General features: G+C 38.3%; 1 protein-coding gene and 1 non-coding gene across 2 annotated transcripts; one reads left to right on the top strand and one right to left on the bottom strand.

Moving 5' to 3' along the window:
• Positions 1-51,815: 51,815 nt before the first annotated feature.
• On the bottom strand, positions 51,816-274,617 carry CNTNAP4 (contactin associated protein family member 4). Its single transcript, XM_072967746.1, has 24 exons — positions 274,429-274,617; positions 243,390-243,500; positions 203,954-204,147; positions 153,912-154,059; positions 139,452-139,655; positions 138,713-138,897; positions 137,794-137,937; positions 133,832-134,093; positions 126,437-126,586; positions 122,329-122,500; positions 115,014-115,120; positions 112,061-112,180; positions 102,492-102,689; positions 98,473-98,629; positions 94,111-94,238; positions 82,391-82,561; positions 81,458-81,676; positions 70,437-70,676; positions 68,757-68,981; positions 67,202-67,335; positions 66,264-66,351; positions 56,156-56,374; positions 55,731-55,802; positions 51,816-52,522 (listed from the first exon to the last, which is right to left on the bottom strand). The coding sequence occupies exons 1-24, from the start codon at positions 274,511-274,513 to the stop codon at positions 52,329-52,331; spliced, it is 3,927 nt and encodes a 1,308-aa protein (XP_072823847.1). The 5' UTR covers positions 274,514-274,617; the 3' UTR covers positions 51,816-52,328.
• LOC140698577 (U6 spliceosomal RNA) lies at positions 149,206-149,312 on the top strand. Its single transcript, XR_012076382.1, has one exon. It is a non-coding gene; the product is annotated as a U6 spliceosomal RNA (small nuclear RNA).
• Positions 274,618-288,358: the final 13,741 nt, after the last annotated feature.

The following is a 288,358-nucleotide window of genomic DNA, read 5'->3' as shown; positions in this document are numbered from 1 at the left end:
TCATGAACTATAATTGGTGAAGACAGAGTAAAAGAAATTAGAGGAATCACAACGGAAGAATAAAATGGAGTGAGTCTGAGGGTTCTAGTGACCCTATTTCAACTGATTTGGCCTTACTCTGTCTCTTAGAAAATCTGCGGTAAGTTGTCAGAGACCCATGCTTTCATTATCTGAGCCCTTACATGAGAAAGGAGAGAGCCACGGCCCTCGTCCCAGGCCTGCGATCCTTCCGCGTGGCGGGGCTGCTGGGCCCTCCCTGCGCAACCGCTGGACCAAGAACCACTCTCTCCTCACACCGGGGATCGTCTGTCTTACGTCTGCTGGCAGCTCAGTGGCCAGGAAGCAGCTGCTGTTTGCAGCTCCCTTGTTTTCCCTTAGAAAACGCAAGCCAAGAGAAAAATGTTAAGAAAGCAGAGTATTTATTTTTGGCACTTGTTTATCAATTCTGGGCTTTAATGCCATAAGTTAGAAGAATCTGAACCACAGGACCTACCAGGCACCATGGTGTGGATGTCAAAAATCGAAGCAGGGGAGTGGTCATCTGTTACCTGAAGTGAAAACTAGAACTTCTTTAATTCTAACTGCTTGGTGTGTGTGCGTGTGTGCGTCTTTTATTGGCACACACAATTATTGAGAGAGACAGTCTTCTAATTAGACAGGTTTTGTAATGATATGGTGAAAAATACATAAATGTACAAGACTTCACATATTAAATTACCTATTCAGTTACCTGGGTGATAAAGCTTGGGTAATAGTAAAATTTCTGCCCTCTAACACAAAACCTGGTTTCTGGCGGTACTTCCCATCTCAGTGGACGGCAATGCCATCCTTTCTGTGGCTTTGGTCAAAAACTTGGAATTACTTGGAATTATCCTATAGTTCTCTTTGTTTGTTTGTAACAAGTCACAACTAATACATCAACAGGCCTGCTCGGCTGTGCATCCAAAATATGTTCAGAATCCAGTCACTTTTCAGCACTTCCATGGTTAACTTCTTGGTCCAACACCATCTGTCACAGGATTTTTGCAGGAATCTCCTAACTCATCCCCCTCCTTCCGCTGAGAGAGTTGTTTCAAATTCCTTTGGTCTAGTAGCACCAGCATCCCTACCATGTCTGATTCTGATGTCTGCTTTAGCTCATTGAATTCTTTTTTGCCTTTTGGTATGCCTAGTTTTTTTGTTGTTTGTTTTTTTGTTTTTTGGGGGTTTTTTGGTAGCACGCCATGATGCGCCTGGTAAAAGGAAGTACTGTAAATGACCTTTAGTAACGTGGTGGTGAGGTGTAAAGGGGGAGTATGCTCCACTGTCTCCAACTGGGTCTCAGTCTCTGCTCTGAGACTCTGGGTGTGAACTGCACAAGTGTTCCTCTCTGTCTTTCTCACCCCTTGAGGGGTGACACGAGATGATGGACCGGGCTGGGTTTGGCTACTTCCCTTCTCCCCCTTGGAAGGCTAAAGCCACCTAGAGTCGGCCATTTCTCTCCCAGGTCGGTCAGGCTCTGGGTCCGCCGGGAGTTTTTAACGCTGAGATTTGCCCACGTTGAGTCTCCAGCGATTCCCTGCCAGTTCAGGCTTTCCTGCCCCGGCACTGGTCTCCGCTCCAGGAAGCTCTGCCTCCCTGCACTCGCAGGGTGGTCTCTACAGTCGCGGGGGCAGGTTGCCCAGTGCCCTCCACCCTCTTACGGATCCGTGAAGAGATGTGGATTCGCAGGCTGTTCAGCTTTTCACTGACTGTTAGAATGGAGTGACAATTTCCAAGCTCCTTCCATGCTGAACTGGAAACCAGAAGTCTCCTTGGCCAGAGAAATACATTTAAATTTCATGTAAACTCTTTCCATTGATCTCACATCCTGAAGCCGAAGTGGCGCTTAAAGCCTTAGTGACAGTTCTGGGCCCAGACGCATCACTTGACCATCCAAGAGACTGCTTGCGTATGGATGCTGGGAAAACTTCACCTATTTCTTTATTCACTCAGTCACTTAAAAAAAGATTGTGCTTCTCTTAAAGGCCAAATGCTATTCTACATTCTGCGTGGAAAACATGAATTAAACATGGTTTCTGCTCTCCAACCACACAGGACTGAAGGTAAAGTTCAGGGAAAATGTTTCACAATGTAACCAACACGGCCACCCGCCGGGACCCCTGTCTGAGCTGTACAATGGGGAGGGGTGGTTGTGTGGAATTTTTACGACTTAATGAAAGACAAAAGATGAAAGTGGTGAATATAGTGCCTTCCTATAGATCTGCAGGTGTTGTTTATAAAGTAAGTATAAGACTCCAGACATTTACCTGTGGATTGTTTTTGGTCGTCCAAATTATATCCCAGTGTCAGAAAACAGAAAAATATACTTTCTAGGTGCTTAATTGGCTTATTCTGTGACCATCAGGAATGTTGTCTATACACACAATAGCACGTAAGTTCTTGAGGAATTCTAGTTGGATCTTGGTGTTCGGCCATAAGAGAGCTCCTCCGTCTTTGCTCATATGTGTTGGAAGCCCTCAATGGTCATTGAATTTTTCTTTTTAAATGGATATTACAAAATTGAAAATTTCTTAGAACTATTCTTATATTCTGCTTAGATTGGCATATCATGCAAGATTAGGGAAACTAAGCTTGCTGTATAAAACAGTGCATTTAAATATTTGAGAGATTTCTTAATAAAAAAGATAGTGTTTTAAATATTCACATAATCCTGGGGGTAGGGTATGTCTTACTGGTGGAGTGCCTGCTTAGAATACACGAGGTTCTGGGTTCAATTCCCAGTACCTCCGTTAAAATTTTTTTTAAATAATAAAATAAAATAAATAAAAACATAATCATCTGCCCCCCCCCAAACCTACATTAAATATTCATATAATCCTATTACAGAGGCAACATTTTGTAAAGGGAATAATTTTTTTAAGTAAGTAGATATATGATAAAACATCATTCACAGAACATCAATATCAAAGTTCAAGGTAATAAAGACTGTATTCCAGATCTATAATTACCACCAAACCCAGCTCTGATTTCTCCTTCTACTCACCCTCACTCATTCATTTATTCAACACATTTTTTTTGTAGCACCCTCTGAGAGTCAGCCATTGCAAAGTGTCCCAAGAACTTAAAGACCTGTGTGATGAATCAACATGGGATAAATGGAAAAACAAGACACATGACTTTGTCTCTGAGCTCTTCCAGTCCACAGAAGAAGATCAGGGAAGAACCAGTCTTAGCATATAAGCATGGCGGGTCACAAGATGCTGTGAGGGGCTGGAGGAGGAAGCCAGTGCAGGCAGTTGGCGAAAAGTTGCTAAAATAAATTGTGTCTCATAGAAGATCTGAAGGCTAAGTACTGAAACAGAGTACATTACACGTCTGATGTGCGATGATGCCTGGGACACTCTGGGCACGTCCTCTTCCCTGAGGTAAGGGGAGATGTGAGGCTAGGTGGGGCAGAGGGAGGGGGTCATTAATTACTCTCCTAGGACTGTGACTGCAATTGCTCTGCTTGTGGGTTGACTGGTCTCTGTGCCACCTGCGATCTCAGGTCACAAAAGGGAGTGAAGGCGATTGGCTGGTTACTCTGGGAGACCATAAGCTACACCCGGGGGCAACTCAACCTCACAGCTCCTTGAAGCCACTTGGAATTTGGTTCTGGAGCTCCTTCAGATGATGGGAGCTGAAGAGGGAGTTCTCGTGGGGTTTTGGGTCCCCTGTCTGTCTTTTTGGTATCTTGTATCTCTTTTAACTTAATCATTTCTGTCAGCTTTCTAATGCGCTTGGCCATTTCTAACTGAAAAAGAGATCCTTAACCCCACCCACCCCCATTAATGCTCTGTCTGCTACTTCCCTTCATTCATAATTTCTCAAGAGTTGTCTACACACCGCAGGCCCCATTCCCTCAATGTCCATATCCCACTCCAATCTGGCTGCCACATCCAGACATCCATTTTGCAAGATGCAATGGGAGTTTTTCAGTCCTTATTTTACCAGACATCTCACCAGTCTTGGATTCAGTTACTCCCAACCTCTTCCTTCTACTTTTCTCCTCTCTTGGCTTTTACATCATCACCTTAACCCTTATTTCTGAAACCAAGTCGCCCTAAAACTGAGTCCTTCTGATGAGCTTATGCTTAACCTCCTTACCCAAAACTTCATTCCTTTTATTCTCCTGCATCCTTTCCCCATCTAGACTGATGAGTATCAAAGAAGAGGGGGGACTGAAACTGAGCAGGACCCTGTGGGGCCCCCTGGGTATAAAAGCCTCTGTGTCCCATGTTCTTGTTTGCAAGCCTTCCCTGAGTTCCAAAGGGCAGAGCAAAACAGTCACCAATTAGGAAAGTGAGGGAATGTGGAAACAAAGGAAAAGAAGTCAAGACGCAACAGCGCAGCAATCAAGCAGAATCCTAGCCCCCCTCAAGGGATGCACAGAACAGTCTGATGCAAATCTCTGAGCTCTTCTACGGGAAGTAAGGCCCCCACCCAGGTGGGCGACGGTAACTTCAGGCCGAAGAAAAGCACCAGACCCCAGACTGGTTGGACCCAGAAGGCTGATGATGGAGATTCCTGAAGCACCGCCCAGTTACCTCACCACCACCCAATCAGAAGACAGTCACACGTCCAGAAGCCCTCCCCACAAAACGTGCCTTTAAAATCTCTTCCCTGAAAACCATGGGGAGTTCAGGTCTTTTGAGCATGAGCTGCCCGTTCTCCTTGCTTGGTCCTGCAATAAACCTTTCTCTGCTCCAGACTCCAAAGTTTTCATTTGTGTGGCCTCATTGTGTGTCAGGCACACAAACTTAGGTCTGACAGAATTTCTCAAACTGAAATATTTCTGTTTCAAGTTTCCTTTTTCATGTGATCTTTTAAACAAGAGTTTTCTTTCAGGACTCAGTCTAAGATCTTCTCTTTCACTCTTCATTGCCTTCCTAGATGCTCATGACCATTCCTGTTGTTTTAAACACCACCCGTGTACAAGCAGTTCCCCATTTATATTTCCAGCCCTGAAGAGCTCCACACTCATTTAGCCAAATGCCCACACAACAGTCAGATACAGGCATCTCACAGGTAGCTCAGACTACCAGGACCCACAGCATTAACAAAATTTTCCATTCACCCAGTTGTTCAAATTTTTTTTTAAAAAAAGGTTTGATTTGCACTTTTTTTTTTTTTTGGAGACAATTGTGGTCATGCTTTCATGTTTATATAACTACCTCCAAACTCATCAAGTTGTGTGCATTAAACACGCACAGTGTGTGCTGTATTGATCATACCTCCATAAAGCCCTTTAAAAGCAAAATAAAAAATCATTGTTAGTCTTCAGTTTCCTGCCTCTCAAGCCCTATACCCAGCTAATCCAAAAAGCCCTGCAGTTGACAGCAGAAGTATTTTTTCGTCATCTGATTCACTCCTCCTCAACCCCACATTCTTAATACATGCTGACCCATCTCTTACAACTGCTCCAACCAGTCGTACGACGCCTCAGTCCAGTCCATGCCCCACACATCGCATGGATCCAAGTTGAATGTGAATCGGGTATATCACTCAGCTGCTTAAATCCATTGTAAACATCCTATTCCATCGATGATAGAATGGCTGTTCCTGGCATGTCTATTTGTATGATGCAATGCCAGAGAGCAATGAGAGAAGATCAATTCATCTTATGTGTACTGACATCAAGAGAACACAGAAATATGTTATGTGAGAGAAGCCAAAACCAAAAGAGCCCTGACTTCACGATTTCATTCATATAATGTTCATAAAAGAAGTAAGGCTGATCCGTGGTAGAAGTCAGAACAGAGGTGACACGTGGATGAGGAATCACTGGGAAGAATTCGACTTGCTACTGTTCCTTGGCAGCCACCTGCATGTCTTCACTTGGTGAAAATTCCCTGGACTGTAGAGCTCTAATGTGTGCATTCTTCTTTATGAACATTATGCCTCAGTATAAAGCTTACTTTAAAAAACAAATAAAGAATGTTTGGGTCTTTCATATATATATATATATATATATATTTTAAGTTACTAACCACTCTGGGTATGTTAAAACTAAGAAATAGAAATGGTAGAACTTTCTGCAGGGTAATTATTGTGTATGTAGAAAAATACCCAATTATACACTCAACTGATACACCAGAATGATTTCAGAAAGCCTTGGCTAATATGAAAAATATGTGTTCTGAATAAATAATATCCTGTTCTTAGAGAAGTAAACATCCAGGCCTGTGATTAAATGATGTTCATACAACTCTGGTAAAGAAAGAAATTGAAAAAACATAAACAAAGTCTAGAAATACAACATTGCAAGTGCTATTCTGGGTGTGAGGTTGACAGGAATAGAAACATAATTCTGTTTGCGTGCAGAAAATTAACACTGCAGAGCTCTGAGAATCCATGCTTCATAAATCATATTTAAAATGTGAATGCTCCCTTTGTAATTGTGAGGTTATTCTACAAATACTCTGGGTTGGTATTTTTTTTATCTCAGGTATCAAGAGATGAGAAAGCTAGAACACTGTTTTCAGCTTTAGAATTTTGGAGTTACTTGTACACAGCATTTCTTTCTCACAGATTTTTTTTTTTTTGAGAAATACGATAACATGCATTCATGGGTAGAAACTACCAAGGCCATAATCTGCTTGTAATAACACAGCCATAAATTGATATTACCATTTTGTCTTGTAAATTCAAAGTCAACTTTCAGAGTAAATGCTATCGCTTCAAAGTCCTCAGTCACAAAATGTGAGGTGAAATATAAATCAGAAATACCAACGAGGAAATTACAGCATTCATAATATTCTTTCAAGGTGAGAGTCCTGTTTACCTAGGTAAGAAGACAACACTGAAGACTAATCATTTGAAAATATGACATGAAAATTATTAAAATAAATATTCACTTCCCTTGAGAATTCAGCTTTCCTAAATCATTAAAAGTTCCACATATTAGAGTTATGGGTAATATTACAACTACATATACTACGGATGCTTTCAGCTTGGTCATCTTTTACTGGAATAAAAGATGTGAAATTTCTATATTAATGTGGCTTCCTTCTTATCCCTATTTAATTATTTTTCATTAACTTTTATGATGATTCTAGCAGAAAATCAGAATTTTTACTGCGTCTCTCTCTCTCTCCAGACTCTCTACAAGAATTCAAACATATTCCTAAGATATGTTTATGCACAGTTTTTAATAGGTAAGATTTTGAAATATTTTAATGTTCCAGTGCAGGGGAAAAGTGAAAAATCAAAAGCATAGATACTTTTAAATATGTCTGATCGATCTCCCTGGCAGTTTTGGAAATCTTCAAATTTGGTTTTATTTTTGTTTGATTTCAGTTGTTCCAACAGGTTTCCAGCCTGTTTAAAGACGGGACCATTGGAAGTGATATTAACATGTTGTGGGGAGCCTCATTCTTCTGGAACAAGAACTGCAAGCGGCAACCTTCATTTATTTCTTCATTCTTTGTGCCACTCAGGATACACTTATTCAACCCTTACTATATACCACCCCACGGACTAGCCATCAGAAATTCATTTGAAAGTATCCTGACCCTACCCTCAAGGAAAGTAACGTCTAATAGGGTTGTGTATTTAAAGTAACTAAAATATCACAAAATAATTATTTATATATAAATATATAAAATCTATATGCATAAATATATGATGTAAAATATGCATATGCAATATGAATCCAAAAGTAAAATATAGGTATTACATTATACACATATTATGTAGGGTTCACAAGAAAAGTGCATTTGGTAATAGACTCCCTACAGAAATTTAAACCTATTTCTAAGATACACTTAACACACAGTTTTTAATAGGTAAGATTTTGAAATATTTTAATGCTCTCAGTGCAGGGAGGAAATCTCTAAAACAAACAGGAGTTTCATTACCAGTCTAAAAACAACTTCATTTTTCTATTCTCAAATGATTAACTCCATTTTACAGCATCTGATAAATATCAGCCTGAATGATCTCTTTGGTGCAAGGACGGGGGGCTGGAGAGGGAGTCGGGTAGATGGATGTTGAAGTCAGTCGTGAACGCAGAGCACGACCCCTTCAAATTCCATTTCACGACTCACTTCATGTTCAGAGCTGAATTTGCATGAAAATCAAATTCATAAATTCAGCCACGGCTTCGATCAGGAGTTCTGTGGTTGTTTTTGTTCTTTCTGAATTGTTGTAAAAGTCATGGCAGATGGTAATGGTTCTTGAAATGTCTGTTGACTCTCGTTTCCTTCCCTCTCCCAGCGCAGTACTAGAAAATCTTCAGTCCCTTCCAAGGATCAGCCCATCTAGAACTCGAATGGTCCTAGGATTTAAGCCCCTCGTTTTATACATGATGGAAGTAAAGCTCCAATCTGAAACAGGACTCTGTTGTCTCTCAGCTCAGTGACCTTTCCAACACTCCAGTATGGTTTCCAAGAAGGGGAGCGCCATAGTTGGGGAAACCCTGTGAGTCGTCAAAAACTCTACTATAGAAACAATTAAGGGAAAATAAAGCAATTTACACATGTACACATATGTAACACACATGTGTATGTGCAATTGCTACTATGTCTTTATATGTGACATCTCTCTATATTTATTTCTATATATAAAAGACTTATAAATAGAAATCTATTTACCTACATGTAATTATTTTCCATTTCTTCTGTATATGATATATATTTATCATTGACATGTGTCCCCATAGGTGACACTTATAATGACTACCTAAAAGAACATACTGATTGCTAAGCTCCACCCTCTCAATTTATGAACACTTGAATCCCAGATCTGCCACCTAATAGCTATATGACCTTAGACATGTTGCTTACCATTCTGCAGACTTTAAAATGTATATACATATTTGAGATTGCTCTGGGGACTAGATAAATGTTTATAAATACTTACCATAATGTCTGACTCATACTAGTTAAAATGCTTTTTTCAAGTTTCAAGGACATTTTGTGTGTGTGCAGAGAAGTACAGTATCCCATATCATGTGCCAGGAAACGGGCCAACTGCTTCTCACGCATTATCACGTGCATCAGACTCTCACATTCACCGTGGAAGGCTGGCAGAGCTGACACCTTGGTTACAGGTGAGCGCACAAACCTCGAAGGGGAACAAGGGCCTGATCAACGTCTAAGGATGTTGACAAGTGCAGCTCTTACCTACAATACCATCACACACATGGGAAGGTCATGTCAACATAAGCCACACAAAAAGTTCTAACTCAAGGACAAGTGTGTTTGTTTCAACAGCCCAGTCTCTAAAATCAACCTCATTCTTACAGTGTCCATTTTCTTGAAGCATTAGAGGACATTTCAAATAAGCCATTAAAATTTCTACTCTCATACTTTTTTGCCCAAATCTGTGTAGTATCACCATAGTTATACAAAACTTTTACCTTTCAGTCTGCTTTTTCCTGTTATAACACATAACCTTTAGATAGACTGAAAAACAACAATAACCATCATAAAGTGAAAGCAGGCACCTGTTCTTTGGAACTTTAACCACACATCATGTTGTGATCTCTCATCTCAATAAACATTAATAAATATCTGGGCTAGGACTCAAGATTCTATTTAGCAATATTATTTAAAAAGCATCTCTTTTGCATTCAACATGTAGGCAACACGCCAAGAAAAGAAACAAATTATCCTGACTTGTTTGCCAGCTGGTGCTTTGGACCAAATGGCCAACTACCAAAGAACCACCATTCCTCCGTCACACACGAAAATAAAATGAGTTTCTTGCTAAGCGTACGTACTTCTGACTATTGAAAAATTACTCAGACAAAATATAATCACCACAGTAAAACACAATTTCCTCTCACCCAACATCCATCTGGAACACGAGAGAGACAAATATAAAACTGTTGGCAGTAAGGATTTTGGATTAATATGGTTATTGATAAATGGCTGTTAACTACCTTTTGTTAAAATTCTCAGTAGAGTCAGTATCCCATTCTCAGTGTACATAATTGGTTTTATTTGCTAATACTATTCTTCAAGTGGGGAAATCTTCATATAGTTGTGTTATAAATATGCATCTAACGTAAATACCTATATACATATATATCCTATTCATATACAATGTGCTAAGCATCTAAAATATATGTTGTAAAATATCTTGACAACCCCCAATGAATAGTCTCCCTTGTGCAATCATAACTAATAATTCCTTGTCACTTTTATTATATCATTTATTAGTGTCAAAGATATTGAGAATCACATGAGACTTGTTTTCAAAAATTAGATCTAAGATTGGTCTGAGGCAGGTAAAATACTAAAATTTTAGTCACATTCACATGCAAAAAAATGTCCACTGTTTAGCAATTTTCTGGCTACCTCTAGTCACCCAATTATCATTTCAAGTAATTAGCACAGATTTTCCCCTGGAAGACGTGCCACTTGCAATTTCTTGTCCCATCCTAATCTCCGTGTCATTTAACTTGAAGTTTGGCAAGGAGCACAGAGCTAGTCGGCACCAGCGGATGTTTTAAGATGGGTAAAATCTTGTGAGACAGTGTAATAATTTTCAAATGCACTGGAAGCTACACTAGCATACGGAACAGCAACATCCCTCACATGGAAACATTGTGCCTAATGCCACTGACTTCTTCAGAATGTCCACTTAACTTAAGTCATCACTTGAATTGTAATGAGACCCAGCTCCAAAAATTCGACTGCATGCCAAAGCTGCTGATAAATTCTGCAAAATTACCAAGAAAAAGAAAAACTGGATAAGAAAAAAAAATGATCAGGATTTTGAAATTTCTAATGAAAAGTTGCAAGCACCTGTATGTGTAAGCCTACTTTCATACCTAGACTTCTTTACTGGTTACGACTTAATCTTTATATTGTAGTGACTGGTTAAAATCAGGTATCTGTCAGTTGTTCATTCAACTTCTATTTCATTCATGTAAAACTGCATAGTTTGGGAACACGTACCAGAAGTGGATGTGTTGACACTGATTATAGCTATGTCTGACAAGTTATGCTGACCTGTGGACAAAAATCATGAAATTTCTATTTCATATGAAAGGAACTGAAACACTAATTTGAAGAAGTACCTCGTTTACCTCTGCACGTGGCTTTCTGATTTATGATGGTGAGAGTTTCCATCTGAAATAGGAATTTGACTCTCTAGGAGTTATTATATGGTGGAAATGAAATTCCTAGCCTATTTAGATGAACCAGGTTGCACACTATCTTTCCCACTGATATCTCTCTGTCTTCATTTCAATAACTACTCCTGCTATTCTCTGCTTACTGTGGGGAGAAGATTAAAAAAAATACGTTATTCCATGAAAATGGCAAAATAGCTCGTATTTATCATATGCAGATAAAAATATGCTTAAAGAAGAGTAAGTTAAAAATACATATAATGATTCTATTCCTAAATTATTTTGTATTTTGTGGCAACAGACAGAGGTGGAGATAACCCTTTACTGACTGTGTTCCTTTATATTAGTGATATTTCCCTACACAATCATGGAGGAAAAAGAAAGAGAAAGGATTTTGAAAGTTACGTCGTGGGGGTGAAATGCCATGAAGATTTAGAGTTTCAAAATAGCCACCTCCTGCATTGATGAGATGCTCTGAGTTACTAAGCGGTCTACTAGTACTTATGGGTATTCTCATGACAGCAAACTACTTCATGTACAAATATACCGTAATTTTGTGGATTTCCTTGATGTTTTTCTGCATGGTCATTATAGACAGTTCATTGACCTGTTATATCATGATTACAATTTTGATTAATTTTTTTAAAAATTTTGATTTCCAAGCTCCTGTTGAAACTGGAAAATGAAAAATCACTCACACTGGAAAACTTCCTATCGGAGCTGGAAGTCTCCCAGTCATAAATCATAGGGCTGCATGTAGATGCAAGTGGAGCATTTCCTCAAATTAGGATTTCAGTTCCATTCACATTATAGCACTTGCCTGTGCATAACCTTCAGAGAGAGGGGTTTTTTTTTTTTCCTCAAAAATTTCCAAATGTGACAGGCATTGTAACACCAAGGAGATGCTGTGCGTGTGTCTTTTACAGGAATGTGTCAGTCAGCTGAGTGCATATGATCATCAAGTTTCAAGGTCAGAAGGGAAGGTAAAGCTTACTTAGTTCAACCATATGTTCTGATGCTTGAACATCTCCAGATGGAGGTCGACTCTGGAGTTTGACTGCAAGGGGTTTAATACTAGCTTTTCCCTGTACTAGCTTTTGGCAAGAAACCAGTTACTTAACCTGTTAGGGTCTCATTTTTCTCATGCATAAAATAGGAATGGTAGTAATAGAACCTCTCTATAGCATCAGCGTAAGGATTAGATGAGTTACTGTGTCTGGTACCCACCCACCCCACCTTACTTCCCATAGTGAGTACCTGTTCTTAGCTGGGTAACCTCCGGGGAATTCATTATTTGGGGCCAGCATAGACTGTTGGTCATATCATTCTTATGTCGAGCCCAAATACATCTCCTTGGAATTTCTTTTCATTGTCCTAATCCGTCCCATTGGAATCATGCAGCAAAAGGCTTAATCTCAACTTCTTTTGAATTATCTTCAAATATGTAAATTCAGCATGGGCTCCCAGTTCAAAGAGATTGGGTAGAGACTCAGCAATTTACTGGGGCTCGTAACCTAAATCCTGTAATACCATGCTTTCTTGTGGCTTGAAAAAGGGAGAGAGAGAGAGATTGAGATTGCAGGAGTGTAGGGTCAAATGAATAAAAGTGCTTAGAGTTTAATGGCGATGATATTGATGATAATGATGCAGATAGTGGAACAGATACTGAGTCTCATACTAGGTCAAATGTTAGGCACACTGGACAAACTTTTTGTGTAGAGCCCCTTTGTAAGTCAGTGAATACCATATTATCACACGATTGCAAAGGTACCCTCATGTCTAGAGTCCAAATGATCACCGTCATGGATAAATTCTGTTCTGTAGTTCTGACAATGAAATCATCCTGGTAACATGCTTCACCTATCTCATGGGCTAAAGATGTCCCAGAGCGTTTGCACATCTTATCAAGATCTGCTGTTTTCCCTGCTGCAGAACCACTACAGCCATTATCTAGATACTCTGAGCTAAGACCTTTATTTTCATTACTTGTGATTGCAATTAGCTCTCACACTGTATTCCTCGATTTTACTTCCTTTTCATATTGAAAAAGGGCATTCTTCCAACAGAAATACATTCTCCTCCATTTTAGGCAATTATTGTTTCATGTTACAGTTAACTATTTGCCCCTCAATTGTTTATACAGTGTGTTTTCTGAGCAATAGTAAGGGTGTTGATATAACAAAGCATCACCTTCTGAGACAATGAAGACACACCTGTAACAACATCTGTGCTTCCCCCATTCTTCTCTTACCATCTTAACACAATAGTCGGTCATCTTTCTACACCAGTGTGCCCTTCACTGACTAAAATCTTCTATGGCAAAACGTCACCTACAGAGTGAGATGTCTTTTCAAGGAATCCGAAGTCCTCTATACAGAAACATTTATTTTCTCATCAAATTCATTTTGTTAAACTGCTGGCCTCTTACACCTCCTCTATAGCACTCCTGTAATTTACCCAATTATTTCATGCTGCTTTGCAGCTTCCTCCTAACCCTACCTGGCATTCTGGCTACCTGGAAACGCTACCACCCACACTTCCACTTCCACACACACACACACACACACACACACACACGTTTATCTGAAACTCTTCCTTATTCTTGGATTCCCAGCTCACCCATTTTCTCCTCTTTGAAATATTTCCCGTTTCCCTTCTTAACTGCTCCTGCTCTATGCTTTGTATGGATGACCTTGGATACAGTTATCTGGTTTACCTCCCAATCTCCTCTCTTTGTAAGATATTTAAGTGCAGGACCTATCTTTTGCCCTGTATCTCTGGTCTAACGTAGACCAGAAGTTAGAGTGAATGGATCGTAGCAGTCAAGTATGCGGAATCAGTATCTAAACTGTGTGAATTACAATTCATTTCCCCGACACTGTAACTTGGAACAACTTTCTAAACTCAGGTTATCAATATCTGACTCAAAGAATTATTTTGAGGAATAAATTAAAATGCCTAGAATAGTTTTTGGCATTGAGTAAACAGTCAATTAGTGTCAATTTTTAAGTATTTTTAAATTGGGGAAGGAAGAGAATACAAATTAAAACTAAAAATTAAGCCAGTTAAGTCCTTGGGCATTTAAATTTTTATGTTAAAAAATTTAAAGTAGAGACAGAGTCATTTTATTCCAACCTCATTTCTGTTTTCAGTGAGAAAAGGATAAATGATAGTTCCCTATGTGAACAATATTTAACATTTAGTAAACATTCCATTAGTAATAATTACTAAGTATTTTAAAATAATGGAGTAACCATTTACATACAAAAATGATAGAGAATGTTCCTGATATTCAAAAATGAAAAAGAAAACTCAATTCAATAAATTTCCAGAGAGAGAAAGTAGCAAACATACAAGTTATGACACCTGAATTCTGTGCTTTCTATCTTAACCCCCAGAATTCTTTATATTTGGGTCTTTGTTACAGTGCAGGGTGGGTTTTAAAGGACTAAAATTATATTTTTATTTTTTCTTAAGACAGTTTATTTTTAAAGCAATATTACAGTGTAGGGTGGTTTTTAAAGAATTAAAATTATATTTTTATTTTTTTCTTAAGACAGTTTATATTTAAAGAACATTTCTTATTTAGACATTAGTAAATAATACATTTTCTTCGTTTCTCCTGCTAATTTTTCACTTAAAGTAAAAATAAATGTAAAGCTTTATATTAAACATATCATATGTATAAAAGCATTTAATTTACAAAGTTACTTATCGTAAGTAACATTATTTGCTTTCTTATTCTGGGAGCATGAGAATAAAGTTTTGTGTTGGGAAAAAAACTTGGGTACAGGATGACACACCAATTTATAGACTACATTTTCTATCACTTGCATATATTAGTTTTTAATAAAATAATTTCATTTAAAAAGATAAATTTATAGAAAAAGTAATTAAAATTCTATCATCTTTTTACCCTTCTAAGTGTATATGCGCTTTCAAAAGCAACCAGAATGAGTTTCATGAAATGTAAACGATGATTATTTTTGGATGGTGAAGTTTAGGAAGACGCTTTATTTTTTGCTTGTGTACTTTGTTGCTTGAATTGAATGCATTTATCATTAAAAATAATGGCTGACAAGATTCCTTGAATGGAAAATTTTAATTTTTCTCGTTTTTTTTCACATTTGGGGGAAAGTAGATATCTAAAAACCAACAAAATGGTAGAATCGAATGGATCTGCTAATTACACATCAAATCTTTCTAAAGATCATGAGACTGAACTTAAGTAAGCAATTTTATATAAATTTTAGAATTCCTATATCCATTTGGCATACATTATAGAAACCCAGATGGCATTAAAAGAAAAAGGAATTTTCTGCATTTTTAAATGCCATTATGGTCTCCCTACCATAAAATTGAATCAAGAAATAAAAATATTCATTATGGAGTGAAAGCATTTATGTAATATGTAATTGTGAAGATAGTATGGAAATTGCTGGGTAGTCAAATGTAAAAGGAACTGCTGTGTTTGCATGTCTAAAAAAATAACTGTACCACATAAACTTAGCATTCTTCATACTCTGCCATATGCAAAAACAATTACGGTAATCCTTTTTATAGGTGCTTACAGGAGAAAATACGTTTGGAAGAAGAAAGTAAATTAGCTAAACACTGCAGAGGCAGAGAAGGTTGGGGCGAGGCTGAGTGGCTCTGCTCTGACTGTCATTTTCAAGACAGGGAAGAGATAACATTATTTGAGTTTTTAATAGCTGGTTAACATTTGACTCGTGTGAGTTTGCAGACAAAAAATATCAGCTTCATCTCATCTAACGACATCAGACTTCAGGCAAGGTCAGGGGATCGATCCTCAGGATGGCGGCGGAATGCTAATTTGGCCCCTCGGAACTGGTGAGCCAAGATGTTAAACCGTAAATACTCACTTGCCTCAAGCCCTTTGCGAAAACTTCTCTGCCTTCTCCATCTCTTTCCTGCAGGACTGAGAAGACTTCATAAGCATCTGGTCACCCCTACACCACAGAATACCAAAACTGGGCTTTCCCTTCTCATCCAGTAAATAATCCACCAGACAAAATGACCTAAGCAAAGCTGAAAACAAAGAAAATACAAAAACAAAAAATTTCTTGGCTGGGGGAGGGATAAATTGGGAGTTTGGGATTAGCAGACAGAAACTACTACGTAGAGAATAGATAAACAACAAGGTCCCTACTGTATAGCACAGGGAACTATGTTCGATAGCTTGTAATAACCAATAATGAAAAAGAATATTTATGTATAACTGAATCATGATGCTGTACACCAGAAACTAACACATCATTGTAAAGCTACTATACTTCAATAAAAAAAAGAAAAAAATTGTAATATTCAACTACTTACAGGAAAACTATATCATGGGTCTGACTTATGCAGATAATTCCTTACTTTTACTTTACCATAAATGTGTAAATACTAATCCCGAATTGTCTGAAAACCACAGTTTAGAGATGAAAACAAAAGCAAAATAGAGACATCTAGTAAATTTCCAATGCTCTATGTAATACACTTGGTAATTTCCTTAAATGTCTAACACATACATATGTACTCAGCTCCAGGGAGAGTAAACCCTTAGCCTCTCTAAGTGTCACAAATAATGAGTTCAAGTCACTTCCTAACTATAACTCCTGAGGCACAATACATATTCCCTCTAAAACTGAGTTTTCCCACCTTCAATTTCGACATAATAAATGATGATAACAAATAATAACAGTACCAGTCTCACTGTGACTGTGAGGTACGAATAGGGTGTAATGCATGTGTATTTCTAAACAAAGCACCTGGAAATAAGCATGCGATAGAAGCGATAATTATTCATTCCAAATACGTTACATGTAAGCGTCACTTTTAAAAGGGCTCTTTAATGTCTAAACTTGACCCCTAGAGAAGGCTGAAAGCTGAGTATTTAAGCAGTAATTCCTACAACCCAGGGTCCAAGCCCCTTACTCATCCCTTTGACTGATGGATGGAGTTGAGTGTCTGCAATAAGTTTTTAGGCACCAGGATTCCTAAGTTCAAATAGCTTTTGTCAAAGCTTAAGAAAGAACATGACGACAGAAAAAGCCAGTATTTCTCATATTCCCTTTGGATGTTGAAGATCACATGAAAGAAAGCTGGTGTTACAAGGAGGAGAGTGACACTAAAATTGTCCCTTGAGATGTCGGGGCAGTGTGATCCCTGCCCCACCCCAGTATTGCCTGGGCCACACTGGAGGGAGCCTATGCTTGCTGCCATCCACAGCACCAGTCCCCACAGTTACTTCTAATTGGCCCCTTGCTGGGACAGCTCTCGGTGCTTGTCATGGTGCAAGTCCTCTGGGGGACTCTTGTGTCCCATGTTTACGCAAAAAGTGTCTGGCTTTTAAGAGAAACGATGACTCTCTATTGGCCTGTCAATACCCGCTCCCCAGGGCAAGTTAACTAGTATTTCCATGTGTGAAGGCACACTTCTGTGCTAGATTTTCTTCAAAAAATGCTTCCTGGAGAAGCTGGTTGAGCCTCCTCAGAGCACCTTTAGGAAACCGAGGTGATGCACTGGCGGAGTAACACGCCTGGTTGACTGATCCCTGCTCCTCGTCTTTCTGTGCCTTAGGGAAGATGTAGGCTCACAGATCAAGCTGTGCAGTCCTACCCCTTCACCGTTGCCTCTGGGATGGATGAAAGGGACAATTTTATTTGCCTGATCAGAGCTATGGACGCAGACCGTTCAGTGTCTGCTTGCAGGACCACCTCCTTCTGCTTTGGCTGGCTCGCCCATTCCCGCAGATCCTTACATCCTCCCAAAGACCTGATTAGAACAGGTGCTGGGGAAATCAGCCAAAAAGAGAACCACCCTGAGTGGTTAACTGGGGGAAATACACATACATGTCAAAGCCTTGGTGTTTGGATGTCCAAAGTGCCATCAAAGAAGGAACAGAAATCTCTTTAAAGAGAATAAGGGGGACAAAATATTAGATTTAGGAGAAATAACAGTAGCATAAGGGAGAATCAGATGGATGTTTATTAAGAGCTGAACTAGACCTCTACCCTCGCATTCTTTTACAACTGGCTTAATGTTAATATAAATAATAAGAGTTGATAGTTACATGCTATGTTTGGCTACTTCTAATAAAATTTTTATAATGGAAAAGCCATTATTACCTGCCTAGTATGTTCATCTATTCTCTTGATTTCTCCCTACACAGAAGTAGCCTTTGCCAAATGATTAATAGTTTTTATGGTCATAATTAACTGTTATTGAAGCCATGGAACCGCAGAGAAAATGAGCAATTCCTAAAAGGCAGCCTTAAAGCCCATAAAGAGACAGTAACACAGTACATACTGAGTCCACTTAGCCCCCGAGCGGGCAGAGTCAGGCTCATTTTGTGGTCACCGTTAAAAATACAGTGCTATAGGCATTCGCTTTTAAACCAGGTTTAAAGCAGACGTGTACTGGAGACAGCTTCTACCAGCTCACAAGAAAGCCAAATCTGTGAATTTCTTTTAAACTCTCCATTTGGCAATATCAAGTTGTTAGCTTGAAATTGACCATGGTGGGAGTATTTACACCATGAAATTGGCAAAAGCTATAAATCAAGACTGGATTTTCTGTCCCTCTGTCTGTGTACCCACACACCCCTACTTGTAAGAGTGAATTTTAAATGAACTTAGAGTAGAGTTACTCCCGAAAAGATATTTTGGGATTAAAAAAAATTGACTAAATAAATGCAACAATTACCTGAATAAAACATTACTTCTCATTCCTTAATTTCTTTCTCACTTTGTTATTTTATCACCTGTAATCCATGCTTCCTAAAAATTATATTTTTTCTCAGTCTCACTTCTTAAATTCCCCATTGTCTATGGCATTTTATACATTTATCCTTCTTTTCCAAAATCTTCCACTTACTTTTACTGATATTTAATTCTTGCTTTTATTAACAGCTATCCATCATCAGTACATACATTAGATGTAAGTTTCCCTTAGAAGTTGCAAACTTAAAGAAGCCTAACGTGTGAAAGTTTAGCACACTGTGAATGAGAAAATTAGTAGTTCTGGGAGAAGAGGAAAGAGGCAAGGACTGTGGAATTATTATTGCAACAATGGTAATAATAGGTGCCATATGCTGCATTATCTATCTGATGCCAGATGTCGCTCTTCAAACTTCCCATTTACTTTTTCAATCCTGTTAAAGCACCTGGTATGGTTTTAATTATTCCCCACTTAAACGGGGTTGTAACTTTTGATGACGTCACACAGCAAGCGTATGGCAGAGCAAAGATGTGAACCCAGTTTTTATTTACGCTTCCTCCAGGGTTCATGATCTGTGATTGAGGAGATGTGTTACTGCTCAAACTGAATATGGCTGAAGGGCGTCTCAGCGCACTTTAACATGTGAGAAGAAAGGACCTACCAACCGAGACGGGCTGACAGACTGCTTTCAAGTGAAGGTAAGACAAAACAGAACCTGAAGTAACCAGAGGAGAGGAACAAAATCAAAGAGGTGCAAGAATTTATATAAAAAGATGCATTTCTAATATGAGTCCTGGATGATATTGCAGATTGTTGAGCTTTCCAGCAAAAATGGTTCAAATGCCAGACTGAAAATGGGATTTAGCATTGAACTCAGTGACAGGGAAAAGATGCCTTTGAGAATAGATGGCCAATGGTCTGCTTATTAGAAACCTGAATCCCCAGAAGAAATCATTTATTTGGATTTTTATTTCACGTATCATGTGTCTGGGTTCAGTCACTTTTGGTAACACCCAAGAGAATGATCACCCCGCAGAGCTCTGCTGGAATTATCTGGAATGTGAAAGCTCTAAGCCAAGATCTAGAACCACACTCCCATTCTGTCTCAAATGGGGATCACATCCTCCATGGGGCAACTCCCCAAGTCTGGGTTAAATACTCCAGGGTATTTTTGGACTTCCTGAGTCCTAGTACTTATCATATGATTCCTTGTCTCCCTAAATTGTGAGATCCCTGAAGGCAAGTGATAGTCTGGTAGATTACTGTATCTGGGTACCCAGTACAGTATCTCTATGAACCAATTTTGACTAAATGGATGAATGAATGAATGAGGATCCTGGTGGCCACAACAGTACTGTCTGTCTGTCAGTCTATAGCAAAACCCAGTTTGGTTGGTCCCACCTAAACCTCTTTATACTTCTCATTTCAATACCATCTACCACTAATCACAAAATTTTGTTAGAGGCCAATGTAACAAAAATAAGTTAATTCTATCCTGGCCATTACAGCCATAAAATAGTTGGGGGGAAATAATGGCATTAATTATAGACAGATCTTCAGTACAATTTCAGCCAAATTAAAAACAGATCAAATATTAGAAAAGAATGAGTGGTTTTAGAAAAAGAACTTTGCCTGATTTCATTCTATTCTTTCTGACCTCAGAACTTGACCTTAGCACAGCTGTCTGGCCTCCGGCAAAAGACTTCAGGCAATGTTCTTGGTTCACATAAATGCTAAACATTTACTTCCACGAAAAGGCAGCAAAATTATTACAGTATATAAGTAATCACTGATATTGATTTATTTTGGTTATACATATCAAGGAAAAGAAAGTAATAGTATGTCAAAAATCCCAAGAATTTAATATAAGGTCTCACAGCAAACTTGTACTTGTCTTCAATCAGCAGATTTGAACAATAACAAAAAAAAAACTGGAGGTGCGGATAGTTGACTAGATGGTGCACAGAGGTAAAGAGTATAATGGCCCAAAGTTGGAAATTAGGAAAAATGATACAACAGCAAAATCTGGCTGTTGGTAATGTAAGTTGGATTAGATGGCCACTGTGAAGAAACTTACAAGGCCAGTGATGGTAAATAGTAAAACTGATCTAGATAAAAATTGTCCATTATTAATCAAATGTGTTGTGTAACTACATGGATGAAGACTTGATGAAAATACAGTAAGACATAATTTAAAAGAGAAAAAAATGAAATAATTTCACAACCATCCATGAAATACCAATCAATGAAATAAATTACATTAATGAAAGCTCTAGAAAAATATTTTTCTTGACAATTTCTGTCAACACTGGTATAAATTTAATAACCATGATTGTATTTATAAACATATAAGCAAGACTCAGGAACTAAGTGATCACTTCAACCAGAGATGCATAATAACTGTGTTTCTATTCTTAGGAACACCATGAACTTCATTTTTCACTTTAGCTGATGCCGGCAATATTCTTAACTATTCTGATCTGTAGCTTGTAAGGCAGACAGAAATACTTGGCCAGTATGTGCTGGGCTATCTCAAAGTATTGCAGAGTACTAGTATCCCAGTGTATTATATAACTTATGGGGTAGTTGTTTACATTCAGTGCCAATTAGTTTGTTGAAAGATGATTTAATAACACGTGTGGACTTTTCCTCTTTAGGGGAAGTGGCAGATTTTGATCGCAACTAGCTTTGGGAAAATTACTGGAAAAGTAACAAGTTGTCTTTGAGGAATAACTCAGATTTGTTGATAAAAGCACTCAATGACTCTATCCAAAGGTCTAATATTTCAGAACACATTTTAAAAGTGGAGCTTGTAAATTCACTCAGAGAACCACTTAGCCCTCCTTAGCCCTCCACTTAGTGGTCTTAGCCCTCCTTGGAGAATCTTAGAAGCCATTTGGTTCTGTGACGTGTTCCTTAAAATCTAATTTACTAGCGACTGCCAGTGACATTTTCAACCCACACAAATAACGTCAATGTGAATCATAGTTCATAAAGGCACTGCTAGATAGCATCTATCAAAAAAGTTTTGAAATACTTTAATCTCAATTCATTTCATGAATAAGTTAAGTGAAGCAATTTGCCTCAAATCACTTAAATTTTTAATGACAAAACTAATACTGGAATTCAGGTACAGGGACTCTCGGTCATGAACTCACTTCAAGAAGACGAATTACTTACACATTCTAATTTTATAACTTGATTTGCAATTTTTAATACATTTGCCAATAATTGTTAATTGACCTACAGGTCAGTCTCAATAACCTTTCATAGCTCACCTCCAGGTGATGTCACTGTAAAATTCAGAACCGAGTATCAATCTTGCACACACAAGAATATACTTTAAAGACAAAGATAAATCATTGATAGACTATTTCATGTATCTACTATCCCATTATCATGTGCATTTTGGAAGAAATTGGTCTAGCCTTCTTTGGCGTGTTTCCTTTTTTTTCAAATTAGTCAAAGAAAGAACTTCTCAGAGTGAGGCTGGTCAGCTCCATCAGGTTGTGGAGACTCAAGACCGTGCATCATAAATCAGTTGGACACACCCACCTCCTTGGGTCTTCCAATTTCTCCTGCATGATGTACAGGTATTTTCATTTCATCTATTTGGCAGAGTACCGTTTGATCTACACTCCATGGCACCTTCCAAGAAAACTGCTAGGATCAGTTCCAAGAAATTTACTGAAATGTTAACTCTTCAATTAGGGAGATTTCACGTCGATGGATTCTGTCATGTTCAGTCAGCACACACGCGATCAGTCTAAAACCATGAACAATCCCCTCCATGCAGCCCTGGTTCTGGTTGACATATTAGCAATGTCCTCAGTCCTCTCTGCTGTGCTGGCATCTTTTTCCCCCAGGAGCAGGGCTTGTACTTCGTCATTCAGGACAGGCTGAGAGCGGACCCTGGTTATTGACTTGGAGGCAATGAGGGGCAGAAAAAGTTTTATCCTGCAAGGTACCTACTTCAGTAAGGCCTTTGCTTGGTCTCCAGGCAAAGGGAAGCTGACTTCCTTCGGTGAAGAGGGACTCGGGGAAGAAGACAAGAAAGGTCTTGTATTGGGGGTGGGGAGGCAGCTCAAGTGGAAGAGCGCATGCTTAGCATGCACGAGGTCCTGGGTTCAATCCCCAGTACCTCCAATGTAAAAATATAAATAAAGAAATAAAAATCTATAAAGTATGTAACATAGACATGTATATAAAAATATACATATAAAAATATATTTCTTAAATTTTAAAATATATAAATAAAATAAGAATGCACCTACTCTGCTGGCCTTGTATTTAGGCCCTCATTCCTCCCCAGGCAAGTCTGAGGGACTAAATTTTTCCCCAACCAGTGCCCTGATTTTGCCATAGGAAATCTACAGGGATTATACATTTAATTTTATCAGCAGCTTTGCTATCTTGTAATCAGGGCCTGACTTACAGCACGTTGCTCTTTGAGGCTCCAGGAACGTCCCACTCAAAGCTGCATTTGAGGGCATCTGGCGTTCAGAACGTGTCTTCCATTGGCAGCTGACCGCCCCTAGTTTGTCACATCTTTCTGTGCGTTCTGTCTGAGGCCAGCCATTATCCGGATGAATTGTGAGGATTCCTCAGGCCTCCAGCATGGTACCCTGTGCTAGTACCTCCTTCCCAGCAACCAGCCACTGCGTGCCAGGGCTCACTAGCCCCCTACGTAGCAGCCAGCAACATGGTTACCATTACTTCCATTCCAACTAGCAATCCATAGCCTAAATCCCATCTTGAACCTTTGTATTTTTAAAGTACTTCTAGTACAAGCTGTCCTAGGCTAGGAACTTTAGGAGAAGATAGAGCCTGAAGAATGGATTCAAGGGCTAAAACCTTCTTTGGGTGGAGCGGGCCCAGAGAAGAGGAAGGGAAGGGAAGGAGACGGCGAGCGCGGGAAGCGGCTCTGCCCTGAGACAGCGGCTGCTTCACACGGAGGCACAGGATGACCCGGCAGGACACTGGATTGTTCCTTCAGCACCTGGAAATTCTCCAGGGTTGCAAGGAAGAATCTCATCTTGGGGAAGAGAGGCGAGGAGGAACTTATCTGCTTGGCTCCCTCGTGTTTCCCACTTTTGGGGAACTAGTGCCCCACATGCCCCTCCACAGCCACACAGGAACGCAAGTCTCACACCTTCAAGTGTGAGGATTTACCGGATTTCAAGAGCCTGGCGTAGGTGAGATGACAGCCAAGAAAGAGAAAAAAGAAGACATCTGTGGGAGTCTGAGAAGGTGGATGAAGGTTTGTCCCCAAAGAGTCCACAGTTATGACTCATCCCCCAGTCCTCCCATCATGGACTCTACCCTGCAATGTGGGACCTCCACTTTGTCCACAAGAAAAATAGATGCAGTACAAATTTGTTGTTTATCTATTTTATATAGAGTAGTTAGTATCTGCCAATCTCAAACTCCCAATTTATCCCTCATCATCCCCTTTCCCCACAGTAACCCTAAGTTTGGTTTCTATGTCATGAGTCTATTTGTTTTATAAGTAAGTTCGTTTGTGTCATTTTTTTTGATTCCACATATAAGTGATATCATATAGTATTTTTCTTTCTGGCTTATTTCACTAGGAATGATGATGTGTTGCTGCAAATGGCATTATTTCATTCTTTTTCGTGGCTGAGTAGTATTCCATTATATATATATTCCGTGTGTGTGTCTATATATATATATGCCATATCTCCATCATCCATTTATCTGTTGATGGACATTTTTTAAAATTTAAAAATAAAAGAATTTTAAAAAGAAAAATAGATGCAGAATAGAGACACAATTCATGCCATGGGACTTTAGAGTATGTCTGAAGGGAATAAATGAATTAAGAAGGCCTGCCATTTTAGATAGTACATAAAACAGATACAGATACAGAGGAACGAGGTAGTGAGAAGTGAGTTAGTTTATTAGGGAAAACTTTCCGATAGAAGATTTGATGTGTCTGGTCTACATTTTTTTTTATGCAAAACTTACAAACATGGCTTCTACCTTTCATACGTCCAGGTCTCTTCATCACGCTATGCATATGACCCAGCTCCCTCTTAGACGGTATCGACATGACCAGTCACAGTCCAGCCAGTTAATTCCGCAGAGTCCTGACACCCCAACATGATTACACATCTTCCTGTTACTTGAGGGCTGATATAGCCAGGGAAATCTAATTCATTTTTTGATAATCTAAATAACATAGCTATCATTAAATTTTGTAAGAGTCTTAAGAAGAGTCAAAAGTATCAATGAATGTAGTTGTTTATAAAGAAATTTTTAATAAGAATAAAGACTTGAAGAAGAAGAGATATGTAATGGACAGAAGTGATCATGCCAGAGAGAACAATCTTCACAACTTACATAACTGAAACATTTAATTCCCATGCAAATCACACATTTGATTCACAGCACTCACACTGAACACCATTTGCATCGTTTGTGTTTATATTAAAATCTCATAATGCCATTCATTAATAGACAAATTGCTCCCCAAATGTATTAAGTGCATAAAGACGACCACTTTCCTAAAGCAGACGCATAAGGGACGGAACAAAGAATCTTTATTATGTTGCTTCTTGTAAATTTTCTCAACAAAATGGGCTTTCTGAATGTTTTGAATGTACAATATTTGAAACCTACAACACGTCACACTCAGATGAAGATCACACACTAATGGAAGGTATTTATCAGGAATACAAGTATAACAATTGAAAAATCATTTTGAATAGCAGATAATTCTGTTTCAATTTTATATGGCTACTCCACACACACACACACACACACACACCACCTCTCTATAAATGTGTATGTCATAAATCATGAATCTTGGCTGTGTTTTATAGTGCTAATCTGGTGGTGGGATACATTTTTGGGGTCAGTTAATTGCCTTTCTTTCTTAAAGCCAATTAATATCAACAGAAACAATCACATGTCAACTTAACACCATGTGCATTAAGTAACATGTCCCCAAAGACCGCACGCCAGTTAGGTTAAAGCAGGTGATATACATGGTATCTTGTATTGTTTGAGATTCCACTCTGATAGTTAAGCATTTTTTTTTCCTCTCAACTGATTTTCAAATACTTTTTGGTCTGACTTTGGCCACCCTGTGCAATAAAGATTTAAGGACTCTTTTGGGACAATTTGGTTCATGGAAATACCTAGATCTTCCCTAAGATGGACGCTTTTAAACCTTACTGATAAAGAGTAAATCTTTATTGGCTTACATGGGCAGGATATTTCTATCTCCATCCATTTTCTGTGCTCTGCAGTGAAATTTCTGAGTTTGAGAAGTAACCCTCATTGTTCTCGTAAATTCAACTTCCAAATTCAAATCAAGCTTTTTGTTGTTGAAAATAACTGAATCAACAACGGCTTCCAGCAAATTCATCTGGAGTGTGGGCTCTTGACCACGCTAGGTCAGCAGACCCCTTTGGCAGTCTGGTAAGTTTTGTGGATTCCATTTCAGAATAATATTGATACATAGATATCAAAATATTTTGTAAAAGTGTGTGTTTATTATATTAAATAACAAGCTTTCGTGGTAGGCTAATTACTGTAATTTTCAGATATGAATGTAAACTATACTTTGAAATATCTATTACAGCTACAATGTGACTTGAAGGTAATCTGGTTTCCATTGGTGCTGATCACAGGCACTATTAATACTGCTTTTGTTAGTGGCTGACAATTAGAAGTAAAGGAAAACCTGCATGATTTCGGTTAACTCAGCTATAATACACAGTTTGTCTTCATCAGATCCACTAACATATTGTGAGAATTTAGTAAAATGTCTCCTGAAATTCTGTCTTTCAGTGGAGATTTGATTTCTCATTTTCCACAGGAATTTCTAACAAATAAAAGACATTCAGTTTCATCTATTTTTGTATGCCTGCGCTCTATGGAGGAGTTGTTACCTTTCCAAGACCTCCAATTTTCAAGGCATAAAGTCTTTAGGAAGAATATATGTGATAAAATTACTTCTGCTTTATGCAAATTGTAGTAACACGGTACTTAGAAAACTAGATAGACACCGTTCATGAAACCCTTATGTGAATACAAGGCTTCTATGGCAAGATAAATGTATGCTTCCATATTAACTCAACATAGGTGCAACCACAAAATTATAGGTGTACCTAATATTATCATGGAAAGTTTAATAAATGCAAGTCAAACTGGTAGTGCTACTTGCCTCTTAAAATAAACATTATCTTTACAGTCTCAATCGCCATGTGTTCCTAGTGCTGGCCCCTAAGTACTTATATCATAAAAATAACTTGATTTATATAAAAAAAATTACCATCCATCCAGCTAGTGTATCAGTGTTACTCAGCCTTTGAATCACTGAGACATACTTCATTTGAACATACATCCATCAAATTAGCTCCGTATGTCAACGCAAGGGGCATTAACTTTCACACGGACAGAGGATTCTATAAAACCAGCGCTGACAAGGTAGTTTCACAGCTTCTCTTATTTTTATGTGAAACTGAAACGCTAATTTAAATGCATGCTGGAGAAGCTTTGTTTTATTGAATATGTTCGATATGTAGTAGGTGCCGCTTTAGCTGAACTTCTAAAACTGGTAGAAGCAATGGCTCTAGTGGTCTGATCCACGTTACTCACAATTCCTTTTAATTTAATCAACTATGTAGTTTTGAATTTAGCAAATTTCCCGAAGAAGCATACTAAATCCTAAAGCGCATGTGTATTTGTGCACGAGTACAGACGTGTTTGCACGTGTGCAAACTAGGAGTGTGTCTCATAGTGATGCATGTATGAGAGTGTGTCAGGTGTATGCATCTGGGGGTAAAGGGCGTGCATGGGGAAGACGCCGGGGACACACGAATGGGAGACAGGCATGAGGGAGGGGTATGCACGATGGGGAGCTGCGTGAGGGATGAGTGTGGGGGACTCGGGGATTTATAAGGGGGGATGTGGGGGGCGGATGTGTGTGTGCACGTGGGCATGCGGTGTTTGCGTGGTTGTACACAGAGGGCCTGCCTCAGCCTCAGCAGTGACTACTGATTTCTAGGGGAGAGGAATTCCCAGGATGAAGGCAGAGACTGATAGGGAGAGAGTAGGATGAAGGGTGGGCACCAGAGTTTCAGCAGCTTCAGAACGTCGTCTGCACCTGGTGCCCACCATGCTCCTCACCTGCCATTGACACGCTTTCCTCTAGCACTGGCACTAATCACCTGTCCTCTGTTTAAAACCATGAAATATTCAAGGTTCAAGTGACTGAGGTAACGTACTTCATATCTTCTCTTTGGCAGCGGTGTCGATGAAGTTCAGAGAAGTTTTAGTTTATTACTCAAACTTTCTTTTGGCGGTTCAGACACAGTGGATACTTGGATTCTAACTGTGTGGTCTTGGTCAGGTACCAGTGACCACTGACGACTCTGCATTTGTGGGAATAAAAATAACTGTATCCCAGAGAAAACATCTGGAAGATAACACGCCATAGGAGTCGTCGGAAGAAGAAACAGGAGCTGAATAAACTCCAGCCCTGAGAGGGTCACACCGGACAGAAGATGCAGCCGTGGGCTGCAGATAAATAGGGCCCTGTGGGTTTTCCAAGGTAGAGAATTAAACCAAGCATATCAGCTCTCCTGACTCTAAGCCCTGCTCTTTTCAACCGACTTCCCTACATTTTACTCTCTCAAATCTTTACTTTTCACCCTCAGTTGTCAGTCTGGATAATACTTGGCTTGTAGACTCTGGGTGGTAAACCAAACTTTAATTAATCTCAGTACAACTGCCCTAAATGCAATTTTAGAAATGTCTTATTTTTTTGAGTATTTTGTTTTTAAACATTTTTCTTGATAAGCAACTCATTTTATTAAGCAATTTTGTGGCTTAACAACGTTTGTCCTTAAAAGGAACAAGCGGAAGCACCCCAGACTCAAGCCTCAGACAGCTTTTATTTTTCCTATGACTCCTTCCAAAGTGAGCTTATCTGGGATCATGGCTTCAACCATCATCCCCTGATTCATGACCCCAAATGTTACATCCAGGTCCATGTGTCCCCACTCTGATATCTCCAATGGAATGTCCAACTGGTGTCTCAAACTCAGCTTTATATGTCCAAAAGGAACCAAAGAAACTTGAATACATAATCTGCCTCCCAGCCTTCCACTGTCACTGGAGCAACCACCTTTCAACCTGCTGAAAATACGTGGACACAACAGGATACACACGCGTGCACAAGCGCGCACACACAGTGCGGTAGGCAGCACTACAGTGGTCCCAAATGATCCAGCTTCTGGGACCCAGCGCCTTTAGTAATTCCCACTGCTTGACTGTCTTGCTTCTGACCAGTGGAACACATCAACTTTGAGAACATTCCATTCTGTGATTAGGTAACAAAATATTATAATGTGGGTTTCGCCAGCAGACTCTGGCTAGATCTGACGAAGCCTAAGGAGAGGAAAGCCAGGCGGCAAGTCACTGAGGGCTGCCTGCAGCCAGCAGCCAGGGGACAACTGAGGCCCTCGGCCCAACGAGCCTTGAGGAGATGAATCCTGACCCAAGGTGTGTGATTGAGCTTGGAGGGAGATCCCGCCCCAGGTAAGTGTTCAGTTGAGACCTGGGCCCTGGCTGGCATCTTGGCTGTAGACTTGAGGGACCCTGAAGCACAGAATCTGTATCTGCATGCCTGCTCACTGAAACCACAAGACAGCAGGAAATGTGAAATTTTAGGATGATTCGCTACACAGCAATAGATAACTAAGGACAAAGGTATAGCAGGTAACATAAATTTGAGTGTAATCTATGCATGATACTTCCATTTAAGTACAGTGTTGATTTACTGAGAATTAAGTGATCTAATCAAGAAAAATTACCTGAGTTCAAAACAGGTCCTCAGTACACAGCAGCTGCTGTTTACCATGGGGCAGCCTCAGCTCTGTTACGACCACCGCTGTCCCCACCTCGGCTGCCACAGCAAGGATTCCAGCACTGTCATTGCTGCTACAACAGCTGTGGCTACAACCAGAACTTGCTGAGACACATTCCTGTCTCAGGGCCTTTGCATCTGCTCTTCCGTTGCCTGAAATGATCGAATTATCCCTAGAACTGTCTCCATGGCACGTTGTCTTTTTTTTACTAAGATTTCAGTTCATCTACCACCTTTTCAGGCAAGCCTTCTGTCCACCCTATCTAAAACAGCGCTGTCACTCTAGTATCTAAACCCTGTTTTTTATTTCATGGTTTATATCATCCATGAGTGAGAACATTAAAAGCAGCCCCTGACTTCCAGGAGCTGGTCTGACTTCATTTGGCCTTGACAGTCTCCTGCCCAACGTGAACCACCTCCCAGGACAAACCTCCGACAAGGCCACCTTGTGACCAGAATGAAATCTGACCCCCAAAATACTACTTTATAACTACCCAGGCACAGACAGAAAACACCACAAACCAGAAAAATCCCAGGCTCTCCTCCCTCCCAGCTGAACCGATTGATTCCTGCATCTTTACTGACCCCAGCACTGGCCTCACTGTATCCTTCACTCCTAGATAAGACTCATTAAGATTCACAACCACAGAATTATCTCCATTTCTTGACAGCATCCAAGCCAGAGCAAAGCCCCGTTTTCTCCAAGCCTCCCCCAAATTATCGGACACAGACTCAAATTCTAAAGTCCGCTCTAACACGTTGTTGTTGAGACACTCTGTTTCCTTATAGAGTGTGTGTGGTCCTTTGTCGCAGTGAGTGATAAAACCAGCTTCATTTAACTAATGGTGTGTTGGTGGTGGTCTGCAGTTGGAGGGCACTGACATGACCTAAGACAGGTGCTTACTTATTATTGGTAAATCGAAACATCGGAGAAGGTGGGTATTTTTGCTGTATGTTTTCACTAACAGTATCTCCGCCACCTGTAACAGAGCCGGGTACAGTGATCGATATCTTTTTATTCAATCATTGAAAGTAGTGCTCCTCACCCCTTGAAGGCCTCTCTCTCCTCTCCCCAAAATATGGATTGTGAAATAAGCAATCAGGAACACACAGAGTTTGGAGGACCCCTTATCTCTTTTGCATAAGGTCCCTTCTTCTGTGACTTCATACTGTTAAACTCAGAAATTGAGAATACAGGATGGATTTTCTTCTGAGGCAGAAATCTACTGTAGGGACACAGAAATTTATCTCTTCTTTATCTTAACTTCTCAATAGACAGTAGAAACAAAATATCAATATAAAGCAACATTTTTGGGAAACAAATAATTGGACCTCTGGGCAAAATAGGTACAATTTGCTTTCCAGCTAAAACTGATGTAAAGTTATGGATTCTACCATCGATCATGACCTCCTTTCAAACAGGAACTACAAGATTGTAATTATTCTGGGGCTCCAAGTTTCCAACAGTTTCTACTGACAATATTGGCAACTGTGGTAATAGATGGCTTTGTGACTCTAAAGGGCTTGGAAGCATCAATAGTTCGTTTTCCTTAGTCTACTTTATTTCTGATGAAGCTCATACCTTCCTTCTCAAGATCTCAATTTAGGCATCAACCCTGTCTTCAGAGAGCTTCGTTAGCAGCTTCACTATTACCAGACGTTAATTTACATCCTATCAATGTCTATATAATTCTCGCGGATGCTCCCTTCTTAAGCGTATCTCTCTGCTTTGTTTTCAAGTTGCAAAGACATTCTTTAGGAAGTTGAAGTAAGTGGCTTTTGGTGAATCACAATAATCGCTCCCACATCAAAGACAGATAAGCAAAGGAGAGATTTCATTAAGAGAAATGGCGACTAAAGCTGAGCAGCAGTGCCCTGAGCACGGACCCACTGGAAGTGATGGTGTTCTGTCTTCTGCCACTGTCTACTTCCCCGGGTCACACTGCCGGGACTACACCACGCTGTCCTTCGTCCTTGTACATGGCTCCTTGAGTCTCAGGAAGCAGCGGTACAAATAATTACAGCCATCAAGGACACTTACATGAAGCTTGAATTTTTCTTGGCACTGAAACCCAACCTGCTGACCGGAGACTGAATGAGACCAGAGACCAGAGACCAAGCTACTGAATGAACTTTCTTAGAAGCTCATTTATTTTCCATTTTCTTTGGGGTCACAGGTGTATTACTGGCATTCGATGTGAGGGAAAAACAACCCTAACAACAATGCTTACTTCTGTTTTTGCACTTGAAGTCTGAAAGGCACCCCCATCAGAAACACTCACCTCCTTCGATGTGGATGCAGTTTCTTGGTGGTTATATGCAATTGCATCTCCCCAGTTTCCACCACAGTAACCGCTAGCAATTGAAATCCTCGTTACATGCTGTACGCAGTAACGAGGAGATGCTGGGCTGGAGAGTTTTTAGCACCACCATTGTTGCCGTGGATTCCACCACGAGTGCCAGACCATCTGTCGGGGAAGCGCTGCCAAGAGTGGATATTTATCTAGCTCCTCTGTCAATTTAAGAGGACTTAGCACGTTGACCACCTGCCAGCAGCTACAGAACCAACCTTCAGAGAGATGACTGCTGAGGAAATGACAGGAATTGTATCATTTTCATCTCCCTTTTCATTTATCCAATTTCTCCACATCTGCACAAAATGAAAGGGGAACTGACTCAACACCCCAAGCCCTCCCTCCACCAAGCCAGTCCCCCCCCCCTTTCCTTCCTGATTCTCTCTCTCTTCCTTTCCATCACTTTCTTCCTGTCCAAATCCCACCCCTCCTTCACGGGCTGGCTGAAATGAAAGTCACAGGTGGAATCACACTCTCTCGTCCACCTTCTGTGTTCCTCTTGGCTTTTGGCCTAACACGTCTATTAAGACTCTATCTCGTGTCACGTGGTTACTGCCAGAAGCCTAACAGGTTGTGCACAGCAACAGGTCAGCGACGCCTAAGTCTCTGTAACTCACTCATCTTCTCCCAAGGGTCTGGCCCGTTTTAAAAGAAAATGGAAGACCTGTGACCACAGAGTTGTTTTATGAGTTTAGGAGAACAGCTTTCTGTATGTCCTCAAAGCATAATATTATTTCAGCTGAAAACCTGGAGCGTCTCTCTAGGGCTAGGTTAATGACTGCAATCCGAGGGGAGGGGATCAATCAAAAAGGAGAGGTCACGGGTCATCAGAAATTGTAGTGGCCATTGTGGGGTCCACCTGGCTTGCCAGCTAGGCGCTCAGACAAAGCCAGTGCTGTCAGCCTTGCCTGTGGTCCAAGAGACTTTGCGGAGGACAGTCAACGCAGCCAGTGGAAACAGTGATGTTACATGGGTGCATGCAAGTAAGACTGTCCCTTAGAACACAGGCTGCCATCGTTGGCTGCGAGATGGAATCTCTCAGCAAGTTTAAAAACAAAAGCACCAATGTATAGGTCCCACCCCCACGGAATCGGATTTGATTGGTTTAGCGTGCAGCCTAAGCTTTGAGGTTTTTAAAAGGTCCCCAGAAGTCTGAGAACCACTGCCATCAAGATGAAATGATTCGACAGTGTATGAGGGACACTCAGCCAAAATGACTCTGAAAACAGACAGAGGATACAGCACAGATCAGGAATCCCAGGATGTCAAATTTGTGTAAAAAGCTGAGGTGCAAGAATACACAGTGGGCAAAGGATCTCGAGGGAAGTCGAAAAGGACTTTTAAAGAGGATAAAATACCACACAGAGGGATGATCATGCATGGAGAAGACCCTCCAAGACCCTGCTGCCAGGGGTTAAGGACCAGAGTGAGACTGACCCAGGAATCGTGAAAGATGCAAGTCCCCGGTGAAGGGTCCTAGGAGAACTGCCCCAGACCCTTGCTGGCGGCAACACGGGGTCACTGCTTTATCAGACTTCAGGGGGAGAAACATACCACAGAGATCTCTCAGCAAATATATCCATACATCACCCACCACCGATGTCACTGAGTATTTCTTTGCTAATTACCTGTTAGCTTGAAAAACCCCAAGTTAAACAATTCTTTTAGATATGTTATGCCAAATATCCCTGAATCTTACACATGGCCAATCTTTGGAAGCTCACGGAAGAAAAAAAAAACCCATTCAAGGACGATTACACTGATCATACCCAGATGGGAAATATTACACAAATGGCAGGAAACCCAACCGCAGCTTCAGACTACAAAGGAGAACGGTTGCTTCACGTGAAGACACCGTTTTATCTGTTTCACACTAGAGAAGTTTTTTAAGTCTGCATTTTTACCTATGAATGTTTTCCATTTCACAAGAGAATGAACACCTGTAAAGACGTCCAGGAGTGATGAACATGAACACAGACTACAGCTGAGGGAGGCTGAAGCTCTATAATTGAAATGTGGGCTGAGTTTCGGTAGAAAAAAACAAACATTTTTTTCAAAAACAAGTGTCATAAAATGTCATAGTTTTAAGTTTAAATGTCATAAAATGTCAAGACTTTCACACCTGTTTGAACCAGAACATGCAGTTTGCTGAGGAAACGCCCTGTGTCCTGTCTCCCAAGCGGAGAAAATATACAAATGAGTCAACAAATAAGGCTACAGCAGGAACTTCCCATCTGGCGAAATGATGCACGTCCCTCCCCTAGTCATTCTACCCAGGAATTTCCAAGACCTAAAGATCCCGAGGAGTTTCGGTCCAAATATTTTCATGCACTGAGTTTAAATCTTCTTTCTCCCCCGAATCCACCTGATGGATTCTGCTTCCACACGTCTATTTCTCCACCGAGCAGCATCAGCTGCATTTCAAGACCTGGATGTAGACCCGGACTCAGCCCTCCCTCACGCCAAGCCTCGCAGAGAAGGGGTATGGAGTCTCACGAAGGTTGTACTTCAGCGAAATTCTATATCTGTGGAGTGTGTGGAGTGTTGACAGGATTCTCATGTTTCTCCGTGTTCCTTCCCAACTGGTTGCTCAAAAAACACTCGTGGGCGTGTATTCGCTCAGTTAAAAACAAAAATGTGGTCGGCGGGGCAGCCATGCTGGAGTCTCGGGAAGCTCATTAAGAAGCCCAGACTCTCAGGGCAAACCTCAGACCGTCTGCATCAGAACCGGCCTTAACAGGCTCCCTGGTGATCTGCGCGCGGGTTCAAATGGACTATCACAGCTTTAGATAACTTCCCCTTCAGATTTCTCAGGGCATTTACCATTTGAATTTCATACATTTAAAGTTTGTGTTCGTTTTTTTTTTTTTTCATCTTAACTTCACAAACAGTGATTTTTGGAAGAAAGTCACACTGGGCAAAGCAAACTAATGAATGATCTCCAGCTGTTCTGTTTCTGTTTTATCCGCTGGTTCTCACACAGCTCTCACACTCCCTCCCCAGCAGACCGCAGACTCCCTATAGCTCTGACCATCATTCTCAGGAAAATCATCTGCCTTCTTACATCTCCATTCTCAAGTCTCTTAAGATCCCGTTTTACATTTAAAGCGTGCTGGCTAGATACTTCCACCATGACAGACCTATAGCAATTAAACACCAATGCGCGTAAAACAGAATTATCTTCTGCCTTTAAGATACTTTGGTTTTAGTATTTCAAGTCATAAAAAGAATAATCACAACAAAAGAGATTCCTATGTGATTCTAATGATCAGACCACGTTGATAGATTCTGATTTTATTAAATTTTGCTTCCCCTTTGAAAGACGCATCAAACTTGTTGAAATAAGTTATCATTAGCCTCCATGTGCATTTATGTTACATCTCAACAGATTTCTTTGCAATGCATTTTAAAATTCTAAATTTGGGGGAGGTGTTTTTTATAATTTTTGGTGGTGGTGGGGGGGTCTTTGGCAGCCTAACTAGTACGTAGACTGATCACTGAATTAAAGTCAAAAGCCCTGTAAATTCTAATTTACGTTAACTGAGAATTCCAATTTTTCAAATAACCCTGGAAAACGTAATTGGATATTGGACTTTAACTTCATTTTGTAAATGATTTTTAAAAATCTTACTTATTATGCAAACACACCAGGGTAAATAATTTAACTTTAATTATCACCAGAAAAAAAAAAGATTTTGCTCCCACACCATTTTGAGAGCATGTGCAAATCGCCAGGTGAAAACCTTTGTTTACATTCACATTATCACTACTTGTATTTAACTCCCAGAGACTAGGGAATCTTGATACGTTTCACAGCTCAGAGGACACTGGGCTGGATTGAACATCAGCCCACTCTGCACACCACGCATTCATGCATAAACTTCAAAGAAGTCACATTACACCTGAAATGAAAGCTGACTGCCACATTATCTCTCTTATTCACGTTTGAAAATAAACAGAAACTGGAGACTGAAAATGGCATGGGAAAAAAAAAACATTCACATCGTAGACAAATCATATGTACCCATGGTTGCTGTCCACATCTCAAGCCAAGGAATGAATAAATCCAGTCGCTATACTTAGACAAATTAAGTTGAAAATTTCCATTAACAAAAAGTACTAGATGTTCATTTTTAGCTTTTTCTTAGGTTGCGGGGTGGGTACTTGTTTTATAAATGCACATTTAAAGTTTATTCCTTTTCCTGAACTCAATACTGAAGTGACTTACCTGTCAATAACGGCAACACGAGGTCCAACGCCGAGATGGGGTGGTTTCCAGCTCACTAGGGATGAGAACTTGCAGGCACACCACGCTGCCCCGCAGGGATTCGGCTTCACCACCTCCTGAAGTCGCCGGCTCTCCTGGGTCGGCTTCCTCTCCTACCCTGAGCCAGGCCACCCTCCTGCGCTGCATCCTCGGGGTAACCAGCAAACCCAGGAACTGCTCTCAAACCAACTCTAGCGCAGCCGCAGACCAGCACGGAGATGTTGATTGAAAATGGAAATTCCTGTGGCTCAGCTTAATCAGAATCACGTGACTTGGGGCCCGGGCACACACAGCTGAGATGACTTTAATTTTCACAAAATTTTGAGAACTATACCATCTAATAGAGAATGCAGATGGAAGTCACAGACACCCCTAGTGTCCCTACCCTGTTCTACCAAGTGATTTGGAAACTGCTTTGGAAAAGATTCTTGGAATTTCTGCTTTGATTGTAGTAAAACAATGTTCTCCTACTTACATTAAATACTGCGTGATGAGTCACTACCTATGTGTTACTGATGATCAGTCAATTGTTTGGAGGTGAAATGCATAATAATGGATATTAACGCCTGTACAGCACTAAGTATATGCCAAGCTTACATATCCTGAGTGCGCTGACACAGGTAATATTGAAAGTTCCTTGCCCTGTTAGGTTTTATAAGACATCTTCCGGGAGGTTGTGATGAGAAGGCTCTGGAGTATACTTTGTCAAATAAAATAAAGTTAATTTGGAAGAGGGAGGCACTTTGAGAACTTAGTAGGCCACAGGAGTCTGCAAAGTTTTTACAGTGTATCCTTTAACCATCTCATTTGGAAAATAATCGAACTGCCTTCGTGAGTTGCCAACAAAGCAGATTTTTAAAATGTCTTTTATAATTCAGACAAGTGACTGTAAAAGAAAACATACACGGAGTACATAAAACACACACGCATATAGACACACAAGTACATAAACTACACAGGCATATATATATATATATTCAAATACATAGAGACACAAATACGTACACACATATATACAAATACAGATATACTAACTATAAAATACCAAGTACATGTATTTGGTTTTTTATATAAAGGTGCTTAAAAATATCTAGAGGAGAATTTTTGGTCTCTTAAATCAGGTCCACAAATACACTGTACCCTCTGGAACATCTGAACACGTCAGCTTTGGGAGGCAGGCCCAGAACGCTCTCTGTGGTGGGCACACGCTCACAGGTCGTAACCAGTCAGCGTGAGGATGAGCTGAAAAGCTTCGTGTCAGAAAAAGATGTTCTTCAACACAGATTCAGAAACTTCAGAACTCTATAGTGTCTGCAGTATAAAATCATAATTATACTTCTGTGTCAGAGCAAAACCAATAAAAGGACAAAAAGTCAGAGGATGTAGTGACAAAGGTTCCCTCCCTGGCAGGCTCCTCTGAGCCCTTGTCTAGACTAGGCCTCAACCTTGTGCTGGGAAGACTTGAAAAAACACGAAGTTTCTAATGTCCCTACAATAGCCCTGACCCCTGCCGCCCCTGCCCCACACAACTAAAGTGCCTGCCTGGAAAAATTCAAGGCTGGCAAAATAATTCAGTGCTTGTTCCGGCCCACCCCTGAGGATGGGAGGAGCGCCGCCGCACTCCCCTGACTGTCAGCAAGCAGGCACGGTGGGCCGAGCACGCAGCCACGGACTCCCCCTGGGTCATTTTGTGCTTTCCTGACTCTACTGGGCCCCTACCCACCTCCTTACCACCCCCAGCCTCCCTTTAAAATGCCAGTCACCTCTGTCCAACTCCAAGCTGAGTTCAGCTAATGCTGGGCTCTTTTTCCTACTGCAATATTTATGACTGAAATCTCTCCTTATCATTTTAACGAGTATCTGGCTTTGTTCCTCTCAGATGATAGCAATATGGACTATCTCAAACAGCCAAGTTGAAGGAGAAGCCAGAGGTTTCCTCTTAAATCAAAACAGAGGGGGAGGGCAATCGGACTTAAACTGAGCTGTGCTTAAAACAGAGGCATAAAGAGAATGATGCTTCACGTGGAAAATTATGGTTATTTTTTCTTGCTCCATTAGGTATTCTTCTAGAAATAGACAGCCGTTAAGTATTTGTGATTAGTTAAATATCAAGATCAATACTTTAATTTCTTGAACAAAAACCCAGCTGATGTGACCATGTGATCCTCTGTGACCATCTGTAAGCCTCACCTGGGGGCCATCACCAAGGAGGCCAAATATGCAACAATCTGAGCAACAAAGCAAGCAGTCAGGGGACTGGGTTATGGCCCACTTAATAAAATTAACCTGCCCATGTCCATATTAACATAAGTGAATAATTAAATGAAAACTTAAATGGTGGAGGACAGGTCTTCCTTATAGAAAAATTGAAATTAATAAATGGGGGAGGAAGGAGAGAAATATAAAGCCACAGGAGGCAGACATCACAGTAATTACTGTAGGAGGCGGGATCTGCTAATAGATGCTGCAATCAGTGGGTGAAAGTTTAAGGAGAAACAAGATATCAGCCTCAGCTGAAATTAACTTTACAAGGGAACCCTTCTACATTGTTAGAGGGAATGTAGTTCGATGCAGCCATTATGGAAAACAGTATGGAGATTCCTTAAAAACTAAAAATAGACTTATCCTATGATCCAGCAATCCCACTGGGCATATATCCAGAGGGAACTCTAATTCAAAAAGATACATGCACCCCAATGTTCATAGCAGTATTTACTATAGCCAATACACTGAAGCAACCTAAATGCCCATCAAAAGATGACTGGATAAAAAAGCTGTGGTATATTTATATAGTGGAATATTACTCAGCCATAAAAAGAATAAAATAATGCTATTTGCAGCAACATGGATGGACCAGGACATCGTCATTCTAAATAAGGCAGAAAGAGAAAGAAAAATAACACATGATATCACTTACATGCAGCACCTAAAAAAATGACACAGGGGGAAGGTATAGCTCAGTGGTGGAGTGTGTGCTTAGCATGCACAAGGTCCTGGGTTCAATCCTCAGTACCTCCACTTAGAAATAAAAGAAATTAATTAAAAAGTACATAAGTAAACCTAATTACTCCCCCCCAAGACCCCCCAAACTAAAAAAAATGACACAAATGAGCTTACTTACAAAACAGAAACACACTCACAGGCATAGAAAACAAACTTGTGGTTACCAGGGGGAAGAGGGTATAGGGATAAATTGGGAGTTCGGGATCTGCAGATACTACTATACATAAAATAGATAAACAGCAGGGTCCTACTGTATAGCACAGGGAACTATATTCAATACCTTTGCAATGGCCTATAATGAAAAAGAATATGAATATACATGTATAAATGAATTACTATGCTGTATACCAGAAATTAACACAACATTGTAAATCAACTATACTTCAATAAAAAATAAAGTAGTTTTAAAAAGTAACTTTACAAAGGAGAAACCCACCAGATACCGTATTAACCAAAAATCCTAGGCCTATATTACAAGTAATAAGATCTAGTGATATCCCGAACGCCCCGAGCATGACATAACATCACTTCTGCAGTTTTCTTGCCAAAAAAAAATGCATATGTTCAGTATGATCATAAGAAAACATCGGGCAAAACAAAATTGAGGGATATTCTACAAAATAATCAGTTATTTTTAAAAAGCACAAGCGTCAAGGTGGTGAAAGATAAGGGCAGACTAAGGAGCTGTCCCAGACGGAAGGGCGTTCAAGAGACAGAGCGGCTCCGTGCAGCCGCGGACCCCGGGCTAGAACCCGGAACAAAAGTAGGACTGGGGGGGAAACTGGAGGATGTGTCATAAAATCTGCAGGTTAGTATCCAGTATTAATTCCCTGGTTTTTACAACTGAAGTAAGATTGTGTAAGTTGTTCATATTCGGGAAGCAGAATGAACGGTAAATGCAGACTCTGTCCCAGTTTTACAACTTTCCTGCCTTTCTAAAATTATTTCAAATAAGAAAAGGTTTTAAAAAGACAGAGACATAGTATTTTCATGTGGCCCCATCCTTTCTCACTCTATGTGCAAGTCAAACTTGAAACACTGCTGGGATGTTTAATTTCCTTCCAGGTACATGTTTGAGTTTATTCTTCTGCAAGTTGATACCCAGTGTATGAATGGACATATCCTTTCATGTAAGGTGCCAGGTCTGTTGATGAGTGAAAATTCAGCTTGATTAGTCATAAAACACATTTACTATAAATGTAGTGACACTCTTTAAACATTACAACAAGTAAAAGAAAATTACTGATGAATGTAGCATGCAAAATGAAATGTTAATTGCCCATAAGTGTTATTGTGGGTAAATGGGTATTGAACAAGGGCACCATTTTTAGCACTAATGTATATAATATGACATTAAAAACACATTTCAGTACCTCAAAAATAAAATTAGCAAATTTAGGGCATTGAGTAATTGGCTTTCATTAGGGTTTTCTTAATTGGATACGTTCGAAACAGGTTTATTAGTGATCACAAAATGAATCTATAAAGCAACTTGTAAAAATGTAGAATTTACTATGTAATCGACACTGTATTCATGGTTATTACCATCCAGAGGAGTTGAGCATGTGATAGATAAGCTATATTTTGCTTAATGTTTGCTTTGAGGTATTTTATTGCTCTAAATAGGTAGTAAATGTCCATTTAAAAAGAAAAACAATAGTCAGCAAGCTGCATAAAAAATAACTGGAGGACTGTCTATGTTTCTACCAATTTTAATCAAGTAGTGAAAGCCATCACCCTCCATCATCCCGTGTACCAGAGTCACTGGCAAATGGCGCCCTGCTGCTGTCCAGCCAACGTGCGGAAGCGACTGGAAGCGCCCAGTCCAATTAAAGAGTGCAGCTTGCTCGCTCCCCTCTCTTCCCCTATTCCACTTGGATTTCAAGTGACACAATTTTCAGACCAAGCAGGACTATATTACAAAATACAATACACCCGACAAATTATGGAAGGTCATTGCAATACTGAAAATCCCCATTGCTTTCCAATTCAGACACACTATCTAATCTATGATGCTCCATCTGTGTCCTTTTCTTTTAAATTAATCCAAAAGCTCATAACAGTAAGCATGCATTGGATGACTGTGAGCACATATTATATTTTTCAAAAAATCCATTCGATTTACTGGGGCATCCAGTTCCTATTCACAAAGAAAAAGCTCCAGTCCATCTTGTAATTTTTATTTTGAAAAATTCCTGATGTCAGAGAACTAAACTGATATGTGTTAATATTCTATTCTTACATTTGCATGACAAACAAAAAATTCATAAGCCAAAAAAAATAAACCAGGGAGAAATTTATAAACCAAATATGGATCTCAGTATTAACAGCTGAACAGAGAAAGGAATGAAAACGCTTTAATTAAAAAATCACAAGTCGGTGATAAAGCGTGTAGAAACCGAAAATTTACTATTTAAAACCTGGAATCGCTGACTGTTCAGAAACTACACAGACTGAATCTTACATAAACCCAATAAAAGAAAGTCTATCAGATAGCTGTTGAGAAATTAGCTTTCAATCCTACATAAGGGCATGAATAATGAACAGACAGAAGTAAATGGGGGACTGTGGCAGCACTCTGTTTATAAAATATGGAAAAGTGGGCTGGAGGCTAATGTGTTCCATTAAAAGCAAATAATAGATACAAGGACCAGACAATGTATGAATTGCAACTAGTGGAGGATAAAGTTTTCAGTGCACATATTTGCCTTTTGTTTGCTTATCGGTAAGACAGTAGAAGATTGATTTTTGTAATGTAGTATTAACCAAGACGCTAATTAAAGATGCTTTATTGATAAGTACAGTGGTGTGGGAGATGGGTTAATATGCTTTGCTAAAAATAGAGGTGCATTTAAACATTACTAGTGGTTGTCAGGTTCTGGAGATAAAGATAATTATTTATCTTTGCAGCAGTCTTACTTTCCTATGGGGTAGGTCACTTGAAATTGATCCTTAAATTGTATCAATTATATGTATACAGAAAGCATCCAGTGTTTAGTCATTACTTACTTACTCCATGTTCATTCAGTTAACTCCATTGTGTGCCTGGGAATCAGCCCCCATGTTGGTGGTGGGACTGAATGTGAAACACAGAGAGACACATCTCCGGATCTGGTGGTGCTATGAGTCAAGTGTCTTCAGTAGGGGGATCTGACCTAGCAATGGAGACTGGGGAAGCTTGGCTAAGAATCTGATACTCAAAATGATGAGGGTGAGTTAACCAATTGAATTGAGGAGAAAAGAATTTACTGCAAAGGAACTGCAAACTCCAAATTTGTGCAATGGGGGCAGCAGGTAAAGGGAAAATAAATGGAACTGAAAAGACTCTTAGTGTAGGGTGTCTTTTTCTGATATGGGGCTGGGGCCAAATCATGATTATCTTTAGGTTAACCACTTAATTTGTCATTAAAAATGGAACGTTCTTGATAGTGAAATAGAATACATTTATAATTAAAGCAGGACACTAATGATAACCCATGTAGAATATATGGTCACCATGACCCTCATCTGAAGAGTAAAGAAAGGGATGCTTCTGAAGAATGACAGCGACTGTTTGGTGACATACGGAGAGGTCTGCTGAGTAGGGAATGGCTGGGAGGTTGGGGGTTGTCGGCTTCATATGATAAACTCCTTAGGAGGCCACATCACTGGACTATCCAAGTGACGACAATAGCTTTAGTGGGATTTTTGGAGAATGAGACAAGAGGATAGCTTTATGCTATCATTAAGAGACAGGTGGACACATTTTGACGATGAATCGAACAGGGAGTGTGATGAAAAGGGACTCCTGGTTTGATTTCACCTTCTGGCAGCAAGGGGGATGGTGTTGCTCTTCTCCAAAACAGAAAACAGCGGAAGAGGCCAGCAGCAGAGAGGTGCAGATTGACGCACTGTGGAGATGAAGCTGAGAGCACGAAAGATGAGGCTAATCTTCGTGTTAACCAAGTGGTGAGTCCAGAGAACGGGCCAGAGAGGGTATGTGGAAATCCTCCACCTGGTACTCAGCAAGGATGGATATTCTATAGTCTAGAAAATGCACCGTCAAGCACTTGAATTGTCCTGGCAACGCCTTGGAAGTTAGAGTTTATCCTGTTTCTGAGGTAAAGGTTTTTAAATGTCAATGATGTCAACCCTGGGGCAGAAAGAAATCCAGTGTCGGCCAGGAACTGCGCTTCCCCCTGGGCTATGGCCTTTCCACTGGGGGAGCAGGGAGGCAGCGGTACCGCCCTGGGTGCGAAGACAGCAGGCCGGAGGCTCAGGAGAGGGGCTCACTGAGAGGGCTGAGGGGTGGACTCCAGAGACCGCAACAGTCAGTACCCAACTGAATTCAGTTTGTCTGCTTTGTGATTCTTCTATACTATTTCCAAGATGTCCATAATTTTTAACTCGGGTATTAAAGGAAAGGAAGGATTGTGAACGCTGGATGGTCTACCTTAGTTTCCTTGAGCTGTCTGGGAGCCTAGGGGAGATTCTAAACCTCTCCCCACACCCACTCCTTCGGTGGAAAAGCATTCATAAAATAAAAAAAAAAACTAGTTGTATGTGTGTAACTGATTCTTTTAGCAATTTAGCAGCAGTTTTTTTGTACAATATTATTATTGCCTCAGCAAACATTTCCCTTCAAAATTAAAGATTTCAAGGATAGACTGACTCTTTTATGTTTTATAGCTTAAAGTCTGTAGGTAAGCTTCAATTTCATGACAGAAGCCAATAGTAGAGTAGAAATTGCTCAAAGAAAATTTTAGAGGCATTTGATCACCATATCAATTTCATAGATCATGAAATTTCAAATATGATAATGCCGAAGGGTACTAAATTTTCACTAAGGAAGTCATCAGGAAGGATGAGAGATTTTCCTTCTCTTGTACAAATTATAGGTAGAAAAAGAATGTGTGGACATGAGACACGATTCAGAAACTATCATCAGCATTATCAACACTATGGTTCTTAATAGAAGTCATCTATGTTGAAATTAGTTTGGTCAGTGTTTGTTTTAGTTTCTGATCTCTTTTGGTATGATAAATACGGCGCTTTGTTATATTTGGTTTATTTTCCTTCATATAATTACAATCCTATTCCAGAAGATGTCATTCTACAGTAATTTATTTGGTCTTACAGATTTCTACTAAGAAACCTTTGTCATGTATCTTAAGCAAATGAAAAAATTATTGCCAACAGTCCCTTAATCATCATCGTCATTTGTAACTATCTTTTTTTAATATGTATTTTGGAAGAACAGGTCATTTGACTGCTCAATTAAAAAATTAACTTGTTCCTGTTGATAGGAACACATTCACAGAAACAGAATTTATCAGAAAGTTTCTCACATGAACAGCTTGGAAGCAGATGTGTTAGCTCAATGGGCATAAAGTCATGTCTAGTATCGGCACATAGAACAGGAACATTCTTTTATTATTAACAAACACAAATTAGTCTGACGGGATGCAAGGAATTATGATAAGAACTGGTCTTGCTAGTTTATGGCTTGATAAAATATATGTTAAGAATTTAATGACTTTTCAGAAAATGACGGTTAGCGCTCCTAATTTTCAGAAAGCAAGTCAAGTTACGAGAATTTCCAATTGTTTTTCAGGAGGAAGGAAGAGTTAGCAGAAAGCCAGAGCCAAGGAGGGGCCCAGGGCCCACTCTGGCTGGGTTACTATTTGCATCGCCTTCACAGAAGGAAAGTGAGACACATTTTTATAAAGAAATGGACCAGACATTATATACCTAACTCAGGAAATACAGGGACAGACAGTGACCTCACAAGCATTTTACACATAGAAGCATAGAGAGACACCTGAATACAGGTTTCTTACTAGAAAAGTTCAAGCAAAGAGGATCTAGAGTGAAGGATGCTAGTTAGATGAAAAAAAAATACAGCTAATGGGGGTGTGATAGGCAAAACAGAAACAGATCCACAGATAAAAAATAAACTAGTGGTTACCAGTGGGGGAAGGGCCGGGGGAGGGCCAAGGTAGGGGTCAGGGATTAAGAGGTGCGAACTACTATGTATAAAATAGATAAGCAACGAGGATATATTGGACAGAACAGGGCATTATAGTCATTATCTTGCAGTAACTTAATAGAGTCTAATCTGTAAAAATACTGAATCACTGTGCTGTATATCTGAAACTAACATAGCATTGTAAGTCAACTATACGAAACAACAACAAAAAGAAATTCAGGAACAGTTTGCAGTCGCCTGGGGTGGACAACAGTCTTGCCCCAAGGCCATGTTAATGCTCCCTCTCTGTCATGGTATCATCCAAAGACCCATACCATTTGGACATCCCGCAGAACACCATACTGGTCGTCCACGTGGAAGTCAGCACACTTACTAAGGAGCTCGTGCTTTAGCGCAGAAGCCAGAAAACTATGGCCTGTGGATCAAATCCAGCCTACCTCCCACCTGTTCTGTACATGGTTTCGCTGTAATACAGCTACGCTCATTGTTTTCTTACCTGCTGTCTGTGGACGCTCTCACGTGGCCACGGCAGAGTTCATTGGTTGTGGCAGAGACTGTATGGCCCACAAGACTGAGATATACTCTCTGGCATCTTACAGAGAACGTCTGCTGATCCCTCACCTAGGGCAAGCCGGAACACCTCTCCAAAGTAAACAGCAAAGTATTGGATCTCTCACTTCCCACTATGAAAAAGAAGGCACGGTGCCTGATAGGGTACTTCGGGTTCTGGGGGAAGCCTTTTCCACACTTGAGAAAAGAACTGTGACCACATATTGGGTAACATGCAAGGCTTCTAGTTTTGAATGGGGGCCAGCGCAAGAAAGGGTTCTACAGCGGGTCTAGATAGTAGACATGTTGTCCTGCCTCTCAGACCATATTACCCTGCGGACTGCATGCTCTTAGCAGGATCACTGATGGAAGAAGATGCCTTGCAGACTTCACTGGCAGTCACTGATGGGAACAACAAATTGCAGAAACTCAAGGTTTGGGAGCAATGCTGTGTCTCATCTTCAGCAGAGAAATACACAAGTCTTTAAAAAATTTCTCCCACCATGCTACTGAGGCCTGCTAGAGATGCAGTGCTTCTCACAGGGACATTAAATGTGGGCGAAATTGTCCATAATGAGCTGGGTTCTGTCAGAACCAGCAAGTCACAATGTGAGCTGGGTGGCCGTCAGTAACTGGAAATGGTGCCTCTGGGATTGTGTATTAGCAGGCACAAGCTGTCTGCACAAGTCAGTAGCCCACACCCCCATGTCATCCACTTCTCTCCCCCCCCCACTCCCCCCGCTCACGTTTAGGGCTGCATGAATGACCCTCACTGCCAACCACAGAAGGAGGTAAAAATGAGCTTTGGGCATGGATGGGTTGGTTCAGAACATGGGTGAAGCTGAAATTGAAAGGGGTAGCACCACTCTAGGACCAATTAGGGTAGCACAGAAAGACAGCGGTGAGGAGACAGCCTCTCAGTGAACAGAACTTTTGGATGGTGTCCCTGGTCATTCACTTTGGGTGAAAGAAAAGGCCCAAGGTTGTAACATATACGAACTTACAGGCAGTAATCTGGCCAGTTTGTCAGGACTTAGAAGGAGATCTGGAAGATCAGTGAAAAGGAAGTCTGATGTGGAAGCACATGGATGGACCTACGGGAGTGAAAATGAAACATAAAGATCTTTCCCCACCAGAAATTATACGCTGATGTGGAATAATCACTAAACAACCCAGTAGACAGGATGACCTAGCCAGTCGGTATCACCACTCAATCACTGGCCACTGATGTTCTAGTACAACGGGTGCACAAATGGAGCAGCCAAGGAGGCAGGGATGGAAGCAATGCATCCCAGGTCGATTGGCCCCGACCCATCAGAAGTGATGCCACTGCTACCACTCCTGAATGTCCCAAAGGTCAGCAATAGCGACCATGGTTCATTCCCCAAAATGAGTCCCCACTATAAGGACACCAGTTCTGTGGTAAGCTGACAACATCAAATCTTTTCCACCCTGAAATGGACAGAGACCACTTTTGATTAGCATCGTTCCTTATTTCGGGTATGGGTTGCTTTTACCACCTGCAAGGCATCAGCCAACCTTTTGAGGATCTGCAGAGCTCCTCTGATGCTACGGTATGGAGAGACCAGATAGCCCATGGTGAGTGCACACTCTCACACATGACTTGCTGTAACGTGGACCTTTAGCAGTGACGTGCTACGCATGAGGCTATGTCAGGAGTAATTGTCCTGATCAGCAGTAACAGATGGAGCGGCTGTTACACTGTGGGGATAGGAAGAATACGTTTAGCATGTAGACACCCCTTTGACCAAGTTTAATGGTAAATGCAAAAGTACAGCAGCTCCAGCCTAAGAGGTCGTAGTAGACAAGGGTTCAAACTCTGCAGAGTTGTCAGCTGGGGATACGGGGGTGCTGGTACGGGCTGTAGAGAAGGGAGAGAACGAGTACCAGTTGCAGTCAGGAGGCCACCCTCAGGGGCAGGCTCTGTGCTTTGTTCCATCCTCTTCCCTCGTGTACGTTTCCCCAGGGAAATGAGACCCCCCAGCGTCCTGAATGAGCTGCCCCCAGAACCCATGTGCAGCAGGTGGGTCTGGGCAGCAGAGGTGGACCAGCAGGGATGCTCTTCTGTGCCACCCAGACCCCTGTTTCAGGGCTAAATGATTACCTTCCGCAGATGCCGAGGAGATGTATCCTCCCTCTTCAGGAACTGCCTACGCTGAAGAGAGCCGTTTGTCCAAGTTCACGCCCGTGTCACCAAGCAGGTCAACATCCAACGCCTGGTTGATACAGAAGTGTAAATGCCCCGTCCTCTCACCCCAACTCAGGACCCATCTTTAAAGGGCCATCTCAACAGAGCTGGCTGAGTCTGTGGTGACTGTACCACAGGCCAGCTTCTCCCACTGCCCCATCCTGCGCCCCGCCTCCCCCATAGACGGTGCTCTCCCCAGCACTCCTTCATACATGTCCTTCAGGATCATCTGTCTCAAGAGTTCACTTCCCAGGGAACCCAGCCTGTTACAGCATGTAATTAAGAAACATAGAGATGGCTAAAAAGAAACAGCTAAAGGAATTGAAAGCAATGGGGAGGAGATGTGGCAATGGAGAGCTATTTTTCCTTATAAGATTTCTTGTACTATTTGAATTTTAAAATATGTGCATGCATTTTTAATAAAAATTTGCATATAATGTTATAAATAGGGCAAAGAATAAAAAAATGATTTCACTGGAGAAGCCATTATAATTGTGGGTCAGAAACCACAAAACCAGGCTCCAGGAAAACAACTGATACACCAAAAGTCCAACTCTCTGAGCACATTCTATGCAAATGGTTTCACATTCCCTTGCTCACTTCATACCCTTGTTTGTATGTATGCACGTGCTCACTCACACCCATCCACAACACGCGGACAGGCGGCTTCGGAACTTCTTCCCTGTGAGCACTCTCCATCATCCTAACTTTGGAAAAGAAGAAGACAAGCAGGACATACTGAATATATCTGGTAAGTTCATCATTTAGTTGACACATGGTTTGAAAAGTCAAACAATCACCTGAATGTATTTTAATATGAGATGTATCAACTTCTATCATAAGGAAAATATTTGACGACACAGTCAGACCGAACGCATATTGAGTATTTCATAAAGACTGTATTAAAGTACTTTGGTTAAAATGATCTTTCCTAGATTCCAGGACCATAGCTTAATAAATATTTTTTTAAAGAAAACCAAATCTATCAATGGCAATGGCGTACCATATAAAGGTTTATGTTCATTTTAAAAGGATATGGAAAAGATCTAGAACTATAGGTCATTCTGGACAAAGAGGATACCATGAGCCTTCAAATTTTCTATACCACTGAATAACTATCAACACGCCAGGTCTTGAAAACACTAATGATCAACAAAATGTGGAGTGAAACTGAAATTCTAGTCACAGCTTCGCCACTTACACACTACTGCATGTCCCCTTGGGAACAGAACCTCATAGATCTGCGTCTTGGACACTGCATCTGTAAAACTGAGCTGTGCACTCTAAGCAATTTATCAGTCATTGCACGATGGACTGTGTGGTGAGGTTTTGTTACAGATGAACGGGAACCCCATCTAATGACAGATAATTTGGAACGCTTCCCTTCTCTGGGGTTAGTGGTCTGGTTGCTGCTGCTTCTCGTTGTTTTTAACTTATCCTCTAAACAATTTATTAAATGTGTTTTAAAGAGCAACATTTGGGAAAGGATTTTTAAAAATAGACCTGTTTCCTAGAGTGGACAGGAGTCATTTCAGTAGCATAGTTTCTACAGAAATTAAGGTGTCATATCCCACGCATGACCCCCCCCATTTCACTTGCCACACTAAGTCCACTTTATTTGCATATTGCATATAGGAATTTAGTGAGATTTGGGAAAATCAGTCTTGTCAAAAAGAGAATGTTAACTATACACTGTTTTCATTTGAAATCACCAAATGTTTAAACTTTCTATTACAGCAGAGCGTGCTCTATTCTCCCCTAAAACCCTGTGAATTTATATAGTGCTCCCTGGCCAAGTTCTCTGCCGAAGTAAAAGGACGTCAGCCAATTTAGGCATATAATAACCTTTCAGTAAACAGTCACTAACAAATCTTTGTTCTCCAGCAAAATGTAAAACCTAGTTTAACTTCCTTTACTTGTTATAATCAATAAACATCTTTCTATTTTTTTCTTTCATCTCTGAGTCCACGCAAAAGGAAAAATACATTATACATGCAGCTTTTGTTAACAGTTCAGAATAATCATGGGAGGTATCAAAAGGTTTAAAAAAACACACACACCAGTAAAGAAGGCATACATCGACACATCTTTTTACTGTTTTGAGAAAAAAAGGTCCAGTATAATTCCCTCATTTTAAATTTTTATACAACATTTCAAAATATATTCTGCATTTTACTTCAAAAATGCATTTTATTAAGAAAAGAAGAAGGAACAGATTACAAATCAGGGAGTGAAAGTCCTGGCATACAACGTGCCAGTGCGCTTTGATGGCACTGTGCTGCAGGTCCCAGCAGTGCAGCCCGCAGTGAGACCTACACACCCGTCTGCCTTCAGCTCCCAACCAGGGTAACTCTGCTACTGATGACAAGAACGCCTCTAAAAGATTTGGGGCTGTTACACTGTCTGTATTCAGCTTTTCATCAAATGGAAGCTACTACCATTTCTCTGTACAATCCTCTGAGAGCTATCACAAGCCTTTCAATGAAGAACAAAATGCCATTTATCCACAGAGGTCCTTCATAAACTACTGTTAATTCATATCCTTAAGATTCAGTCAGGCATTTACAGAAACATCAAAATGGAGACAGCGCTTTGGGGAAAGACAGGCAGGTTTTGTAAAGAGAGTTAAGAGGGAAAATAAGGAGAAAGTATGTTTAACGTACATGTTTTCAAGTGGTTCTGGTGTGGACAAACCAAAGAATACGGTTTTCCCTCAGCAGACGCCTGGAAAGCGGGAGTGTTAATGCCGAAGTATGCTTGTTATTGAACTGGCTTGTTTGTGGACTTTAAATATAGCCAAATGCAAGCATCGTGTTTACATGGCCGCAAAGATAACTATCACAACAGGTTCATAAAGTTACTAACTTTATGAATTACCAGTGTTCTCTGATCTTCTGGTATGTATCTACCCCCTAATAAGAATGTACTAGTTAGTTAAGTTATATTGATTTGGGTACTTTTTGAAAAATTTACCCCATCATTGTAAATGAGAAGCAACTAGAATGACAGACTTAGAATAGGACCTATAATATGTCATTACCCCTTAAGATGAGCATTCTTCAATAACTACTGGTTTTGCAAAAAGGGGACATGACTGCAGCTTACATTTCAAAAAGTATGTCCTGGAGGTGAGTGTACAGCAAAATAAACGCCCAAAGAGGGAATGTAGTTTAGAGTGGGGAACAGAACGCCACACTTCAAATTAGTCTTTTTTTTACTCCGTAAGAAGATGCTCCATGGAATATAGTCAAGGGAGATTAAAGGAAAGTTGGTGATAAACTTTAGAAAAACAGAATTACAAACCTGTAAAGAAAGCTGACATAGGTTTGGGGAAAATATTCTCAGAAGTATACTTCATTTGAGATATTACAGTTGTAAATAAAAATAATTCTTTGCAGTGTTCAGAATTGTATTTTTTACACCAACAAGTTCAGATGCAAACATTTCACATTCTTTGGGAAACTGGCATTACCCGGGGTATTAACTGCTGCCAGTACCGAGCCATGATAGCAAACTAAACAGAAAAACATTTCAAAGACAAGACATCATATACTGATGACCAATGCACTTTCTGATGCTGTCACATATGAGTTTTATGGTCATAGCTGGAGTCTGACACTCAAAACCTTATGTTTTCAAAATCATTAAGAAGAGTCAAATAGAAAAAGAGCAATACAAACAAACCAGTGACAACAAAACATCTTTCGAGACTAGTGATAAATTGTATTGAATGCAACACAGAGAAAGGCAAAGGGGGTTGTATACTTTTGGCCACTGAAGATGCAAACACCAGCCAAATGGGATCTTAGAAGCATTTCCAGGTCTGTGAACAACACCAGGGGGACACGAAAGCAAACACAGCGTATGTTCTCAAATAAAGCAAGGTCATTATAGTTCAATTTTGATTTTTACCTCTAACAAAACTTACGTATCACGTGTTTGAGAGACCAGTGCTACAGTTTTCACATTGAAAAGCTGTAGTTACCAAGCGAATTAAATTTCCGTTTTAGATCGTATCAGGACAGTTAGGAATCAGCAGCAATATCTCACTCCTTGGTATACAGAGTGACTGCTAGGGGGAGTATGTCACCGGAGGAGGCTCCCGGGCCACCTAGAGTCTGGACATGGCAATGCGGCAGGGCTGCAACCCGCTGCCCATACATTCAGTGAAGGAACGTCTTTTTGTCTGTTGAGCGCCCTGGCGATTAAATCGGACTGCTGGAATTATAAGGTAAATCATCGCTGCCAATCAGAAGAAGTACTCTTTCTGATTTTCACCGACTGTATTTTGTATCTTAAGCTCACTTTTCAAAACAGCCTCAGCATTGTCCACATTCTCTGACCTTTTTGCCTCATTTCTCTCGTACAACCTTTTCTGCTGGTAAATGCGAACAGCGATGGCAGCGATGCACAGCAAGATAAAGATCACAACAGCGATCAGACCTGGGGAGGGAAGAGAAAGGAAATACAAAATCAGAATTATCCAGATGGAACCTGTGTGGACTTCACTGTGTAACAAGGCATAATGAAACTATTTTCTCCTGAAATCAAGCATCTAGTGTATACAACTAGAAATATCGAAACCTCAGGTATTTCTGGACCAAAACATGGTGCGCTTACTTGAGTTCTTCTATCAATCCTGTGGGTTCACCTTCATTTATTCTGAATGCATATACTGGGTTTATTTAGTGTCTTTACATATACAATATGTTAATAACACAAGCCATTACCTACATGTCTCTAAGACCATCTGGTTACTTCAGATTAATATCTAGACAAATTTTAATTATTTTGAAATTATAGAGCAGTAGTGACATCATAAAATAATTAAATGTTTTTAATGCTTACATCTGCTGACATTTTATTAAGGTTAATTATCAATAATCTGTCACATTGCTAAATAGCAGGCACAGGTTATATGAATGATCTTGACTAATGAAATATGAATACTGATAATACAGATTAGATTAGGTTGACAGGAGGAACACCGATTTTCTGAAACATCTTATTGTAAACAAAAAATTAAAATACCGCAACTCTTAGTGCAAATGCTGATCAACCCTGGCATTATGTTAGTTCAGTCATCTTCAAAGTGTGATCTCGGAATCCCGGGTGGTTCCCTGGACACAGGATCACAACTATGCATGATAATTCCAAGATGCCTTTTTAATTATGTTGACATAGCCACTGAGAGTACAAAACAAGATCAGGCAAAATTCCTGATACCTTCATGAACTGAGGCAAGGCCACCAAACCCGAAAAGTGGTCTTCGAATTCATAAAGTAGAAAGCAGGCATTGCACGGCCAGAGTGTCATTTAAGAAGACTGTCCTTGATGAAGCACTAAAAATTACTCAATCAAATCATGACCTTCCGCCGTAAGTCTTTTGAACATTTAGGGTGATGAAATGGAAGGTATGTATAATGCACTTCGAGTGCATCCCCAAGAGTGACAGCTGTCTCCAGGAAGAACGCTCGTGTGAACGTCTGAGATGAGTTGAGAGCCGAACTAGTTGCTTTTTGCTTTATAGAACACTGTTTTTATTTGAAAGAACGCCTGACAGACAAACTATGGTTGTTTTAACGTGGATATCTGGCAGATATTTTCTCTAAAACGAAGTAAACCTGTCACTTCGAGAAAAACAACTGACGGCGTACGATGCCAATGATAAAAGCCAAGCTTTCAAATGAAAAACAGAATTTGGAAAACTGTTGCCTGTCACCCAGAGTTTGAGAGTTCCCTCACACTTAGACTTCTGGGATGAGATCAGTGGAGGTATTACTGTAGCATTTTCAGACAGAAACAGGAATAATGAAAACAACGTGGATGGAGTCTTATACTGTAAAATGAGGACTTTTCATTCTAGTTTAAATTAGGTGTAAACAACTCTAATGAATCTAGCTAAAGGCAAAACTTCAAAGGTTCTCACCGGTCACAATGGATTCCAGAGTACATGATTTGATGGGCAGATTCGCCCCAGCCAATCACAGTATTGCCAGGGGCTAAGCTGACTTTTGGCTGGGTCAGCCTTCCGAGAGGCAGAGCAATTCCTTTCTGAGAGGTCTAACATAAATCTGGTAACTAAATTCTGTACTGTACTTGAAATCTGAAGAATTTACTAATGGATATGACTTTTTTGTTGTTGGTCATATTAATAAAGAATAATTTAAATCAGAATATCCATTTGTTTTTTATATACTTTGCTTCTCATCTTGGAAAAGTAATCAGCTGAGTTGCTATAAATACTACTCTTGTCTGGTTATAGGCCTCTAATTGAAAGAAAGAGACCCTGGACAACTTCGGTGTGGGAAGCTGATGAAGCAGTTACGGACAGCGAGCAGGCTACTGCTTCCCAGGCAGCACATCCTGACAGTCGGAATCACGGATGGACGCTCAAACTAGTTTGCTCCGTGTATGTGATTCATCTCTTTTAAGCTGGGGAAGGTGTTAGGTCAGGGTTTGTTATGTCCAGGAAAAACCTTGATCTAACCTGTAATATCAAAAAAAAAAAAGAAGAAGAAGAAGAAAGAGGAGGAGGAGGAGGAGGAGGAAGGGGAGGAGGGGGAGGAGGGGAGGGGGAGGAGGAGGGGGAGGGGGAGGAGGAGGAGGAGGAGGAGAAGAAGAAGAAAGGAAAAAAGATCATCTAAATGAAATACAGCCAACTACTACATTCTACGACGTTGCCATCCAAAGACCTGCGTGAATGTGTTTTTACGAGGAAATTATGCAGCCTTCTTTCTATCTAAATCTGACCACCCTGGGGAGTCCCTGAGCAGCAAAACTTCCATTTTGTCTTTCTCTGCTCTGTGCTTCTGAGTCACATGAGAACTTCACAGGTGACCTCTAACTTGCGTCCATTCTAGAATAACACCAAATGACTTACCAACACACCTCTTCCTTACTCTGTACATCTTGCCAAAATCTTTGCCCAAAGAGACAATATTCTAAAGATTAAGTACTTGTTCCACGTTCTTAAGACCATTAATCAGGAAGAAGAAGGTTTATTTAGGGGGCTGATTTTGAATAAATTATGTCTCAGAGAATATGCTGTCACTGCCAGGAAGATATACTTTAAAATTTTTTGTATTAATTTTGCAATTTAAAATAAGTATAAGCTACTTTTAATTCATTAGCCTAGTATATGACAAAAATGCAAGTAACTGAGGGGAGCATCTAAACCATGGAAATATCCACCTTATTAAGTATTAAGACAACATTAACTAGATGCTTCTAATGTTAATCCCAGGTTTTCCTACTTCTTACATGAACCCTTCCAGAAGCAGTGATATGTGCAAGAAGCCAATGAAGATGCTAATTCCTCAGATACAGTCAGAGCACCCTAGGGAATGGGGATGGCCATTGATAGCTGAACGATATTCATTGGTACGCAGTTTAATCACTATTCTTTGAGTGTGATGTTTCATTGAAATTGTCAACTATTTACACTGAAAATCTCCAGGGAAGCTGGGAATTCAGGATGACTATAAGATAATCCAGTACAAATAATAAACCACCTCCACTGACCTCAGTGTCCCCTGCCTAACTCTTCGAATATGTGTAGATTCTTCATAGTTTCTATGATGCTAAATATTCACCATCGTTAGTAACGATACTAAGTACCAAAGAGGAGCTCATCCACGCTTTCTATTACCTCCGATCACCGCAGAGCCACTTCTGATTGTATTAGTGAGGGGTTCTCTGTCATCTCTTGTCCCAGAATGATCTGCAGTTAAAGGCCAAATAAAAGAAAAAGGAAGGGTGGGAGGTGAGAGGTGATATAGGCAAGTAAAAAATAAAAGAAATTATGAAAAATTCATTAACATTTTGAACCAGAACAGAATTATGGAGTTCAGTGCAGAATGTCTATAATCTGAAACTTAAGTCATGGCCCCCATGCAATGGTCCACATGAGTAAAGAACTGAGACTCTAGGAAGAAATCAGAAAGGAAACTGAAAGTTAAACAAAGCCAATTTTAAGAAACCATCTCAAGAACACAGCGTCACAACATCAGAAGATTTTAATATCCAGTGGACAAGCTGTGTTTGAGTCTGGGCAAAGGAAGAGTCAATAGTCACCTGCAAAGGAGTGTGTCCTCTCCCTTGATGTGGCATCAGTGCCAGCCTGGGCCACACAGCTGGACTCCATAACGTGTCCTGAGACGGTGATAGGGGCTGGGCGGCTGGGGTGCAGAGCGGCCTTCAGCGGGGCCACGTGGCTGAGCTGCACCGCAGAGAGACAGCCCAGGAAGCCCTGCGCGCCGGCCAGCGCCGTATCCTGGTCTACATCACTGTGTTCTGTGAAGCCCAAGAAACACCGCAATACTGATGACAGTGAATGTGCAAATGGGCAGTGCCACAAATGGGATATTCCAAGTCTTGATAATGCAACAGCAATACATCATAGCTAAGAAATTCCTTTTTCTTTTGTCTTTATTAAAAGAGCTCCATTAAATCTCTCCACAACTACTGGTGAGACACCCCAGGTTAATGAAGGCAAGTTTTTCAGAATGGCTAATTAAATACATCGAGAGCTCTCTGGACATGATTAAAGCCTCTACAAGAATTGGTCAGATAATGAAATGACCAAGGTTCATGTGGATGTCATCATGTTAGAGGCTATACCTCAAAGTTTTTAGGGATGCTCTCTGATTATTCACATACAGCAGTGAAAACTTTCACACCTCACTGCCTCTTCTCCCTGTTTCACCGTCCACTAGTCACTCAGAAATATGTGTGCCCTCTATGGACAGAGAACCCCTCCCTGTATTTTAATGAGTGTTTAGTTAGCATGGGACTATTGTGGAACAGAGACTGGTTTGAATGTCAAAACATTAATTCATAATTTGACAGTGAAGAATATATTTCATGCTTGGTGAGCATGAAATCTAAACAAGGGGAACTAATTGTAGAGTTTTCAAGTCTAAGTGGTCTCAAACTGAGCTGCACCCATCCGCCCAATAGGATCAGAAAACAGCAAGACTGCGCTCCCCTCCACTGCACACACGTGGACACCAACATTTGTATTCTGTCTCTCTTTCAAAACATAATATAATAGATATGAAGTATTTATTGAATGCTTATTATACGGTAGGCGCTATTCTAAGGGATTTGCACATTTGCGTTTAAACCTGACAGCAGCCACGAGCATCCAATTCCAGTTGCACAGACAGTCCCTTTAGGTCCAGAATTTTAGTGCTTTGCCTGAGGTTACTCAACTCTTGGCATCATGTACTGGACTCCAGGCCTGTCTGACTCCAAATCATAAGCTTCGTTCTGTTTATGAGCCACTTTCTGATTGACACATTCTTTCCTTTACTCTGCTTATATCTTCTGTGGTGCATTTTTTAATTTAAAAAATTTTTTTGGCTTGAGAGCTATTCTTGAAATAACGCTGGGCAACTCAATTCTGGTTGAGACTGTCTTGTTACATCAATATTTTGAAGAACACTTCCTTTTGCTCCATTTTCATTCACATTTTATCCCTTTTAATAAAAACACTGATTAGATGTTCAGCATCATGAATATCACTATGTAAAAAAATCTGGAAATGAGAGAGATTATGTCACTTTCCCTCTGTGCTGTGCGATATGGTATTTAGAGCCAGGTATCTAGCTCTGGAGGCCGTGTTCTTGCCAGCAGGCTGCCCTGCCTCACTGCACAAAGAGCCCTGAGAGGTACCACTCTGCTGCTTCCCTGCAAGACTGTAAACCCCTTGAGTGGACAGGGGACCCTCGACATACAGCATCACGCCGTTACATGTGAGGTACTTCATCAATATGTATAACCCAAAGAACTAACTCAGTCCCCCTACACAGGAGTCGCTCATTTGAATAGGTGTACATTCAAACATACCTATTGTTAGAAAAGACTGCATTCTTGCTTTGGAGCGTTTTGGTTTGCTCCGTTTTTTACTTTAACAAGAAATAAAAAGGAATACACTTACATAGTGACATAATCAGGACAGTGCTTTTCGTATTTCTTCTGCAAGGTTAAAATCTTTAATAAAATTTCTATAGACCTTTAAAAAAAATCTTTCCTTTTGAATGAAGAAAAAATGTAAATAACTAAATTCACTTCTCTGGTAAAGATCTGGTAAGAGGCAATTTTTAAAAACCCTACCCCTCCAAACCGAAAATATTTACCTATTACCAAGTATTGTAGAAAAAAACGTTCAACTGTAAAATTTTAAATGGTCAGTCAATCGATATTTGTTTTAAGAGCTAAATTATACAGGAAACATGTTCCCTGCTGTTCAAGCATCTTACATTCTAATAGGAGAGACAGACAATAAACATGAAATGGGAACGGATGAAAATTCTGAAGAGTGATAATGCTATGAAAAAACAAACCAGAAAATGTGATGGAGTGTATCTGGAACAGAGATTTCTCTTGATGAATTAGGTGATTTTTAGTGTGTCTATTTTCAGGATGACTCTGCAGGGCCCTGTTTGTCTATGGAAATTACTCCAGCATCTTCTGGTCCTACTACGTGTTTCTCAAATTTTGCAGGATTCCCTGTGATTTAGGAATTTTTTTTATCAGATTGTACCTAGGTGTGTGTCTTCTCTCGTCTATTTTGCACAGAACAGGGCGGGTGGGCTCTTTTGATCCGCAGACACCAGGTTTTTCTTTAGCTTAGAAAACTTCAGGTATTGTTGGCGCAACTATTGTTTCACTTTCATCCTCTTTACCCTTGTGGGCTGTGGAGTGTTCATGGGGGTCTCCTCGGCATGTTCCCTAACCGATTTTAATTTCCCTCCTGGCTTCTGTCTTTTAGGACTTGTTTCTGTGGGCGTCAAGAGCTCCATTCACTTGCTCCTCCCAGGGATGATTTCAAGCATCCACAAAGATCATCCTTTTTCAGTCTGGAAAAATCATACTTTCAGTCCTTGAGGTCTTTTTGTTGCTTTGCTAGGATTTCCTTAAGGTGCTTTTACTAAGCTTCATTCAGGATGGGATGGGGTCTGTCTCCTTGCATAGCTTAATTCTGGTTGTTTTGGTTTCTCTCTCATTGGATTGCTGGTGAATCTTCTCAAGGGCAGGGTCGTTTTTCTCACCTGCTAGTGGACTCTCAGGCCCTGCCTTCCTTAGGTGGCTGACGCCTAGAGAAGGCAGACAGCGTAGACATCCCTGTCAGTGAGGCTGCAGGCCACTCACCCTCCCAGCCTCAGGATAGAGTAGGACTTGGCCCAAATTTCAGGATTCAGGAAATCCTCCCATTTCAGGCCATTCTCTCCTTGGCAAGGAGGGAACACAGGAGCATTAAGGTTTTCAATGCTGCTCGTCCTCCCCGGGGCCCAGGGGTCTCTGTGAGCCGAGTGTCTCCCGGGATTCCCACAATCCAGGGTCTCCCCAGAGAGTCTTCCAGGCTGGTCCCCAGACTCTCTTCCAACTAGAAGCAGGGAGTCTCCCAATACTTTCTCACTAGCAGCCTTCAGAACCCCCGCCTGCTGGGCTGGACCATCAACTCCTTGTTTCTGGAGAGTCAACAGGTTGGAATTAGGATCTGGAGAGAAAGGAACTATGCAACTTTGCAGCCGTCTTCCTAGAACTGAGTCCAAACGAAATTAACAGCTATATGAAGTTGCTCAAAAGCAACACGTAGCATCAGGTATCTGCATCGGCAACCACGCTTATAAAGCCAGTGACAAAAACATTTATCTTGGGAGGGTATATACAGCCCAGCGGTAGAGTACGTGCTTAGCATCCATGAGGTCCTGGATTCAGTCCCCAGTATCGCCATTAAAATAAATAAATAAATAAACCTAATTACTTATCCCTCAAAACAAAAAAACAAACAAACAAAAAAACCCCAAAACCCACCACCACCAACAACAAATATTTATCTTTCCTATTATCTAATTGCTGAAATGCCAACAACATGTACAGGTTAGAACAGGGGAGATGGAGGAACTGAAGACAACTGCTTCTTACTTCACTGAAATCCTGATAAGACAATTATGTTTGGGATGTTTCTGGCATAAAAGTCCTTAACGAACTCATGTTTTGAGGGTGTTCTTGCTTATCAATAAACTAGCCTCAACTGTATTTTCCAACCAAGGGAACGACTTCTGCTTTTGTAAAGAAGAACTCTTCTACAAAAAGCTCTAAAAGAAAATAGAGCACTAATGGGTTAAAATTTGGATGAAGTGCCTTTCTGTTACCCAGAGAGAGGACTGTTCTGGACAGGGTATGAAGTAAATGAAGAACAATTAAAATAGGAGATGCTTCATGAAACTCCTTGTGGCTTTCTGAACACCACCACCACAAAACAACTCAAAGCAAGCCGAAGTAGTTTGGCCACACCTATGAAGAAAGGGCCAGCTTACAAAAAAAAAAAAGGATCTCAATATATTTAATCCACAAAGATAAAGAAAGCTTGTGGGAAAACGGTGCTATGAATCAGAGGAGCAAGGCCAAAACCCAACAGGACGTTTTTACCATCATCATACTCAACAAGGATCCCACAACAACCGAAGGCAGTGGAAGTGAGATGGCAAAGCAGACAGCAAGTACTGTGTGGTCAGAGGAGCAGTTTTTTATAAAAGGTACTTATTTGCCAACCAAGCCTACAGCGCTGAGATATGACCTTGAAAACCTGATGAACGTGAATGCTATTTATAGTGAGGCACCTCGGGTCACCCATGCTTCTCGTTCACTTTCAGCATGACCTGTCTCATCTGAAGTGTCACATGGCTGGATGTTTGCAAAATCACAGTGTCCTTAAGTGACCGAATTAAACTTACTTATGTACCCTTTGGCTCTGAAGCAGGTTTTACATAAAATATCTGTGAGACTGAAGACTGTTTCTAAAGCTCCCCTCGGGGGATGCAGTAGACATCCTCCCTGCTCGGACCATGCGCTCTATTTACACGTGGCCCAGATCTCCACTGCAGAAATCTCAGTTACTTCCTGGCTCTGCAGCATCAAAAGAGATAAATGATCCCCATGTGCCACTGCCTTGAAATTATACCAAAGCTACTGCTCAGGATGTGTGAAAACATCTTCAGGCTTTTAGAAAACGCTTCTAACATAAAAAACAATCTATAAACAGAACTCAGAACTTAATCCAATGAGTCTGAGATAAACAAAGCAAACATAATGCATATTAACTCTGGAGGAATATGAAACCAGTTTATCTGATGCCACCTGGTTTTTCTCATGACCACCATGACGTGCCAAGCAATTTCTGCTGTCAGTGTTCTTGTACCACTACCTGTCTGACATAAAAAAGTAATAAATAGTCATTGTCAGCTTCGCTCAGCCTTTGAACAGTGATTTTCTGTCATTTTGCAATAGAGTAAATTATATCATTATTCAAAACGCAGGCACAGTTTGCTATGAGAGGTTTTATGCAATTTCGAGAGTATGTAATAACCTTAATTGAGATTTTTTTCTTTCATGTGGTGGAATTGTGACCCAATAAAAGCTGAATAAATTAGTCAACAACTTTACACCTGCATATTTCCTTTGATTAATTACACTGTAAAGAGATCTCTTTTTATATAATTTTTGAGTAAAGAGGTCTATTAAAGGAGTGGATTGAGGAATCATTCACTTCGGCCTCAGTACTTAATACATTTTGAACATACTTAACAAAGAAATGACATGAGACTGACTGCCTCTTTAGAAGGAAGAACAGAAAGGGAGGATCTGCTTTCTCTCTGTCCTCCAGGACTCATTTCTACACATGAGGATGAACCACAGGAACAATTTTAGCTCCAATCATTGTTAACAAGCATAACTAGCAGCTATTGAGCAAGGAGGATAATTTATAGGTAACAATATTGAATTGTATTATGATGACATGGAAACCATCTCTAACCCTCTGTTACACTTACCAGACAGAACTAGCAGAATTCGAATTTCACTGCCCTGGTTCAGATCAGTCCTATCGGTCATCACTAGGCTGGTCTGTCCAAGATCTCTCTGCAGTGGCTGTGCCCACTCTCCACCCCAAAGGTCCCACCAATTCCAACCTCTTTCTCTCTCTCTCTTCCATCAATACTTGTTCTTTAAATTCACTCACACAAGGGTGTAAGTCCCTGATCATGGCTTTACTTTTCACTTATTCCCAGAGCAGGAACATTTTAAAGTACATCACTAATTAAAGAAATAAACAGTTGCTTTCTCCCTTTTATTTTAAAAAATTATTCGAGCTTTATCATTGTATGAGGGTTCTAGATTCTGGCAGCTGATAAATATTTAATTTGGGATTTGTGTTTTCTGAGGTGGAAGGAGAGATGTTTTATTATGTGTGACTGCCAAATGGAAGTGATGAGGGGGGGCATCCTAGTCAGAGGGGGGTACCTGCCCAACCCCCCGGGGAGCATGTACTCTGACAAATTCTGAATGTCTACTTCATCATTTGCTCTCTAAGTAAAATCAGCTTACAGTATGTTTCAGCATCATGAGTGTTCTTTGGTTTTGGAACACGACACTTCTGACCCACGTTCATGTACCACGAAGAGGAGAAAGGGGTTTTTAAGTTTCTAGGTGAGGCCAGTTCAGAATGATATAGCTGACTCTCTGGAAACCATTAAAGCTTCCACAAGGATGAAGTCATGCCAAGCACTGAAGATCATCTGTGACAATTTAATTGTGAAAATATTAAAAGAAATCAACCTAATGAATAAAAAAAAAAAGATTTCAAGATTCCTTACTCTTCTTTATCTAAACTGTACTCCTCTTTTAAAGTGTGCTTTTAAAATAATCTCTCCACTATTTTAAGAGATGTTTCACAGGATATTTACAAAATTCCAGTGCCTGTGGGTTACCTAACTGACTTTTTCCCCTCACCTCTGGGTGTTGAAGTGAGTTTCATATACAGGATTCCTGACACATTGAGACTGTTTTCAAAGCTCTTCATGGGAGACTGGGTAGGTGTCCTTTCCTAGCTGACTACAGACTTTATTTCCCTCTGGCCTCCATCTCCCCGCAGTCAGCTGAGTGCACTTCTGGGGGCCTCAGAAGAGAGGAGTGATCACGAACGGTCATCAGTCACCTCTAATGCACAAAAACTACTTCTCAGAACAAGTGAAAATAACCATCCAGCTTTTGCTCAAATAAATCATAAAACTATTCAAGATATTCAGATATGAGTATGAAAAGCAAATTTATTGTACTGTATTGATATCGGAGTATCTGAACTGAGTTGCTGGGCTAAAACCATGACCTTCCCACCACCACCCCCAACTACTAATGACTCTTATTGCCAAAGTTATTGAGTCCTTAAATATTTTAAGTGTAATAGGGAATTAGAGATGGCCTCCATATCATCATTGTACAGCTTCACATTATTTCTAAAATTTACCCTCCTTTTCAGTATCTCCTAGTAACGCTGGTTAATAGTGACAATAATCCAAAATTACCCCCTATGATTCTTCCTAAGTTTAAGAAATGAGTACTGGAGAAAGGTGGGGTGGGGGGAGAATTTCCTACATGTCTGGGTTTCCATCTAAAATGGCAGTGGATGGTCAAATCCTTTAGCCTTTGGTTGAAAACACAGGCAAATACAACTTCAAAGAAAAACTGGTCAATGTTTATTTTCTGCTCCCTTAAAAGAAATATTCAGAAATTATAAAGTGATACAAGTATTTCAATTTATTTTAATTTGGAGGGTACTGTTTTATTTAAAGCAACACAGGGGACATTATACTCAATGAGATACCCAGGAACATTCTGTATAACGATCATCTGTATGTAATGACCATCCACTAACCATAAGTTCTGTGAGGGCAGATGCAATCTTGCTTTGCTGAGTGGCATTCTCTGGGTATAATACGTGCTAAATGAATAAGTGAGCCAAACGGCCTTATAAAAATGAAAAACATAGTTGATAAGTAGGGGGCTATGAGAATGTGTCCTGCAGACCTGCAACTAGATGAGAGTAACTGACCAAGGACCCCAGCTGCTGGGCCCTGAAATCCATCTTTATACTTGGGCCAAGGCCTTACTTCCCAGTGGCCGTTCCCAGCCAATGGTTCATCACAGCAGGCACTCTAAGGCAGACCTGTCCTTGGGACACACGGGACTCCTCAGACTCAGGGCCTCCCCAAAGACTGCGTAACCTTTCCCGACTGCACAGAAGTCTAGGATACATCTGTCTAACTTTCCCTCCCTCTCTCCTTCATCTCAAGGCAGAGGTGCACGGCCATCTGATGGCTCTGGCAGTCTTGGCCCCATCTCTCCCCTGTTCTCTTTCACAAGCGTCCCCTTAATAAAACCCTCATGTAGTTAATTTTGTCTTGGCAAAGGCTTCTTGGAGGACCACGACCAACTTGATAAGAAACTTTAAGACTGAGCAACTCTCTGGAAAATTAACGGCTCCATTTTAGTACTTATTTTACTATAAATTAACGTACCATATTAAAATATACACTACATAACATTTTGTTATAAATTCATACACCACACCAAATGATCATAATTATCAGTCTTCTTATAATTACAAATGATTTGGATGTAGCATCAGTTGGTCAAGGTTCACACCTTTGGTGCATGCCATCTCACTGATACTCCAAGGAGAATGAACTGATTCGACCATAAAGTTCATTGCTGAATTTGAACTTTAGTATTACTTCTCAGCATGAGTGACATGCATTTTCATAATACGCTATTCTTGAATAAAAACATTAATATCTTTAATTCTTTGCTAATCTCCCCTATTCATTACAAAAAGGAGACAAATATTTATATTATGAATGTTGTTATTCTACTTTTTGATTAATATGATCCTCCTCATAGAATGCAGATCAGTTTCCCAATTGTTTAATAATTTACATAACATATTTCTATTCACACAAAATATTCTCATCAGTAACTCTGCCATTAAATTTGAAAATGTTATTTCTTCGAACATATGATTTTATCAAAGTTATGCATAATTGTTAGAATTTTCTATCTTGTGTTTTACATTTTTATGCAATGCCTCATCTCAGACCCTGCTAGACTGAGGAACTCTTGAGATAAGGATTTGTTATGATTATTTGATTTTTTATTACTGTAGTTTAATTTATGTAGTTTACACCATGAAACTCACTTGGAATTTTCCAGTTAAGCTTCCAAATACCTAAGTAGTACTTTGCACATATTTTTATGTCCACTATAGCATACCGAAAGAACACTGCAATTAATATCTCCCCTGTTTCCTTCAAGAGCAAGAACACACAACACTGGTGCTTATCTCGTAGTACTAGAAAGCCAATAAATATTTATAAACTTAACTATTAGCCTTCTCAAAGGCCAATATTTTGATCATTCACTTAATCAAAAATTCTCAAGATTCTGAGGTTACATACAGGGAATACAAGAAATGATTCATCAAGGTACAAGTAACTGAAAAGGTCAAAAAAGAAAAGATTCCACTTACTATCTTGGACAGAATATTCCAGGTTAGTGTCAAATATCAAAGTAGGAAAACTCCAGAGTACAGGAAGTCCCCCACCCCCACTTTTATAACTAAAAAGAAAATCCCTTTTAAAATTCACTGCCCCTCTTTCTATTTAGTTAGTCCTTGTTGGCAAGTATTTTAAAAAAGGATACATATTTTGATGTTAAAATGGCAAGAGTATGTTTCTACTTTGATGCTATTATCAGAAGTAACTGGTGGCTAGAAATGAGGATGATAAGATGTGGGGTGGCAAGTCCCAAGTTCTAGCAGGAGTGGCCAGCCACTAACAACGTCTCAACAAGGCAGACGGGATCCAGACCACAACCTAAAGCATGTTCACTCGTTAGCAGAAAATAAATTGCTTTCTCCTTCCTTCTCTTCAAGACCTTATCTTAGTTTTATCCTTAGATGATGGTTTGTGTATCTGGCAGCTGACTGATACACAGTCTGTAATTTCTACCTTTATTATCCTATATTTTTGAAGTGTGAGAGCAATATCGTGTTTCATTATGCTGGACTGAGGCGTGGCAGAGAGCAGTGTGGTGTTACTATCAAAGGAGAATGCTTGCTCCTCTTGCAGAAGTCCTTCCTCAATGATTACACACACCTCCAGGAAAATACAGTTTCTGCCTTGATTATCATGCCCTTCAGAACTGAAATAAGGCAAGAGAGCTTTTCATTCACCTTTCAGCGTGATGAATTTGTATGTGGGGGGGGGGTGTGTTTGGAACATGACTCTCTGATGCATGTGTATGCAACGCAATTAAGGGAAAGGTCTCTCCTTTTACTTACCTAGAATCCGGCCCAGAACAAGAGATCTGACCGCACTGAATTCTGTACCTGATGCCAGGTGGACTTGTCTCCTCGCATCCTCGTCAATCTACGATTGTTACATGAGGTGCCAACACCCCAACGGGTGGCAATGTTGACAAGAGGACAGGAAGCGAAAGGAGGACAAAAGAAAATGATAAAACAGGCAATTGTTAATATGGCCCCAGAGGTTTAGAAAAACCAAATGTAGAGTTTAGCCATCTACAAAGGTGAGCATGATTTTCTGTACTATTTCTGTGCTACCCCCAGATACCACTGCACCCCACCTTCTAGCCCTTTACCTCACTTTATTTTTCTCCACTGTGTAAGAAGTCCGAAATTGGGAAAACCAACAAAAAGATACAAGTTATTTTCATCTTGATATTTTCACTTAGCTGGCTATTTTTACTTGGGTAATCCAGCTAAGAAATTTTCTTCTATGTAGAGAGCTGAAACATTCGTGCTTTCTTCAAAAGCTGGCAGGATGAATAATTCCACTTTCTCTGCTGTAGTTCACATCATTTAAAAAATTTATTCTGGTATTGCAGTCATTAATTTCTGTGCTAGAATCACAGCCGCATTCATACCCATCTGAAGTAAGCTGGTTGCATGAGAGTAGCCATGGTCCCACCATGCTACTCTGCACTAGGATAAACTAACTAAAAGCATTTCCCTCCTGATCAAAGTAAAACAAATAGAAAAGTTTGGCATTTTAATGTATAAATACTAATAATATATTGGACAGAATCTTACTGCTTAAAAAAACTGAGCACATTTGATGGTCTGTCTATGATCTGGGCATGAGTGGCACTGAAAGGATGTCTTTGTTTCATCCACTCATTATCAAATTCCTGCTGCAGGTCCTTCCTGCCGGGGAGTCATAACTGTAACCACTGCTTCTGCTGCATGTTCTCTGTTACCTCCACAAACACCACTGCTTCTTCTCTGCGGATCTTTACGTGGTGAAGCTGCCCATCCGCCATGTTTTTGAAATCGAAGTTAACAACATCGGGTTCTTGATATCTGTTTAGCTTGTACCTGATCTGCAGACTTCCTGAAGTAGGGGGGAAAGTTACATTTTAGTTAAAATTGTATTTTAAAAACTACTTTTAAAAACTCAGAGTCCTTTTTCTATTGTTTATTAATTTCTTGGGAAAATTTCACAATAGTTCATTTGGATCTACCCTTTCAGCTTAATTCCTAGAAGTCAGTTTCCTTGTGAAAGTGCGCTGTTTTCAAAATCAAGACCAAACACGCTGCTAATAAGCAGGCTCCTTCCTGCAAATTAAATATTTATTTGTCAAATATGTGACTAAGTACACGCTAATCTTTGTAGTAGCCTCTAACCTAAAAAAAAAATTTAGCATATTATGAAATGCGAAACTACTGTAGAATATCGCAGTAACATTTTGTTTCTGTAATCTTACCTTTCAAAAAAACCGTATCTACCATTTCTGAAATGCAACTGATTAATGGAATCATTATAATCAAATGTAGTTTCACTAAAGATGAAAAATAATTCCCAGTGGTCACAGTCATAGAGTTCGGAATGAAATTAGGGTAAAATGAATGGTTTTAAGCCAAACTTACTATTAGAATTAATGCCACTCACTTAATTGTCTGCAAAGATGTCAAAAATTTACTTCACAGGATGTCTTCCAGCTTAACAAAGAAAATGTCCTAATATATAGATTAGCTTCAAGCTCAAAATGTATACAGTGAGGAGAAATAAACTTATTGAACAATGTTATTTTTATTTTGGTGTTCAGTGCCCTGGGGCCATATAAGATTTAATTGAAATGACACATTCACATGTTTGTATGTTCATTTGTTTTCCTCAACCAGAGAATTTATTTATGAAATTTTAATCTCTAACCCGGATAAAAAGAAGAGAACAGTAACAGTAAGTGGCTTTCTGAGACAGGACCTCTGTAGCACACACGCGTCCTAAGCCGCCCATCACCGCCCTGCATGGAGCACTAGCATTTCCCATGACGGTTTTATTGCCTAAAATTGGAACCAACAGATGATTTTGTGGACATTTTCTTATACATAATGCTAGTTTGTTGACATTCCCTCAAAACTTCTCTACTTTGTTTTGAAGGAAATATTCGTTATGTACAAATAGGCATCTGATTTCAAAATGTACCACAAAGCTGACACTGACACTCCCAAGGAATAGTAAAGAGATTCTAGCAGTAATAAAACACAATAAATATTTTCTATACATAAACTAAAAAGTCATATTGAATATGTTAAATTATCAAAATGACAAAGTGATCAAGGCATCTTAAGTGCTTTAAATAATCCCTTTAGATTAAGTTTAAAGGACAGCACTGAAAAAACAACCCTGAATACAAAGAACAGGCACACTTTCTCCTGCTTGTGGTTTGAGGAGCAAGAACACGAGAACCACCCGTCTTATCACTGATCTAATGTTCTAGTTCAGTGTCCTCTCACCTGACAAGCACTCACCATTTTTGGCGATGATGACCGAAAGGTACTCTTTATAAAAGGAGCTCATGTAGAGCAGTAAGCTTGGCGTCCGAGTCGTGCGGAAGCTAAACCTGATCGTCTCTCTGCTTAGCCTCATATCGCCGTGAAACGAAGCAGCGTGGTTGCTGGAATTTCTACTTAAGGAGTAATTTTCTTGAAAATTGTAAATCACAGATGAGCCAGATCCAAAATAGGCAGAAATCTCTGAAATGATACGCACATTTTATGTGAAACAATTTTCAGTACGGGGATCTTGTTTCAGTTATATTAACTGATAGTTTCTAAATTAACGAAATAATTATCCAAACTTTTAAAAGTCATTTTACTTAAGTGAGATTAATATCCCGAATTCACACACACACACACACACACACACACACACACACAAATAAATCTGCATAAAAATGAAGATGCTGGCGGGAGGGGAAACTGGTCTGGGACTCCCTGAGTTCTGCCCGGTCTGATACTGTGATGTCAGGGCAGCTGCTGAACGTGAGCTGTGGATGATGCTCTGGGTGGCACAGCCACATCTCCACCCCCTCAGCACTTCAGGGGCTTTGTCTGTCTGTTTTGCTAGTTTTACTATCTATGATATACACTTCATACCCAGTGTAACATGCGGATGCACAATACCGCTCCTGATTGCACTTCAAAAGATGAACTGGAAATCATTTAGATTCAGAAAATCAAGGCATGTGCTTGTGAGGACGTGGTCTCAGTTCTAACTTCAAACGTGAGGCATGTAGAATGGTAGCAGCAAGTGTGTGATTTGTCACCACTGGTAGGTTTTTAAAGGATAACTTACTCTTGATAAAAAGTAGATGAACAGTGCATTTTGGCCAACTTTCTGTTAAATAATCCCAAATGCTTTTATTGCAAATCAGGGATTGCTTCACTTTGGAGCCAATTTTTGTTAGTCTCCTTGATGAAAAGATTCAGTAGCCCAGAAATGCTTAAATAAAGCAACTGAATTAAACTGGATGACAGTTTTCTATGAGGAACCACGAATGTGTAACAAACGTTTGCATATTCAGAGAAGTCTGTTCAGAACGCTGAGTACTACGCTCATTTCCTTCCTTCTTTCATGACACGGATCAGAGAACAAGACTAGCTGGAAAACAGTCCACTGTTTTACTTCACCCACAGACAGCCGGCATTTCATAGAGCAAAATGCCTGAGAACCTCTCTTTTTTTGTACATCAATATTTAATGGAAAATTTATTTATATTCTTGGAAAAAAAATTTGTTTAGTAAAACAACAGATCTTCCTAAATGTCTTTGCATTGTTGACCATCTTCATGAAAAATAACAATAATGCCTTTAATGATTTAAAAAATGAGAACTACCCTGTGGGACACATTGTTGACACATGGATTATTTAAGAGCATCAACAGTAGATTGAAAAAAAGCAGACTGAGCAGCTAACACTTTACAACACTTATAAGTGACCACTGGGTCTTTATCATCAATAGACACTAGTTTTTAAATAATTGAGGCAAATATTTAAGTAATGAAATGTGACTGGTATAAAACAGGTAATTTGCAAAAAAAAATTTCAGAAGTGGAAATATTTTTGTTTGAAATAGCTACACAGAGAAGCACTACTAGAGGTTTTTTCATGCTGGATAGGTCCCCCTGTGGGTACCATGTCTCACCCACCGTCCGAGCAGAAGGGCCCCCTGTACGCGGACAAGGCGCAGTCACAGGAGAACCCGCGGGGCTTCTCCCTGCACCTCCCGCCGTGGTGGCACAACTTCCCGTAGCTGCTGCAGTGCCCTCGACACCCCGGCTCCACTCCTGGAGTCACTGTGGCTCTTTCTTCCAGGTCCAGGGCCACTCCATTCAACTGCAGAGACCGGATGCATCCCAGGAAGCCCCGCTGTCGGGTGGCCGTTCCACCTAAAAGGGAAATACTGCAAATGCAAACACGTTCCTAGGTGTTTCATTCAGGATTTAAAGACCAAACAAAACTGAGGCCTCACAGGGACCGGCCCCAACCACAGCATTAACGGGGAATGGCCGAAGTTAGATGAGCCAATATAATTTGGGAAGCATGATCTGTGTGTGGCACAATGTTAGAAGGATTCAAAAAGATCAAAGAGAAAATATTGATTCAGTTTTTCCCAAAAGTTGAATGTGTCACAGATTTGTTTTCTAAAAGCGTTTTATTAAACTTTACATTGGAGACAAGTCTCTTTACTTCCAAGAACAACATAAAGGCTCTTTCATTCCAAATAAAAGTGACATGCATTGATATTCTTATGTAGAAACTAATTTTTTCCTGCAATTTTAAATAAGCGTATATTTGTGGGTAAGCGAAGTTTGTCTTTCACGTTGAAACCCGATCCCAATGCCAGGACAATTTTAATTCAGTGAGAAGTCCGAAGGAATCCTTGAGGTTTTCTAGCTTGACTGTGCAGGGTGTTGGTCCTTGAGCTGTTATCCTTTCATCAAAAACTCACAGCATCAGACTGAGCACCAGAGTATTTGCTTTCGTTGGGCATATTTCCCAGTGAATTTTCTCTAAGAGTCAGACCAGCATTCATTATTTTAAGCTTGGAAAGATTCTCAGCAACATCGGGAGAGGGGATAAATGAAGACACACAGTGATGTAACATGTATTGACTGATGTATGGCAACATGCATTTATCAAGCCGCCCGTGAGGACATTTACAGCATTTGGGTAGAAACAGACCCTGCTACCTTAAGGCAGAGGTTCTCAAATGTTAAGGAATATGAACCGCATGGGAATGCTCCTTAAAAATACAGGCTCAGGGACTTGCTCCAAGAAATACTGACTGTGTGGGCCAGAAATATGGCTGTGAATCTAAATGGTCAATAAGCACACAGGTGAATCTTAATCGGTCACTTGCCCCCACGTTTAAAGCACTATCCGAGTGGGAATGAAAGCTCTGGGTGTACCTGCCCATCAGTTTGTGCCCAGCAGTACCATAAATCAATGCTCACAACTCGAAGTAGGAACACTGTGTCCTCATGTAAGTAATCTATATGTAATTGTTCTGCATTATGATCAAGCGTTTTCAGGGAAAAAAAAAATCTAAATGGCTGATCTACTCGGTTTACCCAGAGGCAGGGGGATGGTCATGGGACCTCTAAAATGGAGCTTGATCTCTGAGCAGATGCCGGTGCCTCGCTGCCAGGATCGTATCCTGCTCTGTCCCTGTTCTCGTCCTAGAACGTGTTCACCGCCCCCCAGCACCCGCTGCTGCTTCATGTAGCCACCTCCTAATCTGGTCTTAATTACTTAACATCTCCTCATCCTCCAAGATTAAACAGTTTTTTTAATTTGTATTTCTAAAACAAAACTTGGCCAGGAAGACCCGAAATAAATCGGTCTTTGTCATCATCCAGCAAGCTTTACATTTTAACAGTTTACTCTGTATATGATCAGCATCTCTCCATCAAAATGTACAAGGACCGCTTCGATCACACTGTAACCCAGCATACAGAACACTGCTGTGCAATAACTATTTATAATAACACTAATTATCGATTAACATTAATCATAACTAATTATTAATACTCAATTAATTTACCATTAATTAATCATCAACTCACTGGTTCATTAAGCCAGATTGTACCTTAGGAGTAGGAGGTGGAGTTTGGGGCTTCACAGGGTGAAAAGAGGAAAAGCCTTTCTTCAGAGGGATGCTTGGGTCCCTGAGACTGAGAATATCGATAAAGCTCAATGAATATTTATGAATAAATTAACTCTATATTTTGGATAATGAAATACCATGAAGAGGCAACTAAAAGAATTCCTGAGAACTTTGGACTCATGGTACTAATGCCATTTATAATTCAGATTCATAGACATAATAGTCCCTATTCAAATGACTGTATTTAAGTGTCCGTATTCAAGTGGCTTCAGTTGACATAATTTGTGCCTTTTCAATGAAGAGTATAAAAGTCTTGAGGATGTGGGTCATATTTCCTATTTACAAACCCAGATGAAGTACGATATGGAGCCAGACCTCTTACAATTCCAGTGACGTGGGCAAGGCTGGCCAGGAGCTGATTTCATCCCGGAGTTTCAGAACAGTGGACAGTCTTCCTGTTGCCTTTGTCCTACGTTTACTCAATCTCCTGCCATTTCTGAAGTCTCTCTTCTCTCCTGATCTTCGGGACATTTTCTCTTTCCTTCCACCTCAAAGCTGCTGCTAACTCGACACCGTGAGAATGTCTAGGGCTCAGAGTCAAGTCTCCGACAGAGATTCTTTCGCCATCCTTGCTGGAGTTTTTTTTTCTGAGTAGTAAAGTCATCCTGAAGCCTTGCTTTTAGCTTTGGCCCAGGAACTCTTTGGAGGTGGGCCAGATGCTATGAAGTCTGGATTAGAGGTGTACTTCTGGTGTATTTCATTTACTTCATGTTACACTACTTTAAATCATGGTGTAGAGTTTACAGTACACAGGAACGTTAAATCACGATCTGCTATGCATTTATCACTCTGAAACATCCAGTCTCTCTGATTTAGGGGCTGATCTCAGTCTGCCAGTGACATAATAATAAGTAAATAACCCAGAGTCCACCAACTGAATACATTCATTTTCATCCATTCCAACTCCTTCATTCTTGTTTTCTTTTGTTTTGTTTCACGTGATAAGAAACTAGAGGCACAGAGAAGTCCAGGAACTAGCCCATGAGCACAGCTGAGAAATTTTAGAATAAACACATCTGGTTAGAAGCAGAGTTAAGACTAGAACCTACAGTTGGCCTTTTGTTACAAGACACCCCTTTCCTCTCCAAACCAAAATATGATCAAAGAAGAAAAGTTCCATTTTCTTCTACCGTGCAGATCATTTTTGGTTTGAATGGCACTTCAGTTCTGTAAGGTTTATTCAGCAGCCCTTTGCCAGACACTGTGTCTGGCACCGGAGGTACTGAGTTATATGCAACTGACCCTACTCTCAAAGCTCTCACGTCTAGTAATAGATGCAGACAGGGAAACACATGATCACCACATGCTGCTAACGGCAGAGACAGATACAGATGGAGAAGAAGGTCAGAGGATGGGGATATTCACAGGAAAGCATACGCACGTATATGTGTGGAAAACAAGCTAAAATAGTATCTGGGGTAGGGAGAAGAAAATCAACACAGCTTCACAAACAGGACTTCTTAATTCTGTACTTTTTAAGACTCAATGTCTGCCTCATCAAATTTTAAACTACATTTCAAATTTTCCAAGAAAATGTAATGTCTAATTAAAAGTAAACATTTGCAGCATACACGTAGTGAGGGTTTTTACTTCACCATTAGGTTTCAAGTTAATAACCTTTTATTTTAAGTTGCAACTATTCAGGAAAACGTGGCTGATGTAAATGGGATTGGGCTTGAAAGCTTAATTAAAGATCCCAGTGACTTTTCCGGGTGAGAGTATGTCCAATTAAAACGAGCTGCAGTTTGATTAATTGATTCCGGATGTTTCTGCTGAGTTATTATGTTTGCAACTGTCTTCCAATTAATTTTCTATCAATTTACCTGCCATACTATATCACATATAATGGATTCCGGAACTTCACAAACACAAAGTATTTTGTGAAGCGAATGCGCAGCCTTCCTGTGTGGACGGATACAGGGGAACCTGCTCCCTTACATAACAGTATGGGGGTGCAGCACCCACCAAGTGCTTGGTGCTGAGTGGAGACTGAGCTCAGTCCTCCTCTCATGTTCATTACCCTCAGGAAGTTGGTCTCAGTGACAGATTCTATTGTCACAGAGTACAAGCTGGCTCTTTCCTATGCCAAGTTTCTGCTACTTTTGTGGCAGGAAGACCTTTCATTTTTTAATGGCAAGTTATTTATCTGCCGTGCTTGAATATTATTGAGGAGTAGTTGGAAACAAAGGCATAATTTGCCCAGAGGTCTTAGAGGGAAGAAGAAATCAAGATCCCCATACCTCTCTTTAAAGTCCAAAGTCACAGAAGCTTGCCTGGCAGGGTACAGGGGCTCCCTCGGACCATGGCACCATGCACAGATGTGGCCATAAGGCCCTGACCACAGGCGACTGGGAGCAGGAAAGTGAGGGCACACGTGAGCTGGGCCCAGGGCCAGGACTGTCGGGGAAAAGGGGTCTTCGGCACATCACTGTTGGATCTTTAGTCCTGCCTACCCAGCCATCCCCTACATCTGGCGGAGGATGCAGCCTTGCAGAAACAATGGTATCAGTTAGTGTACCGAGCTAGGAGACTGGAAGCCCTGCTGTAACTTTGCCATGGAATGTTCCTCATTCAGCAAGGTCCCAGGAGGGCTGGGAAGAGGAGGCCTGTTCTGCCTCATATTCAAAGGACTATACAGTTGAAAGAGGCAGCTGGTGTAAGCAACCATGTCACAGGCAGAAAACGCAGTCTTCTTCCCTGAACCAAAGTCAGTGTGAGCACACGTCCTGGTGGGAGTAGCAGCAGGGAAAAGTGGGTCTCCTTAGACTTAGGGCCATGGCAGCTGTCCGGTTTGACCATACTAAGGTCTGTTTTAAAGAAATGAACTGTTGATGGTATTAGCTACATTCTCTGATCTCAAGAGATCCCATTTGAATTCTGATTTTAGTCAACAATCACTCAGATTTGCTCACTGGACATTGAAAAGTGCACTGGGAACTTCTTTGGCTATTCATGAAAAAGACGTCTCAAGGAGGGGAGAAGAAGTTAACTGAAATAAATGATATGATTACATTAAAGAGAAATATGACTTATTGCACTGGACTTTGGTAATGATGGAACATATTTATGACTACAAAAGAAAATTAGTCAAATAAAAATTATTCAAACATAAAGTTGTTTGGCATTCTTTTCCTATAACTATATTTTAGCTTATCAAAAACAAAACAAAGCAAAAAGAAAAAATGTAGCATATAATAAAGAACTTCTGTTCATCAAAATACCTCATTGACAATGTGCAAATGCAATCCACAGAGAGAAAGGAAAATATCTGCAATAAATTCATCTGAGAAGGACTCATCCAAAATATATAAAGAATTTCTACAATTCTTTTTTAAAGCAGACAACCCTGCAGAAAATGGGCAAAAGATCTGAACAGCCACTTTAGAAAGGAGGAAATCCAAATGGTCAGAGACTGGCAGTGTCTCCTGATGCTTGACATATGCGGATTTTACGACCCAGTAACTCCAATCCTGGGTACACACCCACCAGAAACACAAGCATATGATCACCAACAGACCAGCACAAGGATGCATTTGTAACAAGCAGCCTTGAAAGTACACGAATGCCCATCACCTCAAGTAAATAAACCTTAGTACTGGCGCTGCCAGTGTCCCAAAAGCTCCCCAAGTGATAACTGGTGTGTAACTAGGTTGAAAATCAGCCTTCAGAGCTGCAACATGCTTAGGGTTTAACATTATGTATGTTAAACATGGCATTTTGTGTATGGCGTTTAGAAATGTTTTGCTCCGGATACTCAATAAATATTTGCAGATTTGATGTAATTCAAATGCAATGCAAATGACTTCTATGTCAGGAGTCCCTACCTCTCCTTCGGGTCCTAGTCCCAAAGAATTGAAATGAAGTTTGCCCCATTTGAAAACCTGTCAGTGAAAGAATTTAGGCTGCAAACAAAAATTGCAGAGCTGGTTGAATGAAAATCAATTCAAGGCTAATTTAAGATGCTTCTAAGAAAAATGCTGAGTTTACAAGCCAAAATAGAAAATGACCACTGTCACATTTGAGCTTTAAAATATGGATGGATTCTTTCCTCTACATCATTTCCGTGGTTGGAGAATGTCTGTGGACGTATAATCGCAGCAGTGACCCTGCACGTTGAGTGTTAATGAGGTCAAGGGCAGATGTTGAATACATGAATTGGCATCGTGTTGCTAACCTTAGGTTTTAAGGTAAGGAACAGCACCTCTGACTAGGACTATTTAACAAGATACGGCATAAATCACACACATACAAAAAAGGACAGAATGAAAGAACATGGAAAGGTCAGTCAAGGCCCAGTAGCACAACTAAGAGCACAAATGGAGAAAGAGGGGCTACAAACAGAAGGCGAATGAGCATTTTCATTGTGAAAAGCACTGTGCTGGCTGAGATCACCTGGGGACGGGAAGACATGCATGGCGTTGGCACTTCTGTTCTCATCTATCACACTGCGTTAATGCCAGCTTTTCCACATGAGGACTCGTGTTCATGGTCTCCCCACTCCTTCATCTTGCATGCCATTCTACAGCAGAGTCAACAGTAACTGTGCTAATGCTGGGAACTACGTGGACTGTTAACACCTCTCCGTCTTATAACCCTGTGGTGTAGGCTAACACTAGCTGAATCTCTGAAACTGTAATTTCCTTATTCCTATGTCAACCGCCAGGTATTACTGTTGCCCAGCTGAATCACATTTGTGATCATGCTTTCTATTTATTTTCACTGATTTTTGCTCAGAAGTTAAAGCATTAGTCTTGCCTCCGAGTTTCATTCTGAGATGTGAACACCCTTTATGACTGATCTTTAGGGGAGAGAGTGAAGCAAGCAATGGAGAAAATACACTGGATTCTTCCATGTTCTCTTTCTGCAGGAGTCACTTCTGAGAGACCGCCAAAAACTTTAATCTCAAAAAAATGTAATGGTGGCACAGAGCTGGAGAATAGAACTTAAATCAAAATTAACATATATTCAAATACCTGCCACATTTTACTTGTAGATAAAAGTGTTAAAGAAATTCTTTCAAACATATTTCTACATCATTGAAATTCCTAACGTTTCATATTTGCAGTACCATAAAATAACTTTATTTGATATTTGAAATATTCCATAATAGTTTTAGTGTATTCTGTCATATTTGTTTACAAACAAACATTTCTAGCTGAAACTACTAAATGCTGGAGTAATAACATAATCAAACTTAAACTAACTGACACTAACTTTCAGTTTTGTCCTGTGTTTATAAAAATTGTGTTTCCATGTAATTTAAAACATCATCATCATCATCATCATCATCATCATCATCATCATCATCAGTGTCAGTTCAAATGTTTTTATTAGGAGAAAAAAGTTATGCTGAAAACTGTAGACTTACTCTTTGTAATCACATTTATCTCACTCATTTGTCCTGATACCTAAATACAAATGATAGTCGTTACGCATACTTGAAAATACTGATTACTCATAATTATTTTTAATATGGATGGGTGAACTACAAATTAAACTCTTGAACTTGTGAGTAAGGGAAATGAAACTGCCCTTTAAAATCTTAACCAGAAAATCAATTATATTGGATTAGAGCAGAGATTCCCAGTCACCCTAGGAGTCCCTGGCTCTGAGCTCAGACTTAATTCCAACAATTTGAAGGAACTAACAAGTATACGGGGGAACGGTTTTGAAGAGAAGGTCCTTCTACCTCTGACTTGTGCTGGCACAGAACACACAAAGAAAGATGCCCGATTTCCTGGTGAGGGTGTGATCGTGGGGCGGGTGAAACCTCAGGGAAGGAGAGGACAGAGGTGGGAGACTTTCCCCGGACTGTGAAGAATGACCAGAGGTCTGCAGCCTGGCTAAAGTATAGTTTGTATTGTATTTGTGGAGCCAGGGAACACCTTCAATCACGCTGCAAGTTAGGACAAAGGAAGAAAACCAGAAAAACTAACTTCAGTTGATATTAAAGACTGAGAAATGACGTGAGGAACCTAGAGACCTTGCTGACAGGTATGAGCAGGAGTAAGGAGTGGAACACCGAGAGCAACAACCGACTGGTAGCAAGCTGTGCGCACCTCGTTTAACAGAGGCCGCCTCTACTCATCAGGGACCCCGGCAGCCCGGCCCCCACCGTCCCACACAGGGACCAGTGCCGCAGCTGCTTCTACCCTTTCCCTCCACCCACTTTCCTCAAGGCGAGAAGAGAGACCACGGAAAGGGCAGAGTAGGTTACAGCACGCGTCTGCCCTTCAGGGTGAAATCCACAGCCCCTGCCGTGGCCGCACAAGGCCCAGCACGCAGCCTGACCGCGCGCCGCACCGCCCTTCCTGATGCCCCTCAGCCCCCACCCCTTGCTCCTTGACTCCCCAGAGCTCATTCCACCGCCTGGAATTCTCTTCCTTCCAGTGTTTACAGGGTTCCCTCTTCTGCTTCTTTTGGCCTCTGTTCAAACGTAGGTTCTCAGAGAGGACTTCTGTGAACAGTCTTCTTGAAATAGAAGCCCCGAAACCAAATTGTTGCCTGATGCCTCACTCTACTTTTTACTTTACTGTATTTATCATTATCAGACATTATATATATATATGAATATGTATATGTGTATATGCATGCTTGCATGTGTGTGTATTTTATATATATGTATATATATACATATAACTTTTTGCTCTATTTTGTGTTTTGTTTTTTTTTTTTTACTTTTTAATTGATTGTCTCTTGTCTCTTCCACTGAAATGTACTCAGGAAGGCAGAGAACTACTTTTGGTCTTAGTAAGTGCTACGTCAAGTTACCTGCAATTATTTCTGTGTTGTTTTTTTTTTTTTACTACTTTTTCACCCATTTGGCATTATAATTCAGTATAATCTTTTAATTATAATTTAAGTTCCATTGAATCTTTCTACAGGGAAAAGATGTTTTCATCTAGAAATAAAAACATTCTTATTTGTTAGTTAGTAATGTTGTGAATTGACAAATTACTATTTTGTCTTGTACAAGTTATTTTATGAACTTGGTTGGGGCCCCTTCCTAAGAGTGGTCCACCTGGTGGTAAAGATAAAACAGACCTTATGTGGCCTCTTGACAGCCAATGATGTGCCTCTATTTAAAGCTGCAAGCCTCTTTCTTAACATGGGTCTGTCTTTGAGTATTATCACATTAATCATTTCAATTTACTCAGTCACCTGTGAGGAGGAAGCAGGGAACTGTACAAGTACAGTTCTATTAATAGATACCACTTTTTTTCCCAGAGATCTTTCTTTCTGCCTTTCCTTTTTAATTTTCCATTACTTTGACTTAAATATAATAAAGATTTCAGTTTTTAAAACTTTCAAGTAACATGATCGCCCTTGAATTTAACACACATGGGAATGTCAAAAGTCTAACCAACTGCCTCCACAGATGAAATCTCTTAGATTCTTATTAAAATTAGAACACATGATTCATGGCAAAAGACTCAAGTCTCTTCTAACACAGTCGTCTGTATGGTGCTGTAATAGGACTTCTATCCATTACAGCTACCTGGAATCAAGTCAAGGCCGGATTCCTATCAGACATAATATGTAGGGGCTCTGTTTCTCTGAAGTTAAGATTCATACCAAGAATGAAAGGTCATGCACAAGTAAACTGCAGCAGATTTCACTGAAAAATTCGAGGACTGTTTCAGCCTTCTCAGTTTCTAAGAATAGTAAGGCTATTTTCTAGATACTGACAGGTTTTAAATTGCCATGCCTTTTGTGGTGGCCATCTCTTATTTTCTGTAACTCGAGAAATATCTATGTCAATTTCCTGACTGAGCTCCTAGCATGTTATTAAAAGTTACGTATTTCTTCTCATGTTTCCTTTATTATTTCCATGCCCTTAAATAAGTCAGGGGAGCGTCCACAAGATCATGATTAGATTGCCTGTTACACCGCCTTACTCATAGAAGCTGTTCATCAAATATTTATCAAGTGAAAGAATAAGTGATAGAAATAATAAGTACGTTAGTTCATTAGAAATCTCAAATACGTCTTAGTCAAATATGTCACAAATAAGCTTCATCCTCTGCAGTGAGAGAGAGTCAGTGAAACAAGGCTATTAGGCCACAGAAGATGTAATGGGGATCTGATGAATTTTCTTCCAGAAGGTAACTCTTACAGATGCTTGAAATACACTGTTTGATAATCTAGAACTTACCCTGCGTGATAGTGCTGCTGTGTCCTTACTTACATTAAAATACATGAAAAGTGATCAAGTAAGAGATAATTCCCTGAACTTCATGGTTGATAAGTTCTGTAATTAGCAAAGATGCAAAATTAAACAAACACACCCAGAAGGATTCTGTTATTAAGTCTATAAATACAAGTGAATGTATTTAAAAAAGAAAGGAACAATACTTGAGTATAACTATAAAGTGGTTGATCAGAAGATACCAGGGAAATGGGCAAAATAAGGGACACCAGCAGAAGAACTGGTCAAACTGGCCAAACTGTGGATTTTACACATTTTGCTCATCCTCCCCACGCCCCTGCTATTTGGCCTGTTTTTGGCAGGGTTAACTGGTTGGCATCATCTGGAATTACAAGGAGGCATCTTCGACTTCCCAGGGAAGAGAAACATTTCCAATATCATGCTAAAGGTACTAACGCTAAAAAAAAAAAAAAAGACTGCGACAATCATATAATCTGTAATATTAAGAATGTTCAAGTTAGAGTTGTACAGTGCTGTGTGTCAATCACATCTCAATAAAACTGGAAGAGGGGGAAATGCAGGTTTAGGAATCAGTCAAACACAAATTTGAATTTCATTTACTAGGTGGATTTCTGAAGCCAAGTCATTTCAAGCCCGTGAATCTCAGTTATCTCATCTGTAAAACACAGAAAAGACCCATTTGATAGGTTGGCTGTGAGTGTAAGAAAGCCCCGGGCACAGCCTGGAGCACAGGTTCTCCACAAAAGGTGGTGTGGCCGTTATCTCATTTTGGCCCGTCTCTGCACTTACATCCCACAGTTGAATGACAAACTGCCTGAAACGGGACTTACCCACGAAGAGCTGACTGTTGAGCTGTAAGAGGACGTGCCCGTCAGCAGGAGCAGGCTGCGTCTTCGGCGGGAGCTGATCCACTTGAACGGACGCCTCCTTCATGTTCCTCTCAACCCTGACATGGTGCCACTGGTTGTCACTGAAGTGAGAGGGTGACTGCACGGAGATTTCAAAAGGCCCATTCCCCACGTCAAATGAAAAGGTCACAACTGCAGGAGCTGCAAATATTAGACATGAAGAAGGTTCATGTGAGCCCCAGTGGTGGAGAGGTGCGTCTTCAATACACTCAGAACAGCACCACAGCAGAAACAATCACTAAACGTGAAGATAATGGTTAGAACTTCATGGAAGGAACCAGTGATGTCGGTACAGAATAGATGTGAACTAAGACATCAAAATACATTTATACTTGCAGGGAAAAAAAAGGATTCTAAGAAATTCATCCCCAGAGTTAATTTTTTATACTGATAAAAACTAAAGCTCTTTAGCTTGGGCAAGAAAACTAACTAGTATCTGGTATTTTATATAAAAATAATTTTTACAGTGACTCAAAGTTGATATAATTTCAAAAGCATGCAATATACATCTGATATCAAAATACTAATAGCAGTCAGGATATCAAAATAATTTGGCTGGTTGATTTAATTAAGTGATTTAATTCAGTGAGAATTTCGCTTTTCAAAAAATTTTTAATTTTTTGAATTTAAAAGACTCAAGTTGGTTCTAGAGAATACTAACAATTTTCCCAAATGATCACACGTTAAATATAAATTCATTTTCTTGCAAAAATGCTACCTTAATATCATAATTTTTTTCCTGTAAGGACACCATGAAGAGACAGCTGATCGAGTAGAAACACAGAAGTCTAAAACTTAGTTAAAAGGCTGCCTGCTAAATAGAATTCCAGACTTGGAAGGAAAAAGAAGACTTACAGCGTAGCTCTATCCGTATAAAGTCGGTAATGCCCAGGTTCTCTAAAAATACCCCAGATGAAGCTGTTGTCTTAAAAAAGAAAGACACGTCTGCACTAAGTTCTCCGTGGAAAGTAGGAAAATGAAGGTATGAAGCCTCAGTGTTGAAGGAAGCCGAATTCCAAAATAACCCTGTTTTTTTTAAAAGAGAAAAATCAAAAAGAAAATAAACTCATAAATGGCATAACTACATTTTGTTTTACTTTTATTTTTGCATTTTAACTGTGAAAAGATTGCTCATTTATACAAACCTGGTTTTCTTTTTTTCTATTAACTATACAGTATACAAGATATGAGAACATGATTGGAGATTTTACAAAGATTGAAATCCTGGATTCCTTCCAACACAGGAGAGGAATGGTCACTGCAGAAATGGACTAAATGTTACGCTTCATGTAAGAACACAGCCTTCAGCTTGAATGCCAACGTGTTATGAGAAGGATCTGGCAAACAGTAATAGACAATTTTTTTTTCTTGAAAATTTAAATACCTACATTACTTTGAATAACAAAAACTCTAAAGAAGCTCAGTGTTTTTTATTTTAACACTTCTTTAAACACACATACTTCAGAGTTACACCTTCAACTAATTGTCTTCATTAATGGGCTTTGTAATTTTCTAAACTGAGATTGGCAGTCAAAATATTCTCATCTAAGATCAAGCCACTGCTTACTCTGTGCTATGCTGATTTTCTCATAAAATGCTCTTCTCACGCAAAATTACATTTTACTTTGCTTATAATAGTGAAGTAGACAGTAGGAGAGGGGTTCTCAAAAAGTTTTAAAATGCTCAAAATAAGGACAAAATGTTTAAAAAACTGGGGTATAAAGTAAGACATCTGCAAAAAATTGTGTGGACTATAATTATAATTTCAGTACAAATACAACTTCTTATCTTCACTTTCTCATTCATTTTTTGGTTATATCTACAACTTTCCTTTTGAAAAAAAAATTGTAGGTCTTACATAGCATAAAGTATGGAAAAAAATCTAAACGCAGTGGTATGAAGTGACAGGGGAGTGAAATCCACCTGGATGTGTGTGGCTGGTGAGAAGCAATACCAGAGAAATGAACTATGTGTTGCCGTGGCCACCAGCAAGTCCTCAACACATCAAAAGTAGATACACATCCTGAGTTTTAAGCAACTGCTTTCATATGCACTCACAGCACTGAATAAAATTCTCCTACTGAATTACCTTCCTGGAAGAAAGACGTATTGATCCTCTGACACTGGAACACAGTAATTTCAAAACAACAGTTCGTGATGTTAGCAGAGAACAGAGACCTACTTAGAGCTAAAAGTCACAAACTTGACTCAGCTTCTACTTGTTCCTTAGATTTGAACATATTTTCTAGACATTCTGGATCCAAATAAACAGTGCTTATATCTACTGTAATTTTTTTGTTCTTCCTAAGGATCTGATTCAGAAGTCAATTCTCGGCTGATATGAGGACAATTTTAAAGCCAAATTTACTCAGCTGAGAATACACTTTGAGGGCTTTTTTCCCTCTAGAGCCAAATAAAAACTGCATTTTCTGAGTATGTTCAAGTTTGTCCTTATTTCCATTTTACAGCTATTTCTACGCTTAGACATGTTGATTTATCTCTAGGAAAGAGTGTAAGAAAATGCAAAATATCAAGTCAGGAGTAAGAACACATTAGTGTTCTTAGAAGTTTTTATCTGACCTATTTTTAGAAGGAATTAAATGCCTTTTTGTTGAAATGTATGAATGTTAAAATAAAGCTGTAACTTTAAATTATGGAATATTATTAATACTCATTTGGTCTGATTATAAAGAGGAACACAGAATTACTTAGAGGTCTAAATTAGATAATATTACCATAAGAACGTAATATTCCAAGCGTTTCATTTTCGTATCACAACTAACCCAACAGGGCATCATACAGAGAGCTTCAGGGGCCTGGCTGCAGCAGAGAAACAGTTCTTTGAATTGCTATCTTTACAATGACTGCTTCTACAGCGATGCAAACAATGTATTATTACCTAAGGTAACTTAAACTCTCACACACATAATACCTAGTTTGTCTAGTGAGCAAATCTTATTTTACAGGCTCACAGTAGGTAATAAATGAACATTTTATTGAATTAAGAAATTGCAGCTAATACACAACAATTATAAAGAAAGCGAAGGCCAATGTTTCCACGATGAAATAATGCTACTGGCCCGTCATAGCTCAGCTCTTTACAGACTGTGCTAAAAAGCACCCAGGAGGATCTGGGCTGCCTCAGAGAAAGGGGCCGAACAGAGCCCGCCAGGCAGGTGCCAGGCAAAAGCAGCAGGTCTTTTGAAGAGAGGACACTCCATGGCTAAGGTGGTTTAAAAACTCCTCAGCCGCACCAGGAGCAGACCTGACGGCAATCACTTGCTATAGGAATGCTTTTTATCATCTCAGCAAAAACAAATCATGATGGATTAGTCTAATCAATTAATTAATAATCAGTAATAATTAATAAAACTAATTAAAAATTAATATATTCTCAATTAAATTCAATATAGGGTACTGGAGATTTGAAAGATTCCTTCAGGGATGCCACCTTTTGACCTTCCAAAATTAAAAACAAATTGTAATGAATAATGGGGTTCACACAGTTTTATACATAGAAAAGGAAGCTGTCCTAAGTGTTTAAGTCCATACATAAAGTAAAAAGAGCCCATACAGGAAAACTTCACTTAGCAGAATATTAAGATTATAAGTACTTTAAAAAATACCCTTTTTGCTAAACTTTTATTTATCATTCACTAATGATAATGATTCTCCTTTTAAAAGTAACAGACATAGAGACAGAAAGTAGAGTAGTTGGCTGGAAAGATGGAACAACTAAAAAATGACAGGGTGTAGGGTGCCTTTTTAGGATGATGAAAATGTTCTGACATTGATTATGGCCATGGTTACACAATGCTATGAATATACTAAACGTCACCAAACAGTTCACTTCATATGGGTGAACTGTATGCTATGTGAATTATATCTCAATAAAGATGTTTTTAAAAAGGAATAGTATTTGAAAAATGTTGTTTTTTAAGACACTACGTTTTACTTTTAAAATAAAAATGCATACGACATGCTAACACTACCTTTCCTTCTCTTCTTAAACCTCTTATACGACGTATGATTGACACGCAAAAAGCTGTACATATTTAACAGCTTGATGAGTGTGGTGATGCTCCCTTTCCTAAAAGTGAGTAAGATAAGTGAAATACAGAAATGCCAAGGCAAGAGTCAGTTTACTAGTCAAATGAATCTCTCCGAATACTTAATCATCTAAAAAAGCTGGAAATTCGGGTTTCTCTAAAAAAAAATTTGAGATAACTGTAGACTTTCAAGCAGTTGTGTGAAATAACAAATATTCTGTATACCCTTTACCAAGTTTCTTCCCATGGTAACATCCTGCAAAGCTACAGTACAATATCACAACCAGAATACTGGCATTGATACAGCTGAGATGCAGAACATGTCTATCACTGCAAGCATTTCTGATGCTCCCTCTGAAAGCCACACCCTCTTCCATCCTACCCTCAACCCCTTTAACCCCTGGCAACCACTCACCAGTTTTCCACTGTCATTTGAATAAAGGCATAGAGTTTGTAGTTTTTGGAAAGTGACATTTTTTTCCCCTCATAATTACTCTCTGAACGATTCGACCTGCTTGTTGTGTATATCAGTATCTCATTCCTTTTTACTGCTGAGTAGTATGTCACAGTGTAGACGGTACACGATTTATTTAACCATTTCCCTGTTGAAAGACATGTGGGTAGTTCCCAGTTTTCAGCTATTACAAATAAAGCTGCCATGAACATCCGTGCACAGGTTTTGTATGAATGTGTGTTCAGTTCTCTGGGATAAATGCTGAGGAGTGTAATTACTGGGTTATTTGAGACTTGCATCCTTGTTTTTTATGATACTGACAAAAATTTTCAGAGTGGCCATATCATTTTACATTCCCACCAGCATGTATGAGTGATCAGTTTCTCAACATCCTGGCTAGAAATTTGTATTGTCACTATTTTTAAAGACATTTTCAGTCATTCTGAAATGTATGTAATGATACCTCACTGTGGTTTTAATATGCATTTGCCCAAGGGCTAATGACTTTAAGTATCTTTTCATTGCCCTCTGTATTCCTTACTTGAAATCTCTCTTCATGTCATTTACCCATTGTATTCCTGGCTTGCAGATGGCTGCATTCTCACTGTGTCCTCACAGGGCCTTTCCTCTGTGCACTGGTGGGGAGAGAGAGCCCTCTGGTGTCTCTTTGTCTTCTTATAAGGACAGGAATCCAACCAGATTAGGGCTTCACCCTTGTGACCTCATTTAACTTAAAACTATCTCCTTAAAGACCCCACTGCCTCGTATAGTCACACTGGGGTTAGGGCTTCAACATACAAATTTTGGGAGCAACGAAAAACTTCAGTCCATAACATCCATATTTTAATTGGATTGTTGCTTCATTTCTCATTGTTGATTTTTAAGGGTTCTCTATATATTCTAGATACTAGTCCTTTGTCAATTTCCAGCCCTCATCTTACTTAAGCTATCTGTAACAATGAATGGTTGACTGTTTTCCACTCTTTGCAACATTTTCTTCATGTGGAATCCAAGATACTAATACTCCTTTGTCTTTCTTATCAGTGGGAGAAATCTCAGTTTCTTTTCTTTCCTCTTCCTCAACTCTTCACCCTGTCAACGTTGAAATGCTCCAGGCCCCATCACTACACAGCTTCACCCACAATAACTCCTGCTGGTCCATCTTGTGACTTTAAATATGCTGATGACTTACAAACATAGAGCTGAAGCCCGAATTCCCAAACTAACAATGCCATATCTCTATCTGAATGTCTCAACTTTAATATGTTCAAAAAAGAAATTCTTTTTATTCCTCTCCAACTCCATGACCCCAGCAGCAACCTTCTCCATCTCAATGAATGCCAATTCTAAGCCTCTGATGCATTGTTGGACCAAACAGCTTGCCTATTCCTTTTGCAACGTACATCAGTCCATCAGCAAATTTGATTGCTTCTTCCTGTAAACTATTCACATATTACCACTATCATCATTGTGCCCACAGTCCAAGTTACCATAATCCCTTAGCTCGGTTGATGATGCAGTCTCATAAATGGTCTTACTTCAGCCTTACCCTGTTTGGTCTCATGAAAGCATGAGTTAGATCACACTGCTCCTCTTCTCAAAATTCTCCAATATTTTCCAAACTCATTCAGGTTGAAAAATAAAGACCTTTCAAAACCCTCCATGATCTAACCACCAGTTGCCTCTCTGACTTATTCCATTTTCCTCTTTGCACACTCTGCTCGGAAAACATGGATCAGTTTGCTGTTGCATGCGACTATCAGCTGCAGTCCCATCTCAGTGTGGTTACTCTGGCTTCTCCCTCTGTCTAAAGTACTCTTTCACAGATACATACATGCCCTGCTCTCTTATTCCCTTAGATTTTTCTTCAAATGCCATCTTCTTAGTGAGCATCTAATAACTACCCTATTTAAAATGTCTAATCCCTCCTCATTTCTGCCTCAACTATAATGCCTTCAGAACACTTACTAGTGTCTATCATACCATATATTTTACTTATTTGTGTACTGTCTATCTCCCAGCCCCCAAAGAAAACTTGAGCTCCAAGAATGCGAGTATTTTTTGTCTATTTTGTTCACTCCTTTCTCTCTCTCTCTACCCCCCATCAGTCTTGATGTGAGGAAGATACAGTACAATGTACTATGGGCTCAATAAATATTTGTTGAATGAAATTACAAAATTCCCTTTGTCATAAAAGCAATCAGAAAGCTTAGAGCAATCACTCCCAATGATTTGGATTTGACTGTATTACATATATGTCATAAATATACTCAAATTCTTTGGTACACAAGTAGAAAAAAGAAGGTAAAGAGGGGAAACAAGAGAGAGAGAGGGAAGAGGAAAAGAAAGAAGAGGAGGGGATGGAAGGTGGAGAAAATTCAAGAAAATTAAATAAAGGATATCTAAGGAAATAAAATAAAATAAACTATAAGAATAAAAATAAAAAGAACTTCTTAATGGTGGAGGATTATCAGATACAGTGGAACTTGCAAAATTATATTATATGATTATCTGTTAAAATGGAATTGATTCTCATTCTTTTTTAATGGTTTATATGTAGTTCACCAAATGGAACAGAACTCTGTCAAACGGAAGAGAAATTAACCAAATCACTAGTCAATATCTTTTTCCAGTCTAAGAATACAACTTCTGCAAAGTTATTTATTGCCTACATGCACCTTTGATTATTTAATGCATTCTGAGCAGCTGTGATTTCTCAGACAGCTGAACAAGTCGATGCAGACAAAATGAAGAAACTAATTTCAATGACAAGAATTTCTTAGAACAAGAAACTTAAAACAATCTTTTCTAACCATGTAACTTTTGAGGATGCCTTTATTAGACATAAAATTTCAACACAATGAATTAATTGAGAAGAACTACACTTAGTAAAACTGGCTGAAAAGTTCAAATGCCAAAGAGTTAAAAGTACCACCTTGTTGAGATGAACGAACTGAGAGCAGACATTCAGATCACGCTTGCAGCAACTCTTGAAACAGATTATACAATGCAGGCATAGGTTTTTACCACATCACATCCTATTCCAGGAAAAATTAATACCAGTACACAACCCTGAGATGCATCCTTGTGAAGTTACTGACGTGTATGGATAACTATTCCTTAAATTACCTCAAGCTGGAAAAGTCCGCTTGGCCTCAGAATTTCCCACAGCAACATTCAATACTAGAAGCTAAAGAAGCACCGTCCACAAATTACTAAGAGAAGGAAAATGTACCCAGCCTAATATTTTTTTTTAAGTATTAAGGCAACAGGTAGACATTCTTAAATTTGAAAGAATTCTGAGAATAAAGCACATACAAGCCCTTTTGGGGAAAAATAACAATAAAACATCACTTCATACTGAAATATAGTCCATCAAAAGATATTTAGAAAAGCTATAAAACAGAAGATTGACTGCATCTCTTACTGTAGGCAGAGGAGGATAATATGTATGAATTGATGAAAAGCCATAAAGCGTGATCCAAAAATATTACATCAGTTTCTAAGAAGGTTAAACATAGGGTTGCCTTATTACCCAGAAGTTCTGGATGTATACTCATAAGAAGCAGAAATATATATGCCCCCCAAACACATTTATACATGGCTTGTTCATAGCAGCATTATTCATAATAGCCAAAAAAGTGGAACCAACCCAAATGGCCAAAAACTGATTAATGGATAAACAAAATGTGGTGTATCCATATGAAGGAATATTATTTGGTCCTAAAAAATAATGAACACTTGATACCAGCTACAGCATGGATAAACCTTGGCAACGTCAGGCTTAAGTGAAAGAAGCCAGTAACAAAGATGACATGTTCTGTGTTTTCATCTATATGAAACATTCAGAATAGGCAAGTCTGCAGAGATAAAAAGCAGATCCATGGTTGACTAGGGTTACGATGGGAGTGAGAAGAAAATGGAGAGTGTCTGCTAATGGGTACAAGTTTCTTCACAGGGTCTGAAAATGTTCTAAAATTGATTGTGGTGATGGTTGAATAACTCCATGTAATACACTAAAATAATTAAATATACTAAAATACCTAGATTGCACACTTTAGATAGGTGAATTGCAGGGCACATGGATTATAGCTTAATAAAGCTGTTTCTAAAAAATAACCTAACGTTAATCTCAAGTACATGCCAACTCAGGCATGCCCCATTCCTGTGTCTTTCTAGAGGGGAAAAAACCCAGAAAATATCAATTACCTGGCAATGCAATCCAAGAATAAATAAACAAAAGAAAAATCACTCAAGAATAGAGAGGGTGTGATGATGGGACCAGTGTTTTGCATTTAAAATTAAATAACTATATAAATAATAGCATAACTAGCAAAAATTGGGAGTTGGGGCGAGAAAAAGAAGAGGAGGGGACAGATGAGTGCCAATTTTCCCATTTTTCAGAATAGATCCACGCTGTCTAAAATTTAAAATGACTTTAATATAAAACCTAGTGACTCTATAAGCTTTTAAATTTTTATAATCTTTTTTTAAGGTTTAGTGAGATCATGCAAGTTGAATATATATTTATTAGATATATAAATAATATAAAGCAATCCCCATGGCTTCAATTTGCTTTCTTCTTCCTCGGTCAATTTCAGTTAATAAAGTTTTGTAAATTTATTTCTCAATCTCTTTTTCTATTCTTCTGTCTAAAACAGTGCTTCTCAACCTGGGGCTATTCTGCACCCTAGGGGACATCTGGCAATTTCTGGAGATATATCTGGTTGTCACAGCTGAGGAGGATGCCGCTGGCATCTAGTGGGTGGAGACCATGGAGACTGCTGAATGCCCACAATGCACAGGACGGCCCCCGATCTTCACAAGGAACTGCCTAGCCCCAGTGTCAAAAGCGCTGAGGGTGGGAAATCCCACAGTAGATATATTTAGAAATGTCTGGAATAATACTCACTGGTATTAATGATTATTTCTGAGTTGTGTGACTTCTTGGTGATTATAGTCTATTCTCTGACATTTCTGTATGTCTTAACATTTTGTAATGACTTCATATCAATTTTCATTAATATTTAAAACAATAAACAAAGGTATATGTGTGCATGATCTTGTCACAGAAGGATATTATTGTAGTCCTGAGAATCATCAGGATTCTTAGTCTCAAAAAATGGAAATCTTATGAACATTTTGGGAAGAATGTTTGCTCCCCCCAATTTAGGAAGTTTCTTGAATACCAATGACTAGTTAGTAATGTAAATCTTTTCAAGAGAAAATAAAGCAAAAGAAGTCATAGAATATTTTTTTCTCCAAGAAGTAGAAAGTCTTTCAGATTTATAAAGGCACTGTATTATTAAAAGAGTGAAAATCAAAACTATTAAGTAAAATCATGTGCTTATTTGAAAGTTCTTCCACTGCCTCAAGCCCAAGCATATGAATGAGAAATGGCTCAGGATGGAAATAGATGTCCTCTGTATTATGTGATTTTTTTTTAAAAATCAGAATAAGTCTTTCAAAATATAATCTAAAGTCCTTTCATTAAAAGCATATATTTGCATATCATTTAATTGCTTATACAATCAAAAACGTCTTCCTGTCTCTCTCGGATGATTCACCAGCTATAGACTTCTCAAGCTGTGTATGATGAATCATTCTCATTCTTTCATAAACTGCTACTTATTGATTATCTTTCATGTAACAGGTAATGTACTAGGTGCCAAGAACACAATGATAGATGAGTGGGGGACCTGCTCTTGAGAGGCTCAAAAATAATTAAAAGCCAGCATAAGCAATATATCTTTGTAATTTACTGAACATTCTTTGAAAGTGTAGGATTAAGTCCTAGAGAGACCTGTGGAAGGCTTCATGGAGGAATGGTGTGAATGCAAATATGAAAGGTTTCTGTATAAGGACTGGGAAGATTTTGCAGATGAAGGAAAGAAAACACGTGAAGAGGAAATGGGGCCAGAGGCCATCAGTGGTCAACGAATTTTCTTTGTGTCGCAGGACCTGCAGAAGTAGGGAAGGACTATGCAGATGCCTTCCTGACTGATGTACAAAAAAACATTTAGTCCTGGGTGTCAACACCAGACTTCTAGTCTTTCTCCTCAGCCTGTGCAGAGAGCCCTGAAGATAACACAACTACAGTTGGCACGCTCTCCAGGTAATTTGTAATGCATGCTGAAGTTGAGGAATTATTGGTCTAGAAGACTTCTGATGGTATCTCAAAGACAAAGATGTTCCCAGTGCTTCCGGGAGAATGAGTAGGAAGGAAAATACGTGTGCGAGCCCTCCTAGTTACAACCTTCCTGCTGACTGTAAACCCAGGGGATTTCCCGTGGTTCTCTTCTTTGACCTTTTTGTCTCTAAAGTTAGTAACAGTCAGAAACATAATCAGTAAGATCCTAGGAACAACCTGGAGAATACTCATGTTACTAAAAACTACTAGTTTTTATGTTTTATGAGTTCACTTCTGGTATTTTTTTAAATGACCCAGTTTTAAAACTAAGCAACATTCACCTTTGGTAAACAAAAAAAAAAAGTGTACCATTCTGATGAATGATGCGGATAATGGGGAGCTTATCCATGTGTCGGGGCAGGGGATATACTAGACAACTCTGTAGGTTCCTCTCAAAACCATTTAAACCTAAAACCATTTAAAAATGAAGTCTTTAAAAATTAAGCAACAATAACTATTCATATTATTAATTAATTGTGGGTTTTCATTTTTGGGTTTTTTTTTTTTGAGTCAGATGTTTTGAGGGATAATTTACCTGTAATAAAAATGAGCGGTTTTTGTGTATCACTCTAGGAATTTTGGCAAGTGCATAAAGCCACAAAGCCACCACTACACTCAAGATACAGAATACCTCCTTTACCTATCTCCCTTTGCAAAATTCCTCTCACCTTGAAGCCAATTCCCCAGGGATTATGACAGAGTAAGGGGTATGGAGGAAGACAGCCTGAGCCCTGAAGGGTTAAGATCAAAGCCAGCAGTGCAGAGTGCGTGTGATGTATGGAACAATTTCTCTATAGTCACGCAAAATCATTGCATTCCTCTGGATGCAAACCGAGTTTACAACCTCATCTCTTTGCACATAACTTTTCTCTCCATGAAATATCCTATGTCAAGTTCAAGTGACCGTGTAAGGCCTACTGGCAGAAGAGGAAGTAGAGATGATACAGATTAGGGATGGGAGGAGTACTGGCAGACCGTTCTTTTTACAATGTGTATATACATTTTTATAGGCCAGTATCATCTTTGCTTTTTAACTAAGCACCTTCTGCTATGTATCTCCATAAATCCAGTGCATTGTCAGATCATCTCTTTCTCTGTTGCACCCCTAGACCAAAATTTTATTTTAGGATAGATATATTTTTAATGGAAAGAAGTATTTCTTCTATTTGCATTTTAAATTCTGGAAATAACTAAAAGCATAAATAATTAATGTGTCAGTCTCTAACCTAACAGATTTCAGAGAGGTTATGAATGGATACATATGCTCATTTCATTCCCTGCTGAAAATATGTATTTTCTGTGAAACTATATGAATTTTAAAATTCTGGTTTAGAGTGTTAATACAGTGAAAATATACAAAACAGTATGTCCCACTGAGTTACAGTAACTACACACAGACACACACACACACACACACACACACAGACGGGGGAGAAAAATGACATTAAAAGTTGAAACATGTTTGATAAAACTGACATTTGATTCTAGTGATGTTCTCATTTCACCCTCGGCCCAGTAAGAGAAAACTCACCATACATTTTTAATAATTGTATGCAGTGCTGAGGCTTTCCTATATGGATTACGGCAGGCAGAAATTTAGAAATGATGGCCAGTCAAATTGAGATGCTTAGTGAACCAGTCAAATTGAGATGCTTAGTGATTTTCTCTGGGAATCTTAACCAGGTTTGCCGTCACAGCTTTTATTCCAGAGCTTTGCACTTTATAGGGGCACTGTGTTTGTTGATTGACTAAAAGAAATATTTCAGACACAGCTTATGCGTTTCCACAAGAGAAGCCTGATTAATTATGATATGATAGAAACATGGCTCTTAAGTGACAGCACTTTCCTCAGATACGTTTACGGCACGTCATCATCACTTACTGTCTCCTCGGCAGAGCAGAGGCCCGAGTTTATAAGCTGCTTCTGAATGCGGTCGACCAGTGTCTGTAATCACAATCTTTGTTACTGGCAGATGTTCTTTATAAGAAAGGAATCCAGTGTCATTGGTCCTAAAAAACAGTAACAACAACAATATTCTTAAAATTATTCTAATTAATATAATTATAAAGTAAACAATAGTCCATTTCAAAGCCAAGAGGTTCTGAGCGAAATCTGGACCCACAAAGAGTCAAGATGAAACTGCTCATCTGAGCACAGGCAAATCTGGCCACATTTCAGTGTCTCTTGCAGACGGAATGTAGCGGGTGATTTTTAAATTCAGTCGGCCATTTTCTACCTTTTAAATGAGAGTGCCAATCCACTGCCATTTAGTGTAATGATTGGTGGTGTGTTTTTAGATCTGCCGTTTCGATATTTGTTTTTTTTTCCCCACAGGACATCTTGTATTTCTGCTCCCGCATCATGCCCCTTCCTGGTTTACTCCGTATATTTTTTTGTATTCAGTTTTATTTTTTTGCTCACTTTTTTAGCTATGTGGTCTGTTTTTTGTATTTTAACATTTGCTTTAGGGATTACAAAAAGCATCCTTAATTCATCACAGTCTACTTAGATTTTATGTTGTCTTACTTAATACAAAATGTCAGAAGCTTACTATAGGATAATTTTTAACACCCTTCCCGATAGACACACACCTGTTCTTTGTGCTACAGTTGTAATATGCTTTAAACCCAGACGCTGAAAACCTTATAATATAATTAAACAATGAATTTTAATTTTTTCAATCAAGAGAGGAATGTAGGTGCTGGCTTTTACATTTCCTGACATATTCTCACTTTCCAAGGCTCTTCATTCCTTCCTGAGGATCTGTGTGTCCAGCTGGTGCTAGTTCTCTTCAGCATGACGAATGTCTATCAGTAGGCCTTTATCTCACCTTCACTGGTGAGATGTCCTTTCGTCCCTGATGGAAGTCTGGGTGACCCTGCTTCTTCTTTCAGCACATTGAAGATCTCATGCCATCATCTTCTGACCTGCGCTTCTGATGAGAGGTCAGTCTTCATCTGAACCCTTACTCCGCTGGATGGACTGTGTTCCACCAGATTCGCTGCACCTGGCCACTTTCAACACATTCCTCTTAACCACAGGTTTTTAGCAATTTGAACAATAAGCCAAGGTGTGCCTTTCTCTGGTTTTACTCTGCTTGAGGTCCTCGGCATTTCTGGCATCTGTACACTGAGGCTGCATTAGTTATCTATTATGGCCTAACAAATTACCCCCAAAGGCAGTGACTTAACGCCTTTTACTATCCGTGGTTCTTCTGACGGATGGTCCTCCGGCGCAGGGCGTCTCCCAAGGCTCCACTCAAGTGCTGGCAAGGGCAGCAGTCATCTGAGGGCCGGAGCGAGGAGGGGTCTGCCGCCAAGCCCACCCCGTGGCTGCTGGCAGTATTCTACTCCTTGTCGGTTGTTGGACTAAGGGCTTCATTTGCTCACTGGCTGTTGGTTGAAGGCCACCCTCGATTCTTTGTCCAGAATAGCTCACAACGTGGCAGATTGCTTTATCAAAACAAGAAGGCTAGCGGAGTCTGAGAGAGAGCTTCCAGCAAATCAGAAGTCAGTCTTTTGTAGCCTAACCTCTGAAGTGACATCTCATCACCTTTACCATATTCTATTCTTTAAAAGCAAATCACAAAGTCCTTGTAACACAAAAGAGAAGGAAATTACACAATGGTGTGAGTTAACAGGCAGTGTGGATGATCGGGGAACATCTTGGAGGCTGCTACCAGAGATGTTTATTAAACAAATCAGAGAAATTTTCAGTCATAATTTCAGCAAAAAAAAAAAAAAAGAAAGAAAAAAGCGTCATTTTATTTCTTATCCTTCTGGGACTCCAATTTCTTGCCTGTTAAATCTTTGATATTTTCTCACAAGCCAGAAAAGATCTGTTAATCTTTCTTCCAATCTTTTTCCCCCATTTTCTTCAGATTGAATGATTTCTATTGATCTGGCTTCAGGTTTACTGAAGATTTCTTCTGCTATCTCCCATGAGAGTTGAAATCTATCCAGTGAAGATTTTACTTAGATATTGTACTTTCCTGTTCTAAAATTGACATTTGCTTCTTTAATAAAGTTCTCATTTATCTGCTTAGAATACTGTGTTCACCTGTGGTTATTTTCATCTTTAACTCTTCATGCATGTGTTTAACAGTTGTTTTACATTTTTGCCTGCCAATCAAACACCAGTGTTCCAGGGTCTGTCTCTAACAGCTGCGTTCATTTTCTTGACTTTGGATCACAGTTTACTCTTTTTTTGGAATAAGCAATCCTTGTAATGATGTTCTGGATATTATGGCTGACAGACTGTAGAGACTCTGGGCCCTTATCATTCTCTGAAGACTCTGTTTTCACAGGCAGTTAAATCACAACCTATCTCAAGAAACGGTGGAGGCTTGGTTTTAGACTTTATCCTAGTGGGCCGCTGTCAGTCTCACGTTAGCTTTCAATCCTACTCAGTTCTGAGACAGTCTTTGTTGCAAAGGCGTGGACCTTCTGTTATTTTTATGGAAAGCTGAGGGCTTCCAAAGTCCATCTCAGTCAATGAGACAAACTCCATATTCTGTTTCTCCCTGGTTGTCGCTGCTGAAATCTCTGTGTAGTCTGTCCGGTTTCCCAGTCGGATCTCCCTCCTTAGTTCCCAGAAGCCTTCCCTGTGCATGTGCAGCTCGGGGGTCAGGGCTCTGGGGGGAGCTGATAGAGCAGACTTCCTCCAAGTGCTTTTCTCCTTTCTTACATGTCCAGAAATCAATTTCTCGTCATTCTGGCAGCTTTAAACTTTCCTCTAATACCTTGAGCCAAAAAAAAAATCGAGTATTCTCTTTGAGTTCTAGCCACCCCATGGCAGGCGGTCTGGTGAGCAGCCTCAAGGAAGAGGCTTATAAACATAAATCTCACCTACTTAAGTTCCCTTCTTTCCAGGGTTGAAGGCTCCCAATCCTGGTGATTTCTGCCTACATTTGGTTATTCTCCACTTGCTTCAAGTAGGTGTTTTGTATAAACAGTTTCCCTGGGATTACAAACGTTATCTGGGTTAGGTTAGTTCTATGCAAGCTACTTCACCATAAGCAGAATTTCATATGAGAAGTTTCAAAATCTTATTTTTCAAAGTTATTTTTGATGAATATTTAAGCAGGCATTAGAAAGGTGATTAGATTAGTTTTTAATTTTTTTTAAAAAAAATTCACATTTTAAAATACAATGTTACTATGTGGGCATTTTTTGTGAACACAGAGAGGAAAAAAGTGCCTTCCAAAAAAGGAGAAAAAAATTGTAGTTTGAGTAAGAGAGACAATATTTTTTCATACTGAACCTGTAACAATAAAAGTATAATCATGACTCCACATATCACCTCCTTTAGGGTATCCTAAAACAATCTATTTTTTGATATAACATAGTCTTTGGAGTTTGCCAAATGAATAAATGGAATATCATACACTTAAAAATGTGAGCTCAATTAACAGCACTGATCACTGGAATTAATGTACATTCTGTAACCAAAGCAATCATATTTACAGCCAGGTGGACAATTAATACTTTTAAAAATAGTTCTTATGTGCAGACACAGTTGCTTTATAAAGTAAGATATACATGTGGTATGTGGAAACGTGAACATGAAAATTTAAAAATATTTTCACTTCACTAATAAATAAAATCAATGTATATTCCAACTCTAGTCTCAAATGCAATAAATATCTTTTTTATTGTTCAAAAGGAAACATATGCATAAGACTTTTCTACTTAAAATATTTTAAGCTCTATTTTCAAACCCCTAAATATTATAGATTTCCTAAATATGATAAACAGACAATTAGTTCCTTGTAGCGTAGAGTATCCTTTAAAAAAATCAAAGAGCTACATGTTCAAATAATTGTGGGAAATTCTAAGTTCACATGTTTAAAGGTTTTATAGGCAGATTGCTGAGGAAATACATTAGTAATTAAAGGTTATAAATATATTTTGAGAGTAATGTAACTCTAAATTATACTTAATTTTAAAGAGAATGCTGGTTGACTTACAATGAAGAGCAGATATGAAACAGATGCCTGTTTCACTGTATTACAAAAATAAAAGGTGCATGACTAATTGTCCATTACCAAAAAATTCAAATAAAAAAACAGTGATCTTAACATTTAGAATTAGACTGACTGTAACACATTTCATCAAAACATACTTTAATCTAATTTCTTCTCTGTACTAACTTGTTCAATGTTTGCCTAGCTATATATATTTTGAGGGATTCATTTAAAAAAAATAAACTGGATTTTGCATAAGGAAATCATATGGAAATCACCATTCGTTCCGGTCAGCATCACAGTTGCAGTAATACTGAGAGTCAATGCAGCTCCCGTCTAATCCACAAGTACATTTTTGAAGATCAGGCAAAGAACCTCCCCAATAAGTCTGTGTTTTGTTGGTTCTTCCAACCCACCAGCTCAGAGGGCTTCCATCTGAAAGACAAAGGTGAGAAGTGTGATGTCCCACTCACACCCCACTGCCTTCCATCCCAGTATAATTCCCTTTCTTCCCAAACCGTTAAAAAGGATAAAAGGAGAAAGAGAAAGATCTGATTTGATGTCATAATATTCCAAACACTGTAAATGATGGTATTCCTTTAAGAAAGCTTTTAAAAAAGTATTTCATTATTTAAGCTTAAATGATTGATATATTTTTCTTTGAGTAGAAAAGAAACCAGCAGTTCCTACTTAATTCAGTCATAATAGTAAAAAAAAAAAATGTATTGAGAGCAGTTCACATATGCAATTTCCTTAAAAATAATTTTTTGAAACAAGAAGGCATCAAATCACAAACCACAGTGATTAGCCTATCAGAAACAAAACTGATTTGAGATCATGAAATGCCCATTAAAACATTATGAAATGCTACATGAAGTCAGTGATTTATCTCAAAGTATTTATTGGCTAAAAGTAGACTAGCTGTTTATTACACATCGGCATGGTATGGCTCTCCCCTGTTATGATTTAAGATCTATTTGGAAGTATGTGCTTTTCCTTCCTTTTGCTGGCTTGACTACTTACTCGGAGACTGCAGAAATAACACTGAAAGACTCTATGCCCAAAGCAAATACTACACTCAAAAACAAGGTCACCCCGAACCAAATGCATCTCTTTCTCCGATGAATGTTCAGCTACCAGTTCAATCAAAGAGCTGAGACTACACATTGATGCCAAGGAATCAGAGCAAAGAACAGACAGAACATTTAGATGTGGCATGTAGGCAGTCTGTCTCAGGGAAAAACAAGTTAGAGAGGAAAAATCATAGTCATTTGAGAATCAGGGAATGAGAAGAGGGTGACATCAAATCTGTCAGCTCCCCAAAGGCGCCTATCATTTTTCCATTGACCTTTCAACTCTAAGTTGTTGCCATCAGCCCTGCTTTTACTAATTTCTCCCTTACAGATGTCAATGCTCATAAAAACTTACTATTAGATCAGACCTGTGCTAATGCAGACCACCTCTCTCCCTGTGTTACTATAAATTCCTGTCCATGCCATGCTGAGAAAACAAGGAGTTATTGGAAGCTTGCATATGCATTAATTAATATCCAGAATCTTCATTTTTCAATTGCATGATTAACTTAATTGAAGGCAAAATCTACTTGAAATATTTAATAGATCTATTTTAACATACTGCTTAAAGAATTATGTGTTTATAGATTTTAAAAAGTAAATCACTATTCCTAAATATTGAATAATATTTTCACATCTAAATTTGTTAACTTCCCTATAAAATAGAAACTACTGAATATTTTAAAGATACCAAATACCTTTGGTTTCCTTCAAGACTTTTTGAAGTGTCCTAAAGAATTTACAAAAGTATAAGAAAGAATTAAAATCATGAGAAATGTTTGAAGTTGAAAATTAAAACGATGAAATATCAGATATCATAGTACATCATTCCAAGTCCCACAGTTAAAATTCCAAATGGCTTGAACATTCACACTGATCCTCCTTCCAGTGTGCTGAGTTGCAGAAATGACAGCCTGCTGGAAACATATTTTCATATACATTTCACTTTATCCACAATTATGACACCATTGTTACTTGAAGCTGCTATATTTTCAAGATCTGAAACTGAAGATTTAACTTGTCTGACATCACCTTCCTGATTGTCCCCATATATATATATATATATTTCGGGTGACTTCAAAAATCCACATTGTTCTCTCTTTTTCACCTCAAACCTTTTCTGTATGACTTCTAGGGTCATGGACCTGAGGAAAATTGGTGTGTTTAACAGTTATCATCATCCCCTTTTCTACAGCCTTCTAGAGTTTACTGTTTTCTTCACTAGTGGCTCTCAAGCCTGACTGAACACCTGGGGAGCCTTAACAGAGAGACGCAGGGGCACCACTGGCCATGAAGGTAGAGGGACCTCCTTCACACCCTATGCGCCCCCTGTACCTTGTGTGGAGTTTGCTCACTAACATCTTTGGGGATTTCGTTTTCTGGTTCTTTTAGACTTTGGCTCAGTTGTGACTGATGATCGTCTTTCCTTTTGTCTTTCGTCTCTAGTTAAGCAACTCAGTTCATTTTACATCACATTCATGTGCCCTTCTATAGTGATGGTTTCTCATTCTTCTTAAAATACACTTCTGTATTTGCTTACCTATTTATTTATTTATTTATTTATTTATTTTAGATCCCAAGACAAATATGCAGCAGCAATGAACAATTAGCTGACTACTAAACTGGTATGTTCACCATGGCCATGATGCACCGGAAAGCCAGGAAGAGAGGGGCTCACTTTGTACGTACTGTCACCCAGTCACGACCACACCCTGCCCCAGGCTGGCAGGATAAATCCCAATTCGGTGAAAAGAAAACAAAGACAGAAATATTCATCCACCCAAGTCCTGTGCCTGATCAACAAGAGACCTGGAACTTGAACTGAGATCTCTTCTAACCTCTAAATCCTGTGCACTTTGCACAACTCTCTGCTGGTCAGTCTCAGGTAGGATTAAGGCTTCAGGGCGATAAGATTTGAGGGGAGATCAGCGAGATGGGAAGAGTTAGGAGGGTAAGAGGCTAAATGAGGACATTCTGAAAAAGAGGAAGAAAGAGGAAGAGGAGGAGGAGGGGGTGGAGCACAAGCATCAGGGAGAAAATCATCAGACTGAATCGAGCGGGTGGAGAGTCAATAGGAGAATGAAGGTTCAAAGGTCATACCAAGGGCTCAGAATGCTTCTGTATGACTGATACAACATATGCTGTCACACAGGAAACACATTTCCTTTTCAAGTTCTCGCCACTCTATCTGGACCTTCAACCTTGTTCAAGACAACAAATGGGAGCGAATGAAGTGGCTTTACTGGGCAGATGTCTTAGAATCTTCCCTGGCTTCCGAAAGAAACACCTAAATAAATACTGCTGCTAGAAAAGTGTATTGGGAGACACATGATGGTTCATAAGCAGGTGGGTCCTGTTGAGGTGTCCAGACAGAAGAGTCCGTCCCGGACAGACAGGAGCGAGGGAGGCCCTGGAGCTGCTTAAAGAGGACGGGGTCATGACAGAAGCAGTGCTTCTTAAAGATGAATTCTCTTCACAAAGATCATACTTTGGATTAAATATGGGTGGTGAGGAGACACTAGCAGACAGCAAACCGAGAGGCCAGTGGGAATAACTCCATGAATTAGGTCAGTGAGGCTTGTGTGAGGGCCTCGAGATGTCCTCGCATGATGAGACGTTCAGCAGGGAGAAAACACCACGCCAGAATCCTCACTGAGGAGAATACTGGTTATTAAAAGTGGAACAAAAGAAAGAGTTAAAGACAGTTTTCTGGTTCCTACTTGAGCTACTGAAAAAAAAAAACTGTGTTTCCAGCAGCCTGTTCTAATTTTCAGTTCTACCCAGAGGGTAGCTGTCAACAATCCATGAAAAAAGAGCCACACAGAATAGTCATTTTCAGACAACAAAGTCATATTTTTATTGGCTCTTTTCCATGAGAAAACAAATGGTACACGTCACTTGCCCTTTACAGGGATCAACCCTGTGCATTCATCGAGTATCAGAATGAAGCTCTTGTCTGCTCGGCTCTCTGATTAAGGCCAGGGAGAGACTCCAAAGACAATCAAGGTTTGGAACAAAGCTCAGGGCAAACTGACCTTGCTCTTTTCTTCCAGCAATAGCATCTCTGTGACTTCCAGACTGTGGCACGTCTGCTGAATACATAGGGGGCACACACCCTTGGCAGCCACATCCACCGTCTCGGCAGAACTCAGCTCCGCAGGGGCTGGTTAGGTAAAGCGCACCGTGTGACATGTGTAGGGGGGCAAGGGCCCCAGTTTACTTACCTTGCTTATTTACAAGCCGTGACTTCTTGCAGTAGTAGGTCAGCTCCTGTTCGCAGTGCTCCGCTCGGTTAATTGCGGCCTGGAGTTGCTCCATGCTGGCCACATACTGGAAAAACCCAGCGTACGGGTTCCCTGGACTGGTGTTTCGGACTCTTGTAACGTCAGAGCCGTTGTGCTGTATGATGGTCCACGCAGTTTCTTGTATGCAGAAATGGGGGAAGAAAGAGAGGAGACCATCACTAGTCTGCAAAAGTTAAAATAAATAAAGAAAATCAAAATCACCTTTTATCGGAGTCAAAGTTTCCTAGTCATCAAACCTCTCGGAGAGGTAGAATCAACACAAATGGATTCTTAAAATTTTTAAATTATAGTAAAATGATTCTTTTCCCTGACATGTATATGACTGCCATGCATTTGCAGTGATTTTATTCTACTTTTTCATGTAATTCAGCCAGAAAATATATTCATGGTGAAAAATATTAAGAAAACGGATTATTAAAATTTGTGGTCCATTTCATTGAATCTGACATTCAACTCTTAAAAGATGTGTCATTATTTTTCTTCTAGAAAAGAAAATAATGCTGCCTATTAAAACTGTAAAACATTATTGGTTGTTGACACACCCTGAATTCAGAGATGTTACAATATGAATAAAATGCATCTTTGAATTTGTAAAATATTTTAAATTACATAGTGTAAGCAATAACTTTTCTAGTCTTAGAGGTCATTCATGCTGCCAGCAAAAAGAAAGTCAAATTTTATGGCTATCTCTTCAGACAACTTTTAATTATGAGTGTACATCTATTTCCTTTTAAGTCAAATTTGAAGCATTCATTTTGGTATCATGTCATCTGCCTATGCTCTTGTGAACACAACTAACACAGAAAATAAAATATCTCAGAGAATGTCCTAGAGATATCGCTATTGGCACCTGAACGTCTGTAAACATTTCCATCATACTGATTACCAAAATTATTTCGATGAAATAAAAATCCTACAAGGTTTGTAACATAAGATAGGCATATTGTATCTATCCTTCAACTTCCCCAGCTATAGACTTCATATTATATTCACTGTGATAGATGCAGGCCCAAGAAAAGATTAATCAAAAAGCCTCTGATTTAATAGGTGAGAAACAGATTGGAAGTTGTCAAAGCTCTGCTATATATGTGCTGTTAAGGCACATAACTCTTCTGTATTACACAGGAATATTCCAAACAGGAGGAAAACAGTAGGTAGAAATCCTACCCCCTCTTTTTAGCTAATACGTTCACATGGATGAACAATCAGAACAAGATAAGAAATTTCACTCCCACCCCCACCCCTCTCTTTCTTGGTCAACAGAATTTTGAATAGAGAGGCCTGCGAAATAAATGAGGCAGGAGGCAAATTTGACAGCCTTATTGCCTTCCACACGTGGATCATTATTTTTCTCTGAAACAATAGCTGTTACTTTTACTTCCATCGTGCATTTCAGCTCCCCCAAGAACTTTATCAGCAAATTAGTTTCCTTAAAGAGGACATGATATATAAGCTAATGAAATTAATTACGGATGGCCAGGCAGCAGTACACGGTAGAGATTATCGGGAGACCTAAGCTGCAGATCTGGTGTGGGTCTGTGCCCTTATGAAAGTCACACAGAATCAGCCTCAATTTCCAAATATGAAAAAAAAAAGGCAGAATATAGGAGGCAATATAGTAGGTCTGAAATTCTATCACTTTAGCTACACAACCTTGGCTAGTAGAAATTTAAGATTATCAAGCAGGCAAACCCATTAACCTAGCATCTGTTGGACTCTGCCTTTATTATGCAGCAGAACGATTCATCTTTTCCTGCCGTGAATCAATGGCGTGCAGGAAGCCGCTCACCTCTGGCTGAGTAGCTGCCAAAAGAGCAGGACAATAAACCTACTTGAAGCCTTTGTCTCTCTGCCTTCTGGGTCACCCTGAGAGGGATCTCTGTGTTGTTTAGCGTCTGCTGGGTCACCATGAACACACTGTGTTCTTTTGAGGTCTTTTAAGGTATTGTAAGAAATCCAAGGCCATGGTGCACAACAGCGCTTAAAGGGCAGCTCATAGAAACATTTCCTTCTGAAATTCTAAAATTTCCATATTATGATAGTTCCTGTTAAGTGATTTCATTTTCTAATAAAAAGTGCTACAGAGGATGAAGTTACATGGATGCCTCTCTTACTAGACAATTCAGCTGTGCGGGGCAAAGTGGAGAGGAAATCATCACAGCAGATTCTGAGCAATGGAAATGAGGGCCCGGCAGCCACGCTCCACACCTCATGTGCTTTTACTAACAGGGGAGTCTCTGCAAACTATTAACCTAGGGCGTCTTTACTGTTCTTTCACACATCATCATGTTATCTGATGTTTCTACAAACACCTATTTAGAAATTACAACTGTAAAAGACATAGACTTCACAATTCCTAATTCAATACTTTGTGATATATTTTATCAGTTTTTTCCATTGGTCTGTAAGCTCTATTAGAAGAGTGATAGGTTGATTGGCTAACCTCCAGCATGTAGCGTGGGGGCTTTGGCACAACACACAGAAGACATGAGTTACTGAAGGAATAAACAAGTGAATGAGTAAAAATTAAAGCAGTGTCCAGACCAGAGCATAGACTTCCAGGTTATCTGGTTGTGATTCTATGGTGGCTCTGAGATTTTCATTGTCTTTTAGCTGTTACAGAACTCCGTAAATGGTAGGTACCTGATGCAAACACAAAATAATGTTAAAGCTAAAATTGTGAAGGTTATGAGGGTTACCCCACTTGCAAGCTAACAAGTTATTTTGCCTCTTATACAAATTATATCTATGTATCTGTATCTAACTGTCTAGATACAGTGAGTGTCAGATGCACCTGTGCACGCTGTAGCTGCACCCGAGAGGGATTCCCAACTTACAGAGGACAGCTGGGACATCTCTCCTCCGAAGAGCGAGAGAGAAACTCTGGCCCTGGAATGCAACAAATCTCCTCTGAGCAGAGGATGGGCAAGTCCTTCCTTAGGTTTTTGTCACTCCTAGAATGCATCTGGGGGAAGATAAGCCTTTAAATCTCTCCAGAGAAATCCACCATCTCTAACTTCTAAGACGTATTTACATTAAATTATCCTTTAACACAGCCTCTGATTTTTTTTTTTTTTTTTTTTTTTGCTTAACAAGCAAGGCATTGTTTCCTTACAACAAACAATTCTTGTCTATAGACAAGCAAATTCTAGCTGGGGGAGGTCAGCTGAGTTCCTTCACTATGGAAGAAGCCAGTTTTGCCTCCACTGGCACAGTCATTTCAATATTACTGAGATACAGATATATCTGTTCTTTGGATCTCCTTCGAACTGGTTATAACATCTTGCCGGTTTCCTCATTAATAAGGTGAAACATTAAAGAAGATCTTCAAGACATGCTTTTTAGCTTTTATTTTTATATGCATGTAAGAGTCACGATTTTACTGTTTGCAAATTATCTTTTACCAAGTGCAAAGAGAGTTGTTAAGATAAGGAAACACAGGGAAATGAGTTATTAGAGAGAGCAGAAAAATCTATGAAATTAATAAATCTACTAAAAAGCAGTTTCGGTTGACCTGTGTCTCTCCCTGAAGTGATTCCTAATACAGAGATTGGATGTAAAGCAACTGGGTAATTAAGAACTTGATTTATCCTGGGCCAACTGCTACTTTTCAGTGTGATAACAGTGTAAAGAGAAAACATGCTGTTTAAGCAACACAGTTGCAGAGTGCCTGTTCCTTCAGGATTAACAGCTGCAGGTGATAGATGTGATAAAGACTGTCAGGGCAGGTAGGAAGCGCTGTGCTGAGGCAAGCTGGGAGATGAAAGCACAGCTAGCTTCCTGGAGCAAAACTTGATGTAAACAAGGCTGCGTTTGAATAAGGATAGCTAGTTATGAACTCTTGTAGCTATTAAGAAGATCTTTATTCTTGAAATCCCCAAAGTAAAAATAGGTTTGCTATTACAAGTTTTACGCTCTCTAGCCTTCTCACGTAAGGGTCTCAGGAACCCCTATCTCAGAATCCCCTGAGAGCCTGTATTTAATACAGCAGAGACCCAGGCCTTGGTCTCTCAATTTACTGAGGCAGTGAAACTAAGTCCAGGAGTCCTGGCAGTGGTGCAGCAGGAAAATGTGACTTTAAGCCACAGAATTATCATTTTCACAATGGTTAGAAAGCCACCGCTGTAGCTCTCATCAGTTTCTCCCTGATGAAACCCCTTGTCCTTACAGTGCAATGTTTGATAATGAAACATTTCTTGAACACAAAATTATTTCATTATAGTAAAAGCAACGGTTTTTGTGAAGAAGAAAAAAGCTCTGTACATTTCAACAAGGACAACCACTGGGATTCGTATTATCCTAATTGTTTTAAAATTACATTTAGAATACTCTGTTTAGAAAGAAGTTGCAGCCTTTAACACAGTTTAGGAAATTACCCATTCAAAAGAGATTTTCTTTTTATCTTTAGCTTGTAATGCCTAAAGATGCTTAAATCCACGTGAAATCATCTATTGCACAGTAATTCTAGGCTAAGAACTGTTTTGTTCTTTACGTTACTGCATCTGCAAGCTGCCGGTTCGGCATTTTGTCTCGGCTTCATAATTGGCATATCTGATTGCTGTACCTTGAGAATATGTTACTGGCTACAAGCGATGGGACATTGATAGAATAGCCTTTTCTAGAGGAAACATTTTCAAGCTTGGAGAAGAGACCAAGGTTTTAGGTCTTGATCTATCCCTAATGATACTCCTCAGCCTGCTTCCCTGAACCTCCCTGAGTCTTGGTTTCCTCGTTTGCAAAATCAGACCAGTAAGGAAAGTTTCAAGTTGTAGCACGTATTTCTCACTGGACTGTTACTTTCTGGGACTGTCACTTTTGTTTGAATATATTCCAATACTCCAGAGTTTCCGAAGACACTCTGCTGTCTCTGTCCTCCACAGATGCTTTTCAAATGGCTTTAAGTTGTGCAATGTCCTCTTTTTCATTAATACTTCTTGACAATTTTGCTAAAACATCTTTGACCTCTGTGTATGTCCATATATAAATGTATTTCTTTGAACTGTGAAGTTGAAGTGAGACTCAGGTGACTAAAACAAGACACATTAATTAGTAATGTAATATGACGAGGTAAATGCTGATTTAATAGAAATGAAATAACTCATTCAATAAAATGAAATTGATAATTTCCTAATCATTTAGATGGTAATTTAAAATGCCTATAAATTACTGAGTTACTATGCATAATAAATGTAATACAGGCACGTATGTGTATATAGTCAGTCCTCATTATTTGCAGATCCTCATTATTTGTGATTTTGCCTACTCACTAAAATTTATTTGTAACCCCAAAATCAATACTTGAGGCACTCTCATATGTCTGCAGACAAAAAGCAGCTAAAAACTGAGTGGCCTGATACGAACTTCATTTGCCCAGCTAAAGCTGAGCAAAGAAACGTTCTATCTCCTTGTTTCAGCTCTCATTCTGTAAACACATACCCCATTTGTGGTCATTTAGTCCCTTGATCGTGATGTCACTGTTTATAATGGCCTCCAAGTGCAGTGCTGAAGCGCTCTAAGCACAAGAAGGCTGCGGTGTGCCTTGCGAGAAAACACGTGTGAGATAAGCTTCCTTCAGGTATGAGTTACAGTGCTGCTGGTTGTGAGTTCAATGTTAACGAATCAACAATATGCATTAAATAAGGGGTCTCTGACCTGAAATACAAGTGAAACAAGGTTATGTATTGATTAGCTGATGAGGATATTGTGGCCAGAGGCTGGCAGGAACCTAACCTTACTGTATTTCCCCGGGGAGTGATGGTCCAGTATTCGCCAATTCAGTGTCTGTGGTTACTTTACAGAACGGGACTATCACGGATAACGAGAATTGTGTGTGGGGAAGGGGTGGGGACAAGGGGTGTTCCTTAAAGCTTTAAAGATGACAGATACTTATCAACTTAGACGTATCTGATTCACAGAATCAAAACTCCATAAAGCATGTGCATGTAAAGAGTTCAGGATGCTTTTGTGGGAACGGAGGATTCACAGGGATGCAGTGATAAGACTGTTAAATCTCACTCACAACCCAAGTTACACAAACAAGAACCATCACAAAGTCACTTGACACTTGAATTCATGTCTTTCATTCAGAAACTTTTCCTTTTCCTTCTGTGAAGTCTTTTCACTCTTATTATGTTTAATTCCCAGATAGTAGAGCAGGGAGTTCTCCAAAGTTTGGGAACCACAGGTTTAAAACAGCAATTCCCAACCCTGGGTACACAGAAGAATCAGTTGGGAAGATTTTTAAAAATACTGATTTTATTGTCTCACCCCAACCCTTCTGACTCAGGGTGTGGCCTCAGATTTGTACTGTGAAGACTGGGGAGGTTCACTGAGTGGATAAACATGGCGGGATCACCAGCTGTCTCAGGCTGCTTTGGCATATTAGGGTGCAGTGCTGTGGTCTGAAGTTTGTGTCCCCCAGCAAAACTCATACATTGAAGCACTAACCCCCAAAGGTAATGGCATTAGTTGGCACCTCTGGGAGATGATTATGTCTAGAGGGTGGAGCTAATGTCAAGAGGGTGGAGCCCTCATGACTTGGCTTAGTGCTCTTATAAAAGAAGCCCCTTAGAGCTTCCTCTACCGTGTGAGGATACCGGAAGTCTGTAACCTGGAAGAGAGGTTACAATGCTGACAATGCAGGTGCCATGGTCTTGGACATCCTTGTGGTAGTTTGCTACAGCAGCCCAAACAGACCAAGACAGGCAGGGACCTCAGTGATGCTCCTGCCTGGTTGTGTTACATAAAAAATCTCTAGACATCGTCTCTAGTCATTTTCCTAAATATCTGTGGCCAAGGTTTTACCACTACCCTGCAGTTTTCAGATTTCCACATTAATACAAAGGAACTATTGCTCCCATATTCAACTGCCTCTCAGTATCTTATTGGAATGTGGAACAGACATCTCCAACTCAAAATGTGTAAAAGTGAGTTCCTGATCTTCCACTTCAAACCTTTTCTGACCACATCTCCAATGATGGCAACTCAGTCACTCCAGCTGGCCAACCAAAAATGTGGTGTTATTTTTTGGTTGCTTTTGTTTTCTCATGCCTAACACATATTCAATGAGAAAATGGAATCTCCATCCGCCATCTACATTGCTGTCATCCGGTGCAAGTCACCATCATCAGCTCTTGCGTGACCTGAACTTGGTCTCCAAACAGGTTTCCTAACTCCTATTATACAAATACGTATACATTTACATTTTATCTATATGGATGTACATATTTGGTATATACATAAATATATATGTATATGCCTTCTAACTCCTTTCTACCCCTGCTCTGAGATAGGCATTTCCCAACACATGAGCCATCTTGATCCTGTTAAAGGAAGGCAGATTGCATCCACCACTGCTTAAAACTCTCCAGTGGCTTCTCATCTCATTCAGAGTAAAAACCAGATGCCTTACATGTTAGAAGGACCCACGACTCTGTCTAATATTTCCTTTTTTTCTGTTTATTTTGCTCCATAAAATGTTGACTTCCTAACACAGTCCTATCCAATGTAAAGTTTTGCAATGATGGAATAGGTGGCTATTGAGTTAAAATGTGGCTAATAAGACCGAGGAACTGATTTTTAATTTAATCTTATTTTAATGAATTAATTTAAATTTGTAAAATTTGTTTCAATTCACTTAGTTTTATTAACTACTTTTAATTAAATTTGAATCTAAATAGGAAGTTATTGCTAGTGGCTACCACACTGCACAGCACAGTTCACCTAGAATCCATTTGTGTTTGATGTTGAAGGGAACCCAGATTCCTTTTTACATTATTTACATACAACTTCCCCAGCACCACTGGTTGTACTGTTCCTTAACTGTAACTGTTCCTTAGCATCAGTGCCACCTTTGCAATGAATTGACTATCCATATATGAGGGAGTCTATTTATAGATTCTCTATTTTGTCTCATTGGTTTATTTGTTTATCCTTGTGCCAATCACACACTGTTTTACTTAGCCTATCAGTGGAATGTCTATTTTTTATCTGGTAGAGCTGAGTCCTCCAACTTTATTCTTTAAGATTGAAATGGTTCTTCTTGTCCCTTCAGATCTGTAGATAAATTTTAGAATCTGCTTGCCAATTTTCACCAAAACAATTACACCAACCAATAAACACCCTGCTGGAATTTTAATTAAGGTTTGCCCAGTACCTAGTTGGGAAGAACTGACATCTATACCACCATATTGAGTTTACTAATCAATGAAAGTTTTATACTTTTCCATTTATCTAGGATTTAATTTATCTCAAGAGTATTTTATACTTGTCTGTGTAAAAGCTATATACATCTGTCTTTAGATTTATTACCATGTATTTGAGATTTTTGATGCTACTAAAAATAGAATCCTTTAAAATTTCATTTTAACCGCTTATTACTAATAAACAGAAATGAAATTAATTTTTATGTTAACTCAATATCTAGCAATCATGCTAAGTTTTAACAGCTAATGTAGATTGTTGAGAGTAGTCTCAGTACATAACCTGGTCATCTACAGATAATGAGAGTCACAGTTCTTCCTTTCCAGTACATCTTTCTTTCTCTTGCGTTACTGCACTGGCTAGGACCTCCGACACAATGATGAACAGAGTAGTAACAGCAGGCATCCTTGTGTGCATGTTGTTAACAGGTGCAAAGTTCTCAATATTTCACAATAAACCATGATATATGCTGTAGGTTTTTGTGGGTGCTCTTTAACAAAATTAAGGAAATTTCCTTCTATTGGTAATTTACTGAGTTTTCATTTTCTCTATCATGAATGAATGTTGAATTTAATTAAGCACATATTCCACGACTATTAATTCCTATTTAACTTTATGTAAGTAAAGAATTCAAGAATAAAATTCATGTTTACCCCAATATAAAAAGTATTTTGCAAAGCTTTCAACTGTATCATTCTTTTTTCTGTTATTATTTAAAATATTTTTCAGCTTTATTTGTATTGACAAAATTGTACATATTTAAAGTATACAATATGATGGTTTCATATAAATATACACTGTGAAATGATCACCATAATCAAGCTAATTAGTATTCAGTACCACATGTGGTTACATCATTTTTTCTTTTCATCCCTCCACTCCCCTCCTCTCTGGCAACCACCTGTTTGTTCCCTGTATCTATGAGTCTGTTTATGTTTTGTTACGCTTGTTCATTTGTTTTTGTGTTCTACATTCTACATATAAGTGAAATCATATGGTATGTATCAATCTTCTCAGAGGAACAGAGTCTATCCTTTTTGTTTGGGGACTTAATATGATACATTTATTGTTAGATGTTCTATACAGATACCACATGCATGGAAACTTAAGATATTTTAAATCATTATCATTAAACTTTTAAAGATTTACCTTAGGTTCTTCTACTGAACAATATACATTTTAATCAAGTAGAAAATTAGGTCAACTTTTTACTTGTTTCATTTTAATTTTGTGTGCTTAAAGCATTCATGCCAATTTAACTATGAAATGAAAGTTGATTAACTCACCAGTCATATTGCAATATAGAAGAAATGGTTCCAGGGGCCCACTTCCATCTGCATCTATATAGTATAACCCTGAAGTATTTCCTTTATGCTTATAGGCTTCACATGACTGCTCATAGATAGCTGTAAAAAAAAAAAAAGGGGGATCATTGTAAATGAAATAGTATAAAATTAGTATCTTAAATTTTAATTTGGACATAAAATACTCCATCTTGAAATTTAATATGTACATTACTGACCAGGGGAAAAAGTAGCACATACCTCAAAATAAAACTCATTAAAAAAAATTAATATGGATGAAAGAAGGTTAGATAGAAAAAAGGAAGAATGAGATTGTGCTTTATGGCATTTCTTTTTATCACTAAGGGAATATGAGATTACTCAGTCAAAATGACAATTTAGCTTCTGTTTACACCAGGCAGAACAGCAAAAGAGAATGTATGTGCTTTAAACATTAAGATCCTTGTAAGTATAATGTGACATCCATTCTGGACATCCATCCAAATGGATCTTTTGACAACCATTTTGGTTCTAATCCTAGTATCAACTTGTAATAACCCAACATCTGAAGCATAATTGTGTAATCTCCTTAAATAATCTGCTGTTATCCAATAATTATGCAATAAAAAGGTTTTAAATATGCTGTAACTATTCTCCTTTCTCACATAAAATTATCTATAGATAAAATCCTTTTTTCATTAAACAAATATGACTTACAAAGCTCCTTGTCAATAATTTAAAAAGTAATTTACAGAAGAAACTTTCTCTAATGCTCTGTAATGAGAATTTAAGATAATTAAAATTCAAAGCAGAAGAAATATTTATACGAAATATGCCCTCAAGTGGTCTAAAAATGTTTTGATCCATAATTGGATGTTTTTAATTATACAATTATATATTTGCCACGTACAAGATTTGATATTAACAACTGAATATGATGCACTCATCTCACCGAACACTTGGCCAATGTACTGATTTCCATGAAGCTTTTATTTTGTGAAATGAGAAATAAACCATCCCTGAATGTCCTTCCTTGATTTATTCTAAATTTTGAAAATTATGTTAATGAGTTTTTAGACAATATACAATAATGTAATTAATTTGCTCTGTGTTAGAGAAATTTCAGATAGTCATACAAACTTACTTCTTTACTCCACAATTTCTTGGTTTTATTTTGTTCCTATTGTATATCATGTAGACAGAAATATAAGATGGATTGTTTCCTAGTCACATTTGTATTTTGTGCAGTGAAGTGGGCATGTGAAAATGAATTTTTGTATTTCTATATGCACATACATACGTTCATAAATTCCTTGGAAGAGGCAGGTGGGATACGCACATAACTTTGCAGTGAGGGCTGGTATTACCGAGGACACATGATTGCAGGAGGGTAACTGGGAGCACCTTTGCTTCATGTGGATTGCTTGACTTTTTATAATGACTGTTTAACATGTTATTTTCTAATAAAACCTTTTAAAAGACCCCATCCCTGTCCCTCCCTCCACTCAAGCTAATGATAGGGCTGGCTTCACTATAATCCAGTTTATCCTCCTGGCACCATTTCTCAGAATGGTCACTGGCAAAAACCCTTCCCCTCCCTTTAGACTGCCTGCCCAAGAACCTAATAAATTAACTCAATGATTGGATCAAGTTGTGGGCCACAGATGACAATAGTTTATTGATTTATTTGCTCAGAGCTGTTCGTGCTTACATTTAGACTCAGTTACTGATAACAGTTGAAAATAAGCAATCAGCCAATTAAAACATATTCAGTTCGCTTTATGTTTTTGAGTTAGTTACTATAATTGGGATGATGGAGGACATGAAAAGTTAAAATACATTGTGTCTCTGCTACCAGTGACCTGGGACAAGTGGCTTGGCCCTGGCTTCAGGGATAGCAGGCACTCCAACCCACACAAGTTGACGGCGGGGGTGGGGGAAGGACTGGCTGTTAAGGGCGGGGCTCGGAGCTGCTTCGGCTCAGGACTCCTGAGGGTCCTGAGGGCCCCTCTGTGGAGCCTCTGGGGCTAGGGGGCCCAGGATTCTGACCTCCACGCTGGCAGGAGGACAAAGCAGTGTGGGTTGCAGAGAAGAGAGTGGTGAGGCTGATGACCGCATCTAACACCCTTGCCCGAAAGTAAAGGCTACAGGCAGCAGTACCAGAAGCTAAGCTGCCCAGCAATGGCAGCAATAACATGAAAAAACGGGAGGGAAAATGAGCCCTGGGTCTCCGCAGCCTGTGTCCTGAACAAACGGGCCAGAAAAATGACACATGCCTGCAACATATGCAAGCATTCCATCAGAAAACATGTATGGCTTCTAACACAAGAGAAGAGCACTGGCTGCGACGCCTCCCTGTCTGGAGCACAATGGCAAGTGTTCACGTTCTCGCTCGGCCTCAACTATTCCAGGAGCTTTGGGTGAGGTGCTTCATCGCTGCTCCCTCAGGAATAAACTAGGGGCAGTAACTACACTCACCTACCCAGGTGGTCACCGACCTGAGTGAGCTGGGACATGTAAAACACTAGCACAATACCTGGCATTCAGAAAATACACAGTAGAATTTACTATCATGATTAAGACCATATCTGCCATCTTTATCCTCAGCATCCTTACTAACGGGGTTGTGAGAGAATTTAAAGATTACCTATTCTGCACTGTATTTTATGTCTGTCCTTAGATAACTCTGTTTTCTGTATGTCTTGTCCTTTTGCCGCTCCCTTACTCTTTTCCATCCCATTTTATATTAGGCATTTCTATAAGCTACCTTGACTACATTATGAAAAGAAATGTGGATTACAAATAAACTAGAGACCAACTGAATGCTAAGATTCGGAGTTGTACATCCCAGTATGTGGCAGCACACACATGGGCACAGCCACACACAGCGAAGAAAAAAGAAATGAAACAAGGGAATCAGAACAGAGGCAAGAACAAGCAGGTGTGTTTGGCTTACAGTTGTGGCAGGTAGCCCCCGTGTAACCAGTGTTTGCACAGTTGCAGTGAAAGGTGTCCCAGGACTGGGAGCATTCGCCGCCGTGTTCACAGTAGTTGGGCAAACACCTAAAAGAAGGTGCAAATACAATTACTACTATTCATTTTGAGATATCCTAAAGAATTGATAATTTATATATGATCGTGAGAAAGAAGAATGTGAACAGTAACATAAAGAGTAGACAGAGCATGACAAATGGTTATTCCCACTGTCGTTATGGTACCTAAATCACGGGACTAAATGTTAGGTCAATAAATTCATCAGATTTCAACCAATTCTCAGGTACTTGTGGCTGAATTTTCAACATCTCCTACTATATCAAGGCTCTTTCCTTTCCCTAAGTGACATAACACTAATTCAATATGTTGCCAGAATTATCAATAGTTTACATAAAATAACAACATTTAATCATATTGATTTACTACACTGAATATTTTCAGGAAGAGGGAATAAAGACTAGGGAAGGGAAGAAGGAACTGGGAAGGAGAGACATCTTTATTCACTTGGTGCACACATCCAGGTGTCTAGGACAGACACACAAATTCCAAGCGGTGGGTCAGGGTACACTAGGGTGCTGAATCAAAATCACAGGGGCTCCCAGGATATTTTAAATTTTTAAGAGAAATACAGGCATACTCAACATCTGTCAAACACTGTGCAACTTCCCAGCCTGAGGTAGTTCAATTTCAATATTAGCTCATAATACATTCCTTTTAATGATGTCTTATCTTTGAGAAGCTGGATTTTTAGTGGTTGATAAAAAGTAAGTACCATGTGAAATCATGCTGAACAAAAATGAGGGTGGCAGCGTCTGATCTGATTTCAAGCTCTGAAAGGGTGCACAGCACATTAAAAATAAAGTTAAAATATTTTTCAAATTTTAGATATATAATAAAAGATACATAAATAAAAGTAGGTATATAATATTTTTTCAAAACATTTCTAAATTGTTAGGACAAAAACCGTTATAAAGTTGTTTGGAACTAAGCCACTTTTTAAATGAACTGTTAGTTATACCTTTTGGCTTGGAACACTGTGAGAAAATTATTGAAACACATAGGCCCTATGGACAAAAAAGCTGAAGAGCTTCTGGAACCAACTCAAATAGCCCTGATCAGACAATTGATGCTTTTTAGAATTTAAATTGAAAATTATATTGAGACCAAGGCTTGAAATGTTCTCATTCAGCCCAGAATAAAAAAATTAATTAAAAAACATGTCAAGAATATATATATATATATATTTCTTTTTAAGAATATATTCTTGATGAAGTTTCTCCCGCCTCTTTTATTAAAACTAAGACTGGGAACCGCATGTTTTGCTTACAGGTCTTTTCTAATTTTAACTGAAAATAACGTTAGTGATTTTTCCTGATTATAAAAACTAGGTGTCCACTGTACAGAAACCAAACAATCTAGGAAACAATAGAGAAGAAATATAATTAACAATATCAAAATATTAAAATTACCACTAGAAACACATATATATAAGTGTGTATAATGTATTATGTTCATAAAGGTAACCATAAAGTACATGTTACTTTACAACCTGCTTTTTAAGGATTCAAAAATAAATAATGGGCATCTTTCCATGCCAATTAAGTTTATATGCATTTTAGCATTTTTATAGAGTCACAGGAATCCATTCAAAGAATATTTAAAGATGTACTTAATTTTCTGAGCATCTCAAATCAATAATAATCTAGAAGAAAGAGGGAATTTTTTAAAAGTTTAAACAAAAACAGTCCTAGTTGGTAATCAGAAAAGAAAAGGACAGAGCAAGCTATTCTTTAACAGTCCTCCGACCATGTTTTAAAGGGGGGCAGGTATAAGTGACTGTTAACCAAAATTCTAAAGAATGAATCTTTAATTATTGTGATACATGTGGTATTTCTATGTGATTTGCTACTGAAAGATACTGAAACCATTTTGTTTTGATTCTTGTTAGACTTGACTTTTCACATTTTTAAGTTACAGGGTCAAAGACTGGATTGTGAATTTTATTTAAATTCATCATTTAGTAGCTCTGGTTGACTACTAGCAAGTAACCTATGAAAAATGACATGTATAGTGAAGCACTATTAACGTTGTAAACAATTATCTTTTACACTTTTCTCCCCGACTGTCATTCCAACACAAAGTAAAACAATCCACCAACCCATTTTTCCCAGCCTCCAAAGCTCTTCCTTAGGCATTTCCATATGAACTTTCACTGCTTGTGAACTTAAAGAAATGTATACATCAACATGCCCAAAACTGAAGAGACATGTGTGATTTTGGCTTATCCTGATTTCATGTCCATTCTGATTTAAACTTCAAAAGACTTTCACACAGTATAGAACTTGGCTGAAATTAATAATACTGAAGTAAAAGTCTGTATAACCTAACCACATTTAGGAAAATTAAACAAAATTAGATATGAATGGGTCCTAGGAAAATGGTGACCACTTGAATTCAAATCTCATATTCTTCCTCAAAACTATGGGTATGGGAGAGTGTGTGTGTGAGTGAGCCTGTGCATGGGTGAATGAGTGAGGAGGTGTGTGTGTGTAAGGACTGTATGTGCTGAGGGGCTCTGGGATAAATGAGTGCGTGAGCGTGCAGATGTGTGTGGGAGACTGTGCGCCATGACTATTAGTTTATAAGTTAAGAATGTGTGTGAATGGGTATATGTGTAAATGTATGTACAACTTCATGTGTAGGTTTGATCCAACTTAGTTACAGTCAAAGGGGAACTAAAAACTACATTGTTTAAGATCCTGTCAGACTTTTAAATATATTTTTAATGTTCCTATTTGTTTTCACTGCAATTTATTAAACCATAAAATTATGTGTTTATTATACACAGATTAAACATTAACCACAATAAATGTTGATGTGCACCCAGGGAAGCTGTACAGCCAGCAGGCAGACAAGCAGGGAGACTTCCTGAACCAGGGTGCTTAGATCTGATGCTGGGCTCTGCCTCTTGGCCTTGTCATCTTAGTCAACTTACTCAACCTCTCTGTGCATCTGTTTCTATATTGACAAGAAACAAACACTCTTAAGAATAGGTTCTAAGATTAATTTAAATACATATTTATTTATTTAAAATTAATTTTAGAACATAGACATCGCACAATCTCACACACGTATACAAGCAAAAACTCACTCACATATCCAAAGTCTTCTTATCTGTTCACACAAATCTTTACACACACAATCACACAAGTCCTCACACATTAACCCACACATATTCACACTCACATATGCACACACTCCCATTCAGCCACACCATTCCTGCATAGCCACACACACTTGTGAGGTCATTCAAATGCATTCCCAGACCCCTCACACACTCACATCATCCTTACACACAGCCACTGACACACATACATACTTCAATACTAATTCATGACAAGTGCTTAGAATATAGCCTGTTAAACAGATTTTAAAAAACAACAACTCTATTTAATAATGTTTGGAAGCTACATCAATAGGTACAGCATATAAGACCAAAATAGATGAATACATACTTTATGGGTTTAGAGACACTTTTGGAAATTTAAAAGGTATATAAATACAAAAGTTACTTTGATTTTTTTTGCTATTATTTTTAAGATTGCTAGGGTTGTAATTAGCCTAAAATTTTTCTTTAAAAAAATGTATAGTCAAGAATTATCCATGATTTGCTCGCTATTTCTGAAGAGTGTTTTAAGGTGTGGAACTACACCCCACATTCTTCCTGCGTGCTGTTTCAGACTATTTTACCTCCAGAAAGCAGGCTACACCGATTCCTCGTGTAGAATGGTGGCTTAGAGAAGCCCATATTGGATGGTTGTGGATCTACTCGTACTGAAAGAATGTTCTGCAATCTGTGATGGTCAACATGATTATCACTCATAGTGTCAATGACTGAACCTCCCCACTGGTCCCTTGTAGCTCTTATCTACTGGGGGTAAGGGCTCCCTGCTTCTGCGAGTGAGCCCCACCTCAAGAGAGCTGGCCATGGAGGCTTGCTACAGACCTTCTCCAAAACCAGGATTAAGGTTCCCGAGGTGGTGTGGCTGTAGCTATGGTGAAGGTCACTGTCATTTAATCCCCAAATCAAGACAATTGAGGTTTGTCGTCTACATTCTCCCTTTACGTATCATTTTTCATTATAGAAAGAATTGTTTTATCTACAAATTGATTTAAACACATATTCGAGGAGAGGAAATAATGTTCTTCTAATCCATTATTAAATAAGATTAAAATAACTTTTTCTATATATAGAGTAATATCCATTAATATTCAAAATAGGATCAACAGACATTGATAGACTAAATGGTCTTCAGATGTAACAGATGTGTGTTTGTGCTGCTAAAATGCTTCATACAAATAGAGTTATTTTTAAAAATCAGGATTTATGTATTTATTCAAAACATACATTGAGTACTACTACACAATAGGGGCTAAGTTTGTCACACTGTTTAATGTTTTTTTTTTTTTGATCTGGAATGGCCATGACGTTCCACTGAATTCAGCAATTAACAGCCTTAAAATAGATAAACAACAAGTTCATGCTGTACAGCACAGGGAACTATATTCAGTATCTTATAGTAACTCACGGTGAAAAAGAATATGAAAACAAATATATGAATATTCATGTATGACTGAAGCATTGTGCTGTACACCAGAAATTGACACAACATTGTAAACTGACTGTACTTCAATAAAATATATATACAAAAAAAAAGATTAACAGCCTTGCTATTAAGGCATGACTGCCAAGATTATTTGTCTACAGTTGCCCCTGCCTAAATATACTCTTTAACTATTAACTATCATATTTATTTTAAAAGTTACTTGTCCTCTTCAGTCTTGCACTATCAAATCCTGTGCTGGAGTTCCTACTGAAACTACTGAATCATCCTTACACATTTATCAATACTGTGGCTCCAAACTTCTCCGCAGGAGAGGTTCCTCTTCATTTTCCATGCAGAGAAGGTAACAATAGGTTTCTAAAGGTCCACAATGGGATCATAGAAACGAGTCACATTCCTACGCCTCTGAAATATTATTCAGCTGTCAGAGAAGCAAAAGCCAGTTTGATAACCAACCACATAGGTCTCTGATTTACTGGTACTTGATGATCTACACTACTGTTAGGGTATCCTAAGCTATTGAGTTTAATGATATAATTTTGATACATTTACATCCATCTAAAATTATAACAGCATCAACATCATCTTTTGTGGATGATTTAAAGAAACTGAAAGATATTCCATGCTCTTGGATTGAAAGAATCAACATTGTTAAAATGGTCATACTACCCAAAGCAATCTACAAATTTAATGTGATCCCTATCAAATAACCCAGGACATTTTTCACAAAACTAGAACAAATAATCCTAAAATTTATATGGAATCACAGAATGCCCATAATTGCCAAAGCAATACTTGAAGAACAAGAACCCTCCCAGACTTCAGACAATACTACAAACCTACAGTAATTAAAACAATGTGGTACGGCGCAAAAACAGACACGTAGATCAATGGAACAGAACAGTAAGCCCAGAAATAAACCTGCACACCTACAGTCAACTGAATTATACAAAAGAAGCATGAATATACAATGGAGAAAAGACAGTCTCTTCAGCAAGTGGTGTTGAGAAAGCTAGACAGCCACAGGCAGATCAATGAAGTTAGAACTCTCCCTCACACCATACACAAAAATAAACTCAGAATGGCTTAAAGACTTAAACATAATATAGGACACTATAAATCTCCTAGAAGAGCACATAGGCAAAACATTCTCTGACATAAATCATAGCAATGTTCTCCTAGGTCAGTGTCCCAAGGCAACAGAAATAAAAGCAAAAATAAACAAATGGGACCTAATTAAACTTATAAGCTTTTGCACAGGGAAGCAAACCATAAACAAAAAGAAAAGACAACCTACAGAATGGGAGAAAATATCTGCAAATGATGTGACTGATAAGGGCTTAGCTTCCAGAATATACAAACAGCTCATACAACAACAACAAAAAAACCCAATCAAAGATGGGCAGAAGACCTAAACAGACATTTCTCCAATGAAGACATACAGATGTCCAATAGGCACATGAAAAGATGCTCAGTATCACTAATTATCAGAGAAATGCAAATCAAAACTGCAATGAGGTATCACCTCACATCGGTCAGAATGGCCATCATTAAAAAGTTCCCAAACAGTGAATGCTGGAGAGGCTGTGGAGAAAAGGGAACTCTCCTCCTACACTGTTGGTAGGAATGTAATTTGGTGTAACCACTATGGAAAACAGTATGGAGATTCCTTAAGAAAACTAAAAAAACTTACCATATGATCCAGCAATCCCATTCCTGGACATATATCCAGAGAGAACTCTAATTCAAAAAGATACATGCACCCCAACGTTCATAGCAGCACTATTTACAATAGCTAAGACATGGAAGCAACCTAAATGTTCATCAACAGATGATTGGATAAAGCAGTTGTGGTGTATATGTCTATATACATCTCTCTATATATGTGTAAATATCCATATATATCCAGAGAGATATATATAGATATATATATCTATATCCACACACACACAATGGAATACTACTCAAACATAAAAAAGAATGAAATAATGCATTTGCAGCAACACAGATGGACTTAGAAATTATACTGAGTGAAGTAAGTCAGACAAAGACAAATATCATATGATATCACTTATGTGGAATCTAAAAAAGTGACACAAATGAACCTATTTACAAAACAGAAACAGATTGACAGATACAGAAAATAAACTGATGGTTATCAAAGGGGAAAGGGCAGGGAGGAATAAATTAGGAGTTTGGGATTAGCAAATACAAACTACTATATACAAAATATATAAACAACAAGATCCTACTGCATAGCCCAGGGAACTACATTGAATAGCTTGTAATAACCTATAATGAAAAAGAATATATGTACATATATATAATTGAATCACTATGCTTTACACCAGAAACTAATGCAACATTGTAAATCAACAATACTTCAATAAAAAAATCTTTGTGAATTGGTAGGTATGTGTACATGTAAATAATACGGCCATGTGTCTTCTTTCTAAATTTTATCATCAGAAATATGAAGTATAAAACTAAAAGCATATTTTTCTTATTTCTAGCATGAATATTATCTATTTCCTGTGGAACATGATGATGGGAAAAAGGAGAGAAAAATGTTCCCTTTATATGTAAATTTCAATCTGCTGCCAAAAGTTTGAAAATGGACAGGTCAAAATCAAGAAGAGAGATTGTCTTTACCTGTCTGTGATTCCACATGAGTCTATCTGAAGGTCACTGAAGTTCCCGAGGGATCCCCGCTGAACTGAAATCAGATCTACCACCTTGTTACTGATAGAAATGAGCCTCATACATCCCTGAAATCCACCAAGTGGACTTTTGCAGCTGGATCCAAAGCTGCTGTCAGGACAACCTGATCAAAACAATACAAATCAAAGTAAATCAGGATGCATCATAATGAATCAGGACTCAGTATTGTCATTAAAAATAAACGAATAAAAGAAATAGGCAGTTGACTATTAAGTTAAAGAGAGAGGAAAGCCCATTACATTGTATGAACTGCAGTTTGATCTAAAATACAAATTGCAATTTGTACAAAATATTTCTATTAACATAGGATTCATAGGAAATTACTGTTATAATAATTATGTGCAAGGATACTGATTTGATTCAAATTTTTAAAATATACATATTAGCTCCGGAGTCCTAAACATGTTATCCAGCAGTAGTAAATTGTGTATAACTTAAACATAGGCAGTTCGTCTCCTGGGATGCAAAAAGAAGAGCATAAAGTATGAAAATACGCACTGCAGATAAGAAAAGGTAAATCAATAATGGTGAAATACCCTTATGCTTACAGCTATTTGGAAAAGGAGTTATAATGACTTAGAATAAATTTATGAATGATTTATTTAATTAAATACTTTTTGTATGCATGGAAGAGCCACATACACACACATCTTAATACATTGTAATGGCTTCATGTCAAAAACATTTCACTGACTTTATTTCTTCTTTGTCTCATAAAAGAAGGTTCCATTTATATTGATTTTTTTCTAACATTTATCTAAGACCTGTTTCTAATTATTTAAATAATAACGAACTATAATATTAACCATTATTGTCTGAGGTTTAATGATGTTCTAAGTGTTTCTCTATCCAAGTGAAATAAACAATTTTATGGAGTATGAGCACATATATTATACTTATGTATTTTTCATTAATCTTTCTTTGCTGTTATGGTTGTCAACCACTATTACAATTTCAAAGAACAAGAAATGAATCAGCAACTTCCTAATTCCTGCACAGTCCATGCTAGTTTTCTACCAGGGAATTTCCATTATAATTAAATATTTTGACTGAGGATATTTCTCCTTAATGCTTTGTTTTCCTAGCAAAATACATTTACATGGCAAGTAAAGGCCAGGATTCATATATAAAACTGTTATCAGGCACACTGAAACATTGTATTTTAAGCAATGGAGACTCTGAAATTTCAAAATTAATACATTAAGAGAAGGTGATGAAAGCTTTTTAAGTATCAATTTATTGTAGATGGTTCTATACACATTTTTCAGGGCTTAACATTTTTCTGTTGGTGTAGGATATGGTTACCATAATCTGGATGTGTTTTCTAGATGACTTATTAACTAATTAAGAATGTTAAAATAAAAACCGAGAGGATAATAGTTCAATGATATTTGGGGGCAACTACAATATGCCAGGAATATAAACAGCTCTCCTAATCATTTCTCCAGGTGCTGTTTCCAGACACATTTCAAGCTATTTCAGAATAAAATAAATTGTGTGGTATGCCTCTAGGGAACAAAGCTAAGCAAGTTCGTGGTCACAAGGAGAGGTCATGAAACTTGACAGAGAGCATGCTGGTCATATTAGGAGGCCCTTCAGATTCCTGGCTACAGTGTTTAATAAGGAAGAGATTCCAAAGAACAAAACAGAGGTCAACCGAGGTTAGCCTCATTAGTCTACAAGAACAGGCATCCACAGGTTAATATAATGCAATAGCAGAGAGGCACTCAGCACTGAACCGGTTTGCGATGAAAGTTCTAAAATACGAAGATTTCTGGGGAATACTTCATGCTGAATTAATGGATGGCTCCATTACTAGAGGCAGGCAGCATGCTAAGCACCTCTGAGGATGGCAGATAAATTATCACTGCGCGTCACTGGACCAGAAGTAAGATGTCGGGTTTGACTTCAGGGTGGCGTAGCCAGCTCACCGGATGGATCAAGTTTGATTTACACAAGCGGGAGTGTGAGAATTCGGCACACAGTCTAGTATCTCTAGCCTGGGCTGCACAGTGTGTTATTCAGTAGCACAAAGATTCCACAGGGGAATATACCTCAATCTGGAGAATCCAGATCTTAAATGTGCAGTTTATAGATGATAAAAGCTACCCTCAGTAATTTTTTTGACAAGCACACGACTGAGGGGGAGGAAAAGTAGATGATGGTGGGCAGAGGGTGGCATTTGGTGTGGCGTGTGCAGGACCCTGTGAGCTCCAGGGTGGCCCACTTTCCCAACACGACCGTCACCCTCAAGACTGGCCCAGGAAACAGATACATCCCAGGTTGCAGGGACAGACCACCCCTTTGCACGGGGGCATTGCAGCCAGATTAGACTGACTGTCAGTAACATAACTTGCAGTTGAATTTAGAGAGAAGCAAAGAACTGATGATGCCAAGTGTCTCAGAACGTGGGGTGTTTATTGACTTGAAGATAAACTGGCTGAAGAAGTAACTACCTAAGGAAAGCTTCCCACCTCAATAAAATAGATCCCAGGAATAAAGGGGACTTGTTCACACAGCAGAGAAGGTTTATAGGGTGACTAAGTGTCAGGTTTGCTCTGGAAGGGGGAAGTGAAGAGGTTGCTCCTAGGACTCTGGACTTTTAGTGCTAAAACCGGGAGAGATGGTCACCCTGCTGCCACTGCCACTCAGGCAATTGGGGCCCCTGGCAGTCCTGCACTTTAGGGGGCCCTATCCTAACCCTTCTCCAGCCTTGCTTCTGCCCCTGGTCCCCCCAGGAGGCCTCACAGCAGGGGATGTGCCCACTAGGAACCTTCTCCTGCTCCAGTTCACTCCCAGAATCCAGCATCCCCAGCCCAAAAGCCCAACCCAAACTTCCAGAAGAACGGACCTCCTCCACCAGGTGCTGGAGGCCCAGGCTGGGAGAAGGAGGGAGAAGTGGGGCAACAGGACACCTCCTGCCTTCCTTTGGACCCTTGCTCCCAACCCTGGAGATGTTAGGGTACTCTGGGGTTTGCCAGGTATGTGTTTAGTGATTAATAACAGAATCTCATGCCAAGATCAAACATATTCTGGTACTGAAGGATACCAACTGAGAAGATGACTGAATAAACAGAAATGTCAAAGTAAACTTACGATGGGCTGTTTAAATAAAAGCCCTGAGGTTGAAATTTTATTATTGGAAGCTTCCAAAGTATACTGTTTAGGAACCCAAAACCATCTTAAAGGAGGTCAAATCATGAAGAACATGATGGAGAGGAATAAAATCCAACTTCAAGACAATGTTTACCTAAGGAGATGAAGGGATATGATCCTGGAAGGACAAATGGATGTTGGTAATATGATCTTTCTCAAGCTGCGAAATGCATGTGTATAGATGTGTAATTAAAAAATAACAGTATTTTTAAATTATATATATACGATGTAAGATATGAACAATGCGAGGGAACCAGGTGTGGGGTATATGGCAACTCCCTGTATGTTGTTGCAACTTTTTGGTAAATCTAAAACTATTCAAAAATTATAAGTTCATTTAATTGTAATGGTGCATAGCATATGTATCATAATATAAACAAGCAAAATTATAGCATGCACATGTAACATATTTCATTATAAAATAATATTATAGTAGGAATCAAATCTATCTATGGCTTCTGTGGCTTCAATGGCTAATTGAATTAGAGTATTTGTCCACTGGTATAATACTGACCTTCCGCCTTGAGCAGAGGAAAGCAATAAGGATGCTCTAGGAGAGCTAAAAGCCATGATCAAGAAAACACTGCAATGCAATCAGCCCATAAAACCAGAAAAAGACACACTTATAAGGACCATTTAACATTAGGAAAATATAACAAAATTTAAAAGTAAGAACTGAAGAGGGTGGCCTACTTGGAATCAATCTCTGTATAGAAATCATAAACGTTAAGTCAGTCCGCCTCGGAAAAAAATGCATTTTAGGTCACAGTTTGTTGCCTCGATCCACTCAACATTTCTGTGTTCAAAGAAAGTGAGAAACTACTCCAAATTATTCCATAATATTGACACTCGTTAAAACATGATGCCTGACAGCTTCTCTTACCTCCAAAATAATAGGTGCCACCTGAAAAAATCTGCTCAGGGCCCAGGGAAGGAGCAGCAGAAGCCACTTGGCCGTCCACCACCACACTCAGGTGATTCCTTTTGGCAAATAAGGAGATGGAATGCCATTGCCCATCATTTAATCCAGCGCCTGGGGGAGATAAAATCAATTAAAAGAGGTGTCTCTTAACAGTGAACATTATAAGCAGTTGGTTAGTAACAGCAATGTACATGTCACTCAAGTGCAGCATCACATCTATTGACAAAAGGAAACAAGAAGATACAGAGGAAAGGGAGGTAAGTGGGAAAGGAGTACCCTCTGTGTGGAAATGTGCATCCTTACCTTCCTTTCTGGGGTCCCGACAGAGAGAACAAAATTCTCTACACTTCGGACAGTCCTGAATAGTTAAAAACTTTTTTTGATTATTTGGCATGGACTAACTTTCAGCTTTCGTCATGTAATTTACCTTTGACAGAAAGGGGTTTAGGAAGAGCAAAGATATTTTCTTCCCAAAACTTTAGGTTATACCCAATCAAATGATTTATCTGCTCTGTACACTTTTGTGTAGTCACCTTTTATAATATGAGAATAGAATATTTAGCAAAGTTTATCAAGTCAATCATTACAAAACTACTTGAAGAGGTTATAAGGAATTGCTGAAAGTGTGCTGCTATGATGCAAAGTTTAAAAATAAAGCAGTGTGTGAAACTGTATTTACACAGTTGATTGTCATAATCTGCAAATTTTGTATTTGCAAATTCCCCCAATTGCCATAATTTCTTTGTAATCTTCAAATCAATACTCAGGGTCCTCTGGGGGTCACTCACAGAAATGCACAGGGCAGAGAAATATTTGAGTTGACTGACATGCATATGACATGCATGAGGCAAAGCTTCTTATTGTAGCTCTCACATGTAAGCCTATCTTCGCATTTTTGTGATTTTTGCTGGTGATTTTGCTCTTCAAAGGGCCCCCTAGCCAGTGATGAATTGCTGTCTAGTGTTCTCAAGTGCAAGAAGGCTATGCTATGCCTTAGAGAGAGAACACATGTGATAGGCTTCATTCAGGCCTGCGTTATAATGATGTTGGCCATGAATTCACTGTTGGTGAATCAACAATACGTACTAAACAAGGTATCTTCAAACACAGTCATACACACAAAATTGTTCTGATTGGTTGGCAAAAACGTTGTCACCAGAGGCTTGCATGAACCTAACCCTGTATTTCCTCTGGAAGCAATGGTTCAGTATTTACTAATTCCATGTTCAGAGCAACTTCAAAGAACATAACTATTGTAAATTATGTGAATTGATTCTGTGTATGCAATTCTAATTATATTCCTAATTTTATGTAAATATGGGAAGGGACTGAAAGGAAATATCCCTACATATAAACAAAAATTTTTGCATAAAAGAAAATAGTGGTTGTTTTTATAATTTTTCTGTATTTTCCAAGTTTGTATATATAATAAAAAATTGCTATGATCAAAAATCAAAATTTTCTTATTGTCTATAAAAAAAGATTCTCTAGTCCATCCTTAGGCAGTCTCGGTGTCATGAATCCATGAGATAATGGAGTCTTTCCATCTAGGAGGGAACGAGGTCTATGAGGAGTTCTGTGCTTGACTAGTCAGCAGACAGATGGAATCTGTGTCTCTGCTGTAGATAAACCAGTAAGGTTTACATCCATCAAATATTCAACTCTGTATGATTTTGCAGATCAAAGTATTAAACAAAATGTAAGTCCTCTATTAGACCTTAAAGTCATGGGCCTCTTTCCTGACATTATGTGCAATTTTTAAAATTTCCCCAGCTATTTTTGTCCGTAAGCTTTCAGAGAGAAACTGCATGGAAGCTCCCTTAGATGACGAAGCTCTTAGCCCTGGATTCATTTAGTATAACACAAATCCCATCCCGGCCACCAAAGCTCGTTTTTACATTATATCCATGACGCAAAAAAGATTTCCCAAGACTCATGTCTGATTTGGTTTGTGAAAGAAAATGACAAAGGGCTATAAACTGCAAAATGAAGAATGTAGGCTAGATACTTTTAGACACATTATCTAAGAGTGGACTCTCAAATAGGCAGCTGAATAGAGTTACATAATCCCTGACGGTATGAGATTGGACGAAAATAAATCAAATGTCCCAAATTTGTCATCCTGTGCTTCCTCTAAGAGGATACATTTAGAGTGCAAATCCTCGTGTCGAGCTTTGCGTCACAGGGACGAACACCTCCCACCTCCCCGCCCTGCCAAGCATCTCCTGCCATCTCGTTCTCGCAGCTCGGATGTGCCTGTGCGCATGGCTCCACTTCTGTTACCTCATCTTAGGCTTTCCAGTGGCCTCAGACTATGCTTCTCAACACTCGCAGTGACGCACATTTTCATCTCTGATCTACTACAGATTGATACTTTTATAGAACTCAATAAAAATGAATTACTAAAAAATTAAATAAAGAAGACACATAAAATACAGGCCCACTGACTGCACGCTAAGATGCTGCGGCAGTTACCTTCTTGCTGTAACAGTTTCTAAGAGCTTACTCTCTGTTTTTCTACTCATCTCGGTAACTAGTATTTCACGGAACTAGCGTATTCCAGGAGCGTACTTCCAGCAGCAGTGCTCTGGGCAGCTGCTGGCTAGCTGCAGCAGGATGAAATCAAAGGCTCGGGGGCATCTTCTGTCAATACAGAAGCTAACTTAGATGATGAACACAAGCCTGCCAGGACAGCCCACTCTGTGATTATTTTTTTTAATGAAGATGAAAAGTTGCTTTATTGAGGAGACGAGCAACCTGGGAAGACGATAGACTAATGTCCCAAGACCATCTACAAGTTGCCGGTTAGAGGACAAAGGTTTAAAGGGGGGGTTCACAGGTGCACAAGCGAGGGGCTACATGCAGACCACCACTCCATGACCTGACAGAGTTAAATGCACCTATGTGCCCAGCTGGCGGGTCATGAGGTTGCACGATGTTTGTGGGGGAGCCTTCAGAAAGCTCTCCTTCAGCCTCACTTGTAACGGACATCATTTGTGTATGATGAGGATTTTATTACCTGTCAGTGGGATTTATTACTCAAGTTAAATAATGAAAGACCCATTTCATTCATTTCACCTTACTTTACATTTAAAAAAAGGATCATTCTTAAATTGGATTTGATTTTTAAGTCTACAGCTCCTTCCACTTTAAGGTCTGATGGGAAGTGAGCCCCTTTCCAAGGCCACATCACAGTGAAAAGGGAGAAGGGGAGGGAAGCACTGCAGAATTTGTATTCTTTCCGATTCGTGGTATTAGGTAGGTGAATGCTAACTCTAATACACTGCTCCCACCACTGACGAATTCTGAATCTAGGGGAGGGGGCATCCTGCTTGTATAATAACAAAATAATAACAACAGTTTTAGTGCCTGTTATTCATAACAGGCGCTGTGTGCTTTATATGCATGTCGTTTCACCTCCAACCTGACTACTGTTGTTCTCATGTTAAATATTGGGGAAGTGGAGCCCGAGGAGGATACACAGGTCACCCAAGGAAGTGCCCAGGTGACCCGATTTCAAAACCCGCACTCTGCTCTGCCTGCAGGACAGACAGCACCCCCTCCGTTTTTTGGGTTTTTTTTTTTCCTTTTCACTCATGTTAAACAATTAACCTTGAGAAAGAAAAAAGCAGCCCCTAACAGCTAGGACCTGGCCTGGCGCTCGCAGGGAGGCCTTGGTCGTGTGCGATGCTGGCGGGCACCCAGAGCTAGGCCTTGGCGTTCTCCCGCGGAGCATAAACCAGCTCACAGAACATCAATATCAGAAGGTCACTCTGTCACTACAATGAAATGGGATCAAAAACATCAAGACTACTTTACAGTCTGGTCTAAGCACAGACAAAAGCAAGGCTACCGCCCAAACCACAAAAACACCAAATGCTTTCCTGGATAATGCGAATGACAACTGATTTTTTTAATCAATTACAGAATTAGCCTTACTTCAATCCTCCATCCTTCTAGTTAACATTTACAAAAAAACACTTAATCACACAATTACCTTCACCTCCTGGCAGCATTTAATCCAGAGCAAATTTCTACTTTCTTGAAACTTTCCCCCAAATCAGCTAACACAACACAAAATCCTGGGACAAGTTGTCTTAACACCTTTACAATGAGACTCTTCACAGTTCCCCTGGGGGGGGGGGGTTCTCCTTGCTGCAATAAACAAAGACTCAACTTGTTTGATTGCAGGTGTGATCACTGTGGTCTTTGGATGGAAACCGCTGACAACACCAACTGGAAGAATAAATGGAAGGGTTTGCCACTGCAGGTCATAGCAGAATGTGGGATTGTTTCAGATCGCTCTCTCGCTCCTCCTCCTCCTTTTCTTCCTTCTCTCTTTTTTCTCTGTCTCAGGCCCAAACCACATAGACACAGAAAATACAGGGGGAGGAAAATGGTTTATCTCTGCTCCTCGTATATACCCTTCAGGTACTGGTCCTAAATTACTACAGAAACATTGTGACAGCTTAGCTGCCATCACTCTCTCATAAGACTGTAACAGACATCCATGGAGGAAGATGTGTAAAGAGGGGAAAACCCTGCTGTGTAGGGTATGTTCTTTGCAAAGGAGCAAAAGGCAGTTATACAAAGGCCATTACTCAAGGAGCAACTGAAGGGCTTTGTCTGTTCCAAATAACTTTTATACTCTGAAACACTGCCAGACTTTCCTATGTTCACTAACTATATCCACTAACCAGAATTAAAGATCCACGACACCAGATAGCTCTTGCCAAGAGGAAAATACGGGGGTCACTGCTGCCACTCACTTTAGGGGAAAGTGAGAGTTTCAGGGAGTGATGGGGCTCTAATGTGAAAGGTAGGAATATTCCAACAGTGAAAGGGAAGAAGTGAACTCAAAGAAATGGCTTCCCCAGGGTAAGGCAAATCAAGAGGGCTGCCCCACTGCCAGGACCACAAGAATCACAAATGCCTAGTAAATGGAACACGCAGAAACATCTCATGTCCTGCAAGCCTGCATCTGCTGGGCTCTGCTCACGAGGGCAGGAAGCGTGTTTTCAGGCCTGATTTTCACCTTTAAGCAAAAGTAACTGCAGCGTTAAAATCATAGCAGAAATCTCAAAGGTGACAGTAAGGAGTTTGTTTTAAATAGGAAAATATAACCGAATTGTTCATTAGGTTCTTGATACCATCTGAATGATTTCTGCTTTGCCATCTATAAAGGTGACAAAGACTGAAAGCATTTTGTGACATGAGGGATTTTATAGTACTGTTAATGTGTTTTATGATTTAGACTAATTTAATACCTTTAATATTTCAAAAATGACATAGGCTGATATAGCATTTTTGAACCATTCCAAATGACAATTTGCAAAACTGCACGTCACATTAAAAATTTAGCTTGATAATTCAAATATTTGTACAATTCTGTTCTTCCCAACACAGTTTAATTTTTATTCCATTATAAAAGACAAAAACTTTGAGTTTTGAAAACATGTAGGATTACTAATCTATATCTCCACTAGCTAAGAAAAATTGAGCCACCCTTATATGATAAAATGATTTGTATCATATGATAATAACCCACCAATAGGTAATGGAATCTCTTCAGTGTCGTTAAAATACACTCTGACAACTGATTTAATTATCAGGCACTGGACCTGTGAAAGTCCTCTCCTCTGAGAGAAACATATGGACCACATACCCAGACCACTGACATAACCTACTTTCAAGTGCAAAATGTACTTGGCCTCACTGAAACTAGCAAAAATTAATATTTTAAAAGAAATCAGAAAAATAGGAATGGGGGAGTTGGTGAGTAAAGGCCCACTTGTGTTATCTGAATGTAACAACTTCGCTATATCAACATTCATATTTTGTTGAGGATCCTTATTGGCTATGAGCACAATCTCACTAAGTCATATGCTGTCATGACAGATTATATGCAAGTGGATTTAAACATTAATTTAGAGATTTAAAAAAATCATTCAGAGTAATCTAGATAGACTTGCATCTAGTAATTTATTAAATTTGCATGCCTGGAAAGTGTTCAGAAATGGACTAGCTCTGTGGGCCTCACTACAACAGCATTGCGTTGAAGCAGCTTGTTTAAGATGTTGAAAATGAGGCTATGAATGCAACCACCTCAGAGGATGTCAAATACATCACAATAAACTGCACATTAATGGCAAGCTTACATTTTTAGACTCTCATTTTAGGGAGCCTATTAATTATTAATATGACACTGATTAATTTATTTCTTTTTGTCAAGCCTGCACATCTACCTCATTTTGAGCATTACATTAAAAAGTCGCAGCACAGTACCTCTGAAAAATTATAATTGATACTGAAATTTCAGTCTCCACATTTAAGCTGCAGTGATATATGAACAACACAAAAGATATATAAAGACTAACCATATCCATCTGTATACTTGTTTTTCTTACATTTAGTTTCTGACTGTATTGTACCTCTTTTCCTCTCCCAGTCGTATTCTATTAATTTTGGTCACAGCTGCTATAGATGAGTAGTGCAATGGCATCTTTAAGTTGTTTTTAAAGATCATTTATTAAATTGATGTAGCAATTTACCCCAATGTGACCTCCAGTTGCTTGGCTTGGGTATTATTCCATATATATGAAAATGCGATGGAGATCCTTTGTCAAGAACTATATAATTTTAATGAAGAGACAAAAATATCCCTCACCCAAAGCACTGACCTAAATTAGACATTAATTTTCCAGACACTCATATAGTCTCCTTAATTATATGACTTCTAATCATTAAAATGATACCGTATTGCCTAGAAATGCAGAGAATTGCATTTGGTGCCCATATGAGGAATTTTACAGGAATCTTTCCATCCTTCCCAAATGTTTGCACCTTGGCACAGACTACATCAGAAAGTAAAATCAATCTGACTAAATGTTTAGGCTGTACATTCACACTAATATAGAGATACAGATATGGAGTCTAGAAAGACCACTCCCCATCTCTCAAAGACCAGGTAAGACTAATAACTGTTATACGAGGACTCGTTTTCCACTGAGGACACCCAGCAAACTGGGGTCCATTTCGGAGTTTTTCCTATTTTTCCCAAAACACATTTTCTCAGGACATGATGATTCATCTGGATTGGGTGAGGGCCTAGCAGGGACATTTCTATTCCCCCACAACTATTATTCTGGTTAATAAGAACCACCAGTGTTGAAACCAAATTTAAAAGAAAATTGGAATCGAGTTCCTCTAAGAAGAGATAATCTTATTAACTCAAGTATTCATTTATTAAGCAAATATTAATTTGGGGGTTATGCATAAAGTTTTATGGAGAAGGGACAGAGAGATAATGAAATCTTTCAAACCCATATGCTTTGCCTGTGGGAATACACTTATTACCTGCTGTGATGTCACTGGATAATTTTCCTGGATGGTAGAAATTCAGCTTAAGTTTTCCATCATTAAGAAAAAGGAGGAGACCCCCTGAAACCAGAGGAAGCTCACAGAAGAGCAGAAGCCCTGCCTTATTCCAGGTTCGAAATTGAAAAGTGGCAGAAACCTCGTCCTTCCCGGAAGAGCCTGGCAGTGCTAAGTAACTCCTGGGGCTCAGAAAAGTCACAGGCACAGACTGCGGTTGTGAACAGGAAAACGACACATTTCCCTGAGAATAAAGTAAAAGAAAAAGCTTTAAGAATAACACACATATCACATTAGTCATACAATCTGAAATAGTCACAGAGGTTGTGGATCAGTCTCTAACTACCCCTGATTTAAAACAACAACAGAAATTGTAATCAACATGGATATTCAAAACCTTGCCATGTCTTAAAGGTTCTTCAAATCCAGAGATATTACGGTCAGGCAAATCTTCTCCTGGGATTTTTGGGTGAAATTTTCTCCCCATCTCTCAACTTTCATAAACACATCTAACTCAATGTAACTGAATTCACTAAAAACTTACTTAAAACAATTATTCATGGTTTACTTGGTTTTCTGTTTTCACTTTTTTCACCCTTTTGCTGCCTTTGGCTTGTAACCCACCCCATAACATTACCAATATTAATGAGCTACCCATTTTCCTTCCATATTTTTTCATAATTTTCTCTGATTCCATTGACATATATATGTATATATACACATATATATCTAGATATATGTTTAAGTTAGGTGTTCAGTTATATGTACATACACATACACATAAATAAATGTTTTGAGTACATATATCTACACACTAGGCATTATATGTATTACAAAAACAGGAGCCATGTTTTACGCCCTTTATTGTATCGTGATTTTATCATTAAGAAATACCTTATGGAAATTTCTTTGAGTTATCTGGCATAAGCCTAATTCCTACTTTTATTGATTGCATAATATTCTACTATGTGAATGTTTCAGTTGTTAGTCAACTGTTTTCTTATTAATGTGCATTCACTTTGCTTTCAGGTTTTGCCTCTCTTACCAATGCTGGAATAAATAACTCTGCAGGCTTCTCTTTGTGCTGGCATTTTCAGTTCTGCAGAAGAGGGTTTGACATATAGAACTACTGTATCTACATGTTTTAATAAATATTTCCAGCATCTCCTCCCCTCTCCAAATAAAAGTTAAAATTCTCCACATTTCTGATAGTAGTATACAAAGATATGCTTTTCCCCACATCCTTGACAGCCAGAGGTATTATATATGTCCTTTAAATTTGCACAAATTTAATGACAAAATGACAAAATGATGTTTCATTCTTTTTTACTTTGTACTTACCTGATTAATAGTGAACCTGAGCATTTTTCATGAGTTTGTTGCTTTTTTGAACTTGCTTTCCTTAGAATGGTCTGTTCATAATCTCTGCCTATTTTTCATTTTTCTTTTCTCTTTTTTTTTTAGGTTTAACAATGCACACTACGATGTACTACTGGCATTCTGTTTTTGAAGATTTTTATCTTTTTCTTATCATTATGCCCTTGTCATCAGATTTACATGTATTACTTCTCATCTAATGGTTTTAAAATAGATCTTCAAGATACACTAGAATTGTGTGCATTTTCATTAAAATATTGTGCATGAAAAATTATTTTACTATTAGTGTCAAATATATATTTATGGATTAAAAATGTTAAGGTATGAACTATTTAGAAATAATTAGCATGTTCCTTAGCAGGCTTCAGAAATAAAGATAAATATTTTCATTTTTCCTGAAAATAATCTTTAACAAATTTTCTAAGTATAGATTTGAAAAGTCAATGAAATGACTTTATTTAAGAGAATACACATTGGAATTAAACCACAGGTCTTGGTTAAACAAAAACATTTAGCTATATTGTGATACTGCTAAAAGTGAATTAGCTTTCACTGCAGACAAATATCCTGTCCCAATGAATGAAATAATGAAAGCTGAGGAGTGAACTACACTGACCCATAATGTAAAGGCAATTATAAGACTAACAAACCTGGTAAAAATGGAAACATTTACCAGCTGCATTTGGACAGCTGTCTACTACCCTGCAAGCAGCAAATCCTCTTGGCAATGAAGAGTGAGTGTTAGCTGCGTGAGCAGTTTCTGGAAACTCATTTTGCAATGAAACACTCACATCTATTTCTTTGTCATATTTTTCTTTTCTTTTTAAATTCTTTTCCCTTTTATTAAAAACAACATCTAAAAATCTTGCTGGATGGTGTACTCATATAAATGCTATCAATTCACACAGAGAATTAGGAATTAAATCTTTTGTAAACAATAAACATTCCCATGTTGTGTGCTAGGTTTTGCTGACACAACATGAGCTGAAATGAACATATTTTGAATTTTGAACAATTACAGAAATGTATTCAAATGATAGTTATGTCTGCTTTTCTATCATCAAGCTCGTTAAGCTGGAAACCACGTTTTCCCAGAATCACCTTTCTTGTCTGGTTCTGATTAAAAGTTAGCCAAAAAGGGAGCCTGTATGACATTTGAATCAGGAGTGAAAGGTCGGCCATTTCACTCCAAAGTTTTTCTGTGTGATAAAGCACAGTGAAGGATGATCATGTAATGCAGCAGGACCCCATGGGGCCTTCCGGGGACAGGCCCCTCCCCCAAATCTCTGCTTGTAGCTCCTCTCTGAAGTACCCAGATAACAGTAACCAAAAATGGCTTTCCTCATGCTGAAGCACATTCTAGCCTGACTCTAAATGGCACATGCTTCTCTCTTCCTTAGAGCATTCATCTTCCCTCTTAAGCAACCTTTGTTCCAGGCACAGAAATGTCCAGGGATATGACTCATTAACTCCTGGTGCAGAAGACAAACACCAGACTAAGGCCCACTGGAGGAGGAGAACATGGTCTGATAACCAAAGAAACAGGAGGCCCCATCATCAGGTTTTCTTGACGCCAAAGCAGCCAAGTCAGGGAGGAAAGAATGCAGCCCCTACACGTTCACAGGTGTTTATCAGAAGCTTTGTTCCTTGGATTCTCACTATAAAGGTCCTTGCTACTTCTCCCCAAATTGGGCTCGCAGTCTTAAGGCATTAGCCTGCTGTGACCCCCTTTGCCTGGCAAAGAAATAAAGCTGTTCTTTACTGCTTCACCCAAAACTCTGTCTCCAGATTTCAATTCAGTGTCGGGGCACAGAGGCCGGGATTCAGCAACAATCACAGAGGGGCTGGTTTGTTCCAGCTCGTTCTGGTTCTCTTTCACTCTGCTTCATCTCTTCTTCCAGACATCTGGCCTCCATTTTTCCCGAGTCTGTGACAACTGTTAAGATCCAAGTCCTAAAAATAGATCCCTTGTTCTAAACTCACACTGGTGCTGCTTCCCTGACTGGACCCTGATCAACACTGTTGTATTTAAATTTGGCCGCATTTCCATAGAATTAGAATACAATGCAGCCTGATCAGCGTTGCTCTTGGGACAGATCGGCAGATGCAATATTGTAAGAGCCCGTTACTTTCTTTTATCAGTTATGATTGACCATGGCAAAATACAAGTTTTTCGAATGCTTCTCTAATATACATGGATGTTATGATTCCAGGAACTTGGTATGCTTCTTTAGAGAGTGTGTCAGTGAATATCTTACCAAGAAAATTACAAAGCAAAAGAAATTAGTCTCCTAGGACTAATATATCACAACAAAATACATTAACAGCTGTACCCCCCCAAAAAATGCTTTACTTTATATAGAAATAAAATAATCATGCCCTGTGAATTTTAAATTTTTTACATAGAATTAATTCCTTACATGCATACTGCCAAGCAGAGAAATTTTTTTAAAGAAAAAGAGTAAATTTTAAAATATCATATCAAGTGGAAATCCAGAAAGAAGCAAAATGTTTTGTGTGAAAAAGCCACATAGTTTTCCTCGTTCATTCACTGAAGACTTTCTTACCGTGATGATGATCTGTGGGTTTTGCTGCTTGGCCAAATCAATGATATCCACTCCATTGAAATAGAGATTTTCTAAACAGCCATGAAAATTTTTATGGGGGAATGACACAGATTTTCCAGGTGCTGGAATCCCTCCAAAGCTGATCTTAGAAAGAAAAACGGCATCAATAATATTGTTTAGTGATTTCCTGATAATTTGCTTAAATAATTATGATTAGCAATTATAGCTGTAATCATCACAGATAGATCAATTTTTCATTTTCCTACACTACCGTATCATCAATTTCAAAAGGAGATTTTTTAAAAAATTAAGATGCAGATTTTAAAACAAATTTATATACATTCAGTTTTTATTTATATCAGAATTTGATTATTCTTACAAGTTGCTAATCACACCTAATTTTGGTATTTATCGGTTGCTGAAGAAAAATACATCTTTATATCCATGGTAAACCTTGACTTCTCTAACAGTTGTAAATGATTATGACATTTTATTTTATATACACTTCTGGCATTGATACTTGTGCATTTGAATTGATTATTAATAAATTAATTAATCTATTTATTGCTACATTCTCTTCACAATAAATCTACACTGTGGTGCCCTGTATCTCCTCAGAATCATGGAACACACTCTGCAGTTACTTGTAGTAATGAGATCTCTTCGTGGAGATTTCCCACATGTGGCAATTTGTGACTATACGTTTCTCCATAATAGTAAATTAACATATTGGGAGAAAAATGACGTCTCAGTAGTGTGTACCCAAAACCTGCTACTGTGAGTTACGTCACCTAGAGGACCACTTCATCAGGACCTTGATTTACTCTGAAGGTGGGTTTTCTATACTGCATTTTCTTTCGTGTGGCTACACCACAGATACATCACAAAACCTGTATTAATCGAAAGGTAACCATCACACCTCATAATCAAGATGCAGGTAACTGAATTCTCCCTGGGCGTCGAAACGATGCCTGTGCTCATCCACCGTAAAGTTGACTTGTCTGCCCAAGCGCTGGACAAGCACGGAATGCCAGTGCTGGTCATCCAGCAGGCTGCCCAGGGTGAGGGAGATCGGGGTGTGCGTGGAGGGCAGCTTAGCTTCACCTTAGAAGAGAAAAAAATTAAGCACCATTATTCCCCATTTTAAAAAAAGGAAAAAAAAGTTTCTTTTTTGTGGAGCAGAGTCTCTCATAATAACTGCAATCTCTTTCAAGGCACTCCTTCCAAAACAACCAATCTGAATTTACCCAATGTTTGAATATAATATCCTCTCAACCTTGGTGTAATTTCTTCCACTGTTAATTCCTTTTATTAGTATTACCCATCATCACACACTCATTTACAATGTAAATTTTATCTTTGCTACAACCTCATTATTTTTACTACCTTCAGTATTTTTCAATGACCCATCCCTTTCATCATCATTTGAAAATAGCTGTGTAGTTCTATCAGCACTACATTAGAAACATCAAATGAGAGTCCTGTACAATTTGCAAACTAGGAACCATTTTTACCCAAAAGTGCAATAATGGCATTTACACATAAACTCTTGAATGTGGAAATAAGGCACCTTAATTGTTGAAAAGATAAGCTACAAAAGCATAAAGTTACTAAAGTGATATCTAAACGGCCAGATTTTTAAGACCAAATAGTTTTACCTGAATTAATAAGTAAAAAGAGTTTTCCTTTTCTTAATTCCAGTGTGATGTGTTCTCCACTTTGCCCTTCCCGGTGGAGTAGAATCCCATCACTCTGCATGGTTTTAAATTTCAAAGAAATTATATCCTTTCTGGGGCTCAGGGATTTTTGATCAAATCTGTAGAGAAGGGAACTTTTTCCATCAAGATCAACCACCTCTGACCCTAGAGACAAAGAAATTAAAAGTCACTCTAAGGATAAATATGCTTTTCACTAAAGCATTTTAAATGTACATATAGAGAGAGAGCATTATACATACACTCGTACATGTGGTTCAGCTCAAGGCAATCATAGTAATGGAAAATAAAAGAGCCAAACGTCTAATTTCCTTCTTGATACCTGGGATTGATTCCATTCTAGTCTTTACACACCTGTTTACAAAATGCATGATCCAGAAGTACATTGTGAAATGTATTCCTAATTCCCTTTTATATTATTAAAGACTGTTTCTCATTCCATAAGAAAAAAAATCAGGGAGAAGGTTATAATCAATATCCATAAAACCACTTTGCATATTTCATGATCAACATTTTAATGATGTTCTTGAAATGTTGAAGTTAAATGGTTTTTGAGTTTCTGAAAAAGCGGTTCTGAAATCTCACAATACTTTTCTATGTGCTATATATAAAAGAGATCCACATATAAATACATACACATACATCAGACTCATCAAATGCCTCCTCAAGTATATATTAAACTGCTCTTTGTGTTTTATTATTTGTATGGCTAACTAATGGTATTTAAGAGCAATGCTATCTTCTGTCTTCTCAAGGGCATTGTTGGAAAGATAGTCACTTAATGACATTATAAGGGCTGTTCTGCTGCATTTGTGTCACAACTGTGACATTGACAGGTTTTTCAGCTTTCTGACAGTGTCTTATCTACTCATTGTCAAGATCACTTTTATTCAGTTCATCTGAAAAAAAGATGTCATGTTATACTAGTAACATAACAGTACATCTGTCAAAATCAGTTGCACCCTGAGCAAGACACAAAAAAGAACCGATGATGCTCACAAAGCCTAGCAGTGTTTTCCACATTTCACAAGTCAAAGATTTTTTTAAAAGCAATTACCCTTGAGAGTGCATTTATGTAACAAATGAAGAGGTTAGGGAAGCCCAATAAAATAGGAAGCTATTTTTCAACTGGTTAGGTGACTTCTCCCAGTCAACACAATGACATTACAGTTTACTCATCTTGTTTCACTTGACAAAATTATTACGTCTACTTGTGTGCCCAAATATGCATTTCATTCAGATTATCCATCATACCTAATGCGAACCATTTATATTCACCACCGCCCCCAATTTTTTTCAACTATTTTTGCAGCTATCCTTTGGAAATTCAGAGGTTTGATTTTTCCACATCTTGTTAATGTGCTTATAAAGAATTCATTCACCAAGTGCACATGAATAAACATTGCATTCTGTAGAAAGAATAATGTTAACTGAACAATTATTCCTTGTTATATAGCTGAATGAATGTGCATGGCAAAAACATAACTTTGTGTCAAATACAAATAATGTGTTCTATGATTATTAGATTACAATAAATTAAGAAAATTCCAATAAGACAGACTTTAAATGCTGACACATTTGGAGCAATGCAGTTATCTCTGAGTTAATGCATCGCTTAAAGGCAACCATCATTATAATGATTTTATTTCCGATAAAGTCTATTTTTGGAATTAGCTAGGATTTTCTTCCTAATGAAGGTCTAGCCTGTGTTACTTTAGCCTTCTATTTCTTTTTTTCTCTCTTCTTCACTATTATTACATTATAATGGTCATATTAGGCTTTTATGGCACCTAAAGCCTTGGTGCTGGGAACATTTCCATCAGCCACATGGGACAGTGAAAAACATATTAGAGCAGTGGTGCCTAAGGCAGTGGGATACTGTTTCTGTCTCGTGTCTTACACAGAAGGCACGTGCCATTTTCTCTCACTCTTACCTATCATCTTCTTACTTCACAGGCACCACACTAAGTAATTGGATGCTTTCACTCAACAAATACTTACTCAGCCCATCCTGTCGGAGGCACTGTGACGCATGCTGAGATTAAAAGAGGGATCAATACCAACATGGTCCCTGCCCTCAGGGAACTTACGTTCAGTGAAAATGGACAACAAGTAGCAAGTGAACAAATATGTCCATAAATCATTACAGATTGTAACAGGCATTCTGATCAAGAATAAAAGCAGCCTGGGGTCGCTTTACTTAAGGTAGTTGGGGAAACTCAATTCTCGGGATTAGAAACCTGAGGCTTAAGCAGATAGTAATCAATAATCTTCTTACTCTTCTCAGTCTTCAAGTCCCATGCTTGTCCCCATAAACTAGAACTGCTCTTATTATGTTAATTTCAAGAGGCCTAGACATTCTCCCAACATATTCTCTCCTTCACTGTCATGAAAGGAAGCTGTGAGAACGCTGACACACTCCAGTGGCAGTCAGAAACTCAGCTCCCAGAGGGAGGAGGGAGGAGTAAGGGGGCTGCCCTTGTAGAAGGGGGCCTGAAAGCAAGAAAGGAGCGCAGGAGAGGATTCCACAAACTCACCACAATCACATCACAGATTTCACAAGCATGTGGAAAACAATACTCTCTGGGGGGAGAGGCTAGATACAATTCAGAATGTGAATACAATGTCAGTACAGGAGAACTGCAAGTTACATGCGTGCGACACATGCACACGGATTCTCACGAAACAGCCAAATTCAGGATGGCTTCTGACAGCAATACTTTAGGTAGAAAACTCACTCATAACAGGTCTGATATAAGTCATTGTTATAGAAAGCTATTTACAGACTTATCTGATATATAAAAAGCATACAATTTTGAGCAATAATCACAAAACACTATGCTATGATACATAGTTAGTGATATAAAAATCTGGAACTATCTGAGAAAAACAATCTTTTGAGAGAGACACAGAGGGGGAGTGGGAGAGAAAGAATGTGAATTTAATATCAGCACCTAGTTCTCCAAGGATGCCAGTGGGAGAGAGAGGTATGTAGCCACTCTTGAAAGTCATCTTACCACTGTTAGGAAAAATTGGAAAAACTGGAAATACATCAAAGGAATAACTTCATATCCTTTCAGTGTCATACTGGAGCTTTTTAAAAGAGGCCTGTCTAAAGATTATTTAATACTTGGTGAATTCACAAATGTCTGATTTTATTCTTTATTACTGATTAGGGCCAGACTCTAGGTTTTTACACGTTAATTTACAGAATTTTTTCCCCCAGTACAGATGTAAATAACTTTCATCTGGTAGAAAATATACTCCCAAAAGTTATGATTTTATTGCCCTGTTGAATATTAACCATTTGTGTACTTAACCTAGTAATAGTGATCCAACTTTCTTTCTTGGATTCCTATATCTACTCAGTCTCTTGAATTTTCTTTGAACTAGCTTTCATTCTTCAGATTCCTTCTTTAATAAATCAAATGCATCTTTAATATGTGTTTACTCTATATTTGAGTGAGAGCCATGCTTTCACATTTTTGAAGATTTTGCTTTTAAACTCACTACTAATTTAAAAGTGCAAATGGGCTTCACATAATTGACTGGGGAAAGCAACATTTCAAGGCTGAGCCATCACTGATAATGTTTAGGGTGAATTTGTTTTCACTATTTCACAAAGATTTTCAGATTTTCTAACTCTTGAAAGAGCACTGTATTTATCTGTTTAGATAGGAACACTAAATTAAGCATCCAAAATAATATTAATATTTAAATTAACAGTCAGTAACACATTTATTCCAATCTTCTGTCAAACACTTTTGGGAAAAGAATCTTTTGTACACAGTCCAATTGTATACATAGGAAAAGTTGAAAAATACCCCATTATTAGAAAATGGACTATGGGAAAACCTGAAAATTAGAAGTTAACAAGATCTGTAACAGTGAAAGTTCTACAGTCCAAAGACACAGGAGGTTATATTTTCAAGTGGGTATTTATTTCATTGCTTTATTGCACTGACTTCCAAGAGAGTACTGAATAGCAGTGATAATAATAACCATCCTTGTCTCATTCCTGATCTCAGGGGAAAACTTTCAATAATTCACCATTAAGTAGGATGCTTGCTGTTAAGTTCTTTGTAGATAACTTTTATCAGATTAAAGTGGTTCCTTTTGTTTCCTATCTTGTAAAGAGTTCTCATCATGAATTAGGTATTGAATTCTATCAAATATTGATATAGAATAAATTCAGATGACCATATTTTTTATTTTTTATTCTATTAACATGGTGAATTATATTACTTGATTACCAAAAATGCTAAATTTGTATTCCTGGATGCAAATGTGCATGTTATGTTATCCTTATGCATCACTGTACTTGATTTGCTAATATTTTGTCTAAATTTTTTTACTTGTTTTTGCAAAAGAGATTGGCATATAATTGAGGTTATATTTTTAATGACTGGATTATTATCACTATGAACAATGTGGCCACCATGAGGAGGCCATGAATTCTAATTTTCTAGTAACAAGTTGCAAATTCTTTTGACACGTTCACCTCCTCTTACTCTAGTCCTCTTTTCAGCCACTTTTCATAATAAATTATAGTTTAGCCTAGTAGTTAAGGCAACTAATCAGTGTGGATTTGACTATTCATTCTATCTTGGGCAAGGGTATGAGTTTTCTACTATTGCTGTAACAAATGACCATGCCCTTGGTTCCATAAAACAACACAAATTTCTTACCTAACAATTTTGGGATTCAGAAGTCCTAAAATCAGGGTGTTGGCAAGGACTCCACTCTTGCCACTTTCTGTTTTTAGAGACCCTTGCATTCCTTGGTTTATGGCCCCTTCCTTCATGTACAAGACCAGCATCACAGCATCTTCAAATTTCTCTCTCTCATTCTCTCTCATTTCTGCATTCCTAGTCACATCTTCTCTGACCCTCTCATCTCTCTCTTATTAAGACCCCTGTGATTATACTGGGTCCAGTAGGGTAATCCAGGACAATCTCCCCAACCCAAGATCCTTAACTTACTCCAGCTACACTTTTTAAAAACCTGAACTTGATCAATGTTATGGTTTTAACTAAGTGCTTCTATATTAAAGATATTAAGCATCTGCCTATCACACACACAAAAAAAGATCCTTAACATACTGACAACTGTGAAGTCTCTTTGTTGTGTAATGTGACATATTTATGGTCAAAGGGAGTTACTCTATCACAGCAAATTACTTACTCTCTTTGCCTCTTTGTCCCTGTTCCTGCATCTGTAACATGTGAATACTAATAGTATATTCTTGTTTTTATTGAAGTATGGTTGATTTTCAATATTATGGTAATAACAGTATATTCTTCATAGGATTGTTGGATGAATGCATACCTACATAATTTTTGAAGTTGCTGGCACATAATTAGAATTCAATAAATGTTAACTACTAGTAATGCTAATGTTATTATTTATTATCAGAATATTGGGCAGGGAAAAGGGTAGAGCCAAAGTAGTTTAATAAATACACTTGGTGTGTTTGTTTTTTTAAAGTGGACTCTTTAAAAAATAATGAATTTCTGAAGTGCACAAGAAATGCTCAATTACCAATGTCATTGCCAGGTTATGCAGCAAGAATGATTTTGAGCCATCTGCGGGTTCTGTGGCTTTTTCTCTGTCTGTCAGCAAATGCCTTCGCTGACTCACCACAGCAATTGTCGGTGACCTGAATCCTCCTCGGTGAATACCTCCACCTCACATCTTCTCATTTACAGCAGGAATCAGGGAAAGAAGAGACCCACAAAGACTGCAGGCCTACTCCTGTATCAGTGCTCCCTGTGACTCCATAAATCAGCTAAAGCCTGCTTGATTCGCATGATTCAGAAATACAATCTCCTATAGAACGAAGTCTTCTGATAGAAAATATTCAGATTTCTTTCAGGGAGCTATGTCAGAAGTGGACTGCTGAAACACATACTCTGTGCTCCTTTCTGCACACATATTTATGGAGACCTTTCTGTGAACACAGTGGAAGACACAGCAATGCATAAAACCAAGTGCATTTTTTTTCAGGAGCTTATAGTCTAGCGGGGGTGTGGGGGGACACACGTCCCTGAGATGTGATTATTCATGCCGGTGCTCAGAGCTTCGCTTCTGTATCAGGGCTGGGTCCCGAATGATTTCTAACATGTGTAGCAGGAGCTGAACCTCTCAGCCTCAGAGGAGGATGTTAACTAAATTGCAGAGATGCTTCACCTCTGTGAGCAGCAAACTGTTTTTCTACCTCTGCATATTTCACGTGCAAACACACTCATCATTGTAATGTCTTCCACTTAACCCAGCATTCCTCCCTCCCCCCTGCTTCCTACTCCACTCCAGAAGTTTGAGGCTTCTTCAATTGTGAGGGGTTGCCATTTGAAAAAGCAGTATCTTCCCCACCCTACAAGTGAGTTACTAGGAAAAACATATCCAGGAGCATGGTTTCTCAAATTGTGCTCCATGGTCCTACCATGTTACAGTCAGCTAAGCAGAGTCTCCTGTGGTTTCCATAAACAGTCAACATCCTGGGCTCTGCCTGATGTCCACTAATTTAGAATCTCTGCGAGCCATCTCAGGAATACAGGATCTTGAGTGATTCTGAGGTAGACGACAGCATGAGGGTTATTCGACAAGAACGAGTAGCTTACAGAAAACTGTTCTCTGAAAATGAACAACCTCATTGCATATTGAATTGTACTATGGAAAACAAAACTGTTTTATTTATTTCTATCTTAGGTGGTACTTGCAGAAAATTGTGGAGGTGGTAACGACTTGTCTCAGAAAGATGTTTCAGGGAGAAATGGATTCTGTGAGTTAAACCATGAATCATCACCCTATTGATGAGGTTGGTTAACTAAGAAACTTAAAAAGAGAGAAACTGGAATAGAAAATGCATGAACTGAAGAACAAATCATTAAAAAACAGAACGTTGACTTTACTGAAGGTCATGAAAGAGTTCTTGAAAAAGACACAAGAGTCTTCTAATAATTCTTTGGGAATCACCCTAGAAACATAAACAAAAAAAGAGTGCTACCACTGGAGAGAAGAGCTATGGGCCAAACTCTTCTTGTCTAAATTGAATTCAGTCTTAAACACCGATCATACTGCCTCTTTATTGGAAAATTACTACCTATGAATCACCAAACAAAGTGAGGTCCAATTTTGACTTCTAAGAAACATTAATCAGACTGAGTCACCGTTAAACTATTATATAGTGAAATATGAAAGCTACAGCATGATGTATAGGCACTTGAGATCTGCATTAGAGAACTGGGTTTTAAAGAGATGGAGAGGACAGTCCATGCACTCGAGAAATCAACAGGAAATAGGTTGTTCTATTTTTGCACAGTAGCATAAGAGAACACAGGATGATTTAAGGGACTCAACTTTAAAACAACTAAAATTAATACAATAAAAAGGAAGAAGGCACAGGATCAAGTGCTGTACATAACCACAGGGAAAAGGTGACTTTATCATCATGGTTTTAAATAGACTGAGTTAAGGTCAGTGTCAACACTCCAGGAGGTTATGGGAGCAAACATGATCAGGCACTAACGTATCAATCTAAATTAACCTTTTAAATCGATTTGAAATAGGTAACATTTACAACATCAAGGACACTTGAGTGTGTTGCTGGACTATGTTAAGTTGGGTTTCTTAACATTAGTAACTTTCATAATGTCACAGAAATCAATTAAATGCTGATTCTCAATTTCCTTATTTGGAATATGTGGAGAATAATTCCAACCTTTCATGCTACACAAAAAAGCTGTTGGTATCCAATGGAAATATCAAAATGCCCTGACATTTATTATTTAGCATATTATTATCATTTTAATAGTAACAGCTTTGAAAATCTCGTATGTTCATTTCAGAGATATCTCTCCTTTTGTCAATTGCTACTGCTTGAGTATAATAAATTTGGATGTTTACATATTTATTCATTTTTGGGGTTTATATCATGTCTAATCAGATATTTTTCTGAATTCATCCATTTAACAAATAGTTATTGAACGTTTTCTGTGCAAGTCCTATAGGAGGAGCTGGTGGTACAGTAAACACACTCTGTCCTCTTGGATCCTCTAGTTGTAAGGAAAAGAATGACACTGGGCAACTCACCCCATGTGAACAGATGTTTTCGCAAATTGTAAGTGGAGCTTAAAGGAAGAGCACAGGGTTATATGAGAGCTCTGAGCAGAAAGATCTAAATTAGGTTGTTGATTAGGAATGACAGCTCTGAGGAAGTGATCTTTAAGCTGGCTAGATGACACCTATGAGAATGTCTAGGGTCAGGAGAGGAGGGGAAAGTGAGATAACGAGGAGAGGGTGAGATGAACTAGGAGGGTGGGAGAGACTGCGGAGGGATAGATGGCATGGCAGGAACTCAGCAGAAGAGATCCACAGGGAAACGAAGACTGGCAGATGACCTTGGCCCTGTGAAAGCTTGGCTCCAAGTTTTGCTGGGACAAGTCTATTTTGGTTTTGTCCTTAGTCCTAAGACCTAACAATTGGTCCGCAGTTATGGTCTTTATTCCTAAGGTAGTACACTTTTGGCTTTTCAGTTAAAAGCCCAAAGTGTTTAACAAGTTTGTCTAAATTGGCAAGACTTGAACTCCAAAGGTGTCCTTCCCAGAACCAGGCAAATGCTGAATGAAGTCTTTAGGACTTCAATCTCCTGATGCATCGTGGGCATGCGCAGGTCAGGAATCAGGCAAGAATTTAAGAGGGATGTTTATGAAGGAGTCGGGGCTCTCCCTCTCTGACTCCATTCTTTTCAGTATTCCACCTAAATGTCAAGCCTCTTTGATAGCCTTGAACTGTGACCTCTGTCTCCTCAGCCTCGTAAAATCTGGCTATGCTCTGCTCAAGCATTATGATGTCATAAGGAGAAAGTCAGTTAAACGTGGACCTTTGGGAGTTTGCTTTCCATCTTTCAGGCATCTAGTCTTCTCAAGTTTTTGCCTGGTTTGAGTTGAACTTCAAAACCCTGAACCAATTTTTAAAATATTTTTTTTTATTCAGCAGTTATCATTGCTGTGGGCAGCAAGATAGTCCCCTAAAAGCTACTCTGCTGCGACTGATACCTAAAAGCAAATAGTCTCTCTTCTTGTGAAGTTTTAGAATTACTGACTTGGTCCATTAATTTATTTAGGATTGCAAAATGGGCATTTGCTAAGTCTGCTATTCCTTCTGTATTTCTCACCTGGAAGAGAACTTTAAAGAGAAATCCCCTCTTGTCTTCTATTTGGGCTTCTACCTGATTACCCTGAGGTAGAGATTACATAGGAAAAGTAGGATAAATGCTTCATGCTCTTCCTTCACTTAATAGTTTTCAAAATAATGAGCTGATCCCTTAATATCTCTCAGAGGTGACCAATGAGTTTTTTTTCTTAGTAAAGCATGAACCTGTTCATTTAAGTATATTTAACACATTTTATGTAGTTATTATCCCTATTGGTGCTAAAACATTTCCATCTTGGGTCAGTGAGAGCCTCCTCAGTTGGCTCTGAGTTCCTTTGACATAATCCTGGTAGATTTTCATAGTTCCCTTATCTTCTGGTATTATAATATCTAACCTTATTTTAAGTTTAACATAAAGTCACTTAGGATCAAGTTAAAATATTAAGACTATAAACTTGCAAAGAATTAGAATTTATCCTCTTTGATTTAAGATGGACCAGAATCTACCTTCTTTTTAAACTCTGACATAAAACGGGATTCCTCAGTGCTCGCTTCGGCAGAACATATACTAAAATTGGAATGATACAGAGAAGATTAGCATGGCCCCTGCGCAAGGATGACACGCAAATTCGTGAAGCGTTCCGTATCTTTCGACAGTGACTATATACATGTTCACGTATAACTGAAAAATTGTGCTCTACACTGGAATTTGATACAACATTGTAAAATGATTATAAATCAATAAAAAAATGTTAAACAAATGGGATTCCTCAGCGATAGTATTAGCTGATAAACAATCTGAGAACAGGGTTGTATTTAAAGCACCTTGTCAGGATTTGAGCATTTAGCATATTGGATTTGCTCAGTAAGTAGGCACTGGATTCAGTCACAACTCTTCTGGAGAGAACATCTAACAAACCCCCTGCTTTTCATTTTCCCCTAAGCGGGCACGTGGTGTGAGAGCAGCATCCTGAGGAGACAGAAGACTGTTACTTAGTTTTCTCTCAGGGTTTTTTCATCCATGTGAATATTTGCAATTCTCATGCTCTTTTCTTACATTTCCTATTCAAATATTTTCTATACGGAAATCTCCTGATGTACGTGGTTTCAACTTTCAAGATTTTTTACATTGTGAAATGCACATTCTTTACTTTTTAAACTACACATGAGTTCTGTAATTACTAACTTGTTTCCATTTATTAAACACAATCTATAAATTTCTCTTAAACGGTCTGCATTTAAGCAAATAAACACAACTGTTTAACACTTCTGTACATTTCTTCTCTTCCAGTTTTCTCACTCAGTTCTTTGTGGGTTCAATGCCTGATCATTAACAGGCTGAATATGCCGCTAGCATGATAGGAAAAGGCTTCCGGAGGTTCCTCAAACCTGCCTCCAGTCATCCATTTATCTATTCAGAAGACTAATGCCAAAAAAAAGGAACATCTGGTTATAACAGAGCCTAACGTGTGCATGATACGATCGGGAACAGGACAGCTGATCCAGGAGCCGGTGGAAATGTCCTCTGACCTAAGCAGGAGGTCCTTGAGAAGTTGTCGGAAACAGTGATTCCTTCGCCGAGAAAAGACAATGAGTAAAAGAATTATGTAGGCAGAGGGATGAAGGCTGGGTGTGTGGCGATCGCCCTATGAACTGCACAAAGATCCTAAAACCAGAAAAATCCTGAAATCGCGGCATGTCAAAGAAACTGAAATTAGTTCACTGAGGCCAGGCAGTGGGATGCGCTTATTCTGCCGAGGATGAGGAAGGAGGGGTCACGGACTGCAAAATGAGAATGTTTATGCAAGAATGAGAGAAAAGAAATTTAGGATTTATACTCAGGGCAATCGCCTCAGCAGCTCATCCACAATTAAACATTACCTCCTGCGGCTTAACTGCCACTTCCCAGGGACTTCTCACACACTCACGTCCATCGAGCTCTCTTCCCTTTTTGCTTTTGTTTACTATTGTTTATCCTTTGGGACACAGTAAGCAGAGTAGTATTTCTTTAACATCAAACATGTCCTTGTCTTCTTCTTTCTTCCACAAGTTACTTTCTTACATGCACCTCCTGTCTAGATCTATAAACATGGTCACAGTTGTAATGGCCAAGACATCTGAAATTTATACTTTCCCTTTGAACCCATAAAATTTAGCTTCCCCTTCTCTCATTACTCAGGAAACAACTTCAGGTTTACCGACATAAAAGTAGAACATGCTCTTTGATATGGATTTTCCATTCACCTGATGCTCCTTTATAACAAGTTACTGCCCTAACTCATTGAGAGAGAGGGTAATAAAACTATGTGTGGTTCTCACAACAGCCTCTTTCCCAGCAATATTCGCAGAACCCGCCTGCACCTATAACTTCAGCCAACACACACGTTAGGCACAGGGCGGGGAGGGTCCTGGCATAAAAAAGCACCCTACCTGAACCTGAAAGACACTATAAAGGGCCTGCTTTAGTTATGATAAAATGCATTTCTGTTTTTCAAAGACATGAGTAGTTGTTCAAACACAGCACTTTAAACTTTTACTATCAACAGTAAGTGGAAATGTGATGATTTAATAACAATAATGATGTTTTATAGGTTTCAATTCTGTATCTTCAACCCAGAGGGTGTAGTGTTCCAATCTTCCATATTTCACAGGCACTTGAACTCAACGAGTCAACAATGGAATTAATTCTCTCTCTGGCTCCCTTCCAGAACTTACTTATTTTCCAGTGCCCCCTCCCAATAGAGGACACCACCTTCCAGATAGCTGCTCAAATCTGATAACTCAGTGCTAAATATTAAAAGACTAATATTCTGCAAGGCTGATGCTATGAGTAGGTGGAAAATATGAGTGTTGACTATGGTGTAATTGAGGAGTTAAAGTCAATTTGATCAAATACATTCCCATAGGCATTCACAACCAACCCAGTATGAGGTTATTTTAGGTCATCTATGAGAGTATTTTTCTATTAAGTTTATTAATTTTCTCTTTTATCCATAATTATCCAACAGCCATTTTACATTGAATTCTGCTGTATCGTTTTACCACATGTGTTTATGTTCGAGTTTAAAATGTTGGCTCCCAGTATTGCTCCTTCAACCGTGGGCCTGTGAAAGGAGGCTGACTAAATGCATGGACGATGTGCTTACTCCAAGAGACAGCAAATGAAGTCACAGCAAGAAGAATGTGCCGCGGGACTGCAGATCAATGGAAGTGAGGGAAGAGAGGAATCTGAGCTATCATCCAGCACATGGCAGCAGAGAGCTCAGCATTGGGAACCTGCACCTCAGCAGTCACTTTCCCAGGGACGTTAGGACTGGTGCTTCAGTGTCGGCAAAACAGCATCAATAGCCTGTTAGACTGATGCTGAATTTACACACTAGATGGAATGTGTATTAAGTGTGTGCTGCTGGGAAAACTGCTTAATATTTCTATGACTCTACTAGATGGGTGATTTTTAGGATTAAATTAGAATGCCCATAAAAAACTGTTATCTCACACAGAATAAGTGCTCAAAACCGTTCTCTATTACTATACTGTGATAAATAAATATTTTGCAAGGTGGATGCTCTCAATCAGTAGAAAATGTAACTATAAATACGAATCATCTTGGAGTTGGTTTTGCTGATTGTCCATTGCATGGCGTGGGCTTGCTAAAACTCTGTAATCCAAAGACAAATAAGGCTCACTGTCCAGATTCTGTGTTCCAGAACTGCGATTCTGGTGGGATCTTTTTTTCTTAAGGATGATTTTATTCAAGTGGGATCCTTGTAAAAGGAGGAGATAACACATACCAGGAGCAGCTAAGCTGAATTGCGGAAGCCAAGGAAGCAGGAAGTTAGGCAGATGGTGAGAAGCCAGCGGCCCGTGGCTCATCACTGACTCAGCCGCTGGAGGAGGCACGAGCCGGAGATGGGCCTCTGGAGTCTGGCAGACTTGGCTGCAAGCCCTGTCGATTCCTATCTGGGCGGCTGGAGCAAGTCACACAGCCTCAAAGTCGACTCTCTAAGCTGTAGCTTCCTCGTTTGCAAAGTAGGGGAATGGAATAGTTAGTTCTCTTACAATATTTACCTGGGCTTTGCATGGAATTATAAACCAACTGTTTAATATGGGAGTCAGGCATATAACAAATACTCAAGAAAGATTACTTACGTCTAGAATTATAAAAATTCACCCTATCAACATCAGTGCTATTGCTATTATTATTATTACTATTGATATTACTACTGTTACTGCATTTTGTCAACGTGGTTTCTCTGTCTGAGTGGAGACAACTACCACAAGCTGTCTGCCCTCCCTCTGACATGCCTTCCTTTAATGTAAATAAAGTGAACCTGAAAAAGTGATGAACTATGTGTGTGCAAAAAGCTTTAGTGGCTAAAAAAAAAAAAAAGGTTTACTAGCAGAATAAGGGTATAGTGGAATTGAACAGTTCTGGGTTCTTTTCCAGACTCTCCTCTGGACTAGTTATGAGACGCCAGGCAAATTACTGACTCTCTCCAAACCTCAGACTGCTCGTCTGATAACCGTAGATCATGTTAACTAACTCATTGTTCTATAATGAAAGAGCATCTGACAGGATGGTGTGGCTTGAGGTGGGCTATCAATAACCGTTAAGTCCCTGTCCCACAAAAAGACATAATAAAATGCTTCATTAAGAGGAGACTAAGTGAAATCTGTGGTTTCTACCTTTTTTTCTGTGAAAGTGTTTCAAACACATTTTACATTTTGGCAGGGGTCTTTACCTTTTGTAGGAATCTATGCTCAGGGCATAGCATATTTATAAGTGCGTTACACAGCGTATTATTTTTAGTCTAGAGAAAAAAACATTCTTTGGTCTCATAACAGATGATCGGTTATACTTAATGGATCACTGTCTCTTTTATTAAATTTAGGGTCCTTTAATGAAACCTCATCAAATATAGTCCATGAGGGGAAAGCTCTGATATTTAAAAGCTAGTATCTAGTCAATAATATCAGATTTGGATACAAGGATTCACATATATAAACATATATCTATGTCTATTTATCAACTTGTCTATCTATGAAATGCTTCCATTTCTGATATAAAATAGAGCAGCTAAAAACTTAAGTAAATATTGGCATGCCTGGGCACAAATAAAAAAGCTTTCTGCAAAAATCACTCTTGTTTTATGTCTCTGCATTGCTCTAAAGTCAATTTCAGTGTACAGTTGGCTTTTAAAACATCTCCTCTGATATCTATTTCACTGTGTTGGATAAACAAACACTTACTATATGCGCATCCAAACACCTCAATTCGCATTCCGATTCTGCCCTTGGGGTTCCACTCTAAAGGGATGAAGCGCAGAAATCTGGCTTTGATAGAAGGCTGGAGTCTGTAGTACACAACACTGTCTGCATTTGCATTTCCTGAAAATCCCTGGAAGAAAAGAGAAAGAAGAAAATCAGCGTATCTGGAGAATATTCGTCTCACTTTGTCCCCTGTAACACCAATAAGCAATGTTGGATTTGCTTTTTTGCTACAAAATGGCTACCTTCTTTAAGAAAATCACATTATTAACAGTTATGCCATGATGTGTTTCCATCCGCAGAAGTTACTATTGTCTAAACTTTCTATTTAATTTAAATTCCACCATCCTTGTTAAGGCATCTTTCAACTAAGATACCCTCAGTAAAGTGTGTTTCTATTAAGTGCAGATGAAACTTAAAAGTTGTTAACATTAGGAACCATGCAAAATATTGAGATAATCTTCTCCCAGTACTCAAAAACTAGGTCTGATTTAGCACAGAAGTTGCTCACATCGTCAATGAATGAGGAAGGTTAAGACATGTTTCTATAGTTTTACTTTCTCATCTTAATAACATAAAAGTATCACCTGACATTCAAATCACAACTACATTCTGATAACAGGTTGTTAAATTTCATTCACCACACAGTGAATAATTGATAATTTAATTTTTATTTCTTCTTCCCCTCCTCCTCCTTTCTTTTTTGACCTGTAACCATCAGCATATGGCAGGACAAAATAAGGGATGATGCTACTGCCTATTTGCTTCATGACAGGCCCCCTGACCATGACTGGATCAACAAAGAAGGTCACCCTCATGTAGGTCACATGAGACAAAGCAAATATTTTAGGAATATCAATACCCAGGGAGTCTATTCATTTGCCTCTTTTACTTTCTACTTCACTTTAGTAGCATTTACCAAGATATTTCCTAATTCAGTGAAAGAAAGGAGTTGGGTTTCTCATAGTCATACTAATTTGGTTTGTTTCCCTTTATCAATCAACACTCTACCCACTGCCCCCAACCCGCCCCAGACCTCACACACCCTATCTTCAGGCTCACACACCACAGACAGCTCTGGATTGGTGCCTTCAAATTATATCCCAAATCTGGGCATCTCGCTTTATCTCCACTATGACCACCTGGTTCAACAGATTATCATCTCATCAGAACCACCTAGGCCTCTTATCTTTTCCATCCTCACCCAAATCCCTAATCTCTTCCCCTCTGAGCAGTCAGTAAGATTTTTATAGGTAAAGTAAACCGTTACCTCCATTGCTGCCTTTACCGCTTAAAACAAAACCCAGTCTCCTTACCAAACATACACGGTCTTCGGCAACATCCTCCATGATCCTTTAACTATACGGGGCCTCCTTGTGGAAGCCAAGCTCAGCCCTGCTTTCAGAGGCCTTTGAAGCAGCTGTTAACTCAGCTCTGAAAGTCCTTCCCTCAAGCTCTTTGCGCAATCAGCTCCTCTGGCCACCTCAGGCCTCGGTGAAAACACTACTACAGAAAACAGGCCCCTCCCTATCACAGCTTCGGAAGCAGTGTGCCTGGCACCCCACGTCTTTTCTTCCTGCTTTATTCTCTTCATGTCACCCATTATTTGGGGGTCTGCTTCATTATTTGTGTACAGTCTCCCCCTAGAAGACAAGCTCTGTTATAGCGGGGACCAGGGACCTTTAACTGCCTGCCTTCCTTCTGGTACCTAGAACACGGCTTGGCTTAAAGTGGTTCTCAACAAAATATCTGTTGGATGTGTATGTTTTGAAAAGACTGGGCTTAAAAACAAAAAATAACAAAGTTCAACAGGTTTCTTTATTACAGTCTGTCTCAGAACATGTCAGATGAGGATGTACAGATGAGCACAGCAGCTCCTGAGGGAGGAGTAGTTATCCAGCATGTTTCAAACATGTTAGGCCCACATTCCTGTTGATATCTCCCAGGACATAAGTCGGAGGACGTTATTTAATCTCACAGATGTTTAGACGCTGATAACCAGACCCTTCTAGAATGTTCCATTCTATTCCACCAAAATTTCACACAGAGGGTTTGACAGGAAAGGTTAACTGTATTCTGCACTGCACTGCCCAATCCCCATCCCCAGTCCACCTCTAGGGCACCATGGTCTCCATCTGATGCCCATTTCTACCACCTCTGTCCTTAGAATGGCTGATGTAGGGCAGTTCCCGTTAGGACAGTGTTTCCCAAACTTGGACTACACATTATGGCTCCCAGTGCTCAGACCCTGGGCACTGCTGTATGTGTGTGTGTCCTTGCAGGCTCTCCAAATCAGGGTAATGTGCCTCTAGAGTGGAGGACCTGGTTTACAGACATTCATCCTAATCAGACCTTCTTCCACTTCTGATTCTATTTTCCTGGGTACCACTGGCAGACTAATACAATACCTAATTATGATTTCTTGCAGTGAACAGCTGGATGATGAATTCGATAACCCTCCAAAAGAGATCACATTTTTTCAAAATTAATGTAAGTTCACAGACTGAGATAGATGGCACTACGATGACCTCAGCATTTCATGACTGCAAGAAAAGATGCACATGACAGTGGCAGCAGACAGGTAACTGGAAAGAGGAAGTGTGTAAAAGGAAGCCTGTCAGTTTACCTAGTCGATTTATGAGTTATTTAAATTTTTAGAACATAAAGAAGAAATGTAAATTACTTTGTGCAAGTAATAAAAACATCTGGGCACATTCAAAATTTTAAGTGATTATTTCTCACAAGGGACAAAGGTAATTGTGAGATAGGGGATATGGGATTTTTACTTAGCACATTTTACCCATGTCTGGATTTTTTTAATGAACATGTATTAAGTTTATAATAATTAGTAAAATAAAGTAAGATATAAGCATGGAAGTGTGTACAGTGATAGAATAGGCAGAAATATCACTTAGTGACATTCTGAGTACCTTAAATCATATTTTAATATCAATGTCATTGGGAAAACATGCACCATTACTACTAATTAAATATATTTAACTGAACCACAGTATTGGTATTGTTTTGATCCACTTGACATTTTTAATACATAAGATTACAAAGATTCTTCTGTGAAATTCACTATCTAATGGGAATTTTTTTAGAATGTCTGTGAATGTGACATGGAATTGATATGTTACTTTATAAATGAAAAGTCCAAAGCAAATTACTGTTTCTAATGTAATTCCTTTGCCTAGGGGACTTTTCTCAATTTACAATGAAGATTGTTTTCATACCATCACAATTCATAAAGGAATATATGAGTTTAAATGTTTCATTCTCTTTTTTTAAAAAATAATTTTAGTATAAGAATGTTTATGTCTTCCCTTATATAATAGATTCTAAATTTTAGTGCATGTCAGAATTACCTGAGATGCTGTTTAGAAACACAGATTTCTAGGTCCTGCATCTCACGCACTAAATCTGAGGGAAAGGCCTTGGAATCTGCATTTCAATGAGGCCAACCTGATTCATCCTTTTGGTCTTTGGCCTGTTCTTTGAACATTCTTCCACCTTGGGGGTAAATCATGCTCTTTTTTTTCTCTCTCTCTTTTATCTCAAAATTTTTCGGAGCAAGACAAGATTCTAAGAGAGGAGTTCACTAGGGCTAACTTCCAAAGAAAGAAGTAAGTACCAAAATGTCTTCCGTGTCACCAATCTAAATGTTTTTACTGTAAAAGTGTGGGTCTCAGCATCAGACACAGCAGAAACACATATTACGTAGCTTTACTATCTGCTTCAGCTCTGTGAAGTAGCCATTTTTGTACCCACTGTAAAACTGAGACTAATGAAAATTATAGAGGTTATGTGCCTAAAACCACACAGCTAGAAAGTGACAGAGTAAGGATTTAATTCCAGTCTTTTCTGAATCAAAAGACCACAATTTAGCTAAGCCATCAAAAGGCTTCACTGTAACAGAACATGAAAGCAAACAACTCACCCTAGAGGAAACTTGATATTTTATCTGAGGCTTTTTTTCCTTTCTCTCATAATTTATATTTAAAATCTTTGACACATTTGAAAGTAGTGCAACTTAGATTATTGCTGAACTGGGACACAGCTCTACCAGTGGACTTTTATAGACAGAAGGATTGTTCTATTAATTTTACATCTCAAAATTATTGCAGTTGAATGAAAATAAAAGACAAATATTCAATCATCAACAGGAATCTTGCATATAAAGGGCAATCTCCTAATAGATGCAGAATGCAAAAGAATGTGCCATTAGATCATCAAATATATGAAATATCTACAAGTAAAATTAAGATGATGTGTCTTATGTGATAAAAATCAAAAAGCCTTAATTGTATTTTTCTTTTCTTTGAGACCCAATGATTTTCAAACTCAATGAGGTGTTCATAGATGGCTTAGAAATGTGTGCTAGCCAAGATAATTTATGGAGTTAATGAAGGAAAGTTTGTCACAGGATTTTAAGTATTTTCACAGCGATTCTAAAGTTTATGAAGAAGTGTAATAGCATTCATTTCTTTTTCAAATACTAATTGAGCAACTCATCTATGAAAGCCAAGGTGCATGAAGGGAGATGGCCATATGGCAGTCCACGAGGGGCTCCAAAACCCTGCTGTAACAACTCAGAAACACGACCAGTTCCATGTGGTTATATAGCAGGTCTGTCATTACATAAAAATTCATCCAGCTCCCATCAAAATAAACAGCAACACTAGAAGAAATTCAACACAACACACAGGCAAACATTAACATCTTCTCAACTCTCTTATTCGTGTGACACATATGACCTCTTTCCAAGAACAGCTCATTCTGACATGGTCAGCTAATATGCAGACACTAAATATATCATAGCAACATACTGTCTAATGGAAATCAGCTCTTTATTTTATGATGTTAGTCATAAATCTTTACTAAGTGTGTCTCCCAGGAGATCTTCTCATCTAGAAAAGTGTAAAAGAAAAGCAAAGAAAAGTAAGAACTACCAAAAAAAATGGGAAATTTGCTAACATAAACCCAGATAAGAGTACCACTTAAAACGTATGTTGAATAAGACATTATAACAATATCTACAAGAGTTGATTCTATCTTGAGTGTGAATGGAATTCATTTATTCTAATAGAAAAACAGCAATGAGAGTATAGCAGTCAAACCAGAAAGTGAAGTTTTATTCTGTATATACGCTAACTCTCAATTTTAAAAATAAGAATGTACAATTTTATTAATATTAAAGCAGTTTGTACTACACCCTCAGAAAATACTCAGTGTCTTGAAAATATTTACTTGAAGGGATACCAAATTATTAATAATAGTTCATCGAGAAACCACTAGCCAGCCATTATACCAGAATCTGTGGAGGCACAAAGTTATAAAATATACTGATTAGGACTTCTTAGCATAGAAGGGTTTGAATTCTCAAGACAAAAATACCAAAGGGCAAGAGAGAAAAAGCACATGAAAGAAACAGTCTTTGCTACATGCTGTAACTATTGTTGAGACATAGCAATAAATTGTTTCATGAATGATGCATGGACAAATCATTAAGCTTAAATTTATATTAGGGCGGTATATATATGTATATATGTGTGCATATATATATGTGTGTGTGTGTGTGTATATATATATATACACACACACACACACATACAGTTTTATGGAAGACTAAAATTTGACTGAGATGGAAAATAACTAAAAATTAATTATACTATGGTAATGGTAGATGAGGAGTTCTTGAACAACTCTCCAGCGAAAAAAACTATACAAAATGCAAAATAAGAATGGAAGTGCAGAAAGACAATAAAATATTAAGTGTTGAAGATCTGGGAGAAGAATACCCAAGATCAGCCCTAATTTTGTGGCCCTTTTTCTCCTCTTTAGGTGACTTCAGAGCTCCTGCACAAAAGAAACTAAGCAGATCTCTTACCAGCTTCATAAGATTAGAGACTTTTAAAATTTTAGTTCTAGATCCTCAAGGACAGTAATATGCCATAAGCTTCCACAGGTTTTATGTTAGAACTCTGTGTCTACAACTCATAATATATGGTAAGTCAGAGAAAGACAGCCCCCCTGCCAGAGACGGAAATTCCACCTCCCATCTTCTCCATCTGTGGAATTACATCACAATGCTCAGAGATCCCTTGTGCTCCTTGCTGCCAGCAGAAGCAATTGTAATTATACTCTGTAGGAAGACAGTCTTCTAGATTCAAATTATCTGTTCAATTTTTCATATATAATGACCTACACACAATACAAAATAAAAAACCATCAGCAAAAAAATGTTATTAAAGGGAAATTTAGGACTATACTCCTAAAGACACACACACACACAGACACACACACACACGCACACACATAAATAGTAAAGGCATCAGCTATGTTATTTAAAGAACTTGGAAATCATCACTCTATGCTCTACAACAAGAAAGCAGGACAAACTGAAAATCAGTGAATTTTCTTAAACTTATCAGAAAGCTGAGGTTAAATGGTGCTATGGACTGAGTTGTGTTCCTCCAAAATTCATAGGCTGAAGCCCTAATCACCTGCAATGTGACAGTGATTAGAGGTGGGGCCTCTGGTAAGTAGTTAGGTTTGTATGAAGTCTTGAGGGTGGGACCCTCATAATGGAATTAGTGTCCATAAGATGAGGAAGACAGACCAGAGCTCTCTCTCCCTGGGCCAGGTGGGGACTCAGAGAGAAGACTGACATCTGTAAGCCAGGAACGGGGCCTCACCAGGAAACGAATCAGCCAGCACCTTAATCTTGGACTTTCTAACCTCTAGAACTGTGAGAAATAAATGCCTGTAGCCACCCAGTCTACGGCATTTTGTCACAGCAGCCTGAGCTGACTAACACACATGGCAAATCACCCCTCTGAAATCGGAGAAGTCCACTCAAAGAGTCAGAGCAAACATCTGTCCACCCAAAGCAGAATCCAGGGGTGCCCTAAGCTGATAGGAACTCTCCTCTGGTAATTTTGACTGCTGGAGGCCGAGTGCAGGCTAGGATGAAAGTGAGACACTTCTGAGGTCTTCCGCCTAGAGGGCCTCCACGTTTCACAGGCCCTACTGCCAGGAGCCTCCCTGTGCTAGGCGAAGGTCAGAGAAAAAGACTTCCTCTCGGCTGTGGCAGGGAGAGGGGAAGGAAATACTGTGAAATATGCCCAGAGTGTTCTCCATAACAAAGGGCTACCTTCTGGGGGAAAGACTTGGCCAGACCTCACCCCAGTTAGGGAAGGACACTCCTCCCACTCCAGTTTCCCTAGTCTTCCTGTCCCACCTAAGAGGAAGAGTAGTCAGCAGGAGTCAGGGATTCAAGGATATAAACCGGAAAATCAGCAGCCAAGAAAAGAAGAGGAAGGGGAGGAATAAACTATACACTAGACACACTAGTGAAGGCCACAGTTTCAAGACAAAGACCTGATAAAAACACTGACTTAAACTGCAATCCTGTAGCATGAGCTCATTCCCTTACATCATACCACCACACCAACAGGACTCCAGTAAAACAACATTGGATAAAACTGAAAGAAAAGCAAAACCCAGACCATCTCTGAAGAGGATACCAAAGTCAAAAGGAGAGTACAAGGGTGCTAAATGAATTTAAAGCTTCTGGCACCTAATGCTCCTACAGCAAACAAATACAGTGCAATTTCTAGCCAGATTAGTATAAATTCTCACATGAAAGATCTATTTGCTTCAGTTTCCATTACTAGATACAACATGTCCAGATTTCAATAAAAAGTCACAAAGGGTGCCAGCAGGCAAGGAAAAACAGTGTCTGCAGAAACAAAACAATCACCAGAACTAGCCTCACATATGTCACAGGTGTTTGAATTATCAGACTAGGAAATTAAAACAACCATGACGAATACGCTAAATGCTCTCATGGAAGAAGTGGACAACATGCAAGAACAAATGGGTAATGTAAGGGAGATGAAAATCTAAGAAAGAAGTAAAGATTCCAAAGTGTTCTGAAATCAAAAACACTGTAACAGAAATGAAGAACGTCTTCTATGGGCACATCTATATATTCAACACAGTCAAGAAAAGAATCAGTGAGCTTGGAAATAAGAAAATGCAAACTTCCCAAACTGTAATGCAAAAAGAAAAAAGTGGAAGAGAATATGCAAGAACTGTGGGATAACTGAAAAAGTTACAACATGTGCAGAAGTGGAACACAAGAAGGTAAGTAAAGTGAGAATGGAACGGAAGAAATATTTGACGTAATAATGTCCAATGACATTGTAAAATCAATGACAGACACCAAAGCAGATCCAGAAAGTTCAAAGAATAATAAGCAGGTTAGAAATCAAACTAAAAACTATACTGAGTCATAACATATTCAAACTGTAGAAAGCAAAGGTAAAGAAAACATACTGAAAGAAGCCAGAGGTAAATAAATACCTTTCCTTTATAGGAAAAAAGATAAGAATTACATTGGACTTCTCATCAGAAATCACACGAGCAAGTAGGGAGTGAAATGAAATATTTAAAGTGTTGAAAGAAGTAAGAATAATCATAGAATTCCACACCCAGAGAAATAATCCTTCAAAAGTAAATGAGAAATAAAGATCTTCTCAGACAAAAACCGACAGAATTCATTGTTAGCAAACTTACACTGCAAGAAATATTTAAAAGAAGTTCTTCAGACAAACGAAAAATGATATATGTCAGATATTTGGATCTATGTAAGAAGATAAAGAGTATCTGAGAAAGAATAAAAGGAAATAAGATAAAATAACTCATTTTTCTTATTCTTAATTACAAGATTACTGTTTAAAGAAACAATGGTAAGAGATAAAATGGAATTATACAAAGTGCTCAGATGAATTTATAAAAAGCATTTAAAAGGGAAAGCAAAAAACAAAAGACAAATACAACAAATAGAAAACAACTACAGACCTGATAGGTGTGAATCTAAATATATCAAAGATCATTTTAAAAGTGAAAGATCTAAATACACTACTTAAAAGACAGAGATCATCACAGTATAAAGAATGACCAGAATCATTCTTGTTATCTACAAGTAATCCAGCTTGAATAAAAGACTGAAAATTAGATTAAAAGTAAAGGGATAGAGAAAGATATACCATGCTAGTGTCAAAATCCAGAAATAGCAAATTTAAAACCAACAGATCAATAAAATATTAATCAGCAAAGAGATTATTGTGCTTCTAAGAACCACTGAAAATTGAGAGCTTTCAACCTCAAAACTAATATGAAGTTCAGAATCATAACATTACAGGATGTCTTATAAGGTGAAAATGAGGAAATGGCTTAACCTTTACAATGACTGGTTACTATAGTGGGGGTTTCTAGACAGCAGGAGATTGATTAAAAGTGATTGTCTTATACAATTTTTAGGAAGATGACTAAGTTTCTTTTATGATTATGAGGCATTTACAAGAAGTAAACTAAGTTGAGTTTTGCTTATGTTCATGAAATAGGCTGGATTTAGTTTTGCTTACATGGCTTAAGTTTTGTCTGCTCAGGTAATTTTCAAGTTTGGTTTTCATTTTGTACTTTACTTTTTACACTAATGCTAAATCTAAGGGAAAAACCTAGAATAGCTATATTAATTTCAGACAAAGCAGCCTGCAGAAGAAGAAAGATTATCAGAGGTAAATAGGCACAATACATAATGACAAAATGATCAATTTTCCAAGATAGTATACCAACCCTCTATGCATATGGACTTAACAAGAGAGTCAAAATACAAGGGGGCAAATACTGACAAAACTGCAAGGAGAAACAGACAAATCCATTATTACAGTTGAAGTAACGGACACATCAAGGGGGCAGAAAAAAACAGTTAAGCAAGTAGAAGACCTGTGTATCACTATAAATCAATTGGATCTAATTGACATTTTAGAACATTCCACCCAGCAACAGGAGAAACTGTTTCCTCAAGCTCATGAAACATACACCAAAACAGACTGCATTATGGGCCCTAAAAATATACCCTCATAAACTTAAAAAAGAATATAAATCATATAAAGAATGCTCTCAAATCACAATAGAATTAAACTACAAATCAGTAACAGAAAGATAGCTAGGAAATCCCAAAATGTTTGGAAAGAATTCGAGTTAAAGCAGAAATTCCAAGTGAAATTAAAAAGAAAAAATCTAAATGAATTATCAAAATTGGTGTGATACAACAGCATTTATAATATTAAATACATAAATGAGGAAAAAACAAAGATCTAAATAAATAATTAAGTTTCCATCATAAAAGCTAAAGAATGTAGAACAATTTAAGACTAAAATAAGCAGAAGAAAAGAAAGAATACAAATTTAGACCACAAATTATTGAAATGGAAAACAGAAAATCAACAAAACCAAAAGCTGGTTCTTTGAAAAGTTTGCTAAAATAGATAAATCTCTAGTCATGCTGTCCAACAAAAAAAGAGAGAGAAGACTCAAATTATTAATATTATAAGTGGAAGGGAAATCACTGACATGGAGCACATGGACATCAAAAGAAGAAAGGAGATCAATGACCTGAGGATGAATGAAGAGATTAGAAAAAACACAATAAATGAGAACCAAGAATGAAATAGAAAGTAGATGATAAAAATAAGGCTTTGAAAAATATTTAAATGAAAGACACCCTAGCTAGACTGATCAAGGAAAAGAAAACGAGCAGACACAACTGATACCAGGAATGCAAAAAAGCATCTTACTGTGATCCTACACACATTACAATGATAATAAGAGGGTATCTGGAATAATTTTATGCCACTAATTCTGAAAATTAAGTGAAGGGGACAAATTCCAAACAAACTGCCATTTACCAAAGCAGATGAGAAACAGGGAAGTTTGAGTTGCCCATATATAGGAGAAATTAAATCCATAATTTAAAAACATTCCCATGCAGGAAATTGCAGGCCCTGTTGTCTCCTCTAGTAAATTCTTCTAAACATTAAAGGATAGAATAACATTGATATCATATAAGCACCTTCAAAAACTAGAAAAACAGAATGCTTCCCAGCTTGTTTTGTGAGGCTGGCAAAATCTTGATATCAAAATCTGACAAAGAACTTGTAAGAAGGAAAATAAAAGCCAATCTTATTAAAACATAGACCAAATAATCCTTAAAAGATAGCCGCAAAATTATTCTAGAACATAAAAATAAAGTATAATAGGTCAAAATTCAATCAAGTCTATTCCAGGAATATAGAGATTCCTTAATATTTAAAAACCCTCTGATGTAATTAATCAAACTGAAGAAAAAAAAAAAGATGGTCTTGTAGACACATGCAGAAAGACCATCTGATTAAATTCAGTATCAAAACAAAGTTAAAACTTTTAGCTAAGTAGGGGATTTCTAACTCTGTAAAGAATAGCTACAGAAATCTTAGAGTCAGCATCCCAAGTAGGGTGAGATGCTGACAGCCGTTTTGAATTTGGGACCCAGACAAGCATATTCTCTACAGAGGCGTTCATTCAACACATAGTGCAATAAGGTAACAAAGATGTTTAACAGGTAATAAGGATTGGAAAGAAATAAATAAAACTGCTATTATTAATAGGCTGCATAATTATGTATGTAGAAAGACAATTTTGTAACTCTAGAGTGAGTTTAGCAAATCAGCTGGATGAAAGTCTATATATAAATAAAGACCGAACTCACACAGCTATTAGGGTGGCCAACATCCAGAAGACTGAGAACACTAAATTCTGCCGAGAATTCAGAGCAACAAGAGCTCTCGTGTTGTCGGTGCAAAGATAAAGGGACAGGAATCACCAAAACACTCTTGAAGAAAAACAAAGTCAGAGGATTTTCTTTCCTGGATATGAAGTCTTACAATGTTACAAAAAATAAGAAGAAGAAGAAGAAGTAAGCCAGAAAGAGAAAGCAAAATACCATATGAGATCGCTCATATGTGGAATCTAAAAAACAAAAACAAAACAAACAAACAAACAAAAACAAAGCATAAATACAAGACAGAAACAGACTCATAGACATAGAATACAAACTTGTGGTTGCCAAGGGGGCAGGGGGTGGGAAGGGGTAGACTGGGATTTCAAAATGTAGAACAGATAAACAAGATTATACTGTATAGCACAGGGAAATATATACCAGATCTTATGTTAGCTCACAGAGAAAAAAATATGACAATAAATATATATATATATATATGCATGTATAATTGAAAAATTGGGCTCTATACTAGAATTTGACACAGCATTGTAAAATTATTATAAATCAATAAAAAAGTTAAAAAATAAAATATTACTAAGTAAAAAATAAATAAATAAATAAAAAGAGATCTGGCATCAAAAAAAAAAAATAATAAGAGAATGTCACATTGACAGAGGATTACTCAAACAGACCAATGGAACAGAACAGAGAATTCTGACAATATCTGCAATGCAGAGCAGTAAAAAAAAGGAAACAAACAATAACTTCTTTTAAATGCATGGTGCTAGGTCACTTAAATATCCACGTTGGAAAAAAAGAAAAAAGAAAACAAATTTTTGTGAAAGGTTGATCTTAAACCATATGCAGAAATGAATTCAGTAAGACTGTGGGCCTAATGTGAAATGCAAAACCATAAAGCTACTAGAAGACAGCACAGCTGAATATCTTCACAACTTTGAGTAGTCCAGATTCTAAAATATGATACAAAAGGCATGAACCATAAGAGGAAAGGCTGACAAATCAGAATCTTATCAAATTGCAGAACGTCTGTTCATTTGAAGACATTGTTAAAAACAGTGGAAAGAGAAGTCACAGAATGGGAGAAGCTGTTTTTCAGCATATTAGTAACCAGAGCAGAGAGAGGACTACAAAGCAATAAGAAAAAGAGGGACAAGAGAAACATCTAAATGACTAACAAATCTATAAAATAGTGTCCAACCTCATTAGTCATAGGAGCCTTGCTAATTAAAACCACAGAGGAAGTGTTCTGTACATCAGCCAGCTTGGCTAAAATTGAGGGAAACATTAAAAAGCTAAAATAAATGTGACAAGACCAAGTGTGGTCCGTAATGTCAAGCAAATGGAATTTTCATACACTACTGCTAGAGTGGAAATTAGCACAATCTCCATAAAAAGCCTTTCACATACTCTACTGAAGTTCAACATACACTTATTTTTATGAACCAGAAACTCCACTCTGAAGAATGCACCCAACAGAAAAGCAGACATGCACCAAAAGACAGGCATGGTCCAGAAGTATTCAGAATAGTCCTAAAATACAACTCACATGTCCATTTGCAGAATGGATAAACAAATTCAGACACGGTCATATAACAAAATGTTGTAAAGCAATGAAAATAAATCAATTACACCTACACACCACAACAAGGATATTTTTAACAAGCATAATGTTAACTCAAGAAGCCAGGTATAAAAAGGAAAAAAAATATTACATTATCTCCCTTGTACATAATTCAAAACTGGCATTAGAATTCATGATCGTGATCACTTTGGGAGAAGAGGGAGGTCGTAGGGATCAGGAGAAGCATGAAAGAAGGTGTTTGAGATCCTTTAATTATCTCTTGGCAGAGGTAATATTTATATTAAAGGGTGTTCACTTTTTGGTAATTCAATGAGCTATATACATATATGCCTTTCACCTTTTTCTGGACGTGTGTTGTACATCAATATAAAAAGTTAAATGAAAATAACCTTGGGAGCTATGGAAAATAAATAGGTCCTTAATGCTTTAAAAGGTAGTTCAGTGAAGATAATCCAGATTTAAATTTGCATGTATTTAACTAAAAGCAAAAAAAAAAAATTTTGAAAAATACCTCATTAAAGTTATATTTTTCACTTTTGTGCTTTTCTATAGATCATTAAGAACACCATAAGAAGTACCTTTCAACTTCGGGTTTTAGATAACATATAATTCATCATGCATTATACCATAATGAGCTCTGTTAGCATCTTTCCTTTTACCATTAATGTTACAAAGAATAATGGCATTCTTAAGACCATTACCACTAAAATAACTATTGTTCAGTGATGAACAAAAACTACTGAGTTTTCTATTACAGATATTATAAAATTTACAGTAAAATATTCTTCACTTACCTCCATATCCTATTAACGTTCTTATGCAGCCTTTCTAATACATTGATTAGTCTTTAGAGTGCTTCAAAATGCCATTTATTTGTTAAATAAATTGTTAATAGTTCTTCAACTAGAAACTTAAATATATGTTTTAGAAAGAGACTAAAAAACCAACCAATCTTTCCAACAGAATAAAATAAAATATCCATTTATTATACTTAAATTGAAAAACTGAAATGTTTAAAAAGCTTGAATTGAGTTCAATCAGCCCTTAGTGTTCCTTAGTTTTAGAATCAATGGTTCTCATTTCGGCCTCTGAAGCTATTTCCTATTTAATATGTATTAAATACTTCATATTATTACTGTATATTGTATGTGTATTCATTGATATTGCAATGGACACTGTGATATAAATTAAATACTATGTACTTTATTTAACTGGCGGACACTGTATCTTCATTTAGATCATAACCTAGACCTTCACAGAAGCTTGTCACTCAGAGAAGCCACGCAGTCTCTGAGGACTGCCTAACTGTAACACTGAGTCTTAGCAAGATACAAAGATTAATGGCCTCTAAAGTACTCTTAAAGTTGGTGCCAACTTCAAATTTAACCAAGTATTTTTAGAATACATAGATGAAAGTACAATGCAGTATTATTTTGGGTTGTTTGACCTTCAGATTCTGTATAATTTGGTCACACAATTAAAGTTTCATTACACACAAAGTCAAAAGAGAGACTACTTTATTTAGCAATAGCATAGTAGGAGAGGAAAGACGTGCAGACCTATTCCACTCTTCACCAAAGAGACAAACTCGCTGGTCCTCTGGGAGCAGAGAGTGAGTAAGTGCAGGCAGTAGATGCCAGGTTGGAGGGCCCAGTGCAAAAGTGTTTTTACTGCAATCAATAATTACACCCGCCTACTTGCGCTGCCTTCTGAAGCTCTGCCAGATGCAACAGAGGAACAAAACAAAGCAGTAAATGGCTCACATACCCACAGGTACCTCGACATAGATAAATGGAACACAGAAAACTTAAAGGCCTTAAGGCCTGTGCTCCATTTTTAATGCTACGATGTCTGAGATTTGGGAAATAGTTCCTCTACCCAATAAAAGACGACAAAAACTCACTTATTTCATGTTCAAACAAATCTCTCTCTTACGTTTGTAGACAACTTTTTTAAGCCCCAATAATCATTATCATTATAACAACAACTGAAATGTTAATAATGCCTTAACCTCCTCTCCATTAGGAAAAACTCAAGATGTCCATCTAAACTCTTGATCTAGAGACCTTAGTTTGCCCTGGAAAAACAAGATGATCGTGGCTCTTAATAGCTAGGGATCTACCACTTAATAGCTGAAGAAACTTCAATGAGATACATTCCTAAACCTCAGTTTCTTCATCTATAAATTGGGAATAGAAATAATTACTCTCCAAGTTTGAAGTATGAATTAAGTAAAACAAAGAAATTAACATCCACATGGCTCATAACAAGCTTTGATAAGTGCAGTTGTGGTTGCTGTGTTGTGTAGCAATCAAGTCCTCGCAGATGGTACACTCTCACTGACAGCTACTTAGTCTGACGGAATAGCACTATCTGGGTTTAATATCTGAGTCTCCCAGCCAAACAGTCAAAAGAGAAATAGCATCTCCTCTAAATGTCCTTTGATCAAAATGACAATCCCATTTAGGAACTAAAGCTAAATACTTATTTGAATATAGTTGGCAATATTTTTAACTTTAAGACAAAAACTATCAAGAAAACACTTCCCAGAAAAGTTACTTAAACAAAAATAGTTTTAATTTTTTGAATATAGAGTTTTATTTCTTTTTAAACTCATTTGCATTCGAATATAAATTTTGGAGATTATACTTCAGTCAGTGTAATTATAGCACCACGCAGCAATAAGAGGTTCCTAAATGTCCATATTATTTCTGTTTCAATGCAACTGAGACTAGTTGATGAACATTTGAAAAATTTTCCAGAAGTATGTAATACATTTAAACCAGATAACTTTAAGAGATATCTGTCTGCATCCTTGAAGTCTGTTTATAAAACATATTGCATGTGATTTTAATGATATTGTGTAGGTATTAAAATTCTGTTTATTTGAATTTTAAGAAATTACATTGTTTATAATATACAGAATAACTGTAAATATTTCCTTAGGGAACCAGATGAAATGCCTCCCTCCTCTCTATAGAGATAAAGAAGCTAAAATGAATGAGTCTGAGAGCAACCTCTAGTCAATTCCAGTGACATGGTATTGGGGATTATTCTTCTACCCTTAAATAGTATTTATCTTAACATGAAATGTAATGTAAAGTGTGTTGTTACATCCATTCAAATTTTCCTTTGAATACTTCCAGAACAGTCACAAATTCTTAGAGCACAAATGTGACAACTATTAGTAAAGGAATGATGGACACAGTGACCTGTTCTGGCCTTGTTCTCAGCTCAGGTATGAAGGTCACAGTTCTGTAAGAATAGACAACAGTACTGTACAGAGTACATGTGCGGAGAACAGGCTCTGGCATCAACAGTCCTCAATATGAACTTTATTTCGTATTAGATTGAGGTCTTTGAAAGGTTATAGTCTTTACTTGTATACTAGGAATAAGAAAATGCAGTTTTTTTCAGTTATCTATTAGAAATTTGAAAATCAACTAGATATTTGATATTATAAATGAATTATTGTTAAGTTTTTAAAATTTGGTTTTAAGAAAAGCTTTATCTTTCACAGATTCATACTGAAATAGTTAAGGATGAAAGGCTAGGATGTAGGTGGTTTGCTTCAAAATAATGCAATGGGGGTAAAATGCTGGGCAGATGGATGAAACAGGATTGGCCATGGCTTGGTGGCTGGGGAATGAGTACAAACGTGTTCATTTTGTTATTCTTTTTACTTGTGTGTATGGAGTACCTGTGGGCCATGATTGTTCGGAAGATTAAATGAATTAGTGTATGTAAGAAGCATAATATATTTACAAGCTAACCCTTTATAAGTAACATTTTTTCACTCATCATAAGTATATATCTTGAAAGTTACCTACTGACGGGCAAGAAAATATTTATTAACATACATAGTCAACTTAAAAGCCAATGCACCATAAAATAGCTGATTTATATAGTAATCAAGATTGATAATGTTTGATAAAATTATCAGTTTCTGCATTATATTCTTTAGTTATATAAAAAATTACAATCTGCCATACATTACATTTCCAAAATAATTTATTACAACACTGATAATATTGAAAATTGCAATTCTCCATTTTATTTTACTCAGCAATTATACTGGTCAAACCTAAAGGACCACAGGGAAGGAGTGAATGGTAAGCTTCCATGGTTTTGGGGGGGGGGGTCTCTAGAATCATGTGACCTAACATTACCTCTGAGAGTGAGCGCTAAGTGCTCACAGAGTGACACTGCAAAACCACAGCTCTATTGATGAGAAGCTCATTAACAACTGTGTTCGAGCAATCTACTAATTCTGTGTCATTTTCTGTTCCAGACTCAAGAAATGAAATTATTTCCTTATTTGATACACATGCTTTTATCATACATTCATCATAAATTCTTTACCACAATGTCACTGTCGTAAGTTCTGAAGTCCTCAAAATACGAGTGTTCATATGAAGCCCTCTGCAATCCTTGTGTAAAATCTTAAATTTCTAACATGTCTACTCACCGTGCTAAATGATTCCACGTATTCATTTAATGCTCACAAAAATCTTGCCAGAACCTTATATAAAGACACCACGTATCGAGCAACTTAAGAATGATTCATCAATTTTGCCAAACACCCACCTATACTGAGAGATTCTGATTCACCCCTTAGTTCACCTTACTCTGCGTTGTTTCGCTAAAAGAAGTAGAATGGTGTTGTTTTAAGGAAGGGCCCTGGAGAAGGGACTCCTGTACAGGTTCTTCCAAAGGTCAGAGCCTTGGTTTGTTCCTTCATCTCTAACACAGTAATAATACTCAGACTGCCCAGATCACAGTGCCTCTTGAAAAAAGTATTACTAAAAGTGTTTGCTCTCTATAGGGCTGTGCAAATATGAGTTATTATTAAGCACACTGACTTCCACTAAGATATGTTAGCATGTCTAAATCCATTTGATTAAAATAATTTATAACTTATACTATACATTTTTGAAGATACTGAATTGCTTTCAAGTCCAGAGTGCTAAAATATAATTACCCTGGCACATGCACTTGAGGGAATATTATGAAGCAATTAAAATGGTGATTTTTGCAGACTATTGAAAAATTAGCATGCTCTCTTCATTACTTAAGTATGGTACATGATTGTGTGATCAGCATACTTATAAGTTAATTCAAAGTTAAGCATAATAAGAAAAGAATAAAGATGATACATTAAAGTTTTAATAGTGGTTTGTTAAGGGATAATCTTAAGGATTTCTTTTTTAACTTCCTCTTAACTTCCTCTATTTGGCAATTTTTAATGACATGATAATACTTACACATAGACATGTTAAAAAAAAAAGAAAAAGAGAAATATACTATTCATTTTTCATCCACAGTTAGTCTCTTTCCTTTTGCCCTCATCCTGGACATTATCCGTTTCCTACACATTATCAATTGCGGTTTCTCCCAATCTCTTATCATGGGTTCCCGTTACCTCATAAGAATATCCCCTAATTGAATTCCAAATATTGGCAATTTTATAACAACCCAATTCCCTAAATTCTTTCTAAACCTGCCTTTTGATAAATCATTTTTTATATCATATTGAAGAAAAACAACAACTATAGATAATTCCTTGGGGGAGCTTACTTCTCTGCAGACCCAGTACAAATCACTTGGCATGCATTATCGAATTCCATGACCCTCCTATGAGAGAGAGATTTACCTTCTCCTCATTTTATAGATGAGAACTGAAACTCAGAAAAGTGAGAAGACATCCAAGATTACACAGTCAGCAAGTTAAGACAGGAAAAATAAACACACTGTACAAACAGATGCTCAACACCATTATTCAAAAAGACAGTAAGATAAGATATCTCTTTGTGTGTGCTTAAGAGACTGGCACAATTCAGGAGACTGGATAATACTGTGTGTTGGCAGGAATGCGGGGGTACAGGGATGGTCATGTATGGCTGTTGGGAGTGTAGACTGATACAGCTTCTCCTGAGAGCACCCTTGCACCATGTGGCGCAGTCACTGATTGACCACTGATACGTGAATCTCCTATTACCTAGTGACTGCTCCTAGTAATGCAGACAGAAGTAATTGTCACATCAGTGCGTGCAGGGAGGTATGGGATGCTCTTTGCAGCATGGTGGCTGAGAGATGACAGCGAGTGTCCATGGCTGGGAGACTGGGTATTAGGAGAAGTAGACACCCAGCACGCAGTATTACGTGGCAGTTAGCAAGCCATCTGGATGATTCTGACGCAGACTAAACAGAGTTCGAGAACCTCTGCACTACATGAGTCTAAGTTTTCCTATAGCATAGAATACCCGCCTCTCTCTGTCCCCCTCTGTGTGTGTGCGTGGGGGGTGTACACATTCATACATTCATCTATATTCACTTGTTTATTTATTTATAATGCTGTGATGATAACTATGACCTTTTATTCATGAAAGGATAGAATTTATGAACTGACTATAACATTAGTATTTTATGGTTTAGACCCTCATTATTTTTGGCTTTTTACTATGACCCTTAGGTATGTAACAGTTGCTATAGGTTCTATTCCTAAAAATACATTATAATGAAACCAAACCTACCCACCACCATCCAATGCTGCTCCATCACGATCTGAAGCTTCCTTCCCTCTACTGCACGCCCTGCCCTGCTCTGCTCGGAAGTGGGGCAAACAGCTACTGCCGCCGCCCCTTATACCATTCCTGTTCATATTTAGCCCTTTATGATTGAACTTCCTTCCCCACAATTCTGACAACAGTGCAAGGAAAAAAAAAAAAACCTCATGGTCACCCATACTCTTCTGTCATATCCAACTATTTCTCCCAGTTCTAGTCTTCCTTTTCGCCATCCCCCCACCAACGTCATCCATGGATCCCTGACCTGGAGACGGCGCCCCGACCTCTGGACTCCTAGCTCAAGTGTCACCTACTGTATAAATTCATCTCTCGTGCCCACATAGGATATGTTGTTTCTTGTCCTGTAGGCCCCTGGGTCTCCTTCACATAGTTACTGAAACAGACGCTGGATTATAAAGTCTGGTTTGCATGTGTGATTGTGACATCCTCAAAAAAATAGCAAAGTGCTTTATCTATGATTAATTCCCCTGCAAGTATCTCACTGCCTAAATGCATAATACTAAATAAGTATTTGCTGAATGAATGAATGAATATTTGATGCTAAAAGCTCATTCTTATTTCACACGGCCCACCCCACTAGGAATACTCTTTAGTCCCAGGTCAAAAACACTCTGTGATGAATGGAGCCCGCCCTTCTCAAGCCTCCTGTTCAGATCCAGCCCAGTCCTGCACCCCGGGTCTTCCACTCCTGACTTTCACACACTCTCCCCCCGAGCCCCGGCCCTGGGTGCCATCATTCCGGCCAGACGGCCCTTCGTACTCTCTCACCTGCTCTCTCCGCCTTCGCTCCCAGTGGACCTGGAACGACTCCCAAACCCCGTCTATCCAGGAAACCTCTCTTGGAATTTCTATCACTACTGAAATTACATCTCAAATGCCCCAGTTCCACAAATCTTTGGTTCCCCTCATCCACTTGTGTCTCTGCTTCCTTTGAAGCTTTTCCTGGCTTCTTGTGTGTTTAGCTATTGACCTAATTATGCTTTTATAACAAATAGCTTCAGTTCCTCCCCGACAGTCCACGGGCAGGCTGTGGGACTTCTGAGCCACGTGGAGATTTTATGTGGAAACTGGGAGGCATGAGACCTCCTGTTCTTACCACGCAGCTCTGAAGAGTGAGTGAGCTGTGTGCAGGCCCCGCGTGCTGACTGAACACAGTATGCGGGAGGCGAAGGACAGTGAGAAAGATCAAAGTAGCCCTGGCTGCTGTCAGCTGGGAGCCAGGCCGGTGTTTTACTGCTGAACACAAACAACGTCACAAGACACCAACATCACACAAGGTCACTCTAAGACTGTGATGGAGGGAGACAAAAATAAGGCCCCTCTGTAATCCTGCCTGAACGCATACCAAAGCTGCAATAACGTCTACGCCTCAAAAGTGTAGTGCCCGCCTCGTGGGCTAGTGTGATTGGCTGCTCCTTCTTTCCCAGTTGCGGCTTTAGCTCTGTGCATCCTCCAGCTCCTAGACAAACATCAGGACACTCAATACAATGCGCCCTCTCCCTTGTTAGAACAGGCAGTAAGCCCAACTTTAGCCGGAGGTCTGTTTCTGGTGGGGACAGGCCGGTGGTTAGCATGGCAGGGAGTGCTGAAATCAGTCTGTTTGCTGTTCTTTGTTGAATTAAATGGCTTGCGATGGTGTGGGTTTCAAGGAATGCGAAGCTATTCCTTTTGCTCTCTTAGATGTACAGATGCCTAAGAAGTCAGTTCAAGGAAGTGAAATCTGTCAATGAATTCCACATCATGAAGTCACTTAAAATGTCTTATTTTTTAGTTGATGTTGAGAGCTTTCCTTATTTTTAATCAACATGATTTTATTTTATTGTTCAGGTAAATAAAAACCAGAGATCTTTTTAGGGGGCCACGGTGTGGCTGGTGTCTGTTACTAGTTTGTGTGACCAAGATAGAGCTGCCAAAAGGTTCTCCTCATACATTTATTTTTACTGAAGACATTTTCAAAATACAATTCCTCTCCAAATGAAATAATTTATCACATTCTATTTTAATAACCTTCAGCCTGAAAAAGGAACAGTGAAAGTGGAAAAAAAATTAATCATGTCCAGTCCTCTGACGTCCCCCAAGGATCTGATTTGAGCAATTTCAGAAGGTCATGATCTCCCTGAAGCCTGATCTGAGTGCTTTCCAGTCGGCTTCTGTTTAATGTCATCATGCACATTCCTCCAGGACAGTCATGTGTTGTCATCAGAAGTAAACTATTTCAAACATACAACTGTCTCTTGAAAACAGAAATGTTTGGCAGCTCTGGTCACACTGATTTGTCTAGTTGTTTTACTAAATCAGCAGAAATTTGTTCATCATGTTATCACTTTGGAAAAAGGGGAGTAACAGCAGCCCTAAGTAAAAAGGGCCTATGAACAACCTGTTATAGGGTTGACAGGGGAAGAAGACCTAAGAGGGGGATTTCAACTTTGGGCACTTTCCATGGTGGGAAGATGTGACTGACCCATCACTCATCACAGGGGCTGAATTCTCTACACGCTCCTTCTAGGTTTTACACATTTGTTCACTGACACTGCCAAGGGCCTCTGTGATAATGATAACGTTCTAACTGAACTAAATCATATTTAAGTAGATACCAAGAATGCATAAATTTAATTTCAATAAATATTTCATAACAGAGTATAACTTTCATTTTAAATAGCAAAAACTTTCATTATAGAAGGAATTTTTAAATATTGTTACAGAATTTCAGGGGAAAGAAGAAGGGAAGAAAAAAGTCTTACGATCTCAGCAATCTAAAAATTAGCAGAAAATTGGGTCATTTCCTCTAGAGCTATTTGTTGAAAGTTATAGTTCCATCTATTAAGTAATTTTATAATTGAAATTTGATACCAACAAATACAATATCTTTCATTTTTGTGACAGCTAATTAGCATTTGGAAGACATATTTGCTCTTTCACACTCCAAACACCGTGAGATGTGCACGTGTGTGTGCACTTGCAAATCCAACCTTCCCGATTTCAATGACAGTAAAGGACATAGCATCTGTGATTTACAGAATAAACTCCATTTAAATAGACACTATTTAAATAGCTTGCTCGAGGTCAACTTGCAAAACCAACTCTATTCTACCACCAAGATCAGAGCCTCTCATGATGAATGTCAAATGATAAATTTTTAAAGGTACATATTTTCTCATGAATTTTCAGATGTTGTAGAAGCCAGAGCTTCCCATAATAAACAGGCATAACTCTTCTCCCTGCTCCATTTGATCTCCTTCTTTGGCTTCTCTGTTCATTCCCATGAAGAAGTTTATCCAGAGGAACAACAATCAGAGGAAACAGATGACACACTAAAGTGCTCACAGCCTAATAGAGTTTATTAGGGAAAAAAACAAGTCATTTGCACTGACTCTCTTTTTCTCTAACCACATTTAAGCCCCCAGTGTTTAAGTTATTTTATAGCTACTGGATAGATGCAACGGATCTCTGAAAAGGCATCAAGGACTTCTACATTCCAGCCAGACCTCACAGCACAGAGGGCTGAAGAATCTTCTTACGGAGGCTGGCTGGGGGTGCAGCTCAACACCAGAACGAACTGTTTGCAGCCTCCCTCCAGTGGCCCTCCCCTCCCCGTGGAGCCTCTCAGCGCTGCCTGAATGTGGCATCCACAAGCCTCACCCCCACTACCATAACTGCATAGCTTCTCCTCTGCCAAAAGTATCCTCCTCCTCTTCCTCTTACCCAAGCCCTCACTAAAGCCTTCCCGACCCCCGCAGTCAGGGCACTGTCCGTGCAGCATCAGCTGTGTCACCTGAGGGCCCAGAGCTCTGTCTCCTCCACCTCTGCAAGTCCTGCCGCACAGAATAGGTGTCCAGTGCTGAGCGTGCTCTGATTGAATGGAGATACGAACTCCCACGTGATAACTGGAAGGCATGTTCACTGGGATAAATAAGAGTGTGAAATAAGGGATATGGTACAAAGTAGGGTTGACTTGGTGACACGCCCCTCCTCATTTTGTGATCTGAGTAATACTACTTCTGAGCTTTACTGATCAATTCATTACATGTCCTATCGAGGGTGCATTCTGGAGTTCCTCAGTGGATATGAAAACAGTTCTCAATTGTTGAAAATAACCATGGTAACAGTGAAGTATCAATTTATAGGGATTTTTTTTCCTAATGGAAAAATGTTGTAAGATAGTGAATTTGGTGGAGCTTCTTGGAGCGTGATGTGTCAGGAACAAAAAGGATGACGAAGAGCTTGATCTCAGAATGAAATTCAGACAATCACAGTTGTTACATCCATTTCACAAGCTTAGAGTGATTAAAATCTTTGTGATAAAATTGATAAGCCTCTTACAGATGACTGGATAAAAAAGACGTAGTATATTTATACAATGGAATACTATTCAGCCATAAAAACTGACAACATAATGCCATTTGCAGCAACATGGATGCTCCTGGAGAATGTCATTCTAAGTGAAGTAAGCCAGAAAAAGAAAGAAAAATACCATATGAGATCGCTCATATGTGGAATCTAAAAAACAAAAACAAAAAAACAAAGCATAAATACAAAACAGAAATAAACTCACAGACATAGAATACAAACTTGTGGTTGCCAAGGGGGTGGAGGGTGGGAAGGGATAGACGGGATTTTAAAAATGCAGAATAGATAAACAAGATTATACTGTAAAGCACAGGGAAATATGCACAAGATCTTATGGTAGCTCACAGAGAAAAAAATGTGACAATGAATATATATATGTTCATGTATAACTGAAAAATTGTACTCTACACTGGAATTTGACACAACATTGTAAAATGATTATAAATCAATAAAAATGTTAAAAAAAAACTAACTTGCCTGTAACATTAAAACATTTTTGAAGGATGTAAAAAAAAATTGATAAGCCTCTTATGCTGAGACTCCATTTCTCAGACTTGGCAAGAAGCAAAGGGCGGGTCTGAAGCAGACACACTGGTTTAAGCACTCTGCTCCCTTCCGCCCAGCACTGCGCCTGCAGCCACCTGCCCTGCCGCGGTGATAGTCCACGGTCATCTTGTCTCCAGGCAGGATGCTCAGGGACGTCTGTGCAAAAGGATCAAATCTGTGCCCAGGTATCCATGTCCATGTGCAAGTTTTAAAAATTCAAATTCCACGTCTATTTGTTATTCCAAGTAAGAGTGCTTCCCTAAGGACTCAACACTCCAAAAAAATTTATTTTTTTTCTTTGTGTTTGACTGAGGCTCGTTTCCCGAATGACAGTATGTGCCAGAGCAGAGCTGGCAGTGTTTGCTAGAAAATAAATCTCTGCACCACGCACTGAGAGAAGACATTTTCCCCACCTCCTCAAGGATGTGTTCCAGTCATTCTGAGTAGACTTATAGTGTCTTGTCTTTTTTGTAAAAACATAATGAAGTTGAAAGTAGGTCTGCAGTGTGACTTCCTCTACCCTTCTTTCTCCAGCTGCTGTCTTCCTGTAGGCCTCATGTTGTGGATACTTAACATCCTGGTTCACGGCTTTCCAATGAGAACTTTGATTTCAGAGTTAATGTGCCTTCTCCTTTTGGGTGGGTGATATTTAGGAACATTTCTTTAACATAACTCTCCATTTAAAATATATTAGGATCTGTTTCTAAGGCTAATTTCATTGAATAATTTGACACATCTCATTTACTGAAACGAAAACTCGAGCTAAATCCCATGGAACCGTGCTATTCAAATTTTAATGTGCTCACAAGCTTCCTGGGACTCCTGTTAAAATGCAGATTCTGACTCAGCCGGCCAGAGCGGTGCTTGAGATGTTGCATTTCTAATGAGCTCCCCTTTTGGTTGGTGCTGATGCCTCTGGTCCCAGAACCACACCTGGAGCAGCAGAGCCGCGGGCTGTGCTCCTGGAGCTTGGTGGGTGACATCACACGGAAAAACTGTTAAAACAGGATTCCTGGGCCCCGGTCCCAGAGGTTCTGACGGGGCAGGTCTGGCGTGGGGTCTCACATTCTGCATTTTAACAAGCTCCTAAGTGATGCTGACACTGCTGATGAGTAAACCAGATTATGAATATCATTCGAGGTCACATAGGGTAGTCTAGTTGAGCCACAAAATGCCACCCTGACTTTTACTACGCTCACCACCCAGTTTAGCGTAAGAGGACATTTTAGATCAATAAATGTTAGTACGCTTCAGAACGCCCCCCTCCCATAAAAAAGCAATTTCTACAAGTCAGATACAAATTGGAAAAACAGCCATTGGTGAGAAAAAGAACTGGAGGCAGGGATATGACTTTTTCAGTCAAAAATAGTAAGAGATGTGAAATAAAGTGACATCTGAGGTCATTTATGTTGGAAATGTTTACCATAGTTGATTCTTTCTAACAAGCAAGGGGGCAGGAGTAATCTTTTATACTTTGGCCAAAGTCAGTGTGACTTACTGTCCACATCCAGAGGCAAAAGCAGTTAATGGGAACTAAGAGAAAATGCCAGGCTCTGTACTTTCCACATTTCAGGAAGGTTCAGTCAGGAAGTGGTCAAAAGAGTTCAATTTAGCTAGAAGAGCCAAGGAAGAGTAAGGATGGAATACAAGGTGATGAAGGGTGGACTTATGATGGTTCATTTTATGTGTCAACTTGATGAGGCCAGCGGATGCCCAGATACCTGATGAAGCACTATTTCTGGGCGTGTCTGTGAGGGTGTGTCTGGAAGAGAGCGGCACTGGAATTGGGACCGAGTAAAGCAAATGGTTCTCCTGGTGTGGACAGCACCATCCGAACTGCTGAGAATCGAAACACAACAAAAAGCAAAGTAAGGCTGGATTCATGATCCCTCTGCCTAACCGATAAACTGGGGCCTGGATCTGTGCTCAGTGTTCCTGGTCCATCAGACTTGGACAGCAATCTATACTATCAGCTCTCGGGCTCTCAGGCCTCTGACCCACCACTGGCTTTCCTGGGTTTCCAGCTTACAGATCATGGGACTTCTCAGTCTCCATAATCATATGAGCCAATACCTTATAGTAAATATATATTTACACATACACACACACACACACACACACACACACACACACACAAATAAAACTGGATCTTTTTCTCCCGGGAACCCTGACTAATATTTTGGTACCAGGAGTGGAGTTGCAGGGACAAGCTGGGTTTCAGGCTACATCCTAGGCTTTGGATTTGGACTGCCCCTGTGAATGTACTGAAAAGAAGGAACAATGCCTACTTCTCACAAGTAGAGTCTCTCGGTACCTATTATTTATGGGGCCAGAAGACAGAGGGTTGAACTCCAGTTCATGAACAGAGCCCCTACTGGGAAAGCTTAATGAATGAAGAACACTGGGCTTCTTTAGTGTAATCACATACTGAGGTTTCAAGGAGGAGGTGAGTCCTGACAGAGGGATACAATCCAGACCCTGATCTTCAGAGTGTGGTACAGCCCAACAGACCTCGAGTGCAATGATGAAGAACTTAATGGCTTCAGCAGATGAGCTCCAATAGATAAAGCAGGACCACTGCAGCAAGGGATGTCAATAACTCCCCATACACCTGAGGTCTTAATGGCGAACTCCCAACTTCCAGCACCATGTAAGTTTATCTGAGGGCTGCATACATCTCCAGGGAGGAAGGATGAGCTCTCCACAATGACCGCAGGGGAAGGTGGATGACTTGCCCCGTGGGTGATAACCCTGAGACAAGCAAAGCACACCGGCTCCAAGAATTCCCTGCCGGGATCAAATGGCACTTTCATTAGCCGCCCTCCCTTCTCTGTCTCATTTCCCCGCTCTCCTACCGTTGTTTCTTGGGATCACCTTCCAAATAAATAACTTGCACTTAAATTCTTGCCCCCACATCTGCTTCTGGGGGAACCCAAACTAAAATACATGAGTTTGGGTAGGCATATTAGAAAAAAGAATCAGAATATCTGAGCACAGACGAGGTCACCGTTGTGAAATAATGAGGTTCCCATAAACAGAATCGCTGGGGCACTGGCGGGAGGAACCGCTGCGAGCAGTGCTGCAGAAAGAACTCCCGTGACGCTGGTGTAAGTTTCAGAGGCGATACAAACACAATGTAGACTCAGTTGATACATGCTGTGTGTGCATGTCTGTGTCAGGACACGGACTTCGACAGGTCTACACGGCCTATGTGACACCACTGCATTCCTGATCCCACACAGAGAAAGATTTACTCTGCTCATTCATTTTCTAACACGTGAGCTTCCCTAGTATCCAGCAATATCCATTTCCTTTCTTTCATCAGTAAAAATATTTTTGTACATACTTATATCTTGTTATATACTATATAGTGTGCTGTACACTATATTATACCAATAAATAATATTTTGGCTTATACATATATATAAAATATTCATTAGGTGCATGCACATTTTTTCATTTTTTAAAGAACTACTTCCCCTTTTTTCTAGAATTGTATAAGGGCACAGAAGTTCTTAATAAATATTATAGTTTAAAGCACAATATGAATGATTTTACACTAGAAGCAGAACATACTGGGACAGACTTTACTTTGAAGTCATATACTACTCAGGTTGTCTGACTGGGAAAACATTATTTAATTTCTCTGCTTTTAGTTTCCTTGAATGTATAATGTCAATGAATACTTCTGTTAATGTAGGCTTACTTGAGGAAAAAATATATACAGTCTAAAATACTTCCTGGCATGGATAGGTAATAAATCAATATACACATATTCGTATATCATAGAAAACACTACTACACAGGAGATGTTATCACAAGTCATAGTGTGACACGATAACTTTGATTTTAGTATCTTGTGTTTTTCCTTTTATTTTGTGTTCACTTTACCTTGTGTGAAGTGACATATTTATGAAAGTACTATAATCATATTAATGTCACCTTCATTTGTTTCAAATCCATTTAATCAACAGTCTACTAAATGTACAATTCTAAATGTTTCAGAACCACTTCATCATTGCCCCAAATAAGAAAGAATGGTGTTTTGCTGTGCAGAGGAAAGTATTTTCCCATTTTAATTGTTATACCAATGTTTGAAAATTGCTGACTTTCTAGGAGAGTGAATTTCTGGCACTACACAATGCTGCTGCCTTTCTGACGATGGATGAAATAAACAGCATGCTTTAATGAACTCTCCGGGTAAATGTCTCAGAAATGTTCCTGACACCACAAGATGCTGACTTAGCTAAATCCACGAGGTAGGAATTTGTAAAGTAATTGCTACCCACCTACACATGAGGGTAATTTATATGTAACTCAAGTCAGTGACTGATAGTGAAACACAAAGCCTTTCACTTTGGGGGCAAAGCAGACTGGCAAACACCTCTAATGACTAACAGTTACATAGTTTAGGTTTCAGAAAAATTAATGTTTTTAATGATATATTTTCACTAGCCTAGAAAAGAAGGAAAGAGGGAGACACAGCCCTATTGTGTTTATGCAAAAATAGCAATGACATCAAGGATTTAACAATAACAACTTTACATTTACTGCACATAGCCTAAACATTCAGCAGCAGAAACAAGCGCTTTACATCATTCTAGTTCATCCTCATGACAATATAATCATCCTTATCTAAACCTCTATTAAATCACATTGGCTGACAACATGCAATCAAGATTTTGTCCATGTTCAATGGTTTTTAAAACAACATTAATTTTCATTACTTCTTTGCTAAATTATTTCATGAACATTAATTCTGAAGTTTCAGAGGGCGATTTCTTCTTTTTTAGTACTGTGACATTGAGCTTACCATATTTTATCACAAAACCTTATTTAAAAAGTTTAGAAATAAAGAGGGATCACTAAGTACATGATTTATAAATATATAAAACAATAATTTATCTCACACGTGAAAATGACAGAATAGTGAGATAACAAAATCAATTATTTAAGCCCTAAAGCAAGATAGACAATTGGTTCCAAAGGATTTACAAAATCAATCAGTCATCTTCATGAATAGCTGCCAAATTACATCGTGAGATCTGAAGACTGCGAATGAGTTTCTCCATAAATATCAGTTCCAGGCCTCATCAGGATATTGACATTGACACCTAAATATACATTGCTGTGTGTCTTAACGGCTTTTCAAATTTGTGACATCACTTATCAGACTATAAATACCACTTGGTGAGGGCATCAATTTTCTATGGCAGGGCTGTGTATCAAGCTGCCAAAAAAATTTAGGGTCTTAATACAACAAAAACGTGTTATCTTACAGTTCTGTAGAGCAGATACCTGACACGGGTCTTACTGGGCCAAAATTAAGATATCAGCAGGGTGTGTTCCTTTGGGGAAGCTCTAGGGGACAATCCATTGCCCTGCCTTTCCCAGCTGCTAAAGGCAGCATGCATTCCTGGACTCATGGCCCCATCCTTCATCTTCAAAGCTGGCAACAGCAGCTTTGAGAGTCTTTTTCACATCATAATTCTGACCTCCTTCCATAGCCATCTCTCCCTCTGAATCTCCAACTCTGCCTCATTCTGTAAATTTTAAGACCTTTATGATTACACTGGGCTGGCCAGTATAATCCAAGATAACCTTCCTATTCTAAAATCAGTTGATTTAGCAACCTTAACTCCATTTGCAATCTGAAATTCCCTTCGTGTAAGTTAACATATTCACAGGTTCTGAGATTTAGGATGTAAATATCTTTGGAGGGCCATTCTTCTTACCATACTAGAATGCATATTATTAATGACACATACTCATTTATTTTTGTTGAAATATTTCCTGAGCACCTATTATGTTTCCAGCATCAAGTGAGGCTCTGGAAAAGTAATGTAAATAAGACAGACCTATCTTTGGGAGGCTGCATTGTAGGTTTTAGTCTTATTAACTCCTGTAAGCAAACACAGACTGAATTTTGTAAAAAGTATATCCCTGAGAAGGAAAAAGTTTCTAAGAGAAAATGATGTGCTCATTTCACGATTTTGCCTAAGCCTGGTTCTGTAAACATATCATAAAAGTTGTAGAAAATATACCTGAGCTAGTGACCCATATTGTACTTTTTCAGCAGATAGTAAATTACAGCCAATTTTCAATACTCACAGACTCTGTATTTGTAAACTCGCTTACTCACTAACACGTATTTGTAACCTCAAAGTCAATATCTGTGGTGCTTTCGTGGTCATTGGTGGACATGCGCAAAGGTGAAACCCTGAGTTGCCCCTGGTGCATGTTTTCCACTGGGCTGAAACAGGGCAGTGCTCTGCTTTCCTGTTTCAGTTGTCATCCTGTAAAGTAGAGTCCTTTCCATGGTCTATTTACTGTCATAGATTCATATTTTTTACTTCTGTTGTGGATTCTGCTATTTGAAATGCCCCATAAGCATTAGTGCTGAAATGCTGTCTAGTCTCAAGTGCAAGAAGGCTGTGATGTGTTTCATGGAGAAAATATGTGTGATCAATAAGCTTCGTTCAGGTATGAGTTACACAGCTGTTGGCCGTGAGTTCAATGGCAATGAATCAGCAATACAGGCAGACCTCGTTTTATTGTACTTCACCTTGTGGTGCTTCACAGATACTGTGCTTTTTACAAATCAGAGGTTTGTGGCAACACTGCATCAAGCAAGTCCATCCATGCCATTCTTCCAACAGCATTTGCTCACTTCCTGTCTCTGTGTCACAATTTGGTCATCCTCACAATATTTCAAAGTTTTTCATTATTATTATCTTTGTTATGGCGATCTGTGATCAGTGATCTTTGATGTTACTACTATGACTGGCTGAAGGTTCAGAAGATGGCTAGCATTTTTAGCAATAAAGTATATTTTAATTAAGATATATACATTGGTATAATGCTATTGCATACCTTAATAGGCAACAGTATGGTGTAAACATAACTTTTACATGCATGAGGAAATCAAAACATTTGTGCGACTTGCTTTATTTCAATATTTGCTTTATTGTGGTGGTCTAGAACTGAACCTGCAGTATCTCTGAGGTCTGCCTGTACATATGAAACATAGTGTCTTTAAATAGAAACACACATAATACAAAATCATGCACTGACTGGTTGATGAAAACGTGACCAGAGGCTCACAGGAACCTAACCCTGTACGTCCCCCCAGGAGCAACAGTCTACTATTGGCTAAGTCACAGAAACATTAACTATCACAAATAATGAAAGTTAATTGTACTTATGGTATAACTCTTACTGTTTTAACAAAGTGTTGGAAAAATCTGTAGTAAGCCTCAAGGCAAATCAACAAAATGACTATAATGTCATAAAAAACTGATCTTTAAAGACTTGTAATTTCCCTCCTAACATATAAGCTTTTCATACTTTACAAGTTGCACCTGTCAGGTGTCAGAATAATTCATATGTATATGTTCACTATGTGTATGCCTTAGATTATTTTTCTTAAAAATAATGTAGCTGGTTGAATAGTGACTGTAAATGAAATCACTGACTTTTTAAAATTTTAAATGCACACTTCAAATGTAGCTCATGTACTAAAATATGTTTTCCATGTTGTTCTCATTTTCTAATTTTACTTGATATTAGGTATTTTAAGAGGAAAGGACAGCAGAACTATAACATAGATGCTGATGAATCACTGTAAAAGAAACTCTTATTTGTGAAAATGTGTTATCAATAAAGCATATATATTTGAAAAGTATGCTTTATACTTTTGAAATTATTTTTAAAAGCTGGACAAATGCAAATTAGGTGATTTTGAGGTGACCAGAAGGCCTGGCTAACACCAATCAGCACTTCCAATCACCTTCCGTGAGTGTCCCTGTGAGAGAAATGAAGGAGCTACCCCACTGTTAAGGTCGGTACCAGACAAGTTAACCCCCTAGTCCGCTCCTCTCTGCCCAACACTCTCCAAGTGTAGAAAGCTGAGTGGCAAGTCAGTTACAGCCAAAGCTACACGTGGTCGCTGGGCTCAGGCATGACTTAGCCTGAAGCATAGGGATGGAGAAACAAGAGAAGACGTGGCCATCCTCTTATTTCCTTCTTTTCCTCATTTCTTTCCTTTTTCTCCCCTGTAAAACCTGCCTCTTCCTCCTTTTCTCTATTTCTTAGTGGCAGTAAGAATCTCTGTCTCTCCCCTTCCAAGCTCCTTTATCAGAATCAGTCTCCCTCGGGTCTGGGCCACTTCCTTTCATCCTTGATGAAGACAGCCAAATCCACATTGGTCTTGATACTTTATTCAACCTGACTCTAATGATGTTCATTACTGTCAGCCTTATTGCAAGTAAAATTATACTGTGTAAGAATGGAACGTACACTACTAAAAATTTAAATAGGAGAAAGCATATATTTGGCATTAAAATTTTTACTCCCTACTTGAGTATATACAATAGAACAATAAAGTCATCCATATCCAGTTTCAAAGACCACTAGCTTGTGGCCAATTTTATTTCGACTCTATCCATGTCCCCTCCTACTTCACGACCTTTCCTTTCAGATTATTTTAAATCTAGACTCAGACATTATATTATTTCATGCATAAATATCTCAAAATATGTCTTTAAAAGGATTACTTTGAAAACATAAGCATACTTTAATTTCAACACCTAAAATGTTGACAAGAGTTCTCTCATATCATCAACATCCTGTGATGACTGCTTATCTCATAAAAGTGTATGTGCCTGTGTATGCTAAATTGTTCAAATCAGGTTACCCAAAATTTCCATATGGTTGATGTTTCTCTCAACTGTCTTTTTACCTATTGATCACCTCCCTTTCATTTTCTTGCAATTTGTTATGGAAAACTGCTGGTCATGGTCTAATGGTTTCCCACAGTTTGCTAACTGCCCCTCTATGGTGTTGTATATGTCCTGTTTCTATCCAGTTTATAAGCTGGTAGTCAGATTTGGAGGCGTGACCTGACTTAGGTTTGACTTTTTAGCAAGAATCCCTCAAAGAACACACTGTGGACATCCAGCAGGAGATGCGTTATACGTGGTTAGTTGTATGATTGTGGGGGTCCCTGATGTTCTCCAAGCACGTTACTTCACCAAAGGTTATAAAATGGTGATATTCTGATTCTAGCATCCCTTCCTCAGTATCTTTTTAAATCTGGAATACTTCTGTAAAGAGAAACTTTCTCTCATCAAATACTTGGTTTCCCTGGGATATAGTTTAATCAGAAAAAGCACATAGTATTGATTATTCCTTTTATGAACCAGTGTTCAGAATAATGAGTTGATTCTCTAGTATCTTCCAATGATGGTAAAAAGGAACTTTTTGTATTATTATGAAGTAATGAATGTTTAACTTACTTGGTGTTTCAATACATTTCTGGTATTATTCTGATTGATGTTCTGGTTGTTTTATTTTGGCCAGTGAAATCCTTTTCAAGTTGGCTCCTGAGTTTTTTGACATGACACCAGTAGTCTTCGGTAAAAATCCTAGTTTTCTGGTACAATGAGATATCCCAGATTTATTTTGTATGTTTCATGCCTCAGATATACATTCAGCTATTTTTCACAAGGAGTCCTAAGTTCTTTTAGAATGAAGTGACATTTGGGGTCCACAATCTAGGTGCTAGGGGAGACCAGTTTTAGGTTGGTCAGACTTTCTTGATCAACAGAACTAGGAAATAGTTCAATTTCCCTTAAGAGAAAATACATTTGAAGTTCACATTGATATATCCAGTTCAAACTCAGAACTGCAGAATATTTACTTAACCTCTTCAATTTTAGATTTGTTTCTCTTTTCTCTTACACTATGATTTCTAACGATATTAATATGAACACTTAACTGTTTCATCAGAATAAGTTCTAGTCATGATATAATATTTTAAATAAAATATGAGTATAATTAATAAAATATGATTATTGAGAACAGTTTAAGATTTTTTGTCAATGGGATCTCAAACAATAAGGATACACAACTGTGTGTTTTAAAGTCATTTAAAATAATTCATTTCTCTGTGTGTCTGCCTTTAATTCAACACAGGTTTATTTGTTTCATGCTATTTTTGAGCTTCAGAAATAGCTTCCTAAATTTTATTTAATACTGGTGCACAATTATTAAATTGTATGTATCACTTTATACTGATATGTGAAAAACAAAGTATATTCAAAAAAGTCTGGCTCCTATTCCTATTCCATTCCCCCGCCATAGGTTTTCACAGAGCTAACTTTTTAAAATTGTTCTCGCTTATCCTCCCATTTGTTTAAAAAATATGAGCAAATATGTAAATATATGTGTGTATTTCCATTCCTTTTACTTAAATAAATGGTAGTATACCCTAGTCATTTTCTTCATCTCATCTCCGTCAAGATGATTGACCAAATGTGAGTGGTAGACATAAGCCACATGTTAATCTTTTGCAATGGTCTTCACCCTTGAAGGGTTATCCAGATGAAAAGTGATGACCCCATGAAGGAAGGGTAAGTAGAATCCAGGTCATCCTACAGTAAATTTTGGAGCCCTTTTCAGCCTAATCCCTCAAGTATCACTGACTACCTGCATCTTCTTCCAATAGCATGATGTCAGAATTCTTATTATGACTTTTTGTGGAGAGAGCAGAACATCTCTCAGAGCCTCTGCTGGGAAAAGACTCGGGTTGGGGGACAAGGAAGCTATTGTGTGTTTTCTCATATGTCAGTTTTGGGAATTCACTCCACATACTCGTGAGTGGCTTCTACATTAATCTCTTCAGGGGCCGCTGAGTTTTAGACAATGTCAACTTAAAAAGTTCCTTCATTAAAGTTGTTGGATTTTAAAATTTAGCCCATCCAATGAGATGCACTTTGGGGAAGATAATGTGAAAGTATCGATAAGTTCCTGAGACAGTTTTAGGAAAAGGAATTGTGGGTAAATGCTAATAGGTAATAGAGAAAAGCAGTTACACAGTATGGAGGAAAACTTGGGGAAGTTGCTGAGCATGGTCACAGAAGACAGTAACAGAAGACAAGGTCCAGGGATGGTCTGTAATAGTATAATAATAATTATAATGGAAGGGAGCTAACTGAAAAGAAAGTAACTATGACTTCATGATGGCTCATAATTTTTTCTTGGCTTTCTGAGGCGCACATATTGATGCTTGTGGTGTGGAAGAAGCATCCCGTGTACATGACTTCCTGAGCGCACACTGGCTCTATCCTCGGTAGCTGCTATATCATCAGAACTTTTAAATATTTATGGATGGTTGAAGTACACATTGTTCTGTTCCAAGCATTGTCTAGTGGTAAGAACACAGCTCTTCAGCTCTACAGAAGCAGTTTCTCTAATAACGAATAAGCAATTGAATGTTTTTAAGGAAAAAAAAAATTCCCCTAATCATATTCAGTTTCAGAGTCATCTCTTAGTCCTCTTATTGTTACACTTTGCCTGAGTCTATTCACATAATTGTTTGCATTTTAAAAATGGGGAAAAGCAGAAAAAATTACAGAACACAAAATGCACCCATCATTTTCCTTTCAAGTACAGCAACACTAATTTCAAAGTAATCTTGCAATCTGAAGGAACTTAGTTTCTAACATACTTTTCATCAGTGAAACCGAGACCAATTATGTGATACAGAGAGCTATGGAGTTTATCAGAATATGCAAATCCTAGGCCTGTATGCAAATGCCAGAAACAGTTTGATTCCCTCAGCAATCATACGTATCTGTCACCACCCTTAACCCCACTGATTTCCATAATAGAATAACGCCACAAACCGCAAGATATTGTATCTTATTCAAATTTTAAAAATACAGTGTATGTCACCTAGTCCTAAATATATAGGGTCATTTTGAACACATTTTCCAGCAGAAAATAGTGGATCTAGAATGTCTGAGATACTGCAGTAAACCTCAATTTCAGTGGGTGGACTATTTTCCTCAACAAATATGTAGAACCAGTTACTATGAAATTCTGACTTTCTACAGCAAGCATTTGAGCAAATATCATTAAACCAGAGAGACGAATCTACTCATAGCCAAGGATTTCACACCCTGAGGTCCTCAAGATGCATACCATTTTGTAGACGTTAAGCAGATCTTTCTAAATCTGAACTTAAGTATAGAGAAATCCTTCACATGTCATTAACCCAAGTACGGTACAGGAAGCCAGAATATTACACATCCATGAATCAATTTAGACAAAAGATGAGGACCATTGTCCTGGTCAGAACCAGCTAAGATCAGTCAGTAGTGATTGAAACTGATGTGTGTGCACATAACTACTAAATTAAAAGTAGAATATCGGAAGTCACTCAAAAGATAATGTCACAGCTTGGTTAATCTCCAGTTCCACTGGGAGGAAAAGCATGATTAATAGATGCAGCTTACATGAATGATAAAACAGCATCTGAGTAATGAGGCTGTGACCTCTGGCTGCCATGCACAAGGTAGAATGGCAATAATGAGACAAAATCAGTTAAGAGGACGAGTCTCATTATTTTGGAATCGACTCAGCTAAAATCAAAAACAGACAAAGACAAAGTAGAACCAATGCCAACTCCAAATTTCAAAGAAAGTTTAAATGATGAAATAAGTTTAACAAATTAAATTTTTAATGGAAAAGAAACTTATACATAGAATGAGAACTAGCAGAGGAAAACTATTTAAACCCTAGATTGTGGTAAGAGTTCCTATTAATTTCATTCTTTTTCCAGGTATGTGAACTTCCCTGGGATGTCTTCCACAGTTGCTTCCAAAAATTATGAGCAATTTGCATTCTTTTCTCCTGTTTCCAATATCTTCCTGTGAACTAGAGTGATGTGTTAAGGATCAGAAAATAGGGCTCAGATTTAATTACATCCTATGATAGCCGAGGAACAGTGCAGAATAAAAGGCATCTGTGATGGCTAATTTTATGTGTTAACTTGACTGGGCTAAGGGATGCCCAGATAACTGGTAAAACATTATTTCTGAGTGTGTCTGTGACAGTGCTTCCAAAAGAGATTAGCATAGCCAGTGAAATTCAAATTAGCACTTTGGAGACTAAAGTGATTTTGTTCACTTTTCCCAAATGCTACATTGTCTGGGGAGTAAGTATTTTTATCGATCTTTTGTCAATTCCTTGTGATTTTTCTTTCTTCCTCATGAAAACAAACCAGCAAAAGGAAAAAGAGAGAGAAAGAACACATTTCTCCTCCTTTTTACAAATATTAGCTGGTTATAGCAAATTCTGGTCCTCTCAGCTTGGGTCCTCTCCTAAACTACATGTCATTTTCTCATCTTCATTGCAATCTTCATAGCAACTCTCTGCTTCAATACCCTTTGGATGACCCATAAAACATCCTAGACTTAAACCACCTTCATATGCTCCTTTTCAGCACTTCCCTACTCACATCTTGGTCCTTAATCATCTCCTGTGATTGCACCGTCTTTGAAATTATAAATGCTCATATTCTACTCTTTGATCCCAGACCACTACATCTCTCCAGCTCTCTCAATTCCATCCTCCCACTCTTACTTGTTTTTCAGCCTCAAAAATTCCACTGTTCCTTTGACTCCTTCCATCTCCATGACAGTTAATTTTGTGTGTCACCCTGACTACGTCACAGGATCCAGACAGTTGGTCAAACATTTTTCTAAATGCTTCTGTGAAGGTGTTTTTAAAATGAGATTAACATTTAAATCTGCAGACTTTTAAGTAAAGCAGATTACACTCCATAACGTGGGTGAGCCTCATCCAATCAGTTGAAGGCCACAGTAGAAAAAAAGACTGACCTTCCTAGAAGAAGAAGGAATTTTGCTTAGGACTCAAACTGCACCTCTCCTGTGGGTCTCCAGCCTGCCAACCTACCTGGCAGATTGTGGACTTGCCAAACCTCCCTAATCACACAAGCCAATTCCTTAAAATAAGACTCTGTACATCCTATTGGTTCCATTTCTCTGAAGAACCCTAACTAATACAGTCTGCCATCATCCCCCCTTGACTTCACGTCCTCCCCTACACAGTGCTAACTCTACGACACTTTCCTTTCTCTATGCTCTTGCCAGCCCATCTGTGTCCTCATCCTAGACACATCTTCCCACCACAGTATCCTCATAGATTCCAACCCTGGATCAAACTAACAACCAACACCCTCTGCTCCTGCACATGGGCAGCTGCTCATGGATGGAGAAAACCAAACTACAGTGCCCACAGGTGCCCATGTGTGGTCTTTAGCCTAAATTGGGCACTCAGTGCTACATGGGGATTCTCTTCCTTGTCAGCACGATTCTTACTTCCCTCTCTTCATTCTCAGAAAATACAGGACCTTTCTCCCCATTGAGGACCCTTCATGGACTGAAGTTCAAACCCATCTTTACTTTTTTTTCTTCTTTCATAAGAAGATACGTCTCTCTTCAAAAGCAGCTGTGATGTGGATCCCCTTGCTCCATCAACTACCCTCTGGAGTCACCTTCATGTTCAACCTCTGGACCTCTATGAGCTTCCACTCAAGTTTTAATCAAGCTCAAGTCTCTCCGCTAACAAATCCTCTATCTGTCTGCACATCAGCCATCTCCATCTCTTTATGGCCCTTCCATTTTCCTTCTCTACACAGCCAAACTACTGGGAATAGTATATGCCATCTCCTCTCTCCTCCTCCTCACTATGTTTCCTTTCCAAAAACCACTGCACTCAGTCAGGCATTTATTTTCACCTCTTAGCTGAAGTGCTGGTAGCCTTCAATCTATTGTTCTGCATGAGTTTTGCATGAGTTCTGGGTTTGTTTGTTTGTTTGGGTTTTGTTTTGTTTTTTTGCATTTAATTCGGCAAAGGTTTCTTTCTTCTTTCCTCCCTTCCGTCCTCCCTCCCTTCTTCTCTTTCTCTTCCCTCACTTTCCTCCCACCCCACCTCCTTCTCATCTTCTTTTGTATTCAATTTTCATACAAATTCTTTAAGGCATGTGTAAAAGCAACTTGTACAAGATCACACAGCTTGTAAAAGATGAAGCTTGCACCTGAGGACATGCAATCCAGTAAGAGAGATGACATCTTTAACTACCATTCAGAGCCTCCCGTCTACTCCTCCTTTGGCGTGCTATAGTGCTGGTACTTTGAATTGGACTTGATTTGACATTCCAGCTATTTATGTCACTCTTGGCTCAGACTAGAGAAATAGGGCCATGGTTTCCAGAAAGCCACCCTAAGCATGTGTACAGAAATTGAGACAGTGTGCTGATGGTGTTTGCCACCCCTGTCCCAGATGATCAGGTCCAGTCATGTTTATTCTGCTTCCAATCCAGAGCCTGGGCATGATGAGTTTCAATGGAGGAGAGGAAGGGATGACTCCCAGGGCTTTTCCCTGGAGTAGAGCAAGAGATAGTCATGTTCTATGGTGTGGTCCAGTGTGAAAATTTGTATAGATTCCCACGTGGCAAAAGGGTCCAAATGCAAAGCCCTATGCAATGCTCAAAGTAGAGTGAGATAGAGGAATATATTTCATGAATATATGCCTGTTCTATTCATACAAAATGTAGTTCCTTGGTGGTGAAAATGTGTTTTAAAAATTGTGCTATAATCAAGTTTACATGTTATTCAGCTCAGATGGTTTAAATACTTGAAGGCTAAGATTTTTAAAGTACAAACAAAGAAAGTGAGAGAAGCTCATATGGAAATTTAGTATTTGTGTGCTCATGTATCCAGACAGTTTGATTTTATGGGAAAAAAAAAGACTAAACTGACCAATTTCTAATTTAGAGAAGTTTTAAGTATCTACATGTCATCTTTGACATGCAAATTTTAAAGAGAACATAAATATCACTGTGATCTTAATTAATCCACATATTTATTCTAATCTAAGGATCAAAATCTATTTCCAAAGTAACACTATTGAAAAAATTTTTTTTTACATTTCAGAGTGTAAAAATGGAACTGCCATTACCATAATAGTTTTGTAGCCCTTGGGACAATTTTCTGCAACTTTCTACAAACTTGCTAAAATAAATACAAGTTTTCTTTTCCCTGAAACTGATATTCCCTAGCCCACCCCCAACTCATGATGAGTCTGACATATTGTAATAAAGCCACTGCTCCCTGAGGATCTCTTTTCACTGCTCCAGCAATTTTTCTCTTCCCTCTCTCTTATTGAAAAAGAACCCTATTATTAAGTACTTAAAATGTTCAAGGTTCCAAAAGGAAGACAACCTTTCAGTATAAGAGATTAATAATAACAATAAGAAGCACAGAAGGGAAGATAGGAGTTCAAAGCCAAATAAAATTTTCATTTGAAGAATACAAATCAAATATGATTTCTTTTGAACTGCCTCTTTCTGATTTATAGACAAAGCTCTGCAGAATATTTCCTGGTATTTTTGCTTCCTGTTTTTCTCCTTTCGTCCTCATGGCTACTTCTGGCTGAATGCCCTAACACTTTGCTAAAGCATGGCTCTCCTAAATCAACCAAAGGATTATTCTTTGTGAACATTTCTGAAAGGAGTTAAGATGCAGATAATAAAGAGAAAATCTTAGACAATGCCAGCTCAGAGGTAGGACTCGAATGGCAACTGAGAATAGGGATGGATAAAGACATATAGATCTAGTTCTGGTTCTTATGACTAAGATTTCTTCTTTTACATATTTATACAAAATATCAGATGGATCTCAAGACATAAGCAGACTTCTGCATTGTAAACCAGGAGACAAATCATCAGACTACTGTTTTTGGGGGGGGGGATTTGAAGTAATAACAAAAGCATTACCTTTTATTATTTATAGTATTACTAATATCTGTTCTAAACCACATTAGCAAAAAAGCATGGTGTTCCCATCTCTTAGAATTCACTACCTTAAAGAAGAAATGGTTACACTATTTAATAAATACAGTATGCATAATATGCATCTTAGCCAGTAGCATTTGGGTATTTTTTTATGTCAAGTATACGACTGAAATAAAGGAAAACATAAAAGTGGGGTGAAAAAAGAATGAAAAAATATATGAATGGGTTTGAGATTCAGCCGTTGAAGGTTATACAAACCATACAAAGTAACCCAAAAAGACTCCCTAGAAATAATACCATGGAAGACGTCACTGGAAATAAGACCCTACAGATGGGTTGGCGACTACTGGAAAAGTGACAGGGCAAGTTGGACTAGAAAGTAAGTGACTGGAAGGTCTTGAGTTGGAAGGGATGAAGCAGGCCTCAGATAAATGAAGAGCACGACCCAGAAGAGAGGCGTCAAAGTACAAGAAACCTTAGTGAGTGTCCTAAGAGCGACGATTAAGTATCTGAGATGAGCTTGGAGCTGTGGTGCATGAGGAAGCCGCCAATGAAATGTGCCAGATTTGGAGCTGGACTGGGCCATCAGTTCTGCCAGCCAAGCAAAAAACATTTGAACAAAACAGCAGCATGCTGGTTTTGTATAACAAACGCGTGTAACAGCCCCATCCCAGGCCCAACAATAAATGTGTACTAATCGACAGATAAACTCTTCTACCCAGTCCTCTTCAGGGAGCCCTGGCACTCATCTGCAAAACGTCTGATGAGAAACAGAGCAATGCTATTTTTCCCACATAGAAAGCAACCCTATACTCTGAACTACGATCCTTTTTGGATAAACAACAAAGGGCTGAATTCATAATTTATTATGTTTGTTCTCTTGCCTTAGAGTAGATTATGTGTTAAAAAATGACACCAAACCAATGATTTAACCTTCATCATGAATTCCCTTCTTTCAGTATATTTTGAAATACTGTTCTTTCTTAGCTTTGCATATTCATCAATATTGACATGATGGAAGAGAGTGAAACATAAAACTTTATAAATCTGGCTCTGGTTAACATGAACCTAGGTGGGAACTTACTATCTCAAATCTCAATTTCTTCAGGATCAAATATTGTGGATCTATTTTCCTCATGGGTTGGCGGGGAAAGTATGCAATTTTACAACTGAAAGGGGATGAGTGATCACTCAGTAAGTACGTAGATTCTCTCTCATTCTGTAGGCAAAGAAAAAGAAGTTCACAGAGGTGAGTTGTCCTTAGGAACACACTTTCTTAGGGCTGTGCTGGTCATTTGCTTGCTTCACTTAGAACCATGCATCACCATGTGCCTACTCTGTTCGGAGACACCAAAGGGCTGAGAGATGGAGACTGAGAATCCCAGGCTCTTGTGTTAGTGAGCTTAGGGCTGGAAAGGGGAAAGGAAGGGAGGAGCCAGGATATTTCTTCCCACTCTTGTTCTGCCTCAGGCAGCTTCTCCGGAGGGGCTGAGTCTCTTCCAAGGCTCCTGCTCCCCATGGACACCGTCTGCTTCCAGAATCCCCTATTGGGCAGCCCCTGCCATGGTTCTCGCACTAACTGGACGATGTCAGCCTCTACGCTTCTCCTTATCCTTCCAGCTCTTGGAGTCACTGTATCTGCTATCGCTAGGCTCTGAGTTTCTCACTACCTCACATCTGATTTGCTTTGATCAACTTTTCCATTACCTGGAATCAATTTCCTATGATGACTTTGCAGTTTCAGATGCCCGGAGTAATTTCTGGTTTTCTGACTGGGTACTGACTCATAAACCAATTTAGCATCAGAACTATGGTGTTTTTTTATTCTGTCACAGTATGATCAAAGATTAGATGACGTGCTACAGAAATAAGTGCCATCTAACCATTACATACGTAATACAAATATGTATTTCAACCGACTAAAATAAATGTTGAAAATAATATATGATGCTGCCTGAGAACTCCTATAGGCTCGAAAATATCAATAAATGTTACAAGATAATGTCATGTAACAAGGGGGAAATATCCATCATATATTTTTCTTTAAAGTTCAATAATTGGATTATTTCCAATCCATTCCTTTATGTTAATCCTTTGTTTCTTTCACTCCCAGATTACTTTATTCCTTTTGAAACCTCATATAAATCTAATCTTTACCTGTGCTTTTAAGCTGATGGCTGTCCTGGTCTGTGGTGGTCCCGCCCACTCAGACTTGTCCGTTGTGACTCTTTTTATCCCAATTCAAGTTGCTGGGATACTTGGAAGCTGTTCGGCATAACTGAGCACCCACTATGCTGCTGCTGCACGTGCTCTGCTGTTGCTTGTCCTTGATCCTTTCTTATATCTAAGACAACTTGCAGGTGAATGCAGTCTATTCAATCATAGTCAGTCTGAATATCAAACTTAACCCAAGACCACTGATGCTGGTGAATCAAAGTGGGCACTAACATCAGACAAGCTAGAAATATTTTCTAAAATTTATAGTCTTTCTTTAAATGTTGTTTATGTTATTTTTTATCAGTTTTTAAAATACTACCTAATTTTTCATCTTTCCTCTGTGGCATCTGGGTTTAATTCTCTTGCTTAGAAAAACATGCCCTTTCCAATATTATTACATTACACACTGTCCTTTTAATACTTCTTTTTCTGTGTCTGTATTGTTTTTAAATATTCAGTTCATCTGGAATCTATTTTGATATAAAAAAAGTTATTTGTTTTTCTATAAACTACACCTTACCAAGTTCCATATTGACTAATTTTCCTTCACATATTTTCAATGTTATATCCATCTTAGGCAAAACTCTAAATGAGTTTGGACTTAGTAATGGATATTCTAATTAGTTCTTCCACTATGTTTTAATGTGCCGGTACCAATGTGTTTTAATTAACAAAGATTTGTAAAAATTTTCCTAACATGTAGATTCTCCTTACTACCGGTATTTTTGCCAACTTTTCTATTTTCTCATAGTTACCATGTATGAAATTCAGAATGATTTCCCTTTTGTGAGTTTTAGGTAGAATTAGTAGCTGTATAATATTGTTTTTTATTTCAAAACAAATACGTCCTTGCGGTTAAATGCACTATCTGTTCATTTCTTTCATAGATCTTTTACAATTTCTTTTCATTTTCCTAAAGATTTATTCATTTTTGGTTCTATTGTAAGTGGAGTATGTATTTCTTTTATATTGTCTACCTAGTTATTTTCATGTAGGAAGATAAATTACTGATTTTAAGAATTAATTTTATTGTTAGGTGCATTACTGAATTATCTTTTTAAAAATAATACTTCTCTTAGCTTTTTAAGGAATAATGCCAAATCTGATCTTCTTTTCTAGCTTTATATATATTCCTGTCCTCTTCTCTGATAAATTCATGCTTGATAAGTTTGGAAATTAAAATTAAAAATGTGAAATAGGAAAGACAGACTCATGCACTAGTGTTCTAGAAGACCTAGTTGCCTGGGTCTTAAAGGACAATAAAGAAGCATTTCAAAAGGACAGAACTGCTTCCAAGAGAGAAGCTCTCCAAATGTAGCCTCCTGGGCCTGGGGAATCAGAAAAGTCAGAAGCAGTCATCCAGGATGCTGTGTCACAGCAATAATGAGAAAGAAGGGAGAAAAGAGGGTGATGTTTTGTCACTGAACTATCACATGGTAAAATGTGAGAAACAAATTGTGAAGCGTTTTTAAAACATGCCAACCTCTGGTTGATGACTTGAGAATAACCTGAATGTGAGTGTGCACTCTGAAGAGGGCACCGAATCAAATCTGCTAACTCTAATTACTCTCTTCAAATTATCTGTATTCGGCTTGCTTAGGGACAGGTCAATTAGAAGAATGTGAAGCAGCATTACCATTTATCTTATATCCCATTGTATGTGTGCACCCACAGTTCATAGGCATTCAAAAATTTTTGTGTATTACATATTGCTATAAATTTCCGATATATGTGTGCCTAAAGAAGATTGTGAGAAGGGACTGACAGAGCGTGCTATAGGACGGACACGGATGCAACAAGGCGAAATAAACCACGTGGCTTGATAGAGAGGGCGCCTAGCAAATGAACTGTGCTGATCCTGATTGACGCCACATTAAAAACTCAAATGCAGCCACCTTTAACCATCCACTACTAGGGTAATCATTTTCAAAAGGGTGGAGAACTCTTAGTCAGAAATATAAACAGGAGATTCCTTGAGGATACAGACAAATAATACAGACTTTCGATAAAAACACCCTTTTGGCATTCAAGAAGAGGCAATGTTGAAGGCAGAAGCAGCTTAAGGCACTCTGCAGGTATTTGCCCAAGTACTGAGCCAAGGATTGCAAGGCATTAAGCTTGATGATTTGACATGCTGACAGTGACACGGGACCAGGACTCTTACACTTTATATCACCACACGTGATTTTTGTAGGCTTAGGTCACTAGAATAAGGGAAAAGTCCAGGAAAGACGGGCCTCATGAAGCGGGGAGTCCACCAGGCTTACTGCACACCCCCTGCTTGTACTTCTGCTCTTTCGGTTTTCTATTAAATGCCCCCAGTCACTTATTTATTTGACTAGAGATAAATACATGTTAAAATCTTTGCAGGTGGTGTTTCTGCCCTGTCTAGCACATAAGGTTGACAACTCAATCATTCACAGTGATAATAATGGCATGAATATTGTGTGACAGGTGATACTTATGTCTAATTGACTATTCATGTCATAGGGGCTCTGTGTCTTTCACCAGCCAAACCCAAAACCATGACATTTGACACTTCTAATTAAAAACAGTAATACTAACTTTAGAAAATATGCTAATATGAAATTATGGATTTTTGTTTGAAAAATCAGATACAATTGAAATCCACAGAAAAGTAAACTATTGTGCTTAACAGTCCCATTTACTTAAATATGATTCATTTCATTAAAGTTCATAAAATTAGTACCATCCAATTCTTTGCCCTATAGTCTGCAGTGTAAAAGGGAGAATTTGTATAATTTGGCTGTAAAGTTTCGGCACATGTTGATCTGCTTAAAATAATTTCTAAGATGTTAGTTTCATGAAATTTCAGCAATTGTTCTTAAATGGGTGAAAATTATACCTTACATTTCCTTTTCCAATCATTTACAATAAACTGGCTAAAAAGCCTTGATCATAGAGGTTGAGGGATTTTATTTTGTCTTCAGTTTGAGAGGAACAATTTCAGCAGCATGCATTTTCTAATTTTTTATAAAATATTTATATGCCATCTAGTAGAGTACTTTGTATAAATTGCATTTATGAGTATTAGGCTATAAATTTCACTCTAAGGAATAATTTTTTAATATCATGTATCTGTTGAGTTTATAGTTCTATTAAATATATGCACGACTGCATAGATAATAAATAAAATATTTTGTCTTTTTTTAAAGATTATTTGTAAGAAGCAGCAGAGCATTTGATTAATTCTTTCAGGTATACAGAAGTCATTGTTCTCTCTAGTGCTTTGGGAGGGATAAATTAAGGGAGAATGAGGAGTCGTCACTGCAGCATTTCCATTCACATTGATGGGTTTTATTTTATTTGTTTCCAACCTTACAACAACTGCCTTTTCTTCCTCTTTCCATCACATACTTGTATAATGCCTTATGTGTTTCCTAACTTTCATAGATTTATTTGTATCATCTGGAGCAGACTGTGAAGCTCTTAAGGAAAATTGGCATGTTTTGTGTAATTTGGATACATCCCATAATATCCAGAAAACCTGGGCCAAAAAAAAGACCAAAGAAAAGAAAAAGAAGTTAGGAAATACATGTTTTTTTACATGTAACAAAATGTTAAATTCCTTACTATGTACATCAATTAAAAACTGTTCTTTGGCTGAAAAAAAAAATCAAACCAAATTGATCTGTGTTATTCCAGGTGAAAATGTCAAGAGCCAGAGCACAATTCACCATGTTTCATTGTTTCCTGCTTTGTCAATTGTAGATTCACGTGGGACCTGAATAACTGAGTGGTAAGAACAGAACTTCAAGCCTACCTGGGATGAACAGGGAGTATGGGTGTGTGTGTGTGTGAAGATCTGAGGCTGTTTTACCTGTATAATAACCTTACAATCGTTTTATGTGTGGTCAGGGCATCTGGGGCACGGTCTCAATTTTGATCTTGACGTTCAGAGTTATCCATCAACTTTCTTTACCATATCCAGAATTATAGTCCAGTCCTTCTCAAACTTGACAGTCCAACCTGACCACAGTTTCATTGGTTATGACATGGGAAACCATATCTCTGGATATCTCCAATGTCCATGCTTGTGTTTACACTTTTCCAGCTTCATGGAATAGCTTCCTTAATCCTTCCATAATCTAAGTTTTAATACTTTTTAAAATACCCAGGTAAATTCTCCTCTTTGAACAATTCAGTCTATAGTGATCTCCATATTCTGTCAATTTCCAAAGCTCTGCGAGTCTGTACCACACACTAGCATGCTCCTCTGAATCATTCTTTGGTTTGCTCTGGTGCTTTATCTTTTCCACAACATTAACATGAGCTCTTTTAATACAGAATTTTGTACAAAGTTAGGCACAGATTAGGAAATCAGTGTATTCAAATCTATTCATTCACTGATTGATTTTTTTTCACCAATTCACTAATCAAGTCATGTGCCACACTGGGTGTTGAAAGCTAGAAATGCAGAGATGAGAGAGATAATCCCTCTCCCAATAAAAAAGTTCAAAATGACAGGGGAGAGAGAAGTGTAGCATTCTAACTCTAAGTGTATTAAACTGGTACAATATAAAAGTGCTTAAGGAGGAGTTGATGGGAGGGGGAAGGGGTCACTTTCAGTTGCTATGGTCATAAAAGTATCCTACAAGAATGTGCATTTCATGATGGTTCATTCACTCATTCCCCCATTCATTCATTCCATAAACATTTAGTATTAGCCTGCAACATGCCAGGTACTATTAAGATTGAGGATGCTGGGATGAAAGGTTGGAAGAAAGGGCCTCTATTTTCAGGGTGCTCACACTCAAGGGGGAAAAACAGTGAATAAGCCAACAAATTATAACATAGTTAAAATCTAGTATTACCTTAACAGGTAATTTGGGTAGATGGCATCTGTCTTCACACTGATTAGCTTGGATTAATTAAGGATTTCACTCACATCACTATTCCACCCTGCGCACCTCACCTTTAATAAGAAAGCAACAGAAGGCAAATAGCACTTTCTAGGTTTGGCTTTCCTCAGACTTGATTAATGAAAAATAATAATTTTCATGGTTAACCTATCATTCAAAAAAATGTCAAAAACATACATTTTACTTAACACAGATAAATATTAGCATGAATTAGCCACTACTTATCTAGTTTAAAATCCAATGCTTAATTTAGAAAAAAGAGTAAAAGATAATCCAAACACCTAGTTAAAATAAATACCTCATTAAGCTTTCATTGCTCTTGGTTCATAATTACTATTTATATTATCCCTAGTTTGAATGGTTTTCATGGAATTAATTCAACCATATTACCCATTTTTTCCGCTCTTATACAGAACTTCAACTTGCTTTGGACTTCAAGGCAGCTTTTCTTAAAAATGCTTATAGAAAACTTCTTCCAGCCTGACCGCTGTTCTCTCTAGAGAAAGAGCAGGACTACATCTTCTCAATTACACTTACATCAATAAGCATGCGCTGAATGGCCACCAAGTGCTTTAGAGATACAAAGGTGGATAAATCACAGTCCATTTCTTCAATGAGTTTATCATGTCTAACAGAGTTGTAGGAAGTTTCAAAAGAAAGGTCACTGACTGATCAAAGAAAATTGTCATTATGTGCCCAAATAGGCTTCCAAATTATCTGTATGCTAAGAATGATGCTTCATTAAGTTACTCATTTTCTTTGGTTCCAGCAGCTCAGCCAGAGGAAAATTTTTTTTTAGAAGTTTTTTGATTGCACTATGTTGTCCCTGGCTCACATAAGATCCAAACTAATACTTTTCTACACTAACAAAGAAGTCCTGTCTTCATCACCAAGCAAACCTCCTTTAGCTTCCTTCTTCCATTGGGTGTTTATACACCATCAGTCAACTGCAAATACCACCCACTGTGTTAAAAACTGCCTCCCTGTCAGTCTCTCTTATAACAGCTGTGCCCTTGCCACAAAACACAGCATTTTACACACTTAACACACTTGAAAAGACTTTTCAAGTTTATATAGAAATCATATATATATGTATATGTGTACATATAACATATATAAATATCCCAAATATTATATATAAAAACCTCCACATACTAGAGAGAAAGAGATTAATTCAGAAATTGCAGTCATCAAAGGAAATAAAAGGAATAAATTCTTTGCACTAACCTTAAATAAAGACAATGCAAAACTACTACGTTACTGGGCAAAGCTTAAAATTTTTTACACAGGTTTTGTTTACTTCTTAGACTTCCACACTATTTTGTGGACTAGTAAGATTTTTTTTCTATTTCTGAGGACTCTGTGAAGTAAGTTTACAGTTAGAATTTTCATAAATTATACCATAATATATACTAGCAAATGAATATTAATACCTCTTCTCTTGAAAGATGTTTCCTAAGTAATTCTGAGGATTCTGTTTCTAGACTTAAAGAGACTCATAAACAGCATGCAGGAATGACTGCGCGTCTTTCTCTGAAAGACTGTGTATTCTAATAAAGAAACATACCCAGATGCTGTCCTCTTGCCGATACTGCTTCCAGTTTCTGCCACTGTCACTGAACATCAGGAGGTAGCTGGTCACCCAGTTGGAGCTCCCATATCCCCCTTGGGTGGCCACAGCGGTGATCTCCATTCTCTCTCCGAGGTCAATCTGCAACCACTGGTATTTGTTTGACACAAGTGGAGACCAGCCACCAGCTCCTTTTGTGAAAACAGAAACGGGAGAAATTGGCAAAGAAGAATTCATTAAAAATCTATTAGTGAACTAGAAATGCCAGTAAGACTGTATTGCTCTATGGAAATTAAGAAAGTCAAATTTCCAAAATTTGAAACTTCCCTTAATTGTAGAAGAATACAGAAAAACAAGAATGTAATGTAAATGGATGGAGCCTGTGTTTAATTATGCTCATTTCTACTTGTTACAACCTTCTGACACTGGGAAGCTTAATTCAATGAGGTTAAACTCATTCAGTGTTTAAGTGCTTAATCCAATAGGCAGACATCCATGTCAACACTTGGAGCTAGCATATTTACTGCCCACATGCATGACTACGTAATGATTTGGCCTTCTGTCCCTTGGCCCGGGGCTTGATTTACCTTCACACTACAGCAGGACTAGAAAACTCCCTTTCTGATCATGTTTAGGCTCCTGGGAAAGAAGTACAGCATTAAGCTCAGGAATACAAAGATGATCAAGGAACAGTTCCTGCTTTCACTGTGTCTGCAGTCTTAGGGGAGGAACAGACACTGAAAGCACGTTTGAAACACAACATGAAAAATGTTAATGGTGAGGCAGGTACAGGCAACAGTAACACAGTAAATGCTGGAGAGGTCTATCCAGGGGTAACTGGCTTGCAACAGCGTGTGTAATTTAAACGATTAAATTTTCAGGAATTTTGCAAGCTGATGGTTAAACATAGCCATCTTTGCAACTGGCCCTGGTGGGAGTATTTAAACCAAGAAAATTGGCAAACTCTACAAATCAGTACCCACTCCCACCTCAGCCAGTTTTCAGTACATCCACTGGTTGTATCCTACCTACCTGGGAAAAGGAGTGGTGGGTGAGAGTATAGGGGATGGGAAAGCCATGGAAAATATCATAGAGCAAGTTGTGTTTAAGCACACAGAGGTTAAAAAAAAAAACAAACAGGAGCTTGTTGTATAGTCAAGGTGGTATGGATAGAGCAGAATTTATTGTTTGGTTTTATCCAATGCACACTAGGAGATTACAGATTTGACTACCTAATGTACGTCCTAGTAAGATGTTTCATTCTTCCAATTTACTATAATAATGCTTTATTCGGGAATTTATTTATTTTAAGTAATACTAACACTGCTTATTTTGTAAATAATAAGTAAACACTGTAAAACTCATGAAATACAATTTAACTCATTCTTGAATCCACAACTATCTAGTATTCAATAACCATTAAAATATAGTATCTGTTACATAACATACCAAATGAGAATCTTAGTACATGTTTTCTTTCCCCTGTTCTTCTGTCATCTACCTTAAGGCTCTAATAAGTTCTGACATTTTAGATAGAGATGACCATTAATTTATATACAGTTTTTATTCAAGTATTATTCTTGGCATCCATGCCCTGTTTTATAAACCCTGAATCAGGCCCTAGCACAAAGAGATACCCAGTAAATGTTCGCTACCCTGGCGTGGCACAGATCTACATGGTGTGGCAGGTGTACTACTATGGTATGCCATTGTCAGACCTAAAGGGACACGTGTGTGTTAACAACTGTTTTATAAGATTTAAAAATCCTCTGGGTGGCAGGCACAACACAGTGACACTCTGAGATGAAAGGCAGAACTCTGTGCCACTTACAGCTCCACGGAAGAGAAGACTGGCAGGCAAGGCCCCTCCAGGGGTCCACCCACAGAAAGGGCGACAAGTGGAAGCCGCAGGGGGCAGCTGATGCAAGACAAGGAGGGAGGGCTTGGCGAGGCTTTGTGAGCTCCCTGTGGACCGGCCAACCTGAAGGGGCTCATTCAGGTGTCGGGGACCCAGCTCCAGAACAATTAAGGATGACACACGGCGGTCACTGAGCATGTGAGCCCAGTCAGGGACATGGCTGGGTCTGGAGGTAAGCGGCTGCTCAGGAAGGGGAACTGGCTGTTTTCTAGTCAGGGCCTCAAACTGAGTCGAGAAAGTATTTTGAAAAAAGAATTCTATGACAACAACGTTCTCTCTCGACAGTACCACACTACCTCCTGCTTGTATTAGGGGACGGTTCCCAAGATTACCTCATACATTGTCTTTAGACTACACACTTTTTTTTCCCAAAAAACCTTCCCCCCTGGAGTTAACAAATGACCATGTCTCTGAAGTAAGGGGGCAGCGGGTGCAAGCTCCCCCCACCCCGCCCCGGTCCTATCTGATCTTACTGTCCTGCCTCAGGGCCTATCAAAAGCTTGGAAGCTGACAGTCTCCTGGGGCCTGATGTTAACCACGCATCCTTGGCCCAACTGCAACATAGCCGCAACTGCCTCTCTGTATTTTTATCATATTTTTACACAGAAAAGTTGAAAAAGGATGAATGAAGTGCCCCGAGCCAGCCATCATCTTTACCCGAAATTTCTACATTTGGAATTTTAGCTCCATCAACTTATACCTTGGGAAAGTGCTGGTTATTTTGCTTCTTGCTCTTTCTGGTTAATTTTAACGGTCTAAAGGCAGTAATGAAGATCCATTTTTAATACAGAATTTTATAATATTTTTCTGGCATTTTGACACTTCTTTACAGACCAGTATTTAAAACATGGACACAAGAGAGAAGCACGGTGAAAAAAAAAAAAAAGAAGAAGAATCGGTGTGATTCCAGTGAGTTAAAATTGGATCATCAATTCTCATCAGGAGCAAGAGGAGCCTCTCACTGACCGCCCCTCTTCCCAGCATCGCTCACCATCACAGCTGCACTAACCGACTTGAAACATTTGCAGTTAATTGACCTTGAACATTTCAATTTCTCACCTGTGGCGAAAAGGTACTACTGATATGCTAATCAAGTGATATCATTAACGAGGTACACCAATAAAGTAATGGAAATTCAGTCGCTCCTAGGCATTACCAAGTAATTTCAGCAGGATAATTCGGCCACAGGGAATCCAGAGATTCCTACCAGGTTTTCAACTGTGTGGCTCTGCAGACACATACCTAAGTGTGTCATGGGGTGTTATGCTTGTTCTAATTTTAAAATAAACATTGAACAGTAATATGGAAAATGCAAATACACAGAGACAGATATAGATATACAGACATGGATACAGAACTTGGCACACTTTGGTAGTGCCAGCCTATGATGACATGTAGGGACAACAGTGACATTAACTGAAAATACAACTGCAGCTGAGGTTCAGCTACACCAGCTGAATGGCCACTGCCAAACCGTCTAGTCTTCTGGAGACACATTACTGTCATATTTACTTTTTCAATGGAGAAAATGATGGCTAACTCCAGCAAATCGTTAACCCTGAATTAATACATAATAAAGTGAGTATTTATTAATTAAACCTTTCAGTTGCTGATCGGGTGTTATTTGTCCTTAGTGATACTTTCAATATGTCAACATTTCCAACATCACAGTAGACCAATGTAACACCAGCGACCATCTTCCCAAAACCCCACTGTTCCATGGTTGCTGACACAACCCACAAAACAAAGAGACCTGTCCCTCCACTCATGTTCTTCCCTATATCACAGGCTTCCTTCCCCTATTCCATCCTCTTTCTTCTCCTGCCTTGGCCTTGTTACTGAGACTTGGCTTAATAAAATGTCATAAATTTATTCAAACAGAACCATTTCTTGCATCTTCGTATCACAGCATGAAAACTCACACTTAAAAATAAAACCCCTCTCCCCATTGATGAGACTTTTAAAAATTCAGTGTTGCAGTAGCGCTATGAGATGTAAATTTAAAAAGCACAGTTAGTGCCTATTGATTTCTCTCACACACAGCAGGCATGTGAGGATATGGCGGTTGTTACTTTTTGAATTATAAAACAATTATTACTGCTATTGACTCCAAAGAGTTCCGATCACAGTAAAGCTAAGCTTTGAAAAAATTTAGTTATTGAATGACCACAAACAAAGGATCTCTTGTATCTGTTGCCTACCACTTTTAAAAATCAGGTTCCAAAGGAACTGGCTTCTATAACACATGTTGCTATGAACTGCCAGGAAAGAAAAGCGAACTAAAAATTATCCATTGCCTATTACATGCTAAGTATGCTACCAGAAATTTTATGTACCATATTAAACTTAATTATTAAAATTACCTAGTGAGATGAAACATGTTTTAACCTCTCTTCTTTTCAAATAAATATTTACAAAAGGAGATTTACAGAGGCTAAGTAAAATTTCCCAATATTATACAAAGTATTTTAGTATAGATGAGAAATTATCTTTTAAATGATTTTAATCTGTTAGGATCTCATTTTTTTAAATTGCCTCCTTTTTCATTCTTAACCCTTGAAATAATTATACAACTATTATTGCCCCAGAGTGGTATATTTTATTCCAAGAATAACTTCAAATAATACATTCAATGTTATTTAAATATAAATAGCTAGCTGGCTGAATTATATGTAAAACTCTTACATCCCATCTACCAGGCAGCACCAATATTTAGTTCTGCACATGGAGGCACATCTTACAATTTCACAGAAGTAAAAGAAAAATTGAAGAAAAAATACTCTTGGTTAGAGCCTTAAAATATAGAAAAGAATCACTTCTATTCCCTACTAATATTAAAGACAGCATGACTGCCACTCCTGGTGGTCCTCAGTGAAGGTGAGGTGTCAGAGTCTGTCAACATTGCAAAAGTTGGAACCACAGAAAGGGGAGTCATATTTCTTTCTCAAGATTTAAAGTGTAAATGGACACAGATGTTCAAGGACACAAAACATAAATGAACATAGTTGAATGACAGTCTTCGCCACCATTAGAGCATCTACATTTCTAGAAAATAATTGGCTTAATTAAAATTGTCATAGGCATAGAAAACAAACATGGTTACCAGGGGTAGAGGAGAGGAGGGATAAACTGGGAGTTTGGGATTTGCAGATACACATTACTATATATAAAATAGATAAACAACAAGGTCCTACTGGGAACTATATTCAATATCTTGTAATACTCTGTAATGAAATAGAATATGAAAAGGGATATATATATATATATATATATATATATATATATATAAAACTGAATCACTACGCTGCACCTCAGAAACTAACGTGACACTGTAAATCAGCTATACTTCAATAATAAAGTAAAAAATAAAATAAACATTTATCAAAAAATAAATAAAATAAAATTGTCACATGTGTTCTTTTTTCACACGTGATTTCATCTAGACTTCACTGAAAGTGTAAGTTTGCCCGGATCATCTTGATCTTGACATTAAATTACAATAATGTAAAGAAACAAAGAACATCATGCCAATACTTGTCTGGCTCCCTAAAATGGTTTGCAGTGTCCCAGGACCACCATTTAGAATCTTACCAAGCACTGTATTTTTACTGGTGCAGTTCTTTTCGCTGGGAGGAAATATGACACTATTCATGCCGCGTGCCTGGCTCATCTTTGCACACAGACACTCCTGAATCTTGGTAGTGCCGCACCTGGTCACAGCAACTGGTACAGGGATGGCCAGGTCAGCTGAGCCAGGCTAGTGGGGCAATTTCAGGATTGTGCTGGGACTATGGGAGGAAGACTGTCTTTTCTGCTGTGAATGCTGAAAGGATGGGAATCAGGCATCGAGCTGTGTAGGAGCAATTGTTTGGGAAACCTGAGCGAAGTAGCGTCAAGCCAAGTGGACTTGAGAGATGAGGCAAGACCCAGTTCTAAAGGCTGGGTTGGCACCAGGTCCACTGGGCCTGCAGTGCATGCCCTGCGCTTCCCAGGCACGTGAGCTACTAGCCACCCTGTTCCACTTGCGCTGCACCTGCTCAGGCCGCTGCGACAGCAATCCTCCTCTCTTTCATTATTTTTTCTCTCCTCAGTGGATCATTCCCATTAATGTATATGTGAGCTGTTGTTTTTTTCCCACTTTAAAAGGAAAAAAAAAAACTTCTTGCTTCACTCAATTTTTTTCTGCTTTTTATTTGACATAAGATATTAATTCAAATAAGATATCCATATTCACTCTTTCCAATATTTCTCATCTCATTCTCTCTTAGGCCAATTCCAATGAGACTTTCAATCCATGCCACTCAATTCAAACTGCTCTTGTCAAGGTTACCAAAGAATTTCCTGTCAATGAATGGAATGGTCAGATTTCACTCTTTCCACCACTTGGCCTATCAGTGACATTTGATACTTTCCACTACTCCCAATACCTTGATATTCTCTGTTCACTTTGCTTCCACAAAAGCTCATTCCCTTAATTTTCTTCTTAGTTTATTAGTTGCTCCTTCTCAGTCTGCATTGCTGATTCTTCCTTTTGTCTCCTCCCTCTTAAGGCTGAGATGCTCCAGGGCTCAGTCCTGTGCCCTGCTCCTTCACAACCTGCACTCATCCCCTGGTGGCCTCTCTTGGCCTCACGGACTTAAGTATCACCTGACGATAGCTCCCTAATTTACCTCCCCACCTCCCACCTCTTCCCTAAACTGCAGACTTGCATATTTACTCCCTACTTGATATATTTCCTGAACCAAACCCCTCTTCTTCCCCCAAATCCTACTCTATTCACATACTTCTCCAGCCCAGTCTATGATTATTCCACTCTTGCAGTTAGTTACCCAGGACAAAAAAGAAAAAAAAATGGAGTTGTGCTTGACCCTTCTCTTTCTCTCTCACCATTCTACCAAACCAACAGAAAACGCTGTCGGGGCCACTCACCTCTCCAGAATTGGAGGGTCCCTCCATCTTCACTGGTACTCCTTTCCTTCAAGCCACATCATTCCAGCCCTGGTTCCTGCCAAAGCAACCTAACAGGTCTCCCTGCTTCTTCCTTTGCTCACTGAGACTCTATGCCCTACACAGCAGGCTTAGAATAGTATTCTAGGCTCAAAAAGCTGCAGTAACTCTCACTTTCACACACAATGAAAGACAGAGTCATTACTATACGGCCTTCAGATTCCTATATGACCTTCCTCTGGGCATGGCTCCCAGCCCAGATCTGACCTCCTGTCCTCCTCTTCCCAGCTCACTCCCCTCCATCAACAACGGCCTCCTTGAGGTTCTCTGAGCAAACACCAACCTCCTATCGCCCAGTCCATGCTTTGTTAGGATATCCTCTCTGCCTGGAGTGCTCTTCTCTGAGATAGAAGGGTTAACATCTTTGCTGCCAGCAAGTCTTTGCTCAATTGTGATCGCCCTTATACCAGTTTGCGTCTCCTGGCCTCCCTTATTCAAATTCCTTCCGCCCAGCAATCCTGCTCCCAATCATCTTAATCTTAACCACTTCTTCATTTTTATCAGATAGTGACATCTTTATACATACATTTCTTATTTATTCTATTTGTTTATCCTTTACCTTGCCCTATTAGAATATAAGCTCAGTGAGGCCTAGAGTCTTTGCCTGTTTTGCTAATTGATAGATCCTAGATCCTAAGCATCTAGCACACTGACTGACACACTGTAGACAATAAATACTTACTGCATAAGGGAATAAAAAAACTCCACAGTCATATGGGTATAAACCTGTAAATTCATACACCAAACTAGTGGCAGAGCTGGAGCCAAACTAAGCAAAAGCACAGGACACTTCTCTTTGTAGAATGGTGTTTTCAATGAAGTTCTCAGAGAGAAAGCTTATGCACTTGGTGCACACATACACACCATGCACATGTACACAAAATGTCTATCACCTGTCTCAAAATTACACAGTTTAATCACGTGTAAACTACATTTCCTAAATATATTTATTGCTCTGTTTTTGGATCTTGTGATACAACGAAAAAGAGGAGCTTTTCAGTTCATTTCCCCAGCAAGGTTCTAAATTAATAATACCTCACTAAATTCTTGTAGGTTTAAGTTCTTTGCTGTTGATCAATTTCTCCTCCCAGAAAATTGGCAGCCTGACTTTCAGTCCTACTTCTTGTATTGCCAGATCAAACATTTCTGAAGTCTTCAACAATTCAGTGGATTGATCAGTAAATATTTACATCCTTCCTCTGCTCAGGCACTGTGATTTGTGTATTTGATGTGCAAATTTGGGGACAGTCAAATTTCCTCCAGAATACTAAAATAAAATTACAAAAACAACAAATTCTGTGCTTTAATTTTTTTACCACAGCCAGTTTTATTTCATTCAAATTAGTAGTTTCGAAAAAATGACTTTGAGCACATGATGTCTACAAACTCAGATGAGAATCAGGACTGGCCCATGTTTGGCTTTCTAACACCATCACAATACTTTTCTAAAAGTCTTGATTTAGATCCACCACAGTGAGGCAGGTCATTTCAGTAAATGACCTCATGCATCACAAAGAGCATACTGACAATATCCCAGAGATTGAAAAACCATTTTTTGCTTCCCTACCTTTTTTTTATATCTTCCCCAGCCTGAGGGAGATGATAAGCTGTCATGAGTCAAATGTCCTCATATCACTCGTGGGTCAAGAAACCGAAGCTGCTCTCTTGTACCCAACAGACATTATTTCCAAGTAATGATTGGAAAAGCCAGCAGTACTAGGGCACAGTACAGCAGAAAGATAAAAAGTGCAAAATCAATTCCAGGCATTTGACTGATTGAATCATTCAATATTTTCCCAGTGTGTAAAAATGCTAAAGCATATTAATACAGCATCATGATCCCACTTAATGAGATATGTTTACCTCTAGGCTTAGGTATTTGTTGAATTAAGTCTTGAATACACACTCTTTATTTAATTCTATGATTTAGTCCTTTTTAAGTATTATTCTGTGGAAACTTTATTTCACAGGCAATGGAAAAAATGATTAGTGATGCCTGTGACCAAGATAGCCTTAACTTTCCCCTCAGCTTGACTAAACTTTAGACAGGTTTTTTTCCTGACCATAGGCACCCCCTGACCTCTTCTCCCAGAGCATTTAATTTAGGGAAGTTGCAGTCATAAATTATTTCTCTGCCCCTTGAGATGTAAATCTTCATCAAGCCTCTTCACAGTTTTACAATCCAAGAATGTCTTTCTCAAGGACCTGAGTCATTCCTCTGAAATGTAGTCATCAAGAAAGATAGCGCCCCTGTCTCCCAGCCTCCATGGGAGGGCAGGAGCCTAACTTCCACAAGCACCAATTAGCACACACAAATGGCCTAATCACGCTGACCAGCTTTCCCCTGATGCTCTCCAGTACTTTTCCACTAGCTCAGTTTAGTGTTTAAAAATTCTCCCACCTTTGGTTCAACAGAGCTGTGTTCAGTTTTCCTTCCCTATTGCAAAAGTCTTGAACTTCCCCACTGCTATAGTCTTGAATAGTCTTTCTTGTCCGTTTAACTCAATACAGTGTAATTTTTCTTTGACAGGAGATAATGGGTTTTTTTTTTATTAGAACAATGCATTTTTCATTTTCCACCTAATGAGTCATGTTCCCCAGAAACCATTACACAATCAGAGTCTAAGGAGATAAAGAACAATGCTTAGAAGTGAATGAGGGTCTGAACAGGGCTAACCAGAGGGATTCTTCATGGTAGGGACAGTACCCAGAGACTACTACACACCTGCTCTCCCCATCAACCAAAAGACTGTCACAGCCAGCTTGAGGGAATCCCAACAGCAACAAGAAGTGCCATGGGGCCCAGCCAGAGAAGATGATGGCCTTTGCCAAGAGAATAGTCAAAGGGACAAACTGGCCACGAAATGTGGCAGTGTATGTCAACATTCAGGGTTAGGATCAACCAAATCACGCTCAGCAGGTAACACTGACCTGGGACACGAGGATCCAAACAATGATCCTGTGTGGACATCAACACAACAACCAACATATGCCAGGGAAGCCCAACCACACCATGGCATCTTCTGAGTTCCTCTATGCCAATGGCCATTTTGTAAAGGAACAGAGAAAATATTAGGAAATCAGAAGGTCTGAGCATTTACCTGGAAGAGACTGACACAACCAAAGAAGGCCACTTTACCCAGTAGAGGATAGGAGGTTTGAGGTGATCTGATAAGTGGGCACTCATGGAAACAGTCTCTGGACTGAAGAGTAAACATGATCTCTGTCATCTTAAAACAATACTCCATCTGATGAACTTTTTAAAATACTGAAAAATATGCAGTGTTTCCATGTTACTTCTCAACTACTAACATAACTTCCAGACTCAGAGGTTTGAAACTGGCTTGAGAAAATCAGATCAACCAGTATTTCAGATATAAATGACTAGAGATACTATCTTTATGAATATTTTGTGTGCATGCTTAACATCCCCCAAACTGCTGCTTATGCATTTTAAATAAGTCATAATTTTCTAAAACTGTATGTGGATTGTCAAGAACAATGTCACTTGCATGCGTACATGGCTGGTCAACCAGAATTGATTATATCTATCTGATTCAAAAAATATTTTGCCATACGCATAGCACTGATACAGTCAGGTCTGCATTCTAGAGCAGAATCACTCAGCATCCATTAGGCATCACAAAGATTTTTGGTACAAAGCAGACAGAAATAAACACAACAATACACACACAGAGACACACATACACAAAATCTACTGGCTTTAATAGTTATAATGTTCTACAATAGCATAGTGGAGTAGGATACAAATAGAATTCAGTGTCTGAAGCCAGCAGGTACAATATTCCTTATTGCACACATTCAATTCTAGAAATGCTTTTGATTGCAGACTCTTTCACTATACAAATGAATCGCTTCCTCTAACATCTGAGCACCCAAGCCAGCTCCATCTGGCTCCTGGCCTATGTACAAATATAGGAGCACACAAGGGTTACAATTTTATTTTTAAAATATAGGGGAAAATATGCTCTTATGAGATTTTTGTCAAAATTGTGATACACGACCATTAATTTTGCCAGTGATTGTCATACATCTAGATTTTTTAACCTACCCTAAATTATTACATGTGTTTAAAATAGTTTCTTTACCTCATTATAGAAAACAAATCAAGTTTCAGCATATTTGATTTTGGGATAGTTTATTGTGCCAAAATACAGAAGAGTCCAAATAGATGTAAATGTAACAAACCACTGCTGGATGATTTTTTCCAGTTAAGCTCTTTTATTTATTAATCTGATTTTAGCCTATGGTTATAAACTTGTCACTTTGTCATTGTATCACCTATACTGAGCAATAAAGACTTTCTAAAATTATACATCACCAATTAGTCTATATTAGAAAGAGTAGGCACATAGTGCCCTGGCTTCACCAAGATAAAAATCATCTTATTTTGAAGGAGAATGATCGAGTCCTTCAGGATGTGAAAAGTGGGGAAGCCCAAGCAGAAGAGGGAAAAAACATCATTTTGCTCTGTTTATCTCCATTTTTTTCTATTTGTAATGTAAAATGGAAAGTTCTAAACTGTTCTTTTTGATAAAAAGAAAGTCTCACAAAGCCACCTCATTTCCACTCAAACCAATGAGGCCTTTCACATGACTGTCAGGCCACCTATCACGGTGCACGGTTCCCACTGTATATTGATCCACTGAGTCAAAATAAAGTAGGGCTTCCAGCTGGGAATGAGGGTTAATGCAAACACTTTCTGGATCAGAAAAGATGGACCCCCAAAAGTAGGTCATGCTGGTGCCCAGCCAATTTCAAATCGCTCCTGGCAATGCTGTGACTCTCACCCACACCACTGCATCTTCCCGCACGCTGTCACCACACGGGAGAGCGTGGCAATTGAAAAACAGCATCTTAGCAGAAGCAGCTCAGTGCATGTTCATGAGGACAGCTATAATGACTCTAAAGAACACTTCTGATAGGCAAAATGGAAAGTCAATTATCAACGTGGATTATTATGTTGCAATTGTTGTTTTTACTATATTCTTTTTCTGAAAAAAAAATAAAGGTCAATTTATTGATACTGTTTGGAATGTACCTTTGGAGTTCAGAATTATGCATTTTAATTTTTTAAATTACCACCAAAATTTTAATTTTTAAGAAAAATAAATACATAGATAACATAGATTGATAGGGTAGAAAGAAACTTTCAGAGGTGATGAGTAAGTTTATGGCTTTGATTATGGTGACAGTGTCGTGGATATATACTTATCTCCAAACTCATCAAGTTGCATATAAATACGTACAGCTCTCTGCATATCAATCGTACCTCAACAAAGTGGTTTTGAAAATTAGCAATTCATAATTTTAGGAAATATGAATGTAGTATTTTCAGAGTCAGCTGAGCTTGCCAAACATAAATGTCAAGAACTTCATATTTTTATTTAAGGCACCAATTTTTCCTTCATCAGATGTGTAACTGAGTAGAAGAAAACTGTGGTGTGTTAATTGCCTTTTGTAAAAAATTTTTTTTGCAAAACTCTATAGAAGCCTGGATACAAACTTCCTAGGATTTTAGGCTCCTTCACATAAAAACAGGAGGGACAGTATGATTGTATGGATGTTACATTTAAGGGGATCCCCCAGATGATCTACATCTAGAGTTTCAACAACGGATTCATGATTTACATAATTCTTGGTAAAGTGATGCTTTCATAAAAAAGAACAACAGCTTTTTGCTTTTGCTCTGACATCCTGTATCTTTAGAATATCTATCTAGGTCAATAAATAAGCTGCAAATAAAACCATCAGGAAAGGTTTCATGACGAAAATTTCATCACTTAGAGCAAGTCCCCCCTTTAGCTCCAGGTGACACTGTGACTTCTTGAGTTTCTTCTCACCCCTCCGCCCAGCCCTTTTCAGCATCCTTCATAGAAGCTCCCTTTCTCTACTTTTGTTGAGAAGCTACCGCAACTCTCCTCTCCTCTTTCACATTACATTCTCAGTGGACTACATTTCTCATGCCTCTGGCTGCAATAATTAATTTTTTTGTTTTCGGATGATGAGCCTGAATCTTTATTTTTAGCTCTGACTTCCCTTTGAAATCTGTATCTCAGATCCTAAATGCTCCCTATACGTCTATTCATGGATGCCCTATAGATATCTCAAACTCCACATTCCAAAAATGGATGCCTTCCCTCCTGTCAAAACCAGATGGCCACGTCATTCCAATCTCCAAGTCACTCAGACTAAAATCTAAAAATCATTTCTAATTATTCCCCTTCAATAACAGAAATTTCTCTATGTGTAGAAATTGCCAAATTTGGTCAATATTACCTCCACAGTGATTTTTTTTTTGTGCCCCTTTCTTGCTTTTTTGTGATTCCTACCTTAGTTTGAGCCCTTATTATGTCAACTATTCAGTTAAAAACTTATTTTCTGTATTTATTTTCAGTTACTGGGGGTATGACTTTGAAGTGAGGGAATGAAAGAATGACAAAGACATGAAAGCATTTGAGAGATCTTAGGGAGGCAGAACTGGCAGAACTGAGGACCTGTGGATAACTCCTTAGACATGAGACGCTGGGAGGGCAGGAGAAGGGAGAGGACAAAGCCAAGGCTGGCAGCTTGGGAAACTTCTGGGTGGCGGGGCTGAGAGTGAAGAGCCATCAGTGGAAGGGAATCTGAAAGACGTAAAACTGAAGGAACGGGAATCATAAGGAAGCAAGAAGAAGGCAGGATGCTGTGAGTGAGTCACTTCAGCACAGGGGCAGGTCTTCAGAGGGTGAGGAACATGAAATAGGCAAGGCCAGGGGGATTTGCATATGTTTATAGGATTCAGAGAGGGAATCAGGAAATTGTGTTCTGGGCCTGATGGCCTACCCTTCCTAAAAATCTTCAATATGTGTCTTTTAGATAACCAGTCTTTTTTTTTTTTTTTTTTTTTTTTTTGCCGTTGTTCCCAGAGTTGTTTCGGTAAAAGCAGGTTGAGTAATCTTTCTCCTGGTTGCAAAAAGCATCCTTTCTAGCACAGCACCTAATGCAACTTCAGTCTGGTATTGGAGCCTCAGAAAAGAGTCCATTTTTGTCTGAAATCTGTTCTCATTCTCCACAATTTCATTTGAGTTATACTTATTCCTGTGCCTCTCTGCCAGGGCTGTTTCCTCCATCTCTCAGTTGCAGCTCAAATGCCACCTCTCCCATAATCTAGCTGTAAGAACTATGTAATATGAGATAAGATAGTTTACTTATGTTTGTTAAATTAATAACTAAGACTCAAGTTCCATATCAGAACACTGCTGTCGTATTTGAAACCTACTTGTAAACAGGTTTGTGTGCTGCTCAGACGTGACAGTGAGGCCTGCCATCAGCTGAACTGCTATGGTTCTAATACAGCCAAACTCCGAGCAACTGAAATACAGCAGATTCTGAGATGACTTCAGAAGGTCAAAGGGCCTGTAAGAGTTTTGCTTTCTAGTAACAAAGTAAAATGACAGACTTTTTAATGAGCAAGGTCGACATACCAAAGGATCTTACAGGATCTCTCTTTATGTCATCGCTTTCCTAAGATATAGCTCTGATTGATTTCCATCCATCTTTTTTTTTGGAGTTATCTGCAATTATGTCTTGAATGCCAATGAATAAATGAATACTGGCTGAATATTAACGTAATAAAGTGGCAACATAATTAAATATCTTAAAATTTAAATTACTATAGTTTGTGTAGATTACAAAGTGGTTAGATTTCATATTTTTGAACAATCTAAACACTTTTAACAGACAGCCCCTCATACCTTTCAACATAGGAAGAAGACAGAAATGGGATGTTAAAAGTTGAATGAAGGAGAGACTATGAAATTTAGGATATTTCCAATTCTTAAGAAAAATTATTAAGCACAAGAAACTGGAAGGTTATAAAATACCACCTTCTTTAAAATCCATAAATGTCATTCCTCATAATAAAGTATATAGAATTTATCTCCCTAATCACAATGACTAGTCATGGTTTTCAGTACTACATTACACACAAACTCTTCACACAGAAAACTCCTCTACACAAGGAACTATCAATATACTTCTAATCACCATCATTAACACCCAAAATTTACATTCTAAATCCTGATCAACATATCCATCGGCACTGCATAATCAAAAGGTGTAGCTGGAAAAGACAAAAGACTCTAGTTCTAAAACATACATACCCTCAATGTTTACAGCAGCACTATTTACAATAGCCAAGGCATGGAAGCAACCTAAATGTCCATCGACAGATGACAGGATAAAGAAAATATGAGATACACACACACACACACACACACACACACACACACAATGGAATATTACTTGGCCATAAAAGAATGAAATACTGCCATTTGCAGCAACATGGATGGACCTAGAGATGATCACATTAAGTGAAGTAAGTCAGACAAAGACAAATATTACATATCACTTATATGTGGAATCTAAAAAACAATACAAATGAACTTATTGACAAAACAGATATAGACTCACAGACATAGAAAACAAACTTATGGTTACCAAAGGGGAAAAGGAAGGGGTGGGAAGGGATAAATTAGGCATTTGGGATTAACATATACACACTACTACATATAAAACAGATAAACAACAAGGCCCTACTGTATAGCACAGGGAACTATATTCAATATCTTCAATATCTTCTAATAAACTATAATGGAAAAAATTTGAAAGAAATACATAACTGCATCACTTTGCTGCACACTTCAAACTAACAGTATTGTAAATCAACTATAAGTCACTTTATAAAAAACAAAAGAAATGCTAGGAATGACTCCAGACCTGCTAGTTAGAATAGAAATCACCTATGTGTTCTATGATGTACTAAGTCCTTCACTGTCCTAACTTATCTGATTCTCACAATCAGCCTAAGTGATAGAAACTATTATTTTTCCCATTTTACACATGAGGAGACTGACGCAAGGGGAGGTAAAGTCACTCGTGAAAGGTCACAGAAGCTGTAGTAAATCGGGCAAAACCCTGAACAGGGTCCACCTCAGAGCCTGTTCTTCGTCACATATGATGTGGCTTCTACCTTCACAGACTTCATCCTTTATGAAAGACTAAGATGGCACGTCAGCGGGAAAGACATGTGTTATGAGGAACAGAAATGGAACACACACTAATGAAGTTTGGGATGGGAAGAGTGCTGGCTGAGTGATCAGGGGAACAGACATCTTTCATGCAGGCTCTAAGGTGGGATCTTGAAAGGTCAAAAGGAAGGGGGTGAGCAGAGGGATGATGTGAGGGCAGACAAGTGCAAGGCCCATTTCTCAGGATGGCAGTAACCAGGCTGAAGGGAGTGAGTGGGCCTGGAGAGGGCAGTGGGCATTACAACAAGAAAGGAGAGCTGAACCAGATTGCAGAAAGATCTTCATTCAAAGCTAAGAAAACAGCCATCAAATTTTCAGCATCTGAGGACCATCTAGTATGTGTTTTGTGTTTGGCACACATGTGGATCACCAATTTTAGAAAACTTAATAAAGAGCATAGCCATGATTTTAAATGTACAGAATAAACACTATTTTAAGATCACTAATAATATGCATGATTCTTCATACTGTTTTACAAGAAGATGGTATTTGTAATCTTTTACCAAGCTATATAGTTTGGTGTGTATGGGCAGCTTCCATAGCTAATTGGTTTAACTTCTCACTCTTGATATTTATTAAAGAAAAAAAAACCTTAACTCAATTTAAATGTCACTGAGAAGAACATATATGCACTATGAATATACAAAACAACATTTATGGAGTTATGTTTTTGAGCAACGAACAAGCAAGCACTGGGAACATGTCAGACTCTTTTGGTTCATGTCTTTTGCATCACAGTTCAGTTTTTAAAAGAAATTCTGACATCTTTCTCCCAACATTGTGAGATCTTGGCTCATGAAAGGTAAGTCCAGGTATGCTGGTAAGGTTTAATAACTTGTCCTCTAGGGGTAAGTCCTGCTTTACAGCACCTGTCAATTCCTGCGGTGTAAACGCTCCCTCTGTGGCTGATTGCAAGCTCCCAACTTGACAATGTTGAGTTGGGGAGAGCCCCTTTCACAAGCCAGCAGCTTACAGACTGTGTCTCAGATAAGCTACTTGGGCAAAGCAGCTGGAATCACACTGCAGTTATGAATTTCTCGGTTATGGCCTCAGGTATGAGAAACGCATTTTTTTCTAACTCAATGTAATTTTCTCTCTTGAGCTCCTATTCTGTCCAATGTAAAAAATCAATCTAATCATTTCAGAGAACTCAGTCCAATTCGTGGGTTTCTCAGTCAATTCAGGATTTTATTTCTGTCACCTTCAGCTTCAAAATCTTCACAGGGATCTGCCTCCCTTCCTGCTGACCCAGCAGGCAGTGGAGATGGGGACCACCTCCCCGTCTTTAGCGCGACCAGTCAGGCAGCTTCCGCTCTGCTCTGTGGGGATCTGTGGCAGGTGAGTCGGGACGTGCCTCATCACCACACGCTGATGCTCTTCCTCCCACCCCACGTGTGATGCCCTGCCCACACCCGCCGCTCCACGCCCTAACCCCTGCATCCATCCTTGGTGCCCGCAGCAGCTCCTGCTTCTCCACACACGCCATCTGGGGCTGATGTGGGGTCTCTGGCACACCACATCTTTGCACTGCAGCAACAGCAGGATTTAGTGACTTCTGGAGTGGGCAGTCTCCTCTCTAGGCACCCACTCTAAGCACACCTTTCACATCAGACACCTGAATGGGAATGAAGGGTTCTGTCAAGCTTCCTACTGTGGACTTAGTTTGAGGACAGGACCTCTGGGAGCATGATCCTTCACACCTGCTTCCTCACATCTAATTGTCTTCATTCCTTTCCACTCTCCTTCTCTCTTCCCTCAGTGGGGTAAGGGCTTCCTTCAGGCTGGTCATTTTCCCTTTCGAATTGTTTATGTTTTAGATCTAAAAGGTACCCACTTAACTTTGTTCCCAAGCTGGGCAGTGATCCCCTTTCCCTTAAGCCTCGGGTGGTGTGTGCCTATCTGAACTGGGAGGGGAGACGAAGGACCATGCCTACTCCCCCAACACCCCAAACACAGAAATAGCCTCTAAGGCAACTGTCATTGTCATTAAAAATGCTTTTAGTTCATCCTTCATTAAAGGAATTTATGCACTCACCTTTCCTAACATTAACCAGTTTACTTTCATGCAAAAAAAGCACAAACTACTGCCCACTTTTTCTGTACAACACAATAAAGAGAACCCCCAACCCCACACTTTGCAGTGACCTCGGTTTGGTGAGACTGTCCCACTGAGACCTGTTACTGCCTGCCCACTCTCCTCCATGACCAGGGCTACTTGTGTCCACCCAGTGCAGCCTCTGCCCTGCTCCACGGCATTTTCCAGTCAGCAGCATGGTGCACCAAATGATTCAGAACGCAAGGAACAGAGTCTCCTCCTACAGTGTGAGTCACCAAGGCTAACTGGTCTGCAAGGCTGATAAGTGCTTTGCGCTTACATAGGCAGAAGCAGGATTAAAACTCAGAAATCAAGGTACTTCTTCTACTGAAGAAAGCAGGGGTCTACTAGCATTTCATTGTAATATTTACTCCTCCACATCCAGAACTACTAAAAAAATTTATAGGTTGTGACAGTGTTTTTCAAGAGAGGAATCTGCGAACAGTTCATTCTGCTTTGCTCCCAAAGCATAATATTGTGATATTAATGGGGTGCAACTATGATCCATATCTTGTTCTGTTCTTTTCTACCACTGAAAAAATTCATAACATTCACATTAGAAAACACTAATTTAGTTCAATTTTATAATCTGCAACTCTATACTGATACTCTCTATTGGTTGAGACATCATTCTCCTGGTTTCCTTTGGCTCTTTGAGCATATTTAAGAGAGACAATTTAAAGTCTTTGTCTAGTAAGTCCAATTGTCTATCCATTTTTCTTATTTAGATCTTTTATGAAATCACCACATTCTAATATTCACTTATCCCAGCCTGTATAATTTAATCTCTGTACTAAAATCATGCACACTCCTCACATTTATGATGCTATATATTTATTAGATTTGTAGAAGAAATATAAGTAATAGCACACAAATTAAGCAAAGGAAGGTCAGCTGAGAGAAACTATCAAGGTATACCTCAGAGATATTGCAGAATAAAGACCACCACAATAAAGCAAATATCGCAATAAAATGAGTCACACAAATTGTTTGGTTTCCCAGTGCTGATAAAAGTTGTGCTATACTACACGGTCATCTCCTCAGTGTGCAAGAGCATTATATCTAAAAAAACCCCAACGTGCATACTTCAACTAAAAATGCTTTATTGCTAAAAACTGCTAACCATCATCTGAGCCTACACTGAGCCATAGTACTAACAACAAAGATCACTGATCACAGATCACCACAACAAATATAATAATAATGAAAAAGTTTGAAATGTTGTGAGAATTACCAAAATCTGCAAATGCTCTTGGAAAAATGGCACGAATAGACTTGCTTGACACAAGCCTGCCACAAACGTTCAGTTTGTAAAAACACAGTATCTGCAAAGCACAATAAAATAAAGAGCAATAAAATGAGGTATGCCTGTAACACTCTGTTAGTGAACTGCAGACAACTCATAAATCCTTACAGTTTAATTTGTGGAAAGTTTATGGATATTTTTATTCCTTTTTCCTTGAAACTACCAAATTATCTGCCCAACCACTGTAGAATATTAGCTGGACTTTGGAAAGCACACTCAGAAACACCTATACATGCAAGGGGGAAGGGGAAAGTTGAAAGTCCTAAGCAGGCAAAAAACAAGGTCACAGCTGTGCTTTAAAATTTATTTTTATTGAGGAAAGCTTCAAAATTGCATGACTTTAAAACTGCAAGGTCATTAAAATCACCTTAGTTAGAAATCCAAAAAGTACATTAGGGTAGTAGCAATGGAAACCACCCCCGCCAAAAAAGAGTCTGAGAGGGAGAGATTGCAAACCACGAATACACCGAATTTATCATCTTCACCAGCAGGGATCAGGGGAGAAATAAAAGGTGATTCTAAGATCTTTAAGCCATGGTGATTAAGATAACCACCAGGAACTAGAAAAGAAAAATAATTACAAGCAGAAGCTGGTTTAGAGGCAATATATTTAACTTAAGATATGTTGAGCTTTTTTTGTGTGAAGACAAGACATCTAGCAGGCAGCTGGAAAATTCCAGCAGGCAGTTGAAAATACAAGAAAGGAGACTGTTAGACATGTTCCTCCTCCAGCTCAAATGTGGGAGGGGTCTGCACGGGCAGAGTACCAGCTTATTCAGGGAGGGCGTGCCCAATGCCAAGGTCAAACATGCAGCTTTGGAAAAAACCCACACGAATATGCTCACCTTGGCATGGAGTTTTTTTATTTTGTTTTTTATTTTTATACAGTCAGACAACTGTACACAGTCTATTAAGTCAGTTATATTTTATATAGCCAATTATATAGTTAATTTGATATGTGTCTCTTTTATTGTTAATATTCATCACGTGTCAATTTTTTCAAAAAGGCATCAGAGAAAAAGATGAGAAAAATAAATAATCATCAAATCACTGAAATGTAATTTTAGGCCAGCTTTCTACTTAAATTATTAGATCTTTAAGGACTTGATAATTCCCACTGAGGGAGAAAATCTTTGCTATAAAGTCCTCTTTAAGCAGAAACAGAGAAGTCCTAAAATCATGCAATTTTTCTTTTCTCATGGAATTACATCTGCAGGGCAGCCTTCAAAAGGGTTACAGTTAAAAATCAAATGCGATAATTAATTGGCAGAGACTTTAAATTACACAGCTATTACAAAGATACATACATAGACTGACCTAGATAGATAGACAGGTATGAAGTGATGTCAGCAAGATGGCAAAAGAAAGTCTCCCATTCATATACCCCCTCAGCAACAATAATGTGGCAGCCACCCCTGGACAAAAGGGCCTGTGGTAGCAGTGGGATCTAGCTGCAGGCCAGGAGCAGTCCTGCCCCAGAGGGACCCACCAGGAGACACTCCAGATGGTCCCCCTGGAGGCAGGCCCTTCAACTTCAGTCCAAAGGGAGATTCCGAAATAGCCCGGAAACTCAGCCCCAGCCCTCCCAGCTGCAGTTCAGGGACTGGGCAGGAGACACACTCATGGTTCCCCGTGGCAGGCCAGCCGACCTCAGTGTGATTGCAGATCTTGAAGTGGCCCCATAACCTGGCCCCGGGTCCTCACAGCTGCCATCAGGGAGCAGTCTTGCCAGGATACAGGCCAGTCCTGCCTCCAAGAGCTAGACCCTCAAACCTTGGTCTGACTGTGGATACTGAAGTGATCCGGGAACCCAGCTCCACACCCTCTCAGTTGTGGACTAGGAGCTGTCCTGCCTACTCAGGACAGGGAGGGAGACACACCCACCCTGAAGTGGCCCTGTGACTTGGCTCCAGCCCCTCAGAGAGCAGTCCTGCCCACCCAGGGACCTGGTGGGAGACACGTACCTCTATCCTCCTGAAAGCGGGCCTGCAGACCCTGTCCTGGCTATGGACGCTGAACCAACAGTTCCAGCCCCTCTCAGACACAGTCTGGGACCAACTCTGCCTGTCCAGGGACCCATCCAAATCTGTCCTTTCAAATGCACAGACAACAATGCAATTCTACACAGATCACGAAAAATCAGGCAGACATGACACCACCAAAGGACACTAATAAACTTTCAGTACCCAAGCCCAAATAAATGTAGATCAACAAACTGCCTAACAAAAAATTCAAAATAATCTCCTTAAGGAAGCTCAATTAGATACAAGAGAACACAGACAGATAACTAAACAAAATCAGGAAAATAATATATAAATAAAATGAGAAATTGAACATTTTCATGCAGTCTTTTGATGAGACGCATCTCAGAACTTTCCACCCTGAGGACAAAGAGGGAAGATTTTGTCTATCAGTTCTCTTCATCAAGGTTAGCCTCACAGGCAGGCAACAGTCCCCATTTCCCATCATCAGAATTTATGGTGCCCAGTGGATTCCCAGGGAGCAGACCATCCCTGAGCATCAGGACAGCCACAGGGCAAGAAGCTACAGGTAAGTGGTATCGCCCAAGATGAGACCCTGTTGTATCTGTGGGAGGTTGAACCTGGTCCTTAAATATTGGTTGGAGAAAGAGGTGGGGCTGAGGAGGTATGTATTACCCAAGAGGTGTCCAATGCATAAGAGCACATCTGTAATTACAATAGTATCTAATAAGAGAGAATACAAAAAGATGGTTTTCTGCTGCTAGCTGGCGTACACTTCTGCTCTATCCTCTACAAGGGAAGATGCTCAAGACACTTATATATGGATCAGACAAGAAGGCTCTAGATCTGCTTCCCCTGTTTCTCTGGTTACACACCCCACTGTGCTTTCAGAGCACACGTACACCCCAGGTGAGAGGGTGCATTTTCATGCTGAGGCCGAGCCCGAGTCCCTTTATACATGAGTGCTAATATTTTGTTTAGAGTATTTCACATTTATATTCATGACAGAGAGTGGCTTTTAATTTTCCTTCCCTGTTTGTCCTTGACAGGGTTTGGTATCAAGGTTATGCTGGCCTCATAGAATGAATTGGGAAGTATTTTGACTTTTTTCCTATCCTTTGAAAGAGAATGAGTAAGATTAGAGTTAAAGTTTCTTTACAAGTGTTTGGAAGAATTCACATATGAATTCATTTTAGCGTGGAGTTTTCTCTGTTGGAGTGTGTGAATTACGGATTTACTATCTTTACCTAACAGAGGAATATTTAAATTTTCTGTTTTACTCCTCGGGTACAATTTTTTAGGTTGTGTTTTCCAAATAACTTTTTTAGTTCATTTAAGTTTTCACAATAATTAGCAGGAAGTTTGTTAAAATAGCCTCTTACTATGTTTTTGTCTTTCTGATTGTCTATATTGCATGTTCTCTATTTCAGTAATTAATGTGCCTTTCTTTTTTTCCTTTCCTTTTCCTTACTGGGGGTTTAATCTGTTGTCCTTTCTCTAATTTCTTGAGAAACTGAAGAAGTATGCAATAGTTGGATCATTAATATTTAGACTTCCTTCTTCTGTAATATGCACAATTAAGGCTATCAATTTGATCTAAGCTGCATCTCACAGTTTTGACCTATCGTATTTTGTTATCTTTGAGTTTAAATGTTCCCTAATTTCCATTGAGATTTCTTTTTGAGAAGTGTATTAATTAAATTCCACACCTTTCTGGGTTTTTAAGTATTTTTTAATTATTGATTTCCAGCTTAATTCAACTGTACCCAGGGCACTTACTCTGCATGATTTAAATCCTTTGAGATTAGCTGAAACAATTTTTATGGCCCAGAATAAATTTAAGTAAATATTCCAGGTACCTTGGATAATAATGTGTATTCTGCAGCTGTTGGGGGTAGAGTTTTATATAGTTATGCATTATATAAATATAAATTACATATTTAAATATTTTGTTAAATTTGTTAACTTTGCTGTTAAAATCTGTATTTCCACTGATTTTTTCTTTTGCATATTTCTTCAATAAGCTACAGAGATAGTAAAAACCCCTCAAAATGCTTTGGGTTTCAATTTGTGATGTCTATTTCTCCTATTATTTCTGTCCATTTTTCTTTCAGTATCTTGAATCTCTGTGTTATTTGGTGCAGAAAATGTCAGGCTCACTATATGGTATTTCCTTTCTCTCCAGGATCTTTGACCCTGAAGGCCTTGCTATCTTGGTTTCTCTCAGATACTGTCAAGCAGTTAAACGTTCTAGTTAGTTTACTAGTTTATAGAAATGCAGCTAACTGGTATGGCCTGAGTGGTCCCACTGGCCCAATTCATATGTTGAAGCCATAATTCCCAACGTGATGATATTTGGTATCTTTTGGAGGTAGTGAGGTTTAGCCTAGGTCTTTAGAGCGGGACCCTCATGATGGAATTAGCGCTCTTATAAGAAAAGGAAGACAGAGAAATCCTTCTTTCTCTCCCCACAAACAAGCACCAAAGAAAGGCCAGGTGAGGACACAGCAGGAGAGTGGCTGTTACAAGCTAGGATGGGCTCTCGTTAGGAACGGAATCTGCCAACATCCTGACCTTGGACTTCCCAGCCTCCAGAACTGTGAGAAATAACATCTGCTGTTTAAGAAACCTAGTCCATTGTATTTTGTTACGGTGTATGAAGCAAGTGTTTAGACACTAGCTTTTCTAAGTGAGTCATACAGCCAGCCACTTCGCCAGATTCAGTTCCCTTACGTGAGGTCAGTCTTAGGTAAAATTCATCATCCAGAGTTTCCTGGGAGATCAGGCTGTGTGTGTGACTTCCCTCAAAACTGCTTTCTTCCCCTTTCTAACCCTGCCTCCTACACTCCCTCACTGCCTTCTCCTGGGAGCCACCCTCTAAGAAACAACTGGCACCTCAATCTTCGGCCCAGGGTGTGCTTCTGGGAGAATTCAACGCAAGACACCACCTGATTACTTCCTCACTGTTTATTTTCAATGCACGTTCATGTGAAATTTTCCTCCTCAACATAGTGAAAAATATTAGATATATACAAAGGAATATAAGTTATGCATTAACAATAATTTTTCATCTTATGAATGCATTTTCATTGACCTAAAATTTAGCCTCTGTATCAACTTCAATAGGATCACATCTATAACTTGAATTCCTACATTTTATAACATTTCCTACATTAGGAGCATCCTGTATCTTCCAGTTTGAGGGGACCTAGAAGGGCTGTCTGCCTTAAGATTCTCTCCCTACTTTCACACCAAACAGCCATCAATGTCACTCACTCACATACTTTAAAAATTTCCATTATTAGAGTGAGTTAAAAGGGAAAGAAACATTCCCCTATGGAATATTACAAATAAAAAGAGTGCAAAGTCCTATAATGTAGAGATCTTCCAATTCAAACCCATACTTCTACAGGAAAGGAAAAAAAGACAGGAAATGTCATTCCCCAAGGCCACCCACAATTTAGTATTATAACCTAGTTTTTGTGATTTCAAAAACAGCATTTTTTATCAATATAAATTGCTTAGGATTGGCTACTTGGTATATTCACTGGGATTACATTATCAGACTGATTTATAGCTGAAGAAAGTATGCCACAGGGCAGACAAGGACGACAAAGGACTCACGAGAGATTCTAAGAGGGTAAAACATGTCCTTAAAGAAGGGGGCCCAGCAGGGAGAGCTCCAACCCAAGTAAGAGAGAACCCAATGGTCAGGCGGGCAACATCGCTAGTGTGAAGTCAAATTAACTGACAGAAGAATAGAACTGATTCCGTATTAATCCCAGAAGTGACCGCAAACTCTCCAGTGCTTTAATGAACAGATAATATGGGTAGATGGAGAAATAAGATATAAATCTTCACTCATCTGTATTTCATCTTCTCAAGGCCAGTACACAAAAAATAATCTTCAAGCACATATGACACACCACTGACCCAAAAATGATCTGGAACTTCATTTTCCAAATTTTTATCAAAATGTTAGTAAGTTTTTTTTTTAAACTTCATAAACCAATTTCCAATTGCTAAAGAAGTAAATATATTTTAAATAAAACCAACAGATTACCTTAGTTCACAGACTTTGACTAAGGATATATGAGAACATTTTATCTTTACTTCAAGCTAATAATGAACATATAAAATATAATTCTTTGATCCTGCTTTGTTCTATAATTGATCAGGAATAAATAGACTCTTTCAGAGTTATGCAGAAGCCTGAATTTTCTGAGATTACCTTTGTGTAAATTAATGTATATACTGGTCCTGTGAGGTTTGCTAAAGTGGGGTTAATTGGCAGAACACATTCTGAAACTATTTAACATCCTACTGGGACTGTGCTTTTGTGATTCTTACAGCCACACCACAGTGCCATGATCATTTTCAATAAAGCCAAAGCCATTTCAGTAGTACCTCTACTATTCCAATAGAAAATTAGTGAATTAAAACCTTGAAGTTAAATATTTCTTCTCTCCTTAAATGAGTAAGAAGTAGGAGTCGTTTATACCCAGGAATGGTGAATTTGATCCCTGATATGTCTAAGATGGAAGTGTTCGTTTTTCAGCTAAAGTTTCACAATCCACTGGAGAGAGTACAAAGGAAGAAGTAGACGAGGTTAACTGAGGTTCACGTGTACTGGAGAAGCCTGTGTCCTGTGACTGCGGGGGTGACTCTCAGGGATCTGATGATTAGAGATTTCGTTGGGTTTAAGTGCTCTCATCCCAATGTTAAGAGCCGTACATCACCTAATCTCGGCGATCAGTTAGGGCAAGACAAAAAAACCAGGCAGAGCTACAATGGAGCCATGTACTTAGAGCCTGACTCAGCATGGAGGTGCAGGACCCTTGCAATTCAGGTTATTATTCTGGTGCCGAGGGCTTACTCAGGTACATCACACTCTGGGGGTGATGGGGAAGCAGTTGATACAGAAGCAAATAAACTGTTGGCATCTTTTATTCTTTAACAAACTCCACGAGAACAGACCGGCCCCAATGCAGTGAATTCTCTACACTCCTCCTTCGGTGAGGCTCACCCTCCATCTCTGGTCCTGTGGACCACCAAGCGTGTTTCAGCCCTACACCCACTTTGCCAATGAGGCTCTCCTTCCCTGAGGCTTGAGCTTCTTCATCCCAGACAAAATTCATCTCTTATTCTTTTCCTCATAAAGAAAGAATTGATTATTGAATATATTAATGCTATCATTTTTAATGTGATAATTATGAACAATTTTATGCAACATGTTTAGCAGCAGGAAATATTCACCTCATCTGTCCTCTTAAGCACTAATATGTACCATGCAAATCTTGGGAATTTATCTTTGGGACTGAGATTTTAATTTAAGCGTAATAGTTGTATGCAAACAAGCTCAATGATTTAGGGCAGTAAGAACAGCCAAACAATTGTGCACAGAATGTTGTAATTTTTCTCACTAGAAGTACCTCCAGAAATGAGAGTTCTGTCAATTAACTACATATGCTAATTTATTTACAGATAGATGCTTGATTTTAACAGCAGACGCTATAGGCATGAGGAAAGCACTGCTTTATAAGCGCTTACTGTAGAAGGGCCTGGCTATGGATAAATAAAATGGACAATGGGCAAATATAGACAAATATTCCACTTAGCAACAAAGGAAATATTTTGATCTTACAGAACAGATGAGAAAAAAACTTAATAGCATTTTTACTTATAGAAGCAACCTGCTGTATAATGAAAAGAAAGTACATATATGTGCTTATATTCACACATATAAATATTTTACTTTGCCGAGTACAATCATTTAATTTACTGCTTTGTTATTTTACCTGAATGCACAAGCACATCGGTTGGCAATAATCCATTTCCAAGGTTTCCCAAGTACATGAAAATAAAAACCATTCATTTGGATTATACTGCAAATTAGGAACAGTGCTATATATATGGCTTCTTTATATTCTGTCCTAAGAACACACTTGGACTGTCAAATGGCATACTAGAACCTGTTTGAACTCTACACTGATAATGGCAAAAATTTAAGGTGCTGATTATAATTCAAACTACACTGAAACTGCAAAAATGGGAATATTATATAAAAGCAGAGAGATTTAACTCCATTACAAATAGCCAATATAAGCAGCGACTGGTTTTTGTTTGTGTGTGTGGTTTACAGTTAAGTTTGGATCATATGTCTCCAAGTTATGAAACCTGTTGGGTTCAAATAGAGATGCATGTTCCCAGTGCAAAAGAGACACAAAAAAGAAGTCACTTAGTGGCACTTGTACTGGCTTCTCAAGGCTGCTACAGCAAAGTATCACTAACTGCACAGCTTAAAAGAATAGAATTTACTCTCTCACAGTTTTTGAGGTTAGAAGGCCAAAATTGACGTGTCAGCAGGGCCATGCTCCCTCTGCAGGCTTTACAGAAAAATCCTTCTCCTTGGAGTTTCCTGGCAATACTCGCTATTTCTTGGTTTGTAGCTGCGTCATTCTAATTTCTGCTTCCTTCTTCTCATGGACCTCTTCCCTCTGTCTCCTCTGTCTCTATGTATCTCTTTCCCTTCATAAGGACACCAGTCACTGGATTTAGGGCCCACCCCAACCCAGCATGACCTTGTCTTGATTACATTTGCAAAGACCCTAGATCCAAACAAGGTCATATTCTCAGATACTGTGTGTTAGGACTTAAATATAGCTTTTAGGGGTACACAATTCAACCCACAGGCATCTACCCTTTGCTCCTCCAAAATTCATAACTTACCAGTATGCAAAATATATTCACCCCATTTCAACATCCCCAAAAGTTTTAACCCATTCTAGCATCAACTCTAAGTCCCAAATTTCATCTAAATACAATCAATACGAGAACTCACAAATCTTATCTTCGAAACCATCTAAATTAGACTCTGGGTATGGTCCATTCTGGGGAAACAAACCCTTCCATCTGTAGACCTGTGAAACTATAAAATAAGTTATCTGCTTTCAAAATAGAATAGTGGGACAGGCATAGGACAGACAGTCCCATCCCAAAATGGAGAAATTGGAAGGAATAAAGCGGTTATGAGACTAAATTAAGTCTGAAGTCCAGCAGGGCAGACTCCACTAGGTTTCAAGGCCCAAGAATAACCATCTGTGGCTTGATATTCTGCCCTCTGGTCATGCAGAGGTCCCACTGGTCCCAGAATCTGGGCCCATGGAGACCTTGCTGGCCCTAGCTTCCACCTCTATTAATCTAGGCAAGTAGTGTTTCTGCCAGGATAAAGTTCTCTAAAACACTGTCTCCCATGCAATTTACAGAGCATGTTCTCCCCAGATCCTCCTGAATAACCTCATCTATATTCCTAGGTTCAGCTGAGACGAATGACTAGACTCATGAGTCACACTCTTTGGCAAAATTTGCCCAGCCACATACTTGATGTTCTCTCTAGAGCATTTTTTGCACTATGGATAGGCTGAGAACGTTCCAACTCATCGAATTCTGGTTCCTTTTTTTGCTTAACAGTTCCTTCTTCAATTTATCCCTTTCCTCCGGTGCTTTACTACAAGCTGTGAGGAGAAACCAGGGCACATCTTCTGTATGTCATTCGGAAACATTCTGAGGTAAATATGAAGTTCATCACTTACAAATTCTACTAGCACACAATTCATCCAACAGTCCCACCACTTTATAACTAGGATTGCCTTCCCTCCAGTGTCTCATAATATGACCCTCTTTTCTTTTGGAGACGTCGCCAGAAGCACTTTAGCCTCCACATTTCCACCAAGAGTCTCTTCAAGGCAATCTAGGACTTTTCTATGATACACCTGAAAATTCTTCCAACATCTACCCATTACACAGTTCCAAAGCCACATCCATATTTTTAAATCTTTGTTTCAGTAGCACAGAACTTACAGTACCAAAATCTGTATTAGTTTCCTAGGGTGGCTGCAACAAAGTATCCCAAACTGGGTGGCCTAAAATAACAGAAATTTATTCCCTCACTATTCTGGAGCCCAAAAGTCCAAAATCAAGGTGTCACAGCAGTCACGCACCTTCTAAAAGCTCTGGATAAGAATTCTTCCTGGAATGGGATTGCTGGATCATATGGTAAGTCTATTTTTAATTTTTAAAGAAATCTCCATACTGTTTTCCATAGTGGCTGCAACAAATTACATTCTCAACAACAGTGTAGGAGGGTTCCCTTTTGTCCACACCCTCTCCAGCATTTATCGCCTGTGGACTTTTTACTGATGGCTATTCTGACCAGTGTGAGGTGACACCTCATTGCAGTTTTGATCTGCATTTCTCTGAAAATTAGCAATATTAAGCATCTTTTCATACGCCTATTGGCCATCTGTATGTCTTCACTGGAGAAATGTCTGTTTAGGTCTTCTGCCCACTTTTGGATTTTTTTTTTTTGGTTGTTGTTATTGTGTTGTATGAGCTGTTTATACATTTTGGAAATTAAGCCCTTGTCAGTCCCATCATTTGCAAATATTTTCTCCCAGTCTGTAGGTCATCTTTTTGTTTTATCTATGGTTTCCTTTGCTCTGTCAAAGCTTGTTACCATATGATCCAGCAATCCCTCTCCTGGGCATATATACAGAGAAAACTATAATTCTAAAAGATATAGGCACCCCAATGTTCATAGTAGCACGATTTACAACAGCCAAGACATAGAAGCAACCTAAATGTCCATGGATCTCTCTGTCTCTGTGTATCCAAATCTCATTCTCCTTATAAGGCCTTATCTGGAGCCTACCCTAATCCAAAATGACCTAATCTTAACTTATTCACATCTGCAAAGACTCCAGGTCTAAATAAGGTCATATTTATAAAGTAATCAGGGTTAAGACATGAACGCATCCTTTCGGAGGACACATTTCAACCCACAGTGGATTAAGTGGCAAATTAAATTAATATATACCTCAAAAAAAAAAGTAAATTTTTCTTCCTTCCTACCAGTAGAAATAGAATCATTATGTTTAACAACAGTATTTTTCTGATCTCCTTTCCTGATTACAGGGCTTACTCATTATCACAGTGTTATCCAGGGCACCTCTTATCTTATAGATGGAAAGCAGTGTGTTATTGAACTTGATTCCTCATCTCTTGCTTGTCTATTCTTTGGCTCCAAATTTTACAGATTCCACAGCAAAGAGGTCACCCCATTTGTGTTTCTAGGATACTGGAACCTTTGCTGATTTAGTCTATTTATATATGACCTGCTGACTTAGCTGAATACCCTTACACAGCCTGATTTAAACACTACAAGGAATACTGCCATACTAGATATAATATATAACTTCTAATAAATCACTCAAAAGCTGACAATTCTTTGTGAACACTTCATTTAATTAATAGAAAAAAAGGAAAACTAAATAAAAAAGAAAAATGTAATCAAGTAAGTTGACAGCCAGCAAAAGATAATTAAAAAGATCCTGTTTGTTTCTCCATTTCATTAACATGCAAATGAGATTCATGAAGTTTAATATTGTGTTTCACCAAGAGCCATAGAAACAAATTAAGAATGAAAATGAGTCTCACTGATGGAAGCTCCTGATGAGTATATAAATTAATGAAAAATACGATTTGATCCAATAAATAACATATATATTTTATATACATAGTAGTTTATTGAACCTCAACAAATGAAATAAACAGTGACATTAAATTTTGTATCTCTTTTCATAGGCCAAATCCTATGATAGCTTTTATTACTCAAATGGAGTGGTAGTTAAAACTCCTCTTTACTTTAAAAAGAAGTACAAAATGGAAACTTCATTCTAAGAGCAGTATTGTGATGACAGCATTCCTACAGAGAGGATCCTTGGTACAGGATCTGGATCGACCCCCATAGGGAAAAGGAAAGCCCACTTGCCCATGGAAAGCAATTCAAAATTGAAAATAGAAAGAGACAGTCCAGTCTATAAGGCACTATAAGGCACATAAAAGTAACAGACAAGTATTATCTACACAAATATATTCAAGGCCCCCCCAATTCTCCATTTGTTATAAGGATCTTAATTATTACTCTCAGTGATACTCTCACACTAGGAAATACATAAAGTTATGGCAATTATATACAATAAAAAAAAAGAAATACACATAGGTGACTGTCTCAATATCAGATAAAGATTTTAAATAAACTTAAATTTAAACTCATGCTACAGTGTTAGATATTTATAACATGTACCAGATGGCAAAACACACACACACACACACACACACACAAACATGCACACAATCTACTTGTTATGCTCAGTGTTCAGTGTCCTCAAATATTAAACAATAGCACTAAAGATAACATCAGGGAGTAAAATTAGAAGAAGTGGCCGACATATGGCATGTGAGAAGGGAATAATAAATGAATGAATCAAAGTTTTAATAATATATGATGTTGGTGTCTTTTTTTATGGTTGCTCAGAATGTCTTCTTTGTTAGTATTGCCAATCCTCTCTATCCTCTCTCCATAGAATGCGTGAGCATATGGGTTTTGCCTTAGCATATTACAGAAAGTGATCACAATGATACTCTGACTTTAAATGCATAGAGTTTTGAAATTCTCTTATTTCTGCAGCAAGTTGCCATTTAATTATCTGCACTTTCCTTTAAACATACTCAAGCAATCAAACACAATCTACCTAGGAGATAGCTAGCAATATGAACTGAGTATTCCTAAAGGGGCATAAAAGCTTATTAACTTCCTACTCCTCAACAGGAGAGAAAAATCATGGCATCCACATTGAGAATTAAATAAACAGAGATTATTTTTAAATAACTAGCAACTTTCAGTATCACTTTTTGAAAACTTCCCTGCTTATCTTGAATTAGAAGGCCAATGGTTTTCATGGCTAGTGTATACATAATGGTTGTATATTGTTGCAGAAAAGTTCATTTTAGGATCAAGATGGCAAAGTAGGGAGACTCTGAACTCACCTCCCCCCATAGGCACACCCAAATTAGAACTACGTACAGAGTACCTATCTATGAGAATGACCTGAAGACTAGCAGAAAAGATTTTTCACAACTAAAGATCTAAAGAAAAAGCCACAATAATACAGGTACAGAGACAGAGATGTAGTCTAGTCAGGACCCAGAGGCAGGAGGGAAATCACACCCACAGAGGTCCTCCATGAGGAGCAAGGTGTCCAAGCCTCACATCAGACTCCAGCCCAAGGACAATCAGACCCCAGAAAGCCCATCTTCAAAAACTAGCAGGGCTTATGTTCGGGAGAGCCAGGGGCCTAGAAAACAGAGACTCTACTCTTAGAGGGTGAGAGCAAAATCTCACACACTCCAAGTCCCAGCACAGAGGAAGCAGTTTGAAAGACACCCAGGTCAGACCCATGTGATGCCCTTGGAGGCTTCCAAGAAAGGCAGGAGGAAGGAGAGACCACCCCAGGGGAGTGAGACACTGGTGGTGGCCATTTTTGTTATCTCCTTCTACTGCACTGACATCAGCATTGGCAAGTGCCATTGTGGAATCTTCCCTCTAGACTATTAGTGCCAGGAGCCGACAACACCCACCAGCAGGCCCACAACAGCTATGCACCAGTGGGTCACAAAGCCAGCCAGATGGGGGACCAGCACCACCTACCCACAGTAGTAGGCCCTGCCACAATAGTAGAGTGTATGCAACCTGCACAGGGTACACCCCCTGGAGCATCTAGCTCTGATGGCCAGAGCAGTGTGCCATTGGCCCCCTAGGCCATCTCCTATGGAAGGCACATCAACTAGATTTGGAAATGTAATGGACCTACATAATACACAGAATTAGGCAAAATGGGGAGCAGGGGAATATGCTCCCAATGAAGGAATAAGACAAAACTCCAGAAGAAGAACTAAATGAAACAGAGAAAAGCAATCTACCCAATAAAGAATTCAAGATAAAGATCATGACAGAAGAATGGATGAACACAGTGAGAACTTCAACAAAGAGTCAGAATTTAAAAAAAAAAAATCAGAGAGGAAGAGTAAAATAACTGAAATAAAAAATACACTAAAGGGAATCAACAAATTAGATGATACAGAAGAACAGATCAGTGATCTGGAAGACAAAATAATAGAAATCAACCAAACTGAACAGGAAAAAAAAACTTAAAAAAATAAAGATAGTTTAAGGGCACTCTGAAACAACATCAAGCATAGGAGCATTCACTTCATAGGGTCCCAAAGGGAGAAGAGAGAAAAAGGAGCAGGGAATTTGTCTGAAGAAATAACTGCCAAAAACTTCCCTAACCTAGAGAAGGAAACAGACATCCAATAAGCACAGTCTCAAACAAGATGAACCCGAAGAGGTCCATATCAGGACACACTGTAATTAAAATAGCAAAAATTAAAGTGAGAATATTAAAAGCAGCAAGGGAAAAGCAACCAGTTACATACAAGGGAACTCTTATAAGACTATTAGCTGACTTTTTAACTGAAACTTTTCAGGCCAAAGGGAGTGCATAATATATTCAAAATAATGAAAGGAAAAAAATCTACAACCAATAATACTCTACTTGACAGTTATCATTCAGATTTGAAGGACAGATAGAGTTTGCAGACAAGAAAAAGCTAAGAGTAAAGGAGAAATAATAAAATGGCTGCACTTAGGCTAACAAATTCTTGGCTTTATGCTTACTGTTTGCTTTTAGAATAGTCAGCAAACCTGACTGACCAGACACTGCTCCCAGCCCCAGGCCCATTGTTAAAGCTAAAGTTACTGATTTAACTGTTTGTTTTTGCCTTACTCTGGCAATTAAAATTTACAACCGTATTTGGCTTCTGAGTTATTCCCCAGTAAGGGAGTCACAGGACAATAACCTTAGGAGAATGACCAGACCTCCCAGAGTTTCTCCATGGCACCAGATGAGTCTGACCAGACAAAGAAGGTCATGGGTTGATGACCTTCCAGACCACAGGACGGTTCCATGATGCCAGACAGACTCATCAAGATTTAGGAGGAAGTTTCACCAGCAACCCTTGTTGACCATTATCACCTTTATGCTCCAACCTGTTTGTCTATAAAATCACTAAGCTCCATCCCAAGACAGGTTCACAGTTTTGAAGACACTAGCCTGCTGTGAGTCCTCTTTGCTCAGTAAAGCAATAAAACTGCCTCTTTTCTTCTAAACTCTAAGACCCTGTCTCTGTGTTACTTGGCTCGTCAGGGATGGGGGGCCAATATTTCAGCAGCAAGAGTTCAGCACCACTAAATTGGCCTACAAGAAAAGTTAAAGGAAGTTCTCTAAGCAGAAAGGAAAAGGCCACACTAGAAATAAGAAAATTACAAAGTAAGAAAAAAATCTCACTAGTAAAGGTAAACATATAGTAAAGGTTTAACCACTTCTAAGCTGGTAGGAAGGTTAAAAGACAAAAGTAGTAAAATCATCTATATCTACAATAAGTAATTCAGGCAAATACAAAATAAAAAGATGTAAAACGTAACATCAAAAACATAAAATGTGGAGAGAGGAGTTACAATGTAAGGCTGTTAGAATGCGTTTTAGCTTAATCATCAAATTAAAACAGATACACATATATATGTCATTATATATGAACCTTATAGTACCACAAACCAAAAATATCTATAATACATACACAAAGAAAAGAGAAAGGAATCCAAACATAACATTAAAAATAATCACCAAATCACAAGGGAAGAGAAAAGAAAAGGAAGAACAGAAGAGAACAACAAAGATGAGCAGAAAACAATTAACAAAATGGCAATAAATCAATTCCTATCAATAATTACTTTAATGTAAATGGACTAAATGCTCCAGTCAAAAGACATACAGTAGCTGGATGGATTAGAAAAAGAGACCCATATATATGATACCTATAAGGGACTCCCTTCAGATCTAAAGACACTCAAAGCCTGAAAGTGAGGGGATGGAAAAAGATACTCCATGCAAACGGAAACAAACAGAAAGTCAAGTTAGCAGTAATTATATTAAACAAAATAGCCTTTAAAACAAAGAGTATGAGAAGAAACAAAGAAGGACATTATATAATAATAAAGGGATCAAGCCAACCAAAAATGTAACACCTGTAAATAAATATGCACCCAACATAGGAGCACATCAATACATAAAGAAAACATTAACAAACATAAAGGGAGAAATAGATAGTAATACAATAAAAGTAGGTGACTTTAATACTCCACTTACATCAATGGACTGATAATCCAGACAAAAAAATCAATACAGAAACAATGACCTTAAATTATACATTAGAACAGATGGATTCACAGAGATATACAAAACATTTCATCCAAAAATAGAAGACTACAATCTTTTCAAAGGCACACAGAACTGCCAATTAAAAACTGTCACTTGCCATCTGCCTATACAAGGAACAGGTCACTAGTCACTGTAGTCGCTGACCTTCATACACCTTGAAAGGAGTTCAGGGTGGAGATCAGGAACGAGGCACCCTGTGCCCTGGGAAAAACTGGCAGACTAAGGCCTTCAGATAGATATTTTCAGGAGAAGATTTTATGAGCCCAATTTCTTGCATCCTCTTATATCTAGAAAAGTCTCTCATTAACAGACATCTGTTCCTTGTGAGTAGCAGCAACTTTCTGCCAAAATGTGTGCTTGACTACATATCCCCCTTCAGCAAAATCAAATATGTACTGACCTCCCCCTTACCTCTTCAGAGTAGTTCCTCAGAGCAATCTGAGGCTGTCTCCCAGGTGATAGTCCTCATTATGCCCCAAATAAAACTTAACTAACAACTCTCATGTTATTCTTTTTTTTTTCAGGCAACAGAACATTCTCCAGATAGATCACAAACAGGATAGGCCACAAAAAGAAAAGTCTCAGTGAATTTAAGGATGAAACCATAGCAAGCTTCTTTTCTGACCACAGCAGTATGAGACTAGAAATTAACTACAAGAAAGAAACTAGAAAAAACATGAACACATGGAGTATAAACAATATGCTACCAAACAACCAATGGGTTACTGAAGAAATAAAAAAGAAAATCAGAAAATACCTTGAGACAAATGAAAATGGAAATACAACATTCCAACATCTATGGCAATACAGGCTTACCTCAGGAAACAAGAAAAATATCAAATAAACCATCTAGATTTACACAAAAAAAAGTAAAAAAATAAGAACAAACAAAGCCCAAAGTCAGCAGATGGAAAGAAATAATAAAGCTCAGAGCAGAAATAAATAAAATAGAGACCTTCCCCCCAAAAAAGAAAAGATCAATGAAACAAAGAACTGTTTTTTTAAAAGATCAACAGAATTGATAAACTTCTATCCTGACTCATCAAGAAAAAGAGAGAGAGAACCCAAATAAATAAAATCAGAAATGAAAGAAGAAAACTCACAATATACAAAGGATCATAAGAGATTACTACAAATAGTTATATACCAACAAACTGGACAACGTAGAAAATGATTAAATTTCTAGACACATACCATCTTTAAGACTGAATCTGGAAGAAATGGAAAATCTGAACAGACCAATCACTAGTTATGAAACTGAATCAGTAAGAGAAAAAAAACAAAAACAAAAATAAAAACTCCCAAAAAGCAAAAGTCCAAGAGCAGACAGCTTCATTGATGAATTCTACCAAACACTTAAGGAGTTAACACTTAACACTTCTCAAACTATTCCAAAAAGTTGAAGAGGAAGAAATACTTCCAAACTTATTCTAAAAGGCCAGCATCATTCTGATACTAAAACCATAAAAGGACACCACAAAAAAAGAAAATTACAAGCCTATGTCACTGATAAACATGAATGGAAAAAATCCTCAATACACTATTAGCAGAACAAATTCAACAATACATTAAAAGGATGACATATCATGATCAAGTGGGATTTATCCCAGAGATGCAAAGATGGTTCACTATCTACAAGTCAATCAATTTGATATACCACATTAAAAAAAAAAAAAGAAAACCCATATGATAATCTCAACAGACACAGAAAAAGCTACTGACAAAATTCAACATTGATTTATCATATAATAAGCTCTCAACAATTGGGTACAGAGGAAACAGGAAACACACCCCAATATATTAAAGCTCATATATGACAAATCCACAGCACACATCATACTCAACAGTGAAAAGCTGAAAGAATTTTCTCTAAGAATAGGAACAAAACAATGATACCCACCCTTGCCACTTGTATTCAGTATAGTATTGAAAATCCTAGCCACAGCAATCAGACAAGAAAAAATAAACAAAAGGAATTCAAATTCAAAAGGAAGAAATGAAACTTTCACTGTTTGCAGATGACATGATCCTATACAGAGAAAATCCTAAAAACTCCAGCAAAAATCTGTTAAAACTAATAGATAAATTCAGATAAAGTTGGAGGATATAAAATTAATATACAGAAATTGGTTGCTTTTCTATACATTAATAACAAACTTCAGAAAAATAAACTAAGAAAATCACATTTATAATTCTATCAAAAAGAATGAAATACCTAGAAATAAATCTAAACAAGGAGGCAAGAATATGCAATAAATGGAGTTGGAAAAACTGGGCACTTACATGTAAAAGAATCACACTGGACCACTTTCTCATGCTACATACAAAAACAAACTCAAAATGGATTAAAGACTTAAGTGTAAGACATGAAACCATAAAACTTTTAGAGGAAAAAGGCAATATGCTCTTTGACATTGGTCTTAGCAATATTTTTTTGGATCTGTCTCCTCAGGCAAGAGAAACAAAAGCAAAATTAAACAAATGGGACCTAATAAAAATAAAAAGCTTTGGACAGTGAAGGAAACCATCAAAAAAACAAAGGGGCAGCCTGCTGAACTGGAGAAGATATTTGCAAACAACATATTCAAATAGGGTTTAATACCCAAACTATATAAAGAACTCATAGAACTCAATACCAAAAAAACAAACAATTCAATCAAAAAAATGGGCAGAGGACCTGAATAGACATTTTTTCAAACAAGACATACAGATGGCCAACAGATACATGAAAAGATGCTCAACATCACTAATCACTAGGGAAATGCAAATCAAGACCACAATGAGATATCATCAAAATGACCAGAAGTAACAAGTGTTGGTGAAGCTGTGGAGAAAAGGGAATCTCATGCACTGTCAGTGGGACTGTAAGTTGGTGCAGCTGCTGTGAAAACAGTATGGACATTCCTTAAAAAGTTAAAAACAGAACTACCAACAATTTCACTCCTGGGTATTTACTGGAGAAAATAAAAACACTAATTCAAACAGATATGTACTTCTACATTTGGCTATTTTACAATAACCAAAATATAAGAGCAACCTAAGTGTCCTTTGTGGATGAATGGGTGAAGATGGGTATATATATACAATGAAATATTATTCAGACATTAAAGATGAAATCTTGCTACTTGTGGCAATATGGATGGATTTAGAAGATTATTATGTTAAGTGAAGTAAGTCAAACAGAGAAAGACAAATAGTATGATCTCACTTATATGTGGAAACTAACAAATACAACAAATGAACAAACAAAACAAAAACAGACTCATAGATACAGAGGAAAAAGGGGTGGTTGCCAGAGGAGGGGGTGCTGGGGGGCTGGGCAAAATAGATGAAGGGAATCAAGAGGTACAAACTTCCAGTTATAAAATAAATAAGTCATCTGACATAATATACAGCATAAGGAATATGGTCAATAATACCATAATATCTTAGTGTAGGGAACAGATGATTACTAGACTTAAAATGGTGATCATTTGATAATGTATTTAAATGCTGAACTAATATGTTGTACACCATAAACTAAAATAATACAGCATATCAATTATATTTCAATAAAAATAATAAAATTAAATAATTTTTTAAAAGTTTCTAAGATACATTAAAAAATCACCAGATTGAGGGAATTCAATTCTTTGGGTGCTAAAATGATGAGACAGGATTTTGAAATAGGATGCATCCCTCTGCCATTCCAGAACCAATCCTATATTTCATGTACATCCCATGAGTTTCTCCCATTTGCTTAGTTGGAAATTTTCCTCCTTTTATAACATATCACTTAAAATGATTTTATTAAAAAGAGAATGGAAAAGGAATGAGATTCATTATGAACTAATCAGAGGAAGAAAAGCAGACTTACCATCTCTTCGATTTAGCCTTGCAAATCCAGGACCATGGCTGCTAGAGAGTTCAGACGAACTGCTAAAGGATGCCTGAGACAAGGCAGACACCAGAGGGTCATCACAATTATCTGCCAAAAAGAAAAATTCCACATTCAGGTTAGTAACATGTTGACAGCTTTCTTGGATTCAATAGATAAAACAAATAAATAAGCAAAGAAAACAAAACAATAAACCTAGGATCTCTAACAATATGCCCACTGCTTCTGTTTAGTATTCTCCTGGAGGTCTAATAAGTTCAATAAGAGACAAGGAATTTAAAGACAAGAGAATATGGAAATGGAGAAGGAAAATGTCAAAGAAATTATAAAATGATATCTTGAGGTAGAAAAGGTTTACTTAAACAAAAATACCTAATCAGTATACCTAACTTACACAAATAAATGTACATTAGGAAAGAATTATAAATTTAATTACATTAAAATTCAGAACTTGGGGTCACCAAAAGACATGTGAAGAGAAACATCACAACATGGAAAAAGTACTCACAAACAGAATATAATTAGTATTGCAAGAAAACAAAGCAAAACAAAAAACAAACAGGAACAAAAATTCCCTTTAAATCAGAAAACACACAAGAAAAAAAATTATAAACAAGGTTAGACCAGAGAGTTCACAGCACAGAACCTCTATAAAATGATGCTCAAACCCAAAGTGTAAATTAGCACTACAATTAAATGCTATTTTATGAACAATAGACCAGAAAGATTTAATAAGTCTGAAAACACCAAATGGTCCATACAACGTGGACCAAAAGAAGCTCCAACATGCTGCTAGTGGGAGTGTAAACATGAGCACCTACTTCAAAAAAAAACAATTTGTTATTAGCTTGCATATTAAAACTTCTATACCCTATGTTCCAACAATTCCATTGATGTGTGTCCTCCTGGGCAGAACCTCCCTATTACGAGCTGCTGGTCTCAAGAAGCCTTGCCTTCTGGGTGTCATACAAATACTAGTATTTACTGTGTGCCATCAGAAAAAAGTTGGGAAGCACTGACCTAGAGCAACTCTTGTATTAGTGCACAGGGAGATGTATAACAATCTAGCACAATATAATAGCATACATACTGATGAACAATCCAAACATTAACTAATCAAAGAACAGATCAATAAATCATCACAATGAAATAACACAGCAGTAAAAAGAACTATACCAACACGCACCAAAAAACAAACATACAAAAAACGGTTGGATCTTAGAAACAAAAAATTTAATGAAAAAAATCAAGTTATAGAAGACCACAGAGTATATGTTGATAGTTTTGAGAATCTTAAAAACAAGCAAGGCTAAGTAATACTCTGTTTAGGGACATATGTGATTTAAAAAAAGTATTGCAAAAAATAAAGAAGTGAAAAGCATAAAATTCAGGATAGTGCTTACTTCTGAGGGAAGGCAGTGTGTGTGCGTGTGTGTGACAGATGTGTATATTAGTAAGTGTATAAGGATGTATAGGAAAGTATATACCTGTCTTATCATCTATCCTATTATGTGCATCATATACCAAATAAAAAAATAAGGCCCAAAGGGTGAGGAAAAGTCTAAGAATAATCTCACATTGGCAATATCTATACATGCTCATTTTATTCAGCTAATTTTCCTCATTCTACACATCTTCAGAGTATTTGTCTTTCATTTTCTACCATTATTAAGTTGTTGCCATTTTTGCTCTAATCAGAAAATATTTCTATTTAGGATTTAACATATATCTGTAATGAAAAATCATGCAGGATTATTGCACCAATTTTTAAATTAACAATAAACAATTTAAATGAAATAAATCTAGGATTATCTAGATTCATCTGAAATTTTATAAAGTCTATTCTGCTTGATATAATTTTTTAAAATAGACACTAGCAGTTTTACTGCTTAAATATACAAACAACAATATTTTTCTGCAGTCCTGCTATTTGAAATATGCACTTTTCTCTAAAGTTAAAGGCTTATAAGTGGTAAGTAAAAATTTACCAACTTAACATTTGAAGACCTTTCACAAGAATTTGCTAAAGATAGCATTTTATTTTTTAAGGTTGTTTCATTTTCATTTAAAGTTTACTTTATCTTTTCACACCTTCAATTCTTTAGCTAACTCCTAGGACAGACTTGATAACCGGCCCATAGTTCCTACATGTCTATTGATTGGCTTAAGTACTGACACTGCCAATCTAGCTGTAATTCAAGTGTTAAAGAGGGTAGAAATAAAAAGACATAACAATCCTTGGAGTGTTAAAGGAAATTTTGATCACATCCAATTACAAGCAACAACCAAAATGCTTTAGTACATTGTGGAAACTATGATGTGTATGTTTGCACACACAAATGAGTACATTATCTATGGGAGGAGGGTGCATGTGTGGGTGTGTGTTTACCACAAGCACAGTAATTTTTTAAGCATTATCAGTATTCAGGTATGAGTGTGACCCCAAAAGGCTGTTTAACTGCAATTCACAATCAACCATGCAGATTCAAATCAATGTTTCAGACGTAAAATGCCTCTCTATTGCAATCACTCTAGAGGGCATATATTTATTGCTCATTTGTTTTGCCACTATAAATTGAGAATCCATACTGTTCTATGTTTGGCTTCAAAGAATGGGATTAATACAAGAGAAGGGGAGCTAATTCCATTTGTGGGGAGGAGGTCATGTGACATGGGAAGTGGATCAGGGGTGGGCAGATGAGAGCTTCCGGTGTTTGGTAAAGCTCTAGTTGTTGGCCTGAGTAGTGGTTACATTAATATATACATTTCCCCACAATTATTGTTTACTTATCAATAAAATATTCTAAAGTTATTCTTATATAGTTAACACACACGTTCAGTGAGCACTCTCTGGTAAGGACTCACAACCATTTCACACATAGTTACCAATCTTGACCAGGCCTGGGGCTGCCGCACTGAATGCTGGGACTCAGCTCCCACCCTCCGTCTCACTCTGACCCCGTTCAGGTGCAGCTGGTGAACCGCGCTGCCCCTACTCACAGCCCAAAGCGGAGAGGACCGGGTACAGCTTGGTTAACACTTAATAAAGAAGGGGCTTTGACTAGGCGAAAAAAAAGCACTTTCTAGGTGAAAGGGGGGCACAGGAGAGCTTGAAAGACTCCAGTCACAAGTGAAATTTTAAAAAACGGTATCAGAGGAGAAGGCTTGTACAATTCGAAATAGCAGCAGGCTATGTTTGGTTAATTTGTCTTTTTTTTTTTTTATTAGAAGGAGAAATGACGATCACTCTTACTATTTATTGTATGCTTTTCCAGAATTATATTACTTTTCATACAACTGTTTTAACAGTTACATTAGAATTTCCACATTAAACTTGATATACAATTGGAAATGTGAAACTATCATTTTGTCTTTTTTTTGGTAAAAAAAACTGTTCTATACATAGATTACATCTAGAGAGTTTTAAAGAATTCTATTAAAATAGACATAGTCCAAAGAAAAAAAAAAGACCTAATTTTAATTTCTGTTGAGACTTTCCTGAGCACGTGTACACATAAACACACACATACGTACACACATACATACACACACACACACTCACACTACACACACACAAATATACAGCTTTCAGGTCAATATCTCAGAGAAGTCATGATTTACTTCTCACAGTGAGGGAAGAACTTACCATTGTCATTAAAAAGACAATGATAAATTAGATCTCTGGCAAATTGTGTATTTGAAAAAACTCAATAGCCTCTTATAAACAAAGATGCAAGCTATATTAATATAGCTTGATCAAAAGTAACTTAATTGTATCTTACAAAGGGCTTTAAAGCATAAGAGCTGTTCAGTTTTTAATAAAATTAATTTAGTTTTCTTATTCTGTGTAAAATATTATCTGTACTAAGATAATGGGTATATATTATTGGTTGCTTAAGTTCTCAGTGCTTGTATGTATTAAATCCTGACAAATACCTTATACTATTTGATACTATTAACTCCACTATACAATTGAGAAGAGGGCACAATGGTTCAAAATTTACCCAAAGACACAAAGCTGCTGTTCTGAACTGGCACACTGGTGAAACAAGTATTGGTAATTTAAAACATACTTAAGCAAAAAATAGGGCTGATTTTCAGTAGCATTCAGCTTAGTTGCAGCTGAGTAAAACAATCATCTCTGTTGTTTGGAAGACCTGCCAAAATCAGTTGTATGCCAGCTAATTAATCATGTTCTCCGTGGGGATATTCATTGACGAAGGATAGGAAAGGACAGGATAGGGTAGGTAGGAACCATGCGTAAAATCTTCCAAAATTCCCATCTACTAGCGGCAGGAGTGGGACCTTTACAGGGAGCATTGGAAATGGTGGAATTTCAGTCTTTTCAGAAAACAGTTTACTATTTAGACCTAAAGCAAATATTCCATTGATAGATTCAGGACGAAGGAATGACTTTCCCTTCAAGAAATCCATTTCCTTGAATAAAATGATTTATTCTAATCTATTTTATTGAAATTGTCATTCAGTTGAAATTGGAAATCATGGACTAATTTAGGAAAGTGTAGAATTATCAAAAATACTGCTGACACACATCAAAGATACTGTGTACAAGGCAAGAGTTTATCCAAAAAGTGAAAAACAATATTGTTCTCTAACCACAAGCCAAATATGAGTTAGTTCTAGAGATTATTCAGGTCCAGCGTCAGGATTCCAGGAGGAGTCCCATCTCCCTGCCCCGGCACGACACAGGATCCAGTCCCTGATGCCCCACTCCTGCCCGACAAGAGACTGAATACACAAGCGGACAATGGCCACACCAGATGCAAAAACAGAACTCTGACCCACAACCTGCAGCAACCAGCCCAGGAACCAACCTACCATCCTCAGTAGCTCCCTCAGGAAGCCGAGTAATAACCCCCGTAGTAAATGGCCCCAAACGGCCAGGACTTGATGACTATCTCACAGCTTCCCACCTAGGACTGGATAAATCTCTACTAAATACAGAGGAAGTCAAATGTACACTCATAATCAATCACATAGGATGGTCTGCTTCTGGTTAGCCTGCCTACAGCCTTCTCCTGCCAACAGCCTCCCCTCAGGGCATACCTGAAGCCTTCTGTTTTGTTTTTTCACAATAAAGCTTTCCCGTGCCTGCCATTGAGACTGTGCCAAACACAAGCCATGGGGACTGACCCCTTGCTATAGCAAACAAAAAGTATGCGCTTCAGACATAGAAAACAAACTTATGCTTACTGCAGGGGGGAAGGGGAGGAGGGGTAAATTGGGAGTTTGTGATTTGAAGATACAAACTACTATATACAAAACAGATAAACAACAAGGTCCTACTCTACAGCACAGGGAACTACACTCAATATCTTGTAATAGCCTATAATGAAAAAGAATAGGAAAAGGAATACATATACTGCAACTTTAAAAATAAATAAATTTTAAAGTTTAAAACAAGTCTGTGCCTCTTCTCATTTGGGTGGTCTTCACTGATTTCTAAGCCAGTGAGCTCTTCCCAGCTCTGCAGGCTCATCCTCACAGCTGAAACCACCCCCAAGCATTCACTCAGCATATCAAAGAAAAGCCATTGAAGCCCATCCTAAGAGCTTGTCGAAGAACAAGTTTGAAAAGTACGTTTAAAAAGTAGCATCAACCTCCTGATTTAAAAAAAAAAATAGATGGACCAGCCCTAAGATGTCACTTCCATAGAACATGCACCTTCAGTAATTCATCCTGGCTACTTAGTAGAATCATATGGAAGAGATTTAAAACTTGCCCATGACTGTGCTCCATTCCAGGTCACCCTGACTTCCTTTGTCTGGGGTGCAGTTTAGCCAGGACCATGCTAATTTGGAAACCACTAAAATAGACTTGCAAATTAACTTCTATCCAATGGAGAGTTTTGTTCCTTTCGCCAAACTCGTTATGCTTTTCATACTGTTTCATGAGGCTATTTAAAGATGGAAGAAATGGTTATGGCATCACACCCCATCTCTTTCTCCCTATGCAGCTATGTCAACTGACAGTGTGTGGAGGCAGCTACTGCACAGTGACATTCTGGTGAGAAAAAAGAAAAAGAATAAATTTTAGGGAATAGTGGTGATACAACTGGGCTTGAATAAAATGTAATTTTTCATAAGAGTAGGTGATAAAATATGGGTCTATCCTGATTTTCTGTCTCATCATTACCCAAAATAACATTTCAGCTCAATTAACTACCACTGAGTACAAGATCACTGCTAAAGTCTTCAGGTTCTTGGAGTAGTGATTTGACTTTGACGTGAAAATTAACATTTACTGAGGATACTAGTTTTAGAAATAAGACAAACATGAGCTTTTTAACTTTGTCAATCATTGGCTTAAATCTAGAAAGTAACATATTGCTGCAATTTAAAACAAGTAAATATTTATCAGTATTTTTTCTAGAGCTGAGTCAAAGACAAGGATGATTTTCTAGTTGTCAGGAATTTATTTTGGCAGCAGCCTACAAGCTTCTATGTATTTTCTCCTACATAAGCCATGGTGAATTACATACACACACACACACACACACACACACACACAAATATGTCGTAGTTAATACTCTGTGACGTTAACAGGATAAGCTTTCACTTGGAGGTAAATGCTGGCTTACATGCCCCAAGTTATAGCCTTGGTTTGAATAGCTTTCCCAGTTATTCTTCACAATTAATGGATTAATGGGAAGGCAGTTAACTTTTAATGACAGGACAGCCAGAGCTGATTGCTTTTAGAGGTTTAATAGCAACCATTTAAAGTCCAGATATTAAGACAAGGAGACCTACAAATCCACCGAACAAAACCAACCAAAGGTGAAGGGGTGGAAGAAATAATTAAAAAGTAAAGAGGGTATCAGTGTTCCAGGAATCTGCACACAACACGGATAAAATGGTGACATGAGACATCACGATAAGTAGATTTAAGACTTGTAACCATATCTCAAATTCGTTCCTTTTATGACCAACCTAAATTTCAGAACTGACTTTTGACTGAAAAAGGACTTGAAGAGAGAAACTTTAAATAAGTATAAAACTCAAAATCATTCAAATAATAGATTATAGAATGTAAGATGTTTAAAACAGTGATAAAAGGGTCCTCTCACAAACTTAGGACTTTCGTGGAGTGGAGGTGGGGGGAGGTTTAGAACATTAATAGGCATGTAACCTGGATAACATATGCTTCAAATTAAGAAAGATGAAGCCCAGTCCAAAGAAAATTCTTATGTAAGGTTAAAAGCTGATAGGTACAAAAAAAGAAAATTAATCAAATAAAAATGATGTTTACCAAGCATGTGGTCTATGCTGTTGACAATCTAAACACATAACATACAGTCAAGCAAGCAAAAGGATAGAAGATGTAGAAAGTATTACAGTTAAATGAATCCAAGGAAGTTCTGTTTACAGTTGCTTATACACGGATTCTGGGATGTATACAGTATGAGCTCATGCATAGAAGTTTATGTGAACCCTCCTCCATTTATTGCAAACAACATAGATTAACTTGTCTATAAATCTATGATAGAACAGCTAGTCAAACAGTAATGAAGGCTTGTCTTTAAAAGACAATAGGTTTAAATGTATAGTATAAAGAATTTTTCTTCTGTTTTTTTTTCTTCCTTTTTAATAGGTTCGTGTAAAAACTTATTTTTCACAGCACAGGAATCAAGGCAGAGGATGTGAATGGCTGCTGTATTCGTTTGCTGTTGCTGCTATAACAAACTGGGACAAACTAAGTGTCTTAAAGCAACACAAACGTATGGTCTTACGGTTCTGGAGGTCAGAAGCCCAAAATTAGTTTCACTGGACTAAAATCAAGGTGTCAGCTGTGTGAAATTCCTTCTGGAAGTTCTAAAGGAGAATCTGTTTCCTTCCCTTCTCCAGCTTGTAGAGGCCGGCTGCATTATGCATGGCCCTCTGATCTCTGCTTCCATCATCCTATCTGCTTACTGACACTCCTGCCACCCTCTTTCACTTATTCTTGTGATGACATTGGGCCTACCTGGATAATGCAGCATATTTTCCCCATCTCAAAAACCTTAATCTAATGACATCTGCAATGTCCCCTTGCTAGTCCCTTTGTAAGGTGAAATATTCAGATTCCTAGTGATACACGAAGAGGGCAGTGCACAGCCATTCAAGGAATGATGCAGCAATTAACATCAAAATGGTGGAAGATTTGAATTCTAGTAGACCTTGAGCTTCATTATATGCCTATTGTAATATATTACCATGGTGAATAATAACATGCTCACAGGTGCCATGACAGCCTAGCCACAAAAGGTCAAAGAGTGGGAAATGGCCAACTTCCTGGGAATCCCAGCCCCTTCCCTAGGCTAGTTAGACTGGTCCTTCCACTTAATAGCATATGAAGCTACCAAGCCCATAAAAACTGGCAACAAGGCACCTTGTGGCCACCTCTCTCTCTCTCCTCTTCGGAGATGGCCCACACTCTGTCTATGGAGTGTGTACCTACTTTTACTCTAATCTGAGCACCCAACCCTCACACCTCATGGTCTTTCCTCTTACCTTTTGAAACAGCCTATGCTCTATGCAGTATGTATCTCTCTAAATAAATATGCCTTTACTCAAACTGTGGCTCGCTCTTGAATTCTTTCCTGCGCGAAGCCAAGGACCCCACACTTGGTAGGGCATGTCCCAGGGGCTCAACTGAGGCCTAGGACATGGCCCTCCTCATGCCCCACATCCATTTTTCCTGCATCACTAGGACTGGGACTTAGGCACCCCTGCGAGGTCATTACTCTACCTCCCACAGTCACCAAACTGTAGGTGTAGAATCAAAAAATGACTTTTTTTTCAGACTTAAAACATTGCCAGAGATTGTTAAAAAGTAGTTTTGAGTCTGATGTAGTGACAGATAAATACTGCTTTAATGATGAGACCTCCTATTGTGAGTAAAGCCATTAGAGCTCACAATGGAATCGACCTGTGTGATTATAATTTGAGATAGACAAGACTGCATCATTCCCAACATCACTTGGAAGATGATCCCAATCCTCTCCTCAATGCACAAAGGTGAAACATGTTCTTCCCTTCATTTTGAGCACCTGCTTCTCCAAGTCTCAGCTGCAGCTCCCCATTCTCTATGATACCCTTCCTGAAGGCCACCACCCCTCCCATCACTCAGGAAGGTGCCTCCTTAACCTGAACAGGCTTCTATTATGGCATCTCTCAGGTGACCTGGGTCTCCATTTGCTGGGATGAAATTGTCCAGGGGATCAGCATCGTAAGTTACCTGTTACCTCGCCCAGAAACCAAGATACAGCATAGCATAGTGATGATCAGTGTAGCTTCAGAGCCATCCCCCAGGGCTTAGGTCTTACCTCTGCCAACTGCTGACTGATCTCAGGCACTTTGTTAAAACTGCATTCCCCCATCTCTAAATGAGGATAATGACAGTACTAAGGTAAGCAGGGCTTTCTGAGAATTAAATGAGTCAGCATATAAAGGGCACTAGTACCTGGTATATAGTAAGTACTATGTAAGTGTCTGTTATTCTACCTGAAGTAATTATTATTATAAACTCAAACATTTCAAGAGTTGGAACTGACTAAAATTTAGCTACATATCTCTTATAAAAATCTTATTATAAGAATTAACCCTTGAGAAGGAGAAAGAGTGGGCAGCGTTTAACATGCCCAGTCACACTGATATTTTCTCTCTAAAAAAGTGGCACAGAATTATTAACCTAAAAAGGAAGTTAAATGTTCTTGGGATGCATTGTTTTTCTATTAAGGAAGAACTTATAATGTTCTGAAAGCCGTATTTTTCTTTATATCTTTTAACTTTTAGAGTTGTTTCATTTACTTCAGAAAAATAGAATTTAAGACTGCACATAGTGCAGAAATTGAGCAGCCATGATTCATAAGGAAAGCGGAAAGGACTCAGAGAACACGGGCATCTCTTCATTTAGACACCTCTGATGATGTAGCTAGAATGTTCGAGGCATTCATGCTGTGCCTGGCTACATCACACGTGCGTGAAGTCACAGCAACAGTGACCTCCTAAGTATGTGCTATTTCCATTAACTCATATTTTCAACCTGAAATTGCCATGTTTTAGACTTTGATTCCTGGAGGGAAAATTGGGTAAGCCTCAATTCAATTCCTTTTCTAGTCATATTAGGTGATATTTTGGTATTTCTGAACAAATATTCCATTTTATTACCAAATTATTTTGAGAGTTCTTATTTGTATCTCAAAATATCACACCTAAAGATGAAGATTCAAGTCCTGTGATAAGAAAGTTTTCTGCAGATAAATGCATTTTAATGGGTGAATCCATAGAGCTATTTTAATAAATAGTTATTTTAACTAAGGGGCAAGGGGTTGCAGGTGGAGGGGGAACCAAGTTAACTAAACAGAATAAGCTTCTCCGAGTAATAACATGAAGTTAGGTAGACGATATTTCCATTTCATTGGCTGAGATTATTGTGTTTGATTTCATAATTGAGCAAGGGACAAGCCTGGCTGGCCTCTGGGGTTGACCTGCACTCTGTTTCTGACAGCTTAGTTAAAAGCTGGCTGAGCAGGTGGGAGTTAGCTCAATGGGGGAACAGGCTGATACCAGTTTCTGAGCTGTGGAACCTTCCTATTTCCAACAAGGCCACACTCCCACCAAGAACCACCACAGTTTCAAGGACACTTAGATGTTTCCAGCCCCTGCTCTCCTTGAACAAAGGTAGCGTCACGGCCCCATAGCCAGGTGTGTGAGCCTCTCAGCAGGCCCAGGGATTCTAGCCCCTTGTTGTAGAACCTTGTACAACCCTCCCCCACCTCAAGTGCAGGCAAAACCTGCAAATGTGATGGCATATCACTCCTGGGATTGTGTTACATTACAGAGCAAAAAGGATTTGGGGATGTAATTAATTAAATAAAATCCCTAATTTACTTAACTTTTAGTTACTCAAAAGTGAGATTATCCTGGGTGGTCATGACCTAATCAAGGAATCCCTTCAAAAAAGTCTTAAAGGTTAAAGACACAAAGAAGTCAGAGAGGACATGAAGTATGAGTAAAATCTTTCCCACTTGTAGCAGCAAACTGCCATGTGTTTTGTACCACAGAGCGGTCTCTAGGAGCTGAGAACTACTCCAGACTGACAGCAAGAGCAGAATTGAGGGCCTTGGCTGCAAAGTAGCTCTGTTAATAAACATGAGAGTTTGGAGAGGACTCCAAGACTTAGAAGAGACCACAAGATGCACCCTTGATGTTTCTAGGTCCTTTGTCTCTTTTTAAAATTACTGTAACCCTGCCAACATCCTGATAACAGTCCTCTGTAACTAAACCAAATCCTGGTAACTCATTTACTTTCTGCTCTTTTAATGTATATGATGAGTATACATACTTTGTAAATTGTTAATATTACCTTAGATATGTATACTTTCTTGAATTAGATAAATTATTTAAAAATAGAAAATACATGTTTCAATTTTTGCATAACCCACCATGATTTGCTTTTGGCCTCCAAACACAATTTTTGAAAAAATCTTTGAATATTTGTCATTTGACTTTAGTACTTAAAATAATTAGCTTAAAATAATACTTAGCTTTTAATATGATGATGATATGACAAGTGGCCATGATATGTCATGTTGCTTTCCAAGACAGCCACACTTAAAAACTGATTATTCCCATAATAAAAGATAAAACTCAACAGTCTCATTCAAAAATTTTCTCTTTTTTATGGTAACTTTTGTATACTTCTACTCTCACTTCTCTGGATTAGAAAGAATGAAGTATAGTGTTTACTTTGTTTTCATGTATATAAGTTATCATTTTCCTGTTAGTTCCTACAACATGCTATTGAGTTGACCAAGTAATAGTGACCTGTTCACACCATCACCACTCCAATATAAAAGACATCCTCCCCTTGACCCATCATTCAGGTACTTCCCTGACATATGTCATAGCATCTAATCTACTGCAAAATGACTTTACAGGTAGCAACTGAGGCATTAATAGGATGAACTGATGCATGCCAATGTACCAATGATATTTTAACTGGAGCCCTCTAGAGAAAAATGCTAATAACAATAATAGTTACCAGTATTGCATGCTATGTCTTGGTCACGTTAAATCCTTACAACAACCTTGTGAGGAAGATATTATCTCCGTTTTCTAGATGGGGAATTGAAGGTCAGAGAATTTAAATTTCTTGCTGAAGACTTCGGGCTTTTTTTCCCTCTTCAACACCTTTACTTTTAATGACTATATTATGCTACCAGCACAACTCTCCTACTTTATTGCCTGAATTTTTAAAGGGTTATTTGAGCAAGTACATTGAGTACATTATCCTAAGTGGACCTGATATGGGCTAGGCAAAGTTCTCTATATAACAGACAACAATGGAACATATTCTCTGTTGTGAGCCTTCTTTAAATGCATCTTTGATATTACAGATATCGCCTTCAAAATGCTGGCTAATTTAATTTTTTGAAGATAAAACACTGTAAAAAAAAAAAAGAAAAGAAAAGAAATAATAATCTCTACCAGGTTCTAGATAACACTGAGTTACAATCAGGAAAGATGAATCAGTACAGTATGAATTTCACTTGAACATCATTTCTGCCCTACCTACTCCTCCCCAATCCATAATCAATGTTAAAAGCCCACCATGCACACTCCTTTGCTTGATAAGAGAGCCTGAGGGTCTGCGTATCAGAAGATATCCTCACTGATGGGAGTGTGGTCCTGGAGACAGTTTACAAGCCAGTTGGCCAATATCCCTGCATACAATTGGGCCCGTGAAGAGCAAATGGCTACAGCCACCTCATTACTTCCACGATGTGGTCACTCCACTTACTGGTTTTCTGCCTTAATTTCAGATTCTAGTGAGTGTCTCCACTTGGTTCAGCCCTAGAACTGAGGCTCTGGCTCGTTCCCAGCACTGCCTCTCCGCCTACATGTGAATGGGGTAACCTAAATTATCTAAGCACCTTCCATAAAACCTGGAGCACCCATTGTAAATTCATTTTCAACTCTACTCACCTCCATCCCAGCAACCCTTCATATGAATGCTCCAGGACTATAACATTTTGCTGATTACGTTTTGGTTAAACTCGACTATTACATTTTGATTAAACTAGCAGTTCTATTCAGGTTCACTGCTCTGTGCTACTGCTGAGGCCATCAGCTGAGAATGGCCTCTACACAAAGAGCCATCATCTGACCTCCCTGGGCTCAAGTGTCCTCCTTGTCCTCCTGGTACCATATCTAGGACTCTTGCATAGTAATTAAAATAATACATTGAAACTCTGTGTTCACACATTTCTTGTCCCTGTCTAAATTCTCAGCCTGACAGTTTGGTTGAAAGGCTCCATCTTTCTGACTGTGACAGTAAAACAAAAGGCAAGGGGTGGATGTAGAGACACTGAAGAAGGAAGACCCAGTAATTTGTGACCACTTGAATAGACGGCTGAAGGTAGCAGAGAAATCCAAGTGTCTTGTAGGGTTTCTGACTATGGGTTGTCAGGAAAAAATAACACATTTGATATAAAGAAGAGGGGGCAGAAAAGCCAGACATGATCTCTGGCTTCTAGGTTAGTATCTGATTTATCAGATCTTGTGGTATGAGTAATATTTTTCAAAGAAATATTTAAAACATTTTTACATGTTGCAAATGCCAAATAAAATCAGAAAGAGCAAGTTATTTGGAATCTTTGGATGAAGGGATCTGAAAACAGTATGTTGGATGATCACATACAACCATTAGCAGAGTAGAAACCTATCTACCTATCTATCTATCTATCAATCATAACTTTCTGGGCTTCTTTTTGTTTAGTAAATGTTGACTAATTTAAGTGACAACAATCCATTATTTCATAGTCTGAGAATATATATTTAAATTAACTTGGAAGAAGTTTAAGTGATAGATTGGAATCAAGATTCTGTAAAATCACTGACTCATTCCTCAGCACTAAGGATTTAATTTCCATTGTAAAATAACTCATAATATGCACATATGGAGCTCATAATATGCACATATGGAAGTCCTTTTTATTTTTTAAAGCTGTAACATAATAAATTAAATAATTACTGTTGTTGAGTAAAAAATAAATATAAATAATCATCTTTTATTGCAATTCATTCAATACCTCAAGTTCTTTGCAATGTAGAGCACTAATATGGGTAGGGCGCATTCCTACCTAATAGAATTTTGAATACATGTTTGCTGGTTTTAAGCAAAATTCAAGTTAAATAGTAATGGGTTACAAATGCTTAAATGTAAGTGGCCAAGAGAGTAAGCAAAATGATTATCATCAATTAAAACAGCTTGTTAAAGACCAGTGGCTGATTTTGTTGTTCTTGAAATTCTGATGTTCAAAATACTTTTTAAAATAGAGCTTTTCTTCTTATTTTTCATAAATCCTCTGAGTTTACTTGTAAGTTAGTAAAGGTTATTTCTTTACTACTTTGTTGAGTAAAAACCTTCAGGGTTTTTTTCTTCATAGCTAGGTATGTCCAGGAGTATATTTTAAAAATGTAACAGTTGCCACTGGAGAGCAAGTGTAAGCCTCAAATGTTTCCTGCCACAGATTTTTAAATCTCACAAGACTGTATAACGTTGCAAAACACACTGGAGAACTCTCTGGAGGGGCAATTACCTCGGCTCTTCTCAATGCCTGGGGTATTAAAGATGGTCAGTAATTCAACAGCATTCACATATGGCTTCTGAATCCTTAATATAGCAAAAGAAATGGATTTGATGAGGCATTTCCAAAAATGGTACAATTAGTACCACTGCAGTGAACTATACCATTTCTCTCTATTCCATGTCGAAAGCAGAGTCTATACTCTTTATATACCCATTTTCTAGCACGTGCTTCAACATGGAAGGCACTTAACTAAACGTTTCTTTAATTAAATTAAACATAACTTAAAGTGCATGTTGTAAAATTTTAATCGAACTTTTGCTTTTCCAATTTCTCTATGTCCTCTTTTTACACATCAAGTGATAGAAACTTCAACCCATACTTTATTTGTCCTGAAGCATTTTAACAACTCAATTACAAAATCAACCCAACTACAGGAATTCAACCTTTTGTCATAAGGAGAGAGTATTAAATCTCTACTTTCTAAGCCATCTGCGTGGGGTGGGTAGATATTTGAGTGGGAGACAGGAAAACATCATAGTTATCAGTGATGCGGAAGAAGAATGTTCTATGAAAACTTCCATTCAGAATCTACTCTTGTTCTTTCCAAAAATAAGAGCTGTCATTAAAATGCAACAACATGTGATGCCAGAAAGTACTCTGAGCCTTATTTCAAAAAGATTTTACTTAATATATCACCATGGCACAGAACTTTGTAAATATCGCATCATACATATTATACACAATCTCAAAAAAATTCAAACATGATCCTTTGTAGAGAGGGTGGGGAAGAGAATAAAAAAAAAAGAAACAATAGAAATGAATTAAAATTCCTTATTCAGAAGGAAAGCAGCTACATACAAAAAGCATGTTACACTTTTTGGCATATAAATATTGTTATAATAAAAGAAAAGTAAAAGCCACCAACTGGAATTGACCATTCCTTGCCCTCATATTTCTCTAGGTTCAATCAGTCTGGTGTTCTGTCAGTCTTACATGTTTACATGGAGCAAGTCTGTTGTCAGTGTCACTGTCTTGGTTATTCTGGAGCTCTTATTACTTCTTACAGGAATTAAATCACCAGCTAAATATCTGATTCTGTTTCCAAGATAGACTCCATTCCCTTCCCCTCATCATTCCATCCTTCAGATTGCCAAGAGATTTAACTTTACAAAATGCAAAACTAATCAGTGTCCCCCACACATGTGCACATAACACTTCTAACATTAAGATGACCCTCTAGGGAATACTTGGTCTTTGCTTTACATATAAGACTCATAACCGGGGATGCTTCGTGATTATTTCTTTAGCGTTATCTGCTGCCACTCCTCACTTTTGGCCAGTCCTTCTGGATTACTCGTGGTGCATTTAAATGCTCCAAACTCTGAGGCTCATTCTAACTGAAATATGCTTCCCTCAACTTCCCTTTCCTGGCTCTTCTGTTTGTCCAAGAAAGAGCTTTCTTCCTTTGATGCTCTGATGCTCTGCCTATAATCAGCCCAAATGCCTTGTACTTCTCTCTCTCATCATGCCCATCACACTGCTGTGCTTTTCTGCAGAGCTAGAAAGTGGTGATGCTGAGCTTTGAGCTCAGTGTGGGCTGATTAAGAGTTAGCCAAGACAGCAACTGAGCACACTGTCTGTAGTAAAACTGGCCACCCTGTAAGCACCCTGAACAATACTGTACATTTCCTTGTAAGAAAATCAAAATCTTAGCCATAAAATATGATCTCAAAAGCTTCAAGTATCTAGGAGTCAAAACTTCCGTTCTCCACTGTTAGCAAGAAGTTACTGACTCTGACCATTATAACATTTCAAAACCACCGATGCTGAAGTACCACGAGTAGGTAGCAGAGGCTTACTAAATGCAGAGGCTTACTAAATATCTGTTGAGTGAATAAATGAATAAAATGAGCAAAGTAATGTGAAACCCCAAGAAGCCTCAAATTACAAGGGTAAGGAAGACTTTAATAGACCCAACCCAGTGAAAAGTAAGTGCTTGTATGAAGCTAAATACGTCTAGGCAATGCAAACATTATTTCACTAAGAATTTTCATAATATTCTTAGTTACTCTTTCTTTCTTTCTTTCTTAAATTTAAGTCTCTAAATCATCAGTGCCAACTGAAAAACAACCAGAGCCCCAAAGAATGCAATTAAAGGGTTCATTTAATATGGAACATATCCACCCAGTGTAATCCATGGGGATAAATTCCCAGACCACCAACTCACAGTCAATGAAAAGTACAATAACTCATCTTACAACTCTAGTAATATTACTGGTCATATATTGATTTTTAAAGGAAATGAGAGGAAACACATTGGTTACCAAATAAATAAGAATGGAATTACATCAGGAATCTAGATTGTAGTGTGTACCATAGTTTTTCTTTCATTTGAGTTACTTTAAGGCATGTCTTTCTGTCTTCCCCATATGGTTTTGGGCCTCTGAATGGCAGGGATTTATGATTTTTACCCCACTATCCTGACTAGAACAAGAAACTCACATATAGCTGTTTTAAAGGCTGAACAGATGGACAGATAATTTCCTTACCTAGTCCACTCACCCTCCAAAATCTGGGAACTCTAGAGTAACTCTGATTTGTTTTTCTGTGCATCACACTGGAAGCTCACTTAGAAAATAAGAAAATAAGCAGAATCCCTGAAATGGCAACCGGTAGACAGATAAGGACTAACTCTGTTTACATCTTTGCACTTAGAAGGATGTATGGCTTAAGAGATGCTTGCTGAACATAAAGAATAAAAGCTGATCATAACTTACAGTTCAAATCACTCTGCTAAAAATGCTAAACATTCAGTTCTGGGCATCAATTGTATATTTTAATTTGAAAAAATATGGCTCATTCTAGAAGATGCAATAAATTTCAATTCTCGGATGAGCCATTTGCTTGTGGTATTTCAACCTGGTATTTTGCCTAGCAGATGAAATTTGTAATTAAATACATTTATTTTCAACAATAGCCAATTAGTTCCAAGCAAAGAGCCACAGAACTATGAAGAAATACTTTGTGAAAGAGTGCTTAAGTGCAGAGTCACAGAAGTTCACCCCAAAAGTGGATTGTACAAACTAAGAATAAATTCATTTAGAGCCAATTAATTAACGTCCAATGAAATCATTTTCCCTTCATATTTTTTACCCATGTGATTGGGAAGCTAGAGAACTAGAAAACATTCAATATTGGTATGTCAAGAACTAGAAAGGTCATCAATATTGTTATATCAAAGATAATATAAAATCTATCTCATTGCTTTGTTCAACAGAGCAAATTTTTAAAGGGGCAGTGTACTGCTTGTGCAGAGTAAGGAGGAAGTATTAAGAGCCTCAGGCATAGCTATAAAGAGAGCTGGACTAGATGAATAGGGGTCAACAGTCAGAGAAAGAGTGAGACACAAAGTGCCCTGAATGTCTCTGATATTTTTCTTTTTCAGAAGGAAATTGGGATTAATGAACACCATTCAAACACACATCAGATATTTCACAGAATCATATCTACTCTCCGGGAGACTGGCTCAACATTTAGCTATGTGGAAACAGTTCTTACTGAAAATTGTAAAATCTCAATGAAATTGTAAATCTGAATTTTCTTTTTCAATACAACCTTCATTAAACATAGGTTGCTTTTCCTGACTAAGGAGACAATAAAAGTATTGAGGAAGACAAGTCTGTTTTCTTGAGATGTTGGAATTTTTCTCAAAAAGATGGAAGAAATTATATATTTTTTTAAGGCAGATGAAACTCGATGACGCCAGAGGGAAATCAAAATCAGTACCAAGGGAGGAGTTGATATGGCAGTTACGAGGTTCTTCCCATAAATACTGACTCATACCTTTTGGAGAAGACACTAGGCTCATGGTTACAACTAAAAACCTGCCTTTGCAACAGCCCATCAGAGGCCACAGGCATCGAACTCCTGAGAGGGACACACAGAGGGATGATTGGTGGTGCTGCTGAGGGCTGCAGAGACGAGACGGTTGTGTGTATAACTGACAAGACCAATTGATGAGTGAGCAGGTTTCCTGGAGGGTGACAGATGTGCTTCTGCGATCTGTCAAATGTGGCAATCTCTACCCACCACCTCTGATTCATGTTTGAACAAATGATACTGCTGGAAGAGACACAGAACCACCTTCAAGTGTTATAAATTCTTGAGCAGGAAAGGGAAGGGTGTAAGCTATTGCTTTGAATTTCTCCTTCCAAAATAAATTTAGACTTTCACTAAAATGGGACAGAGACATTGAACACTTCGTGACACTGATATTTGTAAATGGCTTAAAATACTGTGATCTTAGAGAATTACAGAAATCTTAAGATAGCTGTACAGTACTAGAAGCAGACACTGACAGACTAAGAAAATTTAAAAATAAATTAGTGAACAGCCAATTGGTTCAAAATAGAGGAATGTTTAAATAAGAATGCATCTACATGATAAGTTACTAAGAGCCATTTAAAAAGATAAATACAAAGATTATTTAGCCACAAGAGGAATGCACTGGAGAGGATGGGAAAATATGCATAAGAGAAAAGACGGGTGTGAACAGATGCTGTGTTAAGATTGAGTGAAACAATGTATGGCAAACATCTGTCCCAGTTCCCAATGCTAGGAGGGCATTCTACAAATTTTAAATCAGACAAATTTTAAATTGAATTTAAAGTAGTTATTATAATGATGATTGTTCGTTTGTTTTACTTGTGTTTTGTTTGTTTTTTAGCTAGACATAGAAGGCATCACAGTAAAAAAGGGGAGAATATGTGTGCTCTGAGTTTAGAGCTTAGAATTGGAAAAGTGCCAGAGAAAACAAATTGTAAAATCAACTTTTGGGGAGGGGACGTGAGAAACACGGAGAGCGAATCACAACACATTGGGAGCTTGGTACCATAAAGGAGAAAATAATTTGGAGGGGGATAAAACAGTATTTGTGGTAATAGCTGTGTGAGTTCAGGTGATAGAGAGGTAACTTTAATAGGGGACAGTAGAGTATTGTCTCATCTGTGCTGGAAGGATTATTTAGAACAGAATCATGCACTCAAAGGGAATGACTTGCTTCCAAGATATAACACTAGTGTGACATGATGGGAAGGCATTTTTTTGGTATCCTTACGATGCAGCCCTCTGTGGGACATCAGAAACTCCATAGCAGAGGCAGTTGGAGAGTACCAGGAGCAGGTAAGAGGAAAGAGAGGTGGGGTGGGGAGGGGCAGCACCCCTTGGCAACCAAGCAGTGGGAGCTGGGGGACGAGCACACTGCGTGCGATCCCAGCAACCCACTGAGGGTGGTTCTACCTGAAGACGACTTCACTCACCTGATAGGTTTGAATAGGTCAAAGCAATGTATCTGCTGTTGAACTTTCAAAAATTCTCCCAAATACCAAGGGCAGTTGAGACAGGGAGAGCACTTACTATGGACTGAATTATGTCCTCCCTGAATATTCATACAGTGAATCCTCAACCCGCCATGTGACTGTATTTGGAGACAGGGCCTTTAAAAAGGAGAAAATTAAAATTAAATGAGATCATAAGGATGCGGCCCTAATGGGATAGGACTGGTGGCCTTATGAGAAGAGGAAGAGACACCAGAACACTCTCTCTGACATATGACACACACAGAGGAGAGGCCCTGTGAGGACAGAGAGAAGGTGGCCACCTACAAGTCAGGAAGTGAGGCCTCACCAGAGATCAACCCACCTGGCACCCGAATCTCTCATTTCCAGCCTCTAAAACTTTGAGAAAGTAAACTTCTGTTGTTTAAGCCACCCAGTCTGTGGTCTTTTGCTATGGCAGCTCAAGCAGACTAATACATTGCCCAAAGGGAGCATATCTCTGAACATGGGGGGGGAGAGGGGTTTTACAGAGGAAAGAAGCAAAGCGGCAGCATGCTTGGTCAGGCGGTGTTGCAATCCTGCAGAAAGGAGTTGGTTTCTCTTTGAGATTTGAGCTGTTCCAGCCCCTTAGAATCTGTTCTTGAAACTGTTGACTCAAAGGAATTTAGACAGAATGGATAGGTCCTTGGGTACCAAAGGAGCACGGGTACGGGAGTGTCAGCGCAATTCAGAGAAGAAAATTTTACACTTACATATACACTGATATATATAAATATATTATAACTGCAACATGAAATAGATGAGCATGAAAAGAATGTATGTAGTATCATTAATCTCTGAAACATTCTCTAGAGAAGATGCCAGCAGTGCTCTGTTTTTCTGAGTTAGCAAAACTGAGCCTTCTGTGAACATTTTCCCTCTTTCATTTTCCTGGATGTGAGGATGATCTGCTTGTGGCATCTGTCATCTTTGCGATTGCCAGGGTTGATTTGGCTGATAGAATTGGCGAGGCAGCTGTCCCCTTCCTTCCTCACTACTTCCTGTGACTCATGCAATATTTTTAAATACTACACATATTATCGTATTTTTAGGTAAGTCTGCCATAAGGCATTGATATATTTAATCAAATTTTCAGGTTTTTATCATAAAAGAAAGCAAGTCTTGCCTCAGAGCTGTATTTCACTGTTAGGTGTATTCAAAATTAAGTTCAAACTTTTTAGCATAGAAAACAAATATCTTCCTCTTCTGTGCCTGCTGATCTTTCCACTTTTATCTGTTGTAACTGCTCTCTCTCCCTCACAATCCTGCCCTCCAAGTGCTCTCTAGCCTCAACCACAGGGTGTTTACAGCTGCTGTTCCCTTCGCCTGATTGCCCTCAGTCACTTCCCTCTAAATCCTCCTGGAAAACTTCTACTGAAAGCAATTCTCCCTCCTTCCTCCATGGAACTCTCTCCATTCTCTGAGCAGAAGTTCAGTAGGACCTTGAGTATTCGCCTGTTCCTGACCGTAGAGTGTCAAACCTGATTTTTTAGAAAATGTATGTCTATCTCTCTCTGCTTCCCTTTTTATTTATAGCAAATGTAACTTGATAGGCCATGATATCAGATGACTTTTGGATTGAAGACGTTCAGTGGACAAAAAATACATGAGTATAAAGTTGGAACAGCACCTTCCCCCTTCTATACATCCCCGTGCCTCTCCATCTCTGTAGCACCTCCTAGCTCGCTGCTTTCTATTTGGAAAATTGTCCTACAAAGTTCTTTCTGCATGTCAGGAAGAGATTTTCAACTCCTTCATCTATTTTGCACTTTAATTTCTTTATTTTACATTTTCTCATTTGAAGACTTTTCTCCTTGATGGAGGGTAAAAGAAAAATAAAATCAGTTTTCTCTTTTTTTTTCTGTTTATCATTAACTTTATAAAGAGTGTGCTTGTAGCTTCTTTGCTCTTCTTTTGCCTATAAACATTTGCAAAACTTTTTCATTGTCTTTAGTAATTCTGACCATTCATGAGTCCTGAATTTTTATTTTCCTCTTTTAATTGCATGCATGTTTTTTAAAAATTATCTTCCTGTAAAACGTCATCATCTTTTAAGATTCCTCAAATGTATATCTGGATATATAGATACAGATATAGAGAGACACATTCCATAAGCAAGCACATATCAAAGCTTTCAAGAAGTGACTATGATCATTTAGAAGGCCATGCCAGCAAATGACTCAGTTTCATACATCAAGCATAGCATATTATTGTGATCATAACGTTATTCTTAGTACCTAAAATTCTACATCATATTTTTAGTGGCTTCCTTTTCCCCTTTCTCTAGTAGACATTTGACTATGAAGTATTTTACCATATTCCGTTTTGTGATTAGATGCTATAGAATGCTATGAGTTTAAAAAACCAAAAGTTATCTTCAGTGTTTGCTCTTTGCTTTCTTAAATGTATCCTAGTTCTCTCTCCAAATTTCCTCTTTTGTGTGTTTTAGGAAGGGCTACACATCTTATGGTACTTAAGAGGTTGTGTTATGACATTTTACAGGTGCCTGACGTTTTCTTAACAAGATCATCATACAGGCTCCATGCAAAGTACAACAGTTCAAATAAGCACAGAAATCATACCCACCATGGAACAAAAGAGCCTCACTGAGCAGCGTTATAACCTTGCACAGAATTCCCTCCCCACCACTTTAGATAGAATTGCTTTTATTTTAGCAATGTTCTTTTAATTAAGTCCTAAACATCTAAAACATGGCAAATGTAAATATTATAAATCCTTAATTATGAGGATCGCTGAGCACTCAGGCAGCTTTCTGCCTTGGACACAGTCTTTTTGCTTAAAATCAGCCAAAATTGAGAGATAAACGTGGGTGACATGAAAGATGCACAACTGTTTAGAATGCCCTTCTCTTGGAACCAGCATCACTTTATTGCATTGTCTTTGAGAGTTAAATTGTATTTCAATTTACCTAGTGGCTTTTAAGTGTCAAAATTTCTCCTGTTGTTTTCTGCCTTCATCTGCCATAGAGACTAGCACCCTAGGACTGACTAGAAGCCGAGCTAAGTGTGGGGAATCCTGAGGTCTTCATGGCATATCCTAGAAAATAAAGCACTTTGGGCACAAAAAGGCAACACTGTCCCTCTGTTTGGGATGAGTTTAAACTGGATCCAAAAAGACCTCTCACTATTTTTTAATCCCACATGCTATTTCAAAACTATACTGGAGACTATTCTGGTACGGTAGCAATTAAAAATCTTATTATATATCTGAACAATATTTAATTAAAAATGTGCCACCTAGGGCAATGTTTTCGACTTCTCTACCAACGTGGCCTGTATTCCAATTCCCACCCACAATATCTTCCAACATATGCATGCACATACACACACACACACACACACACACACAATGACAATTTCACTTCAGCAGTTCATTTCCCTTACAGACCACCTTCTATTTAGTTCCTTCTGTTTGGTTATCTGCTGATGAACATAATCTTAAAAGACAAACACATATCAGTATCTTTGAAAACTAAAAACAAGTCCTGAAGATCTACACACATATTCAATCTTTTAGAACAGAGCTATTAGTCCAGAGAGAAATTGAACTTTCTCAACTTTTCTGAAAAAATCTCTCTTTTGGGTCTGACATGCAAATATAATTGGTTTCTATTAAGAGGAAAATGTGGCGCTCTCAGCTGTGGGCCACAGAGTTCAAACCTCTATTCATTGTCATCCAGGCATCTACCAGCTCCAAGGCATGCAACCAACTTCTAGGAGGACTGTGTCCTTCAAAGGATTTAAAAAATATGTCTTTATAGGTTGTAACTTCAGAGCAAGTCTAAGTAAATGAAATGACAGGTTGTAGTTTGTCTTAAAACTATACAATAAAAGTAACTTAGGAAGGCAGGTGAATTTATATATTCACATGCTGTTTCTAAACTAATGTCAACCTGTGACCTCACTAGTAAGTACCATAATTGCCAGTGGGGGAAAAACGGTTACAGAAACAAACGTGTCTTTTACATTTTAGAAGCACATAACATCTTAGAGCACTGCCAAGTAATGAAAGGTACTTAATAAAAAAGGTAATTAGAGATATAGGCCAACTGATACATACTACACTATTTTTTTCCTTTGTGATTTAAAAACCTTAGAGGTAAATTTCATCACTGCTTTATTAAATACTTATGGTATAAAAAAATTTTATAGTTACTAATTTTAAACTACTTAAAATGTCAAATGTTTTCAGGCTTCACTCACTTTTCCAATTATTACATTGGAATGACTCATTAACTGTAACATAAACAGGCTCATTTTTACCTCCTGTTATGCTATTTCTCCGGTTTTATTACCAGAGTACCACTTTTCTGTGAACCATGACGAAAATTCACTGGGAGAAAAAAAATGAAGTACATACTCTTTTTCTTCTAAATACCAGTTTTCCTCAGGAGAACTAAAGTAATAATAATTTGTAATGTATTAGTTCTAGAAGACATATAAATAAATATAAACTCATACAGACATACAAACATGCCTAATTGAAGCCCACATGATCGCCTTAGAACTCACTGAAGAAATTTAAATGTTGAAATCTCAGACATCAAAGTTTCCCCCAAAAAGTAACTAAGAAGATAATCCAATGGTCAATGACATCTTTTTATTTAGAATTGCATTTAGTGTAACATAGTGGTATGGGTAAAGTATCCATTATTTCTCAAGAAATTTTAAACTTATAAAAAAAAACTCAAAGCCTTCAAATTACAATATTAATCTTGTGGGTAAATTATTCATTTACGTATACTCAATTAATTGAGGCTTTTTGATGAGTTCATTCTTCCTTTAAGGACTTGCAATGATATCCATAAGGTCTTCTAAAGTGCCATCATTTTTGTCTGAATTTAGTTTGGGGCATTTATCTCCCTTTCTAAGATTTTTTTCTTTTTAAAGGGACCAAAATCAATCTGACTTTAGCATACGACATCACAATTCAAGATATGTTTTTAAAGGTCTGTTGTTAAAGAGTATTTCTAAAAGTTCCCAACTGAAATACCCATTAAAACAATGCTCCATATATTCTATGAGAATTCACCCCACCACCAACAATAACACAGCTCAGTTCACTCTATGATTGTGGTTAATCCATGAAACATCCTCTGTTTTGAACACATATTGTGTGTTAGGTCCATCCTTCCTTATCATGCTAGTTAACTTGAAAAACCACAATAATTCTAGATAAATACTAACAAGTTATTGAGGCCAAGACTTCTGAATCAATAAAAATGTAAAAAAAAATTAAGCTAAGCAATAACTGAAACACCAGGCCACTGAAAAAATCAAAGTCTGTACTGTTTAATGTTTCGCCAGAAACATTCACCTACCGATCTGAATACGCATACCTGGGATTTATGTAACAATGCTGGATAAATTCTTATTATTCTCCCTACTGTTTTCTGGGGCTAGGTCACTCTGTAAACTTTCAGTCACAAAGGAGGAAGGGAAAACATTTTTTTATAGGATGGAGAAGGATTTCTTAAATAACCTGACTAATTGGTCATGTGATTCATAAGTTGACAATATTAAGGCCCCAATATTGATTTATCTAAGGTCAAGGGGACTTAGATTCTAAATATAGTATCAAATTGTGAAAAATAGGTATCTGTAAAGCAAGATTGATACTCTGTTGTAAAAAACCTCAGAACCACGTAATTCGAGTGTCATGATCCTTTATCATCTATTTACTGTGGAAGAGTCATGGGCCCTATCACCATTCTTGTTGACACCCAGAGTAAGTCACATTAAGTAAGCTCTATGAGAGTGTCCTAGGCTGTCTTTGATATGGAAACTGGTCTTTTTATAAGACAGAAATCTTTATTAGAGCTGAACCATCATAAATAGTATTATGAAAAATAAATTATTCCAACATATGACCATTTATTTGGGAGGAAAAAAATGCCACAATGAAATTCCAATCAAAAGAATTTTTAAAATATGATATCCCATCATATTTTTGAACTTAAACTTTTTAAAAACACTGTCATAAACAATGTAATGTAAATAATGAGGCCAATCATCAGCTCTTAGAAATGAAAATTAAATACAATTTCAAATGGACAAGGCATTTACGTAAAAATTAATTATCTTGGCATGAGTAGGTGAAAGGCACCTGCTTAATTATTATGAATTCTCAGTGGGCAGTGCTTAAATGAAAATCTATTTTTCAATTTATTCTAGAAAGTTTGCCAATTTCAGAATTTTAAGGAAGCTACTACTGTAAAAGTCATAGGGACAAGAACACTCTTCCAAGTTAAGACGATTTCCTCATACAATCAGTGATTTCAAATGCAAGTTCCTGATTAGTATGGAGTGGAATATTTTACACTCATGAAAGTATAAAATAACAACAGAATTTTCTTTCAAAATATCTAAGATGTAATTACTTACACCCTTTATTGAACTTCTGATAATAATGCGGTTATTTGAGATTGAAAGTGCCTCTTTAGCAACCAAAACTGAAACTTTACAAATAGTTATAAATAATTCATACCCATGGAAATAACAAGATTTCTGAAGGGTAAAGTCTTTAGGAAGACACACACAAAGAAGATACTAACAAAGGCTTCTTCTGTTATAGTTCCTGGTAATAGTAGCATACCTTCACCACTGCAATTCTTCAAGAATGTATTTGTGTGCTAAATAAGTAAGACTAAATTTTATCACAGCACTACACAATTTATACACTATCTATGTTTCATATTATATTGTATTATTATTTAAATAAAGGTCAATGAACTTTTTTATAAAGAGCTCAGTAGTAAAGAATATTATATAGGTCCTTATATAATAAAAGGGAAATCAATTTTAAGTAATTTTACTGATTAAATTAAAAATATAATACTAATGGGATATAAATGTTTGCCATACAGGTTTACTAATGAGAAGGATGAACAGCTGAGATTGAATTTCATAGAATTCTTTTGTGCCACAAAGAATTCTTTGTTTATTTTTTTCAAACATTTAAAAATGTAAAAACCATTCTTAACTCACAGGCTACACAAAAAAGTCAGTGGGCCAGATTTGGCACATGGCACATAGCACAACCTCTGAACTAAATATTAAATTATCTTACAATTGACATTATAGAATTCTATTAATTTGTTTTCACTGAAGAGCTAAATTAATTCAATCTTGATATAGAGATTCACTCTCATAAAGGAATTATTTATGATACAAATTCTGAAATTAATTTTAGAGGACATTAAAATGTTTTTTACTTAGAGTAAGCACTAGGCACCACGTGAAAGTCATGTGTTCAATCCCCGGGTTGGCTGTGAATCGTGTTATCCCCATAGCTGGAGGCTGTCCTTATGAACTGATTTGGGGCACACAATCAGGAGTGGGGAGGATGCACCTGACTGACGAAAACAAATCAGTATCACTGTCAGGAAAGTGAGTCAAAGTTCAGGCTCACATTTACATCCAAAACCCAGCTACTTATCCATTGCATCATATATTTGTATTTTATCAGTACTTAACTGTTTTATCCAGTTATTTTTTGAGATGGGAAGGTATCTGGGGGAGGAGGAGGAAAAGAAGGGGGGTTCTAGAAAGAAGTCCAAGGCTGAGTTTTCATAATTTGAGAATCTGTCCAGTGGCATGTAGGTGGCATTCCAGAGTCCACAAGACTGATCATCTACCCAAGTAATTGCCTTCACCTACTGTCAATTTTAACATATTCTTTAGTGCTTCTTTCAGGGCAGATATCAGATACAACCTTTACTTAAAGAAAGAAAGCAGCAAGAAATTAACTTCTAAATTACGTCATTTATAGGCTACCTGTGGAGCAATAAATATTCTCAGTATACCTGAAGCCAGAGAGCATCCATCACATGATGTGCAAGAATCAAAATAAAAGCAACACTCTTACTTGCCTCACTGCTTACACCTGTTCTTTTCTAGTGAGTCAGCCCCTCCCCCAACAATGTCTTAACGTTCAGAAGGAAACTGTGGGTTCATAAGAATGACTGTAAAATAAAGAGATGACTCCCCTCTCAGTGCATGCGTCTTAGTGGCAAGTGAAGAAACCAACGATAGCCTGTGCAACTCGTTAAAGAGCAAGCCCTGCCACAAGGCTCTCTCTCTAAACTTTCATGGAAGGAAACCCTTCAATCTAACAACAAACTCACCTTGACCAGAACAAAGAGGAAAGATCTGGGACTGATTCAATGATTTTGAAATGTCAAGTAGGGTGCTGGCAGGCAAAGAATGCGGTCCATTCAAAATATATCATCTTTAGACAGCAGAGGAGTAAGCAGAGCCACCAAAAATGCGATGAGCACATGGGTCTAGTGGTTTACACAGATTTATACAGGTATACACATATACTCACACACACATGAACATATACTCATGAGCATGTATATGTGTGTGTGTGCTTGCACAGAATCCTTCTAATGTAAAGTTACCTTGTTGATTCATTAGGTCAACTGACACTCAAATTAAAGTGTACCGAATCCCTGAGCTATCCCTGGTTTGCAGAGTCCTGCCCCAAAGACACTTTCACACTGGCAGCCTCGGGCAGCCGTGGCATATCAGTGGATAGCAGATTAGCTCCTGGTGAATCAGCTGTAAATAAAGGCGAAATATTTTTGTATTCACCTGAGAGACTGACCTTTAACTTTCTTTATTTTTATTCTCTTCTCCCTGAATTCAATATTGGTGTTCAAGACTGATTCATGTTTTAATATAAAGTCTTGTCCAAAAGAATTACTGGAGTTATTGCAACACTATGAAAGTGCTGAGGCTGGCTGATGTGTCCATACAATGAATTCCAAACTTGCTGGTAAACATATAGATTTGTTCCCCTAAAAAAGATACAACATAGGAAGTACCATGACTCGGTACTAGGTAGAATTTCTTCCTTCCCCACCTCCAAAATACATACTAAATATTGAAGAGTGCAATAAAGATGGGGAAATGATTTTTTTTCTTTTATATCCACTTCTGTAAATCGCACTGTCAATGCGGTAGGAACAAGAAATTACTAAATGCAACTTAAATTATCTAAAGTCGTTTAATTGCATATTTGACACTTTAAGAACAGTCAACCCTTAAAATATATGGTAAACATGAATTCCAAATTTAATATTTAAATGTTCCTAATAATTTTAAATGTTATAGGTTCTTTAACTTTACTGAATGTTCAAAAGAGCATTAAACTACCTCCTGAAGACTAAAACCAAGGCTAAAAGAATACAGAAACAGGATTGAAACTTCAGGTGTCAGGAGAGGCCCAGCCAGAGCTAAGCACCTATGAATATTCTGTTCTCCTCAGATCTTCTTAGCAGCTCATCTTTCCTTTAAAAAAGATACATTACAAGGGAAGCTATTTAATTTTGATCTGCCTGTTATAGGACTTCAAGAAAAAAGACAAATGTAAACACCCAGTAGCCCAATCAATCACATTAATAGATTTCAAGCCCAAGCACAGGCAGCACGCTGGAAAGACAAGACTGCCTCTAGGCCAGACTTAAGCTCTGCTTTTAAGGGAAGGATGCTTCGAATGATGTGCTTTACATTGTAAGAGTGACCTCTAGTGCCTTTCTTTTTTGTGAAACTTCGGTAGTTGGAGGATGAATTTTACTTATGCCTTTTCTACATAACTTTCTGTGTGTGTGTGTGTGTGTGTGTGTGTGTGTGGTTATTGTTTGTTGTAATGTTTGTCAAATGCTACCATTTACAGCATTCCAAGACTTTGAGTAGGTAAAAATATGCACATTTTATTGACTCCTGGGATTCTTACACCCCACCCCAAGTTAAAACAGAAGCTGAATCAGTGCAGCATCCGAGTGAAGTTGTCTTCTTTCAGAGTGATAGATACACATTAAGTGAGCTAATACTGAATGGAAGAAGGCACAGTGGCCTAGCAGTGCACATGAGTATCTGACTTGCCCCGGGAAGGTCATTTATAATATTCTTCCCACATCAGAGCCCTTCAGTGCACACCAGGGACGTGACATAGCAAAGGCCTGGCTACTGTCTTATTTGTGTCCCCCAAACATACACCTGGATGAACAGCAGTGACATAAATTCCTGAACAGGCCTCAGAGCCCTTTCTTGAAAAGCAGATGAGCTTTTCCTTTAAAATCCAAGAAAGAGAGAAAAAGTTGTATTTGCTGAGCTCATGGATCCAAGGAGGGGGGAATTCTCCCATTTAGAAATTTGAAGCCAAAGGTAACTTTTAAAAAACTTTCTCTTACCTCTAAGGAGAAGTGGATGAAGGGGTTCTGCCAAATTATTTTGGATGATACTTAAATTAAAAATAAGGTCTTAGTAAATCTTCCCTGAGTTCATTAACTCAGAATCATAATATTCAATCACAAATTTATAAAGTTAAAAATTCAACCCCCAAAGAATAATACTTTTGAAAAATCACCTTAATGTTTCTTCTTTAAGCAAAACATAGGAATCAAGTCCCTTCTTTCAGGAGTGCTCAAGCCTCATTCTTGTAGCAGTGAGGGCACAATTCCTAATACTGAGGTTCACCTCCACCAATTCTGCTCCTGAATTCTGCAGTACATTTCAGTTATTATCCTGGCATCATTTTAAAAATGCAGCTGGCCACCAGTCTGCCAAATTGCAAACTTCAGAAATCTAAGCTAATGCAGCATGATGTAAAGTCTGCCAGTTGTTTTCCTGTTAGACATAATTCCAATAAAATTCAGTAATCCTAAAGCATGGAAGAAGCAAAGACATTCACAGGCTAGTCCCTGGTTAAGATGCAAATTTAATATTTTACTAGAACTTGAGTTTTCTCAATGAAGATACAAAGGCCAGAGGATAAGATGCTGCTCACAGACAAAAAGAGAAATGACACTTTGCAAATTGTGGCCAAACCGGGAGGAATGGCATGTGGAAACCCAGCTACATTTGCAAGATTTTTAAGTGATGCTTCACTTACAGAAATACACTTGCAGTAATTCCAATTGCAAATTAATAATAATAATAATAATAATAATAATAATAATAGAATTAAAGTTTTGCAGAGAGGCCCCCTGCAAGTTTTAAATCATTTGTTGTATACTTACAGGAATTCCCAGCTAAAACCTTGTTCCAATTTGGAGTAGATAACAGAAGTAGCGTCTTGAGGACAGCTCTGGTGACAGACCCCATGTTCACATTTATTGGGCTCCCGCAAAGGATCTTGAGTGGCTCTCCGAGTGCTCCAGTCCTGCTCTCAGTCCCTCTCCCAGCTCTGTCTGGGTCTTCAGCACCTCTGGGTCTCTCAGTCTCTCTCTCTCTCTTTCCCTCCCTTCCCTCTCCCTCCCTTTCTCTCTCTCTCTCCCTTCCCTCTCTCTCTCCCTCCCAATCTCTCTCTCTCTCTCTCAATCTCTCTCCCTCTCCCTCTCTCACACACACAAACACACACACCACAGCCCTGACTGCTCACTGAAAAGCTCCCAGCATCTTTTCTAACAAGCATCCACACCGCCGAAGCCACGCCCACTCCTCGCAGCCGTGGTCCCAGAAATTGGCAGCAGCATCCCTCCTCCAAATTCACAGCAGCGCTCAGAGCTCCACCACGCGCAGCGCTGCTGATGAAAGCTGGACCTGGAGGCGAGGCCTGCTGCTCCCGGGCCTCCTCGGGGCTCCCTCCCCTCTCCTCTATTCTTCAATAATCCTTAACCCTTTGCTCCCCTCTGGAGACGTCGGTGGGCAACGGGCGGGGTGGTGGAGCCTCCTGAATCTCTGGAGAGCCTGCCTTCAGCAGAGCCAGTCAACATACTGAGCTAATTCCTGATGATCCGGGAGTGTATCCAGGTAAAACTGCGTTATGTTTCAAAACAAAAGCATAAAATGAGACAGAAATAACCAAGCAGCATTGGTAAATTGTAGCTAAAACTGTCCTTGGGGAAAATACTTGCTGTTGTTTTTCTCTGTTTATATAAAACTATCCTCTTCAGCTATGGTGCCAGGATTTTATTATGGAAATGCCTCACAAGGAAACAGACATTCCTGTTTGGCAAATATTTAAAATCATCTAGTAATAGTTTGCAAGAAATTAACATTTCTTATTTTAGTGTATCAGGAGTACAAATCCACAAACTGAATGCTTCAGATAGATCTATTTTGATGAATGCGTCAGCCTATTAATACAACAGTGGCATTCTACATCAAATTCTTTAATAATGATTCCCAAAACGCCCCAAAATAAAAATGATGGGACCACTGAAGGGAACCCCCTACACACACACACACACACACACACACACACACACACACATACACACCCCAAACCTAAGCAATATAAAGATGTAATTCAAATGGTCAAAAAGAGAGGGCAGAGGGGAGTAAAGTTGAATTCAGAAGATCACCAACTACAGAAAAATTACTCTTCTAATGGCTGGTCCATGGACACTGCCAGTTCTTGAATAGAATATTAAAATAGTTAAATAATGGAATTAATGTCACATAACGATAAGTGTATCACATGGTGTCACAGAAGGATAAATAATCTCTTTAAAATAATGTCAACATATTTAACTGAGAATGTGCTACATTTTGTAAAAGTAGTGAATATTGGAGCTCTCAAGCACTTCCTGGTGATTACAAATTAGAAGAAATACAAGCCAGCAGCAGCAGCAACCTTGCTGTGGAATGAATGAAATAGGGGAGAAATGATGAAGCATCCTCCTGTATAACCACAACGGCTAAACAAGTATGTTTAGCTCTTGCAGAATAGGTATTTTTACTTTTCCTATTTTACAGATGAGAAAACAAGAACAGGGAATTTAAGTGATTTGACGAGATCACAGAATTAGTATGTGAAGAACTGAGGACTGGACTTCATTTATCTGACTCTAATTTTACTGGTCTAACCCTTAGGACGCACCGCCCCTCGCCCCTGCCCCTCGGATAAGAGTACAGCTCCTCCCTGACCCCTGGGAGTGGTAGTGAAACCCCTTAAAAAGACAGCACTGGAAAAGGAGGGTCATTCCTTGAGTGTTTACTCTGTATTTCTAGGCCTACACCCCAGATTTTGCTATCTTCAAACATAATGTGTTAAGCAAAAGCAGATATAAACGCCATTTGTTACCTAATTAAATTATTGTAGCAATCTTTGAGGGCAGTATCACCATGCCCCTTAACAGACAAAGAGACCGAACCTCAGTGAAGTTAAGCAGTGTGTCCAGAGTGCCACAGTGAGTAGGCTCAGTATTCTGGTTTGCAAAGCTCCAGAACTGTTACCTTCAATGAATGGCTCCCAGGCTCTCTGGAAAAGCTGTCTTCCTATTAAAACTTTGTACTTAATTGTTTCCATAAAACAAACTAGATAATACATTTTCAAAGGCTCTGAACACATATCAAAAATGAAAAATAATGGAACCTCTCCTGCCAATAACTTCTCTATGACAAAGTGTAAATTATCATGGCAGTCATTAATGATGGATTTTTCTGTATCAATGAGCTATGGTAATAGGAGTTGAAGGCTGGGACTGAATAGAAGCACTGAGCACTTCAAGCCACTGCACCAGCACCCTGCCTGATGGTCACAGTGGGGAGAGATTGTGGACAACATGAAGCAGTGGAGAGTCTGGACACTGTAAACAGAGAAGACTGGATATGAACTCAACTTTCATTGTGGTTCTGATTAGGTGATTCAATTACTCTGGTCTTTGATTCCTTTTTTAACAAACAAAAAAAAGAGAATAATGACTAAAAAGCCGTTGTGATATAATGTGTGACAACCCCCTGCTAGGTGCCTAATACCTAGCAGGTCCACAATTTCTGGCCTTAGATCTCAGCCTTCTGACTGTACAGAGTAGTGGTTGAGCGGGCAATGCGGAGACCGGCAGCCCCAGTTCAAGGTCTGCTCCAGCATCACCTTCCACCCAGCCTGTCGTTGAGCAAGGTGCTTATCCTCCCTGATTCTTAGTTTCCTCATCTGTGAACCAAGGGTAAGTAGAGTATCGACCTCATGGCTGAGACAATGCCTGTTACATGAAAGCCCCTAGGAGTTACAGTCAATGTTGTTGTCATCATTGTATGATGACAGCTCACTTTCACAGATGAGAAATCTGATGAGGAGAGAGATGACAATGTGCCAGAGGGACATGATTCATTAGTGGCAGGAAAGTGTTGGTCACCAAGTCCCACTCCCTTGTGCTTCTTTTCTCCAACTCCACCAGAGTGGTGCTTAATGTCAGGGGGAAGAAAAGAGTCTGAATGGGAAAAATCAGAAAAGCGCAGAGACCTAATTTTGCACATTACTTGTACTGCTGATTCAGACGTCACAAATCATTTCTCCTTGTGTATGCATTTGTGGTTATATTTTCCACCGATTAAGATAAAAACAACTGCTGGTGCTTCGGGTTTGGCATACGCATATTATGGGCCAGACCCTGCCTGAGAAAGCATTATAAATCAAACCAAAGGGTTAGAATTTGTAAAATAAGGCTTTCAATTTCCTCTTGGTACAACTTGCCAGAGAAATGTATGTCCCACCACAGTGTACACAGAGGCTCCTGGACTGTACTTCAGATTGGAAAAGGATCATCAGGTCACAGTGCAACAAGGTCACATCAAAAGATTGGGAAGAGATTAAGATGCAACTCCTTTGTTTCCCTTACTCATGTAAATTTTTACCTGGTGCCTAAACCTTTTAACTGGCTTCTGGATTTCTTACAAAGGCAATTGGCTTGTGAGTGTCTTCCTGAGGGAAGGAGAGGCTGGTCTTCCTATCTTGCAATTTTGTTGATGTCACTACTCAAACTTGATTCTTTTTGTGATTTATAAGAAATACATATTTGTTCATTCAGATGATCAAAAAATATTCCTCATATATATGTGGTCTTCCTCCATGGTTCCTGGCTCAAGAGCTCCCACACCTCTGGAATTTCTTAAGTGTTGACAGTGGTAAAGGTGTCTTGTGTTATGTAAGTGAGGTGACTTTCAGAAGCACCTAAGGATGGGGGACTGTTGCCAGGAGAACCAGCCATGTGTTTGGAGAATTGGAACTTTCAGTCCTACCCCTGACCTCCAGGGTGGGAAGAGGGGCTGTAATGAATCATTCATGCCTATGGAATTAAAGATTCCATAAAAATCCAAAAGGACAGGATTCTGAGACCTTCTAGGTTGGTGAACACATGGAGATTCAGGGAGAGTGGTGCTCCTGGAGGGGATATGGAAGCTCCACGCCCTTCTCCATAACTTGCTCTATGCATTTCTGCCATCTGGCTGTTCCTAAGTTATATTCTTTTATAATAAACCATAGACCTAGTAAGTAAAATGTATCTCTGAGTTCTGGAAGCCGCTCCACCAAATTAACTGAACTCAAGGAGGGGTCATGGGAGCTTCTGATTTATAGCTGGTCAGTGAGAAGCACTGGTAACAACCTGGGCTCCTGACTGGAGTCTGAAGTGGGGGGAGAATGACTGTCTGGTAGGCCTAAACCCTTAACCTGTGGAATCTGATGTGATCTCGGGACACTGCTAGTGTCTGAGAATTGCTTGTGGGTGTGGGGAAGTCCACACATACACAATGAAATTGGTCTCAGAAACCTATTTATGAGGTGATAACATTTTTGCCAAAAGCCCCTTCCCAAATATATTTCTACTGAATATAAATAATGTTTTCTTTGCCATAACAGTCAACATATAAAAATATTCCTTGTTGTCATTATTGGGATTGAAACTTTATCTAGTTAGTATCTTATTAATGGTATTTTTTATTTTGTATTACATTTTCAGTTAAGGAACTTGACATTCTGTAACATACGTGCACTTTTCATAAGCGATCTTTATATTGCCCTAAGTGTTACTATTTTGTTTTCTCTCAAATAGGGTAAGTGATGACTTTGATAATAACACACATACTGAGTTTTGCAACTTTCCAAACACCCACAGCTCTAGTAATGTATTTTTCCTATTAACATCTCACCTGACACAACCCTTATATAATAAAGACTTAATCTGCAAATAAATGTAAAAATTATAAGCAACACAGGATGCTCTCTTCAGAAGATTACAGATATGCATCTCTATACATAGTTTACATAATTCAACAAGATTTAAAATGACATACAGTTTTTAATAGGAAATATTTAGGATATTTAGATATTCTGATTAACTATTTTGCAGTGAGTGTAATGTCTTTAATGACTTTTTAAAGTTTTTATAACTTTTTAAAATATTATTTTAAATAGTTAATATTTCTTAAGTATTTTTAATAAAAATAAATTTTAATTTTAAAAGTTTTAGACTTACAGAAAAATGACAAAGATAGTACAGAAAGTTCCCATTTACCAACCTCCCCAACACAGTTTCCCCGATTATTGACATCTCACATTAGTTTAGTACATTTGTTATAATTAATGAATCAGCATTGGTATATTATCATTAATCAAAAGTTCTTATCTTACTTATACCCTTCATTTTTCCTAATGTACTTTCCATGTTCTAGGATCCCATCCAGGAAACCACATTACATTTTTGTATTTGTGGCTCCTTAGGATACTTGTGGCCATAACTGCTTCTCAGACTTTCCTTATTTTTATTATTTTAACAATTTTGAGGCATACTAGTCAGCTATCTTGTACAATGTCCTGTTTTGGAATTTGTTGTTTTTCTCTTGATTAAACTGGGATGATGAGTTTTTTGAGAGAAAGGCTACGGACATTTCCATCCCACCATATCTAGAGTACACACCATTAACATGACATCACTGATGACACTGACCTAGATCACTTGGAGGAGAAAGTGCTTGTCAGTTTTCCCCACCGTCAGGTTACTCTTTTTTTTTTTTTTCATCCTTTCTTCCATCCTCTGTGGAAGGAAGTCACCATATGCACTCCACACTTGAGGGCAGGGTATCTATATAAATCATCTGGAATTCTTTCGAATGACAGATTGGTCTTTTCTCCCAATTTATTTACTTAATCAATCATATGGACTCAGGGATACTTCGAGTGTATGTTAACTTATAACCCATACTACTTTTATTTTGTTGCTCAAATTGTTCATCTTTAGATAAAAAGGCTTCCACTGGGTAGCCTTTTCAACTGAACCCTGCACGCACACACACAAGCACACTTTAGCACTTCCTTACTTTCTGGTACCATAAGATTCTCTAAGCTCATCTTTTATACTTCCTGCCTCAGTTCTAGATTCAACTATTTATTTAAAGAGCCTTGGGTCCTTCTGCTGGAGAAGGGTATCAGAAACCAAGATGTAGGTGCTAAGTGTGCTTGTTGCTACTGGTTATCCTTATTTCCAAGTCATCTCAGCTGAAAGAGCAAAGAAATACATATGTACATACTAACCTGTGTATATCCAGACATCTAGAAACATTTCTATGAATATCCTTTAAAATCTATATTAAGCTAAATATGACTTCATACTGATGTCTCCAACTCTAATCTGTCACCACCTGGATTACTCTGTCCTCCCCTCTTTCTTATCTATAAACTGCCATTCCAGCAGTGAGAAATTTGGCTCCCTCCCATTAACCACCATCATTTATTCATTTAATTTTTCAATTCAATATGCGTTTAGAATAGCACAATGTATAATCTGTACTCCTATGGGAACACCTCCACCAACTACAGTGTAGTGCTTGGGTACTATTTCTTTAGTCTTACAGACTCCACTTATTTCCAAAGTTACTTAGTTCAAAAGCTTTTTCACCCATCCCCTTGAATAAGGCTGTTTCATATGTTTCTAATACAGGTAATTGTTTTGTCACATTCTACATTACACCCAGGGACTCCTGCCTTCCTAAACGATTTCTTTCCCCCTAATTTGCTCATATTAACTCTTTGTGCTGTAAGATTCTATTGTTTCTGTGCCTTATGACAAATACATAGGGTCATGTACCCATAATTATAGCATAGTACAAAGTGATTCTTGGCCTTAACAAAAGCCTCCCATCTTTTGCCTATTTAACTCTGTCCAACTTTTCTCCCAACCCCCTGGTAACCACTGGTATTTTACTATCCCTGCATTTTCATGAATGTCTTATAATTGGAATCATACAGTATGTAGCCTTTTCAGTCTGGCTTCTTTCTCTTAGCAATATGCATTTAAGATTCATCCTATATTTTTCATGGCTTAATAGCTCCTTTCTTTTTATTGCTTAATAATACCCCATTGTTCAGATATGCCACTTTTTGTTTCTCTACTCACTATTGAAGGACTTCTTGGTTGCTTCCAGTTTGGGGCAATTATTACTAAAACTACTATAAACATTCACACGCAGTATTTTGTGTGGACACAAGTTTCCAGATCACTTGAGTAAGTGTCTTAGAATGTGACTGTGAGAGCATTAGTAAGATTATGCTTAACTTTATAAGAAATTGCCAAATTGTCTTCCAAAGTGGCTGTACCATTTGGCATTCCCACCAGCAATGAATGAAAGCTCCTCTGGCTCCACACTCTCATCAGCAATTTTACTGTCAGTTTTCTGGACTTCAGTCATTAGAACAAGTAGGTGTCTATATTTCATTGTTGCTCTAATTTGCAATTCTCCAATGACAAATGATCTTGAGCACCTTTTCATATGCTTATTTGCCATCTGTGTATCTTCTTTGGTGAGGTGTTTGTTCAGTCAGATCTTCTGCCTATTTTCCAATTGGGTATCTTATTTTCTTACTGTTGAGTTTAAGAGTTTTGTACATTTTGTATACAATTTAGTAATTGGATATTATGGTCTAACAATACCTACTCATCACCTGTGGCTTATCTATTCATTGTCCTAATGGTGTCTTTCACAGAGCAGATTCTTTTCATTTTAATAAAGTATGCATTTTCACTTACATCTTTCATGAATCTTGTTTTTTGATGTTGTATCTACAAACTTATTGCCAAACTCAAGATCTCATACATTTTCTCCAAAGCTTTTTTAGTTTTATATTTTTCCTTCTGAAATATTAGGTTTATGGATCAATATTGAGTTCATTTCTGTGAAAGTTGAAATGTCTAAAACAATTATTCTTCTTCAATCGAATTCCCTTTGCTCCTTTTCAAAGATTAGTTGACTGTAGAAATACACTATGGGCATACTTCTGGGCTCTCTCTTCTGTTCTATTAATCTATATCCTATTCTTCCACCCAACAGCATGCTGTCTTGATTACTGTAGCTTTACAGTAAGTCAACTTGAAGTCCAATTTCAAGTTGGATTGTGTCAGTTTCTGACTTTGTTTTCATTTAGTATTGTGTTTGCTATTATAGGTCTTTAGTCTTTCTGTATAAACTCTAAATCAGTTTGCTAACATTTGCAAAAGAGCCTGTCTGGGATTTATTTGGGATTCTGTTACATCTATAGATCAAGATGGGAAGTCATGACATCTTAACTATACTGTGTCTTCAATCAATGAATATGAGTACCTCAGATCTATATTTTATCATTTTCATCAAACTTTGACAACTTTGGCCATTATTTCTTCCAATTCTTTCCCCCTCACCTTCATCGAGACTCCAATTACATGTATATTAGGCTGCTACAAGTCGTCCTGTAACTCGCAATTACTTTTTTTATTTTTAACTTTCGTCTGGGTATTTTATTTTGGATGCCTTATATTTCTATGTCTTCAAGTTCATTAACATCTTGTTCTACCATATTTAATGTGTTGTTATATCAGGAGTGTTCTTCATTTTAGGCACTGTGACTTTTAGGTCAAAAACTTCAATTTGCATCCTTTTTATTTTTTCCATGGCACAACTTTTCAGCATATGAAATACAATTATAATAAGTGTTTTTAATGCCCTTATTTGCTCATTATAGCACCTGTTAGATTATTATAATAATATTATCAGATTACTATTGATTATTTTCCTCATTGTGGGTTATGTTCCCTGATTCTCTGCAAGGCTAGTAAGCTTTGACTGGATGACAGACATTGTGTGAATTTTACCTTGTTCATTATTGGTTATTTTTTTGTATTCCTATAAATCTTCTTAGCTTTATTCTGAGATATAGTTAACTTATTTATAAATAATGTGATCCATTTAGATCTTGCTTTTATGATTTTTAGGTGGGTCTGGAACAGTCCTTAGCCTAGGACAAATTATTCCCCACTATTGAGGAATGACCTTCTTCAGTATTCAATCCAATGCCTTGTGAATTATGAGTCGTCTTGTCTGGCTGGTAGGCATAGGCATTTTGCCATATCCTGTGAAAGTGCCAAGACCTCTTGCCTCTAATATTTTTGGATGTTTGTTCCTGGTCTCAGATACTTTCTTCACACACATGTGCTGATTAGTACTCTGCTGAATACTCAACTCAAGAGGAACCCTCTGCTGGAGAGGGTGTGGAGAAAAGGGAACCCTCCTATACTGCTGATGGGAATGTAGTTTGGTGCAGCCATTATGGAAAATAGTATGGAGATTCCTCAAAAGACTAGGAATAGACTTACCATATGACCCAGGAATCCCACTCCTGAGCATGTATCCAGAGGGAACTCATTCAAAAAGATACATGCACCCCAATGTTCATAGCAGCACTATATATAATAGCCAACACATGGAAGCAACCTAAAAAGCCATCGACAGATGACTGGATAAAGAAATTGTGGCATATTTATCAATGGAATACTACTCAGCCATAAAAAAGAGTAAAATAATGCCATTTGCAGCAACATGGATGGACCTAGAGATTGTCATTCTAAGTGAAATAAGCCAGAAAGATAAAGAAAAATACCATATGATATCACTCATATGTGGAATCTTCAAAAAAAAAAAAAAGACACCATGAACTCATCTACAAAACAGAAACAGACTTGCAGACATAGTAAACAATCTTACAGTTACAAGGGAAAGGGGATGGGAAGGGATAAATTTGGGAGTTTGAGATTTACAAATGTTAGCCACTATATATAAAAACAAATTTTAAAGAAAACCTTCTTCTGTTAAAAAAAAAAAAAAAAAAGACCACTCCATAGATGTCCGAGGTTCTCTCTCTGTGCAACTTTTTCCTATGTGGTCCTCCCCTCTGTGAATCCTAACAGATTTGGTCTTCTCAAATTCACAGCTCCAGATCCTCAGGGAATCTGCCAGACTCTGTCTGAGTTTCTCCTCCCAGAACTATGGACTAGAAACTTTCTAGAGGCAATAAGCTGAGGCCTTTGTAGAGTTCACCTTGCTTGTTTCTCAACTGTCAGGGATCATTGTCTTTTTGTACCTGACATCTAGTATCTTAAAACAAATTATTTTTCATATTTTACCTGTTTATTTAGATTCTTTCAACTAAGAGGATAAGTCTGATCCTCCACGGTGCTCCTCCACATTGGTTGAAAGTATTAAAAATGGCATTAAATATCTCTGCTATATGTAAGGTGAACAGGCTGTTGTATGAAGAACCTTCTTACTAAATTATGTCCCTGACCAAAAGTCAGTTAACTATCTATGAGGAATTAAGAAGTTAGAAGAGAAGAAAACAATGTTTTTTAAAATATCTCTTTTCTAAATAATTTCCTTGGATTTTTCTTTAAGGTATGTGACGTGCTCACATCTGATTTAATATCATAAGACATCATAACATCAATATTTTCCTTATATGATCTTTCTTGATTTAGATGTCTTCTTTGATATAGAAAGACTAGGATGATCGTAAATCAGGATTAACTTTACATATAAGAACAAGAGTTACACAAAATTAAGGTGAGACTCCAGGAGTTAGAAAATAAATCCTTGATCTCATCAAATTGTTTTAAATATATTTAGCATAAGACAAAATACTCAATTCCTTAAATAGATACAACACTGTACTTAAAATTCAAGCATGCTAAAAAGGTGAGATTGTCTTTGATCATCCTCATCTGAATTTCAGCCCTTTTCCTAGGAACGGACCATGATTTAGGAGAGGGCAAAGATCATCAGGTTCCAGAGGGTTGGACAGAAAAGGAAAGGGGGTTGAGAGACAGAATAGAGGACAGATGTGGTGGGGGAAGAGAAGAATGCAGAAAAAGATAACTACATGTCAAAGATGAGTTTGCCTCCTGTACAGTTTTGTCTCAGTAAAACCTTATGACTACAGCATCCAGAGTTTTATTTCTCTGTTAGAAAAAGCTTGTCCCAGTAGGAATGCATAGTGTTAAGAATTGTCATGCCTAGATTTGTGACATCTTTATAGTGAACTGATTTAAGCATAAGGGAACAGTTATTATAGAAAACAAAGAATTGTGTAGATAAGGACCTTGAATTTTTTTATATCCACCAGTATTTATGTTTTAGAACTCTAGAAGTCCTCATGGAAAGTTTCCATTTCATCAAATAATGAAGCAGAAACAATTTGGCCTCAGGCAGGACCAGGAAAATCAAATCCACCCACCACCTAGATCTCAGAACCTCAATACACAGCAAATTTTGTGCCTAACAGCTGATGTGCCTTAAAGTGCCTAAAGGGAGCAGTTCTCCAACTCTCAGGGAGAAAACCACTGTTACAGAAGAGTGAAGATGGCTGGGGTTAATCTCCTACAAGTAAAACTGGTTGTTACTTTTGCAAACATGGTAATGGTGCCATCTTTACAGTAGCAAGAAAAAGGAAGAGTGCAGTTACAGTATTCACTTGCTTTCTTAAAGAGACTAGCTCATTTCTGTGTGCTGTCTGAACAGTATGGGACATCATCCCTATAAGGTGGATGGATGCATGAAGTCATTTCATTTTGACCTGCTGCTCAACATGGTACCCACTAGCCATGTTAACATTACAGTCGGTTGCTCCATCACACCACCCACACTTCAAGTGCTCAATAGTGACTGCCGTGTTGGACAATGCAGATATAGGACATTTCCATCAAAGTAGAGAGTCATATTGGACAGTACTGCTCTAGATGTTTGCAAAGGCTGGAGAAAGTTTCTATAACATGCCAATATTTCAGTACATAATTTTCCCATTAAAAGCAATTTTCCTGCCAAACTTACTGAAATTATGTGCATTAAAATTTCAGATTGTAAAGTCTCGAAAGAGAAAAAATGTCTCTATGCACTTTATGGATTAAAAGTGAGCTCAGTTGCCTGAAATAACTACCTAGATTGCTCACATACAATATTCCTCTATAATAGTAATAGAGTAAATAGTCCTCTCTAACACAAATTCGTGTGATATCCTGGTTCACATTTTTAAAATAAATAAATAAATTTAAAAATAAAGTAGCATGGATATTAGAAAAGAAAAAAACAGTTTAAAAAGTACTAGAAATAAAATTAAATTGATTGTACTTAAAAATTTAGAAAGCACCATGGCCCAGCTGAATGAAATGGTGTAGGAAATGAGATCAACAGCAAGAGTTTTGAATTTCCACTTCTTTCACCCACTGGCTCAAGTTACCAAATCCACCAAATCTCTCTAACCCTTAATATTTATACATGACTTCCAGGTATGTTGTGAATATTATATGAGAACAATTAATGTAAATTTCCTATTTCCTATAACACAATGAGTGTTTAATAAATGGGCCCAATCATTATTAACATAAGAATAAACCCAAGAAAACTTATTAAGTTGTAGACATTAAATATATACAGCTTTATGTATGTCAATTATATCTCAATAATTAGCTTTAAAAACATAAATCCAGGAAACTGATTTTTTTAAAACTTTCAAAAAACACCTAATAATTATAAATGTATTTAATGTCACTAAATGTTTGGTCCAAACCAAAGGTTTAATATACTCACCTTTAGATTTTAAACATAGATAGGATACTTACCAGAGAGTAGTGTGGTAGAATGCTAATTTTAACCCTCTGAATTCTTATAGTTATCTGTTGTATATTCAAATGATGCTACCCTAAATCCATTTTGCACTAAAAAAATTAATTGAAATCCAGTAATATTTATGATCTCTTACTTGAAAAAAATTCTCAAAGTAATGTGAGCCTTTTTAAATTATAAAGCTCTTGTGAAATTCTTTTACTTCACTGAATGCCATCATTGAATTAAGAATATCAAAATTCTCTTGCATAAGGACCATCAATTATATGCCGTTGAATACATATCCATTGTCAGATTACAATTACTAATTTTTAATGTGTTTGTGCTTTTCCTTAACTTTGTGTTTCTTATAAATATATGTGTATATGTATAATTATATATAGTTATGTATCTAACAACATTTCAGTGACATTAGATTTTGAGTAGGTAGTTTTGTAGGTACCATTTCTTCACTAGACTCATTTTCAAGAAAATTTCAGCAACACAGGATCTCCCTCAAAAGGAGAGAGATTTATATATTAGTAGCAAATCAGAATGTACACTCTGCTTCTGCTGCTCAACCTCGACAACACTGAACTAGATGCATATTATACAAGTTATAAAGCTGCACATTCTTGAATAAATGTACCTTTAACCAATTACCCTGCTAATTTTGTTAAAAACATAAAGGGAAATTTTAAGAAACTCACAGGTTCTTTTGAAAGTATCTTATTACATCATTGTCAAATCAAAATCATTGGCCTGCTCATTAAATGTTATTTTTCCCTGAAGGTATTAACTAGTATTGGGGTGAATATTTTGATGGCTCATAAAAAACTGCCCATCCGTCTTACCTACTCACTTTGAGACATCAAAGATTTCTGACAATGACAAAGATTTATTCCCTCATGGAATAATATCTAAAGAAAATATAAAATTGACTATAAAAATATTTTCATTTGGCAAAATAACCAATTATTTATTGTTTTATAAGAACAAGGATATTGTCTTTAAAAAGTAACAATTATGAAAATATTGCAACTCTCTGCTAGTAACTAAAATAACCTAAAACCGAAGCAAGGGTTTTATTTTCAGCCAAACTCTGCTGTGTAAAAACCACCCCAAAACACAATGGCTGAAGACTATAATGATATGTTATTTCTCATATTTCTGGTGGTTGGTGGACTAGAAAATCCAAGATGGTTTCTTTTCATGTGTTTGGTGATTGGGTGCCAGATGGAGAGTGTCTGTTCTCCACAAGGTGACTTGGCTTCCTTACACAGAGGTTTTAGGGCAGTGGTCAAAGAGGATGAGGATACAAATTGCAAG

The sequence above is a fragment of the Vicugna pacos genome, chromosome 9 (assembly GCF_048564905.1).
Source record: "Vicugna pacos chromosome 9, VicPac4, whole genome shotgun sequence".
NCBI lineage: Eukaryota > Metazoa > Chordata > Mammalia > Artiodactyla > Camelidae > Vicugna > Vicugna pacos.
Note: the sequence above shows the minus strand (reverse complement) of the source record. Positions and strands in the feature narration are given on the sequence as shown.

Bases quoted from the DNA above. Each gene is read 5' to 3' on its own strand.
- CNTNAP4 (XM_072967746.1), bottom strand. From the start codon at position 274,513: ATGGGGTCTGTCACCAGAGCTGTCCTCAAGACGCTACTTCTGTTATCT. The intron at 154,060-203,953 runs GTATGTTTCTTT...CTTTTCTTCCAG, and splicing joins GGCAAGAGGACAGCATCTGG to GGATTTTCAGGAAATGCAAA. The intron at 82,562-94,110 runs GTAAGTGATGAT...TAAAAAAAACAG, and splicing joins TCTGCTCTGCCGAGGAGACA to GGTTATTTTGGAATTCGGCT.